Here is a 280192-nt window from a genome sequence, read left to right on the forward strand (position 1 = left end):
TATGTGGTAGTGCTGGTAGGCCCAGAGGGGGACACTTAGAATAGGGCCTCTAGAGTCTAAAAAACTGGCTTACAAAACTGGCTCCCCACCAGCTATCTGATCTGGCTCTTCCCCTTTCTGTATGCTAGTTTCCTCATCTGTAAAACAAGGTAATGGCCTTGCCTGCTCTGATACAGAGCTGTTGAAAGGAACAAATGTGAGAATTCATGTAAAATGCTTGGTGCCACCCTAGCTTGGTCCCTTGCAGAAGTACCCTCCCAGAGTTGTGTTGTAACAATGTAACCTGAGCTTTCATCAAAAGTTGTGATAAGAAATCACCATTGAGGGGCGCCTGGGTGGCTCAGTCTGCCTTCGGCTCAGGTCATGATCCCAGGGTCCCGAGATCCAGCCCCGGATCAGGATCCCTGCTCAGTGGGAAGGCTGCTTTTCCCTCTCCCGCTCGCCCTGCTTGTGTTCCCTCTCTTGCTGTCCCTCTCTCTCTCAAATAATAAAATCTTAAGGAAAGGGGCGCCTGGGTGGCTCAACGGGTTAAAGCCTCTGCCTTTGGCTTGGGTCGTGATCCCAGGGTCCTGGGATCGAGCCACACGTCGGGGAGCCTGTTTCCTCCTCTCTCTCTGCCTGCCTCTCTGCCTACCTGTGATCTCTGTCTGTCAAATAAATAAATGAAATCTTTAAAAAAAAAAAAAATCTTAAGGAAAAAAAAAAGAAATCACCATATGAAACTCAATTTCTACTTGTTGTCATATGTGTGGAGAATATTATCAATATATGACTTTAGTGGATAAATTTTTCCAGCATGAGAAATTACTGGAATTTTTGTCAGGAAAACTGGAAAATGCCCTTTCCTTTGATATCAAATGTTCTGAGACTGATTCATCTTATCTCCATTTTTGTCTTGGCTTCCAGGAAGTTAGAGCTACATCTGATGCTTAATGACAACAGCTCCATTAAACCTGATGGGCTTAATTTTATATTTGTATTTCATGAAACTCATTGTACACATCCTCAATTATAAGCTTTCTCAAATTCTTTTGAGGAAGGAAGAGGGAGGGAGGAAGGAAAAAAGGAAAGGAAGGAAGGAAGGAAAGAAGAAAGGAAGAGAAAGAGAGAGAAAGGAGGGGGGAGGGAAAGAAGGAAGGAAGGAAGGAAAGAAGGAAGGAAGAGAGAAAAAGGGAGGGAGGAAAGAAGGGAAGGAATCAGGTATACTTTGAAAAGAGTACTTGGTTCACTGTAGCAGCTAAAATATATGTTTGGTTTCCCTAATAGACTCTCAAAATAGTTGTGATTTTAAAAAAATGGAAGTGTATACCAGTCTGGTCATCATAAGTAGTCTGAAGCTAGCATGATGACTATAAGATAGGAGGTATCTTGGCTTCTTCTTACCTTGTTGCTCATTGTTCCCATGGGGTTATCTCTGACCACAATGTTTCAGGATGGCTTGCCACCATGTCTCATCCCAGCCAGGGAAATGGGAACACAGAAGGCATACACTTTGAGACTCATGACCTCATAGTACACACATTTCCTCCACTCACTTCCTACTGGCCAAAACTTCATCACATGACCTAAGTGCAGGAGAAGGTGGGATATTTAGTCTTTGAGGCATATGTCTCAATAAAAACCAGGGGTTCTATTAACTATCCAGGGAGAACGGATTTTGGAGGACATCTACCAGTTTCTGCAGCATCCACCGTCTCAGGTGCCCCCACCCTCCAAGGACCACACTTGGAGAACCACTGACCTTGAGAATAGAGTCCATGCTCCTTAACCTGCCATTCACTGCCAGCCTGGTCTCAACCTACTTTCCAGCTTCATCTCTTATCCTTCCCCTCCCCCTCCACACACCTAAGGCTCCAGCCACAGTGATGTTCTCACCTCTCTCTAAGCAGGCCAGCTGTTCACACCTCTGTACCTCACTGTTCCTTTTGTCTGCAATGTCTTCTGCCTGGCAACTTCCTTTCCACAACCTCCCTGAAGCTCTTCTGACCCTATAAACTGTTGGTAAATCATTCTGTGCCCCAGGTCCCTGCAGACTATATACATTCTTCTCTTATTGCTGTTAGCGCCTTGTGTTTTGTCTTTCCAGCTGTCTCCCTGTCTCTGGAGACTTAGTCATGTACAGAGCTCTCAGCCATGGCAACAGGGTCACTGAGTGAGAAAACAAAAGTATGAATGAGGAAGGGAGACAAGTAGATGGAATAAAAAAAACAAAGGAGGTGAGTGAAGAGAAGAAATGGTCAGCCGATTAGTATGTGAACGAGTGAGTTATATGTTCCCTTTGTGTTTGGTTCGCTCCATTAAGTCCTGAGCTCCATAGCAGGGAGGGAATTTATTCTCTGACCACATTGCCACAAAGTTCCAGCCATAATTTCCTTCTTAGCAGGAGTTAACTGGGACCCAGCATCCAACAAGTCAATTCCCCCAACCCCCACCCCTGGAATGCTCGGGAGCTGGGAGGGGCTGGGGACCTATACTGGATCACAATCCTGACATCAGGGCTTAACCTCCACTCAATTCTCCCTGTTCTCATGCACCCTGGTGTTTCTGAAAGTCAGTTGTAAGACATTTGGGAGACTGGAGAAATAAGGATGGTGGATGCCCCTCAGGGCCAAGACACAAAAGGCTTCTTCACCCAAATAGTGATAAGGTGTCAGGATTGTTTCACATTAAAATTTTAAGCTTGAGGTACTGAAACTACTATCCCCCTCCTCATAGGGAACCCAGCTTCCTCCAAACTACATAAAGGAGGCCTCCTCTGGCTCCAGCAGACACAGATGTGGCCGTAAGAAAGGACTCAGCCATGGTGCTGTCTCAGCTGTTCCTGTACCAACTTTGTATAGTCTCAGAAGCCATTGCACTTCTGAGCTTCATGTCCTGTTCTGCAGGGTAGGAATATTCCTATTCACCTCAGAGGTGTGTGGTGAGCATCAAATAAAATATGGGAGTAGAGAGTCCAGCACAGTACTAGGCAGATAAGCAGGTGTGCAATAGAGAGTAACTAGTGTTCTCACAACTGATCCTTGAAAGTCTTTCCCCTAATGAATCAGGCCCACACAGACTTCTAGGGTTCTTCCTCCACCCTTTTTTAAAAAAAAAAAAACTTTTCAAAAAAGATTAATATATAATGTATTATTTGCTTCAGGAGTACAGGTCTGTGAATCATCAGTCTTACACAATTCACAACACTCACCATAACACATACCCTCCCCAATGTCCATAACCCAGCCACCCTATCCCTTCCCCTCCACCCCCCAGCAACCCTGTTTGTTTCATGAGATTAAGAGTTTTTTATGGTTTGTCTCCCTCCTCGGTCCCATCTTGTTTCATTTTTTCCTTCCCTACCCCCTACAACCCCTCACCCTGCTTCTCAAATTCCTCATATCAGAGAGATCATATGATAATTATCTTTCTCTGACTTATTTCACTTAGCAAAATACCCTCTAGTTCCATCCACGTCTTTGCAAATGGCAGGATTTCATTTTTCTTGATGGCTGCATAGTATTCCATTGTATATATATATACCACATCTTCTTTATCCATTCATCTTTGATGGACATCTAGGCTCTTTCCATAGTTTGACTATTGTGGACATTGCTGCTACAAACGTTCGGGTGCACGTGCCCCTTCAGATTACTACATCTGAATGCTATAGTGTTGAATGCTATATCGCGAATGCTGGGTCATAGGGTAGCTCTATTTTTAACCTTTTGAGGAACCTGCATACCCAGTCTTTTGGTACCAGTTGAGACCTGATTTATGACCCAGGATGTGATCTATTCTGGAGAATGTTCCATGTGCAGTAGAGAAGAATGTGTATTCTGTTGCTTTGGGATGGAATATTCTATATATATCTGTGATGTCCATCTGGTCCAGTGTGTCACTTAAAGCCTTTATTTTCTTGTTGATCTTTTGCTTAGAAGATCTGTCCATTTCAGTGAGGGGGGTGTTAAAGTCCTCTACTATTATTATATTATTGTCAATGTGTTTCTTTGATTTTGTTATTAATTGGTTTATATAATTGGCTGCTTCCATGTTAGGGGCATAGATATTTAAAATTGTTAGATCTTCTTACTGGACAGACCCTTTAAATATGATATAGTGTCCGTCTTCATCTCTTATTATAGTCTTTGGCTTAAAATCTAATTGACCTGATATAAGGATTGCCACCCCAGCTTTCTTTTGATGTCCATTAGTGTGGTAAATTATTTTCCTTCCCCTCACTTTAAATCTGGAGGTGTCTTTGGGTCTAAAATGAGTTTCGTGCAGACAGCATATCAAGGTGTCTTGTTTTTTGATCCATTCTGATACCCTGTATCTTTTTTTTTTAAAGATTTTATTTATTTATTTGACAGAGATCACAAGTAGGCAGAGAGGCAGGCAGAGAGAGAGAGGAAGGGAAGCAGGCTCCCTGCTGAGCAGAGAGCCTGATGCGGGGCTCGATCCCAGGACCCTGAGACCATGACCTGAGCAGAAGGCAGAGGCTTAACTCACTGAGCCACACAGGCACCCCACCCTTTATCTTTTGATTGGAGCATTTAGCCTATTTACATTCAGGGTAACTACTGATAGATATTAATTTAGTGCCATTGTATTGCCTGTAAAGTGACTCTTCCTGTATATTGTCTCGGTTCCTTTCTCATCTGTTACTTTCAGGCTCTCTCTTTGCTCAGAGGACCCCTTTCACTATTTCCTGTAGGGCTGGTTTGGTGTTTGCAAATTCTTTTAGTTTTTGTTTTTCCTGGAAGCTTATCGCTCATTCTATTTTCAATGACAGCCTAGATGGATATAGTATTCTTGGCTGCATATTTTTCTCATTTAGTGCTCTGAATATATCATGCCAGTCCCTTCTGGTCCTTCTGTGGATAGGTTTGCTGCCAATCTAATTTTTCTACTGTTGTATGTTACAGACCTCTTGTCCTGAGCTGCTTTTAGGATTTTCTCTTTGTCGCTGAGAATTGTTAAGTTTTACTATTAGATGACGGGGTGTGAACCTATTTTTATTGATTTTGAAGGGGGTTCCCTGTACCTCCTGGATTTTGATGCTTCTTCCCTTTGCCAAATTAGGGGAATTCTCTGCTATAATTTGCTCCAATATACTTTCTGCCCCCCTTTCTCTTTCTTCATCTGGGATCCCAAGTATTCTAATATTGTTTTATCTTATGTTATCACTTATCTCTCAAATTCTCCTCTTGTGGTCCAGTAGTTGTCTCTCTTTCGCTCAGCTTCTTTATTCTCCATCATTTGGTCTTATAGATCACTATTTCTCTCTTCTGCCTCCTTTATTCCAGCAGTAAGAGCCTCCATTTTTTATTGCACCTCATTAATAGCATTTTTATTTCAACTTGGTTAGATTTTAGTTGTTTTATTTCTCCAGAAAGGGATTTTATTTCTCCAGAAAGGGATTCTCTAGTGTCTTCCATGCTGACTAGAGTCCATGCTGGACTCTAGTCCAGACATATTACTAATGTCCGTATTGATTAGGTCCCTAGCCGCCGGTCCTGCCTTTTGTTCTTTTTTTTTTTTTTTTTTTTTGAGGTGAGGTGAGTTTTTCTGCCTTGTCATTTTATCCAGATAAGAATAGATGAATGAGAGAACAAGATACTGAAAGGGTAGCAACAGCCCCAGAAAAATATGCACTAACCAAATCAGAAGAGACCCAAAACTGGGGAGGAGAAGAAAGGGGGGAGTTATATATATATGAATGACTGGTGAATAGAACAAAGCACACTCTTGATTTTTGGTGTATTTTGGTCTGCTAGAGGAAACTGCCTCCAAAAAAAATTTTTTTTAAGATTTTTTTTTTTTTTAATTTACTTGACAGAGAGAGATCGCAAGTAGACAGAGAGGCAGGCAGAGAGAGAGAGAGAGGAAAGCAGGCTCCCCACCGAGCAGAGAGCCCAATGCGGGACTCGATCCCAGGACCCTAAGATCATGACCTGAGCCGAAGGCAGTGGCTTAACCCACTGAGCCACCCAGGCGCCCTTAAAGAAAGAAAAACCTATATATATATATACACAAAAATAAGGGTAAACATGATGAAGGGATGGGATATGACTATAAAGTTGAAAATTTAAAAAGTTTCTAAAAAAGGAATTGATAAAAAAGTGGGTTAAAAAAGAAAAAAAAAAAAAAAAGAACAAAGAATGTGATCAGGCTGGAGACTAGAAAAAAGCCGTGCACTAGATTTAGGGTATATTTTGATCTGTTAGAAGAAACTGTACCCCAAAATCTTAAATAAAGAAAAACCTATATGTGTACAAAAAATAAGATTAAATACAATGAAGGGATAGAATATGACTATAACAATGAAAATTTAAAAAAGATTTTTTAAAAAGGTATTGATAAAATGTTCAAAAACATAATAGAAAAGAGGAAAAATTTAAAAAATAGAATTAGAAAAAAATAAAATTAAAAAAATTTAACTCTGAAAGACTAAAGAATCTTGGGAAAAAAGCCATCAATTCTATGTGCTGTATTCCTGTAGCTCTGAAGTTTTGCAGTTCTCATTGAACAGTGAACTTGGTCTTGGCTGGATGTTCTTGCTGATCTTCTGGGGGAGGAGCCTGTTGCCCGTGATTTTCAAATGCCTTTCCACAAGGCGGATTGCATTGCCCTTGCCAGGGCGGCAGACTAAGTAATGTGCTCGGGTTCACGCTCAGAGCTTTTGTTCCTTGGATGCTTTCGGTACAGCTTTGGAGGATGGGAATGAAGATGGCGGCCTCCCAATCTCCGGCCCAGAGGAGCTGAGAGCTTGGGGCCCAACTCCTCAGTGCACCCTTGGAGAAAAGCAGTCAATCCCTCCCATCTCCCTGGTCTCCCGCCATGCTCTGAGCTCACCCAGCCTGTGACCAAGCATTTCTATCTCTGGCGCACCACCCCGTTTGAGTCTCTAGACTCAGCAGATTCCTGCACTGCACTCCCGCGCTGCTCCTCCTGGAGGAGGAAAGTGAGTCTCCCCAGATCTGCCACTTGTGGGGTCGCTGCTCCAAGAGCAGTGGCCTGACTGTGCCTCGGATCATGGTTTAAGGTAATCCCGATCTGAGAGCTCCCTCCTCGGCTCCATCTCTGCAGCCAGCTTCCCCACTCTGATACCTGGGGATTCTGTCACACTTACGCACCCTGGGTCTTTCTGTGACCCCGTGGGTCCTGAGATCACACTGTCCCCGTGAGGTCTCCACCCCTGCTCAGTCTCTGGAGTGACGTCCCTCAGTGGAGCAGACTTCTAAAAGTTCTGATTTTGCACTCTGCTGCTCTACCGCTTGCCGGGAGCTGGCTTCTCCCCCCAGGTCTATCTTCCTGTATATCTCTTCAGATTCGCTTCTCCACACATCCTACCTTCCAGAAGGTGGTCGCTTTTCTGTTCCTAGAATTGCTGCTCTTCTCTTTGATCTCCTGTTGAGTTTGTAGGTGTTCAGAATGGTTTGATGACTATCAAGCCAAACTCCTGGGACCGGATGATATTTAGGTCTCCTACTCCTCCCCCTGCCCCACCTCTTTTAAAATAGGCTCTGCCCCCAGCGTGGAGCCCAACATGGGGCTGGAACTTACGACCCTGTGATTAAGAACTGAGCTGAGATCAAGAGTCAGACACTTAACTGATGGAGACACCCAGGTGCCTGTAAGGTTCTTCCTTCTGTTTATAATACCTGCCTTACCCCCTCACAATCCTACCTACTTTGAGGATCTCAACTCTCATCCTACCTCCTCCACAGAACTGTCTCTGCTCCTGGAACTTGCTACCAATGATGCCTACCTTACTTGTGGTCTGGCTTAATAATGAACATGGAAGTGAATGGTTAGTCAAAAGCAAGGGGTCTGCAAACAGAGCGGCGATGTATGGCTGCACAGGTTGTACAGTGCCCAAACCTAGGAGTACCCTTCATATAGACTGTAAGGGAGTGGGCCCCCAATGAATTGCATAATGAAGGGGCTCTGTCTGCAAGGGAAATAGACTAAGTTGGAATCTTGGCTCAACCACTTATCAACTGTTTGACCAAGCAAGGTATGTAATCACCTAAGAGTCAGTTTCCTCATCTGTGAATGGGATGTTATTAGTATCTACTACATGGGGTAGCTGAGATTTGTTAAACTGAGGAGTTTAGAACGGCACCTGGTACAGAGCTAACACTTACTAAGCGCTTAATTTCATTAATTCATTAATCAAATTCATTAATGAAATTAGGTGTAGGTGTCTTTTCTGAGAAGGTATGAGTTACTGGAGAACTGCAATGGCTAGGTTCTGCACCTAGTGGGAGGCAGGGCCTCTGCTGTCCTCTCTCACAACTCCACTCCAGCCTTCTTTTGGCCGAAGTCCACTTTCATCAGTCAGCCTTTTTTTAGTTGACAAATGATGAAACTCCAAAGGGAACTAGATTAAGCCAAAAGCAGCACTTGTGGGCTGATATAACTGGAAGGTCCAGTGGAGGATATTAGGCTCCAGCTACATCACGAGGACTTTGCCTCCTTTTCCATCTCCTGGCTCTGCTCTTCTGAGTTGGGCTTTGTTCTGAGGCAGGTTCTTCCACATGGCAAGAGAGTGGGTCAGCAGGTAGTCTAATTAGGATTACATTCTCAGGCTTTTGATCCAAAAGAGAAACCCTCCTCTGTCAGCATCACTACAGTAAGCTTATGGAAGGCCTCTGATTGACCCAGCCTAAGTCACATGTCCACTTTTTGGACCAATTATCATGGCTAAAAAATAGGGTACTGTGACTGGGCAAGCTGGGGTCATGTATCCATCCTAGTTTGACAACCCCACTAAGAGGTACATGGAATGGGGAAGGGGCAGTTCTCTTAACAGAAGTGTTGCACATTGTTAAGAATGTTGGCTGTACTTGTCATCTTTATGGCTCAGTTCACAGGTCACTTCCTCAGGGAACCTTCTCTTCCCTTCTCCCATGTGGACTTCAACCTTCCCACAGTAAATTGCAGATTATTTTCTGACTCCCTGACTAGTGTGGGAACAACTTGAGGTAGGGACAAGAGCACATTTGCTCATCTGTATCGCCTAGGCCTAGTTTCTTGCTCGGGTTGTGGAAGGGCTATTACTGGTGGCCTATCCAGCATCCACTTCCCCTTCCTTACTCAGATTTTTGTTGGGTTCCCCCATTTCTCCCCACTGTCTTGGGCTTGGTGGAGCAGACTCTACTCTCACTAGTTAAAAGACAGTAGAGGCATCCCTTGCCACAGTGAATGGTTCAGGAATGGACATGCAGGCCTTAGTTTGGGCCAGGTGAGACATAATGGTATTTGGGAAAGGCATTGTGCTCTTGTGGGTGGGCCAGGAATGCCAGCTGGCTCCTTCCGGCTCTCTCCTGTGCTAGACGTCAATTTGGCCTCTGTCCGTTGCTACTGGCTGCACAGCTGGAGGAAAACCTATTTCAGGCGAAAGCTGACATGGTAGATTTCTGTGTCAGGCCTGACACAGTACAGAGGTAGCTGGACCCTTGATGGCCCTGTTGAATTGCTGGCTTGGCCAACCCTGGAGGCCATCCTGCCCCAGGACCACCAAGACCCTAATCAACACATTTCCTTATGAATCCACAAGTATCCTCAGGGAGTTCTTCCTGAATGAATGACATGGGTGAATGGCCAAAGGCTGAGAGCCTCCAAGCATGCCCTCCTTTGCCACCCACACCAGTTCTTTTCTACCCCACAATAACAGACATTCAAAGATTCTAGATACTTTTTAAAAAACCACAGCAGTCACTTTACTTTTAGGTTTGCACTTTACAAAACCACAAGAGAGAAGTCCTTGAGGGAGAGAGGAGTGGGAGTGGGGGATAGTAAAGAGGGGGAAGCACAGACTAGGCCCCAGGCCAGCCCAACAGAGCCTCCCATATCCTGGCTCTACAGAGCTAGGCCAAAAGAACTCAGGGAAAGGCCACAGTCCTCTAGAGACTGTCACAATTTGACATTTTACAGGCAGCCACAGGCCTATGGTTCGGGTAGCCCAAAGAAGGAAGTGGGCTTCCCACCCCTCCTTCCCCGAGGCCAGGGGAAGGCAGCTTGAGGCAGGAGTGAGGGCTACCCATCCAGCAACTTTAGGATGCTTTCACGCTCCTTCAGAGTCTTCCAGGCCTGGTCCTTCTCCTTCTTGGTGGGGGTCCGCTTCTTCTGCCGGGCAGCCATGATCTTCCGGAAGGCATCCATGACCTCGTTGTCTGCCATGCGGACCCGCTGCCTCAGCTCTTGCCGGCTAACCTCCTCCTTTGCCAGCCTGTGGGGACCAGCCAGCCAGGTGCCCTGGGAAGCCCACCTCTACAGCCCCCCCCCCTTCCAGACTGAACCTACACACCACCCCAGGCTGGCACTCCTGTGGATGTTTCATACCAAAAAGCAAAGTTATTGAACCACATTTGTATGGTACTATACACTAGGTACAATCTCAAGCTCTTCAAACATGTCAGCAGAATTAAGCCTCATAACAGCGATGTTACCAGTGATGAAATGGAAGTCAAGAAGAGTAAAAAACACCCCAAGATCCCACAACTAGTGAGTAGGAGACCTGAATTAAGGCAGGTTGGCTCCAAACAATCTTCTTTAAAAGGTGTTCTAGTGTCAGCAGACCTCCTTACTTCCGTATCCAAATTCCAAAGCAACCTAAGTGTCTAGGCAGCCTGAAGTCTACATGAAGCGCACAGAGGCAGAACCAACCCCTGTAAATGGAATCTGACCTATAAATTCCACTGTTGGTGGAGATGGAAGGTGGTTCAGAGATTTGACCTAGTCCAACCTGTTAATTTTCCAGAAGGGAAAGCTGCTGCTCAGGGCAAGAGATACCTTACTTAAGGCCTGGCAGCTGGTCCACAGCAGGACTGAAGGCTGGATTCTGGTCTCCTGACAACCCAAGCTAGTTCATTCACTGTCTACTACCTCTATATCTGCATATCCTTGCTTTTCACTCTCACTCTCTCCCCTCTACCCTACTCACTCAGTGCCTCTTTCATCTTTTATTTTCCTCTTTTTGCTCTTGCATGAAATGGAACTAGAAAGAGGCTGTGCATTTAGCCTTGGGCTCAAGCTGCACCTCGGCTGTTAACTGGCTGTATGACCTTCAGGAGAGCACTCACTTCACTGGCCCTTTACTTCCTCATCTAGGAAACAGGGAAAGTACCAACTATCCCCTGGGATGTAGTCCAGATTAAACAGCAGAGTGTATACAAAGCCCCTGGTACACTGTAGGCACTCAATGTAACCTTATCCTTAAGCACCCGCTTAGCAGCTTGTCAGCAGTTTCTTCTCCTTTTAATGGCGCACCAATCACCCACCTATAGACCACAAGTCTTTTGCTCTGCCTCTCTTGCTAGCCCCCAGTACAACGTGTAAGAGATAGGCAGAGCTGGCCAAATGAATGAGTACACCCAGCCCTGTTGGGGCTCTGTGAGGGGAAGACACACCTGTCAGTGAGGCTGCTTCCCTACTTCCCCCGAAGATGGCAACAACATAATCTCCCTCCAGATGTCACCTATACTTTTGTCATGACCAACTCAGGGCAAGATGGTTGGGAGTCAATATAAAAGGAAAGATCTTGTGACCAGTTCCTTAAAGAACTGATACTAAAATGCTGGGCAATTTCCAGTGAAGGGCCAGTAATAACCACAGATGTCCAAACTGTTAACAGTTGATAAATCCAGGTAGATAGTATATTGGTGTTTATCATACTACTCTTTCAGACACTCCATGTTTATGAAATTTGTCGTAAAAACATATTGGAAAATGAAAATAAGTATGAACATTTTAAAAAATAAATCACACAACAATGTGAATATAGTTAATACCACTGAACTGTACACTTAAAAATGACTGAAAGAATCAATTTTATATTATATGTTTTTTTTTTATATGTTTTTTTGACCGTAATTCCAAATAAGTAAATAAATCAATCATAGGTGCCTGAGCCCCAGAGTCTGTGGTGCCTGGCAATGATAATTTTTCCAAGGCTCTCCAGGTGATTTAGAGGCCCTACTGGGTTTGGGAACACTGTTATAAAGCCCCCAGAAGGCAACCAGCAGCGGCCTAGGCCTCCTCAGCCACCCCCTGACCCACATCACCTGTCCACACTCACCTCAGCAGGTCGTGCTTCTTGTTGCGGTTGTGGGCACTGAGTGCCTTCAGCTCGGCCTGCCGTTTGCGCAGCTCTGCGAGGACCTCATCCTCCGAATCCTCTGCAGGGCGGTCCTCTGACTCCAGCAGGCCCTGGGCAATCAGCTCCTCCTTGATGCGGCTCTCCAGGGACTTTGTATGTGGCACACTACAGAGGAAGGGAGTCCTTAGCTCAAGGGCCAGCTTAGAGGCTAGTGAACACATTCTTTTCTCTTTGGGCACCCCCTATCTATCTAGGTATAAAAATACAAAGAAAATGTTAAAAGCTAAGCTCCTTGACATGGGTCTTGGCAATGACTTTTTGGCTGTGACACCTAAAGCACAAGCAACAAAATAAAAACTAAACAAGCGGGACAACATCAAAAAATTACTTCTGCACAGCAAAAGAAATCATCAACAAAGTGAAAAGATAACTTATGGAATGGGAAAAATATCTGCAAATGATTTATCTGATGAGAAGTTAATATCCATATATAAAGAACTCATATAACTCAAAAAGCAATAAACCCACCCAATTAAAAAAAAAGGGCAAAGTTCCTGAATAGACATTTCTCCAAAGAAGATATATAAAAGGCCAACAGGAACATGAAAAGATGCTCAACATCCCTAGTTATTACAGAAATGCAAATTAAAGCCACGACGAATTATCACCTCTGGCCTGTTAGAATGGCTATCATCACAAAGACGAGATAACAAATGTTGGTGAGGATCTGGAGAAAAGGGAACCCTCTTGCACTGTTGGTGGGAACATAAGTTGGTGCAGCCACTGTGGAACACAGTGTGGAGGATACTCAAGGAATTAAAAACAGAGCTACCATATGATCCAGCTACTCCAATTCTGGGAGTACGCACAAAGGAAATGTAAATGCTAACTTGAGAACACATCTGTACCCCCATGTTCACAGCAGCATTATTTACAACAGTCAAGATATGGAAGCAACTTTGGTGTCCATCGATGGATGAAGGAATAAAGAAATTGTGGTATATATACAATGGATTATTATTCAGCCTTAAAAAATCAAGGAAATCCTACTATTTGTGACAACATGGATGGACTTTGAATGCATTATGCTAAATGACATAAATCAGAGAAAGAAAAACAAATACCACATAATCTCACTTATATGTGGAATCTAAAAAACCCCCAAATTCATAGAAAAAGAGATCAGACTTTCCATTACCAGAGTCAAGGACAAGGGGGGGTGGGGCGGAGAACTGGAGGAAGGTGATCAAAAGGTAGACTTCTACTTACAAGGTAAGTCCCAGGATGTTCTATACAACACAATGACCTTAACTAACACTACTGTATGATACAGAGTGTAAATCCTAAGAGTTTTCATCACAAGGAGAAATATTTTTTCTTTTTTTTTTATTGTATCTATGTGAGAAGATGGATGTTAGCTAAACCTATTGTGGTAATCATTTCACAACATATGTAAATCAGACCACATACATGTTTTGTACACATATACCTTAAACTCATACGGGAATATATGTCAATTATTGCTCAATATGCTGGGAAATAATATAGAGACAGACACATCTGGTCTTATTTCAAACACAAGCCAACACATCCACTGTCAAAAAATATAGAAAAGGGTGGGAGGTTGGGGGAACCAGGTGGTGGGTGTTGGAGAGGGCATGGATTGCATGGAGCACTGGGTGTGGTGCAAAAAGAATGAATACTGTTATGCTGAAAATAAATAAAATAAATTTAAAAAATATATAGAAAAACCTGTAATGCCAACAACTCAGAGAGAACCATGATTATTTTCTGTTACTACTAAAAATATTACTGTTATTTTACTGTTAGTGACATTACACATACAAAAACATAAATATTTTACATTACTTATATGTTATATACATTACAGATTTTGTTACATATTATTTTCAATCTTTTATTACACATTATTTTGTTTTTTTCCCCTACATGCACAAATTTAAATATATACTGAGTAAAAACAGGATCGTTTGTATTGTGCTCAACTGACATTTTCTCCATTTAACACTCTACTGTTTCCATCTTTTCATGTCAATTAACTAGGTTTCCCTAAGATGATTAATAGTTACAAGTTATTTCATCATGTGGAATTACAACTATTTAGCCAACCAATCCTCTTCAGTTGCACATTTAGATCATTTACAGTAAGAACAGTGCTATGATGAACAACCTTGTACTTGAGTCTGTGCATGTAGAAATGCTGGGCGAGCATGCATGGTTGAAACTTTCACTGGGCTTCATCAAAATGCCCTCAATCTCTCTCTTTTTTTTTTTTTTTTAAAGCATTTTTTTTTTAAAGATTTTATTTATTTATTTGACAGAGAGATCACAAGCAGGCAGAGAGGCAGGCAGAGAGAGGGGAGGAAGCAGGCTCCCCTAGAGAGCAGAGAGCCCGATGCGGGGCTCGATCCCAGGACTCCGAGATCATGACCTGAGCCGAAGGCAGCGGCTTAACCCACTGAGCCACCCAGGCGCCCCTCAATCTCTCTTTTAATGAAGACCTCCCCATGCTGGGATGGAAAGAAGTCAACAGAGGCAGGGGCCAGATAGTAGGATATGGACAGAGTTGTCACTTACCTAAAGGGCTTGTTCTGGTTGCGGGGAGAGGTGCTTGCCCCATCGGCCCCTGATTCTTTCCCAGACATGTCAGGAATAGGAGAATCCTCCATAGGGGAAATAATATTTTCCTAGAAAACCACAGGAATGGGATGGGAGAAGTAAGAGCCATAGTATTTCCATTTTCTTGCTCCTCTCTAACCTTCAGTCAGAATCTTCAGTCTTCACAGACCAGAAATACTCTTTTATTGTTCCCATCCCTCTGGGAAGCCTTCCCAAACTGATTCCAGAAAACTCATCATTTTAGAAATCCTTTTTTGTACTGATACCAAAAGAAGGGAGCACAGAAGAGCAATGATAATACTCAACAATAGTAAAGAGAAGAGCTAAGCGTTTGCATTGTACCGGGCACTGTGCTAAGCATGTTGTGGCAAGGGCAGCTGGCTGTCCAAAAGCCATTCTCACCTTTCTGTAGCTGGCTTTATGGCTGCCCAGCTATTCTATACTTCCCAGCTTCCCTTGTAGTTAGATGTGGTCATCTGACAAATTCTCTCCAGTGAAAAGTGATCAGAAGAGATAAGAGCCACAGGCAGTCACAGCCCATAAACCTTCCTTCACACATTTTCCCTTGCTCTTTCTCTGTGGGCTTGGAGTAGCAATCATACCCAGGATGACCCTGTGCAGAGTACATGTTTAGGGTGGCAAAGCCACCACAGCTGGGGGTCCTTGTTTGATGTTGTGGGGCTGAGATCTCCCCTCACTCCCACCTCAGCCAACCCGGAACATGAGTCCCCAGACTATTACATGAGAGAAAAATACTACTGTATTTGAGTCAGGGAGAAAACTAAGTCTCAGGGAAGTGAAGGGATGTGCCTAAGGCCAGACAGTAGGTATTAAAAAAAGGGACTCTGTACCTAGGGTTTGTGTCCTGCTTCTATTCATTAGCTATACAACCTCAATCAAACAGTTCTCTTTTCTGAGCTTCAATTTTCTAGTATGCAACACGGGGCTAACCACTGCCCTTGCCTCCAACAAGAGGATGTGTGGAAAGCCCTTGCACAGAACTCAGCCCTTAGCTAATACTCAACAAAATTAACTGTGGTGTAGTGGCCACTTTGTGGGGAGGTTAGAATCTGGGAGGGGCATGAGAGGCTTTAAGACACTGGCAACACTTTGTTTTGTGATAAGGCCAAATATACAAGTGTGCTCAGATGTGAAAATTTATCAATCTATACATTTAAGATCTGTATAACTTTCTAAATGTATGACATATCTCAACACAAAATAAAACATTAGAACAGAAAGTAAGCATATTTCCTGTTGAGTTAGGGTGCTCACCTCCACCAGGGCCTGTAGGAGGCGCTGCGTCAGAGCACCAAAGGGGCACCCATCTTCCGGCTGCTCATGCGGGGCCTCAGACTTCTTCAGCAGGGCATCCACATCTAAAGTGGGCAGAGAAATGGTAGACAGGTGGGCTGAGAGCTGGGAACTCAAGTCCTGGCCTGTGGTGGCAAGGAAGCAAGGGCCTATCTTACCTTTAGTGTCCAGTTCAGTCAGTGGCCCCATGAGACCTTTCTTCTTGTCAGCCACGGCTGCTGCCCGGGCCCCATCCTTCTGTTCCTCCAGCAGGTCCTCCTGTGCCCATCTCTGGGAGTAGTGCTTCCCCAAAGGTGGGATCTGTGCGGCCCAAAGGGGGTAAACACTGGCAAGCCATGCCTGGGGTGAGTGGGGGCTCTCTGTGCACTAGGACACTGCCAATAGGCTCATCATTCATTCCTTCACTTATGTGTCTCCCAAGTACCTACCCCAGGGCTAAGGTCCATGCCGTGCATAGGTAGGAAGAAATAAAGGAGATAAAAATCTCTATGCTCACAGTCTAGTAAGGGAGACAGGTACATAACCAACTAAGACACACATGGGAGCCAGTATGAAACAATTTCCAAGATAGAGGTGCAGAAAGATGTATGTACCTGGACCATCTCAGGTCATAGGTGTGGTCCCTAGAGAGATCTAGGAGCCTTAGTGTCAGGAGAGGAAATTCTCATTTGTATTACCTGAATTTACTACTGCCTATATGGATTAACTCTTCAAATAATTTTTTCCCAATAAATTTTTTAAAAAATTCAAAGAACTGAAGTGTTAGAGGTAGGTCTAGGTGCTGTGGTATATGAAAAAGAAACTTACTGTGGGGAGTGCACAAAGGCATTCTGGTGGAGATAACAAGGCATCAGTGCTTTGAAGGACAAGTTAGTTTGCTAAGGGAAAAAGAGCATGTGCAGAGGCCCAGAGACCAGCAAAGAGTCTGGGTGGGCCTGGAGTGAGGGCAAGCTGCTTGGCAGGGCTGGTAAATGACGAGGGGGCATGGCTGAGGAAACTGGAGAGGGGCAGTAGGGCTGTGTCACCAAGGACCATGATGCTTGGACTCCATCTTGTGCAGGAGTCAGGGGAGGCCTAGGAACAGGGCTTTGTCACTTCCAATCACAACAGCAGACCTAGAGGAGGGTGCTCCCTGACACTATTCTGTATTTTCTACAACTTCTTTAATGGAATCGGTTTTATTTACAACATAAGTAAAGTTTTATATATTAAAAAAAAAAAGGAAAACAGGGCGCCTGGGTGGCTCAGTGGGTTAGGGCCTCTGCCTTCGGCTCAGGTCATGATTTCAGGGTCCTGGGATCGAGTTCTGCATTGGGCTCTCTGCTCAGGAGGGAGCCTGCTTCCTCCTCTCTCTCTGCCTGCCTCTCTGCCTACTTGTGATCTTTCTCTGTGTATCAAATAAATAAATAAAATCTTAAAAAAAAAAAAAAGGAAAACAAAAAGTCCATCTGGAAGCAAGGAAGTATTAACAGACCATTTGGGTGAAATCTAATGAAGGCCAGAATCAAAGCAGAGGTGATGGAGATGTTGGGACAAAGGACAGTGTCATTGAAGTAGACACCTTAGGATGTATGTGATCATTTGGATGAGATAGAGAGGAGACAATGCAAGAAGAGAGCTGAGAATTAAAGCCTGTGTATCTGGATGGGTAGAGTAGGGGCAGAGTAGGGGAAGGAAGATGATACATGACTTTGGGATCTTTGTTTCAGAGGCACCTCTGAGCCCTCTTGCTCACCACCCTGTCTACCGAGGCCCAGAGTTTCCACCTTATAATGTTCAGCCTCGTCTTCTGGGGGTTTCAGTAGTTCCTCTAGTGTGCGTACTTCCTCACTGGTGATATCAGCACAGTAGGGCTCTACGGAAGCCCAGAACCTGCGGAGAGAAGCAGATCCTGAATGGGCACCTCCTATCCCACCATCCTCAGCTCCAGGCCCCTCCAGCCTCTACTGCCTGAATCCCAAGGCCCCTCTATACTCTCTGGCCCAGAACCTGTTGGGGGCATCATTCTTGGGGATCCGTGGCACGTCAATTGGGTCATCAGTGAATTCATATTCCTGGATCTTGGGCTGAAGGTTTTTGGATTTGGGCCGGCCAGGCCCAGGGCCTGGCCCATGTCCCGCCTTCCCTTCCAGTTTCTGTTTCTTCGGCTTTCCATGTTTTGGGGGAGCTCCAAGCTCATGGTCTCGACCCAGCTTCAGGAATCGTCGATCACCTTTCTTATCCTGCCAGTCAGTGAGGATCTGAAATTTATAGAGACTATCACTGAGGGGGAGAAGGGAAGTCATAGGACAAGTTTTTCTCCTAGTGAAGAATTAGGATCTAGACTTGAGAAGGCTCCAAAGTCTATTTATCCATTCCCTGTTTATTTAGTAAACTCTTACTCATCCTTCAAAACTCAGTTCCTTTTCTGTTCCTACCTCATAGAATTTTATTCATATACTTCTCATCATTCCATTTGTTTGTACTGATTCACCTCTGTATCACTCAACCCAGTCACAGAGTATTTAGGTCAAACAAATGCTCATGCCCAGTGCATATTAACACTGGAATATGCTGCTGGTAACTTTTTGGTGAATGCAAACAAGCCTCCCAGCAAACCTTCACTTCAAATGTCACAACTGGGAAGCCTTTTTCACATCAGTTACCCAGCTTCTTAATGCTAAAATAAAACTGAATATGCCACAGTGCTGCTCAAAAAGCTTCAGTGCACAGGGACCACAGGTTAACTATTCATCCTCTTAAAATGGTATCTTGGTCCTTTCTGGGTCTCTTACACTTTGTACCTCCATCGCAGGCCTAAATGTGTTGTTCGATCATCCCTGAATAAATAGTATACCTCTCTTTTCAACTAGACTATAAGCTATTGGAGATCAAGAAATTCATCTTAACTATCTGTTCCCCAGGATTTGGCATAGCATCTGACACACACTGCTCAGGGGATGTTTACATAGTGAACAGAAATAAAAGTAGTACCAGTAATTAATATCTGAAATACTGTTAGATATTGGGCTGAGGCTTTGTAAAAAAACAAAACAAAACAAAAAACCTCTCTTTTATCTCACAAAAGCTCAAAGGTAGCTCCTATTACTCATCCCAGTTTGCGTATAGGGAACTGACGCTCAGTGACAGGAGGCAACTTTCCCAAAGTCACATAGTAGGAAACAGCAACACTAAGCAAGTACTTAGGCCAGGATTCAAATCCAGGATTCAAATCCAGGATTCAAATCAAATTCTCAACTCAGTTCCCTTATACTTCAACCATAATACAACATCACCTGGTATTTGTCTGACCTCCCCCTCCCTTTAGTTGGCAAACACCCTGAAGGCCAGAAGTATCCTAATTACCTCTCTCTAACGCCTAGCACAGGACCCAGAACATAATGGGGGTTGGGGTCAATAAATGCTCAGTAAATTGGAAATCTTGCCATTTATGAGGATCATGCACATTCTTATATATTCTATGTGTTACATGAGCCCAGCTTGGGACTCTCCTTACCCCACTAAGCTCCTGTACCCCAAGCCTCAGCAGGTGGGGCTAACTCAATGACCCATCCCATAACTCATCAGAGTCCACCCCTGGTGATATCCTTTCTGTAGGGTATCACCTGGGTTTCAGCCTCGAGAACCCGCAGACGCCGGCTGGCAGAGGAAAGCAGAGTCTCAAGCTCCAGCTGCAGAGTGTCCAGCTCCTCGATGCCGATGCCATCATCCTCAGAGCGGGCTAGCACGGCCGTGTAGCGTGGACAGACCTTCAGGTGGTCCACTGACTTGAAGTCATGGAACTGCAAGGGGCAGTCCTTCAGTTCACTCATGGCCCAGGATACAGGACCCTGTGGAACTGGAGAGGAGAGAGCCATTGATAGGTGATAAACTGGCACAACAAAACTCCAAGAGCTCCCTTCATCCAGGGTCAGAATCAAGGAGAAAGCCCAGCTTCAGTACCTTGTTGACAAGGTTGATGGCACTGCCCCTACTCACAGACCACTTACTGTATGTACATCAAGCTAAGTACAGATATTTTACTGGCTTCTCACTGAATTCCTCACCCAACCCCGTAAGAAGGGACAATGGTGATCTACACTTTACAGACTAGGAAACTCAGACTCTGTAAAGGTGGGTACCTGCCCAAGGTTACTAAGATGCAATCTGAATCCAGGTAGTTGTGAGTCTGTGCCACTAATTTCTGTGATATGCTATGTCCTACCTTCCTGATGCTTTTCTATTCTACTCCTCCCGAGTTCTGCAAATCCCGAGCTCCAAACATCCCATTCTTAAAATGTTAATGTTCTCCGTGCTTCCCTGCTTCTCCTTGTCTGACCCCCCTCCCATCTTTGTCCCACCTCTTTGCCCCTGACAGTGGTTAAAAACGTGGGCTGGTAGGCTAGACATACCTGGGTTCAAGCCCAGCATTTACAATTCTCTATTTATGTAGCTCTGAACATACTATTTAACCTTCCTGAGTCTCGGCTTTTCCATCTACAAAATGGGGACAAAACAAATCTTGAGTCTGTTTCCCCATAAGAAGTCTGAATCTGTAAAATGGGGATCACAATAGTACCTACCTCCCTGGGATGTTCTGAGGATTAAGAGAGGATGCTCGTCAAGAGCCCAGTTCAGTGCCTGGCACAGAAGTGCGCCTGTGTAATGGCTGGCCCCTCCCGTGGGTCGCCCCAGTGACTTGCCTTCAGGGTTCCCGTCCTCTAGGGACCCCCTAACGCGGCCCCCACCCCCTCTACCTCCTCACTGCAGCCTCCTGCTGCCTCCTACGGCCCCCAGGCCACGGGAGGGGGCGGGGAGTTCCGGTTGGTGGGAGCAACCGCCCCGGAACTGGCTAGGGGCGGGCTCCCTGCAGAGGACGCGGGGGTGGGAGACGCGAGGGAGAGCCCAATATGGCTTGCGGGGAAGGTTGTACAGGCCGCGAGCGAGCCCACTGCAGGTGGGCGGGGGGGAGGGGTATGCCTCAGGCTTACTCTGGGGAACAGCCCGAGGCTGGGGGCGGGGCTCGACAGCTGAGTTCTCAGCCCCGCGGTTAGTCCCGCTGAGCCCCAGGGGCTGCAAGTAGGAGGGGCCCAGAGAAAGGGTAGGGGCGCAGAACCGGAAGGAACGAAGGACTCCTCCGCCTCGCCTTGTCCTAATATGGTGCCCAACCTGAGGCCGGGCTGCACCATTGCCTGATTATGGGGAAAGACTATGACAAAGACAAGAAGGCCAAAGTCACAAGGGAGAACTGCATGGATAACGGGATAAGCTTGAGTATCTATTTGAAACTTAAGGAGCTTAAAAATGTCAAGAAAGTCCTAGCGGGGAAACTTCCAAAGGACCAAGTGTTCCTGGGCTCCCCTTCTCCGTTCGGATCATAGATGGTACCGTCCGGAAGTTCGGGCGGAGACTGAGGCTGCGCTTCTCGCGAAAAGGCAGGCGTCGCGGAGCTGGCCACTTCCGCACTTCCGCTTTCCGGCCCAGCCAGCGCCCGCGATGGTGAGAGAGCCGGGCCCCGGCCAGGGACCCCCGCGGTTTTGCCTCAAAGCTGTGGGTCTGGGGGAGATGCGGCTTAGCAGCGGAGAGGCCCGGGGCTGAGGGATACTGCGGGGTGTTGGGACACTAAGGGACTGGAGGAAAGAGGGCGGGGCTGGAGCCGAAGTGAGGAAGGGGCGAGCGGGGACGCCCTCTTACGAAGCAGGCCTTGCAGCTTCAAGGTTTGGCTTTCGGTCCAGGTGGGGAATTGTGAGGGTAGAGGACGCCAGAATTGGGACCTCCTAGGCTGGTGGAAGCGCCGTGAAGGCACTTAGTAGGCCTCATTGCCCGTAGTCGGGCCGCTGAGGCACATAGTAAGGTCTTCTCACTCAGAGGAGAACTTGAGTGAGAACTTCCTTAAGTACACTGTCTTGTCCTCTTCTCCCCGCTTGACCCCGGTTTCCCAGAGGAAGCGTCTACACTTCCTTATCCCACTCTTCTCTTTACTCCCTGCCTTGCTTCTACCCCACAGAAGGATCTCTTTTATGCTGCCACCACCCAGACCTCTTCCTGGTCAGAATTCAGCCGTGTTAACCGTGAGCTCTGCTACTAAGGATCCCTCCCTTCCTGGTAGTACTCCCATTTGATAGATGTGGGTGTTCCTGGGAGTTGAAGCTTGGGCTCACCACCTTCCTCTTTGCATTTTTCCTAGTGGCACCTGTCAAGTCCTGGCTTTGATGACCTTGTGTGTTCTGGTGGCTCTTGAATCTGTCTTCCTAGTTCTTTTTTAGGTTTGCCTGGAAATCTTGAAGACACCTTCATATTAGATCTACAGGTCAAAAATCATTTTCTCTCCTATACTTGCTTTTCTTTTTATGTTACTTGTCCTGGCTTTGTGTCTTCTTACCTCAGGTAGAAGTCTGGATTTTCTTTCTTCTAATTGAGGGTATATCACCTGTATTTTTTTAAAAGTCAACTTTATTGAGGTATTACATGAGAATGCATTTTATTTGTGAAAAGGCAGGTGTCATGGGGCTTGTCACCTAAAAAATCACCGTTTTTAGGTTTATCATCTATGGATTTTGACAAACATAATAATGTAATTATTACTACAACCAAGATAACAGAATGTTTCCTCAAAAAGTGCCCTCAAATCCCTCTGTTATCACTCCTGTCTTCTCCCCATTCCAGGCAACCAGATTTTTTTTTCTCCTATAGTTTTGCCTTTTCAGTGTTGTCATACAAACAGAATTCTTCAGGATGTAGGCCTTTGGATGTGGCTTTTTAAAAACTTAACTTTAGGGGCGCCTGGGTGGCTTAGTGGGTTAAAGCCTCTGCCTTTGGCTCAGGTCATGATCTCAGGGTCCTGGGATCAAGCCCCATGTCAGGCTCTCTGCTCAGCAGGGAGCCTGTTTCCCTTCCTCTCTCTCTGCCTACTTGTGATCTTTATCTGTCAAATGAATAAGTAAAATCTTAAAAAAAAACAACAACTTTATTTACTCATTTGTTTTTGTATTTTCTACATCCATCTTGGGGCTTAAACGCACAACTCTGAGATCAAGAGTCACAGACTCTTCAGACTGAACTAGCCAGTCGTCCCAATGTGGCTTTTTAACCATAATGCATTTGAGATTCATCTATGTTGCATGTATCAGTAGTTACTCCTTTTTATTGTTGAGTAGGATTTTATCGTATGGGTGAACCACAGTTTGTTGGGAGGTGTTTTTTGATTCCATATTCTCTACATCTTATATGACAGTCTGACTGTTGTGATACCCTCCCTCTGCTTGTCCTCTCCACTGCCCCAGGCTCTCATCAGTGTTCCTTGAATAACCCTATTTGCCTTTTGTCTCACTTCCCTCTCCAGTCTATTCTCTGCAGAGCCACCATGCAACTCGTGAAGTCATATAACTTCCTCCTCAGAAAGTCCCAGCAGTTCCTTACTACCTTAAAAGAAAAGCTAAAGTTAACAGTCTGGAATTTGAGATGACCTGTGAATCTTTAGACTACCATTGCAGCATCATCTACTGAATCTAAAATGCTTTCCGTATATAGCAACCCTGTACTCATCACTACTTCTGGAACTCTTAAATGCCTTTTTGCATTGTTCTTTTTTTTTTTTTTTTTTTCCGATTTTCTTTATTTGACAGCGATCACAAGTAGGCAGAGAGAGAGAGAGGGAGAAGCAGGCTCCCTCCTGAGCAGAGAGCTGGATGCTGGTCTCATCCCAGAACCTTGAGATCATGACCTGAACTGAAGGCAGAGGCTTAACCCACTGAGCCACCCAGGCGCCCCTTTTTGGTGTTGTTCTAATCTTGGTTGTGGTATTATACATAATGTTGTATAGAAAAGGAGTAAGACATTGCATATGTTAAGTACCGAGTGAGGAGCAGGGTATATAGATTTGAATAAAGAGACATGGTCTATTGACCATGAAGCTTACAGTCTAGCGAAGAAGCAATCACTTTACTAAAGAAATATGAAGGTTGTGTCATTGTAACTTATAATAAATGCTATGAAGGGGGAGGTCAAGAATGGTCTCTCTGAGGAAGGAAGGGGCCTTCCCTGAATAAGTCAGGATCTGAGGGATGACTTGGGTCAAGAGAGGGAGAAAAGCCTGTAGATAGATGGATCAGCATGTCTAAAGCCCTGAGGTGAGAAAGACTTAGTTAATACAACTGAAGATAAGCCAGTGTAGGTAGAAGCTGATCCCTCTAATGGGAATGTCCTTAGTTTACTTTTTCTGAATTACAAAATCTGTTTTCATCTTTACCTCCAAACCAGTTTCTTCTGGAAATATAACTTGTGAATCAAATTCTATCCCATTTCATTCTTCTTTAGAATATCATAGTTGTTTTTTGTCTTCTGTAACCAGTTGAGCTATTTAAAGGTAGAGATTGTCTTTAGAATCTTAGCATTTAGATCATCGTCTAACACATATTGTTACCCATTGTTGGCTCAAAAGACAGATTTGAGAATAGTCTTTGTCACCTGTATGCCTTCAGACCAGAATTTTTCAACGTCAGCACTATTTGGGGTTTTCTTTTTTCTTTTTTATCTATTTATTTAGAGAGAGAACACACGCAAATAGAGGGAGGGGCAGAGGAAGAGGGAGAGAATCAGACTCAGCGCTGAGCATGCAGCACTTTGCGGGACTAGATCTCATGACTCTTGAGATCATGACCCAATCCAAAATCAAGAAACCTGACTGAGCCACCCACATGCCCCTGAATAATTCATTTTTGTGAGTTGTAGGATGTTTAGCAGTATGCCAGGACTCTACTCTGTGCCAGTAGCGCTCCCACCCCACTCCAAGTCCTGTCAATGAAAAATGTCCCTCCATTGCTGAATGTCTCCTGGCAGGAAGAATGGTCTTCTGTTGAGAACTACTGCTCTAGACTTAGAATGAAAGGCATCTTGAAGGCCTAGTCTGTTTTGTTCACTGTGGTATGTGAGAGCCAGATATTCTCAGTACCGCCTGGCTCCCATGTAGCTGGAGTAGAGGGCTAGTGGGTTTGCTAAGACAGATTCTGATTTTCCCTTGTGTTTTTTCCTACAGACTGCCACTCTCCGTCCCTACCTGAGTGCCGTGCGGGCCACACTGCAGGCTGCCCTCTGCCTGGAGAATTTCTCCTCCCAGGTTGTAGAACGACACAACAAGCCGGAAGTAGAAGTCAGGTAAGGAAGAGAAAGATCAGGGTGGGTGATGGGTTCAGCCCCAAAGATGGCAGTTGTCTGGAGGCTGTCAACGAATTTCCGTCCTGGAGTTGTCAAGACAACTATAGTTCACATACTTTGTCTTACTGCTCGATGAGCAATGGTTCCCAATTTGCAGTTCCAAAAATAGGGTCAGTGGGTTGGCAGGACAAAACCCAGGGGAGAAGCTAAACTCTAGAGCCAAGATTGCTTGACACAAGTGTGACGTCTCAGAGTAGGGCTGTTCAGTAAGTATCTCCTGTGTCATTGTTGAACCCAGTTTAAGGAGAGAGTGGAGAATTTTGTTAGATGCCATCTCTGCCCTCTTGTAATTTAAAGATCAAAGAATGTTCTTTTCCCCACCAACTTGTACTCTTATTCCTTACTCCAAATTTTCCATGCTTTGGGTTATTTTCTCTCTCTAGTTTATGTTTTGTTAAATTTTTCTGTTCTCCTTTAAAGTTTAATTTGAGACACCTGTAACTGAGATAAACAGTGTTACCACACCGTGTTGGAATGATTTGAATTTAAAAATACTGACAAAATGTTAGCATGTTTCATGTTGCTGTACTTAACATACATGATTTCTGCTGGGCATCTTAATTACCATTACAAATACCTAGAGATTCAGAGGCATCAAAATGGGAGCTGACCTGAGAGGAGTCTTAATGCTAAATAAGTGAATCATTCTGGATTGATAATTAAAGGAGGCCAAACTGTTTGATTTTAGCTTGTCCTTATTCTTAAGGCAGCCTCTCTCTTCTCATTCCCTAAATGGTATATGGGTTTGCCCGTAGTTATTAAAATAAGAGCTGTTGTTTGTAAAGCTCCTGCCATGTGCCAGGCACTCTATTAGACAATTGACCCTTTTTGATCTCTCTCAATCCTTGCCAGTGAAATAGGAATCAGTCATTTTACAGATGAGGAAATTGAGATTCCAACAGGGTAACTTGTCCAAGGAAAGTAACAGAGGAGGCTGGATTTCAAAACCTTATCGCCCTGACTCCAGAGCTTGCTCCTTCTGTTGGAGAACACACTTGCTGGCCCCCATCTTGGAGCCCCCATCTTGGAGTCACAAGTAGTAGGCCCTACTTGTGAGTCTCCTATTCCTTGGACTCTGGTCTCAGAGATTCCAGGGCCGCTGTGGGGTCTCCCTGAGCATTCTGTTCCTCTATAGTACAGAGGCCTCTGTGACATTGTGTTTTCAGGAGTAGCAAAGAGCTCCTGTTACAACCTGTGACCATCAGCAGGAATGAGAAGGAAAAGGTTCTGATTGAGGGCTCCATCAACTCTGTCCGGGTCAGCATTGCTGTGAAACAGGTGAGCTCACCACTGAGCCCCTGCCTCCTCAGGAGGCCAGGGATCCCCATCCAAGAGATCGTCGTGCTAGATTCAAGGTGCAGGGAATCCCAGGTGTACCCAAGGAATGATTTGCCAGGTCAGCAGAGTAGAGAGAGCAACCCTGTTTTGTAAGCCTTGCTCTAGGTTAGAAGTTGGGAAAAGTAGCAGCCAAGGCCATGGTCATTTTGGTGTCAGGTCAAAGAATCATTTATAAGGAAGGGAGAATAAGGCCAGTTCATAGAAATAAATAGTACCAATACCAATTTGACAACCATAAACCTTGAAAAAGAGATTTAGGGTAAAAAAAAGTGTAATTTTTTTTTTTTTAAAGATTTTATTTATTTATTTGATGGACAGAGATCACAAGCAGGCAGAGAGGCAGGCAGAGAGAGAGGAGGAAGCAGGCTCCCTGCTGAGCAGAGGGCCCGATGCGGGGCTCGATCCCAGGACCCTGAGATCATGACCTGAGCCGAAGGCAGAGGCCTAACCCACTGAGCCACCCAGGCGCCCCCAAAAAGTATAATTTCTTATGTTTTCTTAGGTGACATTCATATTCCCATCACTCTTATAATTTTTGCCATATTTATGTACCACCTAGGTAGTTATTTGTTTAATGGATTTCCTTAACTTGTCTTACTTTCTTTTACTTAAATTTGTTTGAAACAGAAACCTTATGCCATAGTGGAAAACAATATCACTTGTCAGATAGGGGGAACTCTAAAGAAGTGACTGCAGTGAAAGAAAACAAAACCGTTATTTAGTGTAGGCCCTGTTGCCTACAGAAAGCTCTGTTCTTGGTCCCTGCTCTGTTAAAAAGGGAGATTAACAAGTGTTAGAAGGTGTTAAGGGCATATATACCAGCACCTGGCTGCAAAATTCTTTCATTAGAAATAATGAGAATTCAGCATGGTTAAAGTTTGGGGATTATTTAATGTTCATTGTTACTAAAGCAGAGAGCACCTAGGTTTATCTCTGATAATTCCAGGTGGTATATATATCATAGACTTTGAGAAATACAGCACTAGTGAAATGGGAAGGGAAGAGACAGCTTTGAATGTAGGTATGGACTCTGGAAGGAGCAGATAAAAGACGTTCGTTTGCTAGAATTATCTCTGGAATGGGTGAAAATGAGATCATAATAATGTCTTATTGAGTTGAAGAGGCTCTAATGTAGTAGACACTCAGTTGGCAACCAGATGCCCCACGATTTAGGCAGTGCCCCTGATGCGAAACCCCACTACCTACAGTGAGTCTGGGGGAAACTGAGGTCAGAAGACCAGGGTACAGGTTTCTGTTGGCCTGTGAGGTCAGATTTAGGGAGCCTTGTTTATCTTTCACTCTTACTAGGCTGATGAAATTGAGAAGATTTTATGCCACAAGTTCATGCGCTTCATGATGATGCGAGCAGAGAACTTTTTTATTCTTCGAAGGAAACCAGTGGAGGTGAGACTGTGTGATCCACATGTTCATAATATTCAAGATTCTTCCACCAATTCTACTGTCACTGGTCTGGGATTGTTTGAAGAACAGGATTGCTGCTCCTCCAGCCATAGGACCCCCACTGCCTGAGTTGAGAGTTGGCCTTCATTTCAGCTGGAGTGAGAATAAGGGGGATCGGAAACTTGGGAAAAGTTGGGTCTCCCTCAGCTATGGAAAAGGCAAAAAATATGAGATGTGTTGCTCATCTTCCCAGAGCCTACAGTCTAATGGCACAAAGGGTATAATGAATCAGAAATCCTTTCTAAGCTGTGTCACCAACTAAATCATTGTCTCTCAGGGCCATAGTTGACATTGGCTTGGTGGTTGTCTGATTTTGTACTTGAGTCCTCTCCATAGACTCCCTGCCAAATCAACTTAAAATAATCCCAGTGACTAAGCAAGTACTGTGCAGAGCAGCATGCACCATCAGGTGTGTTGGCCAAGCTCATCCTCATCCTGAGCTAAAATCATTCTTCCTGGTCCTAGATCTAGCCTCCGGGGCCACCCAGAACACATAAGATTACTCTTCGACACAGCCCAGTCCCATCCTTCTCCCGAAGCATCTCTTCTCTCTGTTTCATTAGATTTTTCTGTGACAAGATTTCAAGTTCCTTTACTCTCCCCATGACTCATTCTGAATGCAGCTGTGTATCACAGGTAGTTTTCCAGAGATGCCTGACAGACACAGAATTCTCACCTGGGTCAGTTACTTGGACCCAGCGTAGACACCCTAGCAGAGCAGGCAGCTGCTGCCTGAAGGTCATGAGACTTGGGAGAAGATCACGGCCAGTAGGAAGCATGTAGCTGAGTGACCATAGAGGACATGGCCTACTAAGTGCCCTGGGATGTTAATTCTCTCCTGTTCCTTCTTTTTCTCTTTTCTACTGTCTTCCCTCCCCAGGGATATGACATCAGTTTTCTGATCACCAACTTCCACACAGAACAGATGTATAAACACAAGTTGGTGGACTTTGTGATCCACTTCATGGAGGAGATTGACAAGGAGATCAGTGAGATGAAGCTGTCGGTTAACGCTCGTGCGCGCATCGTGGCTGAGGAGTTCCTCAAGAATGTAAGTGTCGGTCTTCTTGGTGTCCCTCCAGAGGTAGGATGAGCTGTGGGTTGAGAACTTAGCATCTGGTGGTAAAGTGGTGCCAGCAGTGTGAATATTTCCTGAGGCCTATAGGACCTGCTGGTGGGTGTCATGTCAGCCAGGTGCCTTGGGGCTGGGGGACCCAGGGGTCATGTTTGGGACCTGCAGTGCATTGTCTGTAACTCAAGGACCTCCCTTAGTCTCTCATGGGGACTTAGATGATCCTTTCTACATCTCAAAATGTACTTAGTCCTTCCCTATATCTAGCTCAAACCTCAGGTGAGGCAAGTTAGATCTACATGGGAATATTCCAAGAATGTAGGACAGTTAATCAGTGTAATTCTACTTCTCAAACAGATTTGAATGTTTTCAGCGTCTCTTTCTCAGGCTTATAGTCATGATGTTTTCGACCTGTTTCCCATTACTTTCATGGCTTCAGTCCCTCCAGATCCCTTTTCAGTTGTTTGTGTTCCCAACTGAAGGGACTGCAGCCCTCTGAAGAGGAGAAATTATTTACACTGATGAGCTGATGACACAGTTGTTCTTATTTAGATATTCAGGACATGGCCTTCTTTTTTTCTCCTCTTCTTCCAGTTTTTGGTTTGTTGACATGTTCTGCTTTGAGTTAACTATAATCCCTAGATGGTAGACTTAGTGTTTACTCCTACCAGTGCATACAGATCCAGCCCAGAAGGAGCTCAGAATCCTAAAAATAGAAATTACCCCTTTTTCCCCTGGGCTTTAATTATACTGAGGACAGTCAGTGTACAAAAGTCAGTGCACAGTGTACTGTGCACGCAGGGTAGCATACTTGTTCAGATCGCATAGGCTGTGGGGTCATACTGCCTGTGTGTGCATCCAGCTCCGCTGCCCACTTGGGCATGTTATTGAATCTCTCAATATGAAGCCTCGGTTTCCTCAGCTGTGAAATGAGACTATTCATTAATATGTATGTTCTAGTATGGTTGAGCATTAAATGAGGAGAGGTATACAAAGCAAATCATATGGTACATAGTGAGCTTTCCAGGTATTGTAGCACCAAAGTTTTATGGCCAAGGCACTACAAGGCCTAACATTCAACTGCAAAGGAAAAGGGTTCTTTTTTTTTTTTTTTAGCGATTTTTATGTATTTATTTGACAGACAGATCACAAGTAGGCAGAGAGAGAGAGAGAGAGAGGGGAAGCAGGCTCCCTGCTGAGCAGGGAGTCCAATGTGGGGCTCGGTCCCAGGACCCTGACATCATGACCTGAGCTGAAGGCAGAGGCTTAACCCACTGAGCCACCCAGGCCCCCTGCAAAGGAAAATAGTTCTTGTCCTAATTTAATATTTGGCTCATTCACCGTTTAATTACAATAACTGCATTTCTTTCTTTTTCTTAATTTAAATTCAGTTAGCCAACATATAGTATACTGTTAGTTTCAGATGCTAACTATATTTCTATAATTACACAGCTAAGAACATTTATCTATCTCATTCAATCCCTGAAACAATCTTTGAGTCATGGGTTATCCCTATTTTATGGGTGAGTGAACTGGGCTCCGAAAGTCAAGTCACCTGCCTAAGGGCCCTGAGCCTGCAAGAGGAGGAACTGGGACTTAGAGCTTGGTTTTCAGATTCAAAGATCAAGATGGCACCGTAGCGTTCGGCAGGGGTCACATACTCAGGTGCATGAGGGGCTTAGGCAGGTAATGCATGGGAGTGAAGTGGGCCGTTGGGGATCTGGTAAGCACATGGCTCTTCTGAAGAGGGTGACTACTGCCACAGAGCTCCCGCCCATGACGGTTTCATTGTTCAGCTTTTTAAAAGAATCGCCAAATCTGGATTTGTATGTGACATCTCTTATATTTTCAAGGTTGGCAATGAATTCATATTTTTTTAAAGACTTTGTGGACCAGACAGTGTTCATTATTGGGCTGGGTCCCGTCTGTGGGCCACTGGGCCACAGTCGCTGATCTGTAAGATGTGTGCGGCTGCTCTGGGCACCATGGGGGATACTTGAGGGCAGAAGATATTTCCAAGGGTGTATTATGGCTGGAGAACCACCCAGAGCTTGACAGAAAGTACCAGATCATGGGTCCTGCTGCTCCTGGCCCCCTAATCCCCATGCCCTTGCATGCAAGCTCCCATCTCAGTTCAAGCAAGGCACTGACAGCTCTCTATAGCAGTCACCATGACATGGTTAAAGGGAGCTTTGGAAGAGCCTGCCTCACCCTTAATTTTTCTGTCTTGTCTAGTGCTAGGTTTAACACTAGTTAAACTAGTTAGTAACATTAGTTAAACTAGTTAGCCCTGAAGGTCACTGCTGAATGCAGGTTGAATTAGAAAGCGGGTGCCTACAAGGTGTGCTAGGACCCAACCTATCCCTCAGAAATCTGAGCACAGTAGCAGCTAGCAGCTCTCAGATCAGCCTACCTCCCCAGAGCAGGCCTGCCAGGATACACTAATAACTGCCATTCACTGCCTCTTGGTTCTTTTGACAGTTTTAAACCATCTGGCTGGATCTCAAGGCCTTCCCCCTCAGACTCCCCTGTGTCTCTGCGAAGGCATCCTGGAGTTACTCCCCAGAGCAGCAGCGGCGGCGGCAGCAACAGCAGCGGCAGAGCTGGGGAGCTGGGTCAGGGTGGGCATTAGATGCGGGAGGTGGGTGGTATGCTTGCTAGCTGGGCAACAAAGCAGCAGTGGACCTGCCCCAAGGCCACACGTGCCTGGTCAGGCTGGCTTCTGATGTTCAGTCCCCTGGGCTGGGACAGATTTTTTTTTTAACGTCTTGAAACTTAAATTCTGTGCTTGTAGGAGACTGTAACCTTTTTGTCTTTTTTTTTTTTTTTTTTTTTTTTTTTTTACACAAAACACCCTCCCCCTCCAGTGGCTGTGACTGGTCCCAGTGATTGTACCATATTGGTCGCTGTGGGTCTGGGCGGGCCTGGAGCCAGAAGGCGACTATTGTGTGTGTCTCCCCGCGCCCCCCCCCCCCACCTCCAGGAAGTCCCAGGTTGGGAGAGAGGGAGGGAAGGAGGAAGGTTTCAGACTCCAGTTCCTTTCCTTTGCCCTCTTACTCTTGAGCCTCCTTGGGCCCAGTGGAAGTTGTTCAGACTCTCCGCCAGCTTCCTGAGCTCTGCCTGAAGATAAGCCACCCAGCACTGGTTGGAAACAAGGGCTGAATTGGTGGCCACCAGCCATGCCTCAAAGCTGGGCACTGAAAGCCAGGTGCCTCTGGCCACGGGGCCTCTTTGTGCCCTCCCAGCTGAGAGGGGCCACTGATTTGCCTTGTCTATCAGTGCAGTGCCTGTGCTAGAGTTGGAGGGGTGAGTCTTCCAGAGCTTCCTGAGCTGGGTCTCTTACGCCTGCTCTGGCTCCTCTGCTCCCTCGCTCGCTGTACCTTTTCTTATTCTGGTGGATCCTGCCTCCTCTCCTGATTAAAGTCTCTCCTTGCCCCTTTGGGGCTGCATGAGGTCTGTGCACTGTGTATATGAAAGGTGGGGGGTGCAGTGGGGCTTTTTCTTCCCAAGACAATGTAGTTGGTACTTGGGGGGGGCCCCATCAGTAGTCGTCTTTCTGATTGGTTTCTGATGTTCTCTGTGCCAAGGGCCCCGACCCAGAGACCCCCATTACAGTCCAAGCACCATTCATTTCTGAAACTGCTCTGTGCCTGTACGAAGCTTTGGTCCTTTTCACATAAAGAGCTCATTTGGGCTAAAAGGTAATCTAAGAGAAATGATGATTCCTTATCATGGCTAAGGAAACTGTGGTTCCTTGAGATGTAGCAGCTTGCTCCAAAACTCCCAGCTAGTGACCGAGAGAGTATGCTTCAAATCTAAGGCTTCTGGCTCTGTCTATAATCCCTAGCTACATGTGGCTATTTAAATTATTAAAGTTAAAAACTTAAAATTCACTTCCTCATTCCCACCAGAGGTGTTTCAGGTGCTCAATAAATACAAATGACTAATTCCTACCATGTCAGAGAGTACATACATAAAACATTTCCATCACTGGCGAAAGTTCTGTTGGACAGCACTAGACCTTGGTGACTCCTTGAAGTTAAAAACCAAACAAACCAAACACGGTGCTCAAGTCCTGACTCTCAAGGCTGAATTTGCGTGAGTTCCTAATGTTCTGTGCGCTTGTTTCTTATTCCATAAAGTGGAGATATTGTGAACAGGCCGACATGGTACTGTGTTATAGGTACTGAATAAACTACAGCTGATTTTTCCACCAGAGCAGTATCCAAACTGAAAATTTCCATTGCACTAGGCTTGGGGGTTGGTGGAGTGACCTTATCCCTGTCTTGGAGAGACTTGGGGGGGGGATAGTGAAAGCTGAATGTGTAAGTAGGTGCACTGAAGTGTTTCTGCAAACTGATTCTGTGGTAGTCTACCCAGGAGGGGAGGTGGTATATTTATGGAAGTGGGTGACAGGAAAAGTTTCAGCCTTTGATCTGAACTTTTCAAAAGGTTTTTCCAGACCACCAAAGAAGTCTCTTGAGGTGGAGGATAGGTAATGTTAAAGGGAGGAGGGGTTGGGGGTGGGGGCAACTTGGACAGCTACCATCCCCTTTATGACATTACCTGTGACGGCCTCCTCCTGCCTTACAGAATTAGGTGTGTCCACTGGGGGCACGGGTATGTTTTAACTGCAGTGAATGTTAAAGGTGCTCACGGTGAAGCTGGTGGTTCAAAAGAGTATGGCAGCTGCTCACTCAACCTTCACAGGACGGCATTGCCTGGGTGAGCCAGCCGTTTGTCACATCCATCTCCCAGGATCCAGAGCCCCTAACAACCAGATTTGCAGGCGGATGAGAAAGACTGGATGGTTGCCAATCAGCCTACCCTCTTCTTGGGGCATGTCTTTTGGGAAGCCCAGTCTCCAACAAGGTGTGGTCAGGGGTTGAGAAGAGCGATCTCAGGTTGAGATTGGCTGGACAGTGAGGTTGAGGACCCACCCTCACTCTACTGGCAGATCTATCTGATAACAAAGCTGGGTTCTCAGACCAGAGTACTCTCTTACCTGCACTCTGCTTGAATGAGCACTGCTGGAATTTGCACCTCAAATTGTTCTTAGGGTGCTTTTATGACCCATTACCTGAGTGGTAATATATAGTTATGTTAAATAATGTTTATGTTGAAGAGTGGGATTTTGCGGTCAGAACTGAATTCAGTGCTGGCTCTGCTGTGTGATTTTAGGCGAATTAACATTTTGGAGCTTTATGTTACTTACGACTTCGGAAGATCATACTTTGCTACTGCCTCCAAAAAGTTTACTTACAGTCTTTGCAGTCTTGAGGGCTGCACCTAACTGTTCCATTTTATTTTTTCTGCGGTTGACTCAAGCGATCTGTTTTTCTATTTTTAGTTATGGAGGGCAGGGGGAGTGTGCTGCACTCTACTTTCTCATTGTTTCCCCCATACACTGCCCTGGTTTTCAGATCAGCCCCAGGGAACCTTACCCTGGCTAGGCCCATCCACCAGGCCCTGCAGATCTAGCGCACTCTCACCAGGCTCCAGCCACACTGCCTACCTCTTAGTTGCAGGGAAGGGTTCTTAACCCTTCTCAGGGGTGTTGCTGAGACCTTCCTGTCTGGATTGCTATTCCTACCCCTCTTCACTAGCCAACTTCTGAGCTCCTTTGCATAGGCTTCAGCCTAAATGTCACCTCTTCAGAAAGGCCATCTTTTTCTTAAGTATGTCCCCTTCCTGGTTGGTTTGCTGTTTGTTCATTGCCCTTACCATACCTACAGCTCTTTTATTCCTTTGTTGCTTGCTTTTTTGTCTCCCCTCCACTGGGCTGTAAGCTCCATGAGGTCAGGGATCATTTCTAGCTTCTAGTCTCCAGCCCTAGCCCACTGCCTAGCACGGTTGCTCTCCATAAATACGGTGGAATGACTCAAGCCACAGGAACCATGATGCTGAAATTAACTGGCAGCACAGTGCTCCACGCTTCCACTTTAGGTACCCCTGCTTAGCGGTCCGGACTTAAGCCCGCAAAAGGGAGTACCCGAACCCACTCCCGGATTGTGCCAAGGGAATGGTTTCCTGGGCAACAGCAAACAGGAGGCGGGGCCTCGGAACGGAGGGCCCTGCTCCCCTGAGAGGAGGCGGCGCGCAGAGGGGGAGGAGGGCTCTCACGCGCTGGGAGGGCGCGCGCAGCGAGGGGCGCATGCTGGGCCCCGGCGCGCCGCTGCTCCTGAGCGCGAGGGAGCTGGGGGTCGCACACCAGGGTCCCGCCGCCTGGTACCGCCGAGAGGGCGGCCGCACCAGTTCCCCTGCCCCATGGCGCTGGGCGTGCCACTCCGAGTTCCCGCCTGCCAACCCGCTGCCTTGGCAGGGACCCGCCTCCGCCTGTCCCGAGGGGGTTCACGCAGGAGGTAAACGCCAGGCCCGCAGCCTAGCCTCTGCCCGCCGCCTAGGCCACGCCTTCGAGTCTCAGGCCCAAGGCACCCACGCCCAGAGCGCCGCGGATCTCTGCCCCTTCGGGTTCCTGAACACCCCGGCTCCGGATTATGGCCAGTCGCGGGACGGTGAGGCCCGTTGCCGCCCGCCCATCGTGGCCGGAGGTGGTTGCAAGAACAAGAAGACTTGGGTTGGAGGGAATAAGAGGTCGGGAGAGTGTGGGCTCCGGATGAAGAGCGGAGAAAGGAGTGTGGTCATTGGAGGCCGGGAGAGACTCTAGGCTGAGCCTCCAGCCTGCCCCATCCCTATTCTGCATCTTTCTGCAGGTTCCCTTGTCCTCTGGCGAGGATTCTCCAAGCCATCTCACCACATGGGCCGGCTCAGAAACGCCAGAATCCACGTGGAGAGAGCTGTCAAGGTTGGAGGGGGCTGGGGGGTGTCTTGAAAGGGCCCGCAGAGTGGCTTAGCCTGCCTCCCTGAACTTTCTTCTTACATCCTTTAAAAACAGACAAAACCAAAAACCTTGATCCCACACCCATCTTAAAATATTCCAAAGTTTTCAGTACCACTTCTGGCGGAATTGTGTAACTTCTTTACCTGGCATTCACCCCTTCAGCTCTTACCACTCTGGTTCCTAACCTTTCCCATTACCATGGGGAACCACTCTAGTCAAGGTCATTCATGACCCCCGAGGAGGCAAATCCAGCAGCCGCTTTTCTGCCCTAATCTCGGTCTGGTACCTCATGTCATTCTACACTATTGCCCCTTGGCTGTCTGCATACACCTAGTTTTCCTTTCTCCCTCCCTGGCTGCTGCTTTACAGTTGCCTTTGAAGGATCCTTGGAGCTTTCCTGGTTTCCTGGATCCCTCCCCACACCTGTCTCCTTGACTGTGAGTCCAGTAAATGTGCTGTGCCCTCTACGTGCCCCTTGCAGCCCAGCCTCTCCATTAACTACACATTCCTTAGATCTAGCCCCCTACTTGATATCTTCACCCAGAGAGAACTTAGAACCATTCCAAACCTATGTCTCAAACCATACTTTTCATTTTCCTGCCTAAATCTGTCATTCTCCCTAATCTCCCATTTTCCTCATCAACCAGTTGCTCAAGCTGGAAATATGATCTTTCTGTTCATTCACCCACACATCTAGACAGTCATGATTTTTTTTTTTTTTAAGTAACCTCTATGCCCAACATGGGGCTTAAACTCAAAATCCCAAGATCGAGAGTCACATACTATATTGACTGAGCCAGCCAGGCGCTCTGTTCACCTTCTACACATCTAATTCCATCAGCAAAACCAGTCACCTCTGTTTCCAAAACAGGTCTCTACTCTGTCACATTCTCCACATTTTCACCCTCATTTTAGCTATTGTGGTTTTTCTCCTGCACAAATCACAACAGCCTTTTATTTTATTTAATTTTTTTAAAGATTTTATTTATTTATTTGACACAGAGAGAGAGATCACAAGTAGGCAGAGAGAGAGAGGAGGAAGCAGGCTCCCTGCTGAGCAGACAGCCCAATGTGGGGCTCGATCCCAGGACCCTGAGATCATGACCTGAGCAGAAGGCAGAGGCTTTAACCCACTGAGCCACCCAGGTGCCCCTATTTTATTTAATTTTATTTATTTTTGTAACAGCTTTCTAACCCTTCTCCCTGCTTCCCTCCCTGGCCCCTTCATCTGTTCTCTGTATAGCAACAAGCCAAACTTGTAAACCCTCCAATCCTATCATGCCCTCGTTTTGTCTTCATTGCTTCATGCTGCTCTTAATAGAAAATCCCAGTCTGTTCAAGGCCTGCAGGGCCTTCCACAGTCTAGCTGCTACCAGCTTCCTCAGCCGTCCCTTTGTTTTTCACACCCCATTCTCACTGGCTTCCTTCCAATTTCTTCTGACCTCAGAGCCTCAAGGTCTTTGCACATGCTTTTCCCTCTGCCTGAACTGCCATTTGCCCAACTCTGTATACTCATGGTTGCTTTTTACCCTTCCCATGTATGTACTTTTATTGTGAGTCCCCATTATGTATCCAGTTGTGGGAGCAACCAATCTGGATTTTAGTCCTTGCTCTTTCACTTAATCACTGTGTAGCCAAACTAGTCAACCTCTCTATGCCTCTGTTTCATAATAAGTTAAGTGGGGAAATAGCACCTATTAAAAATACATATTAGGGGCGCCTGGGTGGCTCAGTGGGTTAAAGCCTCTGCCTTCAGCTCAGGTCATGATCTCAGGGTCCTGGGATCGAGCCCCGAATTGGGCTCTCTGCTCAGCAGGGAGCCTGTTTCCCCCTCTCTCTCTGCCTGCCTCTCTGCCTACTTGTGATCTCTGTCTGTCAAATAAATAAATAAAATCTTTTAAAGAATACATATTATGGGGGCACCTGGGTGGTGCATTCAGTTAAGTGTCCAACTCTTGGTTTCAGCTCAGGTCATGATCTCAGTGTTGTGAGACTGAGCCCCACATTGGGCTTCACATTCAGTGCAGAGTCTGCTTGAGATTCTCTCCCTTTCCCTCTGTACCCCCTGCTCATGCTTTCTCTGTCTCTGTCTCTCTCAAATAAATAAATTTTTAAAAAGATTTTATTTATTTATTTGACAGAAGGAGATCACAAGTAGGCAGAGAAGCAGGCAGAGAGAGAGGAGGAAGCAGGCTCCCTGCTGAGCAGAGAGCCCGACGTGGGGCTTGATCCCAGGACTCTGGGATCATGACCTGAGCTGAAGGCAGAGGCTTTAACCCACTGAGCCACCCAGGTGCCCCTCAAATAAATAAATCTTTAAAAAAAAAATACATTATTGAAGCACCTGGGTGGCTCAGTCGTTAAGCGTCTGCCTTCGGCTCAGGTCATGATCCCAGGGTCATGTGATTGAGCCCCACATCGGGCTCCTTGCTCAGTGAGAAGCCTGCTTCTCCCTATCTCACACCCCCTGCTTGTGTTCCCTCTCTCACTGTCAAATATATAAAATCTTTTTTAAAAATAATAAAAAATACATATCATTGTTAGTAGTATATATAAACTAAGCAGTGTACAGTAGGTACACAATAATTTTTAGCTCTTACCATTATAACTATTAACTATTCGTGTTTATTTTCCCTGTTTGATTATAATTTATCTTCCCTGCTGGAACATAAAAATTTCCTGAAGGCAGAAACCAGAACTTGTTCACCACTATATCCCATGGTCTGGAGCTTGGATGATACTGACCAAGTGTCCTCCTCTCACCTTACAGCAGAAAAAGATCTTTATGATCCAAGGCCGCTACCCAGTGATACGGTGCCTCTTGCGCCGGAGAGGCTGGGTGGAGAAGAAGATGGTCCATCACTCGGGCACCAATCTGCCACCATCCCAGAAGGATCTGGATAGCTCGGTAATCGGTGACAGTGACACCACTGAGGATGGTAAGCAGTTCCCTCCCTTTCTGCAGGATGACCCTCCTGAGTCTCTTTCCTTTGGTTCTTGCTCTCCCAGGGTTGAGACTTTGGTATGGGTCTATGGGGCAGGGACAGGAGCCTCACCAGGCCAGGGCTCTACGTCCACAGAGGATGAAGAAGAGGACGAGGCATTTCGGCCATCGCAGCTGTTTGACTTTGATGATTTCCTGGAATTTGATGACCTAGATGGGACACATGCTCTGATGGTGAGGGCCCCTGGGGGGGCTGGTAGGGAGGGGCTGAGAGGGTGAGGGCTTCTCTGGGCCTCATTTTCCCTATCCACACTAAAAACGGATTGCTTCTATAAAGCCTGGGTGGGCCAGCAGAGTGGTGAGGGGCACAGTGGGGCTCAGACAAGGCTGGCCTGGGATCAGAATCCTGCTAGGTTATACCAGAAGCTAGCATAACCTCCACACCTGGTAATTCCCCCTTCTAAATAAAACCCTATATTTCACATCCTTCCTCTGCCCTTGGCAAGTGAAGGCTGGAAGGAAGGGCTTAAAAAGCTCTGAAAGGTCTGATGTGATGATGTGGAGGGGAGGACACCTCTGTATCAGAGTGAGGACGCTTGGCTTTGGATCTTGGCACCACCACTTACTAAGCTGAACATACCAAATTACCATTTTTGTATATCAGAAAAGACTGAACACTGGCAATTTCATATGGCTTAACTGTGTGGGCTCTTGGACAAGTCACCTGCCCTCCCAGTGCCTCAATTCCCTTACCTGTGAAAGGGGATAATAGTAGCACCTACTTCGTGCTGAGGATTAAGTGAATTGATGTCAAAAGCACTTAATAGGAGGGGTGCCTGGGTGGCTCAGTGGGTTAAGCCTCTGCCTTCAGCTCAGGTCATGATCCCAGGGCCCTGGGATCGAGCCCTGCATCGGGCTCTCTGCTCAGCAGGGAGCCTGCCTCCCCCCGTCTCTCTTCCCCTGCCTCCCTACCTACTTGTGATCTCTGTCAAATAAATAAAATCTTTTTTTAAAAAAAGCACTTAAAAGGAAAGAAAGGAAGAAAAGCACTTAGAATAGGGCCTGGCATGTGATGTCATTGCCTGCGAGTAACCCTACCTCCCAGAGCTGTGGGAATGATAGGGGTGGAAGAACCCTGAGAGAACCTTTGTCACATATGCCCATCAGCCTGGAGTCACTGTCCTGCCACTGAGCAAGTCACTGATAGCCATGGGCCAAAACAAAGGGGCGGCATTCAGTTGTGTGGCTTAGTCACTGTGTAGGGGCACCTGGCCAAAAGGAGTTCTGTAAGTCAGCCTCTTTTCTGCTCACAAGTGTGTGCTCTGGAGGAAGAGATGTCTTCTTAACACACATAAAGATGGGGTGTGGGCTAGAGGCCACCTCGGAAGCACCTTCTCCTTCCATACTCCCACCCTACTCAACAGGCCGGGGAGAAGTTTCCTCAGGCCCTGGGCTGCCCACCCCAGCCTCCCCTGTCTCCTCGGCTCTCCTTAGTCCCGCATGGTTCGGAACGAGGTTCCCTATTTCATCTGGACCACTCGGCGGGATGTGCTGGACTGTCGCTTCCTCTCCAAGGATCAAATGATAAACCACTATGCCCGGGCTGGCTCCTTTACCACAAAGGTGGGTTCCCCAGGGGGGTGGGCATGGCAGCTTCTAACCCATTAGCCCTTGGGCTGACAACTCCATTGCCTGCTTTCCCTGTCAGGAAAAGAGAGTTCTCAGGAGGCAGAGAGGTATATGATTCTGTGGGATTTGGAGTCAGGCAGCCTGAGTTCGAATCCAGCCCCTGCAGCATGTCTGGCACATGTAGACATAATGATTAAAATAGACTCCAGGATCCAAATACGATCTGGAGCCAGAAAAACACCAAGTCTAATGACCATAAACAATAGAGCCCTTACCAACTAAGCAAGGGATATCCAGCTGCTGGATCCATTCTGTCCCATCTGGGTTTATTAACAAGTGACTTCACTTCTGACCTCAGTTTCCTTGTCTTTAAATGAGAACACCAGTAGGACCTACCTTATAGGGTTGTGGCAAGAATGAAGGGCTTTATTATTGGAACATGCTATTATGTTAGTGGTATGGGCTGGGGAGGCTTCCCAGAGGAGGCAGTTCTTTAAGAATGTGAAAGGATGGATAGGAGGGGTGTGGGGCATTCTTGGCAGGGCAAACTGCGTGGGCATACACATGGAGACGGATATAAGTGAGTCAGGCCTAGCAAGTGTGGCAGAGGCTCTGAGAACACTCAAGCAGGGTCTCCCTGAGCTGTCTGGGTGTGTACTGAATGTGGGGAGTCCCTTGGAGGTGTCTGGGCAAGTCCCACTATGCCCCCTCAGCAGCTAACTCCATAGGTGGGTCTATGTCTCAATCTCCGGAATTTGCCGTGGTTTGATGAGGCTGATGCTGACTCCTTCTTTCCACGCTGCTACCGCCTGGGGGCTGAGGATGACAAAAAGGCCTTCATAGGTAAGGAGAAGCCAGCCCCATGCCTGGACTCCCAGGCCGAAGCACGAGGGCTAAAACGTGTTCACGTTAGAGAGCAGAGAGCCTCTCTTTATGCCCTCATCCAACCCAGCAGATTTCCTCCTCCGTGCCCTACCCTATCCTTCCCTAATGTGCCTCCCTTAATGAACTATCTAGCTTGGTCGATCTAGACCTCCAGAAGAGCTTAGATAGCTTAGACTGCATCCTAAAGCAGGTTCTAAAAGTTGGTCAATGGATTGAGTTTGGAGCCCACAGTATGTTCCAGGCCTATGTCAAATTCCACTGGCTAGACTGGGTTCCAGATCTAGAAAAGGGTCTAAACTTTGGGTTCCTAAAGGCGGAAGAGTTTCCATTCTAAAATTCAGGTCAGAATTTGTGTACAGATTAGATATTAGGTCTGAATTCATTTCCAAACCTGACATAGTTTTTATGCTCAGGTCTGGTTCTCGAGCTAGAATAAGTTATCAAAAGTGGATCAGGAACAGAAGGGGGAAATGAGACAACAGGTTCAGGCAAGATTCTGAAGGCAGAATATGAGCCATGTCAGATTCTAGGCCTGGTTCTACAACTGAACAGGAGCCAGGTTCTAACCCCAGAGTGTAGAGTCAGAAGGTAGTTAGGTTCCGGATCCAGAATGGGGCAGGTTATGATCAGGTTCCAGAACCAGAACAGGCTTTGAGCCTAGGGGCTGAGCAGGGTATCCCCTGCCCTGGGAGCAGAGGACTTCTGGCTGACAGCTGCTCGCAACGTTCTCAAGCTGGTGGTAAAGTCCGAATGGAAGTCATACTCTATCCAGGCAGAAGAGGAAGAGGCCCCAGGCAAGTACTACAGTTACCCTCACTTCCCACCTATTATTTTTATCTTCTCACCCATCCATCTGTTTATGTATACATCTATCTATGTATTAGTCACATTCATCTCCTCCATCACCCCTTCCCCCCCCCCCCTCCCCCCATCTACCCCCCCCCCCCCATTGTCCATCCATCCATCTACTCATCCATCTAACTTTCTACTCACCTATTCCTACCCACTCAGCTCGCATTCACCCCCCATCCATCCATCCAGTCACCCATCACCCCACCTATCCCCCTACTATTGATCTCCTCATTCACAAACCTTCTCTCAGCTCCACACTCCACACTTCTCATGAATCTGTCTACTCCTCCACCTTTCTACCTACCCTCCCACAAATCCACCTACCCATCTGTCCCCCTGCTTTTAGGGATTCTCCTATCCACCGCCCATGTATCTTCCAGCCCACCCATTCATCTCTTCTCCCAGCCACCCTCCCACCTGTCTTCTGATTCATTTGTTAATCCATTGCATCATTCAGCCCTCCATGGGCCTGGCATGTGGCCAAGCACTATGGAGAGGACAGACTAAGAAGACATGGTCCATCCCTGCCTGTGGGGAGCTCACATCTCTGAGGAGGAAGAAGTAGTGGAACCATGTAGTTTCATGTGGTCTGAGGACCCCTTGTGCCTTGTGGAGGGGGACACAGAGAATCCCCTACTGCATGTTGTCCCAACCCATTGCTTGCTCTCCCTGTCTCTGAACTTAGCTCCTACCTCAGAGTTCCCATCCTATAATCCAAGGGCCATGGTGTCAGGGGAAATAAGGGACAGCTCTACTGGATGGAGGAAAATCCTGCCTCTTCCAGAGAGAGACCTCTCCATTGCTATCTCCTGGGTGTGTCAGGTACAAAGAAGACTTGTGTGCCAGGATCAGGGACACAAGGGCCTCAGGTGTGTCAGAGGTCCCAGGAACAGAGAGGCTGCAGGTGTGTGCTGGGGCTACTGGGGCTGAGAAGCTCTGGGATATTTAGGGTGGAACCTCAAGTGGATGACAGGCCCTGGGACAGTGAGGGCCAAGGGTGAGTACTAGGGTCACAGGGGAATTTAGAACAAACCCTCGGGTAAGTGACAGGTCCCAGGACAGTAGGAGATACAGGTGTGTGCTGAGCCTCAGGTGTATGCAAGGTAAGGCCTTGTGTAAATGACAGGCCTTGGAGCAGTGGGGGCTGTGGCATGTGTCATGTTCTATGCCTTGCCTATCGGTTAGTGACAGGTCCCTTCCTATCTTCAGGAGACAAGCAGCCCAAGAAACAGGAGAAAAAGCCAGTGATGGTGTCCCCAGAGTTTGTGGATGAGGCTCTGTGCGCCTGTGAAGAGCACCTTAGCAACCTGGCTCACATGGACATCGACAAGGACCTGGGGGCGCCGCTGTACCTCAGCCCTGAGGGCTGGTCCATCTTCCTCCAGCGCTACTACCAAGTGGTTCAGTGAGTACCTCTGCCGCTAGGACAGTGGGCTGCGGGCAGGTTCCCCTTGTTCTCAGGGCTTCTGCGTTCTGAGCTGATGCATATGTAGTGTAGCCCCTCTCTCTTCCCCAGACATACCCCTTTTGTTTGCCCTGCTGCTTCTGCTCAAGAACTCTCAGGGACTCCCACTGCCTTCATGGTAGATTCTTCTAAGATTCTTCTGAGATTCTTCCTGAATCTCAGCTTAGCATAATGACTAAGATCATGGCCAGCCCTATCAGATAGTCCTAACTTTGCAGCTTCCAAGCTCTTTGACCTTGGCAACATCACTAATCTTTCTGAGCTTTACTTTGCACATGCAAAATAGATTTTAAAATAATGTCTGACTCAAAGGTAGGATTAGACAGGATAATCTGTGTTATGTGCTCTGCACAGACTCAGTATTTACTCACAAAATGAGAATCTGTTAAGTTGTTTAGGTTTTATTCTGGAGGCCAGTGTTTCCCAAAGTGTGTTGCATGGGATACTTAGTTCTGCAGGACAGAAATCGATTTTATGAAAGAAAGATTTTTGTGGTCCATTGCATTTGGAAAACATTGGGTTAAGCAAAGTTAATTAATTCCTTGATGCAGGACTTATCAGAACCTGTGGGTGGGTTAACCTCCAAGAGAGATATGGGTACAGTATATATCCTGTTATTATGTGACCCCTCCACCCCGCACCCCTCCACAGGCATCCTGAGGGACTATATTTTCGGAAGACACTCTGGGAAAAAGTTCTTGATCAGAGGAAGGGAGTTGAGACTGGGATTCCATTTAGCAGAGGTGTGCAGGAGAGAGAAGGGAAGAAGTGCTCAGAAGGCAAGAGAACATCCAGCATTTATTGAGCACTTCCTATATGCCCAGCATGGTGCCAGGCTCCAGAAATAAAGTATAGTCCCTGCCCTCAAGGGGATAAACAGCTCAAGTGGGGAGGCTTGTGGCAAGCCAGGTGGGAGTGCTAAGGGCCTCAGCCGCGGTAGTAATAGGAAGGAGCGGGCAGACTTGCTGATTTTGATAGGGGAGACTAAAGAACTGATAAGTGAACTTTGAATGAATGACATGATGAGCAAACCTGCATCATTGATAAATAATTCATTTGTATCTTTTTAAATGTTAGAAATTAAAAACTAGATGACCCTATACTTTCCCCTTAACTATCAGAAAAATACCAGAAAAGCTACCCTTCTTAAACTAAGAATTACAAGACCGAGTTAGAACATTAGGTGTAAAGAACATGAGTCTTTTGTAGTTGTAGATGGGGGGGGGCCAAGTTCTAGAGGGCCATGGGTACTTCTCAAAAGTCGGGATACATAAAATTCTACATCTTATAAGGATGCCTGGCTGGCTCAGTTGCTAGAGCATGTGACTCTTGGTCTTGGGGTTGTGAGTTCAAGCCCCACGGTGAGCACAGAGCTTACTTGAAAAAAAAAAATTTGCTTTGGGAACATTTGTCAAACATAGTTTTTAGGGGCACCTGGGTGGCTCAGTTAGTTAAGCGTCTGCCTTCAGCTTGGGTCATGATCCTAGGGTCCTGGGATCGAGTCCCACATTGGGCTCCTTGCTCAGCAGGAAGTCTGCTTTCCCCTCTGCCTCTGCTGCTCTTCCTGCTTGTGCTCTCTCAGTCTCTCTCTGTCAAATAAGTAAATAAAATCTTTAAAAAATTTTTTAAGTTACATCATATGACATGTATAGTGTTAAGCGATTCACTCACAGAAGTTATAGATGATTAGTTTTTGTTCATTCGATATTTACTGCTGTATTTTCACTTTTGAAACAAATCCATGACTCACCAGTCAGGTTTTTATCAAGATTGACTTCCCACAAACATACTGATTGCTTTTTTTCGTTGTTGTTAAATACAAAAATCACATTGTCCTATCTCATGTATTTTTCAATTGCACATACCCCTGCCATCCTCATATGACACTTTCCTTGGCCAAATCACAGGTTTACTGAGTAGATTCTCTATGTCATGGCCTACAGAAAGGTTTCCAGCAAACCCTCTCGAAATCGAAGTGTCAGGGCTTAGGTGCAAGTATTCCTAAGAGGACTTGACAAGTACCCCTCCATCTGGCTGCTGTCACTGCTCCTGGTGCTGCCCCACTGGGTGCTGCTGCCTCCTTAGTATAAGAACTGGAAGTTCTTCGTGCTGGAACATTCTTAAGGCTAAGATGTGAAGGGGGATTAGCATCTAGTAGAAGCTTCCTGCCTGTTTAGTCAGAGGGAGAGGAATGGGAGGGTGTGGATGAGGCTGCCATCTAGGGTATTCCATGACTTGGTTTAGGTCAGGACATTTGTGTCCTGTAGGGAGCAGAGTCCGTCTTTGTCCATGAACCCTTATCTGACAGCCCAGTGCTGAGTCAGGCAATCATTCATCCAGCCAACAGACTTCATCGGGAACACATAACAGTATACTGCTGGGGGAAGGGAAACGCTAACCAATGTTCCTACTCTTCTGGAGCTTAGACTCCAGTGAAGGGAGACAGACAGCAGCCAAATAAGCATAGGTGTGGGTGGTAAGTGATGAGAAGAGAGACAAGGCAAGGGGCTGTGTGATACAGATGTGCTTGAAAAGAGTTAGACCAGGAAGGAATCCACCTATCAACCAGTTGTCAGTCCAGGTTTGGAGGGGAAATGAACCCCAAAAGTACCTGTGGGTCGAGGGATCAGGCAGGACAGAGTTTGCATCCTGGCTCAGCCACTGAACTCAGTATGTGGCCTTGGACGAATCTCTGAACTCTCCTAGCTTCAGTTGACACCTCTCCAAAATGGGACCAGTAATGCCTCCTTGGCAGGGCCATAGGGAGGGTTAGTGATGATGTATGTGAAGCCCCTAGCACCGTGCCTGGCAGATAGTGGTGCCTCATGATCAGATGCTCGTGTGATTAAATTCTGCCAAAGGCAGTTTTATGGTAATAGAAGGAAGGTGACAGATGGTGGAGTGTTAGAGTGGGACAGCATGTGAAATGTGGAATGTTCCCCTTCTCTCCTATTCCAGCACTCTCAGATGGCTCCCGGGGCTGGTTAGAATTTGTGGGACAGCTTGAGGGTGGGATGGAGGTTTGGAGGAGACCTATCTGCATCTGTTAGGGAAAGGTGTGACCCTGGCTTGGACCATGGCCGGGGGTTGGGCTCTTGTCTCCTCTTGCCTTGTCCACCAGACTGCCCCCAGACTCAGCCCTGCCCATGTCCCATCATCTCCCCACAGCGAGGGGGCAGAACTCAGGCACCTTGACGCTCAGGTCCAGCGCTGTGAGGACATCCTGCAGCAGCTGCGGGCTGTGGTGCCCCAGATGGACATGGAAGGAGATCGCAACATCTGGATCGTGAAGCCGGGAGCCAAGTCCCGAGGACGAGGTGGGAGTAAGCCCCTGCTTCCTACACCAGTGCCCTACAGCCTGCCTATCCAGCTAGAGGCTGGGGAGGTTAATAGTGCAGGCTGTATTGGGGCCAAACTGCATGGGTTTGAATCCCAGCTTTGCTACTAACATGCTGTGTGACCTTGAACAAGGTGCATCACCTCTCTGAATCTCAGTTCCTTCACCTGTGAGGGATGATCATAACCTGTGAGGTGAGGATTAAATGAGGTGGTATGTCTAAAGCTCAGCATGGTCCCTGACACAGAGTAATCACCCCATAAATGTTGGCTGCTGTGACGATATTGCCATCTCCTCTCCTGCTGTCAGAGTTGGGTTAATGCTTTAAGTGGGTCTGGTGATACTTGTAGCCTGTCATCTAAGGGCTCTCTGATTTGACCAGTGCATCCTTGTGAAGTAGCATAGTATTAAGGAAATGGATGCTGAGAACCAGACTACATCAGGTCAAGCCCAGACTTTGCCTTCTACTATCTGTAAGACTTTGGGCAGGATAGTTAACCTCTTCTCTACCTCATTTCATCATTTGGTAAATGGAACTAGTATTACCTAGTTTTAAGTAAGTATAATATGTGCTTTTCCATAGTAACTGCTATGTCAGTGCTATTATTTTTAGCTATTATTCTGGCTGCTCAGCCCAATGGGAGGAGTTATAACAGGAGAGCCAGCAAGCTGGGGTGCTGCACTAGCCCAGCCTGAAAAATCTGGTTAAGGACTCACAAGATGTGGAAAACAGAGTTCCAGATTCTTCCAATACTGTTTTTGGATGAATTGGTTCATGTCCAAGTGAAAGGTCCAGACACTGGGACATTTGGGGATGTCACTTCAAAATCATCATGTTGGTCTTTTCTTTTCCTATCTTGAAAATATTTGTGTGGTTTTCTTCCAATTATGAAAATATGTATTTATTATTTTTAAAAAAAGAGGGGGCACCTGGGTGGCTCAGTTGGTTAAGCCTCTGCCTTCGGCTCAGGTCATGCTCCCAGGGTTCTGGAATCGAACCCTGCATCGGGCTCTCTGCTCAGTGGGGAGCCTGCTTTCCCCCCTCTCTCTCTGCCTGCCTCTCTGCCTACTTGTGATCTCTCTCTGTCAAATAAATAAAATCTTTTAAAAAAATAAAAAATAAAAAAAAGAAAGACTGGGGACGCCTGAGTGGCTCAGTCATAAGATCAGGCCCCGCACTGGGCTCTGTGCTTAGCAGGGAGCCTGCTTGAGATCCTCTATTTCCCTCTCCCTCTACCCTACCTCCATCTCCCCATCCCACTCTGGCCTCTGGCGTGTGCATGCGAGCACTCGCTTGCTCTCCAAAAGAAAAGAAAAGAAAAAAAAAAAAAAGACCAGAAAATACAGGAAAGTAGAAAGAAAAAAAGCAAAAGCCACTCTTAGTTTTACTGAGATAACTACTGTTAACTGTTGAGTGTGTTTCTTTACTTTCTTCTATGCATTTGAGGAGAGAGATGGAAAGGGTTGTGTGTATGTGTGTGTTTTATTTTATTTTTAAGATTTTTATTTCTTAGAGAGAGAGAGCATGAGAGAGAGTACAAGCAGGGGGAGTGGGAGAAGCAGACTCCCTGCCAAGCGGGGAACCCGACACGGCGCTCGATCCCAGGATCCCGAGATCAGGACCTGAGCTGAAGGCAGACGCTTAACCAACTGAGCCACCCAGGCACCCCCTGTGTGTTTTATTTTGAACAACATATGTTGTTCTGTAGCCTTTTCTCACTTATATCTTTCCATATCAGTTAGTATTACTCATTTCTTTTTTGCACTTTTTTTTTTCTTAACGATAGATCTTCGAGATCAGTTCATTTCAGTACATCTAGATCTTTTTCTTTTTTCTTTTTTTTTCCTATTTTTAACTTATTGTTATGGGTACTCTTCCTTTTTTTTTTTTTTTTAAGATTATTTATTTGAGGGCACCTTGGTGGCTCAGCCATTAAGTGTCTGCCTTCAGCTCAGGTCATGATCCCAGGGTCCTGGGATCGAGCCCCGCATTGGGCTCCCTGCTCAACGGGAAGCCTGCTTCACCCTCTCACACTCCCCCACTTGTGTTCCCTCTCTTCCTGTATGTCTCTCTGTCAAATAAATAAATAACTCTTTAAAAAAAAAGATTTATTTGAGAGAGAGAGAGTGAGCTGTGCACTTGCGAGTGGAGTGGTAGGGCAGAGGGAGAGAATCTTCAGGCTGACTCTCTGCTTGGCCCCCTCCGTGTGGGGCAACATGGGCCTCTATCACACACACTTGAGATCATGACCTGAGCTGAAACCAAGAGTCAGATGCTCAACCAACTGAGCCACACAGGTGTCCCATGCACATTTTCAAAATACACAAAACTAGAGAGAGTAACACAGTGAATCCCCATGTATCTTGTACCAAATTTCAACATTCTATCTCTGGTTCTTTAAGAAAACCTGAAATGTGTATGTGATACTCCGTTGAAAAGGGTATATACATGTGTAAATATACAACTCAACAAATTATCACAAAGTGAACACACTTGTGAAAATAGGACCCAGATCATGAAATAAAATATTACCTATACCCTAGAGGGACCCTTCCAAGCCCCTTCCCATCTCTATGTACCCCCGCAATGGTAACCCCTATTCTAATTTATAATATAGTAGATTAGTGGTGTTTAGTTTGGGATATTATATTAAAGAACAGTATGTGCTGTCTTACCTCATTCTGTTCTACAGCTGCATACTCCACTCTCATTTTTTTTTTAAAGATTTTATTTATTTATTTGTCAGAGAGAGAGAGGGAGAGAGAGCAAGCACAGGCAGACAGAATGGCAGGCAGCGGCAGAGGAAGAAGCAGGCTCCCTGATGAGCAAGGAGCCCGATGTGGGACTCGATCCCAGGACGCTGGGATCATGACCTGAGCCGAAGGCAGCTGCTTAACCAACTGAGCCACCCAGGCGTCCCTTCACTCTCATTTAGATATACTGTCATGGATTTACCTAATTCATTTCTGATGGATATTTAGATGGCAGCCAGTTTTTTCCCCTATTTGTTTGTTTACTGACTAATTGCTGTTACAAGCAAAACTATCATCAGCATCCTATGCAGACATCTTTGTGGCCTTTCATTTCCTTAGGATATATTTCTAAAAACAAAATTGCTGTGTCTAAGGATATGAACAGCCTTAATTTTTATTAGGCAGGGAATCATATTCTTGGGAATCTTGGTGATCACTCTGGTCATTTGAGAAAGGATCTGGCTTGGGAACAAGGCACAGGTTATTCTGTGCCATTAGCAGGTGATTGGGCTGCTTTGGGGACCAAAGAATGAAGGAATGAGATTGATTTGTGAATATGTATGTTTGCAACATGACTCTGATCATTATCAGTATTAAAATGATGCTTTATAGATATAAGATACTTAATGTCACTTGTTATAAAAGAGATAAAATAAGATAATCATTTTCTACTTAGAAGAATAGCCAAAATAATCAATAGTGTTGGGTAGGATGTGGGCAGATACATAATATCATACACTTTTACTGGGAGTGCAAATTGGTAGAACATCTTGGGTAGTATAGAATGAAAGCATGTACATATGTATCCCTGGAGCCAGGAAATCCACAGCTAGATATTTATTCTACAGATAACTAATAATAATGGTAGGAATTAACGTTTACTGAATGCTCACTATGGGCCAAGAACTATTTTAAATCTTTAACGTGTTTAGGTATAGAATCCTAACAAACGGAGGCACATAGGCTCTCCCATAACTTGGAAGGATATACATTGGACCCAGAAGCAGCAGTTGGATGCCTGCTTTTTGTTTTTGTTATTTTATATTCTGTTAATTATTGGGAAAAAACTAATCAAAATCATAAATGCACATGGTTTTTTAAAAAGCCCAATATGGGGGCGCCTGGGTGGCTCAGTGGGTTAAGCTTCTGCCTTCGACTCAGGTCATGATCTCAGGGTGCCAGGATCAAGCCCCACATTGGGCTCCCTGCTCAGCTGGGAGCCTGCTTCCCCCCCTCTCTGCCTGCTGCTCTTCCTACTTATGATCTCTCTCTCTCTGTCAAATAAATAAATAAAATCTTTTTAAAAAAATAAAAAGCCCAATATGGTTTGATTTTTTTTTCTTTGCATATATTACTTTTCAATCAAACAGAAGTGGTTAACAAAAAAAAATGTTTTAATCTTCAGCAGATTCTCAGCTTTCCCAAAGGGAACAGGGTTCTGAGGGAAGCAGCCTTACCTACTTGGCCCTATCAGTTCTATGGGAATGAGGGCTTAAGATGAGCTGTTCATGGTCCCCTGGTCCTTCTCCTCACCCAAGCCTGACCTGATCTCTGACCACCCTGTTTCCCCACGTAGGCATCATGTGTATGGACCACCTGGAGGAGATGCTGAAGCTGGTAGATGGCAATCCCATGATGATGAAGGACGGCAAGTGGGTGGTACAAAAGTATATTGAACGGCCTCTGCTCATCTTTGGCACCAAATTTGACCTGAGACAGTGGTTCCTGGTGACCGACTGGAACCCACTTACCGTGTGGTTCTATCGTGACAGCTACATCCGCTTCTCCACACAGCCCTTCTCTTTGAAGAACCTTGACAAGTGAGCCTCTCTCTTACCTTCTCTGAGCTCCTGGTCTAGCTGGGGAGCTGGCAAGGAACAGGTGATTCCCCCATGCCACGCTGGGCTCCAAACACAGACTGCAGGCCGTCAGGTCCTCCATCCATCTAACAGCTACCTACCAAGGGTGTTCTAAGCACTTGGGATACAGCAATGACCAAAATAAGAGCCCAGTTCTCAAGAGTTCAAAATTCCCGCACATAAGCTGGGCATATATAAAATGATCTGCCCGCATCCTGCCCAACAATGTTGATTATTTTTGCCATTCTAAGCCAAAAATGGTTATCTTATTTTAATTTTACCTCTTTTATAATGAGTGAAGTTAAATACCTTATGCTTATAAGGCATCATTTTAATGCTGTTTCTCATAGATAAGCGATGAACATAATAAGTAAAATTATCTAATAGGTTTAAAGATGGTACATGTTATTAAAAAAAAAAGGAACATAGAGCAGGGTAAGACGGTTCAGAAGACATGCAAAAAGAGAGGCAAGTTGCAGTGTTAACTCGGGGGATGAGAAAAAAAGCCTTGTTGAATCCTGGGTTCAAATTCTATTGCTGTAGCTGCTAAGCTGGGTGACTTTGGTCACGTGAAGCCTATTGAGGCTTCACTTTTCACATCTGAAGAATGGAGGCAGTATTATGAAACTCATAGCTATTGGTTACTGAATTCTTTGTATGTGACAGGTGCTAAGCACTTCATGCATTTTGTCTCACTCATTCATGAAATCCCGGTGAAGTGGGTTCTAGTACGACCCCCATTTTACAGATGTGAAGGAGCACTTGGGTGAAAAGATCTCACAACTAGTCCGTGGTGAAGGTAGGCCTTGAGCAGTCTGTTTTTTTTTGTTTTTGTTTTTGTTTTTGTTTTTGTTTTTGTGCTGAGCAGTCTTGTTGACTACAGGGCTCACACCCCTACCCACCTTCATACCTTCCAGGCGCTGGGAGGGCTAACTGAGACTAAAGCACATAGTTCTGTGGCCCCATAGGGAATGCCCTCAGAGGGATGAGACTGGTTCTGGCCCTGCAAGAATATAGCAGGGCCCAGGCCTTTGTCCTTCTTGCCCTTCCCCACAGAGTCCCGTCTCAAGGTAAATGGTCTGGGGTGGCCCAGGGGTGGTTCCAGGGTCTGCCTGCCCTCCCCACATTTGGGTGGGAGAGGCTTAGGGAGCCAGACCCCAGCTTTCTGCTCTCTGCCCCAGCTCAGTGCACCTGTGCAACAACTCCATTCAGAAGCACCTGGAGAATTCAAGCCATCGGCACCCACTCCTGCCCTCAGACAACATGTGGTCGAGCCAGAAGTTCCAGGCCCACCTGAAGGAGATGGGGGCCCCAGACGCTTGGTCCACTGTCATTGTGCCTGGCATGAAGGCTGCTGTGATCCATGCCCTGCAGACCTCCCAGGACACCGTGCAATGTCGGAAGGCCAGCTTCGAGCTCTACGGTGCTGACTTTGTGTTTGGTGAGGATTTCCAGCCCTGGCTGATTGAGATCAATGCCAGCCCCACCATGGCCCCCTCCACTGCTGTCACCGCCCGGCTGTGTGCAGGTGTGCAAGCCGATACCCTGCGCGTGGTCATCGACTGGCGGCTAGACCGCAACTGTGACACGGGAGCCTTTGAGCTCATCTACAAGCAGGTGAGGTAGAGCCCAGACAAGACCTGGGGAGTCTGCCCCCCTTTCCAGGCGTCCCTAGAGTGAAACACAGGGCATTGCAGTTGGACAGAACTGGTTCAAGTTCTGGTCCTGCTACGCTGTCTCAGTACCACCACTTCTACCCTTGAGACTCCATTTCCTCATCTGTAAAATGGAGATGCCATTACCATCTTTCTCATAGGGTTTGGGAGAATGAAGAGTTAATATGTGTGGATCATCCCTACAATCCAGTTATTGCACTACTGGGTATTTACCCAAAGAAGACAAAAACACTAATTTGAAGGGATAAATATGCTCCCTCTGTTCACTGCAGCATTATTTACAATGGCCAAATTATGGATATAGCCTAAGTGTCCATCGATAGTTAAAGAAAGTGTGGTATATACAGTGAAACATTATTCAGCCATAAAGATGAAATCTTGCCATTTTACAACAACATGGATGGAGCTAGAGAGTATAATGCTAAGTAAAATAAGCCTGTAAGAGAAAGGCAAATACCATATGATTTCACTCACATGTGGAATTTAAGAAACAAAAACAAAGGGGAGAAAAAAAAATAAACCCAAAACCAATGCTTAACTATGGAGAACAAACTGTTGGTTAGGGAGGGGAGGCAGGTGGTGGATGGGTAAAACAGGTGATGGGGATTAAGGAGGGCATGTGTTGTGGTGAGCACGGGGTGATGCATGGAAGCGCTGAATCGCTATATTGCTATATCGAATACCTGAAACTGATGTAACACAGTATGTTAACTATGCTGGTATTTAAGAAAATTAATTGTAACACTAACAACAACAAAAATATACACGTGAATCATATTTCTGGAGAGGCATATAGCAAAGTGTTAAAAGCAAAACCTCCCTGGGTTCAAATTGCTACTCAGTAACTATGAGCTGTTTGGCTTTGGACAGTTTCCTGACCCCTGTGGCACTCAGTCTCCTCATCTGTAAAGTAAGACTGCAAATAGTCCCTACTTCATAAAGTTGTGATAATTAAATGAGTTGACATAAGTAAAGCCCTTTAGAACAATGCTAGAACATAGTCAGTGCACAGATTTTAGCTACTGTTACTACCTAATAAGATTGTTCGGTGTTGGGGCGCCTGGGTGGCTCAGTAGGTTAAGCCGCTGCCTTCGGCTCAGGTCATGATCTCCGGGTCCTGGGATCGAGTTCCGTGTCGGGCTCTCTGCTCAGCGGGGAACCTGCTTCCCTCTCTCTCTCTCTCTCTCTCTGCCTGCCTCTCTGTCTACTTGTGATCTCTCTCTCTCTGTCAAATAAATAAATAAAAAATCTTAAAAAAAAAAAAGATTGTTCAGTGTTTCACAATGGCATCACATATAAGGTCTGGATGTGGGGTAAGAGTCAGTGGAAGCTGCTGCTGCTGCTGCTGTTAATATTATTATTATTTTACTCCTTTGTAATAATTTTACTCTACTTGTTCCAAAAAGAGATTTGAGTCTACTTATTGGAATGGAATAAGATTTTTAAAAGTCAGAAAACCAATTTCAAGGGTTTCTGAACTCTGCAAGTAGTCTCTTGACAGTTAAGTATCGTAATCCTAGGTATCATTCTGACCGGTATTCAGCTTCTACCAAAGTTTGGCCACAGGTAGAGAACGTGCTGATCACATGACCCAAGTGTCCTGGTCTTGTCACTGTTACTGATCATAATTAATACTGGCACTTTGTTTTCAAAAAACATAAGTGAAGTGGCTCAGTTTTTAAGCATCTGCCTTCTGCTCAGGTCATGATCCCAGGGTCCTGGGGTAGAGTTCCACATAGGGCTCCCTGCTCAGTGGGGAGCCTGCTTCTCCCTCTGCCTGCTGCTCCCCCCTGCTTATGCGTGCTCTCGCTCTCTCTCTGACAAATAAATAAATAAAATCTTAAAAAGCAAAAAACTTGGCGCTCCTGGGTGACTCACTCAGTTAAGGACATGTGTTCAGCTCAGGTCAGGATCTCAGGATCCTGGGATCAAGCCCCACACAGGGCTCTCCGATGAGCAGGGAGCCTGCTTCTCCCTCTCTCCCTGCCTGCTGCTTTGTCTTCTGTGCACACTTGCTCTTTCTCTCTCTTCTCTGTCAAATAAATCTATAAAAAAAATAAGTGAAGGAAATATAAGGGCAGGAAAGTAAGACAAAACCAAGGGGAAAGGAATGTTCTAGCACAGTGGTTCCCAAATGCTGGTTCACAGGCCAGAATCGCCTGGCAAGCTTTCCAAAGATACAGGTGTCAGGAAGCCACGCCCCCAGAGATTGATCTGAAATGTTTGGTTTAGGGACTACACATCTGCATTTTTCAGATGTCCTAGTTGTCCCAAAAATCTTTTATTGCTTATTTGTTTTTGTTTTTTATTATCCTTTTAAGATTTTATTTAATTATTTTAGAGAGAGCATGAGCAGGGGGGAAGAGCAGAGGGAGAAAGAGAGAGAGATTCTCAAGCAGACCCTGCACTGAGTATGGAGCCGATGCAGAGCTCAATCCCATGACTCCAAGACCACAACCCAAGCCCAAATCAAGAGTCAGACACTCAACAGACAGACCACCCCCCAGGCACCCCTGTTTTTGTTTTTTAAACAAACATGTAATCAAGATATACACTTGACATTGGTTGTTTTTGTCTTAATTTGTCTTACTTTTTTTACTTTTATAGATAACCCCACTCAAAAAGGAGAGGCAGGGTAGGAGGTACACAGGAAGCATAGGGCCATAGCAACTCTGAAATCTAGCCTCGCACATATTTCCAGTTTAGTGATTAGAAGCCACTATTACTTCCTAGGAGTTCTCTGTGGCTCTTGGTTCCATCCATTGGGATCTCAGTTCAGCCCTGAATCATCCTTCCTTTTCCATGAACATCCACAATAGTTCTTAGTCTGTTACATGCTCATAGAAATTTGGGGGTACAGAAGCCTCTTTCATTTCATATTGTATCTGTCCCTTTTAGCCCAAGTGGATATTTTTTTAAAAAACATCGTGGGTTTCTTATGTATCGATTTATAATCTGTTCTATTACACAATAGCCATATTCACAAACCTTAGAACTCTTCTCTCTGTGACCCTGCTGTAGGACAATAGTCCTCATAATTATGAAGCCCTGCTGTTAACAGAGAGTGCCTATAACCCTCTCTGTTAACTTAAAATGTCTTGAAGATTTAAACATAAGACCTATAGGTATATCTCAGGATGCTTAAAAGATCTGTAGCTGCTTTAAGGGACTTAGATCAGTCTTAGATCTCTCTTATTGAGACATAATTGACTTGTAAGTATTATATTTACTTAAAGTATACAATATCTGTATATGTATATATTTGATACTTATTTTTATTTATTTATTTGACAGACAGAAATCACAAGTAGGCAGAGAGGCAGGCAGAGAGAAAGGAGGAAGCAGGCTCCCTGCTGAGCAGAGAGCCTGACACGGGGCTCAATCCCAGGACCCTGAGATCATGACCTGAGCCGAAGGCAGAGGCTTTAACCCACTGAGCCATCCAGGTGCCCCTATATTTGATATTTAAATATGTTATGAAGTGATTACCATGATAAGTCTAGTTAACATCCATTACCACACATAATTATAATTTTATTTTCTTCTGATGAAAACTTTTAAGATCTACTTTCTTAGCAACTTTCAAATATGCAATACAGTATCAACTGTAGTTACCATGCTGTACATGACATCCATGATTTACTTTTTTTTTCTTTTTTAAGAGAGGGGGAGAGAGCAGGGTAGGGAAGGGCTAGAGGGAGAGGGAGAGATAGAATCTTAAGCAGGTTCCATACCCTGAGAAGGGTCTCGATCTCATAACCCTGGGTTCATGACCTGAGCTGAAATCAAGAGTTGGCCACATAACTGACTGAGCCACCCAGGCGCCCCCATGATTTGCTTATTTTATAACTGGATGTTTGTACCTTTTGACCCCCTTCATCCATTTCACCACTGCCTCTGGCAACTGCTAATCAGCTCTCTATGAGTTAAGAGTTTTAGGTTTTGTTTTTGTTTTTATTTTTATTTTAGATTTCACATATAATTTACATCATGAAATACTTGTCTTTCTGACTTATTTCACTTAGTGTGATACTCTCAAAGCCCAACCATTTTATCACAAATGGCAAGATTTCCTTCTTTTTTATGTCTAAATAATATTCCATGATAGCTAGTTAGCTAGCTAGCTAAACAGATAGTCACATTTTCTTTATTCATTCATCCACTGATGGACGCTTATGTTGCTTCCTTGTCTTGGCTGTTGTTAATAATGCTGCCATGCACATGGGGTACAGATACACAAGATAGGAATACTTTTTTTTCCTTCAGATAAATACTCAGAAGTGGAATTGCTGGATCATATGATAATTCTATTTTTAATTTTTTGAGGAAGCTCCATGCTATTTTCCACAGTGGCTGCACCAGTTCTTACTAACAGTTCACAAGGGTTCCCTTTTCTTCACATCCTTACCAACACTTGTTTCTTACCTTTTTGAAAATAGCCATTTTACACGTGTGAGGTGATATCCCATATGGTTTTGACTTGGAGTTCCCCCAAGATTAGTGTGACATTGAGCACCTTTTCATGTGCCTGTTGGCCATCTGTCTGTCATCTTTGGAAAAATGTCTGTTCAGATCCTCTGCCCATTTTTAAATCAGATTACTTGTGTTTTTGCCATTGACTTGTAGGAGTTCTTTATATATTTTAGATATTAGCCCCTTATCAGATATATGATTTGCAAATACGTTCTCCCATTTGGTGAGTTGCCTTTTCACTTTGTTGATGGTTTCCTTTGTTGTGCAGAAGCTTTTTAGTTAGATGTAGTCCCATGTTTTTATTTTTGCTTTTGTTGCTTTTACTTTTGGTATCAAATCCAAAAAAATCATTGCCAAGATTGATGGCAAGGAGCTTAGTACTGCCAGTGTTTTCTTCTAAGGGTTTTATGGTTTCAGGTCTTAAATTCACTTTAATCTATTTTGAGTTGGTTTTTATGTGTGTTATAAATTGTGGTCTGGGTTCGTTCTTTTGCATGTGGCTTCTAGTTTTCCCAGTACCATTTATTGAAGAGACTGAAGGAGATACTTCTTGTATCTCCTTTGTCATAAATTAATTCACCTTGTATGTGTGACTTTATTTCTGGGCAGTTCTATATTCTGTTTATTTGATCTAGGTGTCTGCTTTTATGCCAGTACCACACTGTTTGATTGCTACAGCTTTGTAATACAGTTTGAAGTCAGTAAGTGTGATGCTTCCAGCTTTGTTCTCCTTTCTCAAAATTGTATTTGGGGGCTCCTGGCTGGCTCAGTTGGTGGAGTATCTGACTCTTAATCTCAGGGTCATGATTTTGAGCCCCATGTTGGGTGTAAAGATGACTTAAAAATCTTAAAAAAAAAAAAAAAGATTGTTTGGACTGTGCAGGGTCTTTCGTGGTTCCATACAGGATTTAGGATTATTTTTTCTATTTTTGTGAAAAATGCCATTGGAATTTTGATAGAGATTGCATTGAATCTGTAGATTGCTTTGGGTCATGTGGACATTTTAATAACATTAATTCTTCCAATCCATGAGCACAGAATATCTTTCCATTTATTTGTGTCTTTAGTTTTTTTCACTGGTATCTTAGTTTCCAATGTACAGATCTTTCACTTCCTTGATTCCATTTGTCACAGGTTTTATTACTTTGGGTGCTCTTTAATTTCTTTTAATCTAGAGCAGCGGCACTGCTTTTTCTTCCCCCATAGTTTGTTTGGAACTTTTGAAGGGACCAGGCTGGTTGTTTTGTAGAACTGTCCCACATTTTGGATTTATCTGATTGTTTCTTCGTGGTGCTGTTTAGCTTGTTCTTCTGTTATCTCAATGTCCTGTAAACTAGAAGTTAGGCCAAACAGCTTGGTGGTTCAGGTTAAACATTTTTGGCAAGAACACTTGAGAGGTGATGCTGAGTGCCTTATATGGTACCACAAGGCACACACTGTTGGACTGTCTCCTGATTAGTGATGCTAAGTCTGACTACGGGGGTAGGGCAGTAGCTACCAGATCTCTCCACTGTCACTTGGCTCCTCCCTCTGGCAATGATCACTTACTCTGTAAAGTGATGCCAAGGCTGTGTGCACATGACACATTTTCCTGTCATCCTTTTCACCAACTTGTTTTGATACCCAGTTTTGATTCGTGCCTCTTTGATCAGTTGGGTTTTGTGGGCTTGGTTATTTTTAACAAGATCCAAGTGATTCTGATGTTTAGATTCTAATCAGGTTCCTCTACTGACACAGAAAATACCTCAGAGTAGCTCAAGGTTAAAGGGGGGGTCGTTAGCAAGACACAGGGGGCTTTCCTGAAGCCTAGCTACAGGATATACAGCTGGCTTAATAGGAACTGAAAATTGTACAGGAGCTCCTCTCTTGGACCTTTTTCTCTGCCTCCTTCTGCAAATTTGCTACTTCAGTCTCTTAGTAGAATGCTTTCATTAAAGCTCTTAATTTCTGCTTCCCCATAATGGGTTCATGCTGGGCTCCAGACAGGCTCCAAGCCTCTTATCTATCTGGGTGACATAACTCAAATTCCGTCTGCAGAGACTCTGGCTTAACTCAGGAAGCTGGCTGTCAGCAGTGGCTTGTGGAGCAGAGCCACACACATTTCAGCAGGGGCTGGGAGAACTTAGGGAAGGGTAAAGGGTAGGGGGTGCTGGTGGTAGCATGGCTAAGGCTCTCTGACTCCACTGGGTTACTAATCCCAGGGACTCTGTGACTTTCTAGGTATTGATTCAGGCCTCTGGAGCCAGACTCCTTAGAGGACAAAGGTGGGCTTCCTGTTTCTTAGCCCAGAGATTAATTCCATCCATCTCTGTCCTGATTCCTTCTGGACCTAGGATTCCAGCATCACTGTCTGAACAGGCCTCATCTCCTCTTCTTTTCCACAGCCTGCCGTGGAGGTACCCCAGTATGTGGGTATCCGGCTCCTAGTAGAGGGCTCCACCATCAAGAAGCCCCTGGCAATGTGTCACCGGCGGATGGGGGTCCGCCCAGCACTCCCTCACCTGCTGACCCAGAGAGGCTCTGGGGAAGGCAAGGACTCGGGGACCCTTACCCACAGGTCAGCTCCTAGGAAAGTTGCTGGGGCCAGGAGCCTGGGGCACACTGAGAAGCCAACCTTCACTGCCACCACCTCGGCCCCCGGAAAAGGGAAGAAAGGCAAGGCGAAAAGTGCCACAGCCCTGGTCTACCCCAACCTCCAGAAGTGGGAGCCCCCCAGCACCAGGATGGGCTGCATTTTCACCATGACCTTTGCTAGTGGGGACAGGCAACCCCACCCCTTGAGCAGATTGCCATTGAGTCCGAAGAACCCCCAGGCCCTGGGTAAGATCATTCCCACAAAACACCCTGGGGTTCCAAGGCAATTTCTTCCTGCTCTTCACGCCCCCCCTCCTAACCACCTGGATTTGCAACCCCACCATTGCCCCACCAAGAAGACACCAGTAGCAAGGAAAAGCCACCACTTCCAAAGTATTTTTTTTTAAAATGCATGACCAAATGAGTATTGTTCTCTCCCAAAGTAGCCACCCTGCAAGGCAGCTGGACTTATTTCAAATGCCAGGACTCAATCCCAGGTCCATCTCTCTCCAGAGCCCAAGCTTTGCCTGCTGCAGTATTCTGCCTTTGCCTCCATGCAGAGTTGCCTCTGGGGGAAAGGGGCTAATAACTGTACAGCATTTAACAGTTTGCACTGTGCTGCTACCTAACCAGCTCCTTTAGTCCTCACAACCTAGCAAGGTAGGTGCTATTATCCCCATTTTCCAGCCGAGGTATCAGGAAGTTTAAGGAAGTTGCCCGAGGTTGCACATCTCAGAAGGGGCAGAGCTGGGATGCAGACCCAGGTCTGTTGGACTCCAAATCCTGTGTTCTTCCCACAGCCTCTGGAGGAGGAACTGGGAGGGCTCCATCTGTCATCTCAAACCCCAAGCCTTCCTCTTCCCCCACTTCCCCACCCTTCATGCTCTCCTTGAGGGGCAGCTTGTCGGGCCTTGGACCTTCCCCAGGCCCTCATGGCCCCTTTGCTCCCACAGCCCCTTCCCACTTCCCCGGCGTCCACACCAAGGCCCGGCTGCCTTCTCCCCATGTGCTCCGATCCCAGGGGCGAGTCCTCAGACTGCAACACAGCAAGCTGGTGGGCTCTAAGGCCCTGTCAACCACAGGCAAGGCCTTGATGACTCTACCTACTGCCAAGGTTTTGATTTCCTTCCCACCTAACTCTGAGCTCAAGTTGGCATCCAGCGTCCTGAAACCAAGAAAGGTGGGCCTTGAGCTGTGACTTGCACCCTGGTGGGCAGTGCTGAATACAGGGCTCTAGGGTCAGGGCTGGAGGGCATAGGCAAGGGCAGGTCTCAGGCTGGCTGGAACCAGAAGGGAAGGGCTTTTTTTCCTCAGAACCCCCTTCCTGAACAGATTTCTTGATCATCTCTTCCACCTCTTCCCCCCTTTCACACCGAGGCTGTTGCTTCCCAGCACCTTCGTGGTCCCCATCCTGGAAGTGCCTTGTGGCCTCTACCTTTTGAAGTTGGAAATCTTCCTAGCACCCACAGGAAGATCAAAGCCAAAGGCAAGTTCAAGACCAGACTCTGTGACAAACCCAAGGCTGAGGCATGCCTCATGAAGACACTGAGCCTTCCAGGACCCCTGCCCTTTATCAAAGCATACCAGGAGCTAGGGGGCATGGGGGACTTGAGGCCAGAGAAGCCCTTGCTTTGGTCCTCACTGCCCCTGTCCTGGATGCAGCGCCAAATAAAAAGGAGCAAGTGAAGTTTCCTGGGCTTGGCTCCATTTCTGTTGGATGGTGAAGAGAGAGTAGGCTGGGGCCCTGTGCCCCAACATCCAGAGTGAGAGCTAGAGGCTGTCAAACACCCTTCCACAAAGAAAAGGGCCAGAATTCCACCCCATAGCGACAGGCATGGGGTTTCCTATGCAGTGTGTCTCTGGCATCTCTGATCTTGGATTGCGGGATAAGCCTCACTTTGTAGATGAAAAAATGGAGTCTGAACGAGGAGACATGGCTTGCCCAAGATCATGTGGCAGTGAGAAGGCTAGGACGTATTGCCAGACTGCTCACCACTGGGAGATCCCCAAGGCCCAAGTCCAGGGGAGAACCTGGCCCAGCAGCAGAGTGACATCTAACAGGTGTCAGATTTACACCACGAGATGGGGGAAGGATGGACCTCGCCTAAACACCAGCCCTTCTCCAGAGCAAGTTGGTCTGTCCCTCCCTCAGCAAGGGCCCATGGTGTCCTGGAAAGGAAATATCCGACCAGCCACACCCATCTGAAAAACTTTGGTATTTCTTAGTTGTAGTGAGTTGAATGTTAGTTAGCCTCCCTTCCCCCAAAAGATATATCTGCCTGGAACCTGTGAATAAGTTCATTTGGAAAAATGGTCTTCATAGATGTGATTAAGTTAAGGATCTTGAGATGAGAGTACTCTGGATTATCCAGGTGAGCCCTAAATGCAATGACAAGTGTCCTTAGAAGACGCAAACATGAGAAGACCATGTGAAGATGAGGGCAGACTGATGTGATGTGGCCATAAGTCAAGGCTTGCAGCTGCCAGGAGCTGGAAGAGGCAAGGATTCATCCCTAGAAACTTCAGAGAGCACAGCCCTGTTGACACCTTCATCTCAGACTTCTGGCCTCCAGATAGATCTCTGAGAAAATCAGTTTCTGTTATCTTAAGACACTCAGGTTGTGGTAATTTTGTTACAGCAGTCCTAGGAAACTAATACTCTAGTCAAGTGAAGATACATATACTCTGCCAGCATCTCTGACGTAACTGAACCAGGAAATGCACACAAGAAGCTTCACACCAGTGTTGTGCTAAGAGCTGAATGATGATGTTAACAGTAGAATGGATCAACTGGGAGAGTCATGCACTGGAATTCAAACCCACAGCACACAACACAGATGCATATTTGGTGGAAAAACTTAAGACAAACAAGGAAAGCTCCCATGTCAGGGGAGGGGTTTCCAACCTAGACTGAACAGTAGAACCCCTTCGGGAGCTTCAAAAAAGATTGATGCCAGGATCTCCAGCCCAGACTGACTAAATTGGTATCTTTAGGGTGCAGAATCCCAGGGAAGGAAGGGGCTTTTTAAAAGTTTCACTGAGGGGGTTCTAATGTGGGGCCAGGGTTGAGAACTGCTACCCTAACAGGGAAGGAGAGGTATGTTTCTATTTCATGCCAAGTGGTGTTTATATGGGAGTCGCCTTGTAATTATTCTTTAAATCACAGAGCTATTTATGTACTCTTCGTATGTTTGATATATTTAACAATTTTTTCAAGTAAAAGGTCTAAGATCTTGACTTATATGAAGTCCCTGGAGTAATCAGATTCATAGACACAGAGGAGAATGGGGCTACTGGGAGGTGGGAGGACGGGATGGGGTGTCAGTGTTTAGTGGGGCAGAGTTTCAGTTCTGCAGGCTGATGGGATGTGACAGTTGCACTACAATGTGAACATACTTAATGCCACTGAACTGCTCACTTAAAAATGGTTAAGATGGTTGGGGCGCCTGGGTGGCTCAGTGGGTTAAGCCTCTGCCTTCGGCTCAGATCATGATCCCAGGGTCCTGGGGTCCTGGGATTGAGTCTCACATCAGGCTCTCTGCTCAGCAGGGAGCCTGCTTCCCCCTCTCTCTCTGCCTGCCTCTCTGCCTACTTGTGATCTGTCTGTCAAATAAATAAATAAATAATCTTTTTTTTTTTTTTTAAGATTTTATTTATTTGACACAGAGAGATCACAAGTTGGCAGAGAGGCAGGCAGAGAGATAGAGAGAGGGAAGCAGGCTCCCCGCTGAGCAGAGAGCCTGATGCGGGGCTCGATCCCAGGACTATGGGATCATGACCCGAGCCGAAGGCAGCAGCTTAACCCACTGAGCCACCCAGGTGCCCCAATAAATAATCTTTTAAAAAATGTTTAAAAAAATGGTTAAGATGGTAAATTTTGTTATGTGTATTATAGCACAATTAAGTGACAAAAAAGTTAGATATCTCCTCTCAGCTAGAACTGGGACAGAAACAGCCAAATAAAGTTGCATACTGAACTCAGCAGAAAGTATGCTCCATGATAAACGTTTACTTTCTCAGCAAATCTTCAAAACCATACTATGAGGCAGGTACTTTTATTAACTCAGCAGAGAGGTGAAGTCATCTGCCTAACACCATACAGCAAGTGGCCTAGCCAGGCTCTGATCTTAGGTTTGTCCGAATGCAGAGCCCAGGATCTTAAAGCATGGCCTTAGTGCATGTTGAGCACTGACGTCATTCTCCTCAGGCCTGATCGTAGGTTCATCCTCCTCTCCCCTCACCTCCATCCCCACTGTTTGCCAGTGGAAACAGAAGGAACAGAAGGAGAACTATTGTTGGCGGAGCCCCAGGCACTGTAGGGTCCTGGAGAAATAAGGGGGTAGGGGTGCCAGAAGCTTCATGGGGGCCTCCTTGGGCCTCATGCCTGGAAGATGGAGACAGTGCAGGTGGAGATGCAAGGGCAGTTGGGCAGCCTGGGCCGGGGTCAGGCAGAGGCGTCTGAGGAGGGCTTCGTCTAGGACCTGAGGTGGGAGAGGCATGTCAGCATTCTGCCAGGTTGAGTTCCAACCAGCTCTAACCAAAAATGGAAGTAAGGCAGGTCTTCCCTCCCCTGCTCCCTCCCTGTCCATAGTTTCTTATTCATATCTTCTCTACACAAACACTCACATATACCACCACACTATGGCAGAGACTGGCTAGGGTTCACCAAATCAGTTCCCACCTGGCACACAGCTAAACATTTTCGAGTCCCTCTTGCAGTTTTATTAACTGTATGCCACATGATAGTTTTAGCCAATGGAACAGGAGTCCAAGTAAAAGCCACTGCCAGACCTGACTCAAGAAAACCTCTCACACGGACCTGCACTGTACTGTCTCCCTTCATCTGCTGGCTGCATGGCAATGCCTGGGTCCCTGAGTGACCTTGGAGTAAAGTCCACCCTTACCCCACCCCCATTCATTAGATTTAATGGGAGGGAAATTGTTGTGTTAAACTCTGGGACTTTGGGGTAACTCTGTTAGAGCACATAGAGTAACCATAACCCACACACAATTGTTTAGTCCTTACACCAGGGACCTAAAGAACAACGGACTTAAAAGGGCCTTGAGAAATCAGCCGGTTCAAGTCCCTTATTGAACAGATGGGCAGAACGAGGCCTAAGAGAGGGGATGTTACTTGCTCAAGGCACACAGTAAGACAGGGCTATAGATAGGTCTGGAAGCCAAGAGGGCTGCCACTCAGTCCCAGACTTCATAGCTAATGTCTGAAGGTGCTGCCCACCCTCACCCCACAGCCCACCCCCCGAAACAGTAGGTAGGTGGGTGTGGGTACCTGTCTTTGGGGCTTGGTGCTCTCAGCTGGCAGTAGAAAGCGCTGGCCCAGGACAGTGCCCACACGGGCAGAGTATGTGTGATCCCCAAGCACAGGGCAGAGCTGTAGTACCATGTGTACCTGGAGCTGACTGGGGAACACTGGGGGACAGGAGACAGAGGACAGATGGTGGGCAGTTGCTCTTTCTGTCCCACCCAGGATCATCATCCCTCCTCTCCTCTGGGGAAACACCACCACTCTACTCCCATTTACAGATCACGTGGTTTCAGTGAGGTCAATGCTACCGCCCAACTCCAGAGCAGGGTGCAAGAGCAGGTCAGCACAGTCATAATCATCAATCTACCCAGCCTGTAGGATTCACTCATGAAGAGATACAACCCTGAATTTACTGCTGAAGCTACTGGAAACAAGGAATGCCTTTTCCTGCTAGGGTACTAAACTGGTGGGGTGCAGGCCTGGAGCTGCCAGAGCTGCTGGCCATCTCTACCATGCCCAGAGGAGAGCCTGTGGGAGGGAGAAGCCAATATGCAGGAGGCAAAAAGAAATGGAGAAAGAACGTCCTGAGGACATCCTCTGAGCCTCTAGATCTAGCCATGCCTAAACTTTAAGTTATGGGAGCCAATACCTTCCCTGTTTTTAGCTTACCCCAATTTGAACAGGTTTTGGGGAAACCTGACAAAGAAATGGGGAGCTATGTGCTAGGCATGGTACAAAGTGCTTCACATATGTAAATTTATTTAATCCTCATGACAGCCTGATAAGGAGGTCCTATCATCATCCCCATCTTCACACAGGAAAACTGAAGCTCAAAAAGAAGTGACTTGCCCACTACCATTAGCTGGGATTCAAACCCAGGAGCTACTACTCTGCTTCCATGTCTAGCAATATGGTGGACTGGATAATCTAAAAACTTTCTTGCTCTAAACCACCTAGAAATACCAGAAAAATATAAGAACCATCCTTTTAAATATAGAGCTGGGCAGAGGAAATTAAGGTCCCAAGACCAAAGCCAGTGGAAAACAAATCTACAGTACACAAGTGCCAATGTTTCATCTATTCCAGGGATGCTGCAAATCTTGGTATCCAGGGGTCTTGGGTTTAAGTAGCTACCTAGGGGCCAGGGCTGAGGCCTTGGTACCCAAATGAAATCCTGGAGGAGCTACATCTTCAGTAAAGGGGTGAACCAGGAGAAAAAGCTAGCCACCGATGAAGACAGGTCATCACCTTAGGTATGGGCGAAGGGAGTGAAGTTTTCCCCTGAGAATTCACAACCATGAGCCCACTCTCACACAGGTTTGGGACTCAATACCAGCGTGATCTGTGAACTTCCAACCAAGACATTAATATTCAAAGAGAACTTGAAACAGTGATAGCTCTGGGGCATTTGGCAGAACCAACGGCAGAACCACTCCCAAGGGACCTACCTACAGTGAGGCAACAAAAGATTTCCACAGATAAAGGCCCAGCTGAACGTGAATCCACAGTCCTGAATCACAGAGCAATGAAACAATCTACCAAGTGTGAGAGTCAGCATTAGGCCCTCCAGAACTTCAGACAATGAAAATACAGAAATATATATAGAATAGAAATATAGAAATATCAGTATGTTTAACTTGAACAAATAATATGAGAAAAAAAGATGCTCTATATTTTTCAAGGCCATTTTTATTTGTAAAACAACCAAATAGGACTCCTAGAAGTGAAAGAAAAATACAGTCAATGGATGGGCTGAATTGGCAGATCCAACTAAAAAGAAAATTATTCACCTGGAAAATAGATCTAAAGAAATTACCCAGAATGCAGTAGGGATGAAGAAATGAAAAAATATGAAAGAAAAGAGACCTAGTAAGTAGAATGAGAAGGTCAGACACCTCTCTTAGGCATTCAGAAGGAAGAGAACAGAGAAAATGCAAGAGGTGCAACATTTGAAGAGAAAGAACTTTCTGGGATTGATGACATATATTCATTTTCAGATTGAGGAAGCAAACTGAATTCCAAGCAAGATAAATAAAACTGAGCCCACACACCTAGATTAAGCACAGTGAAACCACAGAACACCAAAGACAAAGAGAAGATCCTGAGACCAAAAACTAAGAGAAAAAAAAGTAGATGGGCTACAAAGGAATGACCATCAGACTGGCAGCAGAAGCGCTGTCTTCTCCAGCTGTGTCTGACTACTTCCCTCTTAGAGACCATCAAATGCTCCCCAAGCTGCCATTAACACCACCAACACCGTCTTCCCACTCCCCCTCCCCACTCCCCAGCCAAATACAGTTGTGAAGGCTGGCAAGGTTCCAGACCCACCTGTCAGTGGCTGCAGCTGGACCAGGGCACAGCCAGAGCCCATGGCCACCACATGGAAGTGGCTGAAGGTCCTCTTGACACCTTCTTGGAAGTCTTTCCGGGATGGGGACTTCACTGGAATTACCTGTGGTGTCAGCCCCCAAGAATGAACAAGCTTCACACATATCTGGCAGCTCACCCAGACCCTCTCTGCTCCCAACAGATGGAGCCAGAGTATAAGCAGTGGTCACTTGCCTGTTTTAGGGTACAAGAGAGCCAGCCACCCCAAGTCTATACCCTTGACTCCTCTTTAGGGATAATATATTTGGAGAGTCCCCTCCTGTTCCCTCCCAGACCTGACTTACTAGATCAACGCCATCAATGTGTTCCAGTTTCAGAGCTGCCTGGATATCCCCCTCAGAAGTAGCTGGGATCCCATCAGTGACAGCACTGAGAAAGAGGCAGGAAGAGGTCACAGGACAGCTTGCAGGACCTCCCTACTGCCCCGGGGATCCTCCCATCCCCTCTCACCAGTAGGTGGCTGTGGGTCTCTGGGCTCTCCGTGAGTGGATGAAGAACTTCTGCAGGCGGCTTGCCGTCTGAGGACAGCTGGAGAGGAGTACAAGCCCAGAGGTCTCTCTGGAGAAAGAGGATAAATCACAGAAGTTAAAGTCCCTTGGCCTCACCCACAAAAAAGGGAGACCCCTTGGAAGGAACACAGGCCTGCTTAAGGCCAAGAGGTCACACCAGAACTATAACCCTGACTTCCTCATGTTTGATAATAAGACTACATAATTTAATGAGTTTCTCATTCTCCGCTGGTCCCCAAGGAGCTCACAGCCAAATGTCGAAACAATTACCATCCACTGCTGAATGGCTACAATGTGCTGGGCACTGTAGTAGGAATTTTGTATATATTGGCTTGTAAATAATTAAATTCCCCAAAAGCATATTTCATCTCAAGTACCAGGTCTAATTGATGGCAGTTAGAAGAAAGAATATTGTGAATCAACCAGCAATGCCTGCCATGATTATGGGATTGGAGAAGTGACTGCACACAAAGCACTGCTCTACTTTATGATTAAGGGAACTGAGGCTCAGTGAGGTTTCATGCTTTGCCTAAGATAACAGTTTGTGCACATGGATTTGAACCCAGATCTGTCTGCTCCCTCCTTTTCCTTGCATCCTTCCTCTGTGATCCCAAACCAGCCTATGGAACATGTCTCAGCCTATTCCTAAGCAACTGCTCCCTCATCCAAGATGGAGGCCTGTCCTGCTATCCTCCCATCACCGCCCACCACTTACTTCCCAGATGCCTGGACAACCTGGAGTTCCTGATCCCTAAGCCCCAGGGACTGGCTCAGCTCTGGCAGCACCGAGAACAATGTCAGCTCCCCTGGTTTTCCTGGGGGAAAAAAAAAAGAAGGAAAAGTACAAGTTGCTCTCAGAGGCCTTTGGCCTCATGCCACCATCTCCTTCTTTTCCTTATCCAATCCCTCAGAGCCATCAAACCCTATTCTACTACCTCCCCTCCCCCTGACCATACCTGTCACTGGTAGACCCGGTGGCTTATTCAGCATCACAAGAGGTCCTAGAACATACAGTATGTGAGCATCAGTGACACAAAAGCAGCAATTAGAGTTTATAAAGTACTTTCTCAACTTCTCTTGTGCCCCCACTACAACTCTCAGACATGAGTTATCAACCACACCCTAAACAGAAATTCTTTCAGTCCTTGGCATATGCTAAGCTTGTTGCCACTTTAGGCTTTTATACTTGCTGTTTCCTCAGTCCCTGATTTTCACCTCTCTGGCTCTTTCACATCATCTTGGCTCAAATGTCACTACCACAGAGAGGCCTGAATCTCCATCTAATGTTAGCCACACGGTTATAACACCCTGTTTTAGTCATCGCACTGATCAGTAGTAAGTACCTTGTCCATTTATTTCTGGTTAACCCATTTCTCCCACTCAAATATTGGCTCCCTGAGAGTAGGAACCATATTTATCTTGTTCAGCACAGTATAGCTGTGTCTGGAACAGTGTCTGGAATAGAACCTATGCTCAGTAAATAGCTGAGAAAATTAAATCACTGGAGACTTGGGTCCACAGAAATTATTTTCCTAAAGTCACACAGTAAGGTGATTACAGAGCTTAGATCTGACCTCAAGGCCTACGTTTTGTCCATAAATAATTTATTATGACAATTCTTATTACCAAGTGGCTACCATGTTCAAGGCTCTCTAGTTATTTGCACCCTCACATCCCTATTCCCATGATGCTGAGGCTCAGGCAGATTACGTGGCTGGTTCCAGGTCATACCACTAGTGGGAGGCAGAACCCGGATATGACCCCCAAAGATTTTGTTAGGGAGCCCAGTCAGCCCGCAGAAGGCTCTGAGCCGCAGGCTCCCCTTCCAGATCTCTGTGCAGCTGCCCCTCCCGGCCCTCACCTCTCTGGTCCACTATGGCTGCCTTCAGCACATCAACCAGCCCTTCCCGGGTGAGATTCTCTAGCTGCAGCAGCCCCGCGAATGGCTGGTCCCCCAAGGGCCCCGACCGCTTGCTGGATCCTCCTCGGCGCAGCTGACGTCTGGAAAAGGTGGGGTAAGCAACAGGGAGATCACTGTTTCCTGAGGTGTGTCCATTCTTATCTTCACACATCTTAAATCTTGCCACCTCCTACAAATGCCTGAAAATGCCTGGATGAGACTCCCGAAAATTCATAAACAACGGCGCCCATTTTGCAGGAGGGACGTGAAGCTCAGAGAAACCAAATGAGTAGTTCAGGGTCACAGAGTAGTAGCGGAATTAGAATCCATGCCCACCTAAATCCAGATCCACACAAACCTTACCCCGGCCCCAACGTCCCACCCACACAAAGAAGCAGAGGGAGGCCTAATCACCCGGCTTCGGTGCCAAAGCTTGAGGCCTTGGGCCCTGGGCGGACCCCCGGCCCCCGCCGGCAGCCACACCAGACTTGGCCCAAAAGCCGACAGCTAGCCATCGCTCCAGCGGAGGCAGTGCGCATGCGTCCAGAAAGGCCGACACGCTCAGCTGCGGTGCGCTGATTGGTCAGATTGCCTGTCAATCGGAATAGCGAAGAGGCGGACTCAGAGCCCTGAAAAGGCGGAGCCTTGCCTTCCTCCAGAAAGAAAATGCTTCGCCTCACCTCCGTGCTTTTGGGGAAATTGAGGCACGGAGCTGAGAAGGAATTTATTCGGGATCATAGGACCTCTCCTAAGACAAAACAGGAACGAAAAGGACTCTGATAACCATTCCAATTCGTAGGAGCCTCTGACTTCAAAAAACCACTACTGTGCCCAATTTTGTAAGGCAAATTGAGAAGAAATAACAAAAACACCCAAGACAGGTGCATAATCAATCCAAAAGAGAAGGCCCGAGGGAGAATGACATTCACTACAGCATTATTTATCAAAACAAAACCAAAACAAATCTCAAAACTGGAAACGTACTGTCGTCCCGGGTTAGCACTATAGGTGAAATAAATCTAATACATCACCGATTCAACATTTTTAAAATGTTAACTCCATGCCAGACCCTGGCATTTTTGAGCTAGAAATATAGATCAACAAGACTGAGGCCCTGCCCACAAGAAGATCACCGAGTCCACACAGGTCATATTATCACAGCCCACCTTGCTTAAACCCTGTGCAGATATTGAGAGGGTGAAGGGAGAGGAGCTAGTCCTAGCATGCGTTGTGATGGAAGGGTTGTGAAAAACGAATAGAAATTCACCAGGAGCAAAAGGTATTGGGGAGGAAGGGAGGCAGAGGCAGGGACCAACAGGAGAAATGAGGTGTTGTGTGAAAAAAATAGCAAGGAACAAAATGGGTTCTATCCTATAATCACAACTATAGAAAAGTTACTGTGCAACCTGTATATTACTTTATTTACTTACTAAGAGCGCTGTAACTTTCAATTCACTGTTTGCATTAGGAAAAGACTGAAATTAACCTAAATTCATCAACAAACGAGAGGCTAAGTCAACTGTAACATATCCATACCATCCAGCCATTAATTATGGAATGTGTATGTCTGTATGTGCTAGTATGAATCAGTCTCTAAATAGATATTAAAGCAAAAAAGGAAAGAAAAGGACAGTGTGACTTGAAGATGCGTGTGTGTGTGTGTGTGTGTGTGATATTTACATATATTTACTGCATTTTAGGTCTCTGCATTTCTTTTTTTTAATCTTTTTTAAAAAATATTTTATTTATTTATTTGACAGAGAAAGATCACAAGTAAGAGGCAGGCAGAGTGAGAGGGAGAAGCAGAGCAAAGGGCCCAGTGCGGGGCTCGGTCCCAGGACCCTGAGATCATGACCTGAGCCAAAGGCAGCAGCTTAACCCACTGGGTCTCTGCATTTCTTAAAGGACACACAAAAATGAGATGTGTTTGCTTCTGGAGAAAGAATCAGACGTGAGAAGATGAATAGTGATTTTCACCCTTTGGAATTGTGTAAGTTGCTTTTTTTTTTATTTCATTGCTATATTTCATCTACATACACACATGCAAATCTGGTTTAAAAATTGAAGGCAAATATGAAAGACTGTATGATTCATCAAATGTTTTCAATAATAAAAAATTTTATATACAGGGACGCCTGGGTGGCTCAGTTGGTTAAGCGGCTGCCTTCGGCTCAGGTCACGATCCCAGAGTCCTGGGATCGAGTCCCACATCGGGGCTCCTTGCTCAGCGGGGAGCCTGCTTTTCCCTCTGCCTCTGCCTGCCACTCTATCTGCCTGTGCTCACTCTCTCTCTCTCTCTCTCTCTCTCTGACAAATAAATAAATAAAATCTTAAAAAAATTTATATACAAATAAGTAGAAATAATTTTTTTAAGTTTTTTTTAAGATTTTATTTATTTATTTGTCAGAGATAGAGGAGCGAGAGTGAGCACAGGCAGACAGAGTGGCAGGCAGAGGCAGAGGGAGAAGCAGGCTCCCCGCCGAGCAAGGAGCCCGATGTGGGACTTGATCCCAGGATACAGGGATCATGACCCGAGCTGAAGGCAGCTGCTTAACCAACTGAGCCACCCAGGTGTCCCTAGAAATAATTTTTTAAAAAAGGCTATATGATTCTACTTACATGACATTTTAGAAAAGGCAAACTATATTGGCAGAAAAGAGTCAGAGGTTGCTGGGGCTTGGGGTGGGTGGTGATGGGGCTTAGAAAGGGCATAAGGGAACTTCTCCGCATGCTGGGAGTGGTGGTTAAATAACTTTATAGATTTGCCAAAACTTGGGCACCTGTGTGGCTCAGTTGGTTGGGGGTCTGACTCTTGATTTTGGCTCAGATAATGATCTCGGGAACATGATTCTGGCTTGTGCTCAGTGCAGCGTCTGCTTGAGATTCTCTCTCCCTCTCCTTCTACTCCTCTCCCCAAGCATGTGCATGCGTGTGTGCTCTCTCTCAGTCTCTCTAAATAAATAAATAAAATCCTTTAAAAAAAAATTGCCAAAAACTAAAAAACAAAAACAAAAACAAAAAACAAAAAACATTGCCCAAACTTAATTATATATACCTTAAAAGAGAAAATTTTATTGTATGTAAGTTATACCTCAAGGAACTTATTTTTTTAATTCAAAGATTTAAACAATCAATTTTCGAGTAGATGTACACAAATAGAGACAGAACTGGCAAGACTTTTGGCAAGAATACAAGTGGTTTTTATTCTGTTTTGGACTCAGACAGTACTGTGCTTTGTCATAAGGCCCCATGGCATTTTAGTACCCCTCTTCTGAAAGGTCTCCTGTGCTTTCGTAAGTACCAGCTTGAGCAAAAGTGGAAAGACTAAGGCCTAGGGACAGGAACACAGTGTGCCCTAACTGCAAAAGATCTTTCCTCCACTATGGCACTCGGCCACAAGGGGGGCCATCCCCCGACTTGGACTGGTCTCTGGCTCTCCTGAGGTCCTATGCTCTCTGGAATTTTCCTTTCATATATCCCAGCCTCACTAAAGCCTGCCCTCTCCCGTTCACTGCTGACAGCTGGTCAGTCTCCAAGTTCCTGGAAGAAAAAAAACCTAATTTTCCCTGGGCCGAGAGGGCTTGGTGCCAAGAGATCATGGTCAGTCACTCAAGACTCAGTTGTGACACTCTCAATTGTAGGAGGAGGGACATTTGGACAAATTCCAGACTTCTGGACCCCCAGCCCAACTCAGCTTATGAGTAACTTCACAAGAGGGGCAGATAGCTTACTTAAAAAAATTTTTGAAGGGACCCCTGGGTGGCTCAGTTGGTTAAATGTCTGCCTTTGGCTCAGGTCATGATCCTGGGGTCCTGGGATCGAGTCTTGTATCAGGCTCCCTGTTCAGCAGGGAAACTGCTTCTGTCTCTGTCTGCCACTCCTCCTTCTCGTACATTCTCTCTCTTTCTAAAATAAATAAATAAAATCTAAAAAAATTTTAAAAAGGTTTTTTTTTTTTTTAATAAAAGTGCTGCTGGCTCAATTGGTAGAGCATGTGACTCTTGATCTTGGGGTTGTGAGTGCGAGCCCCACACTGAGCACTGGGTGTAGCATTTACTTTAAAAAAAATACTTAAATGTAAAAAGGGGGGGGCAGCAGGTAGGCTGCAGCCTCTGCAAGTATTGACCAGGAATATCTTCTGTGTTGATGTAAACATCATGCCTCCATGGGAAAGGCCTACCCCATGCAGCCAGGGTAACACTGAGCCAGGCCTCTGGCCTTAAATGTAGGAGCAGGAGAAAGCCCAGAATAGTAAGTATGTTTTTGCTAGCTCTGCAGCTCCTCCCACACATGGCTGCAGGTTTGGATCGGCTGCCAGCAAAAACTTTGCAGACTCTAGGTTTCGTAAGGCAGAACTCTGTATTTAAAACCCAAAAAGGCTTTATATTCAGGGGCAGAAATGACATATTTTTGGATCAGAGAGCCACACACTAAAGCACAGTCACCTACAAACTTGGCCTTTCATGCTTATCTTGTTTGAGTTGCTGTAGGTCGAAAAATCCCAGATGTCACTGATGAGAAACTAATATTCTTTGTGGCTAAGTAACAGCTCATTTTGAAATCCTGAAGTTGATAGTGTTGAACATGAAAGATAAGCTTCTGGCAAGCTAGGAAGAGCTTTGCATTGACAGGAGGGTTGTGTTATGCCCTAATGGGTCCTTTCCCAACTAAACACTTAAAAGGTTGTAATAAAATGCAACACTGAGAAATTAGAAGAGTGCCTTAGTCTCACCCTGCCATTCAAAGCCCTTCTGGTAGACAAATTTATTTTGGAAATTGTCCTTTATCATATCAATTACCTGGTCTCCTCAAGTCTCTGATTAAGCAGACATTAATTCCAGAATCAAATGTTTTTTTTGTTGGTAGAAGAAATCCCATTTCCTGTAACCCCACATTTTGAAAAATGGTTTGACAATAGATCCCTCTCTTCCCTCAGACCTTTCCAACCTTCCAGATAGAGCCCCACCCTCCAGCCCCAAAGAACACAAGCAAAGATGTATCAGCATAAATAATATAATGTGAGCTCTCTAATATCATACGCTAGCAGACTTGGTGGTTCACTCAGGAGTATTAGGGCTGGGAGGCCAGGAGGTGGGGAGCGTGTGAAGACAGTAAGTGAGGGGCAGACTTTGTGCCTAGCCTGCTGGTGACCTTTCTTGGTCAGCTAAGCTACCCTGGACAGGAAGGAGCTGGGCCAGGCTAAGAACCCTCAGGTTTCCAGCCTTTCTCCCTGGGAAGGCTGCTTCCTTCATGGTCCTGCGTGGGTGAGGAGGGTGTGGTGAGGTAAGACGTGTCTAGCTGCCAGCCAGTGGCGGCTACTAGCTGAGCATGGGGACCACAGTCTGGTCTTTGGGGAGTGCCTCCAGGGACTGGAGGTGTCACTGCAGTGTCTTCAGACAGGCTGGGATGAGAGATTGGGCCTTGCTCTCAGGGGGTTGCCCTCCCTCTGTGGCATCCAGGAGCTGCTGCATATAACAGGAGGTGCCCAGCAGCACATGGCCTGTGGTCTGCATGCTGAGGAGGGCCCAACGAAGAACTTCCCTGGGTGGAAGAAAAAGGCACTAGAGTCAAACCACAAAGAAAACCTCTCTCTGCATCCTCTAAATGTCTCCCCCTCCATGCTACCTCCACAGTTTCATAAACCGTAGCATGGTGTGTCAACAGGAGTGGATGCTATCCTCCCTCAGCAAATGGGAGATGGTCTATAGGCATTGCCTGGCATCATACTTTCATTGAGATGTCCAAAACCTCGCTATTTTCTCATGCAAAGTTCAAGCTCATTTAATAAGACCTTTACTTTTTGTAATACTACTTTGGGCCAGCCACATGAATCTCCATACCGTGGCGCTGTCCTTCATGACCTCTGTTCTAGATTTCCAAGTCATGTGTGGTCTAGCTAATTTTCAGGGTACTGGACATGAAGATCCCCTATGCCTAGTGTTTTGATGTACTGAGAACAGGACTCGAGTCAGATAGGCCAGCATTCTAATCCGGTCTTCTCAGCTATGTGAAGCGTGGCCAACCACTAGAGTTCTGAGCTTCTGCTTTTCCATCTATCAAATAGGATCATACCATTTCGATGCCTCACAGGGTTATGAGGTTGAAACAATATGAGATCACTTCCTTGGGATCCTAACAGGTAGATGAGTAGGGCAAAACAAGAATAACTGGTAGAATGTTTGACCACTTTAACCATGTTCTTATCCAGATCTGTTTAAAAGAGATTATTAGTCCTGGGTGGGGGTGGTTAGGGAGGGGGGAAAAAGGAAAATAAAGACTTTCTGGCTGGTATTAAAACTCTCAAACTGGGAGCACCTGGGTGGCTCAGTGGGTTAAAGCCTCTGCCTTCAGCTCAGGTCATAATCCCAGGGACCTGGGATCAAGCCCTGCATCAGGCTCTCTGCTTAGCAGAAAGCCTGCTTCCTCCTCTCTTTCTCTCTCTGCCTGCCTCTCTGCCTACTTGTGAACTCTGTCAAATAAATAAATAAAATATTTTTTAAAAAAACTTTCAAACTATTAACCTGTATTCGATAAATGAACTTATGGTTAAGGTATGGGGAGGCAGAAAGATAATTAGAACTATAAACATCTACACATGAAAATTCTCTAAATTTTTATTTATTTTTAAAAAGATTTATTTCTTTATTTTAAGGAGAAAGAGGCAGGGGGAGAGTGAGAGAGAATAAATGGGGGAGAGACAGAAGGAGGAGAAAATCTCCAGCAGGCTCCCTGCCCCATCATAGACCCTCCCCCCACCCAGCCAATAAGGGGCTTGATCTCACAACCCTGAGATCATTACCTGAGCTGAAACCAAGAGTTGGATGCTAAACCAGCTGAGCCACCCAGGCGCCCCTTCTTTAAAATTTTAAAGGCTGTACCTCAAATTACAGAACAGAAGCTTAAAACCAGCTGTCCAGCCATAAATAGGAATGAAGTTCTGACAACTTGTTACAACATAGATGAACCTTGGTAACATTATGCTCAGTGACATAAACCAGTCACAAAAGAACAAGCACTGTGTAAGATATCTAGAGTCGGCAAATTAACAGAGAAAGAAAGTAACACACTGGTAACCAGGGGCTGGAAGAAGAGGGAGTGGAAAGTTAGTGTTTAATGGGGACAGAATTTCAGTTTAAGATGATGAAAAAGTTCTGGAAATTGATAGTGATAACTGTTATACAACATTGTGAATGTACTTAACACCACTGAATTGTACACTTTAAAATGGTTAAAGTGGTCAATTTTATGTGTTTTACTACAACAGTAATAATAAAACTAGCTGACAACACTAAGTCACCACACACACGCCAGCTTGCTGGTTTTTTGATACCAACATATCTGCTGTGTTTAGGTCTGAGAGTCATACTTCCCCTAAATGCACTGAGTTTAAAAGCTGAAGCTTCTTGCTCTAGATTTTGAAATTTGCAAACTATCAGCAGCAAGCCCAGATCAACATGGGGCATGATATAGTATGGGAGGAATATGGGACTTGTAGCCACAGAACTAGGTGCAAGCCTGACATTGGGTGTCCTCTCTGGCAAACACACCTCAGGTCCCTCATCTCCAGACTGGCTATGCACAGAAGAAGCTCAGAAAGCCAAGAAGGGGTGCCTGGGTCGCTTAGTCCATTAAGCATCTGCCTTCAGCTCAGGTCATGATCCCAGGGTCCTTGCTTAGTGGGGAGCCTGCATCGGGCTCCTTGCTTAGTGGGGAGCCTGCTTCCCCTTCTGCCTGCTCTGCCTGCGGCTTCTCCTGCTTGTGCTCTCTCTCACTCTCTCTCTCTCAAATAAACAAATAAAATCTTAAACACACACACACACACACACACACACACACACACACACACACACACAACTGATTTAAAAAAAAAAAAAGCCAAGAAGGTTTGGTCTACTCTAGCTATGTTCTGGCAGAACTCTGGGGACCCTGAGCAGGACTTCTCAGAAGGCCTCTAAGAACAAGGATCAGATGTATCTTCATTCATTCTGCAATGATCTGAATTACTGCTATGTGTCAGGATTCACCAAGGTATTGGAGGCAATAAAAAGTCTTGCCATCATGGAACTTGTTCTGACATCTTGTTTATCTCTGGATCTTTAGCTTACATCATAGGGCCAGGCACCCAGTGGGTGCCCAGTAGACACTAAGTGAAGCAATAGGAGAGGAGTAGAACATGTGTTAGAAGAAACTGGCGAGAGGCCATGCTCTGCTACTCCCTAGCTTTGTGGCTTTGGAAGAGTTGGATGTCTCTGCCTCAGTGGCTGCCTCCACCTGATAGGGTAAGAATTCACTTGAATGCCAGTGGAACAGCTGAAATTGGGAGACATCACCATCACGGTACTTGTCTTACGATTTAACATGTTCTCATGCTTCCTGTGTTACTTGATTAAACTTTCAAAAATAAAGTAAAATGTTGAAAAGAAGTTCATTAGATAATACAAGTGACTATTGTCCATAGACGTGCAAATTATTTCCATCTGTGGAAGGACATTTATTTTGTCCCTCCCACCCACAGGGAGAAATCCAATTTTGTATCTATGAAGTTATCTCATTCTTTTTTCTTTTTAAGATTTATTTATTTATGAGGGAGAGGGGAGGGACAGAACCAGAGGGAGAGAGAAAACCCCAAGCAGACTCCCCAGGTAGAGGGCAGAGCCCGACATGGGGCTCGATCCCATCACCCTGAGATCATAACCTGAGCTGAAACCAAGAGTTGGCAACTCAACTGACTGAGCCACCCAGGCGCCCAGTTATCTCAGCATTCTTGATGGACCTGTATGTATTGGTGGTTTTTTTAATTCTCTGAACTGATTGTAACTTCTTGCTGGTTCTCTCTTTAATTAATGAGTTCACTAAAATCTTTGACACATGTTCACTTTTTAAAAATTGATTAGAAAACTACTTACTATTTTAGGTGGAAAAAAAGTAGTTGTTATAGTGGAAGGTAATTAGAAAAATAATATATCCCAGTTCCACCTGGAGGAGTATGTGTATCCCTTTGGCATACTCTAAAGCACTAATTCAACCGTAACATTCTAGACAAATGCTAATTCTCATGTCTTGTCAACACTAGTCCCAGGCTCATGTGAGCAGAGCGGAGTTCCCTCATTGCTGAATACCCACCCTATCCCCAGCAAATCCCAATTCACTCACTTCATGATGTGCTTGGCCCGGTAGCACTGCAGGTTATAGGAAAGGGAGTATGTGCCATACAGAGTGGCCTTCACATTCAGGCAACCAATGAAGTCCTGTGGGTTCATCTTATATAGGTCAAAGGTTACGCGAGCCACATCAATCTTCTTGGCAGGCTTACGGGAGAGGGAAAGTTGGTGCCTAGTACCCTGTATCAAGACAAGGCTGTGGTTGGCACCCTCCCAAGGACTTCTTCCAGACTCCCCAATGTTCTCCCCCCTACACACGTGGAAACTCACCTGTCTGGATGGGGGCTGCCATTTCTGCCCCTTCTGGAGAACCATGAACACTGTATCATCTGCCAGGGCTTGGAAATACTCTTCTGTCTCTACAGTTGTACCATCTTCCTCCAGCACCAGAAGGAAGGGCTTGTCTGCCAGCATCAGGGTGTCCCGGACCTGGAAAATAAATTCAGTGAAGCTTCTGCCATCCCCATGCAGCCACAGAGCATGAGGAAGACCCGTATTGCATCATCTCAGCTGCCAGGGAAAGAACAAGTGGATAAGGATCTATGGGAAATGGGACTGGAACCCAGGCTCTTGCTATGGGATCACCATCCAAAGATTCTATATTATGGTCTTTCTTGGTACCTGGATTCATGGTTATGTTCTAGAACAGTGCTGTTCGGTAAAAATATAGTGGGAGTCACATACGTAACTTTTTATTAAGATACAATTCACATGCCATAAAATTCATCCTTTTAAAATATATAATTCAGTGTTTTTTAGTACATTCACAAAGTTGTACAACCATCACGACTATCCAATTTCAGAACATTTTCATCATCCCAAAAGAAACCCATTATCCATTAGCCTTCATTTCCCATGCCCCAACCCATGGCAACCTTTACTGTTTGTCTCTTTTTGGATTTGCCCATTCTGGACATTTCATATAAATGGAATCATATGTGGTCTTTTTAGACTGACTTCTTTCCCTCAGTATGTTTTCATTGTTCGTCTATGTTGTAATATGACTCATTTCTTTTTATGGCTGAATAATATCCACATTTTTAAAAAGATTTCATTTATTTATTTGAGAGAGAGTGAAAGAGCACAAGCAGGGGGAGTAGAAGGCAGAAGGAGAAGCAGGTTCCCCGCTGAGCTGGGACCCGCCCCCGCCCCCCCCCCCACGTGGGGCTTGATACCAGGACCTTAGGATCATGACCTGAGCAGAAGGAATACACTTTTTTTAAAAAAGATTTTATTTATTTTTTTGACAGAGATCACAAGTAGGCGGAGAGGCAGGCAAAGAGAGGTCGGAGGGGCGGGTAGCAGGCTCCCTGCTGAGCAGAGAGCCCGATGCGGGGCTCGATCCCAGGACCCTGAGATCATAACCTGAGCTGAAGGCAGAGGCTTAACCCACTGAGCCACCCAGGCACCCCAGAAGGAAGACACTGAACTGACTGAGCCACCCAGGTGCCTCAATATATTACTTTTTTAAAAAAGATTTTATTTATTTATTTGTCAGACAGAGATCGCAAGTAGGCAAAGAGGCAGGCAGAGAGAGGAGGAAGCAGGCTCCCTGCTGAGCAGAGATCCTGATGCGGGGCTCAATCCCAGGACCCTGAGATCATAACCCGAGCTGAAGGCAGAGGCTTTAACCCACTGAGCCACCCAGGCGCCCCTGTTAAAGTTATTCTTAAACATTCTATTCTTATTGATGCTATTATGAATAAACTCATTTTTTTTTTTTAAGATAGGCTCCACATCCAGCATGGAGCTCGACACAGGACCTGAACTCACAACCCTGAGATCAAGACCTGAGCTGAGATCAAGAGTTGGATGCTTAACCAATTGAGCCACTCAGGTGCCCCCTCATTTTCCCCCCTCATTTTCTTAATTTTATTTTCAGATTATTTGTTGGCAGTGTATAGAAATACAATTGATTTTTATATATCGATCTTATATCTTGCAACCCTATATCATGCAACCTTGCTGAACCCATTTATTAGCTCTGTGTGTGTGTGTGTGTGTGTGTGTTCTGTAGGGTTTTATATCTGCAAATAGGCATAGTTTTACCCCTTCCCTTCCAATCAGGGTGCCTTTTGTTTTATTTTCTTGTTGATTAGCCTGGATAGAACCTCCAGCACCATGTTGTGTAGAAGTGGCAAGAACAGATACCCTTATCTTAATCTTGATCTTAAGGGGAAAGTTTTCAGAATTTCCCATTAAGCATGTTGTTAGCTGTGAGTTTTTCATAGATGCTCTGTATCATACATATGTAATTTTAAATTTTCTAATAGTTGCATGATACTTGTAATAGATTTAATTCCATCTAAAATATGATTTCAACATAAAGTTGGGATAAAATTTAGGATTTTACATTTTTTTCATATTAAGTCTTCAAAATCTTGTGTGTTACTTATACTTTAGCTCATCTCAGTTTCAACTAGCCTCATTTCAAGAGTTCAGTAACCACATGTAACTAGTAACTACTGCATTGGATAGTGTAGCTCTAGAGTTAAAGAGACCTGCATCTGAATTCTAGCTCCCTTACATTATTCTGAATGTAGGAAAGTTATCTCATTTATCTGAACTCATTTCATCATCCAAATAGTTGAGGCAAGTATAGTCTTAGAGTCCTCACAATGGTTAAATGCAAAAGTGTATGACAAGACAGCCTGGGTTTAAATCCCAGTATAGGGTGCCTGGGTGGCTCAGTGGGTTAAGCCGCTGCCTTCGGCTCAGGTCATGATCTCAGAGTCCTGGGATCGAGTCCCACATTGGGCTCTCTGCTCAGCGGGGAGCCTGCTTCCCTCTCTCTCTCTCTCTCTCTGCCTGCCTCTCCGTCTACTTGTGATCTCTCTCTGTCAAATAAATAAATAAAATCTTTAAAAAAAAAAATCCCAGTATATTTCAATTATATAGGAGAATATTCTTGTTTGTAGAAAAGATACACTGAAGTATTCAAGAATAAGAAGCATCTGTTGGCAACCTCCTCTCAAGTGATTTAGGAAGCCTAGTATTGTTCTTGCAACTTCTGTTAGTTTGAGATTCTTTCAAAATTAATTTTTGAAAAAATCCTCCAAAGGCTTACTGTGGTCTTTTAAAATGAAACCCCTCTGTTCTTTGCCATGGCCAATAGGGACTAATAATCTAGTCACTGCCAACCATATAACCTTGCTCTTTTTCCCTCACTCTCTTTGCTCCTTTCATCACATTGCCAAACTTGGAAAAGCAGTCTACATAGTTGATGTCTCCCTCCACTTGATCAGTAAGATTCACTTTTTTTAAAAATTAAATTTAATTAATTAATTATTTTTTTTATTTTCAGCATAACAGTATTCATTGTTTTTGCACCACACCCAGTGCTCCATGCAATCCGTGCCCTCTCTAATACCCACCACCTGGTTCCCCCAACCTCCCACCCCCCGCCCCTTCAAAACCCTCAGATTATTTTTCAGAGTCCATAGTCTCTCATGGTTCACCTCCCCTTCCAATTTCCCTCAACTCCCTTCTCCTCTCCATCTCCCCTTGTCCTCCATGCTATTTGTTATGCTCCACAAATAAGTGAAACCATATGATAATTGACTCTCTCTGCTTGACTTATTTCACTCAGCATAATCTCTTCCAGTCCTGTCCATGTTGCTACAAAAGTTGGGTATTCATCCTTTCTGATGGAGGCATAATACTCCATAGTGTATATGGACCACATCTTCCTTATCCATTCGTCCGTTGAAGGGCATCTTGGTTCTTTCCACAGTTTGGAGACCGTGGCCATTGCTGCCATAAACATTGGGGTACAGAAGGCCCTTCTTTTCACTACATCTGTATCTTTGGGGTAAATACCAAGTAGTGCAATTGCAGAGTCATAGGGAATTCACTTTTAACCTTTGTTCCATGCTGAAAAGATGGACTCTCACTATTGTACCTCCCTGCATCCTTTGGAGTTAGGACTCTAACTTGGGGTTCCCAAACTCAGTGGATAAGAATGTCCTGAAGAACCTGCTAAAAATGACAACCCCTGAGCCTCACTCATAACCCAGGGACTGCAGTCTGGGAAGTCGTGTGCAACAAATCCATTTTGGTACAAGAGGTGGTCCCCAGATCTCAGGTGAAAAACATTAGCAAGTCTAGACTCAAGTGTAGAAGAGACCTTTTGATTCAGGTGATACGAAATGGTGTGTCCCAGCCACAAGCCACAAGAGAGGGGAAATGGGCTCCCATGAAGAAGAACAGACCTAATTCACAGAAACAGGGGAAGTACTCTGGAATAGAGGCTTAGGTCAGCTATGATTTCTCTATGTTAAACTGTAGACTGTAGTAATCAGATGCCTAATCCAAATGTATGATCTGTGCCAGGCAACTGGGCTTGGATAGCAGCAGGGGTCCCGTCACCTTCAGCTGATAAGCTAATGGGGCAGTGAAGCACAAGATTAATATGGAGCCAGATTAGATGAGGCTGTAGGAGAGGCAGTGGGAAAGAAGAAGCATGGAAATGGGGAAGGGTGTCATTCTTGCCTGCTGTTAACTGCTATCCACAAGAGCCATGTGTCTTTGGTTTCCCGCTCTGGATGCTTACCTGATTGATAGTTTAATGTCTTCCACAGCGATTAAAAAGCCTTCCTTGGAAAGCCAGCGTAGGAGATGGATTGAAGACTTGCTCTGGCTGAAGGGAGGAGATGAGGAAGAGACTCTCTAAAATCTTGCCTATTTCCCCAACTTCCAGGTGTGTGTACAATGGAAAAGGGAATCTAAGGGTCCTTCTAACAAGAAAAATGGACTCTGAAAATACCACTGGCCTACTATTAGTATAGGATGGCAATATTCTGCCTTCCCCCCGGTCACTAATCCAGTGGACAGCACTCCAGGCAGCCCCTACCAACTCATTAGAGCTGGCATCAGGAAGGAGATATTTCACCATCTAACTCATGAAGTCCATCCTGGCTGAACTCCCAGCTCATAACCTGGAGGACAGAGGCAGCTGGCATGGTCAGCTCTCAGCCACAGTCCCAGTGATTGGGCTGTGCTGAGGGCAGTCCTGTCCCTCACCTTGTGCAGGAGGTCCTTGAGACTGTGCGCCATGATCCCCTTCCGTACGCTCCGGTCAGCAGTGCTTACTCTGCAGGGCCGGGCCTTGGGGGCCTCCTGGCTGGACTCAGACAAGAGCTGCTGGGTCACCACCGAGGTGCTCATGGCCACATGCCTGGGGACAATTTAGAGCATCAGAATGAGTTGTCTGCTGCCTCCTAGCCCTTACCCCACTGCAAGACACTCGCTTCCCTTCCCCTGTAGGTTGATCTCATATTTTTTCTCCTCCACTACCACCAGCCCTGCTCTAAGTCTTACTAGTGTTGCTCAAAGGCCTTGTTAGATCAGTACATCTCAAACATTAACGAACATATATTTCCTCTGGGGATCTCAGTCTGATTCAGTAGGTCTCAGTGGAGTCTGGGATTCCAAATGTCTAATAAATTTCCAAGTGGCATTGGTGCTGTTCATTGGCGCTGACCATGATGAGTAGCAAGGTGATAGGGGACCCATCCCACATCCCCCCAGTTCCACTTTCCTCTCTTGGCCTCTCTCTTCCCATCTGTAAAGTGAAATTAAGTGGTGAAGGGGCCTGGGTTTTTGAGTCAGACCCAAGCCTGAATCCTGGCTCCACTACCTATTGGCTAGGTGACTGAGAGCACCCAATCTGTGCCTCAGTGCCCCCATCTATTAATTTGGTGTCATAATCCCCACTTCCAAAAGTTGTAATCAGGTTTAAATGAGATCCAGAATGGGGGCGCCTGGTGGCTCGGTTGGTTAAATGTCCAACTCTTGATTTCAGCTCTGCTCATGATCTCAGGGTCCTGAGACTGAGCCCTGCTTTGGGCTCTGCACTGAGTATGGAGCCTGCTTAAGATTCTCTCTCCCTCTTGTGCCCCCCACCCCTACTCAAGAGCTCCACTCTCTCTCTCTAATTAAGAAAAAAGAAGTGCAAAATCTTGGGCCCCACTCCAGACCTACTAAATCGACATCTGCATTTAACAAAATGCCCAGGGAACTTATAAGCGCTTTGAAGTTTGAAAAGGTCTGCCTTACTGCTCCCAAGTGGCTCCCCTTTGCTTCCACCCTTGGCTCTCCTCACCTGGACAAGGACTTGGGGTAGAGAAGGCTGAGGGACTTCATGGCATATTCCATCCTTGTCACCTGGATAGTTTTGGACCTGGGAAGGAAGCAGAAAGTTAGTTAGGGTAGGAATACAAGGCTCCCTCTCACTCATCATTTGACACAGTGCAACCCCACCCCCATCCAGCTAACCTCCACTCTGGTATCTCCTCGCAACTCCCACACACACTTTTCCAGTCCTTCTCCTGTCCCATCCCACACATGCCAACTGGGACCAAGCTGGAAACCCCCTCAGGGCCTGAGCTCAACCCCACTCAGCAGCTGCCCCTCCATCCCCAGGACTACTCACTCCATGTTTCTCTGACTCTGGCTCTGATCACACTGATCAGGGATCCCCAGCTGGGGCTGAAGAGGCCCTGCTTGGTTGGGTCTTGTCCCTGGGGGCAGAGTCCATTTCATGCTGGCAGGAGGTGAGTCACACCACTCCCCTCTTCTGGAGACTCTTTCCTCACCTATAGCCCAGACGCCTCCCAGGCCAGGCTCACACAGGTCAGGCAGCCCAGTCTACAAAGGCTCTCTCTTGCGCCCTTGAACAATCCAGACACCTTCTGAGGCTTCCCACTGGCCAAAAGGACTTTCTGTGATGACAGATGTTGGAGATGTTCTATATCCTTTCTCCCCAGTACCACAACTGCTAGCTTCATGTGGCTACCAAGCACTTGAAATGTGGCTAGTACAATGGAGGAATGGATTTTTAATTTTGTTTAATGTTAACTAATTTGAATTGAAACAGCCACTATGGCTTATGGCTACTAGTAACCATCCTGAACCCAAAGATCTAGCTGATAGCCCTGGGCTCACCTGCCACTTTCTCCTCTTAAACCTGTCTGCCTTGGGTCTTGCATGCTCCAAGCCTTTGCGTTGACAAGTCCCATCACCTGCAGTGTCCTCTACCAGCGCAGGGCTAACCATATGCAGCCTTGAAGCCCCAACTTCACTATTTTTCACTCTTTGGAAAGCCTTTTTATTTATTTTATTTTATTTATTTATTTACTGATGAGAAAAGTTTTATGTGGACAACACAGACCAGACAAGAACATTATAAATGGGGGAAACAGAGGCTCTGGAAAAGCCTTTTTAGATGGCTCACACAGTTCCCCCTTTATCTTGCCCTTCCTACTTCCAAGCCAAGTGTGCCTCAGTGTCTGTGTCTGCCTTAGCCCCACCAATCCTTGGGTGCCTCGCCCTCGGATGTTCTCTCTATTCCCGGTGCAGAGGCACAAGCCTGGGGGCCCAGGGGGTGGTCATGGAACAAGGAACCCCCTCCCCAGTTGGGTATCTCTTTCCTTTTAACAATTAGGGGGACTTCCTAGGCTAGCCTATCTGTGAACTCCCCCACTTAGGACTACCCAAGTCCACCTGTCTCAGCCTTGCTCCTCACTCCCCATGCTGAGCCCACCTCACCTGTTCTCCAGGAGCCCTTCCCCCTGCAAAATCCCAAAAGAAAACACTTACCTTCCCCTTACAGCCTCTAGTAAGATAACTCCGGTAAGATAACTAACTGTTCAGCACTGCACAGCACAGCCCTCCCTCCATTTTATTTCCAGCTCCCAGGGAAGCCCCTCCCCTGGCCTTCAGCCCCATCTGGGGAAAAGAGCATGGGGAGTGAGTGTGTAGCTCTCACCCTTGGGACTTCAGGCCAGCCGAACTTTCAGAAAAGGCCCAAAAGGAGGGGAAGAGGCAAGTTTCGAAAACTTTGGGACAGGGTATGGCTCAGGACGTGATATCAGGCACAGAGGGCACAGAAAATAGGCACATGTAGGTTGTGGTCCCAGCCCCACTCAAGTTCGCTGAGTGTAGACAAGCTGTCTCACTTCTGTGAGCCCCAGTTTCTCTCACCCGTATAACGACAATAATAATTCCTGTGTTAGGGGATTGAGGTGAGGATTTGTGATAATGAAAGTGAAGGACTTTGCAACAAAGACAGCTCATAGATGGAAGTGAATATGGGTGTTATAATATAATTATTTAATAATAGTAGAGACTAAGACTAGCTGAAATGTGTAGTGGTTAATAGTATAAGGTCTTACCCTTGACCCAGCAATCCTACTCCTGTATATATTATCCAAGAGAAATGAAAACATATGTCCATGGTTTTCATAGTGTTGTTCACAATAGGTAAAAGACAGAAATGAATGTTCATCAATTGATGAATGGATTCTTTAAATGTGGCATATCCATAAATGGAATATTATTTGTCAATTAAAAAGGATTACATGCTACTACATGGATAAACTTTGAAAACATGCAAAGTGAAAGAAGCCAGTCACAAAAGATCACATACATATTTGTATGAAATGTCCAGAACAGGCAAAACTATAAAAAGAAAAAATAAATTAGTGGATGCTTAGAGCTAGGGAGGGAGAAGAAATGGGGAATGATTCTAATGGGGAGTGATGGGGTTTCTTTTAGGAGAGACAAAAATGTTCTAATCAATTATTCTAATCACAGTCCATTTTGGCTATGGTTGAACAACACTGAAAATATGCTAAAAGCCATTGACTGTTATTTGTTTATTTCTACTTTTACAAGTGATTCATAAAGTTGTTTAAAAAAAAGAGTTCAAGGTCATCTTGTTTCAGCTCAAGGTGTTTCACACTGTGTATCATCACCTGGAAAGCTTGTTAAAATTCAGATTGCTGGGCCCCATTCCAGAGTTTCTGACTCAGTCTGACTGGGGTGGATTCTAAGGAACCATTTCTAAGAGTTTCCTAGGTGATCCTGAAGATGTGACTGCTCAGGAACCCCACTCGAGAGCTAGAGGTATAGCATTGGCTGTGTGATGTAATTCTTCTAAGCCTCAGTTGGATCTGACAAATAGGGATTAAAAATAGCTCCTACCCCATTGGGTTGTCATGAAGGTTGAATGAGATAATCATGAAATGCCTGCTGCAGAATTTAGTGCATCCTTGGGGCTCAATAAATCACTATTGCTATTATTATTATCTTAAAGATTAATTACTTAATTTATTTGAGAGAGCGAGCACTTGTGTGCACAAGCGAGTGAGCGAGGGGAAAGGCAAAGGGAGAGGGAGAGAAGCAGACTCCCCGCTGAGTGCGGAGCCTGATCCCAGGAACCAGAGATCACGACCTGAAGCAGAATCAAGAGTCAGTCACCCAACCAAGCCACCCAGGTGCCCCTATTATTAATATCTAAATCCCTCCCTGGCTCCCAGACAGCCATCATTTATTCACTCATTCATTCATTCATTCATTCAACAAATATTTATTAGGCACTTACTATGTGCCAGCCCTCAGAGGGGCTGAGAATACAGCAGGAAAGAAGACAACCTTGTCCCACACTTCAAGGAGCTGACATTCCTAGGGCAGAGGGGAACTCAGGTCTTGTGCAAATATGCAAATAAACAAAAGGATTTCAGATAATGACATTCGAGGGGGGAAAAAAACAAAGTGGTATGATAACAAATGGCTGAAGAGCTATACTGGCTTGTAGGTTTGGGCAAGGCCTCAAAGGCAGTAAGCTTCGAGCTAAATTCTACTGCTGAGAAGCCAATCTTTTGAAGTCCTGGGGGAACATTCAAGGCAAAGGAAATACCAGTGCAAAGGATCTGGGATAGGAATGAGCAGGGTGAGGAGACAGGAACACAAGTCATTAAACTTGAAGGCAGTCCAAGAGCCAGAAAAGAAGTACAAACAAGTACTTCAGAGAAGAAGTTCTGGGGAACAGGTTGGGGCCCTCCCTTGGACATTCATGCCTCAAACATTTATTGAACATCTAACACGTGATTGTGCATCAGTGGATGACTCAGAGGCAGTCTGTCCCTGATGACAAACTCCCAGGGCACCCTGGGAAGCAGACACAGATTAAAAAAAGAAGAAGAGGAAGAAGAAAAAAAGTAACTGCAAGCTAAAACCAAAGATCATCTGCCTTGGGGTGGAGGATGGCTCCATGAGCCTGAGGATTCTTCACAGTCCTTAGGAGAGGATAGTGTTGAACCTCTGGGATTTACTTATTCAACAAGCATTTTCTTGAGCATTTATGCTATGCCAGGCACTATGGACTGCTGGGGACATAGATGCCTTAGTTCTTGTCCCAGTCTGGGGACCTTACATTCTAGTGGGAGAGGCAGATGTCTGAGCATGGTTCTCAAACTCTGAAGTGCCTAGAAATCATTTGAGATAATTTGGAGTGGAGAAGGACTCTAACTGTGTGACTCAACATTGAGAAACCATAAAAGAAAAGATTATGTATTCAGCTATATTTTAAAAGTATTCTGGGGGCACTTGGGTGGCTCAGTTGGTTAAGCATCTCATTCTTGATCTAAGCTCAGGTCTTGATCTCAGGGTTGTGAGTTCAAGCCCCGCATTGGGCTCCACACTGGGCATGGAGCCTAGTTTAAAAAAAAAAAAAAAAGTGTTCTGCATGTTCAGCTGGTCATACCTGAACAGAGTCAAATGACATACAGAAAGAAAGCTATATTGGAACTAAAATAGGCAAGATGCTTATCTCCTCTCTCTCTTTCCCCACCTCTCTCCCTCTTTCCCTCTCTTTTTCTGCATCTGTCTCTCTCTCCCTCTTTCTCATTCTCTTCTCCCTCCTCTCTGCATAAACTAAGACCAACAAAATGGTAGAAAATTGGGCAAAGAATATGAACATAGTTCAGGTAAATGAAATACAAATGAGCCTTAAGTATGTAAAAAGACATTTAATCCCACTTATAGAAATTAATAAAAGAAATAGAAATAAAACACAAAACTATGCAGAGATGTGATTCTTCACCCATCAGACTAGCAAATGTTGTTGGCAAAGCTGTGGGAAAGCAAAGAGTCAGACACACTCACACATTGTTGGTGAGAATGTAATTGATCTAACCTCTGTGGAAGGCAACGTGTCCAGATCTATCAAAATTACAGACACCGTATATTCTTTGACCCAGCAATACCACTTCTGGGATTCCAGAATATAGATCTACTTGCCCATGAATGAAATGAAGCTATGCTTGTAATAGCAAAATATTGGAAATGATCCAAATGTACTACAAGAGAGACAGTTTAAGTAAATTATCTTATATTCATACAATGAAATAATCCTAAGAAGCCAAAAAAAAAATGAGGATATTCCTTATGTATTGATCTAGGGAAAATCTCTAAGATATATTGTTACATGGAAACAAAAAGCAAGGTCTTTACTAAGTGTATATAATACAGTAGCCTCTGTATTTAAGAAAGTGTAAAATAAGAATATAACCTTATTTTTTTTAAGATTTTATTTATTTATCTGACAGAGAGAGGGAACACAAGCAGGGGAGTGGGAGAGGGAGAAGCAGGCTTCCCACTGAGCAGGGAGCCTAATGCGGGGCTCGATCCCAGGACCCTGGGATCATGACCTGAGCTGAAGGCAGCCGCTTAACTGACTGAGCCACCCAGGGGTCCCAAAATGTAACTTTACATTTGTTTGTATGTACTTCAAGAAACTCTGGAAATACATACAATTACATTTTAAAAACCCACCACAAAGTGTTTCCTTGGTTGGATGGAGTCGGGTAGACTGGATTGAGACCTAGGAGGATGGGGAGTGGAGTTGAGAGGAGGAGTTTTCACTGCATATATTTTTTTTAATTGAGAACTTTATTTTGATACAATTTGCTTTCACTGTAATGTTATATAATTTATTTTGTACATCCAAAAACTTCATTCTGAGAAGGGTTCCCCAGGCTGCCAAAGATGTCCATGGCACAAAAGCAGTTACAAATCACTGCTCTAGGGGGGCCCGGCTGGCTCAGTCATATAGTGTGCGACTCTTGATCTTGGGGTTGTGAGTTCAAGCCCCATGTTGGGCACGGAAGCCTATGTAAAACAAAATAAAACAAACAAAAACAAATCACTGCTGTAAGTGATCACACTTTTCCATTATTGCCCTTCCCTCATGACCATTTGCATTTTAAAATAACAGCTTTGGGCCACTAGGGTGGCTCAGTTGTTAGGCATCTGCCTTTGGCTCAGGTCATGATCCCAGAGTTATGGGATTGAGCCCCCAGTCGGGTTCCCTGCTCAGTGGAGAGCCTGCTTCTCCCTCTGCGCCTCATCCAGCTCATGCTTGCTCTCTTTCTCTTTCTCAAATGAATAAGTAAAATATTTTTTTAAAATAAAATAACAGCTTTATTGAGATATAATGCCCATATGATTAAGTCCACCCTTTTGAGATGTACAATTCAGTGGTTTTTAGTATATTCACGAAGTTGTCCGACGATCATTGCTATGTAATTATAGAATATTTTTATTGCCCTCAAAAAGAAACTGCATACCTATTACAATTACTCCGTATTTCCTCCTGTCAACCACTACTCTACTTTTGGTCTTTATGGCTTGGTCTATTCCAAATATTTCATATAAATAGAATTATACAATATGGGGTCCTTTTATACTAGCATTTCATGTGTCATAATATCACCCATGCAGTAGTATGTATCCTTCTTCATTGCCAAATAATATTCCATTTATGGAGATGCCACATTTTTTTTATCCACTCATCAGCTGATGAAGATAGGGTTGTTTCTACTTTTTAACTATTATAAATAATTCTGCTATGAACATTTGTGTACAATTTTTTTAAAAGATTTTATTTATTTATTTGACAGACAGAGATCACAAGTAGGCAGAGAGGCAGGCAGAGAGGGAGGAAGGGAAGCAGGCTCCCTACTGAGCAGAGAGCCAGATGAGGGGCTTGATCCCAGGACCCTGGAATCATGACCTGAGCTGAAGGCAGAGGCTTTAACCCACTGAGCCACCCAGGTGCCCCATGTGAACAATTTTTTTAAAGATTTTATTCACTTATTTGTCAGAGTGGGAGAGAGCACAAGTGGGGGAGTGCAGGCAGAAGGAGAACCAGGCTCCCCACTAAGTAGGGAGTCCAATGCAAGGGTTGATCCCAGGACCCTGGGATCATGACCTGAGCTGAAGGCAGATATGTAACTGACTGAGCCACCCAGGCGTCCATGTGTACAAGACATATATCCCTGTGTGGATATATATTGTCACTTCCGTTGGGTATATATCTAGGAATGGAATTGCTGGGCCATATTAGTAATTCTTATTTTTTTAGGTACTGCCAAACTATTTTTCCAAAGTAGCTGCACCATTTTACATTCCTACCAGCAATATTTGAGGGTTCCATTTCCTCCATATCCATGGGAACACTTGTTATGGTCTGTCTTTTTTATTTTAGCCATCCTACTGGGTGTGAAGTGGTATCTCATAGAGATTTCAAAATGCATTTCCCTAATGACTAACAGTGCTGGACATCTTTTCATGTACTCATTGTGCATAAATTTATTATATTGTTTGATTTCTAAACCACATAAATGCATTGCCTAGTCAACATTTTAGATTAAAAATAAAGGTCTCGGGCCCAGTTTGGAAGAATGATTTATTTGGGTGAGGGTAAGACCCAGAAATATATGGGGTTTTTATTTTAATTTTTAAAAGATTTTTTCTTTATTTATTTGACAGAGAGAGATCACAAGCAGGAGGAGCAACAAGCAGAGGGAGAGGGAAAAGCAGACTTTCTGCGGAGCAGGGAGCCTGACACAGGGCTCTATCCCAGGACCCTGGGATCATGACCTGAGCCCTGAGTGAAAAGCAAAATGCTCAACTGACTGAGCCACCCAGGTGCCCCTATGTGTGTGTGTGTGTGTTTTTTTAAGATTTACTTATTTGAGAGAGAGAAAGAGCATGCACAAATGAGGGGAGGGCTGGAGGGAGAGGGAGAGAAAATCCTCAAGCAGACTCCCAACTGAGTGCAGGGCCCCAGAGGGGCTTGATCCCAGGACTCTGAGATCACGACCTGAGCCAAAATCAAGAGCCGGCCGCTTAACTGACTGAATCACCTAGGTGCCCCAGAAATATATGCTTTTATTTTTACTCATTTTTTAAAACAGTAATTTATTGCTCTTTCTTTCCAAAGCTTTGTGAATTTACAAAGAAAAAAAAAAAAGGATTAGAGTTTTCAGACTGCTCAGTTCAGGCTAAGAATGCCGAGAGGTGAGAGCCTGGACCACCATGGCCACTGGGTGTTTACCAGCAGATGTGCACAGATTTCTACAACAAGCTCCCTCAGATTAGTTTTCTGCCTTTAGAGATGCTGTGTCCCTTACCCACCATCTCTCAGGACCTACGTGGGTCACTAGTCAAGTCACTGGGACGGAACAGAGGGTTTTGGGGTTTGGTTTTGTTTTTTGGCCCTCCAGCTATAAAATGAAATTTTCAGTTCATTTCTGAAAAATAAATTGGTCAATAAATTCATTTTGTTCTGCTTCTATTTTACACAAAGCTTCCTCTTCAACCCGATACCTTCCAAGCTGCATTTTCTGTTCTGCTGTCAGTGCTTGCAGTGGCTGCTGTTGGGCTTCTCTCAGTTTTGCTATAGATTTGAACAAGTTCCGAGCACCAATGGCCTTCATCTTCTCATTTTTTGCTTCTTTTGCAAATTGGTCAACAAGCTCAAGTAAACCACCGACTATTTTCTGAAACTGGCTAATTTTGTCCACAGAGTCCTTGTACTCTTCCTTGAGCTCTGTGGTCTGCTAGGTAACCTCAGGGTCCCACACATGCAGCTTGTCCAGTTCATCAAAGTGCAGCCTGCTTCACCCTGGATCTCCTTGGCCATAGCTGCCAGCCCCGTAGCGGGGAAGCTTCAGAAGAAGCTGATTCTGGCAGCAGCTTCTCTCCTGGGTCAGCTGCATCTTACCTTGCCCGCTGGCCTCAGCTGCTGCCACTGAAATATATGCTTGTAATAAGAATCCTGGGTGATTAAAAAAAAATCCTGGGTGATTCTATCACAGATGGTCTTTTTAAAAATTATTTATTTATTTATTTGACACAGAGAGAGAGAGAGAGAGAGAGAGAGAGAAAGCAAGAGAGGGAACATAAACAGGGGGAGTGGGAGAGGGAGAAGCAGACACCACCCCCCAACAACTGAGCAGGGACCCTGATGTGGGACTCAATCCCAGGACACTGGGATCCTGACCTGAGCCAAAAGCAGATGTTTAATGACTGAGCCACCCAGGTGCTTCTAGCACAGATGGTTTTAAACCAGGCTTAACAAACACTGCGGGGCGCCTGGGTGGCTCAGTGGGTTAAGCCTCTGCCTTCAGCTCAGGTCATAATCTCAGGGTGCTGGGATTGAGACCTGCATCAGGCCCTCTGCTCAGCGGGGAGCCTGCTTCCCCCTCTCCCTCTGCCTGCCTCTCTGCCTACTTGTGATCTCTCTGTCAAATAAATACGTAAAATCTTAAAAACAAACACTGCAACTCACTGAGCAAGAGCTGTAGGAGCTGATGTTGGAGAGGTGATTTTTGCTGGAGTAGTAAGATGGATTCGAAAGAGTCAGCAGAGTTTGCAGAGGGCAAGAAAAGATGTTCTGGAGAGTGTAGGGGGAGGAGACAGACACAGGCTTATTTTACCTCACTGCGTTTCGCTTTATGGTGCTTCACTTTATTGAGCTCCACAGTGCATTTTTCATAAATTGAAGGCTTGTGGCAACCCTACACTGAGCAAGTCTATCCGTGCCATTTTTCCAACAGCATTTGTTCGCTTCATGTCTCTGTGTCACATTTTGGTAATTCTTGTGATTTCAAATTTTTTCATTATTATTTTACTTATTGTGGTGATCTGTGATCAGTGATCTTTGACATTACTATTGTAATTACTTGGCACCACCATGAGCTATGCCTATATAAGACAGAGAACTTCATTGACAAATGTGTGTGTTGTGACTGCCCACCACTTGGCCATTTCTCTCTCCATCTCCCTCCTTCTCCTCAGGCCTCCATATTTCCTAAGACACAATAATATTGAAATTAGGCCAATTAATAATCCTACAATGGCCTCTAAGTGTTCAAGTGAAAGGAAGAACCACAAGTCTTCCACTTTAAATCAAAAGCTAAAAATGGTTCAGCTTAGTGAGGAAGCTGTGTTGAAAGTTGAGACAGGCCGAAAGCTAGGCCTCTTGCACCAAACAGCCAAATTTGGGGTGCAAAGAAAAAGGTGCAAAGGAAAGTAAGAGTGCTACCTCAGTGAATACACAAATGGTAAGAAAGTGAAACAGTCTTATTGCTGATAAAGGGAAAGTTCTAGTAGTGTGGATAAAAGATCAGACCAGCCACAACATTCCCTTAAGCCAAAAACTAATTGAGAGCAAGGCCCTAACTCTTTTCAGTTCTGTGAAGGCTGAGCAAGGTGCGGAAGCTGCAGAAGAGAAGTGTGAAGCTGGCAGAGGTGGTTCATGAGGCGTAGGGAATCTATAACATCAAAGTGCAAGATAAAGCAGCAAGTAGAAGCTGCAGCAACTTACCCAGATCTAGCTAAGATCATTAATGAAGGCGGCTACACTAAACAACAGATGATATGTAGAATTAACAGCCTTCTACTGGAAGAAGATACCATCTAGGACTTTCAGAGCTAGAGAGAAGTCAGTGCCTGACTTCAAAGCTTCACAGGACAGACTGACTTTCTTGTTAGAGATGAGTGCAGCTGGTGACTTGAAGTTGAAGTCAGTGCTTTTTTGCCATTCCGAAAGTCCCAGGGCCCTTAAAAGTGATACTAAATCTACTCTGACTATGCTCTATACATGGAACAGTAAATCCTGGATGATAGCCTGTCTGTTTATAACGTGGTTTACTGAATATTTTAAGCCCACTGTTGAGAAGTACTGCTTTAAAAAAAAAAAGATTCCTTTCAAATGTTACTGCTCATTGACAATGTACCTGGTCACCCAAGAGCTCTCTTGGAGATGTATAATGAGAATAAGGTTGTTTTCATGCCTACTAACACAACATTCATTCTGCAGCTCTTGGATCAAATGGTCATTTCGACTTTCTTATTATTTAAGAAATACAACTTTCGGGGCACCTGGGTGGCTCAGTGGGTTAAAGCCTCTGCCTTCAGCTCAGGTCATGATCCCAGGGTCCTGGGATCGAGCCCCACATCAGGTTCTCTGCTCAACGGGGAGCCTGCTTCCCCCTCTCTCTCTGCCTGCCTCTCTGCCTACTTGTGATCTCAGTCTGTCAAATAAACAAATCTTTTTTTTTTTAAGATTTTATTTATTTATTTGACAGAGAGAGATCACAAGTAGACAGAGAGGCAGGCAGAGAGAGAGAGAGAGAGAGAGAGAAGCAGGCTCCCTGCTGAGCAGAGAGCCCGATGCGGGACTCGATTCCAGGACCCTGAGATCATGACCTGAGCTGAAGGCAGCGGCTTAACCCACTGAGCCACCCAGGCGCCCCCAAATAAACAAATCTTAAAAAAAAAAAAAAAGAAGAAATACAACTTTCTTTTCTTTTTAAAAAAGATTTTATTTATTTATTTGAGAGAGAGTGAGAGCCTGCGCATAAGTGGGGGGAGGGGCGGGAGAGGGAGAAACAGACTCCCTGCTGAGTAGGACTCAATCCCTGTTCTCTGGGATCATAACCAGAGCCAAAGGCAGATGCTTAACTAACTAAGCCACCCAGGTCCCCCATAATTTTTTTTTTCTTTCATAGCTTTGACATTTTTATTTTTTAAATAGGCTCTACACCAAGCCTGGAGGCCACCACAGGGCTTGAACCCACTACCCTGAGACCAAGATCTGTGGCTAAGAACAGTCAAGACACTCTGCTAACTGAGCCACCCAGCATCCCCATAGCCTTGACATATTAAAAAATACAGTCTAGTTATCTTATAGAATGCCCTTCAATTTATCTATCATTGCTTCGTAATTAGATTCAGGTTGAATGTTTTTGTTTTTGGCAGAAATATCACAGAAGTGATGCTGTGGCCTCAGTGTAACAGAAGACGGGAGATGTCAGTTTGTCTCATTACTGATCAAGTTAACTTTGATTACTTCGTTAAGGGGGTGTTCCCCAGGTTTCTTCACTGTAAAGTTACTATTTTCTCTTTGCAATGATTAAGTAAGTAATCCATGGGTAGATATTTTGAGACTGTCAATCAGGTGTCCTATTGGGAGTTACAGAACCCTTTTTAAGTATTACTTCCCCATCTGTGAAGTGGGGACAGTGGTGTCTTAAACTCTTAGAGTTTAAGAAGGTAAAAGTGCTCAACACTTTAAGAGATACGGTCCAGGTAGAGGGCAAAAAGATGCCATCCAGGGGCGCCTGGGTGGCTCAGTGGGTTAAGCCGCTGCCTTCGGCTCAGGTCATGATCTCCGAGTCCTGGAATCGAGCCCCGCATTGGGCTCTCTGCTCTCTAGGGGAGCCTGCTTCCTCCTCTCTTTCTGCCTGCCTCTCTGCCTGCTTGTGATCTCTCTGTCAAATAAATAAATAAAATCTTTAAAAAAAAAAAAAAAAAGATGCCATCCACGATGACTAACTTCTTGGACAGTCTGAAGCGGCAAAGGCAAACCGCGGCGGGGCCGCGAAAGCGTGCACGTGCGCGTGCGCGAGGGCGTGACCACAGAGTCGGTCCTCCGGAGACAGAGAGGCCGGAAGTTGTGCTCAGAACCGCGCGACTGTTAGGGTAGCAAGCTGAGGCAGTGCTAACCGGGTGTGCGGGCAACTGGCCTGTTAGTCCCGGTGGAGGGTCGGCGTGCGGGGATCTGGGGTTCTGGGCAGGGATAATGGCATCCCGGGCAGGCCCGCGAGCGGCCGGTACCGACGGCAGCGACTTTCAGCACCGGGAGCGCGTCGCCATGCACTACCAGATGAGGTATGAAGTGAGGCGAGGAGCACGGAGGCCTTCTCCCCAGCCAGAGCCTGGAGGGCCTGGAAAGCGACACCGGCCGGTCCTCGCGCACCTCCTCCCGTGACGGCCCAGAGCCTGTCCCCAATTTCGGGAAGCCCCTTCGCTCCCATAAGCACCACCCGGTGATCCGCCCTGTTCTTGGAAGGGTCCAGTCCCTACCTTCTAGGCTCCGGAGTCCGGAGCGATGCTGGCCTCGCTGTGACCTCGGAAACCCAGTTTTTAATTAAAACCCACTTTCCTCATCTGTGAAGGGAAAAACAATCCATTATTTAGGTTTTGGTGAAGAATTAGTGAGGTAGTAATTCGTGTAAAGAGCCTGCCCAATACATGGTAGCTGTTATATTTCGGGTCGTTTTGGAGAATGTGGACGATAAAGCCCATCCTTTCCTCGCCTACAGGGAATTTTAGGAACACTCCCATGTAAGGGTTATTTCTACTTTCGTTTATTCGTCCGACAAGTATTTATTGAGTTTCTACCCATCGGGCATTGTGCTAGGCACTGAGGATATAATAGTAAGCAAAACAGACCTGGTCTTTGTATGCCTGTTACACCCTAAAAAAAAAAAAAAAAAAAAAAGTTTCTTTAAAAAAGTCAAAAGCTGGTCCCTGCCTTCATGGATCATGAAGTCTACAGGTGACTGACTTTTTCCCCTTTACCTTTCCACGTTTTCTATAATGAATATTTTTAAAATAAAATTTTTGGAAAAAAAGATTTTCTTTTCTTAAATCCATCAAACTCTCCCAGAGTGTTACAAGCTCCTTGGACCTTCTTCTCATTCTTATCCTTAGACCCCAGACTAAGAGGATATGACAGTCCAAGCAAGTGTTTTGATAACTGTCCAGAGCAGAAACTGCCCTCACGTGTGAGGAGAATACATTGAGGACCTGAGAGAATTAGAATAATAGAAATATATGTGCTTGCTTTGGCTGTAACATCTATTCTAGCTGGGGAAATATGGGCACCCTGAGTTGATTTCCTTGCTGCCAGTATCTCCTTCCTCTAGGCTATGTTCTTATGGTGCAATCAAAGTCATCTCTCTAAACACAGCTCTGAGTTACTCTTTTGCCTTTAATCTGACTCACGCCTTGCAGCTTCATATCCTGCTCTTCCCCTTCCCACTGCAAAGTATTCCTGCCACACTACCTGCTTTCCTGGAACACAGTGCTTATGTCTTTTTGACTGCATGCTTTTACCTCTGATGGGAATCCCTGCTGCAGCCACCCTTCAGAGCCTATCTCAAATATCACTGTCCTCTAGATAACCTCAGACATCCCATCCTAAGCTGAATTGATTACTCCTTCCTGTGATCTCATATATCTGGCAACATATATTTTCTAGAGTTCTTCCAGTTCATTTTCCAATTATTTTTTCTTTTTATTTTTTAAAGTAGACACCACACCTCGTGTGGAGCCCAACGTGGGGCTCAAGCTCACAACCCTGAGATCAAGACTTTAGCTGAGATCAAGAGTCAGATGTTTAACTGACTGAGCCACTCAGACACCCTTTATTTTTTATTTTTGTTCCTTGTCCCCAAGAATCCAGGCAGGGACTGTATCTTACTCACGTTTGTATCCCAGTGTCCAGTAAAATTGCTTGGCATTATAGTTGGTCAGAAAATTTGAATGAAAGGTACTTCTTCCTCTGCTCTGCCCCACAGTGTGACCCTCAAGTATGAAATCAAGAAGCTGATCTACGTGCATCTGGTCATATGGCTGCTGCTGGTTGCCAAGATGAGTGTGGGACACCTTAGGCTATTGTCACATGATCAGGTGGCCATGCCTTATCAGTGGGAATACCCCTATTTGCTGAGCATTGTGCCCTCTCTTTTGGGCCTCCTCTCCTTCCCTCGCAACAACATTAGCTACCTGGTGCTCTCCATGATCAGCATGGGGCTCTTTTCCATAGCTCCTCTCATTTATGGCAGCATGGAGATGTTCCCTGCTGCACAGCAACTCTACCGCCATGGAAAGGCTTACCGCTTTCTCTTTGGTTTTTCTGCTGTCTCTGTCATGTATCTGGTGTTGGTGCTGGCGGTTCAAGTACATGCCTGGCAGTTGTACTACAGCAAGAAGCTCCTAGACTCTTGGTTCACCAGCACACAGGAGAAGAAGCGTAAATGAAGCCTGCCTGTACCTGTAGAGTGAAGCCTGGGCCTCCCATTGAGCCAAGTGGGAACATAGAGGAGCTGTTCTGAAATTGTTGGTGATTTTGGCAGCTGGTGCAAACTAGGCCCACGTTCTGGAAAGCCCCTCCTGTTGCTATCAGCTGAGGTGACAAAACTGTATTTAATTTATTCCTGGTTGGCTGGAACTGGATGATCAACAACTATAAAGCCAACTTCAACTGGTTGAAGTTGAGGCCCTTCAGGGTTTTTCAAGACAAAGCCTCATCCTTGCCTCCTCTTGGTCATTCTCTCTGCTTGCATCCATTACCCCTTAGCCATCAAGACTGAAAGAGATAGGGAATAAATCAAATTCTACTTCAGTCTGTAGGTAGTGGGGCAGGAAACATTTGGGAGGCTCCCCCTGCAGGCTGTGGTCTCTACTGCAAAGCATTTTAATTAAAAAGAACTTCAATAAAGTTACAACTGTCTTGTCCACCCTGTGCCTTGTGTTGGAATTTGATAAACTGTGACAGGTATGTTGCTTGATTGGCTGTAGACACAAGGAGGTAGCTAGAAGTTTCCCATGAAAACTGGAAGTAGCAGTATAAAAGTGAACTGGCCATAGGGAAACTTAAGTCATAGTGGGAGCCCTGCATCTGATTGACAGAAACTACCGTGGGCCAAACATTTAATCTCCCCACCTGTAAAATGGCCCATTCTCACTTATCCTGCTTGGGTTATGGCCTCTTCTTTTGGTAGGATATTCATGTTTATCATTCAGGGTTAACAGATTGTCCTTTATGTGTCTAATATGGTATCCAAATAATTTTAAGGTATCCCTGCCTGTAATCTGGGTGAGAGATGGTATACATGTGAAACAACTAATAAATTCAGTATCTAATAGTGTGGAGCAGATGAATTAAAAATGGAAGTGGGAAAGCTGTGAACTAAAGGCCGTTTTTCATACCTAAAAGTCTGACATAGTAAATATGTACTGCAGGAAAGATGCATGTCCCTTTGGTCTTGTCCGCTTGACTTTATTGTCTCTGGATGCTGTCCAGACCTCTATTTGCAGACCTCTGCCCTCTCCAGAGTTCTAGTCATTTTTTTTTTTTAGTCCTTTTATTCTATAAACATTAAGTATATACTCAGTCATTCTTAGATACTGGCAGTATTTAACACTGCCAAACCTCTTCCTCCACATGTCCTGATTATCCTCTCAAGCTCCATGTGTCCCAAAGTTAACTCCTTGTCTTCTACCTCCTACCCATACCTCTTCCTGTATCCCTGTTTGCAAGTGAGTATACCAAAAGCACAGTTCTAGATCTATGGGATACAAATAGAATTGAGATGCAAATAGCACAAGTTACTACTATATGCTATTGTTTTTTGAACTGCCAAAATACCTTTCTCTCAGGTGTTTTCGAGGTGTGACTTCAGTGCACCAGTCTTACATTATCTCCCAATACTCTCAGACTCATCAGTAGAACCTCATGAATCCCCATATTGCTTTCATATTTTCCCAGTTTGTTGAAAAATTCCCCTTTTAGACCTTTATATGCCTTTATTACTTATCCTTCAGGATTCAGTTTATATGGTAATTCAGGAGCCTTCTGGTTGCTTCAAAGAATAAGAGTTCTTTCTTTGGGGGCACCTGGGTGGCTCAGTGGGTTAAAGCCTCTGCCTTTGGCTCAGGTCATGATCCCGGGGTCCTGGGATCAAGCCCTGCATCAGGCTCTCTGTGAAGCAGGGAGCCTTCTTCCCTTCCTCTCTCTCTGCCTGCCTCTCTGCCTACTTGTGATCTCTGTCTGTCAAATAAATAAATAAAATCTTTAAAAAAAAAAGTTCTTTCTTTGAATCTGTGTGGCATTTTTATTTTACCTCTTATAGACAGAATTATTTGTTTACATGTCTTTTCCTCACCCCTTGCTCAGTGCCTAAACCTAGTGTGTGCTCTACTGAATGAAATAACTTGGGGCGCCTGGGTGGCTCAGTGGGTTAAGCCGCTGCCTTCGGCTCAGGTCATGATCTCGGGGTCCTGGGATCGAGCCCCGCATCGGGCTCTCTGCTCGGCGGGGGGCCTGCTTCCTCCTCTCTCTCTGCCTGCTTGTGATCTCTCTCTGTCAAATAAATAAATAAAATCTTTAAAAAAAAAAAAAAGAAATAACTTGTGCTACTGTAGACTGAAGACAGGATATATTGCACAGAGGAAAGAATTAGACTGAGGCAGGCATAGAATTTGGAGAGCAAAGGAAAGGAGATGGAAATGTGTGAGTAATGGAATTATGTGCACCAGGCACAGATTGCTAATTTTTAAAGAATTGGGATGCAAATTTTTAAAAAATTTTTTAAGTTAAACTTTTCTTTGATAATTGGGATGATACTTCACAGACAGACTTAGAGTGCTTTTAAAGACCCATTATGGAAATTACTGTCAATGAAAAAAGCCATTTGGTTTATTTTCATTTTCTACTTATTGGGTTATTGGGGTTCTGCTCTTCCAATCATTTTTCTCCTGCCTCATGGTTGTAGCAAACAAGATCTCCTTTGAAAGAAATCTTGATTTAGTGGGAAGAGCACTGTATTTGGATGGTAGAAGATGGGTTCGAGTACCAGCACACCTAATCATATGGCTAAAATCAACCCTGCCTATTTCACAGGACTGTTTTGAAGATCAAATAAGGTGAAGTATTACGAAGGTGCTTTGTGAATTATGTAACACTATATAAATGGGAGAAACGGCTATTTCCTCATGTTTGCAGATCTAGGCTATAGGCATTGGAGGGACCCTTAAGAGAGCATCTAGTCTATGAGAAAGGCAGTGTGGCATAGTGGAATGAATACAGCTTCTTATACTAGACAGACTTAGGTTGGAATTCTGCCTTTTGCCTTGAGCAAGATCTCTGATTTTTGATCTGACACATGGGGATCATAGTAGCTACTGAGATTGTGAGGATTAAATAAAACAATGTGTATAAATAGTCGAGTGCATAGCAGGTGCTTAGTAAATACCAAAATCTCCTCCCTTAACTTTCCCCTTTCAGACTAGGAGTCCCTATCTCTCTCTCTCTCTCTCTCTCTCTCTCTCTCTTTTTTAAGATTTTATTTATTTATTTGGCAGACAGAGATTACAAGTAGAGATGCAGACAGAGAGAGAGGAAGGGAAGAAGGCTCCCTGTTGAGCAGAGAGCCCGATTCAGGGCTCGATCCCAGGACCCCGGGATCATGACCTGAGCCGAAGGCAGAGGCTTTAACCCACTGAGCCACCCAGGCGCCCCTGGGAGTCCCTATCTCTTAAGTATAATCTCTTGCCTTGGAATTCTGGAGGTTGATCTCTTCTGGAAGAGCAGAAGTAAGGAAGGAACACCCATCCATTCTTGGTTTACACTGGTCTAATGTGTTGGCCCTTCCTGCCTAAGGTGCCCTAACAGTAGGCGCAGTTGCCCCAAGAGACTTTCGGAATCAGCCATTATAGAAAGAGCCTGGAGATGCTGGTGCATGGTCTGACCAGAGTCCATGTAAGGGTAAGGCTCAAGAAAAACAGCTGTCCAAGGCCCCACAGTGTGCTCTCTATCTGAGCATGTGCAGGGGTCTGCCACAATTTCCTGGCTCCTGGGTTAGTCCCCAAGTAAAGGTTATTAGAGCATGAAGTCTGGGTTAGCTCATTTAGACACAAACCACAGGTAAGACAGGCTTCAGCTGTCTTCTAAGAAGACAGGGCCTCTGTGCTGCTGTTGGCTTTTACTCCAGTTGGCTACCTCGAATTCCAGCCACAGTTACTCCTCCCCTGTTGACTCTTGCCAAACAATCCCTACTAGTCTGGAAGTCTGAACCACTAACTCACTATCATAAGACCTACTTTCCCTTTGTTCTTTCCAACTATTCCAAATTCTTCCTTCATACTGTTAACCCTACCAACTACATTGCACTGCTAAATCTAGTAATTCTGTGGATCCCAGAGCCCATAAACCCCTTAACTTCTCACAGATCTTCCCAAGCAGTATGTTCTGGCAGAAAGACATGGTGGTGAGTCCCAGATCTCCATTTTTGTGTTTGGACAAGTTACTTAATCTTCTTAGTGTGTTCAAATCTGTAGAATGGTTTAAAAGGACTTCAAGGGTTGTAGTACTAATAAAATGAGATAGTGTAGGCAAATCATATGGCCTCGAGTCTGATAGTAAGAATTTAGCAAATCTTGAACTGATTCCCTACTCTTTACTAGATGTGCCTGAGTTTGCCTGCAGTGCTCGCTACCCTAAATCTTTTTTTAGGCTCCACAATCAATAGGCAAACCAGCAAGACAATAAATAAAACACAACCTTCTTTTCTCTGTTCTTTCCCCCTTTCTTCCCCACCTTAATTCCTTTTCCTTTTCTATGCTGTCATTTTCTTCCCTTTATATATTTTTTTCTTTTGTATGTGTGAATGTGGGTCCTTTTATTTCTTTTCTGCTTCTCCTACCATACCTTAGCCTCAGGGTCGGGGAGCAATTAAGGAAATATTTTCACTATGCTAGATCAGAAAATACAAGAGGTCAAGAAATAGAAGTATTCTAGGGATGCCTGGGTGGCTCAGTTGGTTAAGCATCTGCCTTTGGCTTGGGTCATGATCCCAGGGTCCTGGGATTGAGCCCCATGCTGGCTCCCTGCTCAGTGTGGAGCCTGGTCCCTCTCCCTCTGCCCCTTCACCCCTGCTTGTGCTCTCTCCCCTCTCTCCCTCTCTCTCTCTCAAATAGAAGGATGAAATCTTTAAAAAAAGAAAAGAAAAGAAAAAATAGAAGTATTTTAGAATGGAACCAAGCTTCTCACTTCATGCCCTCAGCATTGGAAAATGCATTATTTATATAGATCTAAACCACTGTAAGCTAGGTAAAAATTGGGGGGAAGAACTCCCTAACCTATCCTTAATATGGCTTGCCCACCCTTTGCTTCCTTCGTATCTTACTGATCTGTTTTCACAGTGATGGGCTCCCAGGCCAAAACCCAGGACTGTGCCAGGCAAACCCTTTTGGGTTTCCAAGAGTAGAAGGAGAATAGGCAGTGGGAAGAGAAACCATAGGCTGGTAGAAAGAGGAATGAATTATGAGAAGTGGCAAATTGGAGCTCCCTGGTCTAGAGACCTTTGATGGAATCACTCTTCTTTCTCTTTCCCTATTTCTCTCTTTACAAAATGAAAATAATTCTCACTTACCTGTCTCATGAGATGATTAGGTAGATCAAATACGGAAGTGCTTGTAAAATGTGAAGCAGGTAAACTGCTGCTTAAATGAAATGTATCATTATTTAGTTATTCAATTACAAAACCACCTATTTCTTAACATCAATGGCTAGGCATTGGAGAACGTAAAGTATAGGCAAAACTCAAAAGCCAGAGAGTATTTTTAGGATTATGGGTCGGATGGGTCTTCAGACAATGGACCTAGAATTGGCTACAAGGAGGCTAGGGTCAGGCTGCTGAAAGGTGCAGAGGGACAGTAACAATATCAAGATGACTTAATCCCTTTGGTGTGCCCCAAACTTGCTTTCTATGTGTGTCACCAAGGTAAGGACTGAAGCAGCTCAAATGCTCCATGAGCAGGAGGAAGCTGTGGGATGATAGGGAGGGTCCCCACAAAGCCTGGAGCCTCGTCAGCATCGGAAACCACAGGAAACCAGGTCAGTGCGTGGGGCCTGCTCCTTCGGCTCCAGGGCTCAGCTATGCACTCTGGGGCTTCCTGAGCAGATTGTACTGATTAGAGGATCCTTGAAGCTGGAGACCCCTTTGACATGGAGCCCTTTGTCCAGAAGAGCTGGGTGGGAAGAGAAATCTGGGCTATATAGTGTTGAGGGTCAGCTAGGTGGGGAGTAGTATGTGTATGGGGGCATGTGAGGTTTACGTGCATCCTACAGTGACCTTTTGTTGTTCTGTTCAACTCTAAATGGTGCCTCAGTCACCTCTGTCTCCAGACCCCATTGCAGAATAGTGCTTAATAGTTGTTAATTCTCTAAGTGAGGGGATAAAGCACATCTCCAAGTTAGCTCCAAGTCCAAGAGCATTAGTGGGCGGGTCAAATCTACAGGGTGTTGCAGGAGTAGGAGGGGTTAAGAAGTGGGGACAGCCCTCCATCCCCTTAACCCTGCGCTGGCCTCTTTCCTGTTATTTCTCTGCCAGAGCAGGAGCCCCTTGCCCTCCAGGGGAGCAGTAGGGTTTTCTGGGGGCGGTGGGGGGCGGGGAGGGGTTGCGGCAACTGTCCTTCTGTCCCTCTGCTAGGAGAAGGAATGTGGCCTGGCTGGCTGGTTAGGATCTAGGATCGAGGAGGAGCTTTGGGGCAGGGTGGGGCAGGGGCTGGCAGGGGCGAAGACTCTGGCTCCCTGCACTCCCTGGGGCTGCACAGCAAGGGCCTGCTGCCCACCTTCAGACTGTGCAGCCATGGTCTGGGTGCTCTGACCCCACGGGAGCCCATGGGGAGCCCCAGGTTGGCAGCTCCACTCCTGCTTCTCCTCCTGCTGTTCATTGGGCTCTCTGCCTCCGCCAGGATTGGCTGCCCCTACCTGCCCCGCTGGAGCACCCACTGTCTGCTGGCCTCTCACATGGTAAGGTAAAGCTTCGGCTGCCCAGTAGGGACCTCTCCCTGCCACAGGCTGGTAAAGCTCCCCACTTTTCTGCCTGTCCTCTCATGTCTCCCAAGTCCCTGGGCCCTGCTTGCAGCCCCAGTGTGTCCTCTGTATGGTCTTGCAGGGGGAGCCAAGGTTCTGGAGTGCTAAGGGCCTGGGCAGGGTTGAGCTGGGAAGACAAGAGCCAGAGTGGATGGGCTATTGGGATATGGGCCTTGGAATTAGGTGATTTGAGGCAAAGACCCCAGAGAGAATGCCCCCCTGGCCCACCATAGGAACTACCAATAATTCTTCTCTTCTTTCTTGCCCCTGCTGGGCACTGTGTCTTCAGGAAGACACTCTCACTGGTGAGTCTCATTCCCTGCCCTGCTTCTCTTCTGTGTCCCTTTTGTTCCAGATCCCTAGGGAGCTTTCCATTCAAATTTTTGTTTCCCAACTTGGGAAGTTAGCATATCAAGGAGAAAACACAGGGTTTAGAATCAGGGCAAGCCTGGATTTGCATTGCAATTCCACCACATACTCCACAAGTGGCCGCAGGCAGTGCCCCTAGCCCCTCTGACTCCCTGTTTCTGAGGGGCAGTTTCTGAGGGGTTGAGCAGGGTGGTAGAAATGATTGTAGGATGAAAGCCGCTGCCCCTGAGCTGTGGGAGAATTAAAGGAGAGACACAGGATAACCTCCAGGCACTCCCCTTAACTATTCCTTCACTCCTGTCAGTGCCACAGCAACGATCTTTCATATCTAATAGTATCTGCTTTATGGATCATTTTCCTACACGTTATCTCACCTGATCTTGACAACAGTCCTACTTTATGAACGAGGAAGCTGAGGCTTAGAGAAGTCCATAAATTGCCCAAAGCTGCACATCTCAGCCTCCAGTCCACCCTGTCTGAGGAAGGAGGGGCTTCCTGGGACCCTACCATTTGATTTACATTTTATCTTTACCAGGAAGGTCTGCCGGTATTCCTTGCCATACCCAGCTGGCCCTTGCTGTGTCCACAAGGCCTCTGTGTGCTCAGCTCTGGCTCTGCCACTATTTGTGCTTGCATCTGGTGTCAGATCCTCCAGGTGTGAGAAACAGCCCTTTGGGCTGTTCTCAGTGGAAATGTGAATTAGGGTGTTTGGGGGTGCCCAGGCCGAGGAAAGTGGGACTTATCATGTCTCTCCTATTGTCGACCTCAACAGAGACAGATCATTCTAAAATAGCATACCACAACTGATGTTTATGGGTCAGTTGTATCATTTTGTGAAGGTGTTTCTCCTTTCCACTGGTACCAATGCTTGAGATTAAATTGTTTTAATTCTGCGAGTTTACTAGTATTACCTTCTATTTGCAAAGTAAGATCTTTCTTTTTCTCTGCATTTTCATTGCCTAGTTCAGTGCCTGGCACTTACTAAATGCCCAAACACCGCTTAAGAGTTCACAGTTTCTAATTTTTCACTGTTTTAAATAATGCTACAATGGATATTTTTGCACATATATATATATATATATACATATATATACACACACACACACACATATACGTGTGTGTGTGTGTGTGTGTGTGTGTGACTTTTTATCTACTTAAGAAATTAATCCTTTTTGACTATATCATAACTTTCAGGACTAAAGAAGCTTGATACAATTACCCTCCATGATTTGAAATGAATTACTATCTAAAATCAGGCCACATTTCCAAGCAGCAGAGGGGCAGTGAAGGGCTGGATAATAAATATGTCCTTTCCTGCACAGGCCTCCATGGGGGCTGTTTCTACCTCCTGGTGCAGAAATACAAAAAGTCATGTAAGTTCCGGTTCTGTAGGAGACACAAGATGCCAGCATCTGCTCAGGTACTCCCCCTGCCAGTTCCAGTTCTGCCCTACGCCCCACAGCGCTTTTGCTCCTATCCTCTCCTTTGTACTCTAGTCACGTGGTGATGGAAAGATAGAAAGCGTGATGATGAAGTGGACTGTTCTGTCCATTACACACTTAGGGAAACCAAGGCCTAAAGAATGAATGACTTGCCTGTGGGGCCCCAGGTTCCAGAAGCAGCAACAAAAGCCTGATTCCTGGCCCAAGGCCAACCATGTTCTCTGCCTACAGAGGAAGCTGCTGAGTGGCTGTTGCCTGTCTGGGAAGGGTCATCACATCGCTGTCCCCTCCCCAGACATCTCTCACAAGGGGTTGCGCACTAAAAGGACCCAACCTTCAGACCTGAAGGCATTGGAAGGTCTCCCCAGACCCAGCTCACAAAGGCATGAAGGTAAGCGTAGGGTGTGACCAGAGATGGGTGCAGCCAAGTATTGGTGCTTGTGCCCAAGCCAAGAGACAAGGAGTCCCCCTTCTCCCCAGGGCCTGAGTTCTCCTTTGATTTGCTGCCCGAGGCACGGGCTATTCAAGTGACCATTCCTCCGGGACCTGAGGTCAGTGTGCGTCTTTGTCACCAGTGGGTACTAGAATGTGAGGAGCTGAGCAGTCCCTTCGACACGCAGGTATGGAATATTGTCTCCCTTCAAAAAGCCAGATCACATAGTTCTGGAGCAAAAAAGATCTCCCCATTGTATACATGGGGAGACTGAGGCCCAGAGAGGGATAGTCATTGTCTAGGACCTCCCTATAAGTCTGAAGTACCTAGCATTTAAGCCTTCTTTGGATTAGACAGAAAGTGCAGGGGTCCCTGTCAGCTGGGAGGAGAGGAAGGCAAAGGGCAAATAGAGACTTGGAGCAACCATGAATGCCCAGCAGAGAAATGAATACAGCATGTATCCCCAGCGAGAAGACCCTCAGCGAGATTCAGGTTGCATTAAGAAGGCTTTTCAGTTCCCTCCAAGAAGTGGTTACATCTTTCTTGGTACTCTTCCATCTCCCTCCTTTTGCTGCTGCCCCTCAGAGAATGAGATGTTCCCCATTTCCCCAGCCCGGGCCTCATATCCCCCTTCAAACTCCAGTTGCTGTAGATGCCCTGGTATATGGTTGGTACCATTTGTGGGACTGAAGCTGTACCTCTGAGGCCCTCAGCTCTCTTCATTTCTCAAATGAGGATCACTGTGACGCTAGTGTTCAGTTCATTGAGTTAATGCTTCTAGCACCTAGCACCCTCCCTGGCATACAGCAGAGGCTCAAAAAATGTTTAATCCTCTCCTTATTTCCTCTCTGTCCCCACCTCATATACTGAGACACCTAGAGCAAATAGACTATAGAGCAGGGACAACCCACCACCCCAAAAGGAAATTTCTCAGTGGAAGAAGTAAGTCTCAGATAGGAAAAACAGGGTGTGTTGGCCAAGGTTTCAGCTTCCTACTGCCCTTGTCCAGGGTGCCTAAGCTCTTTCTCAGGCATTTCTTCTCTCCTTTTGCTGCTTTGTCAACAGAAAATTGTGTCTGGAGGCCACACTGTAGACCTGCCTTATGAATTCTTTCTGCCCTGTCTGTGCATAGAGGTGAGCAGAGGAAAAGGTCTGGGTTGTCCCTGGCTCTACTTCTAGGCCTCCCAGAAGCACAGTTGGTCAAGCGTATCTTTAGTGAGTCAGGTCTTAAAAAGACTGAGTGTTGACGAGAGGCTTGGGAAGATGGCTGCCAGCTTGACTGTAAGCCACGCGCTGGGTCAGAGACAGAAGTGTCCTGCTGAACAGGAGGTATTTTAGGGGGGGCGGGTGATTCCAACCTCAGTCCAACTAAACCCAGCTTTCCTAGGTTCAGACTGGCCTTAGCACACAGAGATGGAATACACAGTTACCTTTACTGTGTGTTCTGAGGAGTCATGACGAGGGCACGTGGGGCCCCTGGCAGGTTCCATATGGCTTCAAAAGTCTTGTCACCATGAGCCTGCCCTGGCAGTTCTCTGCTCCTTACAAAGCTGAGGTGCCTAACATTAAGACTTCTTTGGACTAGACAGAAAATGCAGGAGACCTTGTCGACCAGGAGGAGGCAAAAGGGGAGGTACAGAAGGACACGTGGGGCAGGGAGCAGCTGCCGAGGTGGACAATCCCTGTTTGGGTGGTCCAGAGGGAGGGGTCCGTACAGGGCATTCTTTGGGAAGCCAGGAAAGCTAAAAGTGGAGGAATGTGAACTTCCCCTTTTTCTGGGGGGAGCATAGGTTCTCCTCTCCAGGGAGAAGAGGACTCAGCCTCCCAGGTTGTGATCTTGCTCCTAGACTCTGGTCATGCCCCACCGACACTTGCCCATACCCTTCACTGCTTCCCCTCCTCCATGCCCCGCTGGCTCGTGCAGCTGGCATCAGGGCAAGGTCAAGCCAGGAGTTCCATGTCTGAGTGATAGAGGAGAAGCCATTCCTATGACCCTCCCTGACTGTTTCATTGTCCCCCCAGGTATCCTACCTGCAAGAGGACACGGTGAGGCGCAAAAAATGTCCCTTCCAGAACTGGCCTGAAGCCTGTGAGTGCTGCATATGTGCATTCATAGCCCTCAGTGTCTTACACACACACACACACACACACACACACACACACACACACACACACACCACACACGCACACACACACACACACACACACAATTCATACCTCTGTTGTGGAGGAAGCCCCCAGAAGGCACTTTCCCTGGAGTTGGTAGTGGGAAAGGGTTAGTGTATCTACCATTCACCTCCCAACAAATCAGATTGAACATTGTGCTAGGTACTGTGAGAGGTTCAGAAGCGGGAGATCCAGGAGGTAGTGTCCTAAGAGGATGGGCCTGAAGTCCTGAGGTCACATCTCACTTATTCTTTTCTGAACCTTAATTTCTCCATCAGCAAAGTAGTGACACTTGCCCAGCCTTCCCTTCCAACTGTGGATGAGACTTACATTCAATATTATATGTGAAAGTGGCTGGTGATGTCTGAAATGCTGTATGCATGTTGTCATCCCCAAATTAAAGAGACAGGAGCCTGAAACACAGCAAATGAATAGTGCAAAGCAGCCCAAAGCCCAGGGCACCTTTAGAACTGTGGACTAGGCTATAGGCCATGAACTCAGGAAAGGGAGAAGCCCATGAAGTCTGTCAGATCATAGGGTCTCTTACAGGAGGGGACACCTGAGCTGGGCTGAGAAAAGGGACAGTATTTCAAAAGGAGAGTAGCGAGGGGGAACATCCCTGGTTCTGAGAGGAACCTAAGCAAAGATCTGCAGATTTTTAGTTTGGGGAGCAGCAGAGAACTGGTCAGAATGGAGGCACAGGCAGGAGATGAGACAACGAAGTAGAAATGGTCATAAAAGGTCTGGAGAAGGCATGCTTATTTATTGGATAACCTAGACATGCCAGCAAACGTGCTGGGCCTCTTCATAAAGTCATCCCCTGGTGCCCCCAGGGATGGGGATACAAAGCGAGGCTGAAGCCAAAGCAGGGCCCAGGCCTCGGTGGGCCTCACGCTCTGCCCCTGCCTGCCGCATGCCCAGATGGTTCGGACTTCTGGAAGTCAGTGCACTTTACCGACTACAGCCAGCACAGTCAGATGGTCATGGCCCTGACCCTCCGCTGCCCACTGAAGCTGGAGGCCTCCCTCTGCCAGAAGTGGGGCTGGAATACCCTCTGTGAAGACCTCCCCAATGCCACGGCTCGAGAGTCAGAGGGGGTGAGCCGGCCACCTCCCGCCCCAGGACTTGAGTGGGCAGGGCTGGGGCCCAGGGCCCTGCTCCCTGACTAACTCTCTTCTCCTACCACAGTGGTATGTCTTGGAGGGAATAGACCTACATCCCCAGCTTTGCTTCAAGGTACAAGCATGGGGGACAGTGGATGGGGAGGGGTATGGATGGTGGGAGCTTGCTGACTTGCCATTCTTGGATTTTTCAGTTCTCATTTGGAAATAGCAGCCATGTTGAATGCCCCCACCGGACGGGTGAGCTGATAAGTGACCCTGGCTGGGATGCCCTTCCACCACTGAACCCTTACCCAACTGGGACCAAACCAGGCTCAAGCCCTGTTCTGACTTCTCTGGCAACCACAACCCAACTCCTATCGCCTCCTGCAAACAGAATGTCTCCCATGATACCCTTTCCCACCCTGGCAGCCCCATCCTGGAATGTGAGCATGGATACCCAGGCCCAGCAGCTGGTCCTTCACTTCTCCTCAAGGATACACGCCACCTTCAGTGCTGCCTGGAGCCACCCAAGCTTGGGGCAGGACAGCTTGGTGCCCCCTGTGTACAGCATCAGCCAGGTATGGCCCAGCCAGGGCTCCAACCCTCTCCCCGCACCCCCACCGTCTTGTTGCTCAGAGCACAGCAAGTGGAGGCAGACAAATCTCTAACTTATATCATCTGGCTATTTATTTACTTGACCAGTCTTTGTTCAGCTGGTTCTTCAGTCAGTGGAGGGTTCATGGAGCAGTTTCTAATCCTTTTAGTTTCTGAACTTACCCCAGATAAAGTGGCAAGAGACCAGCGCTCCCACATCCAGCTGTCCTCTGACCACTCAGTCTGCTGCCACATTTTATACCAAGGTCCTCTCTTGGACCCAGCTGTCCTCTACCCCTGTTTGTCTCCACAAGACACTTGGCAGACATTCCCTATCTTAGGAGGCAGAGCCCCTAGAATCTGAAGAGCTCTTCACAGAATACTGTGAACTACTGACAGATTTAACTTTATTATGTGAACTAGGAACAGTCTGACCAGCAGACTCTCTTCTGTGTATCTGATATAAAAACCACAATCATATATGTCCATCAAACCATAGCACCAATCTGACTAAGCATGACTAGCTCCTTCCAATTCTTAAACACTCATTTGTAGCTTGCTTATTTGTCTTGCATTCTATGAGGGCTCGCAAGCATATAGGTGGTCGCAAATGTTTAAAATTTGGGGCGCCTGGGTGGCTCAGTCGTTGGGTATCTGCCTTCGGCTCAGGTCATATTCCCAGGGTCCTGGGATCGAGCCCCACATCAGGCTCCCTTCTCAGCGGGAAGCCTGCTTCTCCCTCTCCCACCCCCCTGCTTGTGTTCCCTCTCTCTCTGTCAAATAATTAATAAAATCTTAAAAGAAAAAAAAAAAAGATAGCTGGGAGCTTCCTGGAGGAACATTACACTTTAAAAGAAAATGTTTAAAATTTAATACTGAGCCATGCTTAAGATTTAAGACCAAGTCCCATGGAATAACCTAAAATTGATAGCTAAATCCATGGACTCATTTGTTTCTGTGAGCTGGGGGAAGACCACCTTCATTGAGTTCAGCCATGATTTGAGCATCACTGTGTCAGTGGCTGCTGACAGCTGGCTGAAGAATGGGGTCTGGGACAGGGGTGGTATGGGCGTTGGAGATAGAGGGAGTTCCGGAAGGATGGAGATGCTGGTCAACTCCCTAACCAACACCCAGAACATAGGGGGAAGCCGTATTCTGCCTGTATACAGATGGCAATCTGTTCTGTCCAATTTAGCATGCATTTATTGAATCCCTACCCTGTACCTACCCTGTACTGGGCCCTGGGAGATACAAGAAAAGTATATAACACAGTGTCTGCCCCTAAGGAGCCCACATTGTAATAATAACTACTGCTACTGAAGGAATTCACCCGGCACCATGTATTGTAGGGGGTATTAACATGCATATTCCCATGGGATGCTCTCAATAACCCAGTAAAATAAAGATTATTAGTCCTCGTGTACAAATGAAGAAACTGAAGGTCAGGGAGGGAGGTAACCTATCTCCATGCAAAGATCACACAGCTAGTAACCACAAAGGCAATAGTTAAGCCTGGTTTTAGCTGTGTCACTTCACAACTTAGGTTCTTTCCAGTGGACAAGCCATCCCTTCAGATGTGTGGGAGAGAAGGGAGGCAGGTTAAATAGTTAGGTTCCTTGGTTTATGAGCTGCTGGAGGACAGAGACAACATCTGTGTCTTCTTTCCTCAGACCTTGACACAAAGTAGACACCCAGAGCACGTTTGTTGATGAGCGCCTGATCGCCTGATTAATGTGTATCTGTGCAACAGTTCTGCTCTGGGAATAATCAGTGGGATGCTTGAGAATGAAGCAGGAGGAAGACTTCTTTTTTTTTTTTTTTTTAAGATTTTTAAAATTTATTTGTCAGAGAGAGAAGGAGAGCACAAGCAGGGGGAGCAGCAGGCAGAGAGAGAAACAGACTTCCCTCTGAGCAAGGAGCCTGATGCGGGACTCGATACCAGGACTTTGGGATCATGACCTGAGCCAAAGGCAGACACTTAACCAAATGAGCCACCCAGGCATCCCAGGAGACTTCTTTCTTGTCAGCAGTGGCACTTGGCCTTAATCCTGGGTAGGATTTCTGTGGGGGTGGGAGGGTAGAAAGGAAGAAGAGTGTGGGCAAAGACTCAAGACTGGACAGAGCCAGATTTGACACTATGGAGACATTCTGCTCTTTGTTCCCACAGACTCAGGGCTCAAGCCCAGTGACACTAGAGCTCATCATTCCCTTCCTGAAGCCAGGGAGCTGTGTCCTGGTAAGGAGTCCTGCCCTCACTCTGTACATACTCCCCTAGCATCTACTCTACAGGGAGCTCATGGGGCAAATGCAGTCTGCAAAAATGTTTGGTTTGGCCAGCCTGGTATTTGAAATTGGAATGAGTTGCTACCATTTAAATACTGGAGAAGTCATATTTTAAAAAGCTGATTTCTGCCTTGTCCTGGGAAGAATCATTCAGGCATGGTGACAATGGGCTTGAGCTCCATGGCATCTGATTATTTCATTCAGGGCCTCTGCCCTCCTGGTCCTCCTGGATGCCCTGGCCAGCTTCAAGTTTATTATTTGGGTTGCCACTCTTGACCTGTTGCGTGCCCAACCACAGTTGGACCAAACACAAACCCTGTGCTGCAGAAATCCCCTATACCCTTCTCTTACCCTACTCAGCTTCCCCTGGGAGAAGGGGCTACCCTGGCTTACAGGGGTGGGGGCTCTCTGCCCTCAGGTGTGGAGGTCAGATGTTCAGTTTTCCTGGAAGCACCTCTTGTGTCCAGATGGTGAGTTCTTGGGAGCGAAGGGGTGGGGTTAGAAGAAGGCTGGACACTGAGGAGCCTGGCTTGGCCTCAACCTGCTTGACTCAGTCTCTCATAGACACCTGGGGCTCTTGATACTGGCACTGCTGGCCCTCACCACCCTATTGGGCATTGTTCTGGTCTTCACCCGCCGGCGTCCACTGTCAGGTAAGCTCACTCTGGGGTAACCTGAGGATTCAGATTTGCACAGAGCCTAAGCTAGTTGTCCCCCACCCTTCCCCTGCCTAGGCTCCCTTCCAGAAGATCCATGGCCCTCTTGGTGCCCGGAGTTCTCTGCTACCCAAAGTGGTGAGCCTCAGGCCCCCTAGTGGTCAGGAATGGTTAAGGCAGAGCAAAGGTCCCTCTGTGCAGATGGTTCACTGTTAGTGGTCTCTGGGAAGAGACCGGTGAGGTGGAAATCCAGCCTGCGCTGCACCTGCCAAACATGGCGCCCAAGACCTGACCCCTTCCGGGTGCTTTTATCTAATTAGCCCAATGACACCCTATAGGCTAAAGTTGCCTTAGGTACTTACCCCCAGTGCAGATAAGGAACCAGGTGGGGCACTCGATGAGTTAGCCCCAAGGCAGGGAAAAGGAGAGTCAGGGTGGAGTAGGGGAGGGGAAGTTGCTGGGCTCTCCCTTAGCGGCCCACCCTTTCACCTGCTACTCCCGCCCGCAGGCCCTGGCCGAGCACGGCCGGTGTTGCTCCTGCACGTGGCCGACTCGGAGGCACAGCGACGCCTGGTGGGAGCGCTGGCTGAACTGCTGCGGGCATCGCTGGGCGGCGGGCGCGACGTGATCGTGGACCTGTGGGAGGGGACGCGCGTGGCGCGCGTGGGCCCGCTGCCATGGCTGTGGGCTGCACGGGCGCGCGTTGCGCAGGAGCGGGGCACCGTGCTGCTTCTGTGGAGCAGTGCGGGCCCCAGTCCAGCCCAAGGCCGGGATCCCCACTCCGCACCCCTGCGCGCCCTGCTCCGCGCCGCCCCGCGCCCGCTGCTGCTGCTTGCTTACTTCAGTCGCCTCTGTGCCAAGGGTGACATTCCCCCGCCCCTGCGCGACCTGCCACGCTACCGCCTCCTGCGCGACCTGCCACGCCTGCTGCGGGCTCTAGACGCTCAGCCTTCCACCGAAGCCGCCAACGGAGGCTCCCTCGGGAATCGGCGGTGCCTGCGGGGTCGCCTGGAGCTGTGCCATCGGCTGGAACTCGAGGCCGCCAAATTTTGCCCACCGAGGCTGAGCAGAGACAGGCGTAGGGGTACTGGCTGGAACCCCTGAATGAGCCTCCCACCCTAAAATCCTTGGGGTGCTTCCTCAGGACTACTGGCCAAAAATTCTTACTGCTCTGTTTGCTGGCCTGGGAGTAGAGCACCTCCCTCTCTGTCCCAGCCCCTTCCTTAAGCGTCTGGCTTCTTCCTCGTATTTACCCTTTAGGAACCAGCAGGGAGAGTCGCTGTTTAATGAGGGCTCTAGTGACTCCAGTTCTGTTGCGGGTGGGGAACTCCTCACACTTCTTTTCTTCAAAATTGCAGAAAGAGCAGTCTGCACATGCTCCAGTCCAGGCTGGAGAGGTGTGGGACAGAAGTAGAGGAGGCAGGAACCATGCCAATTCTGAGCGAGGGGTAACTCTATTGCGGGGATGGGGGGAGTGGAGAAAAACCCTTTCTGAGGCAGGGATACTGCTTTCCCAGAAGGGAGCCCTGCCCAGAGGATGGAGGGAGGGAGGGAGGGAGGGTGCCTGACCCAGGGAAAGAAGTTTTGGCCTTGGGTGTCCAGGGCAAAGGTGGGACAGTAGAAACCAAGATCAAAAGAAAATTAATAAAGGCAAACATAATGGATAAGCTAAGAGACATAGTGTGCTTCTCTAGGGTGCCCAGGATACTGAGTTGGAGGAGGGGTCAGCACAGCCCTGCCTGGGGGTTATTATGCATCATTTGTGGGCTCAGATCTTCCATGTCCACACCCACAACCATATCCTTCACATTCTCACAAGCAAAGCCTCTGAACAGCCAAAAGAGGTCCTGGAAATCTTGTTTTGTTTGTTTTAATTTTATTTATTTTATTTATTTGACCTAGAGAGAGAGACACACACACAGTGAGAGAGGGAACGCAAGCAGGGGAAGTGGGAGAGGAAGAAGCAGGCTTCCTGCTGAGCAGGGAGCCCGATGTGGGGCCCGATTCCAGGACCCTGGGATCACAACCTGAGCTGAAGCCAGATGCTTAATGATTGAGCCACCCAGGTGCCCCAGGACCTGGAAATCTTAATCCTTACTGTGAACAGGTTCAGAAAGGTCCATCTATCATGCAACATGGCAACAGCACAAATGGGGCCCCTGTCTTCCTGGCTCTGAGTCCTGAGTTCCTTCCCACCCTTGAGCAGAGGCCAGGAAGGGGTGAAAAGCCCACTTTCTGATGCCCTTTGTCCCTCCCTTTAGAGCTCCTGCCCCACAAAGGGTCACTGAGTCCCAAGGCAGATGTGTGAAGGGACCGGGGGTGCCCTGTATGAGGGGACCTAATAGGCAGCAAAATCCCAGATTCACGTGGGAAGTGGAGATGCCCGAGCATTGCCCAGGCCCTCTTCCTTAGGGACTCCCAGGGTGAGTAAGAGCTCCCTTACTCAGCGGTGATGCCACCACCCTCTTCAGGGGCCCCTCCCAGCCAGGTGTCAGCAGAGAAGGAGGAGGACGAGAGAGGGAGAAGAGAGGAGGCCACCACCACCAGCCAAGGCTGCTGGCTCCCAGGCCGGTTGTTGGTGGGAGGGACAGGGCGGGGCGGGAACAGTCAGCTGCCTGCCGGGAGCCAAACCGAAAGGAAAGCACTCCCGGCTGGACTGGGACAGGATTCAGGGCTCCCAGAAGAGGGAGTGCTCAAGACAGCACTGGGACCCCAGGCTGAAGAGGGATTCTGGCCCCTAGTGCCCACAGGCTTGGGGCTGATTAGGAACGGAGGTACAGTGTCTGCCCCCCCCCTTGGGGGGGGCAGGACAGGGCCTTGGGCCTTGGTGCCTCCTGGTACATGGAAGATGCCTGTGCCTTGGTTCCTGTTGTCCTTGGCACTGGGCCGAAGCCCCATGGTCCTCTCTTTAGAGAAGCTTATGGGGCCTCAGGACACTGCCCGCTGCTCTCCGGTAAGTCTGGGGTAATGGGAGGGTTGGGGTAAAGCTCAGGGTTCGGTCTGCCGCCTATCGGAGGCCCTAGCCTGGCTCCTGCCACTGTCACCAGAACTGCCCTGGCTGGTCTGTCTGGTGCTAATGGGATAAGAGAAGAATGGGGAGGGGGCAAGAGCTGGGTTTGTCTTCTCCTGGGAGGGGCTTGAATGGGGAGCCCCAGAAGGTTGGCCAGGGTTATCAGGCAGGGGAAAAATGGCTAGGTTCGGTGCCATAAACTCTGATTTGTCTTTCTCTCCTTCCTAGGGCCTTTCCTGCCACCTCTGGGGTGAGTAGCCCTACTTTTAGAAAGAAAAGAACTGCTCAGGGTGGCAGAAGGGAGGGGAGATGTTCCAATTCCCTGCCCTGACCACCCACCCCTAGCCCAGGAAGAACCCAAAGCTTCTTGGCCCTCTGGGGGTGTCAGGTGCAACTAAACTCTGGATTATGAACAGCTTTAGCTCCCCCTGACCCTTGATGCACAGATGGTGACGTGCTCTGCCTGCCCGGGAGCATCGTGTCTGCCCCGGGCCCTGTGCTGGTGCCCACACGCCTGCAGACAGAGCTGGTGCTGAGGTGCCACCAGGAGACTGACTGTGACCTCTGTGTGCGTGTGGCCATCCACCTGGCTGTGCATGGTGAGCATTTCATCCCCTAGCTGTATGTGCACACGTCAGCATGTCTGGGATGGGCACAAGGCTTGGGGAGTCCGCCAAGCAGTCCTGTGCATCCTCAGTGTTGACCTGGAGAACACCGGCCAAAGGACCCCCAGGTCAGCCTGGTCTCCCTGTCTCCCTCACCCCACCCCCAGCCCCAGGCCTGGCCCCTGCTTCTCAGCACTGGGCCTTCAGGAGGGAAGCCAAGCCCAAAGCCAGCCCAGAGCCTGGGCCTGACCCGGGCCTTGTTCTTGGGTGGTTCCAGGGCACTGGGAAGAACCTAAAGATGAGGACAGGTCTGGAAGAGCCGCTGATCTGGAGCTCGAGGAGCCTAGGAACGGTGAGGGGAATCTGGCTAGCCCAACCGCCCTAGCCAGGGCCTGGCCGGAGGCCCTGGAGCCTGACCAGTGCCCCACCCCATTGCTCACAGCCTTTCTCCAGGCCCAGGTGGTGCTCTCCTTCCAGGCCTACCCTACTGCCCGCTGCGTCCTGCTGGAGGTGCAAGTGCCTGCTGCCCTCGTGCAGCCTGGTCAGTCTGTGGTATGCAAAATCCTAATCCTAGCAATAGCCATCTTCTCAATATGGTGTCTCTGAAGTGCTCTTGTGTGTGTGTTATCTCTGTGCGCTGACTCTGGCAGGGCTGTGCACAAGACCTTCTAGCCCTTTATGCCTCTGATTTCCTGTCTGTAAAATGGGAATAAGAATAGTCCTACCTCATGTGGCTGTTGTGAGAAAAAGATGAGTTGGTATGTGTAAAACACCTCGTGTAATGCCCAGCACTGAAGGATCTCAGGAGAGTTAATTCTCCCTTTCTTCTGTAATTCTCAGAAGTACACATGAATTAGGTATTATTATTACCCTCACTTTTCAGAGAGAGAAACTGAGATTGGAGAGGGGAAGTCTGTGCTCTGGATCTACTTCTCTGGACTTACTATACCATGTCTGCCCTGTGTGTAGACCATGGTGCAGGGTGTTGGGCTTCTCCCCACTTCAGGAGGCCATGTGTGTTTGGAAGATGTAGCTCCACTTGGGCCAAATCACTCAAACCCTTTGACTTCCCCTCCTGCCGGCAGCTCCCAGCCAATATCCTCTTGCCCGGAAAATTGTAGAATGGGAGAGAATCTGCTGGCCTACCTCGATGTGAGGACCATTGAGGCATTGGGTGTGGGAAGGGGTGTCTCACATTTGCGTTGGCATATCTGATCACCTTAGCTTTGGCCATGGGATGGGGGACAGCAGGGGTGGGAGCAGGGACTCAAATAGCCCTTATCCCTGCCCTGCTGACACCCTTACTGAGGGTGTGTGCTTTAGAACTGGGGGCCTTTAAAGGAAACGCTAATGGGAGAATTTCGGGCCCTACAGTATAGAGTCATTGACTGGGGGAGGAGGCAAGTGGAGTGGTTCCCAGAGGAGCTCAGAGCCCTTGGCCTGTATTCTGAGCCCTATACCACCAGCCTTCCACCACCCCTCTCCTCACAGGGCTCTGTAGTATTTGACTGCTTCGAGGCTGCTCTGGGGGCTGAGGTGCGACTCTGGTCCTACACTCAGCCCAGGTACCAGAAGGAACTCAACCTCACACAGCAGTTGCCTGGTAAGTGGCTCCAGAGCCTCAGGGACTCCAAGTCCTGTCCCCATGGTCTCTTTCCCCTCTGGCTACTACCATTCTGCTTTCACTCCCTTCCTAGTCCCATCCACTCACAGGCAGGGGTCTGAGCTCCCATCTTCCCCAGAGTCTGTCCCTCTTTTCTCCTCTCCCCAGGTGATATTGCTTCCCAGTGCCTGAGAAGGGTGCTTTGGGCACTGGATAGATGGGATGGTATTTAAGGGACAAGGAGCCCTTCCCAGTGCTCCCCATGGGTTGGATTGCCCCCCTTTTTTCTTTGGCCCCCAGCCCCACTGGAGGCTTTTCTGTGATCTCTCCCCAGACTGCAAGGGGCTTGAAGTCCAGGACAGCATCCAGAGCTGCTGGGGTACGGGCTATGGCCAGCAGGGCTGGAAGGAGGGAGGGGCAGGGTCTGGAGTATGAGGGACGCTTGGAGGTGGCTTCAGGTCTAGGTTTGCCACAATCCAGATGCTCGTAGCTCATTCATTCATCACACATGAACTGCAGTAGCTCCTACTCTGTGCCAGGCATTGGGAATATGAAGGTGAATCTCTCACTCTTTGTAACAAATTTATTTATTAGTACCAGGGACATCTAGAGGCCCAAAGCATTGTCAAGATATTGGTACACCCCACTACCACCATATACCAAAATACAAATAATATTAATCCATAAAATAAGGGTTAGGAAGGTCAAGGTTCTGATGATTTTTCCCAGGCAATGTTTGAATTTTATTTTCACTTTGTTTATTTTTTCATATTGTATTTTTTTTTACTGTGGTTTAACACACATATAGAAAAGCCTGTAAAGTGCACTAATTTTAAGGTCCAGTTCAGTTAATTTTTACATATGTATACACTTGCATAACTATCACCCAGATCAAGATATAATCAGTGATATTTTTGAACCCTTAAATTTTTTCTTTTTTTAAAAGATTTCATTTATTTGTCAGAGAGAGAAAGAACTCAAGCAGGGGGAGCAGCAGGCAGAGGGAGAAGTAGGAAGAGCGGGAGCCTGACCTGGGACTCGATTCCAGGACCCTAGGATCATGACCTCAGCCCAAGGCAGAGCCCCAACCAACTGAGCCACCCAAGTGCCCTGAACTCTTAAATTTTTTCAATTTTATTTCCTTTTCAGTTCCTTAAGTTTGGGCCTGCCTCTTTGGTAATTCATTAGAGACTACTCAGCACTGGAGCTTTGAGGACACAGATACACATCATGCATTTCATGTCTTCATTCATTCAGTAGACACTGTTCCACTTTTTCAACAGATATTTATTGAGTAACTACTCTGCCCAAGAAATAGTCCTAGGCACTTGAGATTAGTCAACAAACAACTGACAGAAACCCTTGCCTTACAGAGCTGATATTCTAGATGGGAGTCAGGGTCAGCATAGGGGTGATGGAGGACACAATAAACACATGGAGATGTGAACTATGCAATAAGATGTGATTAGTGCTATGAAAAAAATTGGGGGAAGGGGAAGGAGGAGAAGGGATTTGGGAGTTTGCAGAAGTCAGGAATGGCTTCACTCTGATGAGCAAACACCTGAAGGAGGTATGGGAGGAGCCCTATGGGTATCTGAGGGAAAAGTGTTCCATATGCAGAGGGAACAGCCAGTGCAAAGGGCCTGAGGCAGGAGTGTGTCTGGTGTGTTTAAGTATTAGCAAAGAGGGCAGTGTGTCCGCAACAGTTAAGGGCAAGAGTGCTAGGAAATGAGGATAGAGTGGATAAGGTCTTGCAAGCCATTGTAAGGACTCTGCCTTTTACTCTGAGAGTAACCAGGGAGGGGTCATCAGAAGGTTCTGAGCAGAGGAAGATGGTTTATCTTACAGTGGTTATAGGATCCTCCTGGCTGCAGAGGGAGAAGAGTTGGGTCAGTATACTGGGCTGGCTGCTAGGGACAAAGTCTGGTCAGAGATGAGGACATAGGCTCTGCCGTCCAGGGGCCTTCCAGTCTCAGGGATATGAAGGAAACTAAAGGATCAGTTGGAGGGGTATGGCCAGGGGTGGGTATGCAGAAGAGATGAAGGAAGTCTCTCTCTCTTCACCTTGCCCGCAGCCCTGCCCTGGCTCAGTGTGTCTGCCGATGGAGATGATGTGCACCTCGTGCTGGACGTCTCTGAGGAGCAGCACTTTGGCCTCTCCCTGTACTGGAACCAGGTCCAGGGCCCTACAAAACCATGGTGGCACAGCAACCTGGTGAGGCCTCCCCTTCCCCAAGTCCATTCCCACTCTAGGCTGATGCCCAGGCTAAGGATGCGAGCGCATTATCAAAGGAGACCCTTGAGGAGGATATAGCGACCCATGCCCCAAGCAAGGAACATTGGTGGGGTAACTGCTGCCTGCCTGGTTTCCTCAGCTTTGGCTTCCAGTCTTCCTCCTCCTCATCTTCTCCAACTTCTCATCTTCTGCTTGTCCACAGACTGGGCCACGGAACATTACCTTGAACCACACAGACCTGTTTCCCTGCCTTTGTATTCAGGTAAGAGAAGAGTCTGGCTAGCTGCCAGGGCAAGAGGATTGAGGAATTGAGAAGGGGGGTGGCCCTTACCTTTCTTGTCTTGCCATCCTCTGTATTCCTCTTTGGGGTGGGAACTATTGCTCCCTAAAGTGACTAGCCCTTTCCTGACGTTTGCTGTCCTGTCTTCTGCCTGTTGCAGGCTCTGAATGCTCTTCCTGATCCTCTGTCCACAGGACTCCTACTCATTCTTCATGGCCCCATTCAAATGTCACCTCCTTCTTGAAGCCTTTCCCCACTCCTCCAATTGCCTCTTTGTACTCCTCTGGAAAGTAGAATATATGCTGTGAACTCAGACAGTTTGAATACTGACTCTTGCCATTTGCTAGCTATGTGACCTTGTACAAGTCACTTCACCTCTCTGAGCCTGTTTCTTATCTGTAAAATGGGAATAACAATACCAGCCTCATAGAACTGTTACAGAAGGAAGTATCCAAGCTTCTATATGTTGGCTCTTTCCTCTTCTTTTTTTTTTTTAAGATTTTATTTATTTATTTGATGGGCAGAGATCACAAGTAGGCAGAGAGGCAGGCAGAGAGAAAGGAGGAAGCAGGCTTCCCGCTGAGCAGAGAGCCAGATGTGGGGTTTGATCCCAGGACCCTGAGATCATGACCTGAGCCAAAGGCAGAGGCTTTAACCCACTGAGCCACCCAGGCATCCCTTCTTTTTTTTTTTTTTAAGATTTTATTTTTAAGTAATTTTAAGTATTTTAAGTAATCTCTACAACCAATGTGGGGCTCAAAGTTAACAACCCTGAGGTCAAGAGTCACATGTTCTACCAACTGAGCCAGCCAGACACCCTTCTTTCCTCTTCTGATTGCACATTTAAATGGTGATCAGGTCCCATCTATTTTATCTCTGACATCAATGCCTGTTATTTCCACTGCCTGAAATGCCCTCATTTCTTTTCTATACAGCCATATCTTTCCAGCTCAGGTATTACCTCTTTCCCAAAGCTTTTCCTCAACTGTCTGGCCTCTCCTGCCTTCCAAACTTCTTACACTTCTGTCTTTTCTTGTTCATTTATCATTTCTTTCTTATTTGGGCACCTGTCTCCTTTTTTCTTGCACACAACAGATGCTCAATAAATGAGTCATCAGTTTATTAATTTATACACACGTTTTATCTTTACTAAAACTGTGACTTTGTAATTTCCTGAAGGCAAGGAAATAATACCTAATTCAAATTTAGTAACTCCCCCAGAGCCTTGTGCAATGCCTGGCATGTAATGGGTGCTAATTAAGTCTGTTAAAGGAATGAATGAATAAATGAATGAAACTCTACTAACTAGCACTGTGATAGGACACATAACAGATGTTCATGAAATGTTTGCTGTGATATAAACATCTTTACTGTCAAGCACAATGCCTGGCACATAGTAGGTGGTCTTAATTAAAAGTTTGCTGAATAAATTAATGTACTATCTCTACTGCTTACCATAGGGCTAAGCATAGAATAGATGTGCTTTAAAAGCTTTTTGAAAGAAATGGGGTGCCTGGCAGGTTCAGTTGATAGAGCATGTGACTCTTGATCTCAGGGTCATGAGTTTGAGCCCAACACTGCGTAGAGTTTACTTAAAACAATATACATAGGGGCGCCTGGGTGGCTCAGTGGGTTGAAGCCTCTGCCTTCGGCTCGGGTCATGATCCTGGGGTCCTGGAATCGAGCCCCACATCGGGCTCTGTGCTCAGCGGGGAGCCTGCTTCCCTTCCTCTCTCTCTGCCTGCTTGTGATCTCTGTCAAATAAATAAATAAAATCCTTTAAAAAATCTTTTAAAAATATACATATATTTGTTATATATAGTATATATTACATATTTTATATATTATATAATATATAATTATATAATGTTTAGAAATATATATTACAGATTGTAAATATGTGGATATATATCTATATATTCATATATTTATATTATATACTATGTAAATATATAATAGAATATAATATATTTATATTATATATAACATATAATTATATATTATAATGATCATATGTGATATATATTTTTTAAGATTTTATTTATTTATTTGTCAGAGAGAGAGAGGGAGAGAGCGAGCACAGGCAGACAGAATGGCAGGCAGAGGCAGAGGGAGAAGCAGGTTCCCTGACAAGCAAGGAGCCCGATGTGGGACTCGATCCCAGGACGCTGGGATCATGACCTGAGCCGAAGGCAGCTGCTTAACCAACTGAGCCACCCAGGTGTCCCTCATATGTGATATTTAATAATATATAAATATATACTGTCTATATTATATAAGACATTATATATTGTTATATAATATAAAATATATGTGTAATATACTATATATATTATGTATAATATGTATAATACATATAATATATATAAATATATATGACACAGGACAAATAAATTTATATATATTAATATATGTTAACACTTAGCACAGTACCTGGCATATAGTAGGTTCACACACAGTGATTGGATTTCATTATCAACGTCCCTAGTGCCAACCATGGTGCTAAGACACAGAGTAGGTCTTCATTAAAAATCTGTTGAATGAAGGTGTTGCCAGATACTGGTATAGGGTCGGCTGGAAGAATCAATGCATGCAACGCTAGGGCTTTACAAAGAGCAAAAAGACTGGGCAAGTGTTGATGACATATTAGTTGAATGAATGCATCCCAGTGCTTGGCAGAGGGCCTGGCACATACTCTTGGAGGGCAGCTGGGTTGAATGGACTAATAGAGCCCTGTTTCTTTTCCAGGTGTGGCCTCTAGAGCCCGACTCTGTCAGGACGAGCCTCTGCCCCTTTAAGGAGGGTGAGAAGACCAGGGCTGGGGCCAGGGTGGGAAGGGTGCAGGTGGACACATGCTGGGTGCCCAGTGACGCAGCCCTCTTCTTGCAGACCCCCGGGCACACCGGAACCTCTGGCGTGCAGCCCGGCTGCGGCTACGGTCCCCCCGGGGCTGGCAGCTAAATGCACCCTGCTTGCTGTTTGCTGAGGCCATTCTGTGTTGGCAGGCACCAGGCGGGGGTCCCTGCCTGTCGCTGGTCCCACCACTGTCCCGAGAAAATGTCACTGTAAATGTAAGTGAAGCCGTGGGAGGCTCCTGGGATCAAGAAATGACGGGGAGCTTGGGGGGCCTATTTCCTGACCTCACCCATTACCCTTTTCCCACAGAAGACACTTGAGTTGCCATTGCTGAATGCCCACCCCAACCTCTGTGTTCAGGTAAGAAGGGCACAAGAGTTCCGGGCTAGGGGAGGACCCCAAGTGGACCCCACCAGATAATTCACTGTCTTCTGGACCCACTTTATCCCTTGGGTCATAGGAGCAAAGTTGTTTGGGGCTACCTCTGAAAGTTGTACAATTTATTTAGCAGTACTATGGGACTCTGAGCAAGTCACTTCACCACTCTGAACATCAGTCTCCTAATCTGTTTAATGGGGATGATAATAACTACTTCACAGTAGTGAATAAAACCAATCTATAGTTCCCACCCTATAGATCTTGTTTTCTAATGGAGAAAGAGAGGGATGCAGGGGTGGCTTAGTTGGTTGAACGTCTGCCTTCAGCTCAGGTCATGATCCCAAGGTTCTGGGATGAGTCCTGCATCAGGCTCCTTGCTCAGTGGGGAGCCTGCTTCTCCCTCTGCCTGCTGCTCCCCCTGCTTGTGCTTGCTCTCTCTCTGACAAATAAATAAAATCTTAAAAAAAATAATGGAGGAAGACACAGACTGAATGAATAATACAATATACAAGTGGAGTGGTCAGATGAGGCCTCTTGGTGAAGGTGGTTAGATGAGAAGGGAACGTAGAAAGTGCTTTATCAGACATGAAAAGAACTAATTTAGGGTCATAAGGCTCTTTAGCACAGATGCCCTCGCAAGGCTGTGGCTGAGAAAAATAAAGTATCTCTTAATCACCCATCCTTGAATTCTGATCTGGTTAACATTAGGTCCAGGATGCAGATCCCCTACTCCAACCAAACAGACCTCCCCTTACTGTCCTTCTCTTCTGTTCTTTGTGGCCTTGCCTCTTGCTTTTCCTTGTGGCCCTAACCTTGGCCCCTTCTAAGCAGGTGAGCAGCTGGGAGAAGCTGCAGCTACAGGAGTGCTTGTGGGCTGGTGAGTGGAGCCTGGGAAAGGCTGGGGCAGGGCCATTGCAATAGAGGTGAACCCTGGAAGTGCCACCTCATGGGGGTGAAGATAGGCATGGGAAGGGGTGGGGGCAAGTGGCAGCCTCCAGCATGCTTGGGTCTTGCTCAGAGTGGGCTCTCACCCCTTCCAGATTCCCTTGGGGCCCTCAAGGATGATATGCTGCTGCTAGAGACACGTGGCCTCCAGGACAACAGATCACTCTGTGCCTTGGAACCCAGTGGCTGCACCCCACTACTCAGCCGGGCCTCCACGGTGAGGACGAGGGGGCCCTCCTCCATGTACCTTTCCAGTCCATCTCAAGCCTGGCCTCAGATTTTCACTGCATTCAATTTCCCCTCCTTTGTGCCAGACCCTGCACTGCTCTCTGGGAACGTGGGGGTGACTCAGACCTAGGCCCTGTTCTTAGTGATCTCTTAGAAGTCTCCAGCCACTCCCCTCCCCCCAACTATTCTGCAAGCTGCAGCTTGGTGGTCTCCTAAGTATGATGCCCCTAGGTGACAATCTCCCTTTGGTTTGGCAGAGGGCAGCTCGCCTCGGAGAGCAGTTACTACAGGACCTGCAGTCAGGCCAGTGTCTGCAGGTGAGTGGGTGGCAGGAGGGCCCTGCCCCAGTGCCCAAGGCCAATAGGTCTAAAACTCTGTATTTAACTTCTTCCATCTTTTCCTGTGCCTAGCAGAGGATACCAGGGAAACTCTCACTCCTCCTAGACAGGGGCCTCTTCACTGTCCCTCTGGTACCCACTCACCATCTATTTCTGCTTATTTTGTGTCCAGCCCTGGGGAAGCCAAGAATTGAAGAAGCATAGCTGCTGTTCCCAAGTTGCTCACTGCTGGCTAGAAAACAGTACACAGATAACCAAATTTATATACACTAAGCATTGGGTTCCAGGGAGAGCGTCAAGAAAGGGTGATTTCACGTGGGCCAGTTCCGGCATGGAGTAGGCACAGCATGAACAGAGGCAGAGCAGCTTTCGGGGACCTACTGTGTGTGTGTGTGTGTGTGTGTGTGTGTGTGTGTGTGTGTGTGACATATGCATACCTGAGGCTGGGAATTTGGAGATCAGGCTGGCCAGAACTTGGTGGGTGTTCTGGGCTGTGGCCTTGGTTTTGTTTGTGTCTTGCAGCTCTGGGAAGATGACCTGAGAGCACTATGGGCCTGCCCTATGGACAAGTGTGAGTATTACAAAATCTGCCCTTCCCCTCCACCAAGGGCTGGAAACTAGACATTTTTAGGGAGCTCATGCAATGGCCTTGTCCTTCCCTGGCTCAGATCAATCAGACGGACATTCCTTCCTTCATTCAAAAACAAAAAAGAAAGCTTACAGGGATTCAAGCATCACCAAAAAGACACAGTCCCTGCCCCCACCACAGCCATAGAAGGCTAGAAAGACCTTAGCTAAATAATTGCTTGCATTTAGTAAATGTGAGCTATTGAAGCATTTACTTATAAAGTGTCCAGACCCATAAATGCATATATTGGGAAACTGACTTAAGTGGGATGAGGCCAGGAAAAGGTTCTGGCTGTTCTGAAGGCTGAGCTAGTTAAAGCGGGGAGAGATGCTTTTTTGAGGAACTCCAAGGTAGCCAGTGTGGCTGGAGGGTCTTGGAAGGCAGACTTCTATCACAACGATTCAAGTGTCATCTAGGGCCTTGATGGGAGGAATTAGATTTTTTTTTTTTTTTTTTTAAGAGTGGGTAGGGGCAGAGAGAGAATCTTAAGCAGACTCCACACCTTGATCTCACAACCCTGAGATCATGACCTGAGCCAAAACCAAGAGTAATAAAACCCTTAACCAACTGAGTCACCCAGGTGCCCCCTAGGAAATTGGATTTTATGTTAAGAGCAATGGGAGCCTCTTGAAAGGCTATAATCAAATTTGTATTTTAAAAAGATTTCTGGGGCTGCCATGTAGTGAAGGACTTAGAGGTTTAGGGACACCAGTTAGAAGGCTTTTGGAGTCATCAAGAGAGTGAGGTCAAGGGCCCAGCAACCCTATGCTTAGGAGACAATATTAGCTGACATTTGAGCACTTGCTAGGCCCAGCGTAAGTGCTTTGTGTGTATTAATATTTGTAGTCTTCAAACAACCCTAGTAAGTAGGTACTTGTTGTGAACCCAGTTTTACAGAGGTAAAAACTGAGGCAAAAGATTAAGTGACTTATCCGAGGTCACTCAAGTAGATGGATCTATGTCCATATGTTGACTCTGACACTATATGCGGTGGATTTGCGGCAGATCTTTCCATTTCCCTGAGCCAGTCCAGTCACCACATGGCAGCCCCAGAGATCTTTTAAACGAGTTTTTCTCCTTCGTGAAGTAGGGTGAAAGTGTTAGGTATTTAACTAGCCTGTCCTCTCCCCTGGGTCTCCTAGACGTTCACCAGCGCTGGGCCCTGGTGTGGCTGGCCTGCCTACTCTTGGCCTCTGCACTTTTCCTTCTCTTCCTTGTCAAAAAGAACCAAGTGAAAGGTGAGCACTTCCCGACCCCCCACTCCCCAAGGGCAGGGCTGGGAGTTCTCCCTCGAGAGGGTGGCGGCTGAGCTCATGGGCTGCCCCCGCCCCTCTCCCCTAACAGGGTGGCTGAGGCTCTTGAAGGAGGACCTCCGCGCGGGGGGTGAGTGTGAGCAAGTGCCGTGCGGGGTGCCGCCCTCAGGGGGCCAGGCCTCGGGCCTTCTCACGTCTTCTTTTCCCCTCTATTCTCTCCCGCAGCTGTCGCCAGGGGCCGCGCGGCTCTGCTCCTCTACTCAGCGGAGGACTCTGGTTTCGAGCGCCTGGTGGGCGCCCTGGCCTCAGCTCTGTGCCAGCTGCCCCTGCGGGTGGCCGTGGACCTCTGGAGCCGTCGTGAACTGAGCGCGCAGGGCCCCCTGGCCTGGTTCCACGCGCAGCGGCGCCAGACCCTTCAGGAAGGGGGCGTGGTGGTCCTGCTCTTCTCGCCGGGTGCCGTGGCGCTATGCCACGAGTGGCTGCAGGACGGGGCGTCAGCGTCCGCCCCGCACGGCCCGCACGACGCCTTTGCCGCCTCGCTCAGCTGCGTGCTGCCCGACTTCCTGCAGGGCCGGGCGCCCGGCCGCTACGTGGGGGCCTACTTCGACGGACTGCTCCACTCGGAGGCCGTGCCCGCCCTTTTCCGCAGCGTACCCGTCTTCTCCCTGCCCTCCCAGTTGCCCGACTTCCTGGGGACCCTGCAGGGGCCTGGCACCCCCCGTCCCGGGCGGCTCGGGGAGAGGGCGAAGCGAGTGTCCCGGGTCCTGCAGCCCGCCCTGGACCAGCTGCTTCAGTCTCCCGGGGATCCCAGGGATCCCGAGGACGGCACGCGGGTTGGCACGTGAGGCAGGGGCGACGGCTCGAATAAAGGCAGACGCTATTTTTCTACCGGTGTCTCCCGCCTGTGTCCGTGACAGCCTCGCGGGCCTAGCACGACGCCCGCGGCCCTTTAACACCCGGACAGGTGCAGCCTGGCACCGCCTGCGGGTGGCTGACGTGAGGTGACGCAATGGCACATGGACTGCCACCATTGGCTAAGGGTGGACCCTGCTCCGCCCCCCAGGCTGCGGAGCCGGCGGAGGCCGCACGTCTTACGCCGGCGTGGCTGCTGCGGCGTTGGGGAGATTGAGCTGTCGGCTCCAACGGGCTGGGTGGGTCGTCTCTTCCTCCCACGCAGCCTATGCGGGTCTGGATCCTCCCCTGCCTGCTAGAGGCCGCGCCTTTGCAGCCTGCGGGCCCGCAAACCTGACCCCCTTCTCTTCATATCCGGATATGGGCTCCACCCCCCTAGACCTGGGTTCCGTTCCGGACTCCTCCCCCCTCCCCGAGACCGCCCATCCGGCCTCTACTACCCTAATACTTGGACTCTGACCCATTCTCCCAAATTCCGCTGATCCTGGCCCTAATAACAATCCATATTCAGACCTTAAAACAATGAGTTGACTTCTCCCTTGCTAAGGATTCAGGCCACCTCTCCCACGGTGACAAGGATAACTTACTCCTGTCTTGGAACTGCTGAACAGGCTCCTTTCTCACCACTTCCCCTCCCCCGGTCGTCCCCCTAGTCTAGCCTCCTATTAATAACACAGATTCGGGATCCCAGACCCGCGGCACCTCCGAACCAACCCTTTTTTTCTCACTTGACTCCTCCAGTGAGTCATTCCCATTCCCTCTTATCTACAGGTTCCCGGCCTGGGAAAAGATGACCTCACTGGCCCGGAGGGGCCTGGTCCCACCTCTACTCTGGGGCCTGAGTCTCTTCCTTAGGCTCCCAGGTCCCGTCTGGCTCCAGCCCTCTCCACCTCCCCAGTCTTCTCCCCCAACTGAGCTCCATCCATGTCATACCTGCCGGGGACTGGTCGACAGCTTCAACAAGGTGGGTGCCCGAGCAGCCTTGTGGGAGATGGCCTAACCATGATAGCACAGGGGTTAAGAAGAGTTCTGGGATGCAAGTCTGCATGAGTCAAGTACCAGCTTGGTTGCTTACTAGTTGTATGACCTTGGGCAGGTTGCCTCTCTGTGCCTCAGTGCCCTGGGCAGTGAAACACAGAAGTGCTAGGATGTGCCAGGCACTGTACTTAGCTATTACTAATGTTCTCTGTTTCCAGGGCCTGGAGAGAACAATCCGGGATAACTTTGGAGGTGGAAATACTGCCTGGGAGGAAGAGAAATTGTCCAAATACAAAGACAGGTAAGGGGCTGGAGAGGTGGGTTTATATACCTCACCTCCCAATCTTGGCTCTACTGGTGGGGGCCTTGAAACTCTTGAGACTCAAATATCACTGACCATCTCTAGTACAGCAGTAAATAAGGCAAGCAAAATCCCATCTGCAAGGTGCTTAAATTCCAGTTGAAGAGACAGTGAATAAGTAAATAAATAATGTCGTATCAAATGAAGAACAGGAAGACTATGGAAGGGTGGGAGGCATGGAGTTCAAGGTGTGACATTTGAACCGAAACCTGAAGCGAAGAAGCAAGCTATGTGACAGGGAAGGGATTTGGACAGAGTGGGACTGAGCTTGGTGTATTTGAGAAGAGGCTGGATGGGAGTGAGCAGACGAGAGTGATCGAACGTGAAGCCAGGGTGCCTTGAAGGTCACAGAATGGTGTTTAGATTTCGTTCTGAGTGTAATGGGAAGTCATTGGAAAGTTTGGAGGTGAGAGGTGATGTCTTGTTTTTACCTTTAAAAGATCACTCACTGCGATGTAGCAAAACTACTGTAGGGACTGGAGTGGAGGAAGCAAGGAGACCATTTGGGAGGCTAGTCTAAGTACGACAGCAGCATGAGCTGGTGTGGTCCAGTTCTGGGTATATTTTGCAGATGGACTGATAGGCCTTGATGATGGAATCATTATGGGGTAGGAGAGAAAAAGAATAAAAAGTACTTATAGGTTTGGGGCCTGAGCAACTGGGTGAATAGTGGGGCTGTTTTCTGGTATGGGTAAATGTGAAGCAGGAGAGGATATAATATAGGGAAGGGGTGGGATTAGGTGTCCTTGAACATATTGGGCTGGGATGTCCCTTAAACAGCCAAATAGAGTTAGATTGAGGCATCTGAGGTTCAGGGGAAAAGTAGGAGCTGGAAACCTGAACTGGGGGGTCATCAGCATATAGTCAGTATTATAAAGCCATGGGATGACATGAGACCATGAGACAAAAGGCCTGAGTGCTAGGCCCTCCCACTCTTCAAAGTCAAGTTAAGAAGGAATCAGCAAGACTTGGAGTTAGACAGATCTGGTTGTCAGTTCTGACCCTGTGTACCCTTGGGAAGGTCACTTAACCCCTCTGAGCCTCAGTTTCTTCATCAGTAAAATGGGGACATTGATACTTGGTTTGCCTATTTCATAGGATCGTGGTAAGGATTAAACTGTGATGCCCACTAGAAACAAAAGATTTTGTTATTATGTAACATTGGTCATTTTCCTTTCCCTTAATGGGCCTCAGTTTCTTCATTTAGGAGTGAGGGGATCAGCCAAGATAACCTAAAGGACACTTCTAGCTGTATACTGGCTCCTGTTTTTTGTTTGTTTGGTTTTTGTTTTTTAAGTCCTCTCCTCCTATATGCCAGGCACATGCCAGACCCTTTAAATACAGAATATATGTGTGTATGTGTATATATGTATTTTTAAAAAATTTATTGAGGTAAAATATATATATATACATATATATAAATATATAAATATATAAATAAATAATATAATATATATTATATAATATATTCTTATATATTATATATAATATAATAACATATATAAATATATATATAATGTAAAATTTGCCACTAGAGACATTTAGTATATGTACAGTGTTTTGCAACCTTTACCACTATCTCATTCCAGAGCATTTTTATCAACCCACAATGGAACTCCATACCTATGAAGCAGTCACTCCCCATTCTCCCCTTCCCCCAGCCCCTGGCAACCATTACTCTGCTATCTGTGTGGATTTGCTGATTTTACTGGAATCTATATGTGTCTGGCTTCTTTTAGTTAATGTATTGTTTTCAAGGTTTGTTCATAATATATTAACATATTAACAAATGTCAGTAGTTCATTCCTTTTTAAAGCTTAATAATATTTCATTGTATGGCTTTACCACATTTTGCTTACCCATTCTTCAGTTGATGAACAACTGGATTGTTTCTACCTTTTGGCTATTGTATATAGAATTGCTACAGATGTTTGTGTACAGGTTTTTGTTTGAACACCTATTTTCTGTTCTTTGGGGCATGTAACCAGGAGTGGAATTACTGATTTTTGGGGTAATTCCATGTTTAACCGAACTGCCAAACTGTTTTCCACAGTGACTGCACCATTTTTCTTTCCCACCTTCAATGTAGGAGGCTTCCAATTTCTCCACAGCCTTGCCAACACTTGTTATGTGATGTATTTTTAATCACATATACCCAGTAAGGGTATTACATTTCATTGCGCAAATGCAGGAACTGAGGCATCTTACAGTACATCTGCAGGATGGGTTATTGTCTCCATTTTACAGATGAGAAAGCAGAGGTTTGGGAGAGGTTAAGTGACTTGCCCAAGGTCACTCAACTGGATTCAAACCCAGGTCTATCTGACTCCCCAACTGAGTACCCTTTCCGTTACACCCTCTGGCCTTTCCTTTGGTGTCATGGCACAAGCTGGGTGGGAGAGGAGACCTTAAGGAGGGTGGTGGATGGGGTAGAACATAGTCCTGCCACCCCCACCCTGTCCGGGCAGTGAGACCCGCCTGGTTGAGGTGCTCGAGAGCGTGTGCAGCAAGTCGGACTTTGAGTGCCACCGCCTACTGGAGCTGAGTGAGGAGCTGGTGGAGAGCTGGTGGTTTTACAAGTGAGTTGTTGGGGGCCTTCCCAGGGAGGGGGCCACAGGCAGGGCCTGGTGGTAGAGGAGGGGGTTGCATGCTTGGGTCTGTGTCCTGGTTTGGCTCTTTCTTCCAAACCTAGATCTGCTAAAGACACGGTTGGGGGACCCAGGTTCTCACTGTGAGCTTCAGTTTACTCCTCTGCCAAATAGGGAGAGGGTGTTGGTCAGGTAGCCTTGTGGGTCTTATATCCGAGGTGGGTAGTAGCACAGATATTTGGGGAGGCTGGTGGGTGGGCAGCACCTCTGGCACTGTCTCAGCCCCCCTTACTGTCATCCCCACCCCAACCCCTTCAGGCAGCAGGAAGCCCCGGACCTCTTCCAGTGGCTCTGCTCAGATTCCCTGAAGCTCTGCTGCCCATCAGGCACCTTCGGGCCCTCCTGCCTTCGTGAGTTTTCAAGCTCTTCTTGGGGGATAAGCGGGCATTGCCAAAGCCAGGGATCCAGTCCTGGTTCTGTCCCATAGCTCACTGTGTGAGCTCAGGTTGCTCAGATAATTCCTCTGGACCTTAGGTTCTCCTCTGCCTCACAGGGCTGTTGAGATGAGCAGATCAGTGGGGAATGGCTGTGAGAAAAAGGTAATAGGGCTAGACAGTCAGATGGGGCTGTGGTTTTTCTCATGTGCATGAGAAGTGCCCTCACCCACACCCCCATTTCCTATGCCTGGATCAGATCAGACCCATCCCCTGAACTAAGGTGACCTAGGGACAGGCAGGTGCTGCACCAAAGCCCCCATTTTCACCTTTTTCTACACACAGTCCTGAGGGAGGAGCTGTACCTACCACCAGACCCTTTTAGAAAAATCTCTCTGGAAGCTTCAGATAAAGACTTAGTAACCCGAAGAATAAAATAAATAAATTGAAAACAAACAAAAAGGGGAGTTAGTGACAAAGATGATTAATTCAGTCTTTATAAAAGGAAAGATTTGTAAGTAATCTGTTCTACAGGAGGGTATTGGTTAAGTACATGTCCCATGAGGTATTATGTGGCCCTGAAAATTAAGTTTCTTCCCCCAAAATGTTTAATGATATGGGGGAATATTCTCTGTGTTCACGATTGTATTTGTGATGTTACCTGGTTTGGTGTCTGCCCACAGCCTGTCCTGGGGGCACAGAGAAGCCCTGTGGTGGCTACGGGCAGTGTGAAGGGGAAGGGACTCGAGGGGGCAGCGGGCGCTGTGACTGCCAAGCCGGCTACGGGGGCGAGGCCTGTGGCCAGTGTGGCCTTGGCTACTTTGAGGCAGAGCGCAACGCCAGCCATCTGGTATGTTCGGGTAGGTAGCCAAGAGGCATGGGGCTGGGTAGGAACCAATGGGGTGCCTGCCTGCCCATCCTCACACTTTCTCCGTTCCCCACAGCTTGTTTTGGCCCCTGTGCTCGCTGCTCAGGCCCTGAGGAATCAAACTGCCTCCAGTGCAAGAAGGGCTGGGCCCTGCATCACCTTAAGTGTGTAGGTGAGTGAGGCCCTGCCCTCGGTGTGGGAAGGTGGTCCCCATCAACATGCACATCTCTGGGCTAGACCAATACAGTCCCCATCTTCATGGAGATCTCAACCTGGTTGGAAAGGCAGAAGAGTAACCAGGCAGTTAGAGTATAGACAGATCTCTGTGCTGTTAGAGATGTCCCTGAGCCAGCTCTGTGCTGGGGGGGCAATCAGGAAAGGCTTCTTGGAGGAGGTACCACTTAGGCCAAGTCTTGAAAATTGAGAAAGGATTAGCCAGGGAAATGAAATACTTAACTTGGGGTCAGGAAGCCTGGGTTCAAGACTTGGTTTGGTCTCTGTCCTGCTATTTATGTAGACGAGGGTAAAGGGTAAGCTGCTATAACAGAAAGATCACCAAAGACTGTGGCTTAAAGAATATAGAGTTTTATTTTTATCTCTATCACAGTCTCAAAACAAGTGGTCCAGGCCAGGCAGGGAAGTTCTGCTTGTCACAATCATTCTGGGACCTAGTACTGCCTGTCTTACTGTGTGGTCATCCCCTTGGGACAGTTCTGTTGTTCGAGGTTGGGTGACAGGTACCTCTGTGTTCCATGACCCAACACTCAGGAAGTGAGAATGGGAAGAAAGTGCATGGAGGAGTCCAATTCTGTCATTTTAAGGCCAAGCTAAAAGTGGGGCACATCACTCCTGTTTACATCCTGTTGGCCAGAACTCAGTTTCAGGCCACGCTTAGCTTTGAGGCAGATTGGAAAACGCAGTCTCTGGCTGGGCAGCCCTGAGTCCCACTGCACCTGTGCCTCTGGCACACGGCCTGCGGTCTCTGGCCCACCATCTGAGTGGGGGCAGGTCTATTCCCCAACAACCCTGGCCTCGACTTCCCTGCTAGTGCAGTAGGGACTGAAATTCCCGCCCTGCCGGCCTCTTTGCAGACATTGACGAGTGTGGCACAGAGCGAGCCAGCTGTGGAGCCAACCAGTTCTGTGTGAACACAGAGGGCTCCTATGAGTGCCGAGGTAAGTGCCAGTCCCAGAGTGGAGGGTGGTGGGGAAGGTAGGAGGTTCTGCTCCATGCCTTTCCCCCTAATTTCTTCAGGAGTGGGGCTTCCCCCTCCATAATCCACCCTGGGCCTAAGGGCAGCTCTCACTCATCTGTCCTCTCGCCTCTCCAGACTGTGCCAAGGCCTGCCTGGGCTGCATGGGGGCGGGCCCAGGCCGCTGTAAGAAGTGTAGCCCTGGCTACCAGCAGGTGGGCTCCAAGTGTCTCGGTGAGTCTCCTGCTACTGGGGCATAGACGCCGTGGAGTGCTTTGTCCACCATGAATTGAGAACGGCTGGGGGGATATGGACAGGGCAGGAGAAGGAAGGATGGAATGTTGTTTGGGCAAGGGCAGAGGGGAGTGTCTGGATGTGAGTGAGATGGGAGTCAGGGTTGCTGTATGTGGGACTCTGGCAGTGGGGGCCTGACCCTGGCTCACCCTCCCTTAAGATGTGGATGAATGCGAGACCGAGGTGTGTCCAGGAGAGAACCAGCAGTGCGAGAACACCGAGGGAAGCTATCGCTGTGTCTGTGCCGAGGGCTACAAACAGATCGAGGGCATCTGTGTGAAGGAGCAGATCCCAGGTGAGCCTCCTAGTGGCCCCCAGAAACCTGAGGAGGGGAGGTGCTCATCCAGGGGAAGGACAGGCAAGACCCTTCTCCAGGGACCCACAGGCCCTGCCCCATGACCCTGGGCACTGCCTGCATGAGGCTGCACTGAGACTCAAACCCTACATCTTATCTCCAGGCTGACTTCTAGCCATCTCACACCTCCCAGGGTAGAAAGAAAATCACACTTGGTGTCAAATCACTCTGCCTCCATTCTCATCTGTCCAATGGGACCAATTCTTGCCTGGGGCTGCTGAGAGCTGTTGCAGGCTGTAGGTGTGATGAGGTGAAGGACAGTCACACTGATGACAATAGGGACCACTTGCACAGCTCTGGCCGTGTGTCAGATGCTGTCCCGAGCATGTGGCATGTATTAATTTATTTTGCTTCTAAAACAAATCCAGTGCTGTTGGTATTACTCTCATCCCCATTTTACACAGTGGAAACTAGGATGCAGAGATGAAATAACTTGCCCAGGGCCACGTGACAAGCAGGTCGCAGAGACAGGAGTCAAAGCCAGGCAGTCCGGCTCTGGAGCTGGCCTAGTACACATGCTGTGTCCTGATGTGTCCACCACATGGCCTTGGGCAAACCTCTTTACCTCTCTGAGCCTTAGTTTCCCACTCAGTGAGATAGGGACAACGACTGTCCCGTCGGAGTTGTTCTCAGTGGCAAATAACATCGTTTGCCAGGCAGGCAGGCATGCGGCAGCAGTGATGCGGTGTGTGGGGAACTCCAGGAACAGGGGAGGAGTAACAGGTGCATCTCTTGCTCTTCAGAGTCAGCAGGCTTCTTCTCGGAGATGACAGAGGACGAGCTGGTGGTGCTGCAGCAGATGTTCTTCGGGGTCATCATCTGTGCGCTGGCTACACTGGCCGCCAAGGGCGACTTGGTCTTTACCGCCATCTTCATCGGGGCTGTGGCGGCCATGACCGGCTACTGGTTGTCAGAGCGCAGTGACCGCGTGCTGGAGGGTTTCATCAAGGGCAGATAATCTCTGCCACACCTGCAGGATCTCTTCCCATCCAGGCTGTCCCCAGAGGTCAGCCTCTCTCCTGCCTGGACACTTGAGGCAGCTTGCTTTATTTCTGAGTGGGGTAAGCACCCTCTATCCACCAGGCCTGGGCAGGTGAGGCTCTTGGGAGTGAAAAAGTAGCTCTGAATATGGATGCCATGAGATCTTGGCCTGGGGGAGCTGGGCAGGCTTCATGTGTGTGAATTTTTAAAAAAGTATCTCTTTGTGATGACTGCTAATGGGCTTTGGCCCCTGCTTAGGATGAGGGGGGTTCTCTGCAGGGGTGGGCCCATCACAGCCCCCTCCTGCCAGCTGCATGCTGCCAGTTCCTCCTCCGTACTCACCCCCCGCCCCTCAGCCACTGATTATTTATTCATCTCAGGAAATAAAGGTCTTGGAAAGTAGAGAAGCTTCAGTCTCATCACCTGCCTCCTACTCCCCATGGGTTGGCCTGAGCTACTGAGAGCCCCCAGCCCTTGGGGAAATATTTTAAAACCCTAGGAAATTGAGGGTTACCCTGATGGAGGAGCAGTAGAGGGAGGATCAAGAGGCTTCGACCTAAGTAGTGTTAGGAGTCAGAGGGGTGGAGGAACCAGGCTTTGGAGTGGAACTTCCTGGGTTCAGTGCCAGCTCTCATTTGCCAAAAGACCCTGGACAAATTACTTTTTCTCTGAACTTCCCTCTTCCCATCTGTAAAATGGGCATGACAGTGCTTTCCACTCAGGCTTAGTATGAGAAGTAAGATGATGGATATGAAGAGCTGAAGACAATGCACAACAGACAAGAGGTGCTACAAATTATTGGTAGCCATTATTCCTAAAGCCTCTGTTGGAAGAATCAAGTGCCCTTTCCTTTTTAAGTCCTCTCCTCCCCAACATACACAGGACTTGGGACTGCTGGGGGGTGGGGACTGCTACCTCCTCTCTGAACAGGATCCTGGCATGGCCAGAGGGAGGCATAAGCCAACTCCTAAGGGTTTATTTCTTTGGCACAAAGAGGACAATCAGTCTGGACAAGCAAGCCTCATCTCTCCACACTGGGGAGTCTGGAGGGGTGTCTGGGGGTAACTGGACCCCATATCCCACACCCAAATCCATGCATGTCCACCCTGTATTCCGCGTAAGTCACAGCCTCTGTGCAAAATACCCGTTGGAAAAAAAAAAAAAAATTAAAAAACAAACCAAAAAAAACGGGGGTAGGTTCATGCCCGGCTGTTTTCAAGTGACTGTCAGGTGGTAGCCCGGGAATGCCAGTTTTTCAAATGTTCAGCTGTCCCAATGGGCCATGCCCTATGGCCATCGAGGGTGGGGCCCTGGTCCTGCATTCCTCGACCCCTCAGAGCTCAATGGTGTCACTGGAGGCGCTGCGGGAGTCCCCAGGCTTGCTGCGAGGCTGGACCTCACTCTGAGGTTCCCCGGGCCGGTCGGGGGGTGAGGCTGGGGCTGGGGCAGGCAATAGCTGCACGGTGCTGGGCAGCTCATCCAGGGGCAGACTGTCCACCGATGACAGCCCGTGACGCCACGGGTTCCAGCTGATCTTGAGCGAGCCCCGGGAAAAGCTGTCCATGGAGCTGCGAGAGGGCGCCCCGTCAGGGTCGTCCGCGACGTGCGGTGGGACCGGGCCGCGCACGCGCACGTCGCTGAGAGACCGGCAGCGGCCCCGCAAAAGAGAAGAGCCGGCGCCGTCGAGCTCGGCATCGGGGTGACTGCCCCGCCGCGGCCGCAGCGCGCCCCCAGGCGGCGAGGAGGCCAGGCCGCGCAGGCCACAGCGCCGGAAGACGCTGTCTCGCACCAGGTGCTCTCGAAAGAGCGCGGCGTCGATGCTGCGGCTCAGGTTGATGGGCGATGGCGGCCGCAGATCCAGCTCGCTCATCGACGGCGCCGGCCCCACGCTGTTGCGGGACAGTCCCGGGCCACCCTGGGGGCCGCGGCCCAAAGACGCAGCGGAGCCCCAGGCACCTGAACTGGGCGTGGCGGGCGGCCCGCCCTCCGCCGGGTTGCGGATGAGACTCTTGCTGATGTCCAAGCTGCCTGCGCCGACGCTACTGGGCCCTGCATAGCAGTTGTTGGGTCGCTCAGGCACCTCGCTCTTGCCTGAGGGCGTGGGGCACGCCAGGCGTAGCAACTTAGCCCAGCAAGCGTGCTCCGTGGGCGGCCGGGGCCGTGCGGCGGCCACAGCAGCCAGCGCCAGGGCCAGGGCCCAGGTCAGCTCCAGCAGGCGCAGCCAGAAGTGGACACCCCACCAGGCCCACGAAAAGCGACCCACCCGGCCTGGGCCTGGGTATAGCCAGAGCGCGGCCGCCAGCTGCAAGCCACTGGCCAGCAGCCCCAGCGCGCCGGCCACGGCCAGCAGCCGCGGGCCCGGGCTGGCATCCCAGCCCCGAGGCCCGTCCAGCAGGCGGCGACGGCAAAGGCAGAGCGTGCCCAGAGACACGGTCGCGCCCCAGGCGCACGACAAGCCCTGAGCCAGGAGGTTGAGCGCAGGCCGCACCGACAGCAAGTCAGTAGTCAGCAACCCCACGCCGTGCACCAACGCCAGCGCTCCCAGCAGGAGCGGGTTCTGCAGCTGCTGGGGCAGCCCCACGCCTAGACCGAGCAGGGTCAGGGCCGCCAGCGCAGTGAGCAGCAAGGGGAAGGGCAGGTTGTAGAGTACCAGGCCGGCGCGTAAGCCCAGTCGTGCCTGAGAGCCGTAAGGGTCGGCGAGCATGTAGGCAGATCGAAGCCCGGATGCTACCAGCACGAGCACCGCTGCCACCAGAGCCAGCCGGGGCCCCGCAGGGGCGGCTGCCAGGGAGGCCAGTGCCAACAACGCGGGCAAGAGGAAGAGCACCCCCACCCCATAGACGTGCAGCTCCCAGGAAAAGCTCAGCACCCGCCGGAGGGGACCCCAGCGCAGAGGAGGTGCGGTAGCATTGGCGGGGGGGCTGGTGGCTGGGGCTGATGGTACGGAGCTGGCTGAGGGCTCCGAAGGGGGTGGCTGGCCCAGGGCGCGCTGCGTGGTGACCCGAATGAGGCCCCGGCGTGACGTTGAGGGGGCCTGGACTGGGGGTGCTGGGGGATGGCTTTGGGGGCGCCCCGGCCACTCCTCGGCTTCATCTGAAATAACAATATCAAAATAGCCCTTTGAAAAGTGCTTTTTGATTTTCCACATTCTCTAGTGTGGTGGGCAAGTTATTTAACTTTTCTAAGCACATCTATAAAATGGGGATGGTAATAGCACCTACCTCATTGGGGTGTGGGCAGGATTAAGGGCTTAGCATAGTGCCCAACACCCAATAATGTTAAATGATGTGACCTATTGCTTTTACTAATAAAATACCAGCAGTTCTCAGCATTGGCTGCCCATTAGAATCACCTGGAGACCAAGTGAATCAGATTTCCTTGCATGGGGCCTGGGTATTGGAATGTTTAAAAATCTCCACTGTTTTGCAGGAGTTGGAGAAACTGCACTAAATATATCCAAGTCACATTTAAGAATATTCTAGCCCCCAAAGGACAAATGACTTGTCCCAGAGTACCCAATGAGCATTAGTTTATTATCCTGAGTTTTTTGAAGGAGGTCCTGGTCAGTTCCTTTAAGCAGGTGTTCGTGCCCATTCACTCCTCCCAGATACCTCACACAGGTTTTTAGTTATTAGACAGAGTACCCACTCCCTCCCAGAGCCCTAGCCATGCCCTCACCTGGCTGCAGGGCCCCCACAGGGCTCTCTGTTCGATTTGTAGCTGGGCCGGGGTCCAAGGGGCCAGGAATGAGGGACTTGGGGGTACCTGGGGTCTCCAATGCTCCTCTCACCCGCTGGGGGGAGATAGGGTCTGCTCCATTCATTGCCGCTATCTCTGAAATAACAAAAGCAGTCATCACTTTGTCTGACCTTCCAGCAGTCCCCGAAGTCTGAGCCCCCAAAAGGGAGGCACAATCACCCTCATTTGGCAGAATAAGGAAAATGGTACCAAGAGGGACCAGAGGTCACACAGAAAGTGGGCCATCCAGCTACCCTGGAACACTACCCCCTCCCAGCACTGCTCAGCACCCTCAGTTTGATACCCACCTGGCTTAGGCTGCCCATCGGGAGTCTCTGTGGTAGGGGGACCTGAGGGCTGGGGTCTTGGTGAGCCCCTAACATCAGGAAGATCAGCCTGTTTGGGCGAGGGACTTGAAAGACTGACTTCCCAGGTCTCTTCACCTCCAGTCTTCTTGGGGAGCTCCACTGGCAGCCCCTCAGCAGGAGGAAGGCTTTTGGCCAATACCAGGTCTGGCTGGGACCCAGGCTCCTGAGAGGACACCACCTCAGCTGGGGATACCAAGCCAACATGAGGGAGTTCAGGATCCTGTTGGGTGAAGAGGGGCCCTCGAGCTGCCTCTTGGAAGTCCTCACCTCCTCCCTGTTCTTCTAGCACTGGCCTCCTGGTAGTGCCCAAGTGGGGAGCAAGAGTGTGTGGAGGGCCCTGGTGGTCTAAGGGGGACATTTCTGAGATGCTGATCTTGGCTTTGTCCACCAGACCCTCATCTCTAGGTGGTCGTTGCTCCACTTGGCCTCCAGGCTCCTCTGGTTCTGTGGAGGGAAGAACTGTGGCTATCCCAAGTTGGAGTCTGGGAGTTATGGGGATGAAAGTGAGATGGGGGAGGCCTACTGGATGGGGAGCTGGTGCTTCTTGCTCTATAGGCTTCTGTGAGTCAGGCAGTCCTGTCCAGCCATGAGAACTTGACCCTCGAGCCATCTGGAGGTCATCAGTTACTGGGAGTCCTTCTCTCTGAGCCCTGTGGAATGCTTTAGGTCCATGCAAGGCTGGGCCAAGAGGAGAGTCTGCTGGCTTCTCGGGTACTTCCTCAGCAGGGGCATGGGGAACATTGGAGTTCCAGGGGCCCTCATCTCTGGACTTTTCCCAGAGGAAGTCAAGGGCCTGGGGCTCTGTGCCTGTAGGGCCCTGGGGGTGGTTTCCTGGGATCAGATGTGGTTCCGAGTCCTCAAGTGGCTTGGGAAGGCCCCGGCCCAGAGCAGGGCCAGCCCCCAGGGACAGCAGCAGCAACAGCAGCAGGGGGCCATATCCACGGCCCCATGGGCTGGGAGCCATGGTCCACTCTGATGCCTGGGCCTAGAACACTCAACTTCCAGTCCTCCCTGGATGAGCCTAAAAAAAGAAGGGGGATGACATGTGAACACTGGGAGTGCCCATAGCTGCCCCAAGAAGGATGGTGGGAAAGAAAGAAGAGAGACACGGAAAAGGTCCCCCTTCCCCAGCCCCTTCGTGTTCAACCTATTCATGCTGCCCAGAGTGACCTTTTAAAACTGCATCTCTGGTCATGCCACTTGCCCTACTTCAAAACCTTCAATGGCTTCCCACTACCCTCAGAAAAGAATATAAGTTCCTCTCCTAGTCTTCCAAGGCCACAGCAGGCTGCTTATCTATCCCACTGGACTCTTCAGTGCCCCAGTCCTTTGCTCCTGTATTTAAGCCTGGAATGCCCTCTCCTCCTTCACTTGCTGAAATCCTATTTCTTTCAAAGATTTTATTTTATTATTTATTTGACAGAGAGAGTGTGCAAGAGAGCCCAGGCAGGGGGTGGAACAGAGGGAGAGGGAGAAGCAGACTCCCTGCTGAGCAGGAACCATGATGTGGGGTTTGATCCCAGGACCCTGGGATCATGACCTGAGCTGAAGGCAGACACTTAACCGACTGAACCACCCAGATGCCCTACGAAATCCTATTCTCAAAGGCCTGGCTCAAATATCAGAGAGGTGGAGAGGGACAGAGGGATCTGGGTTTGAATCCCAGCTTTGCCGTTTCCTGGGTGACTTAACTTCACCTCTCCAAATCATGGTTTTTTTATCAGTAAAATGGGTACCTAAGTCAGGGGAGCTCTTACAAGACTCACCTAACAGAACACATTATAGGCCAGGCCCATAAGAGGAGTTTAATAAGCATTAACGCCCTTTTACTTTTCCCTTTGTCCAGAAAGCTTTTTCCCCCCACCAGCCCCCTTAACTACATCAACAAATAATTTGAACACATAGTGGTAGGCCTGGGGGATTAAAAGCAGTGAAAAGATTGACAAGATACCTGCCCTCACGGAGCTGGCATTTTGGGGTAAGAGACAGACAATGAATAGTTTTAAATAAGGTGAGCTGTGAAGAAAATAAAACAGGGTTAAGAGATAGGCGGATGGGGGGCTATTTTACACAGTGGGTAGCAGGAGGCCTTTGGGGTAACATTTAAGCTAGATGCTGAATGAGAAGAAGGTGCCAGCCATTTGAAGATAAGGGAGGAAAGTATTTGGCAAAGGGAACAGAAAGTGCTAAGGCCCTGATGCAGAATGTACGAGTGAACTCAAGAAACGAAAAGGCTAGTGTGGCTGGAGTATAGCAAATGAAGGAGAACGTAGCAGAGGGAGATAAATTCAGAAAGGTAGGGCTAGATCACAAGGGGCCTTGTAAACCAGAGTGAAGCACCTGGATTTTATCCTAAGTATCACAGGAAGCCAATACAAGCAACAAGCCCGGTGTTTTAAAAGGGGTGAGGGGCGCCTGGGTGGCTTAGCTGGTTAAGCACATCTAACTCTTGGCTTTGGCTCAGATCATGATCACAGGGCATGAGATCGAGCCCCACGTTGGGACCCGTCCTGACACTAGAACCTGCTTGAGATTCTTTCCCTCTCCCTCTGCCCCACTGGCACACATGCACTCTCACCTCCAAATAAAATAAATAAATAAAATTTGTAAAACGGGGAGAGAAAATCCAGGTGAGATATGATGGTGGCTCTTTACAGCATAGACATTTCTTTCCCTGACACCCCCTCTACCTTTTCCCATCATCCTGGTCACAGAATGTAATCTCCTGTCTCCTCCCCGGGCCTGGGGCATCTCAGGGGCTGCAGCAGCATATTTATTTCTTGTCTTCAGCCCCCTGCATATGCCTGGCCCTGCGTAGATATCCCCTAAAGGTTCCTCTTCCTGAGAGCTCCTAGTTAAGCCAGGGAGGCAGGAAGGGACCCGATAGCCAGGAGACAGGGGGCAGGAGCACATCAACTGTGAGAGAGAAGAGGCCCTTCTCCCTTCCTCTCTGGGAAGCAGGTGTGCCCAGAGTTCCCTGGCTTCTCATCCTTGGTGCCTCACCTACACCTTGAGAATCCAGTGGAAACTCTGGGGGCTCTCTCCTGGAAATGTCCAGGTTCATCCAAGGTTGTGGACAATTTCAGGGGGTTCAAAGATCCCTTAAACCCATTCACAAACTGAGTTTAGATTCTGCCTTGAAGTCTTGTTAGTTTCATTTCTCAAACATTGGCTGAACCCCATGCCCTACTCCTAGCCCATACTAGGTGCTGGGGACCCACAGAGAAGCCCCAGTTGGTGTCAGGAGTTGGGGCCAGCCGAGGAGGAAGGCCTGAAGGGCCACTAACCCATGTCCCGGTTAAAAACAATGCTCCTGTGTTGAGCTCTCACCCACTGAGGCTCCTGCGCTAAGATTAGCTGCATGTCCTCCATCTCGTCCAACCCTCCCAACACAAGCAGGTGTGGGTATTACCATTTCAGAGGGGAAAGAAAGGGAGGTTCAGAGGGGTTTAGCAAATCGCCCAAGGTCACACAGCCAGCGAATGACCACACCAGGGGTTGTGAAACCCCGCAACGGCTCATTTTGAACATGGGGGTCCAAAAGCTTTTCAGAGGAGGCACTTGAGTTAGGCCTTCAATGATAAGCATATGCTATCTGCTCGCCAGCCGCAATTCAAACGAGATTTAGGCATCTGTGGACAAGGAGGGGGCTGCCCAGACCTAGGTTCCTGCTACAGGAGACATTTTTTGAGATTTTTGTGGGGTGAGGGATAGGGGGTATCTCCCTGCCCTAGGGACTGGGGAGAGGCCGGCCTGGGGGCAGGGCGAGGGCCGCCGCAGGGCAGCCTCGGGAGCTGGTCCAGCTCGGGTTACCTCTCCTCCTCCGGCTCCTCTCCCCTGGCTCACGCGCCTTCCCGCAGTGTCCCGGGTGGGGGTGGGCGATGGTGCAGGCTCTGCCGCTCCTGCCCAGAAAGGGGGCTGCAGGCCACGCTCCCTGCCGGGACCCTGCCATCGCCCCCTCCCTGGGCCAGCTCCTCACCTGGGCGCTGCGCCGGCAGCCCCCGTGTTCACCTTGCGTGCGTCCCTGCAGCCGCTCGCCGCGCCGCATCCTCCGAGATGCTCAGACTTGGCTAACAGAGCCCGGCGCTGCTGATCGCGGAGCCCGCCCACAGGAACACCATCCCCACTTAACCCTTTCCCCTTAGGGGTGGATTCTTGTCCCAGTCCTGACCTCCCCTCTCTCAGAGAGTCTCAGGGCTAAGAGGAAACTGAGGTACCTCCGAGCAATTTGGAAATCCCTTCCGCAGCCTCCCTGAATAAGGGACAGCCAATCCCGTTTTGCACACCCCGTGGGACGTGGAGCTCACTTCCTTTATACCTATATACCTATATTCTTACAGGGATACATACATACTTACATACCTATGGGTAAATCCTTCCTACAGTTTGCTATTTATCCTTCAGATCTTTTTCTTTTTCTTTTTTTAATTTTTTTGTTAGCTTCAGAGGTAGCTTCAGATCTTTTTCAATGCACAGTCACATATACATTTTAAATAGAAATGAGATCACACTGTACATACTGTTCTGAAACTTGCCTTTTTTCTCTTCACTGTGAAATATATCCTGGCACATTTTCCATGTAAAGTTCTACAGATCCATCTCATTTCTTATATCTGCTGTTGAGAACTGAAGCATATAGTCAGCCTATAATTTTTTATTGATCCAGTCCTGAGGTTGAACATGTAGATTGTTTCTAGCCTCTTGCTAGCAGGAATAATAAGGCAGGGACCATCCTGCATAGACCTCTTCATGCACAAGCACTAGTATACCTATCAGATAATTTCCTACCTAAGGTATGGTTAGACCTATGAGTCTGCACATTTTCAGGTCAGATAGACACTCAAATGTCCCTGGTCCCTCTTTGGACAGCTTGTGATATACTCCATGTCCAGCATTGGGTTCAATAAACATTAAGAGAAATCTACAGAAGGAATACATGTGGTCGCTTAATATGAGGTAAAATCTTTAATGCCATGGAGAAATTTCCAGGGTTGATTGTTGCTTATTTATTTAAATTTCAGTCATTTGATATAAAAATGATGTATGCTGATTGTCCCAAGATAAGGAACACAGAAATGTTCAAAGAACACATTCACTCTCTTACTCTTGGCCTCTTCAAGTCGTCCTCCCCAGGTGTGCCCACCATTAGCATATTGTTTCTTTTATTTAAAAACATACATGTGCATGTCTTTCTTTTCACAAAAATGGGATCATACTATGCATATTGTTCTATAACTTTTTTTTTGCCTTAAGCAATGTATGTTGGAAACATTCTGAAGGGAATACGTACATATAAGCTCCAGCCTTTTCCTCCAGCTGGCCGCACAGTGCCACATGGTGTGGATGCACTGTCATTTACTCATGTTCTCCTACTGAAGGGGGTATAGCTGGGCTGACAGCTATTTTTGTTCCTACTAGAAACAATACTGCAATAAACATCCTTACATACCTATACATACATCTTTACATGGTGATTCTCTAAATTCTCTCAGATAATTATTCGTATGATCACATTTTTGTTAATATCTATCTATCTACCTGTCGTCTATATACCTTCCTACCTATCCATCCTATTCCTAATTATTAAAAGGTAAATAGTGGTTGATGTGATTTTTATCTAATTTTGCTTTTCTGTTTACCAATATTCTACACAACTATGTATTTCTTTTAGGATCAGAGACAGGAATGATAAATATCATTTTAAAAAGAAAGAAAATTCTTGCTAGGGTTGAGCAGAGATTTCCCTCCCTCTCTACCTCTGGGTCTCACAGAAGAGCAACCCTCAGCTCTCAGCTGTGTCTGACATGCTGCAGTGTGAAATGTGTTCAGAGCCTGAATCCAGCTTTTCTGACTCTAGGAGAAGGATGGGGCTTTTCCCAGTTCACCTAACCATCTGACCAGCTCCACTGTTTTCTTTGTGGGAACCCCTTCAGAATTGTAAAGGCACCTCTCATTTCTCTAGAATCTTCTCCCTTCAGGCAAAACCCTCCTGGTTCTTTCAACCTTTCCTCAAAGGACAGGATTCTGGGCTCTCACCATTGTGACATCTCTCCTCTGTTGGCTTCTTACCCGGTCAACAATGTCCTCTTTAAAGCATAACTCTTGGGGCGCCTGGGTGGCTCAGTGGGTTAAGCCGCTGCCTTCGGCTCGGGTCATGGTCTCAGGGTCCTGGGATCGAGCCCCGCATCGGGCTCTCTGCTCAGCAGGGAGCCTGCTTCCTCCTCTCTCTGCCTGCCTCTCTGCCTGCTTGTGATCTCTCTGTCAAATAAATAAATAAAATCTTTAAAAAAAAAAATAAAGCATAACTCTTGAAGGGGGACCTGGGTGGCTCAGTCCATTAGGTGTCTGACTTTTGGTTTCAACTCGGGTCGTGATCTCTAGGCAGTGAGATTCAGCCCTATTTTGGGCCCCAGGGCTCAGCATAGAGGCTGATTCTCTCTCTCCCTCCCTCTCTCTCTCTCTCTCTGCCTCTCACTCTGTCCCTCCTGCTCATGTTCTCTTTCTCTAAAATATATTTAAAAAGATAAAGTGTAACTCTTGGAACTGAACCCAGTTGGGAACAAAGCTGGACTTTCACCTCCCCTTCTTAGATTCTCCTCCATTAATATGGCCTCACACTGAATTAATAATTCTGGCAGCTGCATCCGTGTGTTGCCCAGTATCCATCTATTATGTCTTCCCCACCTCTTTGTATGCATTTGGTTTCTTGACCCTCAGTGTAGGGCTCAACATTTGTTTCTTGTTTTTTTCTCTTGTTAGATCTAGTCAGTTGTTCTGATCTTGTGGGATGTCATCTGGATCCTGGTTCTATATATAATAGATAACTGGCATTTTTTTTTTTAGCATTGTCCAAGGTCCATTTCTCTTCCTGGTATCATCCTAATTTCCTTTGAGGAACTGAAGTCTTCTCCCTCATGGGTAGTCTTGTAGGGAGGGTAGCTCTAGGGGTCCACTACCGAAGCTGAGGGGTCCAGGTCCCTCCTCTTTTTTTTTTTTTTAAGATTTTATTTATTTATTTGACAGAGAGAGATCACAAGTAGACAGAGAAGCAGGCAGAGAGAGAGAGGGAAGCAGGCTCCCTGCTGAGCAGAGAGCCGGATGCGGGACTCGATCCCAGGACCCTGAGATCATGACCTGAGCCGAAGGCAGCGGCTTAACCCACTGAGCCACCCAGGCGCCCCAGGTCCCTCCTCTTATTGCCTCCTGTGAACTCTCTGGTGAGACTTCTTTGGAGATGCTAAGATTCCCTCAGCAGGCTCAGAGCTGGCCTGGTTCCCTTCCTCAGTTTCCCCTCAGTTTCCCCCACGGAGGACTACCCATTCATCCCTGCAAAGTCTTACTGACCTGACAGTGCCCAGCCCCCCAGTCCAGAGGATCATCCGGCTGCTCCCTGCTTGCTGTCTTTAGAGGCAGGAGTCCCAATCCCATTGTGTTTCCCAACCATGGACTGGTAGGGGTTTTGAGATTTCAAACAAAGGCAAGAGAGATTATGATCCCTTTGGCCAGTGGCCAAGATGAAAGCTGATCCTCTGGAAAGAGGAGACTGGCTGGGGGTGGAGGTGAATATAAGTGGGGAACATGGAGTGCCAGGTATAGGTGGGGAGCTCCAATAGGAGCTGCCAGAATCAGCCTGGAGACTCTGGGAGGCCAGTGATGGGTGGGGGGTGATTTAAGCACAAGGGCGATGGTCAATGGCTCCATCTACGAAGCACTTAGTTGGTCAGGGGCTGTGCTACACACCTTATTACAACACATTATTCTTTTTAAGTCCTCACAACAACCTATGTATTATTATGCTGTCCACTTTACAGCTGGCAAACTGAAGCTCAGAGAGCTTAAGTAATTTCTTCAAGGTCACACAGCAAATAAGAGGCCAAGCTCTAAGTCTGACTTTAGAACCAGCACCCTTAATACTGATGGCCCCATCCTGCCCCTGAGGAAGTATCTCAGAGAGGGGAGACGGGGAGGTGAACAAAGCTGGACTGTGTTAAGAGTTTGAGTCTATGAAAATAGGCCTCCAACTTGGATTCTCTTTTGAAAGGACTTCAACAGGGTTTGGGCGTCGTTGAGAGCTCCCACCCAAAAGTGTGTTGGGAGGTCGTAAGGAAGGGGAGAGAGAAGGAAAAGACAAAGGCTCTGTGGCTGGCAATGATGAAGCCTCCTGTCTAGACAATGCCCAGGACAGCTGGCTGGCATTTTCATTCTGGCTGGTCCCTGGCAGGCACGAGCAAAAAAACAAAAGACAGAACAGGTGGGAGAGGGTACAGCCTGGCGAACCTTCTCTGTTCTGTGCCTGCTGTCCTGTACTGGGATGGGGTGGGTAGAGCATTAGACTTTTTCACTAAACTTGCCAAATTAAGCCTCAAGTGTTCCTGGAATTTTTTTTTTTTAAAGATTTTATTTATTTATTTGACAGAGAGAGATCACAAGTAGGCAGAGAGGCAGGCAGAGAGGGGAAGCAGGGTCCCCATTGAGCAGAAAGCCTAATTCGGGGCTCTATTCCAGGACCCTGAGATCATGACCTGAGCCGAAGGCAGAGGCTTAATCCACTGAGCCACCCAGGCGCCCCAGGTTCCTGGAATTTTAACACATTCTTTCTCAGATGTTAACCTGCATGGATATGGGCTGAATGAACCTTTTATTTATTTTTTATTTTATTTATTTATTTATTTTTAAGATTTTGTTTATTTATTTGACAGAGACAGAGCACAGGGGGAGCAGCAGGCAGAGGGAGAGGGAGAAGCAGGCTTGATGCAGGGCTCAATCCCAGGACCCTGGGATCATGACCTGAGCTGAAGGCAGACGTTTCACCACCTGAGCCACTCAGGCGCCCCTAAATGAACCTTTTAAAAAGATACTTTTTGTGTTAGTAAATCTGATAATCTGGTACATACTTTAAAACCAACTTCCCTCTCACTTCCAATTCCTTTTAACTCTTTCTGTTACTTCTGATTATTTCTTCTGGTTTTTATATCTATTATCTAAGTGCCAGGCTTGTACGGCTCATGTTAATTTTTTTTTCAGTTTTAAATTTTTACATATTGATCACCACCGAGGAATATGAAGATTTAGCTTTCCGCATTTCCACATTTTTCTGTACTGCTTTGGTGTATATCATTAATCTGCATTTACAACACTAGAACCGTGAAATGGTGAGTCAGCCTGACTCAAGATGTGTACTGTGATTACAATTCCTTTGCTAGAGATTCTGTTTTCTCCTGGGGTAATCCTTGGTTTTTTATTCATTTAATTTTCTGTTCATCTGTCATTAATTCAGTCTCCTTAATCTTTTCTTGAAATGAAAAACAATCTAAGGATTTGATTTCCCATCAAGATAAGAATACTTTCAAAAAGACTCACAGAATTCCACAGAGAATAAGTGGCTTGAAAAATGGGTGGTAGTGCGGGGAACCTGTTTAAAAGAGATTTAAGAGATGTAGCAATCAAATGTCGTGTCAGTGTCTTTTGGGGATCCTCATTCAAACAAGCCAACCAGAGACATTTTAAAATAATAGGAAATTTGAACATGATTGGGCCTTAGAACATACTGAAGAATGTCTGATTAGGTAGGATGATGGGTTATGTTTTAAAAATTCCTTATTTGCGGTGCCTGGGTGGCTCAGTGGGTTAAGCCTCTGCCTTTGGCTCAGGTTGTGATCTCAGGGTCCTGGAATCAAGCCCCGCATCGGGCTCTCTGCTCGGCGGGGAGCCTGCTTCCTCCTCTCTCTCTCTCTTCTTTCTGCGCCTACTTGTGATCTCTCTCTGTCAAATAAATAAATAAAATCTTTAAAAAAAATAAAAATTCCTTATTTGTCAGACACATGTACTAATATTTATTTATTTTTTTAAATTTACTGATTTATTTGAGAGAGAGAGAGACAGAGACAGAGAGAGCACAAGCAAGGGCAGAGGGAGAGGGACAAGCAGACTTCCCAGTGAGCAGGGAGCCCGATGTGGACCTCGATCCCAGGACCCCAAGATCATGACCTGAGCTGAAGGTAGACGGTCAACTGACTAAGCCACAGAGGCGCCCCTAAAATATCTTTTAAATATTGTTTTATTTGAGAGGGAGGCACAGATTTGAGTAGAAGAGGGGCACAGGGAGAGGGAGAGAAGCAGACTCCCCACCAAGCACAGAACTAGATGTGGGGCTCAATCTAACGACCCTGAGATCATGACCAAAAATCAAAATCAAGAGTCAGATGCTTAGCTGACTAAGCCACCCAGGTGCTCCAATTTACTAAAATATTTATGTGTGGAATAATAGTGTTTCTGGGATTTACTTTTAAAACATTAAAAAAAAAGTGGGTTTGAGAGATACACAGAAAGATTGGCAAAATATTAATAATTATTAAAGCAGTGTGGTGGGTATACCATTATATTATTCTTTCCACTCTTTGATAAGTTCAGAATTTTCCATAATAAAAAATGAAAAAAATTCACAAAGAAATGGGAGAAAGGAGGAGATAGCACAGGGCTGGCTGTGCATTTTGTGAGCTGATTACAAAAATGAAATATTTTACTTACTGGGTACTAGCCCATCTTGGAGGAGCATGGATACAGAATCCAGGCCTCTGAACCCTGCCTGTCTTCCAGGATGTTTCCAGGGAGGTAGAGCTAAGAGACCTGGAAGGAAGGTGGGCAGGTGGGACCAGGGTGAGAGCAGGGGCAGCAGGAGGGGTAGTAGGACTGGGGGGGGGGGGTGGAAGCAGGTAAGAGCCTGGGGAACACGTTGGTTGACCTCTGCCCTTTGCAGCCAGACTCCATCTGCAATCACAATAGCTTCCAGGAGCCTCTCATAGCCATGAGAAATCTTGATGTCTGTTTCCAAGGACTTATGACTCCTACTTCCCAGCTTTAATGGGATAGAATTGTGATCAAGGGCTTATGATCCCCACCTCCCAGCTTTAATACGATAGAATTCATATACACAAAATTTACCTATTTAAAGGATACTATTTTAGTGGTTTTTAGAATATGTACAAAGTTGTACAACTAACCACCTCCAATCTTAGAACATTTTCATCAGGCAAAAAGAAACCTTTATCAATTAGCAGTCACTCCCCATTCCCTCCCCACAGGCCCTGGCAACCACTAATCTGTGTTCTGTCTCTGTAGGTTTGCCTATTCTGGACATTTCATAAAACACAGGAACATAAATGTGGTTTTGGGGATTGCCTTCCTTCATTTCATGTGTTTCAGGGGTCACCCCTGTTGTAGGCTGTATCCGTACTTCATTCTTTTTTATTGCTGTAAAACAGTCCACTGTGTGTTCGTACCATATTGTATTGATTGATTGATTGACTGATCTATTTATTTTGGACATTTGGGTCATTTCCACTTTGTAGCTATTACAAATAATGTGGCTATGAACATTCATGTGTGAGTTTTCTTTTTCTTTTTCTTTTTTTTTTTTAAAGATTTTATTTATTTATTTGACAGAGAGTGAGTGAGCACAAGTAGAGGAAGCAGCAGGCAGAGGGAGAAGGAGAAGTAGGCTCCAAGGACCCTGGGATCATGACCTGAACTGAGGACAGAAACTTAATGACTGAGCCACCCAGGTACCCCCAGGTATGAATTTTTATGTGGATGTGTGTTCCCATTTCTCTTGGGTGTATTTAGGAGTAGAATTCCCGAGTCATATGGAATCCTTATGTTTAAACTTTTAAGGAACTGCCAGACTATTATCCCAAGGGGCTAAACCACTATGAGTCCTTTGACAGATGGGGAGACTGAGGCCCAGAGAAAGCAAGTGTCCCATGCAAAGCTATACACAACCCTGAGTTAGGGCAAGACAGCAGGAGCCAAGCATGTAAATGGCCACAGTCCCACCCCACTCTCACCCTGCTGCGCCCCCACCCACTTTACCCTCTCCATTCCTTGCCCACCAGCAGCAAATCCCTTCACACCAGTCCCTCCCAAAGGCTCCCTGCTACCACGTCAGGATCAAGTTCACCTCTGAGGGATGACTTACAAGTTGCCATCTGGCCCTGATGCTGCCTCATCTCATGTTTTTTTAAGCAACTCTATTGAAATCTAGTTCACATACCAGACCAGTCTCCCATTCAAAATGTCTAACCCAACATTCGTCACATTTTTTAAAAAAGGTTTTATTTATTGATTTGACAGAGAGAGACACACGGTGAGAGCGGGAACACAAGCAGGGAGCAGGTAGGAGGAGAAGCAGGCTTCCCACTGAGCAGGGAGCCCAATGTGGGGCTCTATCCCAGGACCCTGGGATCATGACCTGAGACGAAGGCAGATGCTTAACGACTGAGCCACCCAGGAGCCCCTTGCTCATCACATCTTTTTGTTCTCTACCCTCAGGGCCATGTAGGCCTTGTTCTGGTTTTGTGAAAATGCCATCACCTTTGATTTTGGGCCCTTGCACACAGTCCTCTCTGCCTGGGATAATCTTTCCTTATATATTTTCTTGGTTCTGTATATCTGTCCTTGTGATCCTTCATATCTTGAGATGATACTCCTGCTGGGAAGCCTTCCCTGACCACCCAGGCTGGTCAGATGACCTGCAGGACATTCCCACAGCCTCTCCCGGGTCACCCTGTCATGGCATGTGACACAGCAGTCTGAGGTCTTAAGGCCTGGGATTGCAGTATCTGGCAGATGGTCAGTAAATGAGTGAATAGAAAGATCTGAAAATATCTAAAACGACACCAAGCATATTGTAGAAATGCAGTAAATGTTTGCAGACTTTATTGCCTACTAGGACAGGGGCAATACCTCCCTTTGGTAACATTCCAGTTTGGGTGATTAATGGGTAAAAATTATTGTTTTCTTGACCGGTACCCCTGCCACTTTGTTCTGTTAGCAAAAGCTGGGTTTGCCTCAAAGGAATTGCCTCCATCCCACCTTCGGTCCTTACAGTTTAAGCAGGGCTAACCACTTCATAGAATTTGCATGTGACCTAAATCAGGCCTATTACCTGACTTACTGGAAAGTTTCAGAAAGGCGTGTTTTCTTTTCACTAGCCAGTGTCTCCTTGGGAAGACAGACTGCCTGAGAATAGGAGAGTTAAGGGGCGCCTGGGTGGCTCAGTTCAGGCAGCTGACTCTTGATTCTGACTCAGGTCGTGATTTTGGGGTCCCAGGATTGAACCCTGCATTGGGTTCTGTGCTAAGCGGGGAGGCTACTGTCTGCCTCTCCTTTGTCCCTCCCCCTGCTCACTCATGCTCTCTCTCTAAAATGGATCTTAAGGGGGAAAAAAAGGAATTGAGAAAGCAACTGAGTCCTGATGATATCATTGAGGACCTGGACCCAGCTAAACTTGAAGCCATCTGACCATTTTGGTTATTCGGCTGTTTACATTCCTCTTAAAAATACTGCTTAAGCCAGGTTCAGTTTCTGTCATTTGCAACTGCGGTATTTCTTACAGTTTGTAATCTTCCATGTCGTTCACTTATACATCTGCCTGTCTTATTTGGTCCTTTGAACCAAATAAAAGAATGACATAGGGCGCCTGGGTGGCTCAGTGGGTTAAGTCTCTGCCTTCGGCTCAGGTCATGATCTCAGGATCCTGGGATCGAGTCCTGCATTAGGCTCTGTGTTTGGCAGGGAGCCTGCTTCCTCTCTCTCTCTCTGCCTACTTGTGATCTCTCTCTGTCAAATAAATAAAAAATTTAAAAAAATATCAAAGAACCACATAGACTTTGCCCCAAGTGCAAGTTTACCTACTATTCTCAAATCTAAGTCTTCATTATTTTTCAGAGATGTGTCGTACATCTGACTGTCAATATTTAGACTTCCATGCATGGTACCTTCCATACCATGAACAGTAGTAAATGGACATTTCAGGTTGTCTTAAAGACGCCTGGCCCAAGTTGAACTCCAGGAAATACACACAGTAAGCGCTGTATGCTGAACTTGTGCACTGATTCTGGGAAGAGCCTGATAAACCAAACTTGGATTTTCCCTTTGATTGGCTGCTGCCAAGGACATGTGCATTTACCATCAACATGATGGCTGAGAAAAAGCTCACATGTTTTATCCACCCAACTTTGCTACAGGGAAAAAGACAAACTTTGCATGGGTGAAGAGGCAAAATGAAATGCTCTGAGATGCCTCATGGGAAGGAGGGTGATGTCACTCAATCATCAATTACTGCTTGTATGCCCATCCAACCAATATTTTTTGGTATATACCATACCACTCCCCACTTAAGTCAGGGTCCAGCAAATTGTGGACATTTTAATCTGCGGGTCTTTGTTGGTTCTGTCTGCTTGGAATGCCCTTCTACACTGCATAACTCTTCGGAGACCCAGGTCAAAGGTTAGCTCCCCTGTGAACCCTTGCTCCTTTAATATTTTGTTTAAGCAGCTATTTTAAATATCTTTTTTTTTAATTTTATTTTTTTTTTTTACAGAGAGAGTCACAGCAAGAAAGGGAACACAAGCAGAGGGAATGGGAGAGGGAGAAACAGGCTTCCTGCAGAGCAGGGAGCCTGATGCGGGGCTCGATCCCAGGATCCTGGGATCATGACCTGAGCTGAAGGCAGACTCCTAAAAACTGAGCCACCCAGGTGCCCCTAAATATTTAAAGGTCAGGCTTTCTTAGCGTGGGTCTGTAGGTCACTATGACTAGGCTTTGGAGTTCTATCAACACCCCTGTGTTATGTGGGAACTTTCTGTGTCTATTCCCATGTGCAGTACTCTGGAGGGAAAGGTCAGAGCTTCCACTGGATTCCCAAAGAGGTTCCGTGACCCAAAAAAGGGTTCAGAACCACCAATTTCTAATGACATCTAGTGATGTCATAATTTCTTATGTCTCTCTAATGAGTTCCTTGAGGGCAAGGGTCACATCTTTTTTTTTTTTAAGATTTATGAGAGAGAAAGAGGGCGTGCACACGTGAACTGGGGGAGGGGCAGAGAGGGAGGGAGAAGCAGACTTCCCAATGAGCAGAGAGCCTGACACAGGACTTCATCCAAGGACCGTGGGACCATGACCTGAGCCCAAGGCAGATGCTTAACCAACTGAGCCTCCTGGGCACCCCACATCTTTTTCATCTTTGACTCTTGAGCACTGATCCATAAGACACTCATAACTGTGGCACAAGGCTGTTAGTGACCCACAGAGGCAACATTTTATAGGCAGAGAAAACAGGATGTTTTAATTGGTAGAGTCAGGAGTTGTTTGTTTTTGATTACAGTGTTCAACATGCAAATTACATTCACCTTTTGGTAGAGAAATGGCACCCTGACACTTCCCTGGGACAGTCAATCCAGACAGAATGATTCCTGGGCCAACCTTAACTACATGTCTGCCAGCAATCGCACTTTCTCCCTTCTTACAGCAATATGCTAACTCTCTTATCCAGAAAAATTGGGAAATGAGGTCCTTCATTCAACAGAGTAGCCATTTTTGGTACAGCACTATTGATGTCAATGGATTTGATACATCCTGAACTCCAGCTCAAGACCTCAGATTATGTAACCTATCTCTGATGATCCCAAAGGCACTTGAGAATCCGGCAGTGTCTCAGTGTTGCCGATTTTCACCGGACAGTGTTAAGAGATAGAAGGCTGGCTAAGTCTATCCTAGCCCTGGGTATTCACTCTGCAAAGAGCTTATTTGAATCAGATTTTGACCCATTTGCTCTTTATGTCACTTTGTAGGCTCAAAATGAACAAGACAGGGAGCTTTCACTTTGCTCATCCATAACTGCTAAATTTTCAGTAAGGAAAATGTATTATTTGTGTAAAGAAAGTTGTACAAATACTAACAAAAAATTAAAGGTAAAACACAAAGTATTTGGATCCCAAGAAAACAGGCATTCACTGTAGTTAGAAGTCAGGCTGATTGCACTTAATAATTAGGCATAATTGACAATGCTTTTTTCAAAGACTGAATTTTTGCTAAATTTTATAAATTATAACTAGCTTGAGTATTCTCCCTTTCTTTGACTTTATCAGAGTCAACAGAAGGAAAATGTAAAACATTTTAAAAATAGCTGCTTCTGGGTAAGTCATCTAGCACACACTCCCCAGATCTCCTCTAGTTTCAGACATACAAAGGAACCTGGCTCAGATAAGAACAATTCTTGCTAAACACCTGCCAGCTCGTGCATCCTTCTTTTTATTCTGAGAGGGTCCAGCTCAAATCAAAGTTATAAAGTTAACCACTGCTCTGAGTTCCTGACACAGCAAATCCCTGTGTGGTCTTCAAAAAATCGAGGTCTGTAATTCCTTCTTAAACATGCCTTCAAAGTGGAGGTCTTTGGCCATGAGCTCCTCTTCGACATCATCCAGTGCCCACTGGTGATCTGTCAGCTCCAAAGCTTCCCACTCTGTCTGCAAAGGAAGAGGACACCAGGGAAGGGAGAGGAGGGCTGTTACTAAGAGCAGTGCTGTTGTGGGAGCATTGATTCTAGCCAGCAGCTGGATTAAGCTATTAACATGTATAAACTCATTTCATCCTATGAGGTAGGTACTGCCACCTGCCCTGTGCACCCCTAAGCTCGATCTGTAGGCAAAGAGATCAAGGTTAAAAAAGGTAAAATAATCTGTCTGAGGTCACTAGAGCTAGTAACTAATTACATTTCTCAAACAGTCTATAAATGCTGACTACTTCTGCCTTTAATTTGCAGGTTTAAAAAAATGCTTTAGGAAATATAATATGCAATACAAATGTTAGCTCATGGCTTTTTAAATTTATTTTTTTAAATTTTTTTATTTTTAAAATATTTTATTTATTTATTTGACACAGAGAGATCACAAGTAGGCAGAGAGGCAGGCAGAGAGAGAGAGAGAGAGGAGGAAATAGGCTCTCCGCTGAGCAGAGAGCCCGATGTGGGGCTCGATCCCAGGACCCTGAGATCATGACCTGAGCAGAAGGCAGAGGCTTTAACCCACTGAGCCACCCAGGCGCCCCTCATGGCTTTTTTTTTTAAAAAGATTTTTATTTAAATTCTAGTTAGTTAACATACAGTACAATATTGGTTTTAGGAGTAGAAGTTAATGATTCATCACTTACATACTACCCAGTGCTCACCACGACACATGCCCCCCCCCTTAATACCATCACCCATCTAGCCCGTTCCCCCACTCACCTCCCTCCATCAGCCCTGTTTGTTCTCTATCATTAAGAGTCTCTCATGGTTTGTGCGTCCCTCTCTCTCTTACCCCACATATGTTCATCTCTTTTCTTAAATTCTACATGAGTGCAATCATATGGTATCTTTCTCTGACTGACTTCACTAGCTCCATCCACATTGTTGCAAATGGCAAGATTTCATTATTTGATGGCTGAGTAATATTCCAGTGTGTGGTACACACACCTCTTCTTTATTCGTTCATCTTTTTTTTTTTTTTTTAAGATTTTATTTATTTATTTATTTGAAACAGAGAGAGAACAGGAGCAGGGGGAGGGGGGCAGAGGAAGAGGAAGAGCAAGAATCAGACTCCCCACTGAGCAAGGAGCCTGTGTGGGGCTCAATTCCAGGACCCTGGGATCATGACCTGAGCCAAAGGCAGACACTTAACCAACTGAGCCACCCAGGCGCCCCTCCATTTTTTAAAAAAATACAATTGACATGCCATAAACTTCACCCTTGGAACATGTACAATGTAGTGGTTTTTAGTGTGGGTTCACAAAGAAATGCAACCATCACTACTACCTAATTTCAGAACACTTTCATCACTACAAAAAGAAACTCTATTTCAAATAGCAGATGCCCCCCATTAAGCCCTCTCCCAACCTCTGGCAACTGCTACTTTACTTTCTGTATCTTTGGATTCATCTATTCTGGATATAATATGTGGCTTTTTCTTACTGGTTTCTTTCATTTAGGATGCTTTCAAGGTTCCTCCCTGTTGTAGCAGTATTGGTGCATCGTTCCTTTTTGCTAAATATTCCAATGAACACTTTTATTGTCCATACACTGTATGTATATTCCAAAAGGTTTCATTTTGCTCATCCGTTCATAAAATGGACATTTGGATTGTTTCTACTCTTGGACTATTATGAATAGTGCTCTGAACATTCCTTCTTTTCTTTTCCTTCCTTCCTTCCTTCCTTTCTTTTTCTTAAGATTTACTTGACAGAGAGAGAGAGAGCCTGCACAAGCAGGAGGAGTGGCAGGCAGAGGGAGAGGGAGAAGCAGGCTCCCAGTGGAGTGGGGAGCCCGATGTGGGGCTCGATCTCAGGTGGGATCATGACTTGAACTAAAGGCAGATGCTTAACCAACTGAGCCACCCAGGTGCCCCTCTGAACATTCTTGTGTAAGTTTTTGTGTGGACATAGGTTTCCAATTCCCTTGGCTATTTACCTAAGTGCGGATTGGTGGTCATATGGTAATTACATCTAACTTTTTCAGGATAGGCACTAAAAACTGCTTTCCTAAGTGGTGGCACCATGACCAGCAATAGGATAATTCCAATTTCTTCACATCCTTGTTTACAACTGTTAGTGTCCATCTTTTTTATTATAGTCATCGTGTGAGTCACTGTGGTTTTGATTTGCATTTCTCCCATGGCTAACAATGCTGAGCATGCTTTCATGAACTTACTGGGTATTTGTATATCTTCTGTGGAGAAATGTTTACTTAAAACTTTTGCCCACTTTTAACTGGAATGTCTTACTATGGCTGAGTTCTGAGAGTTCTTTATTCTGAATACTAGACCCTTATTAGAGATACAGTTTGCAAGCATGTTCTCTAATACCGTCTTTTCATTTTCTTGACGGTGTCCTTGTGCAGTACAAAAGTTTTCTTTTTTTTTAAGATTTTATTTATTTATTTGACACACACACACAGAGAGAGAGACAGCAAGAGAGGGAATACAAGCAAGGAGAGTGGGAGAGGGAGAAGTAGGCCTCCTGCTGAGCAGGGAGCCTGACGTGGGGCTCAATCCCAGGACCCCGAAGGCAGACGCCTAACGACTGAGCCACTCAGGCACCCCAAAAGTTTTCATTTTTACAAAGTTCCATTTATCTGTTTTTCCTTTTGTTGTTTGTACATTTTTTTAAAGATTTTATTTATTTATTTATTTATTTGACAGACAGAGATCACAAGTAGGCAGAGAAGAGGCAGAGAGAGGGGAAGGGAAGCAGGCTCCCTGCTAAGCAGAAAGCCCGATGTGGGGCTCGATCCCAGGACTCTGGGATCATGACCTAAGCCGAAGGCAGAGGCTTTAACCCACTGAGCCACCCAGGTGCCCTTGCTCCTTGTACTTTTAATGTTGTGTCTAAGAAGTCACTGCCTAATCCAGTGTCAAACATTTTACACCTATGTTTTCTTCTAAGGGTTTTATAGTTTTACAAAACTCTTAAACCATTTAAAGTTTCTTCTTTTTTTTTATTGTGGTAAAATAGGTAACATAAAATTTGCCACTTTTAACCTTTTTAAATATACAATTCAATGGCATTAATTACATTCACAATGCGGTGAAAACATCAAGACTATGTATTTCCAAAATTTTTCATCCCCTGAAGAAGAAACTCTGTACCCAGTCAGCGGTAAGACTATTCTTTCCCCCAGTGAACTGTCTTGGCACCTCTGTTGAAAGTCAATTGATCTTAAATGTATGGGGGGGCACCTGGGTGGCTCAGTGGGTTAAAGCCTCTGCCTTCAGCTCAGGTCATGATCTCAGGGACCTGGGATAGAGCCCCACATCGGGCTCTCTGTTCAGCGGGGAGCCTGCTTCCCTTCCTCTCTCTCTGCCTGCCTCTCTGCCTACTTGCGATCTCTGTCTGTCAAATAAATAAATAAATAAATCTTTAAATGTATGGGTTTATTCTGACCACCACAAGTCCACTGCATTGATCTGTAGATCTGTCCTTATGCCAGTACCACACAGTCTTGATCACTGTAGCTCTGAAGTAGGTTTTATTTTTTTTTTAAGATTTATTTATTTATTTATTTGACAGATAGAGATCACAAGTAGGCAGAGAGGCAGGCAGAGAGAGAGGGAAGCAGGTTCCCCGCTGAGCAGAGAGCCAGATTCGGGGCTTGATCCCAGGACCCTGGGATCATGACCTGAGCCGAAGGCAGAGGCTTAACCCACTGAGCCACCCAGGCGCCCCTCTGAAGTAGCTTTTAAATCGGGAAGTGTGAGTCTTCCAACTTTATTCATATTAAACTCTAATTGGGCTATTCTGGGTCTCTCGCATTTCCATATGATATTCAGGATCAGCCTGTCAATTTCTGTAAGAAAGGTATGTGGAATTTTGAAAGGGACTGTATTGAATCTGTAGAGAATTTTGGGAGTATTGCCATCTTGACAATATTAAGTCTTTTAATCGATGAACATGGATGTCTTTCCATTCATTCAGGTCTTACCTTAATTTCTTTCAGCAATGCTTTATAATTTCCTTGTAAAAGTCTCATCTCTCTTTTGTTAAATTTATTTCCAAGTATTTTACTCTTTTTGATACTTTTTTTTAAAGATTTTATTTATTTATTTGAGAGACAGAGATCACAAGTAGGCAGAGAGGCAGACAGAGAGAGACGAGGGAGCAGTCTCCCCGCTGAGCAGAAAGCGTGATGTGGGGCTTAATCCCAGGACCCTGGGATCATGACCTGAGCCGAAGGCAGAGGCTTTAACACACTGAGCCACCCAGGTGCCCCTTGATACTACTTTAAATGGAATTTTTTTCTTAATTTCATTTTCAGATTCTTTATTGCCAGTGTGTAGAAATACAACTGATTTTTGCATCTTTACCATTCTTCTTCTAAAAGATGTTCTAAAAAAAGTCCTTGCTGGACTTGTTTGTTAGCTCTAACAATTTTCCTTGTGGGTTGCTTACAATATTCTGTATACAAGACCATGTCATTTGCAAACAGAGATCATTTCCTTCTTCCTTTCTAATGTAGATGCCTTTTATTTCTTCTTGCCTAATGTCCCTGGCTAATCATCCAGCACAAGGTTCAACAGAAGTGGCAAGGGTGGACATTCTTGTCTTGTTCCTAATCTTAGGGGGAAAGCTGTTAGTGTTCCACCACTGAGTATGATGTTAGCTGTGGGTTTCTCATAGATGCCTTCCATCAAGATGAGCAAATTCCCGGGGCGCCTGGGTGGCTCAGTGGGTTAAGCCTCTGCCTTCAGCGCAGGTCATGATCCCAGGGTCCTGGGATCGAGCCTCGCTTGGGCTCTCTCCTCCACGGGGAGTCTGCTTCCACCTCTCTCTCTCTCTGCCTGCCTCTCTGCCTACTTGTGATCTCTGTCTGTCAAATGAATAAATAAAATCTTAAAAAAATAAAAAAAAGAGCAAATTCCCTTCTGTTTCTAGTTTTTATCATGAAAAATTAGTGAGGTTTTGCTGTACAAAAATTATACTGGATTTTACATAGTGCAGGATCATTTCATGAAAAGCCTTTAAGTATTGATATTTTTTTAAAATGAAATTTATATCTGATGTCCACAGGGTCCTAAATAGTTCAGAATATTCTAAATGTTTACTTGGTATCTCTGAATGGACTCTATTTACAGCTTCATTTACAGTGTGGCTTAAATTTGAGTGAGCATTTAAAAGCTAGTAAAAGTACCAAGAATATCCAATTTATTTACAGCTTACTCTGTCTCAGGAATAAGAAAGAAATATGTAAATACAAATTCATTTGTGCTAAATTTAAATGATGGAACCATCCATACGACACTCACTTCAGGGAACCCAATGTTAAAGTAACTGTCCACTAATGTCTTTCAGAGCATTAGCAAAGCTACGGAAGGTGTGAGCGTACCTTGAAAGCTTTGTTGGTGTCTGCAGGCATGGCCATGGCTGCTCCCGTCATCTGCTCCTGCATCATCCTTGACTGGTCGGCGGCTGCAGTGTAAGGCACACCGATGTGAGTGCCAGGGCTCAGCAAGCACCCAGCGCCCTCTGGGAAGAATGGTCCTCACACAACACTGACAGGTGCTCAGGAAGGGGTGAGAGCCCCGTAGGACAGATTCACTGACTGGCCCTCCCACACACTGGCTATGTGACCTAGGGAAAGTCACTTTACCTCGCCCGAAAAATGGGCCTGATAATAACAGAAAGTAACTGAAGGAAGTGCTAAACTTGATTTCAAGTGTAAACAATCACTACAGTCACCGATTATGGAGCAAGTATTTTATGCCAGGCACTTTACAAAGTGCTTTACATATTCTGCCTCATTCACTCCTTACAACAAACTCTGAAGTTAATTATTAAGGTCTCTATTTTACAAATGAGCATACGATGAAAGTGGTTAAGTCACTTGCCCGAGTTCCCAACCATTAAATGAGAGAGCCAGGATTAGTCCTGGCAAGAACTCTAGTCAATGAACTAACTGGTCAAACCAGGCCTTCTCTCAGCTTCAGTTTACAGGCTTACATTACTGGTACTGGATTCCTCACATGAGGCTTTCATACCTTGGGGAACTAAATATTGTCCCCGTGATTTCCAGGGAGAATTCAGATCTTAGTTGATCCTGGATTTTTTTTTTTTTTTTTTTAATATTTTAAGTAATCTCCACACCCAGTGTGGGGCTTGAACTTACAACCCTGAGATCAAGGGTAGCATGCTCCATCAACGGAACCAGTCATATGCTCTAATCCTGGAATCTGTAAGACTCTTACAGAATACCTCAGAAATTTATGAAGTTTAAGGAGTGAAGCATTGTATTTGACTATGCTAACAAACAGAACAGACTACATGAGTTTTCTGGCCCTGGCATGGATGACTGTCTATCAAAGTATTTGCTGATTAAACCCAACATGCTTCTTACCATTATCTTGGCCCAGAATCAGAGAGTAAATACTCCGAAGCCCAAAGACATTGAGGAAGTACCAGGATGCAGAACTCACCCTAGGAAAGCAAAAGTGAAACAACATAGGTAGTTATTTTAGAATTAACAGAATTCACAATTTTCTATCACCCAAAGAGTATATAAAAGAATCACTTGGGGTAAGGCTAAAAGTTGTCATAATCCACCCATGTCATTTTGAATGGAGTTTCAATGAGAAAAATCAAAAATCTATTCCAGTGAAGAATGCAAATCAGAAATTCTGTTCTTTAAGGGACATCGGTTTTAGCTTTTGGTTTGTGCTTTTATAAAGGAAAGAAAGTTCTTACCAGGATGCATCTAATGTGAGTAGTTCAATTCCCTGTTGCAGCATTGGCTTAAAACGGAGAGTCAGTGGAAATGGGACCTTGGCTACAGAAAAGAGAGAGAAAGTTCAGAATCTTTTCTTGCTGTTTTTAGAACAGTTTAAGCATGAATGCACATAATCCTTCCATGAGGTGGAAACTCTGTACCATACACAGTTTGAAATGATTTCTACCAGGAAATTTGTTTCAGTTTCTGAAAAAAACAAGGCAAGTATCACTCTATTATAGTTCCTTCAACACAAGCTTCTCTATTGCTTAAGAAGCAGGGACTCTGGGGATGCCTGGGTGGCTCAGTCGGTTAAGCCCCTGCCTTCAGCTCAGGTCATGATCCCAGGGTCCTGGGACTGAATCCCACATCGGGCTCCTTGCTCAGCAAGGAGCCTGCTTTTCTCTCTGCCTCTGCCTGCCACTCTGCCTGCTTGTGTGCTCTCTTTCTCTCTCTCTGACAAATAAATAAATAAAATCTTAAAAAAAAAAAAAAAAAAAAAAAGCAGGGACTCTGAGTTGTGACCTAAAATTAGAAAAGAAACTTGCACTGATCTGTAAAACCCAAAATGGAATATATACACATAGAGAACTACATTCCTGAGAAATGAAATTGATTCAAAACAAATTATAAATAGACAAACAACTCACTCCAATACTTAGGAAATGAAGTCAAAATAGAAACATGCTTCCCTTCATCCTACTTAACGAGAATTAATTTTGGATATGAATGAGCAAGCCATTTACTTAAGTTCCTATTTGTAAAAAACATCCACATCATGAACTAATGATGAGTTTGGGATAAGAGCCATAGTCACGGCATATGAAATTTTTTTTCAGAGAATGTAATTAGTTTCCAGGGCACCTGGGTGGCTCAGTCAGTTAAGCATCTGCCTTTGGTCAGGTCAGGAGAGTAAGGTCCTGGGATCGAGGCCCATGTTGGTCTTCCTGCTCAGTGGTGAGTCTGCTTCTCTTTCTCCCTCTCCCTCTGACCTTCCCCCTGCTCATGCTTGCTTTCTCATGCTCTCCCTCCCTCAAATAAATACAAACTTAAAAAAAAAAAAAAAGAAAGAATATGGTTAATTTCCAATAGAGAATATGGGACCCATTATATTAGTGTCTCAGCAGCACTTGGATTTCTCTGAACAGGGACATGGGAAAGGATCATAGCTAAATGAACCTGAAGTCTTCTGGGTCTGTAACTTACTTGTGACAAAGCCTGAGAACGTCATGTTGATCCATCCACCAATAAGAATCATAGGGAGCACATTTGTTACATTGCCTTTCATCATGTCTGTGAGCATAGTGGGATCTATGACAAAAACAAGAGACAACAGCATTTTACCACTGTTGGCAGGGACTTCTCCCTGATTTTCTGTAAATTTTTAATTTATATGATAATTAAACTAATACAAGTTCACTGTAAAAAATTCAAATGACATGGAAACATAGGATTAGATAGTTTCTCTGAGCCCACTCTCTGAATACTTTTCTTTGTTGCATATCCTTCCATCTTTATACATATATATATAAATTTACACACACATGTATTTACATGCATTTACACACACAAGTTTCCATATGTATACAATAAACAGATATTATACTTACTAATCTGCTTAATTTTAAAAAAGTAAATATATTGTAGATGGTATTTTCACATTGGTTTAATATCTCTCTCTATTTTCAGTGTGTGCATAAGAGTCTACTATGTGGTCACACTTACTACTTCTGGATGGACCTATAGATTGTTTCTTTTTTTTTTTTTGCCAATAAACACTGTTGCCAAAAACTACCTAGTATATAATCTGCATGTGATGTGTTTCTGTAAGAGAAATTCTTAGAAGAATTCTTAGAATTTCTAGGTCAAGGGATTTGAACATTTAAAATGAACATGGGGCACCTGGGTGGCTCAGTGGTTTAAGCCTCAGCCTTCAGTTCAGGTCATGATCTCAGGGTCCTGGGATAAAGCCCCGCATCTCGCTCTCTACTCAACGGGGAGCCTGTTTCCCCCTCTCTCTCTGCCTGCCTCTCTGCCTACTTGTGATTCTCTCTCTGTCAAATAAAGGAATATAATATTTTTAAAATAAATAAATAAATAAGATGAACAAATACCATCAGATTGTCCTTCAACAGTAGCAAGAGGGCCTAACTTCCCATGACTTTGACAGTAGTAGCTTTGTGAAGCTTTCAATCTTCATCAGTTTAATGGTCTAAAAAGGACATCTTGGGGGCACCTGGGTGGCTCAGTTGTCTAAGTATCCGACTCCAGATTTGGCTCAGGTCATGATTAGCTCATGTATTTGAGCCCTACAGGCTCTGTGCTCTGCAGGAAGTCAGCTTGAGATTCTCTCTCTCTGGCTCCCTCTGCTTCTACCCCCAACCCCCACTGGGTGCGCACACATCTCTCTCAAATAAATAAATAAATCTTTAGAAAAACTAAAAAGGACATCTTGTTCTAATTTGCATTTTGTGGATTTAGTGAAGCCAAGTATCTCTTCATACATAAATTGGTCTTTTGTTTCTTGTGGTCTTTCTAAAAGACTTATTAAAATCAATTGTAGTACCTTCTGTCCGGGTTTCTTACTTAGAGAAATAGGTATTAAAATGAGAGGACAGCCAACACAGAATAATAGATTATTTTGTTTCACTTTAAAAGTGCTATGTTTTTTCACATGACTAGGGTCAGCAGAAGTAAGAAATCTGTTACAGCAAAAATTGTATGATGGGCCAAGCAATCATGACTGACAAAGAAATGGCTGGGCTGGGAAGTGGTTAAGAGCTCCTCCTCTTTCCGACAGAAGCTGGGTGGCCATCTGTCAGCAAGGGGATCCAGACACTGGCTGGGAGATGGACTAGGATGCTTTACCAACTGTGCTCCGCAGAGCCCTGGGTCCTGAGGAACAGCAAAGGGAAGAGACTCAGGGATAATGGCTCTAGTTTTCTCATCCCCCAGCCAGCGGCTCTTTTTTTTTTAAATCCACTTTATACATTGGCATTCCCAGGTGATTTATTTAGGGAAAAAAAAAAAAAAAGAGCTCCACTTGTGTAGATCCCTGTATTAGATGATCTCTAAGCCCCTTAGATTTCTATCTCATACAATTTAACATTTAAATAAATCACATCCTCTTCCTGCCCTCCCCCAACTCATGTTAAAAATCTTCCTTAAAGAGGACAGAAGGGAGTAAACATACCAGTCATAGGAGAAGGAGGCACTACCTTCCTTTTAGTTTTTTTGAAAAATCCATCCTCTGGGTTGTTGAAGTAATATTTTCGTGTCAAGAAAGACTAGTAGAAAAGAGAGCTTTTTAAGTCTTAAAACTGTGACATAGCAAATTGTCAAATTATTCCCCAGAGGTTTAGTCAGAAGGCTCTTGGAATAGGCTGTTACACTCAGAGCTGGCCGCCTACTTGGCAGCCAACCTGACACTTTAGCTGAGTCACATTTAAAAACAATTTCCTAAGAAGGGCGAGGTCACAATGACAGCAGACACCACTAGGTCACAGCTTAATTACAGATTTGCCAAACTTCAGCTTTCTCCAAAGAGTCCCCTTATTAAACATTCAGACATCTACTGCCCTCAACAGTGAATCATGGAACTTAAAAAAAAAAAAAAAGAGAAATGAGTACCTGTTTGGGAATGTATTTTCCATTTTCCCTGAGGACTCTGCTCCGAATTAGGACCTGACTGAAAAATACAACCAAGACAATGAGATTTTTAAAAGCGAAACACTAGAAGAAAATGAAGAATAAGAGTAGAAGACCTATTTAAACACAAGAGAGAGCCTATTTGGCAACAGTCCTGTGGGGACACTTTTCAAAATACAAGTGTCCTTAAAACCAATATAATATATTTAACCCAACAATCAGGTCTTCAAAAAAAGCATTTTTCAGAAGTCACTGTGTTTATGAACAAAAGATTTCTGAGGAAGGCACATTTGGAACATCACATTCAGCTTTTTCTTATTGTATAAAAGCTAAGAAGGAACTTTCTCTGAGTGAAAAGAGTAAGACTGGATATTCCTCAGGAGATCTGGGGGTGGGGGGGAGGGAGGGGGAGGACAAAAGAAAGAACTTTTAAAACCCCACAGAGAAATGAGTACAGGATTTGACAGGATTGATCCCCAACAGACAACAAATAGAAATTCCAGCAGGATTCAGACTGTTAGTAAACTCTCAATAAACATTTACTGAATTAATAAATTATTTGGTGATATCTGACTATAACTGATTATTAAACAGTGTGTGATACAAGTGGGTGGTGTGAAGACACAGATGCCAAACAGGACAGAGATCAAAATACTAATGTTTGCTTGGTTTTCAAAAGTTGTTTTAATGGGGGAAAACCCCATTAAGTTAATGGAAATCCTTCTTGGAAAGTGGGAAAAAAAAAAAAAAAGAGAGAGACAGAAATAAACAACATGCAAATTGTGCTTGGTTTTGTCTCTACTCCTCAGTATAAACCACCTGCTCTAATCAGGGACTCCTTGTCACCTTACGCATATTCTAGACTCTCCATGTGCTGGGAATGCTCTAGTACCCAACTTCTTCACGAGTTCTACCCCATCATATCATAATACCTTCTTCAAGCCCCACCCTCTCCAAGAAACTCTGCCTGGTGCCTTTATGGAATTCTCTTTGGTCTTCCTCCTCTTGATCTCGTTGTACTGTACAGTTGACTGCTCTCAACACAGACTTAGAGGTGACATGTAATATGTTCTGTCCCCAGGAGCTAGTCTGAAGCTACTCCAGGTATGGCCTGTGTACCAGTGCTGGCCTGTGACGAGGTTAAGTGTAGAAATTCAAAGTAAGGGTTAAGGGTTTTTAATTATTTATAATAATTTGATATTTCCACAATATCCAAATAAATATGTACTAAAATAGTTTACAAAAGCATTGGTCTATGATAGATTGGAAATCAAAAAAACAAAAAAAAGGTCCTTCATCACTGATGGTTTAGACAGCATTGGGTCTAGAGTAACGGATAAAAATTTAAGCTCTAGAGTTGAACAGATGGGTTCAAATCCTGGCTCTGCCACTTAACTATGTGATCGTGGGTGAGTCATTTAAATTTTCCATGCCTCCTTTCATATTTTGCACAATAACAGATTTATTCTCATTGGGCAAATACTTCTTGAACTTCTGAATGCCATGTACTATTAGGTGACATGAACAACAGCGATCAAAAAGCAAGTATCTCAGGGCGCTTGGGTGGCTCAGTCAGTTAAGCAGCTGACTACTGATTTCGGCTTAGGTCATGATCTCAGGATCCTGGGATCAGGTCCTTTGTCGTGCTCCGCATTGGATGGCAGTCTGCTTGAGGAGTCTCTCTCTCCTTCTCCCTCTGCTCCTCCCCCTGCTCTCTCTCTAATATAAATAAATTTTTTTTAAGATTTTATTTATTTATTTGAAGGAGAGAGAGACAGTGTAAGAGGGAACAGAAGCAGGGTGAGCGGGAGAGGAAAAGCAGGCTTTCCGCTGAGCAGGCAACCTGATGAGGGGCTCAATCCCAGGACCCTGGTATCATGATCTGAGCCAAAGGCAGACGACTAACAACTGAGCCACCCAGGTGCCCTTTAAATAAATAAATTTTACCAAAAAGGCGGGGGGGGGGGGCAAATATCTTATGAAAGTTAACGTCTAGTGGGAGATAAAGACATTGATTAAATAACCATAGGAATAAATGTTAAGTTCACCTGTTATGTCCTAGGAAGGATAGATGGATGGTATGGTGGGAGTATATAATATGGGGATTTGACCAAGTCTAGGAAGTTAAGGTCTGGGAAAAAGCTTTGATGATGATGCATGACTGCATTGGAATCTTAGGACAACTAGAGATTACCTTGGGAAAGTGCTGGAGGGAACAGCATGGGCAAAAGCCCTGCAGCAGGCATAAAGACTATGTCTCTGAGGACCTGAGAAAAGGCCACATGGCTAGAAGAAAGAGAACTACAGAAAACATGGTGAAAATGAGACTTGAGAGACGTGCAAGAGACATACTATATAAGGCCACATGTATCCCAGTATATTTTTTTTAAATTGTGGTAAAAAATACGTAACATAAAACTTACCACTGTAATCCTATTTAAACACACAATTCAGTAGTATATATACATATACAAACACAATGAAATATTAGCCGCCAGAAAGGAGATCCTGCCATCTGCAACAACATGGTTGAAACTTGAGGGCATTATGCTAAGTAAAATTAGCCCAGAGAAAGTCAAACACTGTATGATCTCATTTATATTTGGAATCTTAAAAAAAAAATGTCAAACTCATGGAAACAGAAATTAAAATGGTGGTTACTGGGGGATGAAGGAGATGGGGAGATGCCGGCCAAAAGGTGGTTATAAGATGAATAAATTCTGGGGGTTTAACATATAGTATAGTGACTATAGTCAATAAAACTGTGTAATGCACTTGAAATTTACTGAAAGAGTAGACCTTAAGCATTAACACTGATTTTTTAAAAAAAGGTAAGTATGAGGTGATGTATATGTTAATTAACTGGATTGTGATAATTCAGAAAAGTACATGTATGTCAAATCATCACATTGTACATTTAGTTACAAAATGTATTGAAATGTGACACATGCTACAACATGGATGAACCTTGAAAACATTACACTAAGTAATATAAGACAGGCACAGAAGGACAAATATTATATGATTCCACTTACATTAAGGTACCTAGAGTAGTCAAATTCATAGAAACAAAAAGTAGAATGCTGGTTGCAGGAACTGGGTGGAAAAGAGATGGGGAGTTATTACTTAATATGTTCAGAGTTTGTTTGGGACGATGAGAATACTGCAGAAGTGGATGATGGGGATGTTTGCACAACAGTGAGAATGTACTTAATGCCACTGAATTGTACACTTAAAAATAGTTTAAAAAAAAAAAGAGTGGGGTGCCTGGCTGGCTTCATTGGTGGAATGTATGACGCTTGACCTCAGGGTTTTGAGTTCGAACCCCATGTTGGGTGTGGAGAGTACTAAAAAAAAAAAAAAAAAGGAGCAAAAGGGAAATACTGAGGGTTTTTTTAAAAGATTTTTTAAATTTTTTAATACTGAGGATTTTAAGCTGAGCTCTTCATATATACAATTTCATTTAATGATTACCACTGCATGTGGCATATATTATTTTTCTTTTGCATGTTTTGTCACTTGGACTGAAACTCCCTAAGGGTACGGTCTTGGCCTTGTCATATCTTGTATCCTACAGCATATGGTACAGAGCAGGGCACATGGTAGATCATCAATAAAAATTTGGTCACTATAGATAATTCAGGCCTTCTTCAGGCACTGTAATCAACAGAAATTCCCCTACATCTCCTGTATTTTCACTGCTGAGGAATTTTGTAGAACTGGGGTTGAGAACCATGACCTTGAGGCATCTCAACCCTAAATCAAGGCAAGCTTAAATTATCCTATATTTTTTTTCAGATAAATAACAATACTCTTAATAATTAACTGACACACCTCTTTTTTCCCTACATTTCTTGCTTGAGTGCTTTGATCTCTATATGATAAAAATTTCATATCATTTTTTCCACTGACACCTACCATAGTTAATCAATAGTTTTTTAAATTAATTAATTATTTTTAATTAACATATAATATATTATTTGTTTCAGGGGTACAGGTCTGTGATTCATCAGTCTTACACAATTCACAGCACTCACCATAGCACATACCCTCCCCAATGTCCTATATATTCTAAACACTCAGTTCGTCTGAGGTCTGCGAATACTATAAGAAATTTTTAATTTTGCATTTCCGTTTCTGTTACTCTTGAAAAATAAGTCCTTATACTGCTTATAAAGACAAAGCTCTTCTGCATTGATAATTTGCAATTGAAAGACATTTTCTTAAAACTTTTTTTTTTTTAATTTAGGTAGGCTCCATGTTCACCCTAAGATCAAGACCTAAGCTCAGATCAAGAGTCAGACACTTAACCAACCCAGTCACCCATGCACCCTGAAAGCTTTAGTTTTTAAAGCTGGTATTTCTCAAATTGGAGTTTAATCATATATTAAAGACCTGAGTTTGTTTTTTTCCTTTCCTAAGAGTCAGTATATTCTTTGAGCTTGAGAACCATTTTTTCCAGACATTCTATCCCCAACTGTGATTTACTATATTTTATTCATTTTTCTTTCAGTTTTGGTTTAATATATTTTAGAAAAATTTTACTAAGTTTAGAGGCACCAAAAGCTTAATAACTTATGAAACCAAAGGTTCTATTTTTATTTAGGCTAATGGAAACTTATACTATATTTAGAGGAAATGTTTTACAACCAGAAAACATATTTTGCCTTGGTTTTGGCAGGTTGAAAACCACATGCTCAGAATTCTATCCAAGTTGACAGGATGACCTGGTGGGGTACTGTCACACCATGTAGAAACTGGCATGATCCAGACATCTCACATAAAGGAACAATAATGACCAGAGAGGTTTGAGTTTTCTCCAAGGCAGTCGTTCTCCATGGAGACTGTCCTCTAGGGGGACTTCTGGAAATCTGTGGAATTTTTTTGATTGTCAAAATGATGGGGTAAAGAAATTAACTGTCATTTGTTAGGGGTAAGAGATGCTAAGTATTCCTCAGTGCTGGAGACAGTTGTGCAATTCAAAGAACCATCTCATGTTTCATACTACTTTTGAATATCTCACTGAATTGCTTTTAATTATGAGCCTCAAACCTAATTCCATCTTTTTTTCCACAGGGAAGGAAGAAGTGATTTTTTTTTTTTTGAAGAAGTGATTTATATATATATATATATTCAACTTCCAGATATGCAACCACCAAGTATGTATAAGGAAAACTGCATTTTGTTTTGTTCAGAACTTTATCAAGAGTAGTTCCTCATTTAGTAAAATCACATCCAAAACAGCACTGCCTTCTGTGATATCTAAATTGTGAATACTGTATCAGCTTACAGTTGAACCTGTCCCAACGAAGGTGATTTTATAGTGAGGTACGTGCTTTGACTTGTGCATTACACTTTTTGAGGACCATTGTGAACAAGTACTTATGAAATAGAAATTAAATTATTTTTCTTTTATTTCTCCTTTGTCACAACTAGGGCATTACATTGTCGTTTTTACTGAAGTATAGTTGACACACAATGTCACATTAGTTTCAGGTATACAAAATAGTGATTTGACAACTCTATACATTATGGTGTGCTCATATATGTAGCTACCATATGCCACCATACAACGCTACTACAATCTCATTGACAATGCTGTACCTTTCATCCACATGATTCATTCTGTAACTGGAAGCCTGTACCTCCCACTGCCTTTCATGCATTTACCCATCTCCCTCTCTCTCCCCTCTGGCAACCATCAATTTGTTCTCTGTATTTATGGGTCTGTTTCTGCTTTTGTTTGTTTTGTTTTTTTAGATTCCACATATAAGTGAAATCATATGGTAACTGCCTTTGTCTTATTATTTCATTTAGCATATAGTAGCTTCTAGGTCCATCCATGTTGTTGCAAACATCATGTTGTTTGTTTGTTTTTTAAGTATTATTTTTATTTATAGAGTGCAGGAACTGTGAATTTCATCTTGGGTTAGAAAAAGGAGCTGTGGGGACGCCTGGGTGGCTCCGTCGGTTAAGTGTCTGCCTTTGGCTTAGGTCACGATGCCAGGACCCTGGGACAGAGTCCCATACCAGGCTCATTGCTCAGTGGGGAGTCTGCTTCTCCCTCTGCCTGCCGCTCCCCCTGCTTGTGCTTGCTCTCTTTCTCTGACAAATAAATAAATAAAATCCACCCCCCAAAAAAGGAGCTATGGGTGTAATATCATTCAGAAACATCACTCTGAAATCACATAGTCAACCAAGAGCAGAAAACTGTGGCAGAGAATCTATGACAACAGTAATTGTGGTCAAGAGATTTAACTTTAATTTAACTGATCTGAGTTTAAGTACAGGCACAGTATTTTACAATTTCGGCTATTTGGGGTAGGCTACTTAATTTCTCTGGCTTTCTTTTCTTCAACTATAAAATTGGGTTCAGGATTATCTAACTTGGTGTGATTGTGAGGATAAGATGAGAACAATTTATTGGTGTTAATAAATGCTAAATATCTGAGCTCTTTTCACATTGCATCTTTTTATAGCCTTCTTTTCTGTGGAGAACTGACTTCAGGTTATCTCAGGAGGTTGGTTCTCAACAGTTCTGGAACTGATGCTACTGAAAAATAATTGTAGTGGCCTCTATGGTGTAGTGGAAAGAACTCCCGACTTAGGAACCAGAAAATCTGGCCTCAAGTCCAGAATGTCATCATGTGTGACCATGAAACCTCTTAAGCATCAGCTTCTATAAAATGGGACAGCAACATCTATCTCTGAAGAGTTGCTTTGAATTTTAAATAAGTTAATGAATGTAAGTGCTTAGCTTAGTGCCTGGCATAGAGTAAGTGCTTAATAAATATCGGTTTATTATTATTATTATTATTATTCTCAGCCTAACTGGGAAGCATAACCAAAAGATAAAGCAGTGCTTCCTAAACTTCAGTCATTCTCATTCCATGGTTATGATTTTTGTTTTATTCACTGGCACTTGTACCATTAAAAACTTAGTATTTTTTAAAAGATTTTATTTATTTGTCAGGGAGAGCACAAGAAATGGGAGTATCAGGCAGAGGAAGAAGCAGGCTCCCCGCTGAGCAAGGAGCACAATGCGTAACTCCATCCCAGCAGCCGAATCATGACCTGAGCCAAAGGCAGACACTTAATCGACTGAGCCATCCAGGTGTCCCAAAAGCTTAGTATTTTTTACATATTAACTTTTTCTACTTATGTAAGTTTTAACATAAATCTTTATGTTGCCAGCCAATGGAAAACCAGTATTAGTTGCCACCCTTAACATAAACACAATAAAAACAAAATTAATTAAATCTTGGTAAGATACTGTTGCTTGTTGACAGTTCTGAGCCCAAGGCTTGCTATTTCTTAAAATGGGATAAGTAAGTGATAGCGAAGTGGTTAAAGACAGCAACATTTCCCTAAGATGATCTCTGAAAATAATCACAATGATTGGAATTTTTAAAAAATTTTAATATGGTGGGGGCACAAATCTAGATAACTAAAATCATCTCAAATTACCTCTCTCCACAGATAAATACTGTAATGAAGCACTTGAGAAAGAAGTTGCCTCCACTCCTGAAGGAGAAATGATAATTACAATCCCCCACATCTCTATGGCAATTCCACATTTGCACAGCACTTGGTTACTTAGTATCTTAGCTGACCACCACAGTAGTTTGGTAAAAGGAATAGCGTAAACACACCCACCTTATACATAGTTCATAGATAAGAGGGTTGGCGATTGGCCTAACAATTAACAGCAACAATTTTTTTGAGCACTTAATGGGTCCCAAGCCCTGTGCTAAAGGCTTTGTAGGCTTCATCTAAAATTTAATCCCCACGCCTGCTCTATTAGGCATCTCCGGTTATCCTCATTTTACAAATGACTAAAGTGAAACACAGAGGTAACACAGGCAAGGTGACCCAGCCTTTGGGGCGCGATGTCAACCCGAACAAACTGACAAAACCCCTGTACTTTCTTGCCCAAGGTCACAAGGGAGTGAGGCCGCCGGAGAGGGAAGGCGCTGACCTGTCGGAGACTTGCTCCTGGGTGAGCTTCTTGTCGCTCTGCAGCAGGATGGACACGTAGTGGCGGATCATGCCCACAAAGAAGGTGATGATAACGATGGGTAGGACCACCCAAAGGCGGATGTTGGAGTCGAGCAGCAGCTCCGGCCCCGCCATCTTCACAGAGAGCCGGCTCCCACCCGGTGTAACTGGGTTTCTCTCCCCGCGGGGCGCGAAGGCCCCTCTTTGATTTCGCCTGTGGGCTTTGTCACGCTTCTCAGCCTTCCGGGCCCGGAGCCCTACTCTAGCTTTGGCCCTCGCCGACTGCCCCCAGCCCTGCCGCCTGGCCGCCCACTTCCGGCGCGGAAGTTTAGCGTCAAGGCGAGGCGCGCCTCCGTGGCGTCAGCGTGGCGTCTCGCCGGGCGGCAAAGTCGAAAACAAGGGGCGGCGACGGGTTCTCGGCGGGTGAGTGGAGCAGCGGTCGCGGTCTCTCGAGGCCCAGCGTCACTGTGGCCTGCTCGCTGGGCCCCGGCGGAGCTCGGCTTTTCCTTCTGGGGCTCGGCGCCCCGAACCCCGGTTTTCTCCTCTGCTCGGTCGTGGGATAATCCCCCCCAGGTACCTCCCTGTGTCGTTAAAATGACGAAGGCTTTTACCCCCAGCTCCTTTCCTAACGGCCTAGTCCAGACAGTCGGCCCCACCCACCAGGCTTTCAGGCTTCTTTGGAAAGGAGCTGTGTTGTGGGCCTGTGCCCTGAAGTCAGACGACCCTAACTTAATTTTTGTCCGTAAGATGGCTGATAATGGTTCTAAGTATTTAACGAGGCAGTGGATAAAGAAAACCCTTAGCGTAGTGCGTGGTACATAGTAAATGTTAACTATTGTTGGAAGCCATCACTACAATCAAAAATACAGTTGGGGGGGCGCCTGGGTGGCTCAGTGGGTGAAAGCCTCTGCCTTCGGCTCAGGTCATGATCTCAGAGTTCTGGGATCAAGCCCCGCATCGGGCTCTCTGCTCAGCGGGGAGCCTACTTCCTCCTCTCTGCCTGCCTCTCTGCCTACTTGTGATCTCTGTCTGTCAAATAAATAAATAAATAAATAAAAAGTATAGTTGGTAGGTAGTGCAGATTCTGGAGTCAGACTGCCTGACTTAGAAACCCAGCTCCACCCCTGAATGAGAATAATAAGGATACCTACCTCAAAAAAGGCCTGTGAGTAATTATGAAGTACTTAAAATTGCTCTTGTTAGTTATTAGTATTTACCCGCCTGCCAGCCATTCTCATTTAGGGAATACGCTCAGAAATCTTATGCCAGGTACCGTGCTGGGCACTAGGGATACAGAGATAAGTGAGACTGAGTTCCTGTTCTCAATGAGCCCCACAGTCTAGTGTGATGTGGTAGGGGATCCTAGATACACTCTATGGAACAGGGAGGCTGGAGTAGAAAGCTCCTTTGGAGATAGGAGGAACATTTTTCAAGGAATATGACATTTGACTGTGTCTTTAAGGATGAGTAGTAGTTTCCAGGCAGATAAGAGCATTTCAGGTGAAAACACCTTATGCAAAAGCACTGAGACCAAGAATGTTTTGGTTTACAAGATAGAGTAAGAGGCCCTTAGTATTCAGGTTCAGGACATCCCCTACCTCTTCAGTTTCATTTCTAACTCTACAGGCTCCTTACTGGTTCCGTGTTGAATATTTTCCTGCCCAGACTACTCTTCTCATACATCTTCTATGGGCTAATTCCTGTTTTGGCCTTCAGGTCCCTGCTTTAATACCTTTTTCTCACAGAAATTATCCCTGAGAAATTGTCCCTGCTTTTCTTAATCTCCCCTACCCCCAACTAGATTAAATTTCCTTGTAAGCCCTCATAGCACCCTGTGCTTCTCTCTTATAGCACTTACATAACTCTACCTAAATAACTACCTCAAGACTACTCATTACTAGGGGCCCCTGGGTGGCTCAGTTTGTTAAGCGACTGCCTTCATCTCAGGTCATGATTCCAGGGTCCTGAGATCAAGCCCTGCATCGGGCTCCCTGCTCTGCAGAGAGCCTGCTTCTCTCTCTCTCTCTCCTTCTGCCTCTCGCTCTGCTTACTTGTGCGCTCTCTCTCTCTCTCTCTCTATCGCTCTGTCAAATAAATAAATAAAATCTTAAAAAAAAAAAAAGACTACTCATTACTATAGTGTAAACTCCCTGAGGGCAATGATCATATCTGGTTCATACTTGTAACCCCAGCACCTAGCACAGTCTCTAGCATACAATATTGGATTAATGAGTTAAAGGAGCGGTAGATTGGGGCCAGATTATGAAGGATCTGGGATATCAGAAAGAGAACTGGATCTCATCCTTCAGCAAGAGGAAGGTGGCCTTGCTAAAGAGGCAACTAGGTAATCAAGTTTAGAAAGGAAGGGAGTATTGACCAGATACAGGAGTTGAAATTCTTTCAATGCCTGGAGTTAGACAACTTTAGTGTAAAAACTAGAACCACTTTGGTTTTGGGTAGGGTAGTTTTCTTTGAGCTATAGCTTTAACTTCTCAAAACTTATCTAGCTTCTAGAGGGTAACTTCTATTCTCTGATTTTGCTCTAAGTTTTTTTTTTTTTTTAAGATTTTATTTATTTATTTGTCGGAGAGAGAGGAGCGAGAGTGAGCACAGGCAGATAGAGTGGCAGGCAGAGGCAGAGGCAGAGGGAGAAGCAGGCTCCCTGCCAAGCAAGGAGCCCGATGTGGGACTCGATCCCAGGATACCAGGACCATGACCCGAGCCGAAGGCAGCTGCTTAACCAACTGAGCCACCCAGGCGTCCCAATTCTCTGATTTTGCTCTAGAAAGTAATTTAATTGCAGAAGACTTCCAGTCAAAATGGTTTCCAAGAGAAGGCTGTCAAAATCAGAGGATAAAGAGAGCCTGATAGAAGATGTCTCCAGTAAGTATCTAGTCATTTGTTGTTTTATTTCCCATAGCAAATGTGTGAGGCACTTAAAGAGAGATAAAGTTCCTCCTTTTTAAGTCCTGGGAGTCATCAAGTCTTAATGGTTAGAGCACACAGAATCTAGTATCAGGAGATTTGGGATTGAGTTTCTGCTTCTAATTCCATGTATGACTTTGGGCATGGCCACAGTCTTAGTCTCCACATCCATAAGAGAAATTAGTATTATAGAAAATAGTATTATATTGCTTATCCACTTACATCATCTAGGTGCTGAGACAGAAGGTACAACATAGTCGCCTGTCCTTTAAAAAGGTTTATGGTCCTCTTTCCTCCCTTAAAAAGAATTATAGTATGGGGTTGCCTGGTTCAGTCAGTGGAGCTTGTGACTCTTGATCTCAGGGTTGTGAATTCGAGGCCCATGTTGCATGTAGAGATTGCTTAAAACTGAAATTCTTAAAAAAAATTATAATCCAGATGAAACTGTGATAGGGATGTATAAAAGAAAGGCATTATATCAAAGCAACCATGCCAGGGGTGAAGAAACAGTATGGACTGTCCATTTGAGAATGTGGTTGACAGAGGCCCTTACTTAGTTCTGATGGAAAGAGGTTGATAGGTTTTTTTCCCATTTATTATATTCATCTACTCTGTTAAGGGAGTTCTAACTCGTTACATCATTAAGGGAGAAGAGGAAATAATCCTACTTAATTTCAAGTACTGTTTGTTTTTGTTTGTTTATTATGTTTTATTACTTCTCTTGCATTGAAAGCCTTGGGATAAAACCAATCTGGGCTTTATACTCAAAGGCTTGATGCCGGAGAACCTGCCTGATTCTTTTTACTCCTGCATCAAGATCATTGGTTCTCACACTTTGGTGTACCTCAAGATTATTACCTGGAAAGCTTTTTAAAAATTCGAATGCCTGGTCCCCATCCTCAAGATTTTAATTGAGTAATTATGGGATGTGATCTAAGAATGTGCTTTTATTTTATTTTTTATTTTTATTTTTTATTTTTTTTTTTTTAAAGATTTTATTTATTTATTTGACAGAGAGAGATCACAAGTAGAGAGGCAGGCAGAGAGAGGGAGGGAAGCAGGCTCCCCGCTGAGCAGAGAGCCCGATGCGGGACTCGATCCCAGGACCCCGAGATCACGACCCGAGCCGAAGGCAGCGGCCCAAACCACTGAGCCACCCAGGCGCCCCTATTTTATTTTTTAAAGATTTTATTTATTTGAGAGAGGGAGAGAGAGAACACAAGACGGGGTGGGGAGGAGCAGAGGGAGAGAGAAGCAACTCCCCACTGAGCAGGGAGCCGGAGGGAGAAGCAGGCTCTGCGCTGAGCAATGAGCCTGATGTGGGGTTCAATTCCAGAACCCTGAAATCATGACCTGAGCCAAAGGCAGACACTTAACCGACTGAGCCACTTAGGGGCCCCTAAGAATGTGCTTTTAGTGGGCGCCTGGGTGGCTCAGTGGTTTAAGCCACTGCCTTCGGCTCAGGTCATGATCTCAGGGTCCTGGGATTGAGTCCCACATCGGGCTCTCTGCTCAGCAGGGAGCCTGCTTCCCTCCTCTCTCTGCCTGCCTCTCTGTCTACTTGTGATCTCTCTCTGTCAAATAAATAAAAAAAAAAAAAAAAAAAAAAAAAAAGTTTAAAAAAAAAAAAAAAAGAATGTGCTTTTAGTAAGCTTTTCAGTGATTTGATTGCATTGGTTTGTAGACAACAGCTTGAGGCACACTAACTGATTAAGAATTTGGGTGGAAAACATTTCCATGGTTATTTTTGTTAGAAGTGGCATGTTTTGAATTCTTCAAATGAAAATGCAGTAGAGGGGGCCTGGTGGCTCAGTTGTTAAGTGTCTGCCTTCTGCTTAGGTCATGATCCTGGGGTCCTGGGATTGAGCCCCGCACTGGGCTCTCTGCTCGGCAGGAGGCCTGCTTCTCCCTTTCCCACTCCCCCTGCTTGTGTTCCCTCTCTCGCTGTGTCTGTCTCTGTCAAATAAATAAATAAAATCTTTTAAAAAACGTATTAGGCAGAAATAATTGTTTGTTGATTTGTTTGTTTGTAAGCCACTGTTGCTGACCATTGTTAGAGATAAAATTTTACTACAGCATCAATTCCAATACAGTTCTTCAAGAACCCATCAATTTTCCTCTTAGGGTTATTGTAGAGTTTACAGTTTTAATCTTTACTGTTTGTCACATTCTTGAAAATTTTCTCTGTTTTCAGAAGCCAGGAAGCAGCCACTTTCCAAGAAGACAAAGAAATCTCATGTTCACAATGAAGTTGAAGAAAATGACAGTATTTTTTTAAAGCTTCTTAAAACATCAGGAGTTATTCTTAAAACAGGAGAGAGTCAGAATCAACTAAGTAATATTTTAATTTAAATCTTTTCTCTGGGTTTAGTGCAGGGCTCAGAACTGAATCATGGATTTCTGAAATAGAGAGGCAGTGAAGATTAAAAATGGGAGCACCAGCCATCTTGAGAGAAAGATGACAATGATACTGCTTTTTATTTTATTTTTTATTTTTTTTAAAGATTTTATTTATTTGTCAGACAGAGATCACACGTAGGCAGAGAGAGAGGAGGAAGCAGGCTCCCCACTGAGCAGAGAGCCCGACACGGGGCTTGATCCCAGGACCCTGGGATCATGACTTTAGCCAAAGGCAGAGGCTCTAACCCACTGAGCCACCCAGGTGCCCCGATACTGCTTTTTAGAGAGTATTTTTATAGTCTCTAGTACTGATTAATGCATGTTAAGTAATTCTAATTTTTTATTTTTTATTAATTTTTTAAAACTTTTTTTAGAAAAAAATGGCATATACCAATAATACTTTGTGTTTTCTTGTGGAAAAATAAATAAATACTCAAGAGAATAATTAGATCTGTGTCAGAGTAATTTCAGAAGAAAATTTATAAAGCCATTTAAAGCCCTGCTTTTAGGGCATCGATTACTCCATTATTCCATATCTTTTTAGAACACTTAGCAGCTATCCTCTGTCAAAGCTAAATCTGTTTTCCCATGGGTTTAGAAAATTTGGCTCTGAAATTAGGTTAAAAATATCCTTATTGGTTTCACAAGATATGAAACTTATATTTAGGAAAGTAAAACTATGGTGGGAGGTATTAAAGACTCTGCTGATCAACTGTTTTTTCCTCTTAGCTGTGGATCAAGTTGTTTTCCAAAAGAAGCTCTTTCAGACTCTGAGGAAACATCCTTCTTATCCCAAAGTATGAGTTTCTTCCTGGTACTTTCACTTTTGCCAGCACTACTCTGGAACTGGGAATATTAAGACGCTGGCATAAAGTTGAATGGACTAGAATGATGTTTAGCTAACCTACAGCAAATGTTAAACTGAAAATCTTACTCTTTGTTTTTTCAATATCATTAAGATAATAGAAGAATTTGTTAGTGGCCTAGAATCTTACATTGAGGACCAAGACAGTTTCAGGAGCTGCCTTTTGTCATGTGAACGTCTGCAGGATGAGGAAGCCAGGTATGGACTGGAGGCTTGGAATCTTGCTGACATTTAATTTGTTATACTAACTGGATTGTGGGATGGCGATGGGGGGAGAATGCAATTTTTTGAATTTCACTTTTTATTTATAACTGTTTTATCTTCAGTTTTAACCTTTAAATTATTAATTTATAGTGATGAGACTAAGAACCAGAATGTTTTCTAGAGCGTGTCTCATCTGTGTTGATAGAATTTTAACTCTCTACTTCTCCCTGTGTAAGAATCATCTTCTCTTGGCACCTGGGTGACTCATTGGGTTGAGCGTCCGACTTCTATTTTTGGCTCAGGTCATGATCTCGGAGTTGTGAGATTGAGCCCTGCGTCAGGTTCTGTGCTCAGCTCAGGGTCTGCTTCAGATTCTCTCTTCCTCCCCCTCTGTCTCTCCCCCAGCTCATGCTCGCTCTTTCTGTGCCCCGCCTCCATAAAAAAATAAAATCTTAAAAAAAGAAAAAAAAAGAGCAGGGATGCCTGGGTGGCACAGTTAAGTGACTGCCTTTGGCTCAAGTCATGATCCCTGGGATCAAGCCCCACACCAGGCTCCCTGCTCAGTGGGCAGCCTGCTTCTCCCTCTCTCACTCCCCCTGCTTGTGCACACATTTGCTCTCCCTCTTTCTCTCTCAAATAAAATCTTTTTTTTTTTAAAAAGCCATTTTTTAATGTTCTGTATTTCTGCTATAACAGGATAGTTTCTCTTTAAATATTGTATATTTGGGACGCCCGGTGGCTCAGTCGATTAAGCTTCTGCCTTTGGCTCAGGTCATGTTCCTAGGGTCTTGGGATCGAGTCCCACATCAAGCTCCTTGCTCAGTGTAGAGCCTGCTTCTCTTTTTGTCTGCTGCTTCCCCTGCTTGTGGGCTCTCATGCTTTTTCTCTGACAAATAAATTAAAAATTTTTTTAAATCTTCAAAAAAATTAAAAAATTGTTTATTTAACCAATTTTATGAAGAAATGATAACATTAAGACAAGGAAAACAAATAGAAAACAAATCTTTTTTTTTTCTTTTTTTTTTTTTTTTTTAACAGCATAAGCACATCTTACTCTAAGAGCCTCATTAAATTGCTTCTGGGAATTGACATATTACAGGTGAGACTTGTGTACATTTGATGGACTTGATTTGTGGTGTATGCCCAAGTATAACGCCTGAGCTCAGGGTCTAGTAGAGTTAACAGGGGATTTGGGTTTGTAGTAGTTTACCATAGCCTCATTGCTGACCTGCATTTGGTACGGCAATTACTATGGCTTTGGACTGAGCTGATTGGCCCACTGCATTTCTTTGGAATCTCACTTATTCTGTCAGCCTCTCCTTCCTGATTTGTAAACTTTCCTCCCTTGTGCTCTGAGTACCTTATATATCTCTGCTATATTCACATCTGTGTCATCTCCCATTTCAATTTTTACTTGCTTATTAACTTGATTTTGCCCTTTTCCTACTCCTCTCTCTTTTAATATATTGAATAGACAATGCTTTAACATGTTTTAAATGTTTCAGATTATAAAAACGTACAATGGAAAGTCTTGCCTTACCCTGTCCTCCATTTTTTCTCTTTTCTTCTCTGAATCTTCATTGTGAATCTTCCCATACTCCTCTCTCTTCCTTTTCTTTGGAAATCTTCAATATAATTTAGTTAGCTTACATTTAAGACCCCTCTTACTCCTCTGGAGAGAAATCTTCTTTTCTTGCAAACTATTTGATAATCTTGAGTCTGTATTTCATAGGTTAACAGTTGTCATGTTTAGTAATATTTTTGATGATCTGATTATTTTAGTGCTACCTTCATAATCATTTGGTAATTTTTTAGGAGACACATCATTGAGAAGTCTCTGTGTCCCAACAGCTTATGTTCAAAATGTAGGCAGCATTCAAGTGGCCATTCTTAAAATAAGATTTCAGTTATATTAGGGTTTTCCTCTAAGAGCTCTTGTTGGAGCAAATTGTGGTTAATTATATATTTCTGTTGTGTATTTAAAGACCATCTCCTAACTCCTTATGTCTTCTTTTTTAGCCTGCCATTATCAAAACTTTATTTGAAAAGTTGCCAGAATTTCTTTTTGAAAAGTAAGTGGAATTATTCTGGAATGCTTAAATTGCTTTTGTGTGCTTAAGTTTCTCTCTGAAAAGATTACTCTGAAACATCATCAGTTTCTCTGAAAGTCATATTGATCATGACACCAGATTCTTAATTGACTGCTAAAATTCCAGTGGGGTCTTTTTTTTGAAATTTCATCTGTTTATATGACTGCATATTCTTAGAAGGATACACAATAAAATATGAATAGTGGTTGTCTCAAAGGAGGGAAGCCAATGACTGGAATCAGATGTTCTATGAATACTGTTCTTTACCCTTTCAATTTTGTAGGGTATGCATACTAAATTTTTTAGAATTTGCTTTAAAAAATAACTAACTTGGGAAAAAAAGAATAATAGAAAAGTAGAAAAAGGTCACTAACAGACAATTCACAAAGAAATAACAAGAGCATCAAACATTTTTTTCTAAATGCTCATTAATAATCGAAGATACAAATTTTTTTTAAAGATTTTATTTATTTATTTGACAGACAAATATCACAAGTAGGCAGAGGCAGGCAAAGTGGGGGGGGAAGCAGGCTCCCTGCTGAGCAGAGAGCCTGAAGTGGGGCTCGATCCCGGGACCCTGAGATCATGACCTGAGCTGAAGGTAGAGGCTTAACCCACTGAGCCACCCAGGCGCCCCAGAAGATACAAATTTAAAACAATACATACATTTTTTTCTACTCTCAAAGGAGCTCCCTTATTGAGTGTAATGAACAAGCATGCTTATACATTGCTGATAAACATAATCAGTTGGTTCAAGTCATTCTGAAGGGCAATAGGTTGTGTGTATCAAAACCTGAGATTTTGTATGCTCTTTAATGCTCAGCCATGTCTTCTAATTTATCCTAAGGTAAAAACTGAATGAAAACAGTAATGAATAAGATTACTGTTTAACAAAAAATTGTAAACAATTGAGATGTTCAACTCTAGGGGATTGGTTAAGTAAATGAGGTACATCCCTATAATAGAATATTATGTGGACATTAAAAATTATACAGAGGACTATTTAATGCCTTGCATTAATTGGAAATAAAGGTAAGGTTACAAATCAGTATTTACAGTAGCCCAGTATGTTATTAAAAAAAAAAAAAAATACAGGGTCTGTTGGGTGGCTCAGTCAGTTAAGCATCAGACTCTTGGTTTCAACTTGGGTCATGATCTCAGGGTCGTGAGATCTAACCCTGCATTGGGCTCCATGCTCAACTTGGAGTCCACTTGGGATTTTCTCTCTCCCTCTTCCTCTGATCCTTCCTCCCAATTCCTCTTCCCTCCTGTGCATGTGTCCTCTCTTTCTCTTTCTCTCTCTTAAATAAATAAAATCTTTTAAAAAATACATACACTATACTATAGATACATATACATATGCATATTAATAACAGACATCTCTGGAGGACAGGATTATAGGTCATTTTTACTTTCTCATTTTTAATATGTATTTTTTCTAGGTTTGTTTGTTTTTTTTTTAAAGATTTTATTTATTTGACAGAGATCACAACTAGGCAGAGAAGCAGGCAGAGAGAGGGAGAAGCAGGCTCCCTGCCGAGCAGAGAGCTCAGTGCGGGGCTCGATCCCCGGACCCTGAGATCATGACCTGGGCCGAAGGCAGAGGCTTAACCCACTGAGCCACCCAGGCGCCCCTCATGTAGATGTTTTTTGTCTTTTTCAGTAGTTAAATTTGACTGCACTAAACAAAGACTAAGAATGCTGTCAAGAAAAAAACTGGAGGTAGTCCAAGACTTCAGACATAGGAGGAGGAAGGCAGATGCTCTCATTTGGGGAGAAATAATAACTAAGCCAACATTCCTTTTTTTTTTTTTTTTTTTTTTTAAGATTATTTATTAGAGAGGGCACACTTGCACACATGTGAGCATGCACATGAGTGGGGGGAGGGGCAAAGGGCGAGAGAATCTTCAAGCTGACTCCCCACTGAGCATGGAGCTCCTTACGGGGCTTGATGTCATGACCCATGAGATCATGACAGGAGCCAAAACCAAGAGTTAGGTGCTCAAACAACTGAGCCATCCAGGTGCCCCCAGCATTTCTTCATCTATAAATGGTTTTCAGTACTTTGACAGACATAGTCTAATTCGACCTTTTATGTTTCCAAAATTGTATGTGCTTGCTTTTTTCAATCCTTAACACTTTTCTACCTTTTAAAATTTTTCTTGTTTAGTTTGTTCAAGTTTATTGCCTTTATTTTTTTGTTTACATTGTTATTAAGAAATACTCTCCAGACCTTCCTTAACCTTACTAAACCCACCCCAGATGCAACCACTGTTAACAGTTTAGTGTGTCTTCTTCCATCTTAACATGTATGTGTCATGCTTTTCCTGTGTCACCTGTGTGTCTAACACAGGTTGTGATAATATAAACATTCAGTAAGTGTTAATTGAATGTCTGAAATGGTTTGTGCACTATTAATGTTTGCTGTTGTGTAAATCAGAAAAGCTAAGTTTCTGTCTTCTTATCCTAACATTTCAGTGTGAACAGTGATGGACTTAACATGCCTAGACTCATCATCAGTCAACTGAAATGGCTTGACAGAATTGTGGATGGCAAGGTAGGCTTTGGGACTTGCTCTGTCTCTTGGATTTAGAGAGTCTGTTTTCCATGCTTAATCAAACTTTTGGAATTTGCAGTGTTTTGTTTTTTTTTTCCTTTCCTAAACTGAAAATTCACATTTTTCTATTTATTAGCTTTTTCATCTTTCATAATTTGAGAATCATGGATGTTTCACCCTTTAAATTTCTCCAGAAAAAAAATTTTTCTAATTATGATGACTAGATATCTATTAAATAAATATTTGGAAAGAAATTAAGTAGCTTTCAAAGTACACAGATGACTATGTTTTATTTCTCAAAATCAGTGAGATCCCAGACCAACCTATCGCGCTGCAAATGTTTAATTTGATTACATATAAGGAAAGTGTTAGTAAGCTTTTACAATTATGTGATTTGTTATTAAGCACCATGGTAAAATTGAATCTGTTTTGAGCCTAGTGTGTAAGGCCTGTTTCTTTCCAGAGTTCTTTAAATCATTCTATTAATTTTTGTTAGGCATTCCAAGGCTAAATCTTTATTTGGAAGAACATGAGTTTTGGAATTCCATGTGGACTGAAATTCTGTATTGTTGTATATTTATTGTTTTGTACTTACTGTGTGTTTTTGGGCAATGCATATCCTCACCTTTTAAAAATGGGAATTGTCGGGGCGCCTCGCTGACTCAATCAGTGCAGCATGCGACTCTTGATCTCTGGGTTGTGAGTTTAAGCCCCATGTTGGGTATGAAGTCTGCTTAAAAAAAAAAAAAAAAAGAATAGGGGTGCCTGGGTGGCTTAGTTGGTTAAGCGGCTGCCTTCAGCTCAGGTCATGATCCCAGGGTCCTGGGATTGGTCCCCGCATCGCATTCCCTGCTCAGCAGGGAGCGTGCTTCTCCCTCTCCCTCTTCCTGCTGCTCTGCCTACTTGTGCTCTCTCTCAATCTCTCTGTCAAATAAAATCTTCAAAAAAACCTCGAAAAGTTAAAAAAAAAAAAAAAAAAAAGGAATTGTCACACAGACTCCATAGAGTTGTGAAGGTTAAATGAAATAAAGTAGGAGTGGCTAGGTGGCTCATTCGGTTAAGCATTTGCCTTCTGCTTAGGTCATGATCCCAGTTTCCTAAGATAAGCCCCATGTCCTGCTCCTTGCTCAGTGGGGAGTCTGCTTCTCCGTCCACCTGCTCATGCCCTCTCTCTCTTTCTCCCTCTACTCCTTTTCTCTCAAATAAATAAATAAAATCTTAAATGAAGTAAAGTATACAACAGACCCACTAGATGATGTACCATACCATGTGTGAAAATTTCTGGGTCATTAACCTCTGTATTTAGGCTTTGAGTTTGAATGTATGTATAGGTGCCATATTGTACAAAAATGATTCTATCTCTACATTTCATGAGGAGGACATCTTTCTCTGTTCTGGTTAGTGTGCAACAATTCTAATGGTGTCGTCCACTGCAGGATCTCACCACCAAGCTCATGCAGCTGATCAGTATTGCTCCGCTGTACCTGCAGCATGACTTTGTCACCAGCCTTCCTGAGATCCTAGGAGATTCCCAGCATGCTGATGTGGGGAAAGAACTCAGGTGGGTAAGTTCCCACTGTGGGAGCCTTAACTCTGCAGAATGAAAACAGTAGTAGGTCTACGACCATACCACCCTGAACATGCCTGATCTTGTCTAAAAACAATAGTAGTAATGTATTCCTATTTATATAAAAGAGGATGGTATCTGCCTTCCATGAGTAGGTGTGGGATTTGACTTGTTTTTGTAATAATGAATATATATTTGGGTAACCCATCTACTTTTTTAAAAATACTATAGTGGTTGTGAATATGAAGTTTGCCTTAGGATTAGGCATATAAATTTGGTCTTTGGAGACCTAGACATGATCCATCTGTTTCATTAGCATGTATTCCACCCAGGGAGTCCTCAGTTGTGACTCCATATCCAATCATTTGTGGATCTTACCAAACATCTGCATTTTTTGGTCCCTAAATGATTCATTCTGGTGTACATCACATTGGACCCATTGCTAAGAGCATTGCTTACTATCATTTACATGAAAAATAGTACTTGGTAGGGCAGTTAATTAAAGAAGGGAGAAAAATATCCCTCTGTAGTAGGATTTCTGTTTTAATGCAATTTCCTGCTTACCCTCAAAATAGTTTTTAAAAATTCAGTTTGTAATACTTCCTTTCCTTTAGTTGTCTGCAACACTACCTCCAGAAATGTCCATTGATTTCTTCCCTTTGTGCTTTTGGGTAGGTTGCTCCCTCTGGGTGTAGCAGTATACCACCCACTTTGCCTGCTTAATTCCAGCTTGTCCTTTTACATAGCCTTTTTTTAGACTCCATCACTATTCTCTATTCTCTTCTCCTGTAATGCCTTGCATGTACATGTGTCATACTTCTCATACTTCCCTGTAATTGTTGTAGGTTTTCTTTTTCCTTTTCTCAGGAAGGATATGTGCCCAACTCAATAGTGGTTTCCTGTGGGTAGTGGATATGGTGAGGAAAGGGCTTCTCTTCTGTTTGAATTTTCTGTAATGAACATGTGGGTTTTTTTAAGATTTTATTTGAGAGAGAGAGCAAGCATGAGTGAGGGGAGGGCAAAGAGAGAGGAAAAAGCAGGCTCCTTGCTGAGCAGGGAACCTGATGTGGGGCTCACTGTCAGGACCCTGAGGTCAGACCTGAGCCAAAGTCAGATGCTTAACCAACTGAGCCACCCAGATGGCCCAAGCATGTATTTTTATTTAGATCCAAAATAATTTTTAGGGATGCCTGAGAGGCTCAGTCAGTTAAGCGTCCTGCCTTTGGCTTAGGTTATGATCCCAGAGTCCTGGGATCCTGGGATTGAGCCCTGCGTTGGGCTCCCTGCTCAGTGGGGGGTCTGCTTCTCCCTGTGCCTCTCCCTCCCCCCACTTACCCATGTGCTCGCTCTCTCTCTTCAAGTAAATAGATAAAATCTTAAAAAAAATTTTTTTTTAATGAAATACACTACTAACAAGTTTAGTGAGAACTGAGTATCCTCTCTTCCCATATTCTGAGTGGTTTTTCTGAGTAATTATCTGCCCAGATCTGTTAAAAGTTACACAGCTTTTCTCTTTTTGTACCATTCACAGTGACCTTTTAATGGAGAATACTGCACTCACTGTTCCTATCCTGGATGTCCTTTCCAGCCTCCGACTTGACCTGAAGCTCCTGTCTCGGGTAGGAAAGACTCCACTCTCCAGAAACAGAGCCAGCTTTGTTACCTCCCAGAACCAATGTCAGTCACTTATTGCTATGAAGCAGTTGCGTATAAAGTTTAATTTTGAAACAATGCAGGGGTATCTGGGTGGCTCAGTCGGTTAAGCATCTGCCTTTGGCTCAGCTCATGATCCCAAAGTCCCAGGATCAAGCTGCATGTCGGATTCCTGCTGAGCAGGGAGTCCGCTTCTCCCTTTCCCTCTGCCCTCCCCTCTGCTCATGTTCTCTCTCTCTCTCTCAAATAAATAAATCTTTAAAAAATTTTTGAAATGATATTGAATGACATTTCATCTCTTTCTTTCTGATGAACTTCATATGCCATAGTATGATGGATTTGCTGCTCTGTTTCAAAGCAGTAAGTTTTAGTGGAAATCTCTATCTTGGATAATATTTACACACTGCTCCTCATAGGAATAACAATTTTATGTGTCTTCCTTTAGCCAGTGGAAAATTCAGGCTCTAAATTATAAGATAATAACACTTTTACGTTTATCATCTGTCTGGTTTTTTTAAAATGTTATTTATTAATTTGACAGAGAGAGAGAGAGAGAGAGGTTACAAGTAGGCAGAGTGGCAGGCAGAAGAAGAGGAGAAGCAGGCTCTCCGCTGAGCAGGGAGCCCGTCATGGGGCTCTATCCCATGAACTTGGGATCATGACCTGAGCCAAAGGCAGCCGCTTAACTGACTGAGCCACCCAGCTGCCCCAACACCTGTCTGTTTTTGAGGAAACTGTGGCATTAACAATTAAAAGCTTGTAAGCTGGGGGCACCTGGGTGGCTCAGTGGGTTAAGCCTCTGCCTTCAACTCAGGTCATGGTCTCAGGGTCCTGGAATCGAGCCCCACATTGGGCTCTTTGCTCAGTGAGGAGCCTGCTTCCCCCTCTCTGCCTGCCTGCCTTTCTGCCTACTTGTGATCTCTCTTTCTCTCTCTGTAAAATAAATTAAATAAAATCTTCAAAAAAAAAAAAAAAAAAACTTGTAAGTTGGAATAAAATTGAAAATAAATGAGGTGTTTTCCTCCTAAATGACAAGTGAGAAAACTGAATGAGAAAAGTAGATTTTCTGATTTTACCTAACAGGTCAGTACTAGGTTGAGGTATTAACATAGAAATATTTAAGGTTTTTTTGCTTTTTATGTTTAGGTCCGCCAGTTGGTGATGGGTAAGCTGTTATCTGTCAAACTGGACGATTTACCTGTGATAATCAAGTTCATTCTTCATTCTGTAACAGCTGCAGATGCACTTGAGGTACCCTATTATTTCCCAACAAACACCAATTGTATGCTACATCTCTGAGAGAACAGAGTATAGCAGTGATGCCCTTGTGAAAGTCAGTATGGAAAAGAGACGTACCTAGATGAAGATACATCAAGATAAAATATTAAAACTATAGCTTCTAATTCTTCCCTGTTCCCAAACCTACTGATGATGCTGCTTAATACAGATAGTATTCAGGCGATGGAATGGAACTAGCCAGATTTATTGTTGCATATAAGCCATTACACAGTTTTATTTGCTATTTCATTGTAATACCTCAAGGAATTCTGGAATTTTGAAGGGCATGACATACTATCCTTGCATTAACTATTTTCATCAACTCTCATTTTTTTTTTTTTTAAGACTTTATTTATTTATTTGACAGAGAGAAATCACAAGTAGGCAGAGAGGCAGGCAGAGAGAGAGGAGGAAGCAGGCTCCCTGTTGAGCAGAAAGCCCAATGTGGGGCTTGAACCCAGGACCTGGGATCATGACCTGAGCCGAAGGCAGCGGCTTAACCCACTGAGCCACCCAGGCGCCCCATCAACTCTCATTTTTAAAATGCCTTGTCTAGGGGCACTCCATAGGTCAGTCAGTAGAGCATGTGACCCTTGATCTTGGAGTTGTGAGTTTGAGCCCCATGTTGTATATAGAGATTACTTAAAAATAAAATCTTAAAAAATAAAAAGCCTTGTTTAACCTTTAGTGATTCTTACTCAGTCTTTCAGGGGATTGTTATGGTTCTATTGAAAGAACGAAGTGTGCCTATCCACTATGAATGAGCAAAACACATAACTTAATATTTATTTTCCACAGGTAATTTCTGAGCTCCGGGAGAAGTTGGATCTGCAGCATTGTATTTTGCCATCACGGTTGCAGGCTTCCCAAAGCAAGTTGAAAAATAAAGGACAACAAAGGTATAATGTCATTGACAGTTACTACCCTTTTTCTCGCATAGGCAAGGCAAGTTTTCTGACATTTATTCTGAAGCTAGGACAGTAGATCTTAATACTTGCAACTAAAGGGGCGCCTGGGTGGCTCAGTGGGTTAAAGCCTCTGCCTTCGGCTCGGGTCATGATCCCAGGGTGCTGGGATCGAGCCCTGCATCGGGCTCTCTGCTCGGCGGGGAGCCTGCTTCCTCCTCTCTCTCTCTGCCTGCTTCTCTGCCTACTTGTGATCTCTGTCTGTCAAATAAATAAATAAAAATCTTAAAAAAAAATACTTGCAACTAAAAATAATGGTAATAATATTGTTTGCATGTATCACTATACAGTGCTTCAAATCATATGTATGTAGTATGTGTAAATGTATGTGTATATGTGTACGTGGGCGGATGGGGTGTATTCTCCAGGCAATTCAGATCATTCTTAGATAGACTACAGTACAAGTTTATTAGCCATTTTACACATGAAGCTGGCCTTGGAACAGGCACTTGGCTAGTAACGGGAACCCAGGTTTTATAGGTTCCTCTCTGGTAAGTGGAAGAATTATTTTTTTCCCCCTCTGCTGCTTGTAGTTCTTCAGGAAATCAAGAAAACAACAGTCAGGACTGTGTTATTCTCCTCTTTGATGTAATAAGGTCAGCTGTTAGATATGAGAAGATCATTTCAGAAGCCTGGATTAAGGTGAGTGAGATCTTCATGACTTTGAACATAAGGAGGGAGTAGGTGGTAATCAGTGATGGATATGTAAGTAAAGGTAGGTGGAAATTAAAGTGTTGAAAATCAGTCAAGTAGAAGTGACAGATGATGGTTCCCAGATGGACAGATTGCTTCTCAGGAGAATGGGGCATGCTCAGTAAGGTGAAACATGGGGCTCCTGGGTGGCTCAGTGGGTTAAGCCTCTGCCTTTGACTCAGGTCATGATCCCAGGGTCCTGGGATCAAGTCCCGCATGGGCTCTCTGCTCGGAAGGGAGCCTGCTTCCTCCTCTCTCTCTCTGCCTACTTGTGATCTCTCTCTCTGTCAAATAAATAAAATCTTAAAAAAAAAAAAAATAGTAAGGTGAAACATGTTCTACTTATGTGTTATAATACTTTCATGACCCTTTTTTTTCTAGGCGATTGAAAACACTGCCTCAGTGTCTGAACACAAGGTAAACTCATGATACTATGAATTTTAAGTACTGTGGACTTAAAATTAATTATACAGCTAGTTTTCCTTTTCTGTCACTCTCTCCAGTCATCCCTTCTGTGCCTTCTGTAGCTGCATAATAAGCATTAGCTGTCTGGAGAAGATAATCTAGAGGGGATGACTTGCTAGATAGTGTCTCCTACTCATTTTGGCAATGAAATAAACCCAGGCTATCCATAAGGGGAAATATTAACATTCCAAACAAGCACAGTGAGTTGCAGTCCCAAAGAACCAAGTCCCCACAGATGAAGTGAAGACAGGAGTCACTTGGGGCATGGGTTGGGTCCCTGTGTCTATCTGATTACCCTTCCTTCTGGCAAATGTAATTGTCAAGATAATGGCATTCCATGTTTACTTACCTTTGACCTTGTCAACCTGGCCAGAGTGAGTCAAATAGTCCATCCATTCACTGTCAAGGCAGCAGTACTGAATCTGTCTTAATTATGGAAATTTTTTCTTCTGTGAGAAGCCAGATGATTGTGTTTCTTATGTACTACTTGGTTCCCATTAAGGATTTTTCATTAGTTGGAATCTGTTTTGTTTTGTGAGGTTCTGTCAGATTATCCAGTTGTTGGGTGGCTATTTTAAAAGCTTTTACAATAGTGAATTAAACAATGAAAAACTCAGTTTTTTGGGGAAGGATCAAAATACCCTAATACAACTCTTTCTTTTTTCATTTTTGCATAATGGTTGGCCACCTATATACCTGTTTTATCTGTTTTTACAGATTTCTAATTATTATGTAATTTTTGCATTCTGATTTTTTTCTTTTGACATTATATCATAAACATTTTATATGCTTCTACAATGTCTTTATATATGTGTATATTTTTAAAATATACATATTTATGATACCCAATGAGATACCCAAGAACCCAATGAGCGGCTTGAACTCACATTCCTGAGATCATGACCTGAGCCAAAATCAGGAGTCAGACACTTAACTGACTAAGCTACCCAGGTGCCCCATTATTTATTTTATAACAGGAAAATCCTTTTTTTTTTTTTAAGATTTTATTTTATTTTTTATTTTTTTTAAGATTTTATTTATTTGACCGAGATCACAAGTAGGCAGAGAGGCAGGTAGAGAGAGAGGAAGGGAAGCAGGCTCCCTGCTGAGCAGACAGCCCGATGCAGGGCTCCATCCCAGGACCCTGGGATCATGACCTGAGCTGAAGGCAGAGGCTTTAACCCACTGAGCCACCCAGGCGCCCCAAGATTTTATTTTTAAATAATCCCTCTACCCAATGTGGGGCTTGAAATTACAGCCAAGATTAAGAGTTGTGTGCTCTACTGACTAAACCCCCCTGCCTCTGGTAACTACTAATCTGTTGTGTCAATGAATTCAGTTTTTTGTGTGTTTTGTTTTGTTGTTTCTTTATTTTATAAGTTCCACATATAAACAAGAGCATAAGGTATTTGTCTTTGTCTGACTTAGTTCACTTAGCATAACACCCTCAAGATCTGTCCATATTGTTACAAATGGCAAGATTTCATTCTTTTAATGGCTGAATAATATTCCAGTGTGTGTCTGTGTGTGTCTAGGTAGGTGTGTGTTTGTGTGTGTCTGTGTACTTACCACATTTGCTTTTCACTTAGGTTGCTTCCATGTCTTCATTATTGTAAATAATGTACAGGGATCATAGGAGTGCAGATATTTTGTCGAATTAATTTTTAGTTATTTTGAAAAAATACCCAGAAGTAGAATTTCTGGATCACATGATATTTCTACTTTTAATTTTTTGAGGAACCTCCATACTGTTTTCCATAGGGGCTACACCAATTTACGTTCCACCAGCAATGCACAAGGGTTCCCTTTCTCTACATCTTCAACATCACTTATTGTCTCTGGTCTTTTTTTAATGATAGCCATTTTGACATGTATGAGGTGATATCTCATTGTGATTTACATTCCTGATGATTAGTGATGTTGAACATCTTTTCATGTGTCTTTTGGCCATTTGTATGTCTTTGAGAAAATGTCTGTTCAGATCTAGGTCCAGGGGTACCTGGGTGGCTCAGTCTGAGCTTAACTCAGTGCTTAAGTGTCCGCTCTTGATTTCATTTCAGGCATGATCTCAGAGATGGAGGCCCATGTCAGGCTCTCTCTTCCTCTACCCTTCCCCCAACCCACCATTCGTGCTTGCTGTCTCTAAAATGAAAAAATTTCAAGAAGATCCTTAGTGGGCAGGGGTGCCTGGGTGGCTCAGTCATTAGGCATCTGCCTTTGGCTCAGGTCCTGGGCCCAAACCCTCCATCAGGATTCTGCAGGGAGCTCACTTCTCCCTCTCCCACTCCCCCTGCTTGTGTACCCTCTTTCTCTGTCAAACAAATAAAATTAAAGTCTTTAAAAATGAAAAATAAAAAGAAACATTAAAAAAAAAAAAATCCCAGGGCGCCTGGGTGGCTCAGTGGATTAAAGCCTCTGCCTTCAGCTCGGGTCATGATCCCAGGGTCCTGGGATCGAGCCCCACATCGGGCTCTCTGCTCCACGGGGAGCCTGCTTCCTCCTCTCTCTCTGTCAGCCTCTCTGCCTACTACTTGTGATCTCTGTCTGTCAAATTAAAAAAAAAAAAAAAAAATCTTAAAAAAGAAAAAAAATCCTTGGTGGGGCACCTTGGTGGCTCAGTCAGTTAAGCATCTGCCTTCAGCTCAGGTCATGATCCCAGGGTCTTGGGATTGAGTCCTGTGTCAGGCTCCCTGCTCTGTGGCGAGCCTGCTTCTCCCTCTGCTTGCTGCTCCCCCTGCTTGTGCATGCACCCTCTCTCTCTCTCAAATAAATAAAAATCTATAAAAAAAAGAAATTCTCGATCCGTCTTTTAACTTGGATTGTTTAGTGTTTTGCTGTTGAGTTGTATGAGCTCTGAATAGTTGTTTTTATTTTTGTGCTGCTTGACTTTTTTTTAACCTTCTTTTTCTTTTTTAAACTAGGTAAAAATTCTTTATGCTGATAATACATGAAAGAAACAAATTTACAAATATAAACAAACATATACAATCAACTAATTACAGTGAATAAATACTGAGTTATTGTGACAGATGATGTTGCTCTATAACCTTCTTCTTTTTAAAACATATTTAATACAAGCTAATTGTGGAGATAAAACCCCACAAGGAATCTAAAAAATGTTAAAATGTTAAAAATGTTAAAAAGGTTTTCTTCACTCTCTGTTCCATTCTTCATGGATAATTCTTCCAGACTTTTTTCCTATTCATATACAAGCTATATGTGTATGTGAGTGCAGGCATTCTAACTCTTACATTTAAACATATTTATGTATATTGTGTTTACAAAAATAAATCTTACTATTATTATTGTAGGTTGCTTTTTTTTTTAAACTTCACAATGTTGTGAGTGTCTGTCAAAAAATGTAGTCTAGCTCATTCATTTTAAAGATTTTATTTATTTATTTGACAGAGAGATCACAAGTAGGCAGAGAGGCAGGCAGAGAGAGAGAAGGGGGAAGCAGGCTCCCTCCTGAGCAGAGAGCCTAATGCGGGGCTCTATCTCAGGACCCTGAGATCATGACCCGAGCCCAAGGCAGAGGCTTAACCCACTGAGCCACCCAGGCACCCCTAGCTCATTCATTTTAATGGCTGTATAATATTCTAAAAATGACCATCAGAATTTTATTTTTTTCATATTGACAGGCATTTACAGTCTTTCCAATTTTTCAGAAAGTAGTTTTCCTAATAATGAAATAAATCCTGAGGTTAGCAAGTGATTTTTCTTTAATAAATATATAGATCTTCAGAGTTTTTCCTGTAATAATATTACTTCAGCTTATATTCCATTGTTTTCATAAAGATAATAGTGGTTAATAGTTATAGCACTTCATTTCTCTGAAAAAATTTGTGGGTTTTGTGACAAAAAAAATGTAGATACTCCCATGGGAGTGTGTTGAGCAAGTAAGTATCACCCCTTCTGTGTTTTCATGGGAAAAAGTTGTGAGCTGCTATTTCACAACAATAAATGTACTGATTTATTAAATTCTTTCTCTGTTGTCATTTTTGTTGACAATAGACTTTTGACTTGGCAATGCTTCTCATCATCTATAGCACCAACACTCAGACAAAGAAGTACATTGAGAGGGTGCTAAGAAATAAGATTCGATCAGGCTGCTTTCAAGAACAGCTGCTGCAGAGTACATTCTATATTCATGACTTGGTAAGTGACAGAGAATTAGCAACATTAGTCTGAAAGTTATAGAGAAGTCATTTTTAACCTTTCTTATTCAGTGTGGAAATCTTGACAATACCGCCTTTGCTGGATGTTGACTTTTTGACAGCTCAGTATGTTTTCAAAATATAATACGATTCTTACTTACCTTGATCGAGATGTTATACTGTTAATAAAACCAACCCAAGACTGGTGTCTCATCTTTTTAGAAAAAAGGTGACAAAATTGATTTATGTTGAACTGATTAAACTCAAGCCCCCAATTTTTTTTTTACAGGAAATGTTTTAGTTCAGGTCTTCTAATTTTACATTCTTGTATAACTTGATTTTTAACTTAAAATGGAAGGCTTTGTAGCTCCCATATGAAAGTTTCTTCATGTTAGTTTCAGCCCGTTGTTCAAGCTCATTGAGACTTTCAAATCTTAACTTTGCATTAATCATTTTAATTACCTAGCCCTTTGTGGTCCGTAGCTTTGACAAACTTGCTTCTATATCCTGTTCTAAGCAGTTTTTAAAAACCCTGAGCAAAACAGGACCAGAAGAATGCTAATAGAGATATAATTATGTAATCTTTTGAACCATCCCTATTTGGCCATGTGACTCTTGGGTGATTTTTTTCTGTTGAAATATAAACCATTTGATTAGAATTTTATAAATTTAAGAACAGTATTTTCTGGTGAATTTTTCAGGATATTAATAGCGTATACCTTCTTAAAAAGCTAGATAACCAGTAGTTTGGGGCTTGACGTAGGTGCTAATGAGAATATACGATTGGGTCTTAAGATTTTATATTTAGAAATGGATTTAATGTTTCTATTATTTTATCTTACAGTCCTTTCTGTGCTTATTTCTGGCAATAATATGTGTTTTGGGTTATAATTTTCCAGAAGGCAGAAATCATATATAATTTTTTTAAAGATTTATTTATTTATCTTAGGGATTGGGGGCAGAGGAAGAGGGAGATGCCCAAGCAGACTGTGCTAAATGTGGGGCCCAATGTAGGGCTCAGTCTCACGACCCTGAGATCATGACCAGAGCCAAAACCAAGAGTTGGATACCTAACCGACTGTGCCACCCAGGTGCCCCATATATAATTTTTTTATTGCATTTTCCTCAGCAAAGCATTATACCCAATTCAGGGCTTAATTTAAGATTTTTTTATCTATTGTGATGGTATCAATAAAGAAACTGGACTTAAACTGGTTATTTACTTTGGGTCCATAATGTCCATCTTCTGCCCAGTTGCTAAGACATGATCAGTTCTCTTTTTGATCTCAGAAGAAATCAATTTAATTGGTATTGAACCTTATAGATTGATTTCAAATCATAACCAAGGTAGAGCAGACCCAGTATGTCCCCAGGGAGGTAGTATGATTGAGTGAGGATATTGGGATTCAGAAGATCTGGATTTAAGGGGCGCCTGGGTGGCTCAGTTGGTTAAGCGTCTGCCTTTGGCTCGGGTTGTGATCCTGGAGTTCTGGGATTGAGCCCTGCCTCAGGCTCCCTGCTCAGCAGGGGATCTGCTTCTCCCTCTCCCTATACTCCTCGACCACTTGTGCTCTATCCCTCTCTCTCTCTCAAAAAAAAAAAAAAAAAAATCTGGATTCTAGTCCCAAATTGGGCAGATAGGAACAATGCTATTAGGCTTATAATTTAACTTCTTCAGCTTCCAGGTCACTTCTTATCCATACATTGAATCCCATTAATCCTAAGCAAAAACTCAGAATGATGAAAGATAATTTTGAGTAAAACAAAGATTATGTTACCTTAAGTTAAAATGAGAATTGGTGAGGAGAACTCTGATATCCTATAAGGGTCAGCAAGTCTTGGTTCTGTAATAATTAAATTTCTCCCACAGCTTTTTTTTTTTTGTCTCCTCTTCACCCCCTCAAGGTCCTTAAGGATATTTGCCCATCTATTCTGTCATTGGCGCAGTGTTTGTTGCACTCCCTCGACCAGAGTATCATTTTGTTTGGCAGTCTCCTATACAAATATGCATTTAAGTTTTTTGACACTTACTGTCAGCAGGTATGTCGAAATATTTATTTTGGAAAGGAGGGAACAGGAAGAAATACAATTCCAAGTGACTTGCATGTAATATGATGTTTATTTCTTGTTGGTTGGAAGACATTGAAGGAAAAAGAACTCTGAACTGGGAGTTGGGAAAACTTCGTTCTAGTCCTAGTCTTAATAAAATAAGGGACACTGGACTTCTGTCTTTGCATTTTGAGGTCTAAAATTATCTGACTTGAAAATGAAGGTCCATATCCAGTCTATTTTTTTTTAAGACTTTATTTATTTATTTGACAGAGAGATCACAAGTAGGCAGAAGCCAGCAGAGAGAGGGGGAAGCAGGCTCCCTGCTGAGCAGAGAGCCCAATGAAGGGCTCGATCCTAGGACCCTGAGATCATGACCTGAGCTGAAGGCAGAGGCTTAACCCACTGAGCCACCCAGGTGCCCCCACATCCAGTCTGTTTTAAATAAACCATGATTAAAAGGGCTGGGGTTATCGGGCAGCTTTCATAGTATACAGAAAGAGCAATTTTAAAATTTAGCTGCACATGATCAGCTGCCTGTTGATCCTGGAGTTGTTCTCTAGAAAAAATTGTGGAGAAAAACAAATGAAGGGGAAATGCCTGAGGGCGTAACCCTATTCTCATGAACATGAGACATAAAATTTAATAGCGCATATCCAGAGAGGGGAGGCTCTACTTGTGGAAAGTGATTATGAAATCAACAGAGTGTCTTACTTTGTATTTTTTTGTACATGCTAAACATACTATTAACAATGTCAAAACATTTTAATGGAACTTGTAAAAATAAAGACAAAATTTTAAAAATTTAAAGCAGGGCATGAGCTAGCTGCTGCAGTTGAGAAAACAATATGATTCAGTATGGAGCAGCAGTATAAAGGAAAGGGAGAATGGCATACAAGATATTTTTCTGGAACCATCTTAATGTCCTAGAGATACTATCATGGCTCATGTTTGCTTGAAACATGCAAGTCTAACCTGTAAAAACCTTTAAAACCTTGAGCTTCTTGAGTTCCATCTTTTTTTTTTTTTTTTTTTTTTCCCAAGATTTTATTTTTAAGGGGCACCTGGCTGGCTCAGTCGTTAAGCATCTACCTTTGGCTCAGGTCATGATCCCAGGGTCCTGGCATCAAGCCCCATATCAGGCTCCCTGCTCAGCAGGAAGCCTGCTTCTTCTCCCTCTTCTGCTCCCCCTGCCTGTGTTCCCTCTCTCACTGTGTCTTTCTCTGTCAAATAAATAAATACAATCTTTGGGAAAAAAAAAAAAAAAAAAAGGGATTTTATTTTTAAGTATCTCTATACCCAACATGGGGGTCAAACCCACAACTGAGAGATCAAGAGTCACATGCTGCAACTGAGCCAGCCAGGCTCCCTGAGTTCATCTTTTTAGTAAATTTTAACAGATTAAGTACAACCATAGCTTAAAGGGTAGTATTTTACCCATATGAAAAAAGAGACTATGCCAGGGAGCAAAAGCAGGAGGGCTTACATAGTGCTCCCTGATAAATATTAGGAAATAAGTCAGGAGTAGATGGTTGTGTAATTAGATGGACATAATCCTCAACATCCTGAAAACAACATTAATGAAAAGTACATAATAGAATTAGACAATAGGATAGGGTAGGTTGAGATTAGAATGGTCTCAAGCATTAACCCTTTCAAGATGGCCATGTCATATTTTCATTCACACTATCCTGTTGACGCTTTACCGTGTAGGAAGTAGTTGGTGCCCTAGTGACTCATATCTGCAGCGGGAATGAAGCTGAAGTTGATACTGCATTGGATGTCCTCCTGGAGTTGGTAGTTCTAAACCTTTCTGCTATGAGGCTGAATGCTGTGTTTGTGAAGGTATGTGTCCCTCCGGTGACATATTTTGAGTCATTTTTCTTTCTTGCATGTATTTGAGAGATATCTGGCATCTGTTAATTAGCAGCAATTTAATTTGTGTTCTAGATATTGAGCACTACAGTTGGTGGGAGGGGGTGGGAAGGAGGTGGGGTAATGGGCAAATAATAGGAAAAAAGATAACTCATTTATGTTTGTATTAATGCATTCAGCAAATACTTCTTTGTACCTATATGCAGGCTCTATTCTGGGTGCTCTGTATATAAGACTTAGTTCTTGCCTTTGGTGATAGTAAAACACATAAACAAGTCACTGTAGCTACAACTTGAGAAATCCCTAGAAAGATTAAGTGCTATAGATGCACCAGCGCAAGAATAATTTGGCCTAGGAAACTGGGTACTTCTTCAAGTACTACTGCTTCTTCAAAGAGTAGATTTGAGTGATTCTTGAAGTTTGAGCATGGTTCAATAAGAGAAAATACAGGAAGTGCATCTAGGCAGAGGACAGTTTAAACAGAAGCAAATTGGCATCCGGGTCCATGGTATACCTGAAGGAAGTAGACTAGCATGGTTGGCAAATGGGACATATGGTGAGAAGTGGTGGGAGGTGAGGCTAGGAAGACATAGGACAATGTCAGATTATGAAAGGTCTCAAATACCACGCTCAAGAGTTTCAGCTTGATTTTATAGACCGTAGAGAGCTATCGCAGACTTTTCACAGGGGGTTGACAGAATCAGGTCTGGGCTTTGAAAGGTAGTTGTAGGTCATGCTATCCCCATATTAGGGATGAGAAAGCTGAGGTTTTGCCCAGTGTTAAAAAGTAAGTTTTTCCCTTGTGACTGCTTCCACATCTGTAGAAAAAGAATAAGTAATTCATGGCATGGAAACCAAAAGGGACGTTATGATAAGCAGTAAGGTCAGAGATGTAACTTTTGACAGAGCACTGTTTTCACTAAGAAGGGAAGGATGAAGAAGAATAGGGAGAACGAGGAGTTATGTTAGGATGACTAACCCTTTGTGTTCTGGGCACAGCTTGAGAGAACATGAGCTTTTGTGGCTATCCGGATGCTTCTTATGCCTCTTACAAGGATTTTAATTTTTTTATTTGATGGAGGAAAATATCAGTGGCTAACCTTATTGTTGGCATTTTTTTTTTCCATAGGGCATTTTAGATTATCTGGATAATATGTCCCCTCAGCAGATACGAAAACTCTTCTATATTCTCAGCACACTGGCATTTAGCAAACAGCATGAAGCCAGCAGTCACATCCAGGTAACAGGCAGTGTGTTGAGAAACCTTTAAAACTTTAAACTTCTTTAATTGAAATTCACTGAACATAATTACAGCTCAGACCATGGCTGTGTACTTGATTTCTGTTAGTACACAGGCTAGAATAATTATGTTCAGACATTAAGTATCTGTTGTGTACCAAACATTGAGATGGTAGGTATATTAGACCTTCTACCCTCAAATAGCTTAGTCTATTAGGGTAGAAATGGGTCTGTAATCAGCTGACTAGGGAACTGAGTAAGAAAAGCTGTTCAGGGGGCCCCTTGGTGGCTCAGACGGTTAAGCGTCTGCCTTCAGCTCAGGTCATGATCCCAGGATCCTGGGATCAAGCCCCACATCAGGCTCCCTGCTCAGTCGGAAGCCTGCATCTCCTCTCCCACTCCCCCTCCTTGTGTTCCCTCTCTCACTGTCTCTCTCTGTATCAAATAAATAAATAAAATCTTAAAAAATAAGAAAAGAAAAGAGAAGCTATTCAGGTTCTATACTGAGTGCTGTGGGGACACAGAGCGTTGCCTTGTTTTCTAGGGAACCTCTACATCTAATGTGAACTTATCTGGGCTTGCTTTCATTGGTGGTCACCATTTGCTGAGAAAGTCAGGCAAAGGGACTAAAACAAGAGATTGCATTGCAATCAGAACTTGTTGCTCTTTTGTATCTTTAGTGCCACCCTGTGGCAGTAATCCATACTGGACCGTAACTTTGAACAACCAATACCTTTTGTTAATTAAAAAAAAAAAATAAAAAGGAGGGGGGCTAGGTAATATACAGCACAAAATTCAAAAGGTATAAGACATGGTGAAAAATGAGTCTTCCCCTTCTCAGTCTTCCAGGCATCTGGTTCTCTAAAGGCAATCACTTTCTGAGTTTGTCATGAGACATTTCTATCCTCCTGAGATGTCCTGAGCATTTACGAATTTGTTTATACCTTTCTGCTTTCTACCTTATAGCTTTCTGAGATGTTCTGAGCATTTAGCAAATTTGTATTTACCTATATTCCACTCCTCCTTTTGTTCTGCATCTATCTTTCATTTAGCAGTATATTTTGGAGATGGCTTCGCATCAGTAATATAGAGCTACATCATTATTTTATTTTTTAATTATTGTAAAATATGCATAACAAATTTTACTACGTTAACCATTTTTTTAAAAGATTTTATTTATTTATTTGTCAGAGAGAGTGAGCACAGGCAGAGTGGCAGGCAGAGGCAGAGGGAGAAGCAGGCTCCCTGCTGAGCAAGGAGCCAGATGTGGGACTCGATCCCAGGACACTGGGATCATGACCTGAGCCAAAGGCAGCCACTTAACCAACTGAGCCACCCAGGCGTCCCTCCATTAACCATTTTTATGTGGCATTAAGTTCATTAAGAATGTTGTGCAACTCTTAACATTGTTTATATCCAGAACTTTTTGTCATCCCAAACAGAAACTCTACCCATTTAGCAATAACTCCCTATTTCCCTTCCTCCAGCCACTGGTTACCTCCAATCTATTTCCTGTCTCTGAATTTGCCTGTTCTCGGTACCTCATTTAAATAGTCATATGAGGGGCACCTGGGTGGCTCAGTCAGTTAAGCATCCTCCCCTTGATTTCGGCTCAGGTCACAATCTCAGGGTTATAAGATTGAGCACTGCATTGGGCTCCCTGGTGGGCATGGAACCTGCTTAAAATTCTCTGTCTCCCTCTCTAAAAAAAAAAAATAATAATAATAGAATTTAAATTTCAAAAATAGTCATACAAAGGGTGGCTGGGTGGTTCAGTGGGTTAAGCCTCTGCCTTTGGCTCAGATCATGATCTCGGGGTCCTGGGATTGAGCCCTGCATCGGACTCTCTGCTCAGCAGGGAGCCTGCTCCACCCTCTCTCTCTCTGTCTGCCTCTCTGCCTACTTGTCATCTCTGTCCGTCAAATAAATAAATAAAATCTTTAAAAAAAAAAAACTTAAAAAAAATAGTTATACTATATTTATCCTATTCTGTTTGGTTTATGTCACTTAGCATTATCTCTTCAGGGTTCATCCATGGTGTAAGATATATCAAACTTCATTCCTTTTTATAAAAAACCTAACTAGCATTCCATTGCATGTATATACCACATTTAATTTGTACATTCATTTATTGATGGACAGTGGCCTTTTTTCACCTTTTGGCTATTGTGAATTGTGCTGCTGTGACCACTGGTATGCAAGGATCTGTTTGAGTCCCTATTTTCAATTCTTTGGGGTCTATGTCTAGGAGTGGAATTGCTAAGTCATATGTTGATTCTGTGTTTAATATTTTGAGGAACCATCAAACCGTTTTCTGCAGCAGCTGCACCATTTTATGGGTCCACAAACAATTGAGGGCTCCACAGTTTTACAACCTCACCAACACTTATTTTCTATTTCTTAGCTATAACCATCCTACTGGGTGTGAAGTGCTGTCTCACTGTGGTTTTGATTTGCATTTCCCTAAAGACTAATGATGTTGAACATCTTACTATTTGCTTATTAGTCATTTGAATATCTTATCTGGGAAAATGTCTATTCATGTCCTTTGTTCTTTTTTTTTTTTAAAATCAGTTGCTTTTTTGTTGTTGATGTATAGGGATCCTTTATACTTCCTGGGTATTGTCCCTTATCAGACACATGATGGGCAAATATTTTCTCCCATTCTATGCATTGTCTTTTTACTCCTGGAGTTTTGATGAAGCCCCAGTTTATCTGTTTTTATTTTGTTTTGTTTTGTTTTGTTTTTACCTGCTCTTTAGGTGTCATACTTAGGTAAAACCTTTCTCCAATTCAAAGTCACGAAGATTTTTCCCTTTGTTTTCTTCTAAGAGTCTTATAGTTTTAGCTCTTAAATTTAGGTTGTTGATTCACCTGAGTTAATTTTTGTATACTGCTAAAGGTAAGGGTTCTGTTTCATTTCATGTATGTGTGGGTATCCAATTTTTTCAGCACTTTTATTGAAAAGACTGTACTTTCCGCTTTGAATTATCTTAGCATCTATGATCACTTGACTATGTATGTGAGGGTTTATTTATGGACTTGGTGTGTATATGCTTCCTATGCAGGTGGCACACTATTTTAATTACTGTAGCTTTTATAGTAATTTTTAAATTGAAAGAGTATAATAATTTAAATATTAAAATTTGAAAGAACATATTTATTCTTTTGCAAGGTTGTTTTGGCTATTTGGGGTCCCTTGAAATTCCATATGAATTTTAGCATGAGTTTTTCTCCATCTATAAAAAATTCTGTTGTGATTTTAGTAAGAATTACAAAGAATGTGCCTGTCACTTTGAGTATTATCATCATCTTAACAATATTAAGCCTTCCAATTCACAAACATGGGATATCTTTCCATTTATTTAGGTCTTCTTTAATATTTTTCAGCATTGCTTTATAGTTTTAATGTACAAGTCTTTTGCCTCCTTGGTTAATTTACCTAGGTATTTTTTTCTGTTTCATTATTTTGTTGAGTATCCAACAACATTACAATAATTCACATATCCTTATCAAGCAAGTATCACAATAGGACATCTTTTAATTTGTCTCTCATCCTTACAAAAGCCTTCCCCATTTTATAGATGAAAAAAATTGAGACTCAGAGATGAAATGACTTGCCAAAAGCCACGTAATAAATGATAGAACCCTTGGTATTGTATGTGTTTTGGCTCCAGTATCTACAGGCTCTTTTGTTGACTATTCCAGCATCTTCAGCTTTTTCTACCATGTCTTCCTTGCAGGATGACATGCACCTGGTGATACGAAAGCAGCTCTCTAGCACCATATTCAAATACAAACTCATTGGTATTATTGGTGCTGTCACCATGGCTGGCATCATGGCAGCTGACAGGTATGTACGGAAATTCTGACTTCTGTGGCTCAAGATCAATTAATCAAGTTGCCACCTTACAAATGAAGTGTTACATTGTGTAGACTGTGTTATAATGGTAAACATTAAGCCCATAATAAGAGAAGTAAACAAATGTTTGTTACGACTTTTCCATTTTCCCTTTTTTTTTTTTTAAAGATTTTTGTTTATTTATTTGACAGAGAAAGAGATCACAAGTAGGCAGAGAGGCAGGCAGAGAGAGAGGAGGAAGTAGGCTCCCCGCTGAGCAGAGAGCCCGATGTGGGGCTCCATCCCAGGACCCTGGGATCATGACCTGAGCTGAAGGCAGAGGCTTTAACCAACTGAGCCACCCAGGCACCCCTCCATTTTCCCTTCTAATCTTGACTGTATATACCACGTATAATTTTTACAGAATGTGATCGTAATCATTACAGTCTGATGGTTAAAAACTAGGGATTGCTAATAAATAAAGTAATAGAAATGTTTCCACAAGAGAGGAACCCTGAACATCCTGGATATATTTTTCTACTTTTGCGCGTCTCCCAGGCACTAGACATTACAGATTTCTCCATTGCTGTGGTATTGTCTGGGACATCATGTTTGATAAAAATAAGCCACCCAATGACAGAAGCATCAGAGTTGGGTCTTGTTAAGATGTTGCCATTGCAAAATGATACTGGTGTTCAGTTTATGCTCCTTAAGAGATAATTTTTTAGGAATTCCTGGAACTGCGGGAGACATTCTTAGAATCGGCATTAATAATTCATGCAGGCTACATAATCCACTGGTTAAGAGTTCATTCTTTGGAGCTATACCACTTGCGGGCATTAAATGCTTAGAACAATGCCCAGTGCTTGCTCTTACGATTATTACTAATTTAGTGTGCCCTTCAAAAAAAATCAAAGATAGCCATTGTTTGCTCTAATCCACATTTTGAAATAGTCCTCTGTGCCTTTATGTACTTTTATCTCTACCCACATCCCAGGGATGGCAGGATTCATACACTTATTGCTAGTTCTTACAAAATATAAAAATGAAGCTAAAATTACTTGTTTTTAGAAGTAGATCTTCAAATTTGACCCAAGGGAGAACAGACTTGAGCAACGAACAGTGCACACAGGTGAGTTCTTGTAATGTAGTTGGATATGTTTATGAATAACTGAGGAATTGCTTCTGGTTACTGTCGGTTTACCAGAAAAAGTGTTTTGGTTTTTTTTTTCCAGTGTATGTTTTCCTGGCTGGTCTGAGTTACATTTATTTCTGTATTTGTCTAATCTCCTTAATTAAATTGTGAATTCCTAGAGAGCAAGAAAAGTGAGCCATGTTTGTAGACTAGGAGGTTGACTGGAGAATAGGCACAAGTTAGCATATAATTGGAGAGTTGGAGATAAAGCTAGTCCAGAGGTAGAAAAGGGAGGGCCTTGAATGTGAATCAAGACATTTCAATTTAATTTTTTACATCACGGTAGTCTTCAGGGGTTTCTTAGCATAGATACAACAAAATCAAAGCTTTGCTTTAGAAAAATTAATACAGGGCCCCTGGTTGGCTCAGTTGATTTAAGCATCTGACTCTTGATTTTGGCTCAGGTCAATATCTCAGTGTTGTGAGATCAAGCCCCACATTGGGCTCTGCGCTTGGTATGGGGCCTGTTTAAGACTCTCTTTCTCTCTCTCCTTTTCCCTCTGTACTCACCCTACTCATGTGCGCTCCTTCTCTCTCTCTCTCCTTCTCTCAAAATAAAATAAAATACAAGTATTTGTGAAAAGAAAGGGCATGTTTGTTAAAAAAAAAAAATTTAATCCAGTTGTGTGTGTCTGATGGCTTGGAGAAGAGATATTAAAGATGGGCTTGTCAGGAAACTCAAGAAAACAGGTGAGTGATAATAAGAGCTTTGCCAGTGAAATTGGAAGGAAAAATTTACTAATGAATGGAGTGAGCAGTGTTTAGGAAACATTGGCAGCCCAGTGGCTGAACCACTTTTTCTCTTCGGGTGTTCCAGGTGACCTCCTTGCTGCAGTTGGTTCATTCCTGCAGTGAGCGGTCTCCCCAGGCTTCTGCACTTTATTATGATGAATTTGCTAACCTGATCCAAGGAGGAAAGCTGGCTCCAAAAGCCCTGGTAAGGTCCAGTATCTTTTCTTAAAGCAGCAAAGCCTGAGAACTGCTTTTTATTCCATATTCTTCAAGCCCTCCTGTCTGTTGCAGTGCGAAAATAGATCACTCCGTGAGCTCTCCTGTATTCTAGTTGGGAAGGCTGTTCTGACTTGCCCTACCCCAGACCTAACCTCTGGGGCCTCCTTCACATAATAACAATAATAGTAATGATGAGGATGATGATACTATTGTTGATGATATTGAGAGCCACTATGTATTCTGTGCCAGGCACTGTGTTAAGCATTTTTCATGTATTATGTGTTTTCTACTTCATAATAATGGGGCACATAATATTCATAATATTGTTATTCTCTTCTTAGAAATGAGGAAACTGGCGGGGCGGGGGGCAGTGCCTGGGTGACTCGGTCTGTTAAGCGTCTGTCTTTGGCTCAGGTCATGGTCCCAGGGTTCTGGGATCAAGTCCCACATCAGTCTCTTTGCTCATCGTGGAGTCTACTTCTCCCTCTGCCTGCTGCCCTCCCCCAACTTGTGTACATGTGTATTCATGCTCTCTCACACAAATAAATCAATAAAATCTTGAAAAAACAACAACAACAACAACATAGAAATGAGGAAACGGGGGCACCTGGGCGTCTTAGTCAGTTAAGTGGCTGCCTTCACCTCAGGTCATGATCCTGCTTGGGGGGAGTCTGCTTCTCCATCTCCCTTTGCTCCTCTCCCTGTTCATGCTCTCTCTTAAGTAAATAAGTAAAATCTTAAGAAAAAAAAAAATGAGGAAACTAAGACTTAGAAAGGGCATAATAGTTTGTTTAGGACACTACAGCCAGTACACCCTTACCTATGCAGCCTTGTTTGTTTGCTTGCTTCCTGAAGGAATGGGTTGGGCAGACCATCTTCAATGATTTCCAAGATGCCTTTGTGGTGGATTTCTGTGTTTTTCCAGTAGGGTAAGTACTGGATACCACTAACTTGATTTTATTGGTGAGGAAATTATGTGAGTAGTTGGTATAGACATCAGAATGCTCATGACCTTGGCTAAATATGGCCCAGTCCCGCAGTTTCTTTCCTCCCAACACCCTAACACCCCGGTTCCAGAATTCCTAAAAGCTTCAACTTATTCTTTCTTTTTCTCATTTCTTCTCATAAGAAGGAAGATTGGTTTGTTCTAGCAGTTTCCCAAGTAGATGTGTATACCCTTGGGACATCAAATTCTGGGTTCTCTCCACAGCAACTATCCATTTCCTGTGAAAGCTCTCTATGGACTAGAAGAATACAGTAGTCATGATGGGATTGTTATCAACCTCCTGCCACTGTTGTTCTCTCAAGACTTTGCAAAAGATGGGGATAGAATGACTTCAAAAGAATCAGACCAAAAGTCAGTGTACTTCCTCTTTTCTAAAACTTCTTTTGCTGTTTTGAGTGTTCATGGGGTATTCCACACTTCTTGCAGTCTGTTGAGAGCTTGATGGATAAGGTTTCTGGGACGCCTGGGTGGTTCATTCGGTTAACCATCTGCCTTGATTCAGGTCATGATCCCAGGGTTCTGGGATTAAGTCCTGCATTGGGCTTACTACTTGATGGGGTGCCTGCTTCTCCTTCTCCCTTTGTCCCTTCCCCAGCTCATTCTTTCTCTCTGAAGTAAATAAATAATATCTTTTTAAAAGGAGGGGTGATTTTCTCCTAAGACACATGGTATTTGGAGGGGTTAGCTAGAATGGGTCAGATTCCTTGTTTTTTCTTGGACCCTGTGGTTGGGGTTTACATTGCTTAAGGACAGCCAACAAGTGCTCTGTGAGGCTGTTTTCATTTCTGTTCCTTTCTCCCTCGCATGAGCATACTTGTCTGCCTCTGCCACTCTCCCTCCTTCCTTCCATCTTACCTCTGCTTCTCCTAACTCATGGATATTCATTCTACTCAGCCTCTGCCTTCCTCCAGGTTAGTTCATTGTTTATTTGCCGAGCATCCATTAAGTTCCTTGTCTTGTATTCTTAAAAGTAAACACTGGTTTTGGGCAAAACTCTTTAATTATAAGGTTGGGTTCCTTATAAACATGGACTAATATGCCTATAAAGTACTGTTTAGAAATGGATTTTTTCTTCCTAGATTGGTGTCTCCATTGTGCCTGGCTCCCTATTTCCGGTTACTGAGACTTTGTGTGGAGAAACAACATAATGGAAACTTGGAGGAGATTGATGGTTTATTAGGTATAGGATGAAGTTATCAGATCCTTTCTTCTTTGTAACCTTTCTTTGATAATGTTAGGGAAGGAACAAACCAGTACCCTATGTGTGTTGGAAGAAATTTTCTAATTTCACAGAGTAGAATAGGAGTAATAATAGAATTCCAAAGACAAAATAATACATACAGATTTCTGTCATGTTGACAAATCAGTCATCATCGTAGTTTCTAGTTGCTTTCTGGTCCTCACCTCTAGTGTTACAAAGACTTCTTAATTATATGTAATTATTGCTATATGATATGGTGGTAATTTTGAGACTAATCAAAGCTTGACCTTCAGATACAAGTTAAAGGGAAAGTAAGTTACGAGAGATAGGTGACTCTAAGGGTAGCACCCAGGTTCTGTTGACCTGAAATAAGGGGACTTAGAAATGTTTGTTCTTCTCTTTCAGATTGTCCTATATACCTTACTGACTTGGATCCTGGAGACAGGTTGGAATCCATGTCTGTTAAAGAGCATTCGTTCATGTGTTCACTCATATTTCTTACTCTTAACTGGTTCCGAGAGGTAAGCAGAGTTATTAGGACATTTTACCTGTTGTCTATAGTTCTTGTTGGAAGGAAACTCTTTCCTGGTACTCATGGACACGTGGGACTCTCTAAAAAGTCTCCGCTAAGCTTCTCCAGCTGTCATGTCCCATTTCTCCCCAGTTTTATGTACCCTTTGATGTAAACAAATCAAAACACTTAGAATTCACTTAATGTTGTTCATGCTTTACTACTCTAAGCCTTTTTGTTGTATCCTTCCTCTTGCCTGGAATAAACTACCTTCTCCACTGTGAAAATACTGTTTGCCCTTGCATAGGTATCCACTTAATGTTTTGATTTGGTGAGATCAAGTTAATGATGGTTTTCCCCTTCCTTTGGAATATATTGTGCTCAATGAAATGCACAATAATGAAATATGATGAAAATGACAGTACCATCTTACATTTATGTCTCACTTCCTTTATCATGCATATTATTTCTGAGACTGTTCACTTAAATGATCTCTTCTTATCTTCACAATTATATTCTAATGTAGATAGGACAGGTATTATCCTTGTTTTACACCTATGCAGTTGCAGATACATAGAGTACCAAGTCAGTTAAGAATAGGGACATCTGGGGGGTGCCTGGGTGGCTCAGTGGGTTAAAGCCTCTGCCTTCGGCTCAGGTCATGATCCCAGGGTCCTGGGATCAAGCCCCGCGTCGGGCTCTCTGCTCAGCAGGGAACCTGCTTCTCTTCCTCTCTGCCTGCCTCTCTGCCTACTTGTGATCTCTGTCTGTCAAATAAATAAATAAAATCTTAAGAAAGAAAAAAAAAAAAGAATAGGGGCACCTGGGTGGCCCAGTCGGTTGAGCGTCTGCCTTCTGCTCGGATTGTGATCCCGGAGCCCTGGGATCAAGCCCCATAATGGGCTCCCTGCCCATAGGGGAGCTTGCTCCTCTCTTTGCCTCACCCTGCTCGTGCTCTCCTGCTCTTTCTCCCTCTCTCTCAAATAAATAAATAAAATTAAAAAAAAAATAATCAAGCACTTACATTGTGCCAAATGCTGGGCTTATTTCTTTATTTATAATATTTAATCTATATAACAACTGCGTTCTTGTTTTATAGCTGTCTCATTTTGTAGTTGAAGAAGTAAAAACTCAGAAAGGCTAATAATGACTTGGCCAGGGTCACACAGCCAGTAAGTAGCGGAATAGGATTTGTTTAATCAAAGTGTGTGCTCTCTAGTCACTGTGCTATTCTACTTGTTATTTAACTAGAAATCAGTAGAACTAGGATTAAATTAGGATTAAAAGTCAGATCTCCTGTATTGGCCCAGGGTTTTTTTTCCTCTATAGCACCTTGCTGAGAACACCTTTAAATTACAGACTAAACTCACAGATTTGACCACTGAATGGCTTTTTTTAAGCTCTGGATGAATAATGTAAACAAGGTCAAAATTGGAACCATTCAAAGTATGAGAATATAATTTGTACTTTTCCAGGTTGTAAATGCCTTCTGCCAGCAAACACCACCTGAGATGAAGGGGAAGGTGCTCACCCGGTTAAAACATATTGTGGAGCTTCAGAGAATCCTGGAAAAGTACTTAGCAGGTAAGGAAAGTATCCTATTATAGTACCTTTGCTAGGAAGGCAGTGAGGAGATAGAGAACTTTACTTTTTTTTTTTTTTTTTAATATTTTATTTATTTATTTGACAGACAGAGATCACAAGTAGGCAGAGAGGCAGGCAGAGAGAGAGAGAGAGGAGGAAGCAGGCTCCCCGCCGAGCAGAGAGCCCGATGTGGGGCTCGATCCCAGGACCCTGGGATCATGACCTGAGCCGAAGGCAGAGGCTTTAACCCACTGAGCCACCCAGGTGCCCCGAGAACTTTACTTTTAAGCCAAGCTCACTGATAGCCATCCCCTACTCATCTAGGACAAGAAAATATTTGCTCGACAACAATAACAAGGAAGAATACATCCATTTTCGTCCCATTGTTACCTTCAAGAAATCTTGCTGCTTAAGAAAATAAAAAATGGAAAGCATTGGTTGGGCTTTTGTAAAGTAACTTTTCATCTTTAGAAGTCAAACTTTCAGTGCCCTTTGCTTTCCTGAACATAGTTATGAACCAGGAGTAAAGCTGACAGGTCTCTTAATACCTCTGACTATTAAATAAACTTGTTGTTTTAAAGTGCTAGATAGATTTTCTGGGGAAAACATAGGAACCCACCCCCCAGGCCCTCATCTATGTAATTGTGTGTAAAATAAACTTCTGTGTGACCAAATATTAATATCTTTAGATTTGTAATAAGGATTAGTTTATTTTTAGTCCTTACTTGCTTGGATATTTTTTATATCATTATTTAGAATGATTTTATCTTATTTCATCATAATCATTTAATATGATATTCTTGTAAGTGATCTCTGATCATTTTGCTATGCCAAAACAATTAATGTCAGGTAACTTGAATGTATCTTGCAGGCATTCAACCGTACTTGGTAGTTCTGAAAATTAATTTTTAACCAATCAGGTGATATTCTAACAGTGATAATGTGGTTGGTATACATTGAGCTTCTGTCTCCTCTCTTTTCCAGTTACCCCAGACTATGTTCCTCCCCTTGCAAACTTTGACTTGGAAACTTTAGATGTAACACCTCCTACTTCTGCTACTATTTCAGCAAAAATCAGAAAACAAGGAAAGATAGGTATGTTCTCTTCTTCTTCTGAGTCTCCATAGGAGGGTCAGGTCACTGAATTAACATAAGAGGTCATATGCACCAAGGCTTCAGTAACTGGAGAGATAATGTCATTGAACTCTTTCTTTGGCACGGTTATAAAATGAACTATAATGCAGCGTTATAAAATTACCTCCTCTACCCTAGGTACTCTTCAGCAGGTTGTTTCCTAAAGGCAGTAATAGTTAACAAACATGATAATTGATTACTGGGGTCACTTTTCTGTTTTTGAAACAAAAGGAGGAAAACGGAAAGCAGATGGCAGCAAAACATCCTCTCCTGACACACTTTCAAAAGAGGACAGTTCAGAATGTGACCCTACACCATCTAATAGAAGCCAGCTGGAAAAGGTACTGAAATGATGGGTTTCCATGAAGGTCGTGTGACAATACAGTAAGATTAACAGGGGAGGGGCACCTAGATGGCCCCTAGATGGCTCAGTCTTTAAGTGTCTGCCTTCCGCTCAGGTTGTGATCCCAGGGTCCTGGGATCGAGCCCCTCGTCAGGCTCCCTGCTCAGTGGGGAGCCTGCTTCTCTTTCCCACTCCCCCTGATTGTGTTCCCTCTCTTGCTCTTCTCTCTCTGTCAAATAAAAAAAAGAAAAAAAAATTTTTTTTTATATCTTTAAAAAAAAAAAAAAAGATTAACAGGGACCAGCATCATACTGTGCATTTTACAGAGAGAAATTAGAGAAAAGAGAGGCAGACGAACTCTCCTCAGCTTTGGGGTGATTCTCCCAGTAGCAGAGTTAGGGTTAGACTCTTAGTCCTTATTACTACAACACACTGATTTTGCTAGTCATTTTCTTAAATGTGTCACTCCTTTTTTATACCCCAGCAGTACTTTGAATTCTTTCTCGTAGCATTTATCAAATTTTGTTTTAAGACCTAATTTTAGATATACTGCTTTTAGCCTCTTTCCCCCTCTAATCCCAGATTATCAACTTCTCAATCAATTGAGATAACATGAAATGCTTAGGACAGTTTTTGATAATCAATAAACAGTAGTACCTTTTTCCTGTAAGTTGACCAATCACAGAGTAAGTTATATGTTTGTGAAATTGCCTAAACCACGTGGATCCCAATTATTTCTGGTTTTTGGCTACTATTGTGTATTTGTATAGTTCCTGTAATCTCCTAAAACCCAAGATTGGTGGGGCGCCTGGGTGGCTCAGTGGGTTGGGCCGCTGCCTTCGGCCCAGGTCGTGATCTCAGGGTTCTGGGATCGAGTCCCGCGTCGGGCTCTCTGCTCGGCGGGGAGCCTGCTTCCCTCTCTCTCTCTCTTTGCCTGCCTCTCTGTCTACTTGTGATCTCTCTCTGTCAAATAAATAAATAAAATCTTTAAAAAAAAAAAAAAACCCAAGATTGGTAGTAATATCTATGTTTAATAGGTAAGGAAACTAAGACTCAGAAATGGTAAGTGACTTGCCCACAGTCACACAATTAATAAGGCTTGAGCAAGGTTTGAAGCCAGACTGGTCTGGTGCCACAACTCATTGTTTTCTCTACCATGCCATAACACCTTGGTTTGTCTAGTAGTTCATACTTAAAAGGAAATCAGCCAAGGGTTTTGATATGTGACCCATATCTCAATTTTAAATTAGGTGCTTTTGTCTCAGGAATATTAGAGACTTTGGTGAAAGGAAGGTGGTAATTTGCTAAAAAGGTAATATCTTCATAAAATGAATGCATAATTGTACTTTGAGGTCCTTCTGAAAAATCAGGTTATTATAGAATCTTTGTTTATACTTTTGGTTGCTGCTGCTTTCTTCCCAGGAGTTCAAAGGGAAAGAAGAAAAGACATCAGTGTCACTACAAAGTTACCATGCTTTTTTCCGAGAACTGGACATTGAGGTCTTCTCTATTCTGCATTGTGGGCTTGTGACCAAGTTCATCTTAGATACTGAAATGCACACTGCAGTAAGTCACAGAGCTGAGATCCTAGAATTTAATCTTGTTTCAGAAAATTTCTCAGCCCAGGATGCCTGGGTGGTGCAGTTAGTTAAGCATCTGACTCTTGGTTTCAGCTTGGGTTGCAATCTCAGGGTCATAAATTCCAGCCCTGAGTCTGGCTCAGCACAGAGTCTGCTTGGGATTTGCTTTCCCTCTCGCTCCCCTCCTACTCATGCTTGCACACTCACTTGCTCTCTCATGCATGTGCACTCTTGCTCTTGTTCTCAAATAAATAAGTAAATCTTTAAAAAAAAAATTCTCAGCTCTATTCTTATTGTAAAAAGAGCATCAAAGCATTGAGAGAAGGTGGACTCTGGCTTCCAGAGCTTTCATATATAGTGACACTAATGATGAATAATCATCCTCATCATCTTTTGTTTTAAGGTAAACAACACTTTTTTTAATTCATTTATTTATTTTTAAAGTAAACTGTAGGCCCAGCATAGGGCTTGAACTCGTGACCTTGAGATCAAGAGTCACATACTTGGGATACCTGGGTGGCTCAGTCAGTTAAGCAGGTGCCTTCGGCTCAGGTCATGGTCCCAGGGTCCTGTGGTTGAGTCCAGCTTCAGGCTCCATGCTTAGCAGGAGGCCTGCTTCTCCCTCTGCCCCTCCTCCTGCTTGTGTGTGCTCTCTCTCTCTCTGTCTCTCTGACAAATAAAACCTTTTCTTTAAAAAAAGTGTATTTGGGGCGCCTGGGTGGCTCAGTGAGTTAAGCATCTGCCTTTGGCTCAGGTCATGATTTCAGGGTCCTGTGATCAAGCCCCGCATCAGGCTCTCTGCTCAGTGGGGAGCCTGCTTCCCCCCACCCCCGTCTCTGCCTGCCTCTCTGCCTACTTGTGCTCTCTCTCTCTCTCTGTCAAATAAATAAGTAAAAAATCTTAAAAAAAGAAAGTATGTTTTCTAAAACTATACTCACTTGGATTCCTATTTTAATAAAATTTGTTGTACTTTGGGAGTGCTTGACTTTTTGATTTGTTGACAGAGCACAACAGCCATTTATATGAGGTGGGGAAATTTCCCCCTTTTTGGGGAATGGTTAGATTCTTCACCCATTGGGAAGAGTAAACCTGAAATGTGCTCCTTCAAAAAGATGGTGAGGATATGCTTGGAATTATCCTTTCTTTCCTCCTTGTAACAGGCTACAGAAATTGTGCAACTTCAGCCCCCTGAGCTGCTTTTCTTGCTGGAAGATCTCTCCCAAAAACTGGAGAATATGCTGACACCTTCTGTTGCCAGGAGAATCCCCTTCCTCAAGGTTAGTATAGGCAGAAGCACAAGTCCTGGCCTTAATGAATTTGGAAACAAGGAGGTCTAATGAACAAGTTTGTCACTTTCTCTGGCATCATGTTGGATCACAATGATGGTGCCAGCCTCATTTCCAGAGCCCATTCACCTTGCTTTAGAAAGAAACTCTGAAACAGAAATCAAAACCATCTCAAACAGGATATATATTTCCAAGTTTCCTGAGCATTTCTGAATCCTGTTCTTTACTGGGATTTTGCATTTAAAACCCTCCCAAACTAAGCCTGTACCCAAGCCTCAGTAAAGTAGTAGTTGGCTATCTAGAGAAGGCCAGAATCTCATATGTGTATAAATGTACAAATGTGCATATAGCATCTGTTGAAGCAGTGGGATGATGCTGACAACAGAACACGAAAGTTTTAGTGTAAACATTTAAACATTAATATATCTAGTTATTTGATTTTTTTTGTATTCACTACTTGCTCGATGTTTTTATCAGCCTAAATGATTTCTATTTTTGTGTGAGCTTTATTTAATTAGTAATTATGGGTCTGTACTTCTCAATCAAATACTTTATACTCTATAAAAGGCAACCTCTTGGTAATTTGAAGATGAGCAAGATCCCTCTCTCAGAATAGAGTTTTAGGCAAGCAACCAATTTCTTCTGTCCACTTCTGCCTCGTGACCCAGGTCTGACAAATCTCCTTAACAAACTCTAAGCTATCCAGCACTTTCTTCCCCAGTAATTCTGAATTTATTATAGAGTAAAGGAAACCGGAATATCGGATTCTCACATCTCCATCAAAGATCTGCTCAAGAAGTTGCTCGTAATATTGTTCAACTGCTGGCTCCAATGTGTAACCATCTAGAGAACATTCACAACTATTTTCAGGTCAGCAGCCTATCTTAACATTATAGAAATTTAGAAATTACTGGGATGCCTAGGTGGCTCAGTTGGTTGAGTGTCTGACTCTTGGTTTCAGCTCAGGTCATAATCTCATGGGTCCTGGGATTGGCCTGCATAGAGTTCTGCACTTGGTAGGGAATATGCTTGAAGATTCTCTCCCTCTGCCTTCCCCCAACTCATATGCGTACATGTGCTCTCTCTCAAATGGGTAAATAAATCTTTTAAAAAAAGGAAAAATTTAGAAATTACTAAGTGAATAAGAGATTTCATTTTTGGCTGAGAAATATTGAAGGAAAAATTAGGGCAATTGCCAAAACAACGGTCCTAAAAACATTTTTCCTTTTCAGTGCTTAACTGCTGAGAACCAAGGTGTAGTTGACGGCCCAAAAATGAAAGTTCAGGAGTACCACGTAATGTCTTCGTGCTATCAGAGGCTACTGCAGATTTTTCATGGGCTTTTTGCTTGGTGAGTATTTTGGAGGATGTGGTAGGTAGAAATAATCAAGTACGCACTTGCTTTTATCTGATAGGCCCCAAGGCACTGAGGTAGAGAAAAGAAAGAAAAAGCTCACAATGTCTTACGTAAACATGTGCTTGTTCTTTTTGGGGTGTTTTTTTTGGGGTATTCCTGCATCATTTCATTTGATCTTGTACCCTCTGTGTCTTATATGGCCATGGTTATTAACTCATTTGAAAATTAGGTGACTTGATAATGGTTAACCTGTAACAGACTGGGCCATCTGATTCTTAGCCAGGTTTGCTGTGGCAGCCTTTCTTTCCATAATAACACTGGAGAAAATGTTACTTAAGAAATTGTTACTGGGGCACCTGCCTGGCTTAGTCAGTGGACCTTGAGACTGTTGATCTCAGGGTTGTGAGTTGGAGCCCCACACTGGATATAGAGATTACTTAAAAATAAAATCTTTTTTAAAAATGTCATTAACAACTTGTAGACAAATTCCAGATTATATGTTAAAGAGATGAATACATTTTGAATTAGAGTATTTAGAAATACTTTGTGGAAGCAATGGAATTTCATGGGGTCCTGAAGTATAGATGACCTTTTGGACGGTAAAGGAATGGTTGGGAGGGCATGGCATGGGTGAAAGTAGAAACGAGGGAGTTGTGTCCCTTAAATGCTTTTTTTTCCTCAAGGGTAGGCCCTGGCTCTTCTTTTCTGTACAGGCTTTCTGGGCAGTTTCACCCAAGATTTAATTTGTGCTGAAATTTATCTTCTGGTTAAAGGCATTTATATCCAGCTGCCTACTCAACACTTCGTAGATGTGTCATTGACACCTCAGACACATCATATCCAAAATGTGATATCATCCTTACCACAGCTCCTTCAGCTTTGCCAGGCTACATAAATGGTACCACCAATGTCTGAGCCAGAAACCAGTAGTTGTTCTTTGTCCCTTTCTCTACCCACTACCTTTTCTCTCTCCCCATCGGATCACCAAATCCTGTTAATTTTATTTTTTAAATAACATCTAAATAGCCATCTCTTGCTCTCCTACTGCACTACTTTGAGACTCCCATCATCTCTCACCTGGACGAGCTTAGTTTCACAATTGGTTCTCTGCCTCCAGTTGCTGTCCCTCAGTCCTTTCTTCACATGTAGTCAGTGGTCTTCCCAATGCAAATCCTATCCCAACTTTGGTCCTTGTTGTCCTTGGGTTTTTCTTGTGTTCAGACTCTTTCCCCTAGCTTCTCTAACACCTTTTATTATCTGGCTCCTGCTCTTTCACTTGTCTTATGTTCTGCCCTCCAGCTATACTGAATTAATTTCAGTACCCTGTATTGCTTTCATCTGGAAGATTTTGCACATACTCATTCTTCTACCTGGATCCCCACCCTCCTTGATCACCAGTCTTTTCTAACTCATCTCTGAGATCTGGCTTTAAACTTCGGTTCCTCAGAGGCATCTCCTCTGACCCCGAAGGCAGGTAATAAGCCTCCTTCCTACCTCTCTAATTCCCAGTTTTCTCCTAATACTCTGGTATCCTCTTACAATAAGCCTTTACCATATTTTATTGTAATTATTTACTCATCTATCTTCCTTGCTGGACCACAAGCTCCATGGGAGCTGAAACCAATCATTATTCTATCCCCAGGACTTAAAAACAGTGCCTGACAAAAGATTTGATCAGATGCCTCATCAAGGAGATATATGGATGGCATGCAAAGATGTTCAGTAGTGTTAGTTATTAAGGAATTCCAAGTTAAAATTACAACATGGCTAAATTATGAAGACTTACCTTACCATATTGGTGAGAACATGGAACACCTGGAACTGTCACGTGCTGCTGATGGAAATGTAAAATGGTACACCTACTTTTGAAACAGTTTAGCAGTTCCTTAAAAAGTGAGACATACACCTAACATACAACACAGCCATTCTACTCCTAGGTATTTACTCAAGAGAAATGAAAGCATATGTCTATACAAAGTCTTGTGCACAAATGTTAATAACAGCTTTATTTGTAATAGCCCCAAACTAGAAACAAATGTCCATCAACTAGTAAATGCATAAACAAATTTTCATATGGTGGAATACTACACACAACAACGTGGATGAAGAAAAGAATTATACTGAATAGAAAGCAAGACCATAAGAGTATGTAGCATTTGATTCCATTTATATAGAATCCTAGGAAAAAGCATATAATCTATTACTGACGACGAAAACAGATCAGTGATTGCCTCTCACTGAGTAGGAGGAGTGAAGGATGGATTTCAAAAGAATATAAGGAAATTCCTGGGGGTAATAGGTATGTTCATTATTTTCTTTGCAGTGATGATTTCATGGGTTTATATATGTAACCTGATCAAACTGATCAACTTTTCAATATGTGCAGTTCATTGTATGTCAATTCTATCTCAATAAAGCTGTTCCCCGGGGTGCCTGGGTGGCTTGGTGGGTTGGGGCCTCTGCCTTCAGCTTGGGTCATGATCTCAGGGTCCTGGGATCAAGCCCTGAGTCGGGCTCTCTGCTCAGCGGGGAGCCTGCTTCCCCATCTCTCTCTGCCTGCCTCTCTGCCTACTTGTGATCTCTCTCTCTGTCAAATAAATAAATAAAATCTTTATTTTTTTTTTAATATTTTATTTATTTATTAGACAGAGATCACAAGCAGGCAGAGAGAGAAGGAAGCAGGCTCCCCGTTGAGCAGAGAGCCCGACTCGGGGCTTGATCCCAGGACCCCAGGATCATGACCTGAGCCGGAGGCAGAGGCCCCAACCCACTGAGCCACCCAGGTGCCCCTAAATAAAATCTTTAAAAAAATAAATAAAGCTGTTCCCCCACCCCACCCCCCAAAATCCTGACCTATCATAGACCCTCAGAATACATTTGTTGAAAGGCAGAAGGACTACCACTGGTGACGTGGAAATATTTCTACAGGAGTAGAAAATCTAGGGGCTCAAAGAGTTTGAATGTTGTACAGAAAAGCAATTCTGGAGTTTTATAATCAGAGGCAGGGTTTAATGAAATCAGTGTTTTAGGAAAATTCTTTTGGCAGCAGTGTGCTAGATAGATTGGAAGGGGATGCAGAAAGACCAGTCAAAAGGTGTCTCAGTGATCCATACATGTGTGATGATGCTAAGGGCCTGGGTTAGAGAGACTGCCTGAGCTTGGGAAGGAAGGGACAGTGGGAAAGAGATCTGAAGATAGAGTCGCCAAGACTTAGGGAAGAAGGAGTAAGTTTTTTATTGAGCACCTTCTGCAGAATCAGTACTGATTTAACAATTGATGATTTCTGGTTTTTCTGGGGAGGAAGGCAGAGATGTCTCTAAAATGTAGCAAATGAAGGAGAGTTTTTATTCCCTGAAAATAAACCTAGGGAGGACTGTTAGGCCCTTAAGGAAAGACTGTTTCAGGTGCCGTTCACCTTGCAGTGTGTGACTGAGTTGGTTACCTGGGTACTTCCAGTGCTGTAGTTCTCCTTTTGCCTCCATTGACTTATTGATGTTATAGCCTGGAGGCAGGGATCCTCACATGCTGTCTAAGCAATCTTTCTAAAACTAAGCTCAACCATTTTACCTTGACTTTCCCTTAGGAGTGGATTTTTTCAGCCTGAAAATCATAATTTACTGTACTCAGCTCTTGAGGTCCTTACAAACCGATTGAAGCAAGGAGAACCTGACCAGTCCTTGGAGGAATTGCTCAGGTAGGTCAGACTACATATTCCAGAGTGTTGTCCCAAAAAACTGAAACAAGATTAGCAAGATTTCTTGGAAATCACTTGGGTGTCTCTCAGTAGTAGTGAGGGAAATTGATGTTTTCAGCTCCTTTTCCTCAATCATATGAGCTTTTTCATCTATGTATTCCAGTAAATCCTGGGACATTAGAAACTGTTGAATAAATCCTACTAAATCTTTGGCAATCTGCCTCCTGTAAAGTTGGCCTTTTCGGGTAATGATGTCAAAAACACTAGTGACCTGTAGTTGACTCCTGATTATCTGGAAACCTATTGTCTCTGAATAGAATCAGGTAATTAGGTAGCAGTAGTTACCACTGATTTCCTCCCTGTCTTAAAAGAAGAGGAGCCTAGGCTGAGGCCAAGGCAGTGGAAGAGGGAGGTGAGAAGGAAATCTAAGAGGCATGGCTTCCAGCCTCCTGCCCCAGCTTCAACCAGAGTAATTTCGTCTTTCTTTCTCCTTCTTTACACTATCTCTGGGTCTGCAGTTAGTGCTTATCATCCCGGCGTATAGGGCAAGACCTTACTTCATTTTAGATAAAGTGCTTTTAAAATTATTTGACCTCCTTCCCACAGTCAATCAGGGGAGTACACTCTAGTTTTATTTTAGCTACAGTTCTGGATTAGTTTTGACTCCCTATCTCCCATTATTTCAGTGCATTGAAAGCTGACTATATATGGTACACTTATTAAAAGCTTTGCTTTCTCTGTCTTATAGTTTCCTTTCACTTGTCCCTATAAACCTAGAATTTAAACTTTATTCTCATTGTGTTGCCTTAGGCTTTAAGAGCAAATAATTTGTCCAGGGTTGCTCATGTAAGCATGGTGTAAACTCTTCTTTGGGTATCTTGGTATACATGACCCCTTTAGGCCAGCATTCCAGACCCTGGGCTCTCTTCTGCCCTGGCTTTCGTCATACAAGGCTACAGTGTGCTATCATGGTCTTGATAGAAGGTGGCCACAGAAACACCTGAAAATGAGGAGAATTCTGGTTAGACCAATAAATACACAAGTGAACTTAGACAACTCATGTATTTAGACATATCTGTAATACTTGTCATATCTTTTTTTTTTTTCTCTTCTTTCTTGTCTCCTTTACAGACAGAGCTTCAATTACTTGCAGAATTTCTCTCACAGCATTCCGAGTTTCCAGTGTGCTATTTATCTCATCAGACTTCTGATGGTCATTTTGGAGAAATCTACAGCTCCTGCTCAGAACAAAGGAAAAATTGGTGATGGGCCCAGATCCTCTTTTTTATTTTTTCTTCATGAATAGGATTAATAACTAAGTCAAGCTTATAAACTTAGGGCTTCCTAGGACCTTGTATATTTTATATGTAAAACCCCCCATAACTGTGGATGTGCCCTTTTGCCATATCAAGAAGGACATTTTCCCAAGAAGGAGCTATGACTGATCTCTGCTGGTACTGCTTAGTCTGAGTTTGGTTAGTTCAGTTGTCTAGCTAATTTTCTGTTTGGCTTCTGTTAATTCATGTCCTTTTTCATAAATTATCTGAGACATTTGACAAAAAGAGACACAAACTGCTAGGTTAATAAAATGGGAGAAAGGAGAAATCAAGATTTGATTAAGTATAAAGAAAGGCTGGGCCCAGTTTCTGATCTTTTTTCTTTTCTTAAAGGATTTTATTTATTTGAGAGAGACACAGAGATGGGGGATAGAGTGTGAACTAGGAGGAGAAGGAGAGCCCAATGCAGGGCTCAATCCCAGGACCCTGGGATCATGACCTGAGCTGAAGGCAGATGCTTAACTGACTGAGCCACCTATTCAGATCTTTTTCTTTAACTACTTTTTGTTATAGCTCTTTGAATGCAACTGACTAATTATATGTCCTAATTGACAGCACACACAGAAAGCAAGAAGAAAATGCAAAACAAACCTTTTATTATTTCCTGTTGATTAAAAGGGGAGGGTTTGGGGCGCCTGGGTGGCTCAGTGGGTTAAGCCGCTGCCTTCGGCTCAGGTCAATGATCCCAGGTCCTGGGTTCAAGCCCCACATCGGGCTTTCTGCTCAGCAGGGTGCCTGCTTCCTCCTCTCTCTCTGCCTGCCTCTCTGCCTACTTGTGATTTCTCTCTGTCAAATAAATAAATAAAATCTTTAAAAAAAAAAAATAAATAAAAATTAAAAAAAATAAAATAAAAGGGGAGGGTTTGGTATGACTCTTTAAGATGAGCATGGCTTATTGATCTGCCCAAGAGGAACAAGATTGGTTTTCCTAATGCCCAGCAGTGTGTGTCTATTCAGTTCATGTTTGTGTGTTTGTTAGGGCAGGGTGAGATTGTAGGATGCATTGTGTCCTAGACAAACAGGTTTATTTCTGGTAGAGGGACCAGTGGAGCAATTGTCAGACTAGGAACTTCAGAGTAAATATAAAAAAAATCCTTTTGCTCATTAATCATCCCCCAAGAACCTGAAAAACAAGAGTATAGTCAATTTTCCATGCATGAGGTATTTGTCTTATTTCTCAACAGCTTCATTGGCCAGACAGTTCCTCTGTCGGGTGTGGCCAAGTGGGGAGAAAGAGAAGAATAGCCTCCCTACTGAACAGCTCCATACTTTGCTCAGGTAAGAGGCTCGGTTTCTTTCCATGAACCAAATAGACCATTTTGCCACTGTTGGGATCTCTCACATGGTCAAAGACTGAGAAATTGCCATGGTTAAGGGGAACTTGGAAACGAAGAAGTAGGTTTGAAATAAACAAAAATTGTATCATGCTATACACCTGAAACTAATATAATGTGGCATGTTAATTATACTTGAATAGAAAAATGGAATAAATTAATAAATTAACAGAATTTGGAATATGTGGATCATAAGACCTTCTGGTTCCATTTTATTTTATTTTATTTTTTTAAATTTTACTTATTTGACAGAGAGACAACACAAGAAGGGGGAACAACAGAGGGAGAGGGGGAAGCAGACTTCCCACTGAGCAGGGAGCCCGATGTGGGGCTCGATCCCAGGACCCCAGGATTATGACTGGAGCCGAAGGCAGACGCTTGACCAACTGAGCCACCCAGGCGCCCCACTGGTTCTATTTTATACTGTCAGTTAGTTCCTGACTAGCTGGAGGAAGTGGAGGAGTCTGCTGTTGTGTTTTGCTGGAGGAAGTGGAGGAGTCTGCTGTTGTGTTTTGCCTTGTTAGAGTTAGGTAATTATTTGTTACCTACTATATATCCAAGACTCATCCATCACTTCCAAAGTGTCAAACTATATATCCAATTGAAACATCATTTCCTTTACCTCCTGATAATTACCTGGAATCTTCATTTTATTAAAAATAAATTACAGTAGGGGCACCTGGGTGGCTCAGTTAGTCAAGCATCTGCCTTAGGCTCAGATCATGATCCCAGGGTCCTAGGGTCAAGCCCCTCATGGGGCTCCCTGCTCAGCTGGCAGTCTCCTTCTCCTCTCCCTCTGCCCCTTCCCCTGCTCATGCTCTCTCTCTCTCTTTCTCTCTTAAATATATAAAATCTTTTTAAAAAATTTTTAAAATAAATGCTAGTAGTTTTTTTAAAGCTAAAACGACTGGCTAAGGCAACTGGGTGGCTCGGGTGGTTAAGGGACCAACTCGTGATTTTGGCTCAGGTCGTGATCTCAGGGTAATGAGACTGAGTCCCGTGTCAGGCTCCATGCTCAGTGCAGAGTCTGCTTGGGATTCTCTTCTCTCTCTCCTGCTGCTCCCCCTGCTTGCATGGGCACACCTATACATGCGCTCTCTAAATAAATAAAATCTTTAAAATAATAAATAGATAAAGCAAAGTACTTGGTAATATGTCAAGAAAGAATTCTTCATTTAGGAATTCTGTAACATGTATTTATATTCCTGTGGCTCTCAATGCAGCATTTACCTGGAGCATACAAACAGTGTTCTGAAGGCCATAGAGGAGATTGCTGGAGTTGGTGTCCCAGAACTGATCAATTCTCCTAAAGATGCATCTTCTTCCACATTCCCTACCCTGAACAGGTAAGGGAGTTCTCTCCTCCAGTTTTTCCCCTAATTAGAATAGAATCACATTGTCCAATATATGTCGTTTCCAAATAACTACCTCACCCTTCATCGAATTCTGATACAGATGGTAGAAACAGTCATTCATTCAACACATAGAATGTCTTCTGTGCATTCTTTTCAAGGGGCTCTCAGCCAGCCCATGTGAAAGGACCTTAGTGAGGCTTGAATTTTCAGTAGAGTCTTAAAAGACAAAGATTTAGTCACCAAACATTTCATGTTAGTATTTTCATCCTTTCGAAGTGAGACTCTCTAATATCGTTAACCATCTTGGGATAAAGTGATGGTTGTATCTGGTCACACACATCTCAGTGGGTTTTGTCTCATACAAAGTAGGTAAAGCACCTTCAACATTCCCCATGTTATTAAACCCTTTCAGCGATTCTGTGAGGTGGGTGTTATTATCTCTGTTGTACTGATGAGGAAAATGAGCATTAGAGGGGAACTTACTCAGACTTACACAGACAGTAAGTATGGAATTAGGAACTTGAACTTGGATCTTCTTACTGCCACCTCACAGCTCTCCCATGCCACTACATGGTCTCCCTTCATAAAGTTAATTCCATTGTTTGACAGGTCATTTTCTTGGGCTCCTTAATGAATCCTTTCCACTCCCCCACCCTTTAACAGTGGACCCTAGTGAAAGGAAATTCTGAGAGGCGGAGAAGGAAATGACTTTTAGTTTCTTGACTTTCTTGGAAGTTCTTTCTAACCAGTCATCGTTGTATAAACATGTATGTCTTCTAGGCACACCTTTGTCATTTTCTTCCGTGTGATGATGGCTGAACTAGAAAAGACAGTAAAGGGTCTTCAGGCTGGTACCGCAGCAGACTCACAACAGGTAGGTCAGATACTCCCACCACAAGAGGTAGACCTAGTTACTAGGAAGCCGCTGCATCTTTTATTTCTTGGGTCAGAGTTTCTTCTAAGCTACTTCCTTTGAGTTAGAGAGATTCAGAATTCTTTTTCAAAGAGTTCCTGGTTTAATTTCTTTTTGTTCCAGTTTGAGGGAGGATTGGGCTCTATATTTCCTGGCTACTGCCCAGGGGAAGGCTCAGACTGCTCCATAAGCCCCAACTCTGGAAAAAATGTCTTTGGTCGCAGCCTCCCATGCCCAGCAGTTTGCTGCTTGTGAGCTGGCATGAGGGGAGCAGGCTTATTTAAGATGCTGTGCTACTGCCTGCTAACCAGGACTGAGCTAGACTGCTGAGAGCATAGGGATCAGAGAAGCCACAGGGATCCAATCACCAGCAGGTATGTTGCAGAGGCTTTTTCCTACTTGTCAGTTACTGACAAGGAGTCCTCTTTAGAAACTCTCTATAAGGCACCCTGTGCAGGCCTTAGAACCATCTTGTGGGTTACACTAGTAACATCTCATTGAGAGAATAATTGGCTTAAATTAATCTTTGAAAAGCTATGTAATCTAGGACCCATATATTAGTGGAAATACAGTAAGAGAAGTACTTGGCTGGTTCAGAAGTACCTGTATATTTGGTTGCCCCCAGATTCATGAGGAGAAGCTCCTCTACTGGAATATGGCTGTTCGAGACTTCAGTATCCTCATCAACCTAATAAAGGTGAGTGAGTGTGTAGGCTCCTTGACCCACCTCGCCAGCTAAATACAGAAACCGAGAAGGGTCCTGGCTTCCAAAATGGACTCTCCCTGCTCGTTTCCCCTCCCTTCCTTGGGGGACCTGTTCTCACTTGTCTTCTTTCCTTGACCCTCTGCCCATCCTGGATAACCCCTTCTATCCCTAGGTGGTGTCTTTTTCCTTCTCTTCCTTTCTCCATCCGTGTCTGTGCCACAATACTATTTAATGGCTCTCACCTTATCTTGGGTCCTCTGTGACCCAAGTACATTCCCATTCTTTCTTCCAACTCTGAATGCCTTCTTTATCCCTCAAACACACACTGTACTCTAACCCACTCCATGATTTTGCTAGGCTATTCTCCCAGCTCAGAATATCATTCTCTTTCCTTTCCACTTCTCATCCATCTTCCTTAAGGCTTCACATCAAGGTTTGGACTTCTATAATGCCATCTTCTTCTTCTTTTTTTTTTTTTTAAGGTTTTGTTTATTTATTTATTTGAGAGAGTAAGAATGAGAGAGAGAGAGAGCATGAGAGGGGAGAAGGTCACAGCAGTAGACTCCTCGCTAAGCTGGGAGCCCTATGCAGGACTTGATCCCAGGACCCCAGGATCATGACCTGAGCCAAAGGCAGTCACTTAACCAGCTGAGCCACCCAGGCGCCCTATAATGCCATCTTCTTAATATCCTGTTAGAATCAATTTCTTACTCTTCTTTGCTTCCCTAATTCCTTTTTTTTTTTTTTTCAGCATAACAGTATTCCTTGTTTTTGCACCACACCCAGTGCTCCATGCAATCCGTGCCCTCTCCAGTACCCACCACCTGGTTCCCCCAACCTCCTACCCCCTGCTGCTTCAAACCCCTCAGATTGTTTTTCAGAGTCCATAGTCTCTCATGGTTCACCTCCCCTTCCAATTTCCCCCAACTCCCTTCTCTCTAACTCCCCTTGTCCTCCATGCTCTTTGTTATGCTCCACAAATAAGTGAAACCATATGATAATTGACTCTCTCTGCTTGACTTATTTCATTCAGCATAATCTCTAATTCCTTTTTTTGAACCTCAGTGATAGTGATTACTTTATTCTGTTTCATAATTAATTTAATTGTTGACATGCCTTCTTCATTTTAGAATTCTCTATGATACCAAAAGCTGTACTGTGCACAATGGGGAAGAGGCTGGGGGTGCTGAAAGGAGCAGACCTCAGCTTTGGTTTCTTATCTTTTGTGTCTCCAGGTATTTGATAGCCGTCCTGTTCTACATGTATGTTTGAAGGTGAGAGGTTGACCTGGTCCTCTTTAGTATCTATTTTTCTGTGGATCTTTCTAGAAATGGCCTCAGCTGAAAGGGGTTGCTTAATACTTTGCCCTACAAGCCAGAGTTTTCAGAATCTGTGTTAACGGGTGGTCATTTAAAAAAGATAGTGGATATGTTTTTTTCCCACACTAGTGGGATAACTAGTGTGGGAAAACTTTTCCTCTGAGTTTGAAAACTTTTGGTCTGAGTCTGAGAACTATGGGGAGTAGCTTCGGGACAGCTCACTCATTGCCATCCCTTCCCAGGCAAGAGGGAGGAAGGAGTGGTAGGTGATTCCTCTTTTTATTATTTTACTTTATTTTATTTATTTCTATTTTTTTAAATGTATATATATATATTTTTTAAATGTGTATATATATATATATTTTTTTTTTTAAAGATTTATTTATTGGACAGAGAGAGATCACAAGTAGGAAGAGAGTCAGGCAGGGGCAGGGGAAGTAGGCTCCCCGCCGAGCAGAGACCCCCCCAATGCGGGGCTTGATCCCAGGACCCCAAGATCATGACCTGAGCTAAAGGCAGAGGCTTAACCCACTGAGCCACCCAGGCACCCCTATTTTATTTATTTTTAAAGATTTATTTATTTGAGAGCGAGAAAGAGCACGCACACACGCAGGGCGGAAGGGCAGAGGGAAAGGGAGAGAGTTTTAATTAGACCCCATTCTGAGTGTGGGACCTGATGCAGGGTTCGAGCTCATGACCCTGAGATCATGACCTGAGCTGAAATCAAGAGTTGGATGCTTAACTGACTGTGCCACCCGGGCACCCCTGATTCCTCTTTTTAAAGCCCATGGCTGGCCTCATGAATGTGGAAGCTGGTATCCTGATAATCTCCCAACTTCTCTCCCAAAGAGAGAGTCCAGATTAGGCCTAGATTTGATGTTGGGTTAGGAGCTAGGATATGTTGTGAGGAGAATGTGTCTTTCCATCTCCTTGTGGTTCCTTCAAGTAGATGGCTCCCCATTCTTGTTATCCCTGGCTCCTCTCTTCTTTACTCCACCCTGGAGCCAGTACAGAAGATGAGTGAGTAGGGGCAGTGATTTATCTGATTGGTAAATTTGGCAGTTGGTTATATGCTTCCTCAGCTCTACACAGTTTTTCCTTTGGGAAGTAAGTGGTTCTCAGACAGCTGGTGTACCTGTTTTCTATGCCCCTTTCTTACATTGAGCAAGGCCCCTGCCCATTGGCTGTGTCTAGGGTAGAAAAGTCTGCCTAACTCTGAGGCTTAGTTAACAGGCCCATTTAGTTTTTGCATTAAGCTTATGTTCTCCAAATTAACCTTTTGCACTCTTCCCAGTTTATTTCTTATATATATATATAAATAAGAAAATAAAACTCCTGGGCTGGGTGATGCTCTGCTTCCTGAGGTGGGGGCCCTTCATGTGAAAGACCTCAGTAGAGGTCATCACCAGTTGTCTCTCCTCTTCTTCAGTACGGGCGCCTCTTTGTGGAAGCATTTCTGAAGCAGTGTATGCCGCTCCTCGACTTCAGTTTTAGAAAACACCGGGTAAGAACTGAGAGCATAGAAGAAAGATGTGCTCTGTACAGTTACTTAGAAGATCTGTCCACAGTGGCTCATAGGCTGGGAGTGTGGGCAGTTCCCTTGCCCAGGTTCTGGGCCACAGTTCTACTCTGGCTCCTTTGGTCCACTTCAGCTATCACCAGAGATGCCCATAGTGGACTGAATATTCCAAAGTAGGCTGAACTTCAGATCCACTCTGATTAAACCCACCCTTCTACTTCTATATGGGATCTGAGGGTTGTCGCTCCTTTTAGCTGGATTTTGTTGTCTTGTTAAACTCCCAGGACCTCACATATCAGCATGTCATTTGCTTATTCCTTTGCACTTATCTAGTCTACCCTCAGGAATAACAACAACAATAATAGTAATCTCATTTGTGTCATAAACTCTTTGCTATTTTAATGGGTAGTCTTTTTTAACATGCAGAATTTTTTTTTTAAAGATTTTACTTTAAAAAAAAAGAAAAAAGATTTTACTTTTTTTTAAAGATTTTATTTATTTGACAGATCACAAGTAGGCAAGAGAGGCAGGCAGAGAGAGGGGGGGGAGGCAGGCTCCCTGCTGAGCAGAAAGCCCGATGCGGGGCTTGATCCCAGGACCCTGAGATTATGACCTGAGCTGAAGGCAGAGGCTTAACCCAATGAGCCACCCAGGTGCCCCTAAAGATTTTATTTATTCATTAGAGAGAGCACGAGCAGGGGGAGTGGCAGGGAGAGATGGAGAGGGAGAAGCAGACTCCCCACTGAGCAGGGAGCCTGATGCAGGGCTTGATCCCAGGACTCTGAGATCATGACCTGAGCCAAAGTCAGATGCTTAACTGACTGAGCCAGTAACTACCTGTAATAGGTAGTCTAGAGAGGTTTTTTTGGCCAAGTGAGATCCAGGGTTATAGTAGTAAAATAAGGATAATAACAAAGGTGATGATTTCTTACACATATTTAGCAAGTTTGCAAGACAGTCTTACAGTATTTGTTGGTGTTGGTTCCTCATAATCTAGAAAGGGAAAGGGGGGGATAACTAGTTAGCCCTAGCTTCGAGGGCCAAATTGAGATGATTGCTAATACACAGTTGGAACGTGTAGAGTTTCTCCTCTTTGGAGCCCTTGGTTGCATCTGAAATGAAATGAGAGCATTTAATATGGCATTTGTGATTTGGTTGGTTGTAGGAGGATGTTCTGAGCTTACTGGAAACCTTCCAGCTGGATACAAGGCTGCTTCATCACCTGTGTGGGCATTCCAAGGTAAGAAGGAAAGTAGGTCATGGCACCAGCTGTTGGCTTAATCTGCAGTGTGATTAGGAGATCCACAGGCTCCAGTTCCTTCTTCCTTGTTAACCCTTCTTTAGTCTTTATTTTTGAGACCATCTGTTCAAAGGCAGTTTAATTCAGAGTGGTCACATCCTTAGTTGCTAGTTGAAATTGGGCAGTCATGTAGAGGGCAGTTTCTGCATCTAAAGTTTGACTCAAACTCCATACCACTCTTTCCTCTAGAAGCTTCCCTTTGGTGAGAGAGAATGTTGGTGGACGTGTTGCTTCTATAAAGTACTCTGGGTGGGAGGAATATTATGTAAGTGATGAATCTCTGCTAGAGACAAGAGGTGGTTCTAAAACCAGCCATATTCAGAGCTTTTCAGCTGTACTATTTACTTGTCAAGGAACACATCTGTTTCTTGTGAGAACATTTTACCATTAGAGGATTTTTCCACTTAAAGCCTACAGTTGAACCGTTGTCACTTTTTGTCTGAAGAAACACAGAACCATAGAGCTCTGTAGTCATGGGCAAACCAAATTCTTTCTCAGTCCAGTTTCTATTGCTCACTTCCTCCCCGGTTCTAACTTTAGAAGTTGCTGAACAGAGGAGTTTTAAGGACCCCTAGCTAAATAGGGATACTCTGTTGTTTAATATCAGTATAATACATGTTTAAGAATATGTTAGGTAAATTCATTGATAATTGGTCAATAAGAGGTTATGAAGAAGAACCTAAGGTGTTGGTAGTATGTCTTCTAGACTCTTTTATCTTGAAGGAGAGCTTTCATTCTCTTCAGAGTATTCTGTCAAACTACTGTTTAATGGAACATGTCTCAGGCCTATATTGGGAGGACTTATGCTCTTATTCAGTGTTCAGGATATCAGGAACTCAGAAGTTTCTATATAGGAATGTGAAAGCATAATGATAAATCCAGATGAGTTGGTGCATTTGTTTCCATTTAGATTCACCAGGACACGAAACTCACCAAACATGTGCCCTTGCTCAAAAAGACCCTGGAGCTTTTAGTTTGCAGAGTGAAAGCCATGCTTATCTTCAACAATTGCAGGGAGGCTTTCTGGCTGGGCAACCTCAAAAATCGGGACTTGCAGGTAAGCCTAGGGCCCAGCCCGAGATAATCTACTCCCACTCTTTGTGAGAGCATCAGAAGTATGTCAAGGAGGTGAGCTAAGCCTTGTTCTCTCTAAAAGACTGCCTTTCTCTTATGGCTGTGGCCATTTAGCTCTTAAAATTAGGTCTTAGTCATGGGTCTTAGTCATGCTTCTGGTCTTAGTTATGGGTTCTACCCCTCCTCCTAGCCATACCACTGTAACAACAAGGCCTCAGAGATAGAAGAGGCAGATCAATAAAACCTCTTTCCTCGGCCAGAGTGGGCTCCTGCTATAAGTACTACTGAAGGTAGATTCATAATAACATTTGTTTATGTGGACAGACTTTTAAAAAAATTATTTTGGGTCTTTTTCTGAAACACTCTGTCTTATTTCTGAAATTATTCTCTGCCTAATTTTAACAAATAAACCATTTTTAAGGTCCTTGAACTGTCTGGCTAAAATCTTCTATGGCTTATAGTACTGCTTTGGAGTTTTAGCAATTTTCTTTTTTCTTTTCTTTTTTCTTAAGGATTTTATTTTTTTATTTATTTGAAAGAGATAGAAAGCACACAAGCAGGGGGAGTGGCAGGCAGAGAGAGGGAGAAGGAGAAGCAGACTTCCCAGTGAGTAGGGAGTCTGATGTGGGGCTCGATCCCAGGACCCTGGGATTGTGACCCAAGCTGAAGGCAGACGCTTAACGACTGAGCCACCCAGGTGCCCCGAGTTTTAGCAATTTTCATATAGAATCCAAGCCCTTCTCATTCCTGTTTACAATAGCTGAGGGGCTTATAATCTTATATATGAAAAGAATAGCACCCTGGAGACTTAGTTTCCTTTCATCACATTTGTTTTATGAGATATTTCCACAATACTATTAAACAAAGCACTGTAATAGGGGCGCCTGGGTGGCTCAGTGGGTTAAAGCCTCTGCCTTCGGCTCAGGTCATGATCCCAGGGTCCTGGGATCGAGCCCCGCATCGGGCTCTCTGCTCAGCAGGGAGCCTGCTTCCTCCTCTCTCTCTGCCTGCCTCTCTGCCTATTGTGATCTCTGTCTGTCAAATAAATAAATAAAATCTTAAAAAAAAAAAAAACAAAAACAAAGCACTGTAATAAAACAATACTGTTATTTCCATGAGAAAAATAAACCTTAAAGGTGTTAAGTAACTTACCTAAAGTCATTCAGCAATAAATGAGAAGTGCCAGGGTTGAGTCCAAACAGAAATGATACAAAGCTGATGTTCTTAAACCACTTTGTATACTGTCTTTCAGCCTCGACATGGCCATTTGTAGTTGGTGTGTTGGTGGTCATGTACTTTAAGGTCTTTAGGAAATCTCAGCAGTACTCAACATTTACTGAAAGAGTCACCAATATACCCTGGCCTTGTAAAATCTAGTATGATACTAGAACACAGCAATGGACTAGTTGCAAAACTACATATTATATTAGTCCCACACATATCTCAGAAACCTTGGGTTGATTATCACTTCTCTAGGTGCTAGATCACAGGTTGATGTCTGTGTTTGACCACGTTAGAATGCCCAGAATATTATCTTTCCCATTGCCTGTAAACTAAGCCTTTCTCCTCTTGAGACCCCAAATATGATAATTATAACCCACCATTTGTCTTGGCCCATTCACGTTTAGGGTGAAGAGATTGTGTCCCAGAACTCCGAGGAAAGTGAGGATGATACAGCATCCCAGGTCTCCAAGAGCAAAGCAACGGAGGTATCTCTGCATAAGGCCCCAGAGTGTGCAGTGGCTTGTTGCATTTTGTTACTTATTCTGAGTCAGTAGAAAGTATAGAACTTTTACTGCTAATTTTTTATTTAAGTTTACTTATTTATTTTAGTTATCTCTACACTGTACCTGGGGCTTGAACTGAGATCAAAAGTTACCTGTCCTTCCAACTGAGCCAGCCAGGCACCCCTCCCTGCTTATGTTTATTATCAAAGACTTCTGTGCCCATCTCCATTCTCTCCAGAAAAACTTCTGTTTTTATATGAATTCTTTGGGGGCCAGAAGAGTATCTCAAGTTGTGGCATATGTTACAGAGTTAAAAATTCCCTTTCATTATTCATATTAAATTCATATCTGAAATAATTTTAGAGAGGAGAAAAGGTTGAGTGTTCTGTGTTCTCTGAGTGCTGAGAATAAGTTAAAACATTTAAATATGTGGTTTGAATATATAAAATAGAAATATAAATGCATCAAAAGCTGCATTCACTGGGGACTATAGTAAGAGTAAGGGTCCTTATTCTTTTCTGGGCCACTTTCAAGACTTTGAAGAAAGCTGTAGGAAAATGTATTATGTTTATAAAATTCTCCTTAAATTCACATGGGTTTTGGACACCAAGAAGCTCAGATTTAAGAACCCCTGCTGTGAAGCCTCTCTATAATGCAATTTGACGCTAATGCGGAAAGATCATTTAGCATGAAAAATACTTTTATTATTTATATAGTATACCTCTACCTTGTTCTCATTAAAAATTTTTGAAGCAGATGGTACCCTATTAGTTTGGTAAGCAAACCTCCCAGGTTAGAGTTGCAAACCAAAGGATTTTATGCTGAATTCCTTATTGAGATATACCAGAATTCTTAATTTAGCAAACATTTCATTCTGTATTAAGTGGAAGACAATGGCTTATTTAAAAATCGTGTGAATTTGGTTCAGTTGCAGAATGTCATAGGTCAGTATCACAGTGACCTCCCTCCATGGTCATGATACAAGAAAAACGGGCGCATTTCAATTCCTTTTTTAGAAAAAATGAGTGGCTTAACAGCTATCATTGGTTTTAACAATGATACAGTACAGTTATAAATCCTGTGGGAGCAGTATTGTAATTTATGGGGACACCTAGATGACCTAAAATATCTAATTATCCTTTGCCCCTTAGGATGGTGAAGAAAATGAAGTAAGTGATGAAGAAAAGGAGCAAGATAGTGAAGAGAGTGATGGTGACTCCGATTAGACCACAGAGAGATGGGTGCCCCTTCTCCATCTCTGCTAGACTCTTCCCATTTTGTGTTCAGGGTTTGAAATCTATCTTCCTTACTGGAAGCATCCTGTTCTATCATTACAAGAGTGGGCTTTACTGAATCACCTTAATTGTGAATTTCATAGGTCATCTAACATTATCAGAGACCCTGGCTCAGGATTCCACTGTAGCATTACTTACCTGTCTGGGCAAATGTGGTGGTGCTTTGCTGTGGAATACTCACGATTCTGGGCTTTGGGAGCTAGTTTTGACACTTAGAATTTAGGATTGTGCCAGTTTTACAAATAAATTCTGTTTTAAGTTCTGCCTCAACTACCTCATTTCTCTTTCTGAATTTTCTTCATCAATCAAGAATTACATGGAATTCAGTTAGGATTTGTGCAGAGAAGTAATGGGAACTGGTGCCAACACATCAGTTCTATCAATTAAAATCACGTTTCCTGTTCTAAAGATCATCTTTGAGATAAGATCTTTGTGATATTTTTGGAGGAATGACAAATTTCTGGTCAATGCCCAAAGAAAGTCCAAAAGGATAATTCTGGCTGCTTTTAAAAATTTTTTTGGTCATGTAGATGTAAGATAAAAAGGGAAAAGTCACCATCAAACTTGTGTTGACTTTTGTATATATGTTTATTTCCACATTATTCTGAGTTACACCTATAGATTTGTTAGAACGGTGCTAGAATGGGGAGCTCTCTTGTGTTCTGCCAGAAAGCCCAGTTTCATTGCTGCTTCCAAGTTCTTTCTTACCAGGCTATAAATATTCTTTAATATTTGCTAATATTACTATCCACTTTTGTACTCCAATGGTATTAGGATGTGGTTGGTTAGGGTTTTTTGTTGTTGGTTTGGTGGGGGAGATCATTTGCTTTGTTTGTTGGTTTGGTTTTTTTTTAATCCTTGACCCGTCTGTATATTTTTGACCCCTTCATCCTCATGTACATGGAAAGCCATAATCTTCCTTGACACCCTTTGTTTCCCCATCTCATTGTGGTCTTCGATGTTTTAAGTGAGTTCACACTAGGCTCATTGGTTTATATGGTTTAATGGTTCTTTCTCACATGTACATGTCAACACTAGTTTGACTCTCTTTTAAATGTTATTCAGCTTTACAATGGAAATGTTCTCCTTTGCTCTGTCACTGGCCTTTGGGCGGGGGGGGGGGGGGCATAGGAGTTCCTGAATTGTCACTGCTTGACAGAAAAGCAAGATGGCTCGGGTGATGTCAGTTTCCTTTACATGGACAGGTTTCTGTAAGCTTCAGGCACATAGCATAGGATATGGTATGAGAAACAGGAATCAGATGGGAACCCTTTACTTGGAGTGTTGCAAGGCAAAGGTGCACTTCTTGTATGTTGCATACAATAAGAGGATAGAGCGCAGCATCTGTTTGCACATGGTCACTGTCATCTGAATCTGAGGTTCCTTAAGTCCAGTGGGCCACTGGTTCTCCCGGCTGATGATTTTGCAAAAGGCTGATTTGTCTGAAACTCTGAAGGTCCCAGTCCATTTTGGTGGCTGAGCTGTGATGACCCTGCCGAACACGGAATCCACTCCACTGAGACGGACAGGCTGGGGCTTCCTGACCAGCCCTTTCTTGTTGTTCATGGTTCGGAGCTCTGATGTGTGGCAGGGTAACTTGGGACTCACCCCAGGCTCCAGAAATGGGCTGTCTAGGACTAGAGTGACCTCTTGAAAGCACAGCTGCACTTCAAGGTCAGAAGGGGTATGTGGGAAGCAGGGGGAAGCCCTAAAGGGATGCTTTGAAGAAGGTGTAGGTGTTGTGTGCCGCAGCCATTGGAAGCTCTCGTCCAGTGGGGTCCATGGTGACCAGAGCTGGTATCCTGCCATTGACAGTCCTAAAGAAGAGGAATCAGAACATGGAATTTCCCTAGCATGGTTTTGGTGAGGGCACGGCCATTTAAATTCACATTTGTTTCATTATTGACTTTTAACTTACTTTGTAGTTCTTATTAACAGATTCCAATAGATGTTAAAGGTACTAGTAATTCTATAAAGGGCATCATTAGTTGTTGGTAACAAGTATTGAATCTGGCAACTGCTATGTGTACTGAAACTTTATTGAATCTAATCACAAGCCTCTGAAGGTAAGTCTTAACCTATTTTACAGGTGAGGAAATGGATTTGTCCCAAGCGGAATATCCCAGTTCACTAATAGGACATATGCTGTGTTGATAACTACTAAAGACAGAATCTACACCTCTGAGGTGGCAGAGGCTGCTGGCACTTCATGATGAGACATTATTTGTGGCTAGAAGCTCAGAAAAGCCATGTCTTGCCATATATTTGTGACTCTAATTCCCGGTACTTTATTTATACCAGTGGTTCTCAAAATGTGATCCTGGCACTAGCAGCTTCAGTGTCATTTGGAAATGTAGAAATGCATGTTCTTGGGCCCTACCTCAGACCTATAGAATCAGAAACTGGGGGTAGAGCTTGCAATCTGCATTTAAACAAACCCTCCAGGGGATTCTGATGCACTCACAGTTTGAGAACTTACGCCATTCCTTTTAAGGAACTTAGGTTTTCGTTATTAATTATGGAGACAGTCTCCTCTTGGCCCTAAAAACCCGTTTCCTGACACAGGGGCAACAGCTTTCTCAGGGCCCTGAACTACTTATGTACTACCTCAGAGGAATTACACCAGACTAGTAGGAAGAAAAGTTTCCAAAGGATGGTCTTAAAAATTTTTAAAGATTTTCCTAATTCTCCTAGGTGTGTTTTGTCTTGTTTTTGGTTTGTTATGGGAGACCTAGTGGTTAAGATCTTGGTTCTTACCCCCTTTGAAGAAAAAGCAAAAGGCTGGGAAGATGTTTCTAACTAAAAATTTATTTAAGTAGAATTTGGATTTTCCATCATTCTACTTTAAAATTGCCAATAGATAAAAGGTTTTACTGAATTCAGAAGAAGCTAATATTTTTTGAGCACCTACCTATTGTGTTAAGGGGCATAGCAGTTCCCTTTTCTTTCCAGCCAAGTATATTTCTCTGCCCCTCTCTCTTCTCCCACAAAAGGTAACAGCAGCAGATCTGATCCGATCCCATCCCATCCAGAAATTGCCCAGGAAATGCTGTGAAAAGTTGATTCCTCCACCACAGTAAAACAGTAAAGTTCATTTTTTAAAAAGGAGTTGATGTCATTTCAAACCAGAAGACTTGTCCCTGACAGTGGTTAGTATAAAGGAGATTTATTGTTTTCTTTCAACTGTTATGTCTCTCCTTATCTCTACACTCCATTTACTGTGTTCAAATATCTGGACTGCTTTAGGATGAGAAACTGACACTGAGGGGATGGTTATCTATTACAAGCAGACTATGAAAGTCTTCTGATGCTTGATATCATCACCCTGAGAATACATCCAAGATCAGGGCTCCTCTGGTACAGCACCTCGGCAAGGTGGTGTGTGAAGGGTGTTAATTCCTCAGTATATGACCAAAAAGATTATTTAATCCCAGGATCCTTTTCCTGACTCCCCTCCTAAGGGCAAATAGGGCCAGAGGTAAAAGGCTTTTTATCAAAGGTCCCGCCTTAACTACTGGACAGAACCAACCTGGGGATGAGAGAGGGCTTCTGACCCCAGACCTTTAAGCCACTTCCACCTAAAGTTTAAATCAAGACGATTCACCCCTCTTCTCCCACTACCCGGAAATCACTGTCCTCTACTCCAAGAGGGTTTGAACCTTGGAAGTCTTCTGGCTGCTTTAATAGTTCCCAAATAGGGAACACCTTGTACTCCTGGCCGAAAAGTCTTCCCTTTCATACGGTCCTCCCGTTCCAAGAAACCGAGTCCCTCGATTTCCCCACCTGGGAAAGGGGACGTAAGCGTCCAAATGCAGCTGAGGTCCTCGTGAATTGTGAACTGCGATCCTGATGCAGAGAGGCTGGAGCTGCCCGGAGTGGGGAGGCTCCCCCTCCCAGCGGGAAGAAGGGGCTTGTCCCCCGGGGGTCCCTAACCGGGGGTGGGGGCCAGACGGCTCTGGCCCGAGGCGGAGGTGGCGGTGGGAGCCCGGGCCCGGTCCCACCATCCGGGCCGGGGGCTCACCTGCTGAACTCCGTGGGCCGCACGCTCCAGAGTGGCGGCCGCTGTTTCCCGGCCGCATCTTTTCTCCACCCGGCGCCTGGCAACCGCCTTTGTGACCCAGGTCCGCGGGAGGAGCCCGGGCCGCCGCGGGGGTGGGGGCTCGATGCGCCCCGCTGACAGGCTTCAGGGCCGGATTCCCCACCCCTACCTCCTTGGAACGCCGGGTCCAGGCCTACACCTTCAGGCGTGCGGTTTGGAATCCCTCTTTGTTCCGCCGCCGCCTCCTTACCCCGCTACACCTGTGTGCTTTTGAGCTGGTCCTGGCGGGCGGGCACGCCCACTTCAAAGGGTGTGGTCAGGAACCTACTGGAAAGTCCCCGGACTTTTAGTTCGTCTTGACTCTAAGCAATGCTCAGGGGATTATTCAGGCTCAAAGCTTGCATTTCTGCATTAGAATGATCCCAGCGCAAGGAGACAATTTATAAATGCTCGCTTCTCAAGAGCAAGAAGAAAAGCACATGTCTTCCCTTGACTAACTGACCAAAAATCTTTTTCTGCCTCCTGTTAAACCTCAAAAAAGACAATGCCGTCCTCTTCTCACAAAGCTGAAAACCTGACCATTTCACCATAGTGAATGATTTGAGAACTTCGTAAGCGTCACTGCAAACAATTTCCTTGGAAGGCTGAGGGAGGAGTCTCTACCCAACTGACTCGTATGTCCCCAGTGCCTGGCTGTCCCACAGCTTGGCAGTGTGAAGTATTTGTGGCAAGGATTAACTAATGGCCTCACCTGCCCTTACCTTGTACACCCAGAAATTGCCCTTGCACTTTGCCAGCTGTAGAGCACAGCACAAACAAGAGCTGTCACCTTTTGTCTGGCTCCTTGGGAGAAGCTGAACAGGAGAGATTGGGGCCGCGGGGGGGGGGGGGGGGGGGGGAGTCAAGCTAAAGATCCCGATTTGGAAGACCAGATGGTCTTGAGGCACTTGTGGAGAATTGTCAGATGCTGTGTGCCTGTGTGTGTGTGTTGCACCCTATGGAAGGAGAAGGGGAGAGTTTGGAAGCAAAGTCAGAAAATGGAAAGGGGCAGAGTGATGAGTCTTGGAAGATGCTGAAATGATTTGAATTGCAAAACTTTGTTTTCCAGTGAGTTTATTTTTATTTTCCTCTGGAGTAAAAGAGACACTGTTATTTTAAAAGCAAACAGTTTTTATTGCACAGTTGTGTTTTTTTAATTAAAGTCCCAAAAGCAAAATTGTATAATTAAAAGTGGTTGGATAGAGAGGGCTTAGTGCTGCTATGACAGTCTGTACCACAGTCCTCTGTGCCGTCTGCCAGCTTTAAGGGAGCTATTTTTGGAGATACCATTTGCTATTACCTCTGGCTCTGATACTGCAGTTCCATGGCTACCAAACAGATATGGAAAACCAGAATCTCCCATACTACCCGTTACTGATGATCTACAACATCAACTTTGTCTGTATCATGCAGTGCTCAACATTCTGTGTGCACTTTCCTCAGGGATTGCCATGACAATAGTCATGTTTGCTCTGCCAAAAGATGATTCAGTTCTTTCAAAGCAGCTAGCAACATTGTCATGGTGCACATGCTATATCCTTAGCTGCATAAATGATGGTCCAAGTGCACATGATTGCAAAAAAAGATTCACATGACCATTCTTTTTTTAAAAATTTTTTTAATTTAATCATTTTTAAAATTTATTTTCAGCATAACAGTATTCATTGTTTTTGTACCACACCCGGTGCTCCATGCAGTCCGTGCCCTCTCTAATACCCACCACCTGGTTCCCCCAACCTCCCACCCCCCCACCTCTTCAAACCCTTCAGATTGTTTTTCAGAGTCCATAGTCTCTCATTGTTCACCTCCCCTTCCAATTTCCCCCACCTGCCTTCTCGTAACTCCCCATGTCCTCTATGCTATTTGTTATGCTCCACAAAGAAGTGAAACCATATGATAATTGACTCTCTCTGCTTGACTTATTTCACTCAGCATAATCTCTTCCAGTCCCGTCCATGTTGCTACAAAAGTTGGGTATTCATCCTTTCTGATGGAGGCATAATACTCCATGGTCACATGACCATTCTTAATGCAATTGACACATTTCCTCAAGAATTTGATCCCACACTGATTATTACATGCAGAGCCATTGACAAGATTCCCCAAGTTCTGTGAAGCACATGGTAGATCTAAAGTCAAGGATCTTGTTTTCTTATGCTGAAGCAATCTGCCACCCAGAAGCACTCTTTGTTGCACCAGCGACATTCCCAAAGAGCTTGCCTCTGTACCCATCATAAACAATTTCTGCAGTGAAGAACTACCATGCTGGCAAACCCATACTGAAGGTCTGCCTGACAGCAAGCTTCCTGAAGCATGTAGGAGAAAGTGCCAGAAGTCCAGAGGAATAGTCTTCATTCTGGGACAGCTCCATATCCTTGAGTTGTTTGGAATTGCAGAGGAGATCCTAGAACAGAGGAATAAGAAGTCCAGCAAAAGGAGAAGAGCTGAGCCTGACTTATCTCGTGGAAGACCATTAATCAGAAAAAACAAAATGTTGGGGCGCCTGGCTGACTCAGTGGGTTGAGCCTCTGCCTTCGGCTCAGGTCATGATCTCAGGGTCCTGGGATCGAGCCCCACATCAGGCTCTTTGCTCAGCGGGGAGTCTGCTTCCCCCTCTCTCTCTCCGCCTGCCTCTCTGCCTACTTGTGATCTCTGTAAAATAAATAAAATCTTTTAAAAAATATTTAAAACACAAACAAACCCCCCTCCAAAAACAAAAATGTTGGGGCAACTGGGTGGCTCAATCAGTTAAGCAGCTGCTTTTGGCTGAGATCATGATCCCAGGGTCCTGAGATGGAGCCCCACATCAGGCTCTCTGCTCAGCGGCGAGTCGGCTTCTCCCTCTCTGTGATCTGTCTGGCTTAAAAAAAAAAGAAAAAGAAAAAGAAAAAAATGTTGGATAGATATGTGTACTTAATTTTCTGCTTTCTGCATAGAAATAAAATGTAAACTGATCATGAGTGTCTGCTTTGTGAAGAGTCCGGCACTGTGCTTAGTGTTTTATCTATTCTTTCTTACAGAATTCCCCCAACAATCCTAATCCATCCATGTTGTTGTCCCTGTATTAGACATGAAGAAAAAAAGCTCAGAGGGGTGAAGTGACTCCTCTCTGGTAGACTTGTGATTTGAAACTCAGATGCCCTGCCTTTAAAGGAAAAGAAGATTTATCCGACTTCTCTGTGATGTGTGAGCAAGATACTACAACAGCACCACTTAGGAAGCGGGGGCTTGAATGGCAGTTAGTCCTCTGGATATCTGGGGCTTGATGTTTAGGGTTGATATTAATTATTTTAGTGACCATTTCTATCAATACGTAGGAGAGTTCAGAGGCCTTAATCTGTTTTCAGAATGGTACAGTGAAAAGATATGGGAGTCTGCAATCAACTGGTAAAGGTCCATCATTTAATTGACTGTGTGACCTTGAACTTGTTTTCTCATCTGTAAAATGAAAAGCATCTTCCTGATTTCCTTTCCACAGGGTTTGTGAGGGTCCAGTGCTTTATTGCTTGTAAAATCTCCGACCTGAGTAAAAGACTGTTAGTAAAGATTTCTTCCCAGCTGCTGCTAGAACCTATCTGTTGAACATTTTTTTTTTTTAATGACAGGCATGTATTGCACAAAGCAGATTGAAAAAATTCCCTTAAACAAAAACAAAATGTCCATAATTCCACTACCTTAACAAACCAGACATTGGCATCTTTCATATATCCTTGTCCTCAAGCAGACATAATTTTCATATAGTTGCAATTCAAGAAAATTTTGTATTTTGTTTTCCCCTTCAGTTTATTATGTATGTTGCCATAGTGTTCATAATAACTATTTAAATGACAGCATGATATTGCAGTAGGTGGCTATACCATTGTTTAGCCATCCCCAACTGTGGAGATATAGTTGTTTGGGTTTTTTTTTTTTTAAGATTTTTTTTTATTTATTTATTTGACAGATCACAAGTAGGCAGAGAGGCAGGCAGAGAGAGAGGAGGAAGCAGGCTCCCCACTGAGCAGACAGCCCGATGCGGGGCTCGATCCCAGAACCCTGGGATCATGACCTGAGCTGAAGGCAGAGGCTTTAACCCACTGAGCCACCCAGGCGCCCCAGAAAGGGAAGCAGGCTCCCCGCTGAGCTGAGAGCCTGACGTGGGGCTCGATCCCAGGACCCTGAGATCATGACCTGAGCTGAAGGCAGAGGCTTTAACCCACTGAGCCACCCAGGCACCTTGTTTTGGGTTTTTAAATAGATAATGTTACAAAGAGCACCTTTGTGCTTAAAGTGTCTCCCCCCACCCCTTTTTCACCGACTTTCTCAATGAAATGATTAGGTCAAAAAGTTTGAATTGATTAACAGTTCTTGCAGGCAATTTACAAATTAAAAAAAAATTTTATATCTACGATTCTACAGTTTGAAACTTTTTTTTTTTTTTTTTTTTTTACGATTTTATTTGACAGCGATAGAGCACAGCAGTCAGAACGGCAGGCAGAGGGAGAGGGAGAAGTCAACTCCCTGCTGAGCAGGGAGCCCGATGTAGGGCTCCATTCCAGGACTCCGGGATCATGGCCTGACTGGAAGGGAGACGTTTAACCGACTGAGCCACCCAGGTACCTCAATTTGCAAATTTCCTTAAGGAAATTTGGACTTGCCAGTTTACAGGGTGACCAGCTATTTAGGGGCCTATCAATTTCCCGAGACTCTCCATCACTGGGTATTATTGTTAAAAAATAATACCGTTTTGTTTGATTAGTGGAAGGTGGGGAATCATGTTGTGTTGTTGAAAGCCGTTTTCAAAATGAGTTATATTTAATGTGGCTTAATTGGCTACGCCGAACTAATTACTGACACAGACCACAACCTTAGTTTGGAGCCCCTAACGCAGCGAGCATTTCGTGGTCAAGCGCCCCCTAACGACCAAACACGCCCGCGATGGGGTATGTAGTGGGTAGGGTGCCTCGGCGCGTGCGCATTCCATTTTCCCCGTTGGGGTTTCTGCGATTTTTTCAGGGGCGTGGGAGCAGAGCAAAAACCAAGGGGAGGATTTAACATCGCGCAGGCGCATCACAATGCCCGTAGATTCGTGGGTGCTAGGAATGGGTGTGGACTTCGCGGCGCAGGCGCATTGGCAGTCTGGAGGGCCGGGGCGCCTGCGCAGTGGTTCGTCGTCAGGCGGCAGCCATGGCGGGTCAAGAGGATCCGGTGCAGCGGGAGATTCACCAGGACTGGGCGAACCGAGAATACATTGAGGTCATCACCAGCAGCATCAAGAAAATCGCGGACTTTCTCAACTCGTTCGGTCAGCTGGCGAGCAGTGGGCGTGAGGGTGGGTGGGAGGCCACTCAGTTTGGCGAAGGTGCTGAAAAGCTTTGAAGGGGCTTTCTCCGGGAGCCCTTGGACCCAACTGGTTTTCGCGTCGCCCGGAGCCCGCCTTCCCCCTCTTTCCCTGACCCTCAGGCTCCACTGGGCAGTCCCTGTTTGGTTCTCCTGTGCCATTGTCATCGGCTTCGTTGCCATCACCCCAGATCCATTAACAGGTCCTTCCTTTTTCCAGACTCTTCGGGCACCTCTATCCGCGTCTTTTCTGCTCTGCGGTAGCCTCCCTGCTTCCTTTGTGACCCGCCTCCATTCCAGTTTCCACTTTGCACTCAGAGTGCGCCTTTCATGCAGCCACAGCTGTGTCACTGCCCTTGTGTAAGTTTCTTGACGGTTCTCTTCATTTTCAGAATCTTTTAGGGCCTTACCTTTTAGTCGCCCATTTCTGTCTCCCGTTTTTGCTGCCATGAGAGTGGTAGGAGAGGAGGTCAGAGGTAAGGTCCAGATTATGTAAGGCCATGGAGACCCCTGTGTTGCTGGTATCTAGCCGACAGCAGGTGTTATTTCTGCTGCTAGCAAAGTCTTTCCTAGGCATGGCCTGCTTGTGATAGTCTTCAGTTCTTTCTGCTTTGTTCCGTATCCTTCTGGAAAGCAAGCCTGTAACAAAGACTCCCATCCCAATTTCTCCAAGTGTTTCTTTAACAACTGGGCACGGGTAGACTTACTTAAGTAATCACAAGGTGTAAGGATGACATCTAGTAATCTTTTTCAACTAGTATGGTTCTGTTCCACTAATTCAGCAACAAGCAATTAAGATTAAGTAGGGGAAACTGATGTATTAAAAAAAGATTTAAAATGAATTAATTATTTTCCAGCCAAAGGACTGATGCATCCCAAGAAGTAAGGTAACAGAACATGAATTTTCTTAGAAAGCATCAGCAAGAGAGACCAGATCTCAGTACAGGGCTCTCTCAGGCACTCTGGAGAACACAAAATAAGATTCATTTCCTGCTTTCAAAGAATTTCTATCTTGAAGAAGAAATAATGACAGTTTCAGAATATGAATTTGTATTAATCTATTTTCTTATAAAGTGTATAAGACTGTAATCTTACTACAATGGATTTTCTCACCAGGGAATGAGGGTGAGGGTAGTATTAATGAGAGAATAGTATAAATATCTATGTCATTGATACGTATTCACACACATAATTTGTTTTAGAGGTTGTAATAGGGAATGGTAGTCAACAAACATAGATCTCATAGTATCCTGAAATAGTTTAAGGACTATGAGTGAAGGAGTATGGTTTAGTGAAAAAGATAGATGGATTTAGAGACAGGAGTCTGAAGTTGAGACTAGATTAATTTATTTCAGTGAACTGAAAACATTAAGAAATAATGAACCTATTTACCCTGCTATTCAGATAGTCTAGGTTTCATCAGAGGGTTTTTCTTTTCCTAACTTCTGTGCAAACTCTTTTGATGTTAGTTCTCAGAATGTTTCTCCTACTTTCCTGGACAGCTGAACTGTTCCTGAAGGTTGTTCTCAGCATTCTTTGCTTGTAACATTCCTTCAGAGGAAGGGCCAGAGAAGAGAAACCAAAATATTGCATACTAGGGGAAGGATGTCATGATGAGAAGATCACAGCTTTGAGATTTGGCTTAGTCAGGAGAGGTAGTGGAAAGTAGTTGGAAAAATCACCAACATGGAGAGTTTTAACATTAAAAAGCAGAATTAAAAGACTTCATTTTCTGGTAGGATCTGAAATACACAGACTATCCAAGTACAGTATTAAGAACATCAGTTAAATCAGTAAGCCATCTAAAATAACAAGTCAGGGGGCACCTGGGTGGGTCATTTGATTAAGCTTGTGACTTTTGGTTTTGGCTCCACCTCCAGTAGAGAACTCAGTGTTGTGAGATGGAGCCCTGATTTGGGCTCCCGCTCAGTGTGGAATCCACTTGAGATTCTTGTATCCTCTGCCAGTCCCATTCCTGCCTGCTCTCTCTCTCTCTCTCTCAAATAAACGAATAAATCTTTCAAAAATAATATAACAAGTTAAGCCGGGGCTGTTTTTTCAAAATTTAAAAGTGATCTAGTGGGGGCCCTGGGTGGCTCAGTCATTAAGTGTCCTCCTTCAGCTCAGGTTTTGATCCCAGGGTCCTGGGATTGAGCCCCACATCAGGCTCCTTGCTTGTCCAGAAGCCTGCTTCTCCCTCTCCGACTCCCTCTGCTTGTATGTTCTCTCTCTTGCTGTGTCTCTCTCTTTCAAATAAATAAATAAAATCTTAAAAAAAAAAAAAAAAAGTGATCTAGCATCTCCGCCCCCCACATTTGGATCTAGGTAATGTAATAACTTCATATCTGAGCTCTGAATTGTATTAATAAACTTTTTAAAAAAAGATTTATTTGAGAGAGAGAGAGCGAGTGCCTGTGTGAGAGCAAGCAAGATTGAGAAGGGGTGGAGCAGAGAGAGAGGGAGAGAGCCTTAAGTAGACTCTGCTGAGCCCAGAGCCTGACATGGGGCTCTGTCTGAGGACCCTGAGATCATGACCTGACCCTAAATCAGGATTTGCACAACCCAGGTGCCCCAAAATTAATAAACTTTTTTTTTTTTTTTTTAAAGATTTTATTTATTTATTTGTCAGAGAGAGAGAGGGAGAGAGAGCGAGCACAGGCAGACAGAATGGCAGGTAGAGGCAGAGGGAGAAGCAGGCTCCCTGACGAGCAAGGAGCCCGATGTGGGACTCGATCCCAGGACACCGGGATCATGACCTGAGCCGAAGGCAGCTGCTTAACCAACTGAGCCACCCAGGCGTCCCTAAACTTTTAATTCACATACATTTATCTTTGACATAAATCTTGGCATATTATAGTCACTAGATTTATGGCAGTTGAGTCTTGGAACTGACCAAAAATTGAAGAGTTTGAACTTAGGATTTGCAGAGGAGAAGTGTCTCTTTTCTTGCTTTGTAAGCAAGGAAATACCAGTACTGAAATTTTATCAAATGTGTAAGTCACATTTTATGAACAAATAGAGAATAAAGATTTTTCTTTTGGGAGATTTCCAACAGGCGCTAGACTGAGAAAATAGGCACACAGAATTCCAATCTTAAGAAGCCAGAAGAGGGGCGCCTGGGTGGCTCAGTGGGTTAAAGCCTCTGCCTTCGACTTGGGTCATGATCCCAGAGTCCTGGGATCGAGCCCCGCATCAGGCTCCCTGCTGAGCAGAGAGCCTGCTTCCCCCTCTCTCTCTGCCTGCCTCTCTGCCTACTTGTGATCTCTATCAAATAAATAAAATCTTAAAAAAAAAAAAAAAAAGCCAGAAGAAAGGGCTTTCCTTAGCTTAGGCCATCGTTCTCCCTTAATGTGATGCTAATAGCCTAATGTTTGGAGTAATTACTAGATGGTTTCTGAAGAAGTTAATTTAGTCCTTTTAAAGAAAAGTACAGTAATTGCAAATAAGAATGGAATTATGAAGCAAACTTAAAAGCTTAGCAGTTCTTGAAGATTGACAGTATCGCTGCTGTGAGTTTAGACAAAGACCAACAGGCTGAGAAACTAGATCAATCATAAAACATTTGAGACATTGTCTTGGCATTGGATGACTCAGGATGAGCATGTGCGGGATACATTTTCCCCCTCTAAGCCCTTAGTGTGACTTCTCAATTCTGATGTGTATGTGTAACGGCTTATATTGAGTTTATGATAATATGATTTGGTGGCACAGAGATTTAATAAGAATTTACTTTGAGAAGGTAGCCAGGGCTCAATCACTCGCTCTCCCTTTTTTTTTTTTTTTTAAGATTTTATTTATTTATTTATTTATTTATTTATTTATTTATTTATTTATTTAAGAGAGGGAGAGAGAAACACGAGCAGGGGGACAGGCAGAGGGAGAAGCAGGCTCCCTGCTGAATAAGGAGCCTGAAGCGGGGCTCTATCCTGGAACCCCAAGATCATGACCTGACCGAAGGCAGATGCTTAACATCTAAGCCACCCAGGTGCCCCTGGGAGCTCTTTGAAAATGGCAGCAATCCTAGAGTCCTTACCCTGACCACAGGCCATGTGCTTTGGAGAGGGAACTGGCTTTCCAAGATAGTTAGTGACTTTCTGAAGAGCTTTTACCCTCTGATTCGTTCCAGCTGGTGAGAGTGATGATATTCCTGGGCCACCTGAACCTGAGGCCCCACAAATCATAAGGCAGTGATAACATCCTAACACTCGCCTGTTCTGTACCTTGAACTGGTGAAGTTTCTAAAAATAGATTGTCACAGATGGTAGCTTTTAATTTTTATACCATTTTATCTGATTCTAAAGCTAATATGTGCAGAGAAGTGTAACAAAAATAATGTGGTGGTTATTTTTAAATGTCAGTTTTTATACTTAGCCAACAGGTATAGCATGTCTGTTGTGATCCCAGCTATGTGTCACATCCTCTGAGAAAGGAATAAATAAGAATAAATGGACGTGGTAGCCACTCCTGAGAAATTTAGAGTTCTGTAGAGAAGTAAGCCTTAATGGCAACGATTCAAAAGAATGAGTGTTGTTTTTATAGGCTAAGGTTATGTGCATTAAGAGTTCAGAGGAGCTGATAACTGGCATTTGTCAGCAGTGATAATGGGTACACACCATCAAGCACCCTGACAAGGATGGTTAGTATCTTAGAGTCTGGTGATGGGGCGCCTGGGTGGCTCAGTTGGTTAAGCATCTGCCTTCGGCTCTGGTCATGACCCCAGGATTCTGGGATGGAGCCCTGCATTAGGCTCCCTGTTCAGTGGGAAGCCTGCTTCTCCCTCTCCCTGGCCCCTGCTCATGCTTGCATGCACTCTCTCTTTCTCTCAAATAAATAAATAAATAAAATATTTAAAAAGAAGTCTGGTGATAATATACTCTTTTTTTTTTTTTTTAAAGATTTTATTTATTTATTTGACAGAGATTACAAGTAGGTAAGAGAGACAGGCAGGGAGAGAGAGGAGGAAGCAGGCTCTCCACGGAGCAGAGAGCCCGATGTGGGGCTCGATCCTAGGACCCCAGGATCATGACCCGAGCCGAAAGCAGAGGCTTTAACCCACTGAGCACCCAGGTGCCCCTGGTGATAATATACTCTTAAATGCACTCTGATTTCAGATTTATTCAGCTGCTGAATGCTTATCCAGTGTTTTGCTTGATTCATTGTTTTTCTTGGGATCTGAAATATGCTCAAAAGTTTCTGGAATTCAACATTTTATATTCTCAACAGTGCTTATCCATTTAGGCCAGTGGTGTACTGTTGTTCTTGGATTCTGATTCATTACCAGATTGACAGAGATAGAACAGAACAGCCATCCAGGAAGGAACCCTTTCTCTCACCACCCCACCCCTGCAGATAATTTTGGCATGTCTCTTATTATGGGAAATGACAGGTTGTTAGTGATAACATTCATGCTCTTACTGAATAGTGTATGTGATGTGCCTTTGAGCTTCTAAAAACCAGATGGAAAGAGACATGGTCTTGTTGGGTAGTCCTGGTGGTGGAAGTGTATCTAGGAAAAGGAGGGGGCTGAGTACCTTCTACTCAAGCTAGATCTAGGAATTAGAAGCAGCAGCACTAGCAGATAAACAACATGATTTAAAAGAAAAATGAGGGGCGCCTGGGTGGCTCAGTGGGTTAAATCCTCTGCCTTCAGCTCAGGTCATGATCCCAGGGTCCTGGGATCGAGCCCCACATCCGGCTCTCCGCTTGGTGGGGAGTCTGCTTCCCCCTCTCTCTCTCTGCCTGCCTCTCTGCCTACTTGTGATCTCTCTCTCTGTCAAATAAATAATAAAAAAAATAAAAATAAAAATAAAAAAATAAAAGAAAAATGAGGGGTGCCTGGGTGGCTCCGTGGGTTAAGCCTCTGCCTTCGGCTCAGGTCATGGTCTGAGGGTCCTGGGAATCAAGCCCCACATCAAGTTTTCTGATCAGCAGGGAGCCTGCTTCCCTCTCTCTCTCTGCCTTTCTGCCTACTTGTGATCTCTCTCTCTGTCAAATAAATAAATAAATCTTAAAATACAAGTCAGATCGGTTCAGTTCTTTGCCTTAGATTTAAGAAAATAAATAAATAAAAGAAAAATAGGGGCGCCTGGGTGGTTCAGTGCGTTAAGCCTCTGCCTTCAGCTCAGGTCATGATCTCAGGGTCCTGGGACGGAGCCCCACATTGGGCTGTCTGCTCAGCGGGGAGCCTGCTTCTAGAACCCTCTCTCTCTGCCTGCTTCTCCGCCTACTTGAGATCTCTCTCTCTCTCTCTGTCAAATAAATAAATAAAATCTTTTTTAAAAAGGCCGGTGGGGGGTGCCTGGGCTGGTCAGTCGTTAAGTGTCTGCCTTCAGCTCAGGTCATGATCCCAGGGTCCTGGGATTGAGCCCCGCATCTGGCTCCCTGCTCGGTGGGAAACCTGCTTCTCCCTCTCCCACTCCCCCTGCTTGTGTTCCCTCTCTCCCTATGTCTCTCTGTCAAATAAATAAACAAAATCTTAAAAAAAAAAAAAAAAAAAAAGAAGAAGAAAAAATGAAGAATGTCCAGAATAAGGTAGATCCATAGAGAAGGTTAATGGTTGCCAGGGGTTGGGACACGCCTGAATGGGAAATGACTGCTAATTGGTACAAGGTTTCATTTGGGGTTTTGGGGATGTTCTAAAATTAGATTATGGTGATGGTTGCACAACTATATTCTAAAAACCATAGAATTGTATACTTCAATTAAGTGAACTTCATGGCATATAAATTATATCAGTAAAGCGATTTTTAAAAAATACTGAAGAGTAGCATTGAAGATGGGTAGGAAAGAATCTAGAATGACAAAAGGAAAAAAAGGAACCAGAAAGTGGAAGAGTTGAGCTATAAGCAGATTTTAAGAGATATGGGGAATAAATTATAACCCCAGAGGTTCGTAAAGATGGTAGGTAGCAGGGTTGTGTGGTGGGACGTTGTGGTGGAAGAGTACTGTCCTGGGCAGTAAGGGAACTGGGCTCCGGGCTCAGCTGTGCTATTGTTTTGTCCAATCAGTTATCCAAGATGAGCCTTGGTTTCCCCACTTGAAGAAATATTGGAGTCACACCAGAGCCAGTCTTTTGTTTCATTAACATACCGAGTTCATAATTTTTTTCTCAAAAAGCTCTCTTTGTCAGGCGAGATACTTGTTATAAAAATTAATAAGAGGCAGTATTTGATTAATTGATTTTTAGCCCAGTGAAGTGGGCTTTGATTAATTCATTCTAGTGAGATAACAAATGTAAAAAAATGATAAATTACAAGTATATAAATATTTGTCTAGATAGCAGGAACATTTCCTATGTTAAATATTCAAACTCATAATTTGTTTTTTTTGATGAGTTGTTAAAAAGATACTTTATTTTTTGTTTGTTTTTTAGTGACTTGTTAAAAAGATACAAACTTGTAATTTTATTTTATTTTTTTTTTTAAGGGACGCCTGGGTGGCTCAGTTGGTTAAGCAGCTGCCTTCATCTCAGGTCATGATCCTAGCGTCCTGGGATCGAGTCCCACATCGGGCTCCTTGCTCGGCGGGGAGCCTGCTTCTCCCTCTGCCTCTGCCTGCCATTCTGTCTGCCTGTGCTCGCTCGCTCTCTCTCCCTCTCTGACAAATAAATAAAATCTAAAAAAAAAAAAAAAAAAAAAAAGTTTATTTTTTTTTTAAGATTTTATTTATTTATTTGACAGACAGAGATCACAAGTAGGCAGAGAGGCAGGCAGAGAAAGAGAGAGGATGAAGCAGGCTCCCTGCTGAGCAGAGAGCCCAACTCGATCCCAAGACCCTGGGATCACGACCTAAGCTGAAGGCAGAGGCCTTAACCCACTGAGGCACCCAGGCGCCCCACAAACTTGTAATTTTAAATGGCCATTTTAATAGTCTTTTGTAAGTGCACCATACTTCATGACACCATTCCTAAGTAATAGTGGTGAATGTTCTTGTTTGTTAAATCTGTATCCAAAAACCTAAGACCAAGCACATAAGTAATTTATAAACCAGAAATTCAACCTTAAACATACAGCAGAAGGAGAATTATATGCCTCTGGCAGAGACCTCTCAGAGGTCCAATTTGAATGGAGCCTTGAAGGAGAATGGTTAGACAGGCAAGATAAGCAAGATGCAGGTGTGGAGAAGTGAAAGTTGAGGCAAGAGCCTGGTGTAGGAGGATTTGTCAGAATGGATGTGGACATCCTTTTGCATAACGGTAGAGATGAAAAGGAAGATGTGAGCTAAGTGTTAAATCATTGTGAGTGGGAGTGTGTCTTGGAGAGAGGATATTTTAGACACAAAAAGTGAAGGTTACTGAGGATGACCAAACAATGGTGTTGGAGGAAGTAATAGGAAATCATGAGTGTGCCCAGAAACCTTTTTCTCCTGTTGAGAATGGTTAGGGAAAGCGTAGGCAAGTGGTTCTCTTAGAGAAGTTTCCAAAAGAAAAGGTATTTTGGGGAAATCTAGGTTTCATTTTGGGTGAGATGGTGAAAGAAGAGTGGAAAAGGGAAAGGAAGAAAAGAAATTTTGCTGTTTTCCACAGATGGAATGTGGGCTCCACAGGGTATTTGATGTTCTCCCAAGTTTTCTCTCATGCTGACATGCCTGCGCAGATACTGATGACACATTAAGTGCCTTCCTGCAGCAAAAACAATGATGAGGTTTCCATGAGCTCAGAAACACGGATGCCTTCCCTCCTCTCCATAGTGTCTGCTGCTTTCATGGCCTCTATTTTTGTTCCTTGAGATTATTTTCTTCCTGTTGTCACTTCCTCTCTCTTTAAACTCTTGGTTTGTCTGTTACTAAATATCCGCCTGTAGAGTTTCAGTGTGTTAGTTTTCTATTGCTGCCATAACAAATTACCATAAATGTAGCCGCTTTTGTCCCATAGTTTCTTATATTATAGTTGTGTAGTTTGGAAGTCCAGTATCACTTCACTGGGCTAAAGTGAAGGTGTTGGCAGGGCTGCCTCCCTTTCTGGAGACTCTAGGAGAGGATGTTTCCTTGCTCTTTGGATTGGTGGTAGAATTCAGTTTCTTGTGGCTGTAGGACTGAAATCTGTTTCCTTGTTGGCTGTCAGCTAAGGTCCGTTTCCAGCTTCTCAGTGTCTCTGGTGTCCTTTGGCTCATGGCCTCCTTCCTCCATCTTCAAAGCCAGCAATAGCAGGTTGAGTCCGCCTCACACACTTTGAATCTCTTCTTCTTCCTACACCTTTCCTTGGTCTTTCTCTTCCTGTATTTATGGATTTGTTATTAGAGCGTGTCGATCTGGATAATTCAGGATCTCAAGGTCCTTAACCTTAATCACATCTGCAAAGTCCCTTTTGTCATGTAGGGTAAATACCTACAGGATCAGGGATTAGGGTATGGACATCTTTGGCCATCATTACTCTCTGCCTGCCACCCTGGTAGGAAGTTGAGCAGATTCATTCTAAGCAGCTGTGCTCCTAATACTCACTTCTTTTCCATTTTCTTGCTTTGCTCACCTGCTTCCGTTTGTGCTCTCCCTGATGTATCAGCTAGGGGCTGTGTGTGTGTGCGTGTCTGTGTCTGTATTTGGAATGACATTAATCCTGAACATCAGTCTCCTTTTACCAGATATGTCTTGTCGTTCAAGACTTGCAACACTAAACGAGAAATTGACAGCCCTCGAACGGAGAATAGAGTACATTGAAGCGCGGGTGAGTATGTTAGAGAAGGTACTTGCTCATGAGGCTAGGCAAGGGCTGTGCAGAGAGAATGCACATTTCCCCTTGTTGCTGGAACAAACCTGGAAGCAGTAACAGGCTTAGAAGTTAATGAACTTCCCTGGATTTGAACCAGGTTTCTTGGGCTCCAAAGCTGTTGTCTTTTCTACCACTCCCTACTATCTATGATCTATTTTTTTTTTTAAGATTTTATTTATTTATTTGACAGAGATCACAAGTAGGCAGAGAGGCAGGCAGAGAGAGAGGAGGAAGCAGGCTTCCTGTTGAGCAGAGAGCCCGATGCAGGGCTCCATCCCAGGACCCTGGGCCTTAACCCACTGAGCCCCCCAGGCGCACCTATCTAGGATCTTTAAAAAGATTTTTTGGGGTGCCTGGGTGGCTCAGTGGGTTAAAGCCTCTGTCTTCAGCTCAGGTCATGATCTCAGGGTCCTGGGATCGAGCCCCGCAACAGGCTCTCTGCTCAACCTCCTCTCTCTCTGCCTGCCTCTCTGCCTACTTGTGATCTCTCTCTATGTCAAATAAATAAATAAATAAAATCTTTTAAAAAATAAATAAATAATAAAAATAAAAAGTTTTTTTTAATACTTCTGAATTTATCTAATTGACAGTTTCCTTTGACAGGTGACAAAAGGTGAGACCCTCACCTAGAGCTACGCCATACTGCTGCTGGGAAGTTGCTTCATGGAACACAGGCCGATGTGGGAAAGGCCCCAGCAGCCTCAGCTCCTTCCTCTCTCCTTAAAGAGCTACAGGGCTTATTCCTGTTTTTGGTTTTTATTATTTTTTTTTCAAAAGCGTGGCCTTTGGGTTCTGCCATGTACGTTGGTGTGTGATGTGGGATGTGGGAAGACATCCAGGGAAGCTCTTGGAATCAACATTAGGCATTTTATCTTTGAAGTAACATTTTGTAGAACTATCCATCAGTGTATGAGGCGCTCAGAGCCAGACGCCTGGGACTCTTTGTTAAGGTCCTCCCCACCTCTCTTTCTCTAAGACTTTCCTTACAGCTCTCATTGCCTCTGCATTGATTCTAGAAACAGTCTTTGTCTCCTTTTTACCTTTGGTGGGGGTTGGGAGGCAGTCCTGGCCGAGACACTTATGCCCTGGCAAGGTGGCCGCCAGAGAATGTTGTTGCTAACCCACCAGTTTCTTGTCCTTTTGGGGAGGTAAAGGCCAGGCCCCCACTTGGCTTGAAGGGACATTTTCAGAATTTTCTTTCTGTCACTTGGGGTATCTTTGCCTCTCATATTTCTCTAATAAACTCCTCAACTTTATCTGACTGCTGTGATTGTGATGGGGAGAAGAGCTAGAAATTGGACATGTGTGATTATTATTCTAATATAAAACTTTCAGATGTATCTCTTTGATCAAAGCCTAGGTGGCTTACCAGCTGGAGGGATCCCCCACCCCCATGTTTGGACTTCGAGCTAATTCATCCTGGGAATCATTTGGTTATTCAGCAGACATTTATCTAGTACTTACTATGTAGGTGCATTATGCTCCAATAAAAGATAAGCATTGAATCAGGCATGATGTTTACAGCCTGTTGAAATCAGCATCCACACAGTTTAACTGCAACCCAGGGCAGACTGAGTTTTATCCAGTAAAAGCTAACGGTCTTTCTTTTGAAAAGCCAAGAGTTTAAATGGAAGTCTAAAACTTTGCATTCTAGCATCGAAAGCTTGCTATAAACTTATGCCACCCTACTGTTAAAGGCTTCCTTTTTTTTTTTTAAGATTTTATTTATTTATTTGACAGACAGAGATCACAAGTAGGCAGAGATGCAAGCAGAGAGAGAGGAGGAACCAGGCTCCCCGCTGAGCAGAGAGCCCGATGCGGGGCTCGATCCTAGGACCCTGAGATGATGACCTGAGCCGAAGGCAGAGGCTTTAACCCACTGAGCCACCCAGGCCCCCCTAAAGGCTTATTTCTTACATAGAATCTCTGTTTTAGTCATGTAGAAGTCGTCACACTCCATGCAAACAAATTTCCCCCTATTCAAATCGTATTTGCTATTTCAAGGCTAGCCCAAGTCAGGCCTCTTCCAGAAAGATCCCCTGGACTAGACTTTTTCATCCAGTACTACCCTTTTCCTTTTCTCAGTCCCTCCCATCCCGCCATGCTGACCCTACACTTCCGCTCTGGACTGGATCGTGTTACGAGCCGTTCTCTGATGTAGTACCTGGTACCACATGGTATAGTACAGTATATAGTATATATACATGAGCACCTTTTCCTGCACTGCCCAGCTGGGTGTCTTACAGAAGGCAGGTGATCAGTAAACACCAATTCAACTGACCTTACAGCCCAAGCTCCTTCCCACTGTCAGATCTTTTGAAAACCTTTGCTTAGACCTTTGGAAGACCATTTTAAGTAGAACCTTCATTTAAAAATGGATTTTACGGTGGAGACAAACCTGATGTCCTTTCCTTTGGGAAGTGATGTTTTTGAACATTATCGAGCTTGTCAGTGGTAGAGTGCTTCTAACAGTCTCTTGAGTTCATTACTCATATACTCAAACACTTGAGTTCATCATTCATAACAGCTCAGTCCTTTCCAGGATAAAGTAAGTACTTCTAAAGTTCAAGTTTTAGATCTTCTGGTCCTTTGCAGTCAATTTAGCACATTTATTGAGCTCCTGCTACATGCAAGGACTATACCATGAGATTGTGATGGGGGCAAAAGTGATGGTAACTAATATAAGCAGGAAAAAGCCTGCCTTTAATGAAGTCACGTGGAAATGTTCAGTAAATTCCTTGTGGTTGCATAGATGTCAGTTAATTTACTGATACCAAAATAACATTTCCAAAAAAAAGTCTCCTAACCAATACTGTGTTGCTAATGGTAGCCTGATGGTTGTAAAGAAAACTACTGGTAACATTGGATGTAAGCCACAAGTGAACTCAGCCGCCTGCTGGTAGTAACCCCTTCATTACACCTGGCACTTTAAAGTGTCAGAATGCTTTTTCTATGTTATCACACCCTTTACAGAATGAGGCCCTGGTTTGCACAAGGATATGAAGCTGGTGTTGTCTATACTTCATTGAGTGTTACCATGTGGTAGATGTCCTAGTTGCTTTATTTTATTTCATTAAATCCTCAGACACTAGGGAGCAGGCATTCTTATCTCCCTGTAATAGGTGAGGAACTAGTGTAGGCTAAAACTTGTCCAAAGTCCTAAGAAGTAAGTGAAGGTAAGGAATTTGAACTTAGACCTACACGACTCAGGTGGTTCTAACCGTTCTTTTATTCTGAAAGTGGTAGAGCAAGATCTAAAATTTATTTCATTCCTGGTCCAATGCCTTTTCACTGTTCTCACCTGAGACACTTTAAGCAATTACACAGCTCTGTTAGTCTTACACGTTTCCACCCTTCCTTTTGTGAAGAAGGCTTCATAGGTGGTTCTTGCTGTGTCTGGCAAACGCTGTTTGCATTCATGTGTATGTTGTCTAGTTTCACTTCTAACAGCTTCCTTTGTCTGAAGGTTTAATTTTATGCTGTATTTTCTGAAAGCCTTGCCTAAGGAATTTAATTCACACTAGTACTTCCTCTAGCTATCTTTGAGTTGAGCCAAAGAAAGCAGCTACATCCCCTTTTTGAAAGGCTGGCCAGGCTCCAGAAACTGGAATTTTACTCTTAAGTCATTCACATCTTTGCTCACAGGTCATTGCGGTCCATAGTGTTAGGCTAAACAACCATTTATTTTGTCCCAGGTGTCAGTTCTTCAACTTATGGAGTAATAGTTCTGAAATACAGTTTGTCCTTATTGAGGATGATAAAGTTATATTTTACATTTTATTTTTTAATACAATTTTTTTTTAAAGATTTCATTTATTTGTTTGAGAGAACATGAGCAGGGAGAACAGCAGAGGGAGAAACCGACTCCCTCCTGAGCAGGGAGCCCAATGTGGAACTTGATCTCAGGGTTCTGGGATTATGACCTGAACCAAAGGGAGACACTTAACCAACTGAGTCACCCAGGTGCTCTTATTCATTTATTTTTTTTTTAAAGATTTTATTTATTTATTTGACAGAGATCACAAGTAGGCAGAGAAGCAGGCAGAGAGAGAGGAGGAAGCAGGCTCCCCGCCGAGCAGAGATCCTGATGCGGGGCTCGATCCCAGGACTCTGGGATCATGACCTGAGCTGAAAGCAGAGGCTTTAACCCACTGAGCCACCCAGGTGTCCCGCTTATTCATTTATTTTTAAGCAATCTCTACATCCAACGTGGGGCTTGAACTCATGACCCTAAGATCAAGGGGGGCTTGCTCTTCCAACTGAGATAGTCAGATGCCCTTGATGGAAGTCAATTTTTTTGTTTTATGTTAGACTTTAGTCTTTATTTTTTAAATTTTTTTATTTTAAAGATTTTATTTATTTGCCAGACAGATCACAAGTAGGCAGAGGGGCAGGCAGAGAGAGAGAAGAGGAAGCAGGCTCCCCGCTGAGCAGAGAGCTTGATGCAGGGCTCCATCCCCAGGCCCTGGGATCATGACCTGAGCTGAAAGCAGAGGCTGTTTTGTTGTTGTTGTTGTTGTTTTAAGATTTTATTTATTTATTTGACAGAGATCACAAGTAGGCAGAGAGGCAGGCAGAGAGAGAGGGGGAAGCAGGCTCCCTCCTGAGCAGAGAGCCCAATACGGGGCTCAAACCCAGGACCCTGGGATCATGACCTGAGCCGAAAGCAGAGGCTTTAACCCACTGCGCCACCCAGGCGCCCCTGGAAGTGAATTCTTAAAAGCCAAGGATGCCTGTTGAAAAGAGAAAAATCATCAGACCTACTGTACGAAAAGCACTAAGGTGAAAACATGGGAAATGAGAGGTTTGTTTCTGGGAGATTAAAACTATAAGTATAAACATGCATTCATTCCATAAATACCTATTAAGGGATTACCGTGTGTTAGATATTGTGCTGAGCATTGAGAATATTGCAGAGAAGTCATGATCTCGCCTTGACAGCACTTGAATGAGGGTCATATGATAATCACACACACAAAAAAATTACACATGGTGCTGTGGAAGGCTGGAGATGTGATCAAGGAAGATGGTCTGCAATTCTAACTAGGCCTTTCAGTCTTGTGGAGTAAATTCTAAAGGCAGAAGCAGTGCAGAAATAGCAGGGTTCAGAGGGTTTCTCTTTAGTCAAAGATGAACTTCAGGAAGAAAGAAAAATAATCTATCAAATCTATTAAGTGCCAGGCACTGCACTAAGTATTCCTCATGCATTAAAGCTATGTCATTATCTTAATTTTGAAATTAAAGAAACTGAAGCATAGTGAAAAGGGTGGTCAGAGGGGAGTGCTGGATTAGAGAGGTTCATCATTTACTGCCTTGGCAAAAAATCTGAGTCAGACGTCTACAAAGGAACGCCAGAACCTGGGTGATTTTGCCATGGGCTGTCCTTGGAAGTACGTTATACAAAGAGGTGGTGATCCTGATATGGCCTCCAGCAGGATAGGGACCAGCAGGGATACGGACCTCCTGCTGTATTGAACATCAAAAACATGGAAACATTTGAGGAAAACCCCAAGGAAAGACAGGACTTCCTGTTAAATTATAATGCCTCAGAAACACCATAATTTATAGGACACATGCAGACATACATATGTGCTTCCAGTTTAGTGTTAGAAAAATGCCTACATCTGTAAAGTGAGAGCAGCTGTTTAAATGCAGGCCTTAAGATGGGTATTGCATCATTGCAGATAGTATTCACCAAGATCATTTAAGAGGAAGGAAAACATTTAGGATATACCAAGTAAAAGGAAATTGTATTCTTATGTTCTTATGTTACACTTGTATTGTTCTTATGTTCTTATGTTACACTTTCCACTATGCAAAAACAAACATGGAGAGAAGAAAATGCACCCGAGTATTTTAATACAACTGGTGATTTCTTTCCCCTTATACTTTCATGTTTTTTCTAAATTTTCCTTTAGGTGGATCTATTTTGCCTTGTTTATATTTTGGCCAATTAAAAATACAAAGAAGTATAATAAAGCAAACATTTATAATTTTTTTAAAGGTTTTATTTATCTGACAGAAATCACAAGTAGGCAGAGAGAGAGAGGGAAGCAGGCTCCCCGCTGAGCAGAGAGCCTGATGTGGGGCTCGATCCCAAGACCCTGGAATCGAGACCTGAGCTGGAGGCATAGGCCTTAACCCAGGCACCCCAAACATTGATAATTTTATCATATGAATATAGTAGTATGCTGTCATATTTACTTTTTTTTAAGGTTTTTTTTTTTTAAGATTTTATTTATTTATTTGACAGAGAGATCACAAATAGGCAGAGAGGCAGGCAGAGAGAGAGAGGGGGAAGCAGGCTCCCTGCTGAGCAGAGAACCCAATGCGGGGCTCATCCCAGGACCCTGGGATCATGACCTGAGCCAAAGGCAGAGGCTTTAACCCACTGAGCCACCCAGGCACCCCTACTTTCTTTTCTTTTTTTTAAAAATACATGATGAGTCTAAAATCCCTTTAACTTCCACTCTGGTCCCATTTCTCTCCTTCATCCCCAGGGGCAATGACTATCACGGGTTGGAGGTGTATCTCTAGCCATTCTATTTTTTCCTCTAAATTTAAAATTTATTTTAAATTTATTTTAAATTTACATAAGGAATTCACATTTTGGTGTATAGATCTGAGTTTTGACAAAACAGGCATGTAACCATCACCACTATTAAGTTACAGAATATCCCATCAACCCCAAAAGACATGGTGACCAGACCTTTCCTTCAGGCCTACGCCTCAGCAACCACCGATCTGTCTTCTGTCCCTGGTTTTGCCTGTTCCGGAATGTCATGTAACGGAATCATACAGTGCATAGCCTTTTTGAGTCTGGCTTTTCACTTAGCGCAATCAGTTTGAGATCCATCCACGCTGTTGTATGTATCAAGAGCTTATTCCTTGTCCTCGCGAAATGGTATTCCACTATCCACTCACCAACTGAAGGACATTGCAGTTATTTCCAGATTTTAGCAATCCTCACTAAAGCTGCTATAAACATTTGCATGTAGATTGTGTTGTGTATGTGTGAGTGAACAAAAGTTTTCATCTCTCCTAAGTGAGAATCATCTAGGAGTGAGATTGTTGGCTCATATGGTAAGTGTATGTTCAACTTCATGAGACATTGCTGAACTGCTTTACCATGGTGGCTATTAACATTTTCCGCTCTCACCAGCAATGCAAGAGTGCTCCAGCTGCTCCCTATCCATGCCTGCACTTAGTAGGTTTTTTGTTCTTTTAAAAAGTTTTAGCTATTCTAATAGATTAGACAGTGGTAACTCACTAAGGTTTTGATTTGTATTTCCCCAGTGACAACAATGTAGAGTACCTTTTCATGGGCTTGTTTGCCATCCTCTTTGAGGCCTTTGTTGATTTATTAGGCTTTCTTATTGTTGAATTTTTTTTTTTTAAAGATTTTATTTATTTATTTGACAGAGAGACAGGCAGAGAGAGGGAGGGAAGCAGGCTCCCTGCTGAGCAGAGAGCCCGATGCGGGACTCGACCCCAGGAACCTGAGATCATGACCTGAGCCGAAGGCAGTGGCTTAACCCACTGAGCCACCCAGGCGCCCCTCTTATTGTTGAATTTTGATAGTTATTTTATCCAGGCCAATTTTTAGTGTTTCTCATATACTTTTACGTACCTGTAATATATATATATGGTATCCTATTACTTGTACAATGGTTAAATAACTAAAAAACAAAAGAACTTGATTCCCCCAAACAATAAAAATTTTCACCTATGAGGGGCACTTGGGTGGCTCAGTTGGTTACATGTCTGCCTTTGGCTCAGGTCATGATTACAGGGTTCCTGGATCAAGCTCCGTGTTGGGCTCCCTGCTTCTCCCTCTCCCTCTGCCTCTCCGCCTGGCTCATGGCCGCTCTCTCTCTTCCTGTCAAATAAATAAAATCTTTAAATAAAATAAAATAAAATTTTGGGCTATGATATCTTTCCTATTTAATAAGTTGATACTGCATTGTTCCTTTATGTTCTTTTTTTCCCTGAAGTTTTCATGCGAATGTCATTTCGGTGTCCTTTGGGTTGCATGGGAAGATACAGTGATTAATGACTATGTTATATGCTTCAGAGTAGAAGTTATGTGTCTGTTTCTTACTACTATATCTCCACTGCCTCCTGCACAGTAGACATATAATGTATTTAATGCTAATGATTTGCCTTCTGAGGCAAAATGTTTGTCAATGTCAAAATGAATTATTTATTGAACTTGACATCTTACTTTAAAAAAGGCATATTATTGTTTCCCCTTATAATGCATTTATTGTCCGTGTGTACCCTTTTTTTTTTTTAAGATTTTATTTTTAACTCTATACCCAACATGGCACTCAGACTCATAACCCTGAGATCTAAGAGTCACATGCTCCACCGACTGAGCCAACCAGGCATCCATGTGTCCATGTGTACCCTTAAAGTCATAATGGGATGATCATATTAAATGAATTCAAATTGGGGGATAAAATAATCTCAATTCAAAATTATGTTATATAAATATATATACATTCTTGGTACTATTCTTAAAATATTTCTACAAACCTGAAAACTTGTTTCACAATGAAATTATTTTTCAAATATGTTACAGGTGGGGATGCAGATTACAGCACAAAACCAGTCTCATACTTGATAGTCTCAACAAACCCAAAGGCGCCAAAAGAACCAAAGGAAACCCTGACCCAGAGTTTTTCAATGCAAACACTGATGCCAATGGGTAACATTGTAAATGTTAGCTAAATGTAACAGTTGCCCTTTTGCTCTGTCAGGTTGTCAGTGAGATCCAAGGAGAGGCTGATAAAGGACCAGTGTTGCACACAAAACAGAAAACTGATGTGGGAGTCCTTGAATAGCTCTTCATTGATTAGGACTAAGGAGACCCAGGTTTTAATTTTGGCTTGGCCACCAGCTAAGAGGGTGGGAATGTCACACAACCTGTCCAGGCTTGTTTATTCATTTCTAAAACAGCAACAGTAGACTAGATTACTGCCTAAAATTCTTTCTCATCTTAAAGTTGTCTTATTTCTAGTTAACCCTAATCTTTGGACAACTTCGTGTACAGGTTAGCTTTTCTTCAGAAAATAAACCTGAGAGTCCTAAATCAATCTGATTTTCTTGTTGTGTGATCTAGTTGACACCCACACCTGCCTTTAGAAAGCAGCTGTATTTTTGTACAGTTACTGATGGTACCAGCTGTCTGCAAACTGCCAACTTAAGTCCCAACTCACATTCTCCAAAGCCAAGTTTCAACAAATGTTTTCTTTTTTTGCTGTATGAAGTATAATCGCTATTCCCCTCCCCTCCTCCGGAGAACAGCTTTTCTTTAGTTCTTAAGGACTTAGCTCCTTATGTGGGCTTTGGTAGAAGTTGTGGGGCAGTACCCATGGGTCTAAATCAGGGTGGCACCCTGACTTAGGCTGGATTCTTTGGTGCTTCATGAGAGTGACTCCTGACTACCTTGCTGTGAATGGCACAACTCATGCAATAATGTAGTTTCACATACAGCTTGGGAAGCACATAGGCATCGAAGACACTCGCTTTAGAAATGACCGTGGCGGCCTCTACTATGTTCCGAATAACAAAGTTCTTAATGGCCTTGTCCTTGGGTACACAAAGGGTGCGGTTGGTGTAGCAAATAGCCTGCCCGTGGCCGTGGCTCTTTTTGGCACCACCATTATTCCTTTCTTTTCTTGGTCATCTTGGAGGAGGGACCCTGAGAGAGTGGGCAAATGTTTTCTCGTATGCAACAGTATGAAACTGAGTGCAAATGCTAGAAAGGAGCCTGGAGATGAAAAGACGCTTTCTGTCGCACTCAGCGTGGCCTATAGTAACAAATACTCTTTACAAACATGGCTTCAGGTTCATGAAATAAAGGTAGAAAAAAGTACTGGGTAACAAGAGCAACAAAACAGAAGTTGGTACATCTCTGATGCCAAAGACATCAGTTCCCCATTTCTTCTTGCTTCTGAAATCAAGGTCAAGTTTAGTTTTTCAAGAGATTGAAAATTGCTTTATTATCAAGACGTTTGTAATCCATTTATGCCTAATAGCTCACTGGCTCAAACCTGTTACTTTTTAGTTTTTTTTTTAAATAAATATGCAAATTAAACCAAATTACAGGGTAGAAAATATTTTCTATAATATAGTATAGTATATTATATATACTATATATATAATATATATTATATATTATATATATAATATATATAATATATATATATATAATATAATATAGTATAGTATAATAAAGAGGTTCTCTTGAAGGTTCTTATGGCTGACTGAGAGAGGATTTGTCATATTTAGCTTATTTCCCACTCACATTAGAAAATATGAAAGTCTTTCAGAATTATCCTTCTTCAGAAATCTCAATGATGAGGAAACAGAAGGGAAGCTGAGGACAAAGCAGAAGCTGACACCCTGCAACCCCCCGCCCCATGGAATATATGTGACACTTCTCAGGCACTCCTGGCTGCCCTAAAAGAAAAACAAATAGTTAACTTGTAGAGATCACAATCCTGCAAGACCTGAGTCTTCCTCAGTTTACAAATGTGCTATGATTTACAAGGAAGTTTGCTTATCAATAGCCTAACTTCCAGACACTCATAACTCAGTTTCCTGAAGCGCTAACATCTCCCTCCCCTCCATAACATTGAGGAGGCTGAGGCAGAAGGAAATGTAAATAAAATTGAATATCTTTTGAACATGCAGCCCATTGACAAGGATGTGGGATAGGAGGAATGTAACATTCCTCCAGGAAGCTCCCAATCGTCCTCATGTTAGTGCCTCATTAGATAAACGGCCTTGGCTTGACAATAACCAGGCCTCCACTATCCTGAGAGTCTTCGTTAGCATATGGTAGTCCTTCTGGACACCCCCTTTGTCCTCACCTCCCCAACTCCTGAGTATATAATCAGCCACTTGTGAAGACCCCAGGGCAGTAGCTCTTTCTGCCCAAGGGTCCTGTCTCCATGTTTAATAAACCACCATTTTGCACCAAAGACCTCTCAAGAATTCTTTCTTGGTCATCGGAAAGGAAGAGAGGCACCAGTGGATAGCTTCCCTATGTCTAACCTCAGAAGAAGAAAACGAACTCCATCTAATTTTTTATTATGACAAGATGACTGAGAACAATCTGAATTTAGCAAATCTGGGCATATTTAACCCCTCTGAAACTCAGTCTTCTTACAGTTTGAGTCCAAATAAGTAAGCTATCAACACCTTAGTTTTGTTATAAGGATTAAACATTATGGTTTTAAAAAAAGAAAATAGAATGATTTAGTAAATGTAGATTAAAATGTAATTCTGCTTGTGCACACGCTCAGTCGCACTCTGTCAAAATCTTTAAAATAAATAAACTTAAAAATATTTAAAAAAGAGAATTGACTTAGGTAAATTATATCTCAATAAGCCTGGGGGCAAGGAGGAACTGATTTCATTGTTTTCATTACAAAGGTAATAAAACTACATCTAGAAGATGGAGGTGGGGAAGTAATTACATGTATTTTGCATAAAGGTTATCACACTACACATACAATTTGATAGGTTCCCCCCCTATATTTTTATTCATTTCTGTATTCTAAATAAGCTTTCCCTCACTTTAATGGGGTTGGCATTTTCCAACATGTTTTGTGAAGCAGTTTGCATCAGTCTTTCGGGTCAGGTAGTCAAAGAAACCAAAATGAGGTTGCTCAGATGGGTCACTGTACATCTAAAATCATAAATCTAAACCTCTTCTGTTTTTGCAGATTTGATTGAAAACAGCTGCCCCAGGAGTATAGCCAAACACGAAACAAAAAAGTTTACTTGTCCCTTCTCCCTCTGCCATTTCTTTTAAATGTTGGGGCCATAGTGCTGGGCTCTGAGCTCAAATCTATGTCCCTCTTTGGCTTGGGGTTCCTGGTGGATTTTCAGGAAGTGGTAGGCCTGTAGGAGTCATGGGCTTGGAGGCAGTGGATATAAAGTCAATGAGAAGCAAACTGGATTGGGAAATCTGTCTATGAGCCCTTATTTGACATCCAACGTGGATATTTATTTGTCTGATGGGACATGGGAAAGGAAAACTTTTAGATCCATTCTTAATAGTCCATACCAGATATAACTCTTCCGGGAAGCCTAGCCCAACAAACCACTCTACACCTTTCTCTTTTACAACCAATATCATACTGTAACAATATGTCTTGTATGCTTTCCCAGTAGCCTGTGAGAGTTTTCAGGACAGAGACAGTGTGTTTAATTTATCTTGATAATATTAACCGCTGCTATATGTTGAGTGCTTACTATGTGCTAGTCACTTCCCACTTTCCACTTAACACTTGTCCACAGTTTTGTCACTTAATTCCTAAAAATGAGCAACGTCTCAGAGAATTTAAGGAATTTTGCACAGTAATACATATCTGAAGCTACAAGCAGAATGAGAACCCAGGTGGATGTGAATTTCAGAGGGCACCCCCACTGCAGTGTCATGTGTTAGTCCCCTCTCAATTTCCTTTCATCTTTCTGACTATGTCCAGAAAAACTTGGTGTGACAACTAATACTTGGCATTTAATATCTAACACTTGGCTAAACCGGTGGAACCAAAGAAGTGCAGTCTCAGGGCTTTTAATAGACTATAGATTAAATTTAATAACTGTTGTTTTGTTTCCTTTTAAAGTTCCACTGTACTCTTCTGTGAAAAATGAAAGCGCATTTCCACTGATGGTAGTAATATAAAATTTCTTAAACTTGTTTAACTGTTTCGTGTGCATACAGAATTTAAAAGGAAGTATAGGGCGCCTGGGTGGCTTAGTTGGTTAAGCGACTGCCTTTGGCTCCAGTCATGATCCTGGAGTCTCAGGATCAAGTCCCACATCGGGCTCCTGCTCAGCAGGGAGTCTGCTTCTCCCGCTCTCCTCTCGTGCTCTCTCTCTCTCTCATTCTCTCTCAAATAAATAAATAAATAAAATCTTTTAAAAAGAAAGAAAAAGGGAAGTACAAAAAATTGGTGGTAGTACTTGCTTCCATGGACTTTTCCTGGGTGGCTGGGGGAAACTAGGACGAGAGGGAAATTTTGACTTTATTATACTCTTCTATACAAAATTCGAGTTTTGTGACCCAAAATGGCGACAAAAATGAATGAGAAAATTATTAAATAAATAATAGCTCGTATGGTAGGGAGAATACGGCAAAAACAATGAAGGTATCAAGAGACCGAATGAAGGGTGCCTGGGTGGCTCAGTGGCTTAAAGCCTCTGCCTTCTGCTCAGGTCATGATCCCAGGGTCCTGGGATAGAGCCCGGCATCTGGCTCCCTACTCAAGTGCGGAGACTGCTTGTGATCTCTGTCTGTCAAATAAATAAATAAAATCTTAAAAAAAAAAAAAAAAGAGAGAGACCAAATGAAGTTAAGGAAATGCTGCATCAAAAACTTATTAGTGGGGCGCCTGGTTGGCTCAGTAGTTTGAGTCTCTGCCTTCTGTTGGGGTCATAGTCTCAGGGTCCTGGGAATCGAGCCCCACATCAGGCTCTCTGCTTAGCGGGGAGCCTGCTTCCCCCTCTCTCTCTGCCTGCTTCTGCTTACTTGTGATCTCTCTGTCAAATAAATAAAATTAAAAAAAAAATCTTACTAGTGCGGGGGGGGTGGTGGCGGGAACAAATCCACTTTATAGAGGAAACGAGCCGATGAAATGGCCTGACACCAGGCTCCGCCTCCTGGATGCTCGGTTCCAAAGCCTGGAGAGGCCACCTGCGCTGCCACAAGGTTTCAAACCCGCCATTTCTGCCACAGTATTCCGTCCCTGACCGAGAGCGCGCGAAAACAGCTCGCGCTCTTTGCGGGGACGCGCACGCACGCATACGGGGACGCGCACGCACGCACGCCCAGCTCCGCCCCGTGAGGCCCGCAAATCCGGAGTCAGCGAGGCTGGGGTTGTCTAAGCTCCGGTAGGTAATGCCCCGGAAGGCAGGGAACGTGGAAGAGGCCGAGGCGGGTGCGGAGGAGGTGGGCGCAGAGGAGGTGGGTCCTGAAGAGGACGGCGGGGAGGAGTCGGGCGCCGAGGAGTCCGGGCCGGAAGAGTCTGATCCGGAGGAGCCGGGCGCTCAGGAGGAGATGGAGGCCGTGCAGCCGCGTCCGGTGCTGCGCTCGGTGAACTCCTGCGAGCCGTCGCAAGTCATCTTCTGCAACCGCAGCCCGCGCGTCGTGCTGCCGGTGTGGCTCAACTTCGACGGCGAGCCGCAGCCCTACCCGACGCTGCCGCCGGGCACGGGCCGCCGCATCCATAGCTACCGAGGTAGGCGGACTGGGGTCGCCCTGGCCGGGCGGGCCCAGGCGGACCGCGCCTCCCGCTTTGTCCCAGGGCGCAGCGAGCGCCTGCTCGAGCCCCGACAGGCTGTGACAGATCCAGGTTGACGCTGCTAGTGAGTGGCACCTTATTCTCTTTAGTACTGAGTAATTTTCCTGAGGTGACTTTTCCCCCTTACACGCGTATTTACTACTAAAAATGCTCCCTATCTAATGCCCATTAGTTCAGTCCGTGAATGGGAGAGTCTCAGGTTCTCTAATGTCCCCGGTGGGCCAGTTCCGCGTAGGGTCCCTGCCTTCAGGGAGAACACAGTCCGGGGGCGGGGACGGGCGAGTGCACACACAGCTAACTAGCCAGTGTCCCAGCGGCTGCTGGAAGGACGGAGCACGGCGGAAGGTGGGGGCTTGGAGCAGGTTCCTGCCGGTGAAGGGACGGCGTGTGTCGTTTCACTTCGAGCACCCCAGAGCAGAAGAAATGGAAGCCCGCCAGGTGCAGAGGGGCTGACCGACCCAAGACAGAGGAGTTGAGAGTTGTAGCCAGAGGGAACCGCGGGGGCTAACAACACCTGCAGTCTCGGGAGGGGAAACCTGAAAGACGGTTTTTCCCCTGGGGAGAGAGGGGCCATGGAATTTTTAAGCATGGAAATGACAGTGACAGATTTTAATACCGAAAAGCTCCCCCGAGTTGCACAGTGGTTTGGAGAGGGAAGACTGCTGCTGAGGAGCCAGTTAAGGAGGCTGTTGTAATAAGGAGGCAGTAATCTTATAGCTTTCAAAAAAGAGAAATCGTACTTGGTTAATTTTCACAGCCATCCTGGCAGGATCCCAGTAGATCCTTTTGCCTTGAGAGGAGCCTACTCAGAAATCTCCAAATTTTTACACCAGACTTACCTTGATATTAAAAGAGGGAGAACACAATTCTTCCGGGGGCTAACATTTCTGTAGTGTCCTATTTTATCCAAGAAATTGTGAATTTTGTATTCTCCAAAACTTATCTGTGCCTGGTTTAATATAAAATTTTTTAAAAAATTACTCTGTGAATCTACTTAATGTCACTGAACTCTATGTAAACTGTAAAACTGTATGTTTTACCATAATAAAAAAAATTATTTACCAGTTTATATTTCTTAATTTTCCCAGCAAATCAAGTAAGTTTGTGCCCCAGGAACACATGATTATTTAATTAATTAGCTAATGAATTCATTTTTAATGATGTGTTTATTCATACAGTCTCTACCTCCCTTAATAGAAAGTTAGGTGGGGAGGAGGGGGGCTCTCTTCTTCCCCGCCCTCTTCCCCCCCCCCCCTATGATGTATTTTTTTCTTAAATTCAGGTATAATATACATGCAGTTAAATGCACAGATCTTAGAGTTTGATGTGTTTTTGACAAATATAGCAACACCTAGATCGAATTCTAGATTAGAACATTTCCATCACTTTAGAAAGTTCCCTCCTGCCCCTTTCCACTCAATCCCCTCTCTTCCAGAGGCAGTCATTCTGGTTTTTCACACCATAGATTAGCTGCATCTTTTCCTACAGAATGTACCCTTTTCTGTCTGGTTTCTTTTTGTTAACATGATGTTTTTGCACCTTCTTGTTCTTGAGAGGCACAGATATAAGGAGTTGGTGAAGTTCTTTCTTTTAGTTTGCCATGTTTGGTGTGATTTGCAATTCATGAACTTTGCTTTTTGACCATGGGGTAGCAGGAAAGGCATGGTATTTGGAGCCTCAAGTACATGCTCTTTTTCCCTTACTGTCGCTTGGCCTTTTTTTTTGGTGAGGATTTAGTAAGATAATATTGGAAGGGCTTTGTCTGATATTTAAGCAGAATGAGAGTCAAGTACTTCAAGTGCCAATCCAGGAAGATGAAGGAAGTGGGTGTGGCTACATAACAGCCTCTGCTTGTTTTAACAGGTCACCTTTGGCTCTTCAGAGATGCAGGGACATATGATGGCCTTCTGGTTAACCAGACTGAGCTCTTTGTGCCATCTCTCAATGTTGATGGACAGCCTATTTTTGCCAACATCACACTGCCAGGTACTGATGTTCCATCTTACTTTCTTTTTTTTTTTTAAGATTTTATTTATTTGTCAGAGAGAAAGAGCACAGGCATGGGGAGTGGCAGAGGGAGAAGCAGGCTCCCTGCTGAGCAAGAGCAGGCTCCTAGGACCCTGGGATCGTGACCCAAGCCAAAGGCAGTCAATAGAACATGGGACTCTTGATCTCAGGGTCATGAGTTCAAGCCCCATGTTGGGTATAGAGATTACTTAAAAGTTAATATAAATAAGTAAAAAGAATAAATAAAAAGATAAGGCTGTTGTAGTAAATAGAGAATAAGCCATTTGAAGGAGCCAAAGCTTTATTGGCTTTTACTGGATTCTAGCCGAGTTATCCAACCTTTCTGTGTCCTGTCCTCCACCACAAATAAAATGGAACAAATTTATTTGTATGCTTTTTTTAAAAATTTTTTTAAAAGATTTTATTTACTTATTTGACAGAGATCACAAGCAGGCAGAGAGGCAGATAGAGAGAGAGAGAGAGAGAGAGAGGAGGAAGCAGGCTCCCCGTTGAGCAGAGAGCCCGATGTGGGGCTCGATCCTAGGACCCTGGGATCATGACCTGAGTTGAAAGCAGATGCTTAACCGACTGAGCCACCCAGGTGCCCCTAGTGTTGTATCTTTTAATGTTATTTAACCCACTCAAGCTCAGTGCCAAACAGGTTAAAAAAAAAAATCACCGAATTGAACATTAACATCATAGTTTATTATTTGTTTAAAACTCAGTTGATTTTGGGGCGCCTGGGTGGCTCAGTGGTTTAAGCCGCTGCCTTCGGCTCAGGTCATGATCTCAGGGTCCTGGGATCGAGCCCCGCATCGGGCTCTCTGCTCAGCAGGGAGCCTGCTTCCTCCTCTCTCTCTACCTGCCTCTCTGCCTGCTTGTGATCTCTCTCTGTCAAATAAATAAATAAAATCTTAAAAAAAAAAAAAAAAACTCAGTTGATTTTATTAGGTTGAACTTAAAGAAACTGATGTTCTTGTGGATTAAAAAACCCCAAATACAAGGGTACCCGGAAGCACGCAGCTATTGATCTCAGGCTTGTGAGTTTGAGCCCCAAGTTGGGTATAGAGATTACTTAAAAACAAACAAAACAAACCCAAATGCCTGTAGCTTCATAAGGTTCAAACTGATACATATATGTGGATCCTGTTTTAAGGAAGCAGGTGTACAAAAATTGATAAGTTGATAAGTTAAATTGATAAATGTAACTTTTGGCTTATAGGATGCCCTTAAAGAGTTAATTCCCCAGTGAGTTTAAAATAGAACTGGAGTTCCTCAAAATCCAGTTACAAACTGTTTTGGTTATCTATTGCTTTGTGACAGCTACCCCCAAACTAAGAACTTCTTTCTTATTCATAATTCTGCACTCTAGGCTGAGCTCAGGCAGGTGGTTATTCTGCTCATTTGTGGTCGTTGGTGTGGCTGACTGCTGGCAGGTTGGCTGGTGGCTGGGCCTCCCTCCTATGCATTCTCAGGGCTTGTTCCTCTTGTGTAGGGTAGCTCTTGTGTAGGGTAGCTCAGGGCTCCTGAGAGCGTAAAAGTGGAAGTTGCCAGGGCTTCTTAAATGTTAGGTTCAGAATTGGCACAGTGTCTGTTACGTCACCCACATTCATTTAGTTAAAGCACATCACAAACAACACACTTGTAAGGGGAAGTTACTACACGAAGTCCTGCATACCATGGAGATGTGCATTAGGGCCATCATGTTATACTCTGCGACACACAGGCCCTCACTTTTTTAGCCCAAAGTGAGGTCTGTATATAGTAAATGGAATTGCTGTGGTTGGCAAAGCCTCTTGCTCCTTCCTTGTCCCAAGGCTTGAGTCTGCTGCTGAGGATTTGGTTTTCTGCATTTACAGTGTATACGCTAAAAGAGCGGTGCCTCCAGGTTGTCCGAAGCCTAGTCAAGCCCGAGAATTACAGGAGACTGGACATCGTGAGATCACTCTATGAAGATCTGGAGGACCACCCGAATGTAAGGAAAGACCTGGAGCGGCTGACACAGGAGCATATTGAAAATCAACGGCTGGAAGGGGGGACTGAGGATTTTAAATGAAATTTGCACTCTTGAGTTTCAGCCTTTGATGGTACTAACTAGTCTTGATCTACATTTAGGACTGGTCACTTATTCTCAGATTCAAGGTGTCTCATTCTCAGAGTAAAAAATCCTCCATTGCTTATAGGAAAGTCAACTGACTTCAGTAGGCATTGTGATGTTTAGGGGCAAATATCACAAAATGTAATTTAATGCCTGCCCCTTCTAGAAGTATTCATCAAGTAGTTGCGTTTTTGCCTCCTAGTAAGTCAGGAAAGTTTCTATATAAGGACTTTTGTGTAAGTAATTCAATAAGAATTGCAGCATATTCTTTAATTGTAAGAAAGCAGTGGCATCTGCTTTTAATTGCTGTGTTGTGGTTGGTGATATGTCCACCTCCCACTTTGAGAAGACAGAGATGTCCTTGAGGCAGGGACAAGTCTGTCTCCTCTTTGAGACCCCAGTGCCTCACGCATTATGAGCCTTCAGTCACTGTTTGTTGAATGAACAAACCAGTAGATACTTTGGTAGAAAGTGTTTCGAGGTTTTGCCCTTTTTTGGGGGGTGGGGAAGTGGGGACCTTACATTATATACAGTAAACAAATGTTTTAAAGGGAATCACTTTTATAGAAAGCACTTTTTATAACTTTCTAAATTTTGTGCTTTTCTCTGTCCACTGTTGTTTTAGTTCTATTTTATTTGTTTCTAAACCAGGAATAGCTTTCTACAGTTATTGTGATGATTGCTTTCTGAAACTTGACATCTGCACAGAGGATAGGAGAGAATAGCTATCCTTTTGTTTAGTTCTAGTATTAAGGAGCTGCTACTGTACTGTAAATAGATTTTTACTGTACTTAAAATAGATTTAAGTGTGGGTATTTCTGTTACTTTTTGGTAGATCCACTACATTTCTGTTTGGCTTAGTGTTTTTGTTGTTGTTGTTGTTTTAATGCTGCTGGTGTTTTAACCATGGGCCAGTGGTGTTGGGGCAGTGGGGACCACTAAGGGGAGTCACTTACAGGCTCATCTGGACTTGCAAGGGTCCTATTTCAGCATTTTTCATCAGGCAGGATCTGGTGACATTTTGCACCTGGCTGGAGAAGAGGCAGAAGCCCTCCACCTCTTGGAAGTTACTCATAACACACAGTGGATTCAGGGAGTAGCCTGAAATGTTTTATAATTTTATAAATGTACAAATCCTTTCTTATAGGCTGGACTTAAATTGTTTAACTCAAATTCAATACTTCTATCAGGCTTTCTTTTTTGGTAACTGATAGTTAAAAAAAAAAAAAAATCCCCCCAGTAAAGAAAATTTTGGTAAAGACAATAAAGTAAAAGGAAAAAAAGATCACTGTAGCTATACTACTTGAATAGAGTCCCCAAACATTTTGAACTTTTGGTCTTTTTAGGGCATGCTGTGGTTGGTTTGGTTTTACATAGTTGAGATCGTACTGAATATACAGTTTTGTATTCTACCTTCTTAGTTATAATTTTATAATTTAAATATCTTCCCATGGTATTATAAGCTCTTTGTAGACATTAGTGCAGTCTTCCTTTTATGAATAGTGGGATATTTCTTGGTATCTTTAGTTCCTATATTAACCTTTGAGCACAATTCCTGTGCTCTGAAATCAGCGTGAAGTAAGACAGTGCCCCACAATTTCCCCTAGATTTTGTTTCACCTTTTCTTCATCCCCTCTTTCAACATTCAGTTAATAAATTGGCCTTTGTTTTTTAGGCATGCTGTAGTAATCAGTAATCAGTGACACACGTCTCTGTGTCTGATGTGTTACTGAGCTGCTAGGTGGGAAGGAAGAAATGCTGGGGAGCAGGCAGCAGTGTGTATTCGAGGGTGGGATGGGATGGGGGATGTCAGGAAGTCTGCTGTTGCTGGATTTGTTCAACATTGGTTTAAAATTTTTTTTAACCTGTCTTTGTGTCCAAATGAGATTCGTGTTCATCCTTTGAAAACTGCAGTTTGAGTACTGTGTTTTTTTTGTGTTGTTCAAGGAAGATTGAAAACCTGTAGCATGGATAATATATGTATTTCATTTGAGATTTTATGACTGTATTAAATGTATTGCTTCTAAGAGACTGTGATGTTTCCTCTTGTGAGTTAAAAAAAAACCAAAAAGCTGTTCTTGAATATGTTAAATGGTGCTGAGCTAAGGAAATAGGTTTGGTATGTCTCTGTGTGGCTCTGTTGTGAGACACCTGTGTTTCTGTAAAGGCTTAAGTGGGAAGGGACATTACAGACTCAAGCAACTGTCTTCATGCTCAGGCCCTTTTCTTTCCAACCTTGGGTTTCTTTTATTTTTTGTTTTTTACTTTTTTATTTCCTTAAGTAATCTCTATACCTAACATGGGGTGCAAACTCACAACCCCAAGATAAAGAGTTGTGTGCTCTACTGAGCCAGCCAGGCACCCCACCCTGGTTTTGTGTATGTATATATGTGTGTATGTATTTATTTAAATTTTTTTTCTTTTTCACCTTGTGTTTTTTTTTTTTTTTTAAGATTTTATTTATTTATTTATTTATTTATTTAGAGAGAACACAAGTGAGGGGAGGGATAAAGGGAGAGAGAGGATCTCAAGCAGACTGTGCTGAGCCTGGAGCCCAGTGCAGGGCTCTGTCACATGACCCTGAGAAAGGACCTGAGCTAAAACCAAGCTTGGGACACTTTTTTTTTTTTTAAAGATTTTATTTATTTATTTGAGTGAGCAAGTAAGAGAGAGCATGAGAGGGGAGAAGGTCAGAGGGAGAAGCAGACTCCCTGCTGAGCAGAGAGCCCGATGCGAGACTTGATCCAGAGACTCCGGGATTATGACCTGAGCCAAAGGCAGTTGCTTAACCAAATGAGCCACCCAGGCACCCCAAGCGTGGGACATTTAACCAACTGAACCACTAAAGTGCCCCTCCTCATACTGGTTTTTTTTTTTTTTTTTTTAAGATTTTATTTATTTCACAGAGAGAGATCACAAGTAGGCAGAGAGAGAGGGGGAAGCAGGCTCCCCGCTGAGCAGAGAGCCCGATGCAGGGCTCGATCCCAGGACCCTGAGATCATGACCTGAGCCAAAGGCAGAGACTTAACCCACTGAGCCACCCAGGCACCCCATGTTTGTTTGTTTGGTTTTTTTTTTTTTAGAACATTGTTTCTTTTAGCTTCATTTTTCATGTAAAAATGAAATACCACTGTGAAAAAAATTAAGCACTGCATAAAAGCATTAAGAAAAGTACTCACAATGAGGAGTTGGTTTTTTTTCCCACATAAACAGAACCAACCTTAACAGACACCTTACTGAAGAAATTATACAGTTGGCAAGTAAGCATATGAAAAGATGTGCCACATCATATATCACCAGGGAAATGCACATTAAAACAAGGAGAGGGGCACCTGGGTGGCTCAGTCAGTTAAACATCTGACTCTTGATCTCAGCTCAGGTCTTGATCTCAGGGTCATGATTTCAAGCACCCACCCATATTAGGCTCCACACTGGGTATGGAGTCTACTTAAAAATAATGAGATACCAGTGCACACCTGTTAGAGTGGCCAAAATCTGGAGGAGGCCAACAAATGCTGGCAAGAATACCAGCAATAGGAATTCTCACTGCTGGTTGGAATGCAGAATGGTACAGCCACTTACAATTTGGCAGTTTTTCTTTTCTTTTCTTTCTTTCTTTCTTTCTTTTTTTTTTTTAAGATTTTTATTTATTTATTTGACGAGAGAGATCACAAGTAGGAAGGCAGGCAGAGAGGGAGGGGGAAGCAGGCTCCTGGCTGAGCAGAGAGCCCA

At 44.4% G+C, this 280192-nt stretch overlaps 15 protein-coding genes and 1 pseudogene across 28 annotated transcripts; 9 read left to right on the forward strand and 7 right to left on the reverse strand.

The window, feature by feature from the left end:
* Window positions 1-9684: 9684 nt before the first annotated feature.
* On the reverse strand, window positions 9685-21075 carry LOC111144225 (transcriptional adaptor 3). Of its 2 annotated transcripts, none has more exons than XM_022498436.1 (9): window positions 20605-21075; window positions 19648-19880; window positions 18032-18282; window positions 17809-17914; window positions 16201-16342; window positions 16004-16107; window positions 14687-14796; window positions 12068-12253; window positions 9685-10219 (listed from the first exon to the last, which is right to left on the reverse strand). In XM_022498436.1, the coding sequence occupies exons 2-9, from the start codon at window positions 19852-19854 to the stop codon at window positions 10027-10029; spliced, it is 1299 nt and encodes a 432-aa protein (XP_022354144.1). In that variant the 5' UTR covers window positions 19855-19880; window positions 20605-21075; the 3' UTR covers window positions 9685-10026. The 2 variants fall into 2 exon arrangements, with proteins under 2 accessions (XP_022354144.1, XP_022354146.1); XM_022498438.1 differs by having other exon boundaries at window positions 21013-21044.
* A 191-nt stretch (window positions 21076-21266) lies between these two features.
* On the forward strand, window positions 21267-32557 carry LOC111143772 (actin related protein 2/3 complex subunit 4). 2 transcript variants are annotated; one of them, XM_022497624.1, is made up of 6 exons: window positions 21267-21520; window positions 25056-25174; window positions 26401-26512; window positions 27881-27976; window positions 28914-29084; window positions 31587-32557. In XM_022497624.1, the coding sequence occupies exons 1-6, from the start codon at window positions 21518-21520 to the stop codon at window positions 31590-31592; spliced, it is 507 nt and encodes a 168-aa protein (XP_022353332.1). In that variant the 5' UTR covers window positions 21267-21517; the 3' UTR covers window positions 31593-32557. The 2 variants fall into 2 exon arrangements, with proteins under 2 accessions (XP_022353332.1, XP_022353330.1); XM_022497622.1 differs by lacking the exon at window positions 31587-32557 and having other exon boundaries at window positions 28914-30199.
* A 1173-nt stretch (window positions 32558-33730) lies between these two features.
* Window positions 33731-61854, forward strand: LOC111143771 (tubulin tyrosine ligase like 3). The gene is made up of 13 exons (XM_022497621.1): window positions 33731-35656; window positions 35819-35910; window positions 38717-38885; window positions 38988-39124; window positions 40385-40513; window positions 41248-41362; window positions 42100-42198; window positions 43466-43661; window positions 46890-47038; window positions 51389-51632; window positions 52853-53288; window positions 60205-60640; window positions 61348-61854. The coding sequence occupies exons 1-13, from the start codon at window positions 35128-35130 to the stop codon at window positions 61590-61592; spliced, it is 2976 nt and encodes a 991-aa protein (XP_022353329.1). The 5' UTR covers window positions 33731-35127; the 3' UTR covers window positions 61593-61854.
* A 2529-nt stretch (window positions 61855-64383) lies between these two features.
* LOC111144275 (RNA pseudouridylate synthase domain containing 3) lies at window positions 64384-70996 on the reverse strand. The gene is made up of 9 exons (XM_022498508.1): window positions 70872-70996; window positions 70419-70558; window positions 69514-69558; window positions 69273-69372; window positions 68499-68606; window positions 68333-68417; window positions 67989-68112; window positions 65685-65824; window positions 64384-64875 (listed from the first exon to the last, which is right to left on the reverse strand). The coding sequence occupies exons 1-9, from the start codon at window positions 70994-70996 to the stop codon at window positions 64684-64686; spliced, it is 1059 nt and encodes a 352-aa protein (XP_022354216.1). The 3' UTR covers window positions 64384-64683.
* A 4386-nt stretch (window positions 70997-75382) lies between these two features.
* Window positions 75383-87287, reverse strand: LOC111144276 (cell death inducing DFFA like effector c). 3 transcript variants are annotated; one of them, XM_022498510.1, is made up of 6 exons: window positions 87218-87287; window positions 85722-85799; window positions 84641-84794; window positions 79889-80047; window positions 79611-79798; window positions 75383-75998 (listed from the first exon to the last, which is right to left on the reverse strand). In XM_022498510.1, exons 2-6 carry the CDS (start codon window positions 85772-85774, stop codon window positions 75836-75838), a joined length of 717 nt encoding a protein of 238 aa, XP_022354218.1. In that variant the 5' UTR covers window positions 85775-85799; window positions 87218-87287; the 3' UTR covers window positions 75383-75835. The 3 variants fall into 3 exon arrangements, with proteins under 3 accessions (XP_022354218.1, XP_022354217.1, XP_022354219.1); XM_022498509.1 differs by lacking the exon at window positions 87218-87287 and adding an exon at window positions 86052-86069; XM_022498511.1 differs by lacking the exons at window positions 84641-84794; window positions 87218-87287 and having other exon boundaries at window positions 85722-85742.
* Window positions 87288-93654: 6367 nt separating this feature from the next.
* Window positions 93655-94388, reverse strand: LOC111144235 (annotated as a pseudogene). Its single transcript, XR_002640376.1, has one exon. The product of XR_002640376.1 is annotated as an intraflagellar transport protein 20 homolog pseudogene (transcript).
* Window positions 94389-98190: 3802 nt separating this feature from the next.
* On the forward strand, window positions 98191-101058 carry LOC111143972 (jagunal homolog 1). The gene is made up of 2 exons (XM_022498012.1): window positions 98191-98422; window positions 100117-101058. The coding sequence occupies exons 1-2, from the start codon at window positions 98334-98336 to the stop codon at window positions 100577-100579; spliced, it is 552 nt and encodes a 183-aa protein (XP_022353720.1). The 5' UTR covers window positions 98191-98333; the 3' UTR covers window positions 100580-101058.
* Window positions 101059-106988: 5930 nt separating this feature from the next.
* LOC111143970 (interleukin 17 receptor E) lies at window positions 106989-117414 on the forward strand. The gene is made up of 16 exons (XM_022498011.1): window positions 106989-107135; window positions 107488-107507; window positions 108107-108222; window positions 108890-108987; window positions 109241-109400; window positions 109490-109629; window positions 110508-110576; window positions 111465-111531; window positions 112530-112705; window positions 112797-112844; window positions 112924-112981; window positions 113141-113289; window positions 115473-115541; window positions 116007-116058; window positions 116143-116241; window positions 116753-117414. The coding sequence occupies exons 1-16, from the start codon at window positions 107004-107006 to the stop codon at window positions 117346-117348; spliced, it is 2049 nt and encodes a 682-aa protein (XP_022353719.1). The 5' UTR covers window positions 106989-107003; the 3' UTR covers window positions 117349-117414.
* A 1485-nt stretch (window positions 117415-118899) lies between these two features.
* LOC111143994 (interleukin 17 receptor C) lies at window positions 118900-131449 on the forward strand. The gene is made up of 19 exons (XM_022498047.1): window positions 118900-119197; window positions 119483-119504; window positions 119701-119853; window positions 120137-120211; window positions 120302-120411; window positions 121351-121462; window positions 121797-121841; window positions 123538-123677; window positions 123901-123960; window positions 126727-126781; window positions 126868-127049; window positions 127144-127194; window positions 128044-128089; window positions 128253-128374; window positions 128643-128702; window positions 129246-129294; window positions 130494-130589; window positions 130696-130734; window positions 130830-131449. The coding sequence occupies exons 1-19, from the start codon at window positions 119093-119095 to the stop codon at window positions 131447-131449; spliced, it is 2142 nt and encodes a 713-aa protein (XP_022353755.1). The 5' UTR covers window positions 118900-119092.
* A 255-nt stretch (window positions 131450-131704) lies between these two features.
* On the forward strand, window positions 131705-139971 carry LOC111144239 (cysteine rich with EGF like domains 1). 2 transcript variants are annotated; one of them, XM_022498452.1, is made up of 11 exons: window positions 131705-131755; window positions 132288-132480; window positions 132713-132795; window positions 135324-135434; window positions 135762-135853; window positions 136561-136737; window positions 136822-136917; window positions 137837-137920; window positions 138076-138171; window positions 138392-138526; window positions 139330-139971. In XM_022498452.1, exons 2-11 carry the CDS (start codon window positions 132307-132309, stop codon window positions 139542-139544), a joined length of 1263 nt encoding a protein of 420 aa, XP_022354160.1. In that variant the 5' UTR covers window positions 131705-131755; window positions 132288-132306; the 3' UTR covers window positions 139545-139971. The 2 variants fall into 2 exon arrangements, with proteins under 2 accessions (XP_022354160.1, XP_022354161.1); XM_022498453.1 differs by lacking the exons at window positions 131705-131755; window positions 136561-136737 and having other exon boundaries at window positions 131938-132480.
* A 556-nt stretch (window positions 139972-140527) lies between these two features.
* On the reverse strand, window positions 140528-144637 carry LOC111144331 (proline rich transmembrane protein 3). Its single transcript, XM_022498580.1, has 3 exons — window positions 143614-144637; window positions 143246-143401; window positions 140528-142660 (listed from the first exon to the last, which is right to left on the reverse strand). Exons 1-3 carry the CDS (start codon window positions 144635-144637, stop codon window positions 140901-140903), a joined length of 2940 nt encoding a protein of 979 aa, XP_022354288.1. The 3' UTR covers window positions 140528-140900.
* Window positions 144638-158769: 14132 nt separating this feature from the next.
* Window positions 158770-178714, reverse strand: LOC111143949 (ER membrane protein complex subunit 3). The gene is made up of 8 exons (XM_022497985.1): window positions 178368-178714; window positions 170372-170429; window positions 169935-170028; window positions 167948-168052; window positions 166720-166801; window positions 166373-166452; window positions 165365-165447; window positions 158770-159977 (listed from the first exon to the last, which is right to left on the reverse strand). Exons 1-8 carry the CDS (start codon window positions 178520-178522, stop codon window positions 159849-159851), a joined length of 786 nt encoding a protein of 261 aa, XP_022353693.1. The 5' UTR covers window positions 178523-178714; the 3' UTR covers window positions 158770-159848.
* Window positions 178715-178905: 191 nt separating this feature from the next.
* LOC111144112 (Fanconi anemia complementation group D2) lies at window positions 178906-239204 on the forward strand. Of its 4 annotated transcripts, XM_022498248.1 has the most exons (44): window positions 178906-178960; window positions 181173-181270; window positions 183507-183647; window positions 184442-184509; window positions 184672-184775; window positions 185820-185880; window positions 186801-186853; window positions 189350-189428; window positions 190865-190989; window positions 192527-192614; window positions 193795-193899; window positions 194725-194825; window positions 195425-195533; window positions 195966-196001; window positions 200064-200207; window positions 202112-202246; window positions 203969-204100; window positions 205260-205370; window positions 209113-209222; window positions 210282-210342; window positions 211223-211342; window positions 212212-212285; window positions 212567-212713; window positions 213442-213542; window positions 213969-214084; window positions 215550-215658; window positions 216643-216753; window positions 217024-217133; window positions 218558-218701; window positions 219876-219992; window positions 220743-220871; window positions 221234-221352; window positions 224942-225052; window positions 226184-226314; window positions 227574-227667; window positions 228947-229069; window positions 229859-229952; window positions 230617-230688; window positions 231933-231971; window positions 233446-233520; window positions 234701-234775; window positions 235746-235892; window positions 237538-237618; window positions 238788-239204. In XM_022498248.1, the coding sequence occupies exons 2-44, from the start codon at window positions 181207-181209 to the stop codon at window positions 238860-238862; spliced, it is 4341 nt and encodes a 1446-aa protein (XP_022353956.1). In that variant the 5' UTR covers window positions 178906-178960; window positions 181173-181206; the 3' UTR covers window positions 238863-239204. The 4 variants fall into 4 exon arrangements, with proteins under 4 accessions (XP_022353956.1, XP_022353960.1, XP_022353959.1 ...); XM_022498252.1 differs by lacking the exon at window positions 218558-218701; XM_022498251.1 differs by lacking the exon at window positions 202112-202246.
* A 711-nt stretch (window positions 239205-239915) lies between these two features.
* On the reverse strand, window positions 239916-243225 carry LOC111144063 (FANCD2 opposite strand). Of its 3 annotated transcripts, none has more exons than XM_022498151.1 (2): window positions 242953-243225; window positions 239916-240748 (listed from the first exon to the last, which is right to left on the reverse strand). In XM_022498151.1, the coding sequence occupies exons 1-2, from the start codon at window positions 243008-243010 to the stop codon at window positions 240204-240206; spliced, it is 603 nt and encodes a 200-aa protein (XP_022353859.1). In that variant the 5' UTR covers window positions 243011-243225; the 3' UTR covers window positions 239916-240203. The 3 variants fall into 3 exon arrangements, with proteins under 3 accessions (XP_022353859.1, XP_022353860.1, XP_022353858.1); XM_022498152.1 differs by having other exon boundaries at window positions 242715-243020; XM_022498150.1 differs by having other exon boundaries at window positions 241843-243020.
* A 4868-nt stretch (window positions 243226-248093) lies between these two features.
* Window positions 248094-259544, forward strand: LOC111144015 (BRICK1, SCAR/WAVE actin nucleating complex subunit). Its single transcript, XM_022498077.1, has 3 exons — window positions 248094-248293; window positions 257907-257989; window positions 258638-259544. Exons 1-3 carry the CDS (start codon window positions 248176-248178, stop codon window positions 258662-258664), a joined length of 228 nt encoding a protein of 75 aa, XP_022353785.1. The 5' UTR covers window positions 248094-248175; the 3' UTR covers window positions 258665-259544.
* Window positions 259545-271910: 12366 nt separating this feature from the next.
* LOC111144039 (von Hippel-Lindau tumor suppressor) lies at window positions 271911-278486 on the forward strand. Of its 3 annotated transcripts, none has more exons than XM_022498111.1 (3): window positions 271911-272292; window positions 274219-274341; window positions 276222-278486. In XM_022498111.1, exons 1-3 carry the CDS (start codon window positions 271953-271955, stop codon window positions 276416-276418), a joined length of 660 nt encoding a protein of 219 aa, XP_022353819.1. In that variant the 5' UTR covers window positions 271911-271952; the 3' UTR covers window positions 276419-278486. The 3 variants fall into 3 exon arrangements, with proteins under 3 accessions (XP_022353819.1, XP_022353818.1, XP_022353820.1); XM_022498110.1 differs by having other exon boundaries at window positions 271951-272292; window positions 276180-278486; XM_022498112.1 differs by lacking the exon at window positions 274219-274341 and having other exon boundaries at window positions 271951-272292.
* The last annotated feature ends 1706 nt before the right edge of the window (window positions 278487-280192 follow it).

The sequence above is a fragment of the Enhydra lutris genome, unplaced genomic scaffold (assembly GCF_002288905.1).
Source record: "Enhydra lutris kenyoni isolate GAN:26980312 unplaced genomic scaffold, ASM228890v2 scaffoldscaffold10, whole genome shotgun sequence".
Taxonomy (NCBI): Eukaryota; Metazoa; Chordata; class Mammalia; order Carnivora; family Mustelidae; genus Enhydra; species Enhydra lutris.

Coding starts and splice junctions, on each gene's coding strand:
- LOC111144225 (XM_022498436.1), bottom strand. CDS start 19,854: ATGAGTGAACTGAAGGACTGCCCCTTGCAGTTCCATGACTTCAAGTCA. Junction 16,343..17,808: donor ACGAGGCTGAACATTATAAG/GTGGAAACTCTG, acceptor TGGGCCGCACAG/ATCCCACCTTTGGGGAAGCA. Junction 14,797..16,003: donor TCCTACAGGCCCTGGTGGAG/GTGAGCACCCTA, acceptor GTGGTTTTCTAG/GAAAATATTATTTCCCCTAT.
- LOC111143772 (XM_022497622.1), top strand. Junction 25,175..26,400: donor AAGCCGGAAGTAGAAGTCAG/GTAAGGAAGAGA, acceptor TTGTGTTTTCAG/GAGTAGCAAAGAGCTCCTGT. Junction 26,513..27,880: donor TCAGCATTGCTGTGAAACAG/GTGAGCTCACCA, acceptor CACTCTTACTAG/GCTGATGAAATTGAGAAGAT.
- LOC111143771 (XM_022497621.1), top strand. CDS start 35,128: ATGGTTTCCTGGGCAACAGCAAACAGGAGGCGGGGCCTCGGAACGGAG. Junction 38,886..38,987: donor CAGTGACACCACTGAGGATG/GTAAGCAGTTCC, acceptor TCTATGGGGCAG/GGACAGGAGCCTCACCAGGC. Junction 51,633..52,852: donor TCTTTGAAGAACCTTGACAA/GTGAGCCTCTCT, acceptor TCTCTGCCCCAG/CTCAGTGCACCTGTGCAACA.
- LOC111144275 (XM_022498508.1), bottom strand. CDS start 70,996: ATGCGCACTGCCTCCGCTGGAGCGATGGCTAGCTGTCGGCTTTTGGGC. Junction 70,559..70,871: donor AGCTTTGGCACCGAAGCCGG/GTGATTAGGCCT, acceptor CACCTTTTCCAG/ACGTCAGCTGCGCCGAGGAG. Junction 69,373..69,513: donor ACCGGGTCTACCAGTGACAG/GTATGGTCAGGG, acceptor TTTTTCCCCCAG/GAAAACCAGGGGAGCTGACA.
- LOC111144276 (XM_022498509.1), bottom strand. Junction 80,048..84,640: donor TCAAGGACCTCCTGCACAAG/GTGAGGGACAGG, acceptor TTTATTTTCCAG/GTCCGGGACACCCTGATGCT. Junction 79,799..79,888: donor GGCAGCCCCCATCCAGACAG/GTGAGTTTCCAC, acceptor GTCTTGATACAG/GGTACTAGGCACCAACTTTC.
- LOC111143972 (XM_022498012.1), top strand. CDS start 98,334: ATGGCATCCCGGGCAGGCCCGCGAGCGGCCGGTACCGACGGCAGCGAC. Junction 98,423..100,116: donor GCCATGCACTACCAGATGAG/GTATGAAGTGAG, acceptor TCTGCCCCACAG/TGTGACCCTCAAGTATGAAA.
- LOC111143970 (XM_022498011.1), top strand. CDS start 107,004: ATGGGGAGCCCCAGGTTGGCAGCTCCACTCCTGCTTCTCCTCCTGCTG. Junction 111,532..112,529: donor CCAGAACTGGCCTGAAGCCT/GTGAGTGCTGCA, acceptor CCGCATGCCCAG/ATGGTTCGGACTTCTGGAAG. Junction 112,845..112,923: donor ATCCCCAGCTTTGCTTCAAG/GTACAAGCATGG, acceptor TGGATTTTTCAG/TTCTCATTTGGAAATAGCAG.
- LOC111143994 (XM_022498047.1), top strand. CDS start 119,093: ATGCCTGTGCCTTGGTTCCTGTTGTCCTTGGCACTGGGCCGAAGCCCC. Junction 126,782..126,867: donor CCTCTGCCCCTTTAAGGAGG/GTGAGAAGACCA, acceptor CTCTTCTTGCAG/ACCCCCGGGCACACCGGAAC. Junction 130,590..130,695: donor CAAAAAGAACCAAGTGAAAG/GTGAGCACTTCC, acceptor CTCCCCTAACAG/GGTGGCTGAGGCTCTTGAAG.
- LOC111144239 (XM_022498452.1), top strand. CDS start 132,307: ATGACCTCACTGGCCCGGAGGGGCCTGGTCCCACCTCTACTCTGGGGC. Junction 132,481..132,712: donor TGGTCGACAGCTTCAACAAG/GTGGGTGCCCGA, acceptor CTCTGTTTCCAG/GGCCTGGAGAGAACAATCCG. Junction 136,738..136,821: donor CAGCCATCTGGTATGTTCGG/GTAGGTAGCCAA, acceptor CGTTCCCCACAG/CTTGTTTTGGCCCCTGTGCT.
- LOC111144331 (XM_022498580.1), bottom strand. CDS start 144,637: ATGGCTCCCAGCCCATGGGGCCGTGGATATGGCCCCCTGCTGCTGTTG. Junction 143,402..143,613: donor CGATGGGCAGCCTAAGCCAG/GTGGGTATCAAA, acceptor TTGTTATTTCAG/AGATAGCGGCAATGAATGGA. Junction 142,661..143,245: donor TGTGGGGGCCCTGCAGCCAG/GTGAGGGCATGG, acceptor TTGTTATTTCAG/ATGAAGCCGAGGAGTGGCCG.
- LOC111143949 (XM_022497985.1), bottom strand. CDS start 178,522: ATGGCGGGGCCGGAGCTGCTGCTCGACTCCAACATCCGCCTTTGGGTG. Junction 166,802..167,947: donor GTTCTCAGGCTTTGTCACAA/GTAAGTTACAGA, acceptor TCTTTTCTGTAG/CCAAGGTCCCATTTCCACTG. Junction 159,978..165,364: donor ACACCAACAAAGCTTTCAAG/GTACGCTCACAC, acceptor CTTCCTTTGCAG/ACAGAGTGGGAAGCTTTGGA.
- LOC111144112 (XM_022498248.1), top strand. CDS start 181,207: ATGGTTTCCAAGAGAAGGCTGTCAAAATCAGAGGATAAAGAGAGCCTG. Junction 225,053..226,183: donor TCCTTGGAGGAATTGCTCAG/GTAGGTCAGACT, acceptor TCTCCTTTACAG/ACAGAGCTTCAATTACTTGC. Junction 233,521..234,700: donor TCAGTTTTAGAAAACACCGG/GTAAGAACTGAG, acceptor GGTTGGTTGTAG/GAGGATGTTCTGAGCTTACT.
- LOC111144063 (XM_022498150.1), bottom strand. CDS start 242,026: ATGAACTTTACTGTTTTACTGTGGTGGAGGAATCAACTTTTCACAGCA. Junction 240,749..241,842: donor TATGCCCCTTAACACAATAG/GTAGGTGCTCAA, acceptor CCTCTTCTTTAG/GACTGTCAATGGCAGGATAC.
- LOC111144015 (XM_022498077.1), top strand. CDS start 248,176: ATGGCGGGTCAAGAGGATCCGGTGCAGCGGGAGATTCACCAGGACTGG. Junction 248,294..257,906: donor GGACTTTCTCAACTCGTTCG/GTCAGCTGGCGA, acceptor TCCTTTTACCAG/ATATGTCTTGTCGTTCAAGA. Junction 257,990..258,637: donor TAGAGTACATTGAAGCGCGG/GTGAGTATGTTA, acceptor TTCCTTTGACAG/GTGACAAAAGGTGAGACCCT.
- LOC111144039 (XM_022498110.1), top strand. CDS start 271,953: ATGCCCCGGAAGGCAGGGAACGTGGAAGAGGCCGAGGCGGGTGCGGAG. Junction 272,293..274,218: donor CCGCATCCATAGCTACCGAG/GTAGGCGGACTG, acceptor TTGTTTTAACAG/GTCACCTTTGGCTCTTCAGA. Junction 274,342..276,179: donor TGCCAACATCACACTGCCAG/GTACTGATGTTC, acceptor CCTTGTCCCAAG/GCTTGAGTCTGCTGCTGAGG.